The 272277-nt window shown below is 54.5% G+C and overlaps 63 protein-coding genes across 63 annotated transcripts; 36 read left to right on the forward strand and 27 right to left on the reverse strand.

Moving 5' to 3' along the window:
• Positions 1-2957: 2957 nt before the first annotated feature.
• On the reverse strand, positions 2958-6255 carry CkaCkLH20_08453 (serine threonine protein; the record flags this gene model as incomplete). Its single annotated transcript, XM_038891168.1, has 2 exons — positions 2958-3232; positions 3282-6255. The coding sequence occupies 2 exons, from the start codon at positions 6253-6255 to the stop codon at positions 2958-2960; spliced, it is 3249 nt and encodes a 1082-aa protein (XP_038743542.1).
• Positions 6256-13940: 7685 nt separating this feature from the next.
• CkaCkLH20_08454 (F-box domain-containing protein) lies at positions 13941-16004 on the forward strand (the record flags this gene model as incomplete). The annotated part of the gene is made up of 1 exon (XM_038891169.1): positions 13941-16004. The coding sequence occupies one exon, from the start codon at positions 13941-13943 to the stop codon at positions 16002-16004; it is 2064 nt and encodes a 687-aa protein (XP_038743543.1).
• An 816-nt stretch (positions 16005-16820) lies between these two features.
• CkaCkLH20_08455 (uncharacterized protein) lies at positions 16821-18290 on the reverse strand (the record flags this gene model as incomplete). Its single annotated transcript, XM_038891170.1, has 3 exons — positions 16821-17062; positions 17136-18158; positions 18218-18290. 3 exons carry the CDS (start codon positions 18288-18290, stop codon positions 16821-16823), a joined length of 1338 nt encoding a protein of 445 aa, XP_038743544.1.
• Positions 18291-20534: 2244 nt separating this feature from the next.
• Positions 20535-22661, forward strand: CkaCkLH20_08456 (uncharacterized protein; the record flags this gene model as incomplete). The annotated part of the gene is made up of 4 exons (XM_038891171.1): positions 20535-20766; positions 20825-21387; positions 21444-22414; positions 22553-22661. The coding sequence occupies 4 exons, from the start codon at positions 20535-20537 to the stop codon at positions 22659-22661; spliced, it is 1875 nt and encodes a 624-aa protein (XP_038743545.1).
• A 248-nt stretch (positions 22662-22909) lies between these two features.
• CkaCkLH20_08457 (uncharacterized protein) lies at positions 22910-24754 on the reverse strand (the record flags this gene model as incomplete). The annotated part of the gene is made up of 1 exon (XM_038891172.1): positions 22910-24754. The coding sequence occupies one exon, from the start codon at positions 24752-24754 to the stop codon at positions 22910-22912; it is 1845 nt and encodes a 614-aa protein (XP_038743546.1).
• A 1145-nt stretch (positions 24755-25899) lies between these two features.
• Positions 25900-27651, reverse strand: CkaCkLH20_08458 (uncharacterized protein; the record flags this gene model as incomplete). The annotated part of the gene is made up of 1 exon (XM_038891173.1): positions 25900-27651. The coding sequence occupies one exon, from the start codon at positions 27649-27651 to the stop codon at positions 25900-25902; it is 1752 nt and encodes a 583-aa protein (XP_038743547.1).
• A 4293-nt stretch (positions 27652-31944) lies between these two features.
• CkaCkLH20_08459 (major facilitator superfamily transporter) lies at positions 31945-33709 on the forward strand (the record flags this gene model as incomplete). The annotated part of the gene is made up of 3 exons (XM_038891174.1): positions 31945-32130; positions 32185-32285; positions 32362-33709. 3 exons carry the CDS (start codon positions 31945-31947, stop codon positions 33707-33709), a joined length of 1635 nt encoding a protein of 544 aa, XP_038743548.1.
• A 2467-nt stretch (positions 33710-36176) lies between these two features.
• CkaCkLH20_08460 (6-phosphogluconolactonase) lies at positions 36177-36962 on the reverse strand (the record flags this gene model as incomplete). Its single annotated transcript, XM_038891175.1, has 1 exon — positions 36177-36962. The coding sequence occupies one exon, from the start codon at positions 36960-36962 to the stop codon at positions 36177-36179; it is 786 nt and encodes a 261-aa protein (XP_038743549.1).
• A 5612-nt stretch (positions 36963-42574) lies between these two features.
• Positions 42575-44260, forward strand: CkaCkLH20_08461 (WD and tetratricopeptide repeat protein; the record flags this gene model as incomplete). Its single annotated transcript, XM_038891176.1, has 1 exon — positions 42575-44260. The coding sequence occupies one exon, from the start codon at positions 42575-42577 to the stop codon at positions 44258-44260; it is 1686 nt and encodes a 561-aa protein (XP_038743550.1).
• A 7218-nt stretch (positions 44261-51478) lies between these two features.
• On the forward strand, positions 51479-52660 carry CkaCkLH20_08462 (zinc finger protein ADR1; the record flags this gene model as incomplete). The annotated part of the gene is made up of 1 exon (XM_038891177.1): positions 51479-52660. One exon carries the CDS (start codon positions 51479-51481, stop codon positions 52658-52660), a length of 1182 nt encoding a protein of 393 aa, XP_038743551.1.
• A 115-nt stretch (positions 52661-52775) lies between these two features.
• Positions 52776-54048, forward strand: CkaCkLH20_08463 (uncharacterized protein; the record flags this gene model as incomplete). The annotated part of the gene is made up of 4 exons (XM_038891178.1): positions 52776-52943; positions 52998-53186; positions 53257-53594; positions 53649-54048. 4 exons carry the CDS (start codon positions 52776-52778, stop codon positions 54046-54048), a joined length of 1095 nt encoding a protein of 364 aa, XP_038743552.1.
• An 860-nt stretch (positions 54049-54908) lies between these two features.
• CkaCkLH20_08464 (uncharacterized protein) lies at positions 54909-56628 on the forward strand (the record flags this gene model as incomplete). Its single annotated transcript, XM_038891179.1, has 4 exons — positions 54909-55279; positions 55339-55473; positions 55529-56198; positions 56251-56628. The coding sequence occupies 4 exons, from the start codon at positions 54909-54911 to the stop codon at positions 56626-56628; spliced, it is 1554 nt and encodes a 517-aa protein (XP_038743553.1).
• A 1082-nt stretch (positions 56629-57710) lies between these two features.
• On the forward strand, positions 57711-59010 carry CkaCkLH20_08465 (uncharacterized protein; the record flags this gene model as incomplete). Its single annotated transcript, XM_038891180.1, has 2 exons — positions 57711-58136; positions 58195-59010. 2 exons carry the CDS (start codon positions 57711-57713, stop codon positions 59008-59010), a joined length of 1242 nt encoding a protein of 413 aa, XP_038743554.1.
• A 231-nt stretch (positions 59011-59241) lies between these two features.
• On the reverse strand, positions 59242-61317 carry CkaCkLH20_08466 (uncharacterized protein; the record flags this gene model as incomplete). The annotated part of the gene is made up of 7 exons (XM_038891181.1): positions 59242-59714; positions 59773-60139; positions 60201-60337; positions 60397-60492; positions 60551-60708; positions 60765-60971; positions 61031-61317. 7 exons carry the CDS (start codon positions 61315-61317, stop codon positions 59242-59244), a joined length of 1725 nt encoding a protein of 574 aa, XP_038743555.1.
• A 658-nt stretch (positions 61318-61975) lies between these two features.
• CkaCkLH20_08467 (uncharacterized protein) lies at positions 61976-62441 on the reverse strand (the record flags this gene model as incomplete). The annotated part of the gene is made up of 2 exons (XM_038891182.1): positions 61976-62224; positions 62283-62441. 2 exons carry the CDS (start codon positions 62439-62441, stop codon positions 61976-61978), a joined length of 408 nt encoding a protein of 135 aa, XP_038743556.1.
• A 480-nt stretch (positions 62442-62921) lies between these two features.
• Positions 62922-63951, forward strand: CkaCkLH20_08468 (uncharacterized protein; the record flags this gene model as incomplete). Its single annotated transcript, XM_038891183.1, has 2 exons — positions 62922-63033; positions 63086-63951. The coding sequence occupies 2 exons, from the start codon at positions 62922-62924 to the stop codon at positions 63949-63951; spliced, it is 978 nt and encodes a 325-aa protein (XP_038743557.1).
• Positions 63952-64513: 562 nt separating this feature from the next.
• CkaCkLH20_08469 (short-chain dehydrogenase) lies at positions 64514-65512 on the forward strand (the record flags this gene model as incomplete). Its single annotated transcript, XM_038891184.1, has 1 exon — positions 64514-65512. One exon carries the CDS (start codon positions 64514-64516, stop codon positions 65510-65512), a length of 999 nt encoding a protein of 332 aa, XP_038743558.1.
• Positions 65513-66403: 891 nt separating this feature from the next.
• CkaCkLH20_08470 (uncharacterized protein) lies at positions 66404-66805 on the reverse strand (the record flags this gene model as incomplete). Its single annotated transcript, XM_038891185.1, has 1 exon — positions 66404-66805. One exon carries the CDS (start codon positions 66803-66805, stop codon positions 66404-66406), a length of 402 nt encoding a protein of 133 aa, XP_038743559.1.
• A 2340-nt stretch (positions 66806-69145) lies between these two features.
• Positions 69146-71069, reverse strand: CkaCkLH20_08471 (putative zinc finger transcription regulator Pac1; the record flags this gene model as incomplete). Its single annotated transcript, XM_038891186.1, has 4 exons — positions 69146-70428; positions 70500-70578; positions 70629-70832; positions 70890-71069. The coding sequence occupies 4 exons, from the start codon at positions 71067-71069 to the stop codon at positions 69146-69148; spliced, it is 1746 nt and encodes a 581-aa protein (XP_038743560.1).
• A 12037-nt stretch (positions 71070-83106) lies between these two features.
• On the reverse strand, positions 83107-85077 carry CkaCkLH20_08472 (WD40 domain protein beta propeller; the record flags this gene model as incomplete). Its single annotated transcript, XM_038891187.1, has 1 exon — positions 83107-85077. The coding sequence occupies one exon, from the start codon at positions 85075-85077 to the stop codon at positions 83107-83109; it is 1971 nt and encodes a 656-aa protein (XP_038743561.1).
• A 1615-nt stretch (positions 85078-86692) lies between these two features.
• CkaCkLH20_08473 (mitochondrial chaperone) lies at positions 86693-87132 on the reverse strand (the record flags this gene model as incomplete). Its single annotated transcript, XM_038891188.1, has 3 exons — positions 86693-86834; positions 86896-87023; positions 87082-87132. The coding sequence occupies 3 exons, from the start codon at positions 87130-87132 to the stop codon at positions 86693-86695; spliced, it is 321 nt and encodes a 106-aa protein (XP_038743562.1).
• Positions 87133-87931: 799 nt separating this feature from the next.
• On the forward strand, positions 87932-88471 carry CkaCkLH20_08474 (ribosome biogenesis protein rlp24; the record flags this gene model as incomplete). The annotated part of the gene is made up of 1 exon (XM_038891189.1): positions 87932-88471. The coding sequence occupies one exon, from the start codon at positions 87932-87934 to the stop codon at positions 88469-88471; it is 540 nt and encodes a 179-aa protein (XP_038743563.1).
• A 634-nt stretch (positions 88472-89105) lies between these two features.
• On the reverse strand, positions 89106-89688 carry CkaCkLH20_08475 (uncharacterized protein; the record flags this gene model as incomplete). The annotated part of the gene is made up of 2 exons (XM_038891190.1): positions 89106-89495; positions 89596-89688. The coding sequence occupies 2 exons, from the start codon at positions 89686-89688 to the stop codon at positions 89106-89108; spliced, it is 483 nt and encodes a 160-aa protein (XP_038743564.1).
• A 7462-nt stretch (positions 89689-97150) lies between these two features.
• On the forward strand, positions 97151-98661 carry CkaCkLH20_08476 (C2H2 finger domain-containing protein; the record flags this gene model as incomplete). The annotated part of the gene is made up of 2 exons (XM_038891191.1): positions 97151-97755; positions 97848-98661. 2 exons carry the CDS (start codon positions 97151-97153, stop codon positions 98659-98661), a joined length of 1419 nt encoding a protein of 472 aa, XP_038743565.1.
• Positions 98662-99982: 1321 nt separating this feature from the next.
• Positions 99983-101275, forward strand: CkaCkLH20_08477 (uncharacterized protein; the record flags this gene model as incomplete). The annotated part of the gene is made up of 3 exons (XM_038891192.1): positions 99983-100398; positions 100461-100542; positions 100607-101275. 3 exons carry the CDS (start codon positions 99983-99985, stop codon positions 101273-101275), a joined length of 1167 nt encoding a protein of 388 aa, XP_038743566.1.
• Positions 101276-102963: 1688 nt separating this feature from the next.
• CkaCkLH20_08478 (uncharacterized protein) lies at positions 102964-103830 on the forward strand (the record flags this gene model as incomplete). The annotated part of the gene is made up of 4 exons (XM_038891193.1): positions 102964-103307; positions 103390-103443; positions 103528-103623; positions 103704-103830. The coding sequence occupies 4 exons, from the start codon at positions 102964-102966 to the stop codon at positions 103828-103830; spliced, it is 621 nt and encodes a 206-aa protein (XP_038743567.1).
• An 804-nt stretch (positions 103831-104634) lies between these two features.
• On the forward strand, positions 104635-107266 carry CkaCkLH20_08479 (phd finger domain-containing protein; the record flags this gene model as incomplete). The annotated part of the gene is made up of 4 exons (XM_038891194.1): positions 104635-106546; positions 106606-106720; positions 106782-107064; positions 107120-107266. 4 exons carry the CDS (start codon positions 104635-104637, stop codon positions 107264-107266), a joined length of 2457 nt encoding a protein of 818 aa, XP_038743568.1.
• A 1006-nt stretch (positions 107267-108272) lies between these two features.
• CkaCkLH20_08480 (QDE-2-interacting protein) lies at positions 108273-110080 on the forward strand (the record flags this gene model as incomplete). Its single annotated transcript, XM_038891195.1, has 4 exons — positions 108273-108731; positions 108780-108826; positions 108878-109606; positions 109669-110080. The coding sequence occupies 4 exons, from the start codon at positions 108273-108275 to the stop codon at positions 110078-110080; spliced, it is 1647 nt and encodes a 548-aa protein (XP_038743569.1).
• A 194-nt stretch (positions 110081-110274) lies between these two features.
• CkaCkLH20_08481 (ku family dna) lies at positions 110275-112667 on the reverse strand (the record flags this gene model as incomplete). The annotated part of the gene is made up of 5 exons (XM_038891196.1): positions 110275-110974; positions 111025-111419; positions 111469-112017; positions 112067-112127; positions 112180-112667. The coding sequence occupies 5 exons, from the start codon at positions 112665-112667 to the stop codon at positions 110275-110277; spliced, it is 2193 nt and encodes a 730-aa protein (XP_038743570.1).
• A 679-nt stretch (positions 112668-113346) lies between these two features.
• On the forward strand, positions 113347-114107 carry CkaCkLH20_08482 (uncharacterized protein; the record flags this gene model as incomplete). Its single annotated transcript, XM_038891197.1, has 4 exons — positions 113347-113393; positions 113478-113511; positions 113570-113873; positions 113941-114107. 4 exons carry the CDS (start codon positions 113347-113349, stop codon positions 114105-114107), a joined length of 552 nt encoding a protein of 183 aa, XP_038743571.1.
• A 449-nt stretch (positions 114108-114556) lies between these two features.
• On the reverse strand, positions 114557-115072 carry CkaCkLH20_08483 (uncharacterized protein; the record flags this gene model as incomplete). The annotated part of the gene is made up of 1 exon (XM_038891198.1): positions 114557-115072. One exon carries the CDS (start codon positions 115070-115072, stop codon positions 114557-114559), a length of 516 nt encoding a protein of 171 aa, XP_038743572.1.
• Positions 115073-117571: 2499 nt separating this feature from the next.
• Positions 117572-118749, forward strand: CkaCkLH20_08484 (uncharacterized protein; the record flags this gene model as incomplete). Its single annotated transcript, XM_038891199.1, has 3 exons — positions 117572-117662; positions 117822-117890; positions 117989-118749. 3 exons carry the CDS (start codon positions 117572-117574, stop codon positions 118747-118749), a joined length of 921 nt encoding a protein of 306 aa, XP_038743573.1.
• Positions 118750-118964: 215 nt separating this feature from the next.
• Positions 118965-120128, reverse strand: CkaCkLH20_08485 (uncharacterized protein; the record flags this gene model as incomplete). Its single annotated transcript, XM_038891200.1, has 3 exons — positions 118965-119601; positions 119653-119717; positions 119778-120128. 3 exons carry the CDS (start codon positions 120126-120128, stop codon positions 118965-118967), a joined length of 1053 nt encoding a protein of 350 aa, XP_038743574.1.
• Positions 120129-121118: 990 nt separating this feature from the next.
• On the forward strand, positions 121119-146380 carry CkaCkLH20_08486 (uncharacterized protein; the record flags this gene model as incomplete). The annotated part of the gene is made up of 12 exons (XM_038891201.1): positions 121119-121199; positions 121252-121449; positions 121499-121677; positions 121725-121894; positions 121942-123269; positions 129335-130405; positions 137669-138040; positions 138630-139168; positions 141218-141378; positions 141445-142873; positions 144401-144561; positions 144693-146380. The coding sequence occupies 12 exons, from the start codon at positions 121119-121121 to the stop codon at positions 146378-146380; spliced, it is 7377 nt and encodes a 2458-aa protein (XP_038743575.1).
• A 381-nt stretch (positions 146381-146761) lies between these two features.
• CkaCkLH20_08487 (uncharacterized protein) lies at positions 146762-147328 on the forward strand (the record flags this gene model as incomplete). Its single annotated transcript, XM_038891202.1, has 2 exons — positions 146762-146984; positions 147051-147328. The coding sequence occupies 2 exons, from the start codon at positions 146762-146764 to the stop codon at positions 147326-147328; spliced, it is 501 nt and encodes a 166-aa protein (XP_038743576.1).
• Positions 147329-150637: 3309 nt separating this feature from the next.
• Positions 150638-154131, forward strand: CkaCkLH20_08488 (uncharacterized protein; the record flags this gene model as incomplete). The annotated part of the gene is made up of 2 exons (XM_038891203.1): positions 150638-150735; positions 150858-154131. 2 exons carry the CDS (start codon positions 150638-150640, stop codon positions 154129-154131), a joined length of 3372 nt encoding a protein of 1123 aa, XP_038743577.1.
• A 409-nt stretch (positions 154132-154540) lies between these two features.
• On the reverse strand, positions 154541-154848 carry CkaCkLH20_08489 (dolichyl-phosphate mannosyltransferase polypeptide 2; the record flags this gene model as incomplete). The annotated part of the gene is made up of 2 exons (XM_038891204.1): positions 154541-154726; positions 154792-154848. The coding sequence occupies 2 exons, from the start codon at positions 154846-154848 to the stop codon at positions 154541-154543; spliced, it is 243 nt and encodes an 80-aa protein (XP_038743578.1).
• A 979-nt stretch (positions 154849-155827) lies between these two features.
• CkaCkLH20_08490 (MIF4G domain-containing protein) lies at positions 155828-158433 on the forward strand (the record flags this gene model as incomplete). Its single annotated transcript, XM_038891205.1, has 3 exons — positions 155828-157674; positions 157864-158227; positions 158290-158433. The coding sequence occupies 3 exons, from the start codon at positions 155828-155830 to the stop codon at positions 158431-158433; spliced, it is 2355 nt and encodes a 784-aa protein (XP_038743579.1).
• Positions 158434-159082: 649 nt separating this feature from the next.
• CkaCkLH20_08491 (methyltransferase domain-containing protein) lies at positions 159083-160168 on the reverse strand (the record flags this gene model as incomplete). The annotated part of the gene is made up of 1 exon (XM_038891206.1): positions 159083-160168. The coding sequence occupies one exon, from the start codon at positions 160166-160168 to the stop codon at positions 159083-159085; it is 1086 nt and encodes a 361-aa protein (XP_038743580.1).
• A 1453-nt stretch (positions 160169-161621) lies between these two features.
• On the forward strand, positions 161622-164116 carry CkaCkLH20_08492 (uncharacterized protein; the record flags this gene model as incomplete). Its single annotated transcript, XM_038891207.1, has 3 exons — positions 161622-161950; positions 163336-163477; positions 163709-164116. 3 exons carry the CDS (start codon positions 161622-161624, stop codon positions 164114-164116), a joined length of 879 nt encoding a protein of 292 aa, XP_038743581.1.
• A 347-nt stretch (positions 164117-164463) lies between these two features.
• On the reverse strand, positions 164464-166189 carry CkaCkLH20_08493 (dihydrouridine synthase; the record flags this gene model as incomplete). The annotated part of the gene is made up of 2 exons (XM_038891208.1): positions 164464-165954; positions 166046-166189. The coding sequence occupies 2 exons, from the start codon at positions 166187-166189 to the stop codon at positions 164464-164466; spliced, it is 1635 nt and encodes a 544-aa protein (XP_038743582.1).
• Positions 166190-167328: 1139 nt separating this feature from the next.
• Positions 167329-169865, reverse strand: CkaCkLH20_08494 (uncharacterized protein; the record flags this gene model as incomplete). Its single annotated transcript, XM_038891209.1, has 3 exons — positions 167329-167376; positions 167432-168802; positions 168957-169865. The coding sequence occupies 3 exons, from the start codon at positions 169863-169865 to the stop codon at positions 167329-167331; spliced, it is 2328 nt and encodes a 775-aa protein (XP_038743583.1).
• An 8619-nt stretch (positions 169866-178484) lies between these two features.
• On the reverse strand, positions 178485-178832 carry CkaCkLH20_08495 (uncharacterized protein; the record flags this gene model as incomplete). The annotated part of the gene is made up of 1 exon (XM_038891210.1): positions 178485-178832. One exon carries the CDS (start codon positions 178830-178832, stop codon positions 178485-178487), a length of 348 nt encoding a protein of 115 aa, XP_038743584.1.
• A 4058-nt stretch (positions 178833-182890) lies between these two features.
• CkaCkLH20_08496 (carbonic anhydrase) lies at positions 182891-183841 on the forward strand (the record flags this gene model as incomplete). Its single annotated transcript, XM_038891211.1, has 2 exons — positions 182891-183359; positions 183453-183841. 2 exons carry the CDS (start codon positions 182891-182893, stop codon positions 183839-183841), a joined length of 858 nt encoding a protein of 285 aa, XP_038743585.1.
• A 1440-nt stretch (positions 183842-185281) lies between these two features.
• CkaCkLH20_08497 (uncharacterized protein) lies at positions 185282-185542 on the reverse strand (the record flags this gene model as incomplete). The annotated part of the gene is made up of 1 exon (XM_038891212.1): positions 185282-185542. One exon carries the CDS (start codon positions 185540-185542, stop codon positions 185282-185284), a length of 261 nt encoding a protein of 86 aa, XP_038743586.1.
• A 2429-nt stretch (positions 185543-187971) lies between these two features.
• Positions 187972-192951, forward strand: CkaCkLH20_08498 (AAA family; the record flags this gene model as incomplete). The annotated part of the gene is made up of 3 exons (XM_038891213.1): positions 187972-190890; positions 190940-191218; positions 191269-192951. 3 exons carry the CDS (start codon positions 187972-187974, stop codon positions 192949-192951), a joined length of 4881 nt encoding a protein of 1626 aa, XP_038743587.1.
• Positions 192952-193423: 472 nt separating this feature from the next.
• On the reverse strand, positions 193424-194545 carry CkaCkLH20_08499 (uncharacterized protein; the record flags this gene model as incomplete). Its single annotated transcript, XM_038891214.1, has 4 exons — positions 193424-193735; positions 193807-194139; positions 194205-194395; positions 194452-194545. The coding sequence occupies 4 exons, from the start codon at positions 194543-194545 to the stop codon at positions 193424-193426; spliced, it is 930 nt and encodes a 309-aa protein (XP_038743588.1).
• Positions 194546-194964: 419 nt separating this feature from the next.
• On the forward strand, positions 194965-195883 carry CkaCkLH20_08500 (DSBA-like thioredoxin domain-containing protein; the record flags this gene model as incomplete). Its single annotated transcript, XM_038891215.1, has 4 exons — positions 194965-194998; positions 195061-195139; positions 195199-195239; positions 195297-195883. The coding sequence occupies 4 exons, from the start codon at positions 194965-194967 to the stop codon at positions 195881-195883; spliced, it is 741 nt and encodes a 246-aa protein (XP_038743589.1).
• Positions 195884-196009: 126 nt separating this feature from the next.
• Positions 196010-197073, reverse strand: CkaCkLH20_08501 (swr1p complex component; the record flags this gene model as incomplete). The annotated part of the gene is made up of 2 exons (XM_038891216.1): positions 196010-196667; positions 196742-197073. 2 exons carry the CDS (start codon positions 197071-197073, stop codon positions 196010-196012), a joined length of 990 nt encoding a protein of 329 aa, XP_038743590.1.
• Positions 197074-197705: 632 nt separating this feature from the next.
• CkaCkLH20_08502 (uncharacterized protein) lies at positions 197706-198644 on the forward strand (the record flags this gene model as incomplete). Its single annotated transcript, XM_038891217.1, has 1 exon — positions 197706-198644. The coding sequence occupies one exon, from the start codon at positions 197706-197708 to the stop codon at positions 198642-198644; it is 939 nt and encodes a 312-aa protein (XP_038743591.1).
• A 158-nt stretch (positions 198645-198802) lies between these two features.
• On the reverse strand, positions 198803-202832 carry CkaCkLH20_08503 (aspartic-type endopeptidase; the record flags this gene model as incomplete). The annotated part of the gene is made up of 10 exons (XM_038891218.1): positions 198803-198848; positions 198899-199321; positions 199379-199516; positions 199580-199617; positions 199678-199715; positions 199768-199897; positions 199948-199970; positions 200026-200173; positions 201113-201225; positions 201281-202832. The coding sequence occupies 10 exons, from the start codon at positions 202830-202832 to the stop codon at positions 198803-198805; spliced, it is 2649 nt and encodes an 882-aa protein (XP_038743592.1).
• Positions 202833-204235: 1403 nt separating this feature from the next.
• Positions 204236-205211, forward strand: CkaCkLH20_08504 (alphan-acetylglucosamine transferase; the record flags this gene model as incomplete). The annotated part of the gene is made up of 3 exons (XM_038891219.1): positions 204236-204425; positions 204480-205078; positions 205131-205211. 3 exons carry the CDS (start codon positions 204236-204238, stop codon positions 205209-205211), a joined length of 870 nt encoding a protein of 289 aa, XP_038743593.1.
• A 587-nt stretch (positions 205212-205798) lies between these two features.
• Positions 205799-207514, reverse strand: CkaCkLH20_08505 (uncharacterized protein; the record flags this gene model as incomplete). Its single annotated transcript, XM_038891220.1, has 3 exons — positions 205799-206160; positions 206293-206451; positions 206893-207514. 3 exons carry the CDS (start codon positions 207512-207514, stop codon positions 205799-205801), a joined length of 1143 nt encoding a protein of 380 aa, XP_038743594.1.
• Positions 207515-208599: 1085 nt separating this feature from the next.
• CkaCkLH20_08506 (initiation-specific alpha-1, 6-mannosyltransferase) lies at positions 208600-209490 on the reverse strand (the record flags this gene model as incomplete). Its single annotated transcript, XM_038891221.1, has 1 exon — positions 208600-209490. One exon carries the CDS (start codon positions 209488-209490, stop codon positions 208600-208602), a length of 891 nt encoding a protein of 296 aa, XP_038743595.1.
• A 1497-nt stretch (positions 209491-210987) lies between these two features.
• CkaCkLH20_08507 (putative galactonate dehydratase) lies at positions 210988-212311 on the forward strand (the record flags this gene model as incomplete). The annotated part of the gene is made up of 4 exons (XM_038891222.1): positions 210988-211163; positions 211231-211340; positions 211398-211509; positions 211558-212311. The coding sequence occupies 4 exons, from the start codon at positions 210988-210990 to the stop codon at positions 212309-212311; spliced, it is 1152 nt and encodes a 383-aa protein (XP_038743596.1).
• A 520-nt stretch (positions 212312-212831) lies between these two features.
• On the forward strand, positions 212832-214598 carry CkaCkLH20_08508 (WD repeat protein; the record flags this gene model as incomplete). Its single annotated transcript, XM_038891223.1, has 1 exon — positions 212832-214598. One exon carries the CDS (start codon positions 212832-212834, stop codon positions 214596-214598), a length of 1767 nt encoding a protein of 588 aa, XP_038743597.1.
• Positions 214599-215952: 1354 nt separating this feature from the next.
• CkaCkLH20_08509 (uncharacterized protein) lies at positions 215953-220473 on the forward strand (the record flags this gene model as incomplete). Its single annotated transcript, XM_038891224.1, has 3 exons — positions 215953-216042; positions 216135-220178; positions 220237-220473. 3 exons carry the CDS (start codon positions 215953-215955, stop codon positions 220471-220473), a joined length of 4371 nt encoding a protein of 1456 aa, XP_038743598.1.
• A 1261-nt stretch (positions 220474-221734) lies between these two features.
• On the forward strand, positions 221735-224413 carry CkaCkLH20_08510 (heterokaryon incompatibility protein; the record flags this gene model as incomplete). The annotated part of the gene is made up of 1 exon (XM_038891225.1): positions 221735-224413. One exon carries the CDS (start codon positions 221735-221737, stop codon positions 224411-224413), a length of 2679 nt encoding a protein of 892 aa, XP_038743599.1.
• A 1515-nt stretch (positions 224414-225928) lies between these two features.
• On the forward strand, positions 225929-226815 carry CkaCkLH20_08511 (uncharacterized protein; the record flags this gene model as incomplete). Its single annotated transcript, XM_038891226.1, has 2 exons — positions 225929-226418; positions 226526-226815. 2 exons carry the CDS (start codon positions 225929-225931, stop codon positions 226813-226815), a joined length of 780 nt encoding a protein of 259 aa, XP_038743600.1.
• A 2427-nt stretch (positions 226816-229242) lies between these two features.
• Positions 229243-234061, forward strand: CkaCkLH20_08512 (GTP binding protein; the record flags this gene model as incomplete). The annotated part of the gene is made up of 4 exons (XM_038891227.1): positions 229243-229464; positions 229527-232764; positions 232819-233549; positions 233600-234061. 4 exons carry the CDS (start codon positions 229243-229245, stop codon positions 234059-234061), a joined length of 4653 nt encoding a protein of 1550 aa, XP_038743601.1.
• Positions 234062-235044: 983 nt separating this feature from the next.
• CkaCkLH20_08513 (actin-binding protein) lies at positions 235045-237319 on the forward strand (the record flags this gene model as incomplete). The annotated part of the gene is made up of 8 exons (XM_038891228.1): positions 235045-235078; positions 235163-235251; positions 235359-235501; positions 235579-235725; positions 235788-236209; positions 236260-236296; positions 236349-236463; positions 236513-237319. The coding sequence occupies 8 exons, from the start codon at positions 235045-235047 to the stop codon at positions 237317-237319; spliced, it is 1794 nt and encodes a 597-aa protein (XP_038743602.1).
• Positions 237320-238331: 1012 nt separating this feature from the next.
• On the forward strand, positions 238332-239629 carry CkaCkLH20_08514 (uncharacterized protein; the record flags this gene model as incomplete). Its single annotated transcript, XM_038891229.1, has 3 exons — positions 238332-238782; positions 238842-238978; positions 239039-239629. 3 exons carry the CDS (start codon positions 238332-238334, stop codon positions 239627-239629), a joined length of 1179 nt encoding a protein of 392 aa, XP_038743603.1.
• Positions 239630-240526: 897 nt separating this feature from the next.
• Positions 240527-243000, reverse strand: CkaCkLH20_08515 (STE like transcription factor; the record flags this gene model as incomplete). Its single annotated transcript, XM_038891230.1, has 3 exons — positions 240527-240812; positions 241180-242821; positions 242877-243000. The coding sequence occupies 3 exons, from the start codon at positions 242998-243000 to the stop codon at positions 240527-240529; spliced, it is 2052 nt and encodes a 683-aa protein (XP_038743604.1).
• Between the last annotated feature and the right edge of the window lie 29277 nt (positions 243001-272277).

The following is a 272277-nucleotide window of genomic DNA, read 5'->3' on the forward strand; positions in this document are numbered from 1 at the left end:
CATGCTGAAAGCAAGCGACTAAAAGTTGCGGTGGCAGTCTCTAATCGAATATACACTAGGAGGCTTGTCATGCCATGGCTGACGGCGAGAATGAGTCGCATGTCGAACACCCTTAGACCGTCGTTCTCATTTCAGTGTCTCTGGCCCATGCTGTCCCCGGCCTATTCAATCGAAGATATCTTTAATCATCAACAGATGCGAATGTGCCGTGCCGTGATGATTTGAGCTTTCAGCGCCGAAGGGCTTCCGATGAAAGCACCGAGACTATGAAGACCGTTTCAACTGACGAACAATGACCACAAGAATTCATCAAGTTGACACATGATTGAGTTCGTTAAGCGTGTTTCTTTTTGTAGCTCTTGTGGGTTCTCTGATTGTCATTCTACCTAAATCAACTGGCTTAAATGCAATGAAACTCCTCCTGGAAGATATATTAGATGCTGCCTCTGTGCGGGAACTTGTCCTGACAGCAGGACCGAAGCCTGGACCTGGGCAGGAGCCTGGCCTGTGACATTCCTGTCACGATATCCCTCATTTGCGCGAGGTGCTGGTCCATGGCATGCCTCTGCCTGTACCAGGCCGAACTTGCCATCAGAGTCGTCATCATCAACATAAACGTTTCGTCCGTCAACGCTCTTGGTCTTGAGAGTATGACCTGGTGAATAACACCAGAACGACGAGAGGAGACGACAACTTACCCAACCCACAGGCAGGCAACGTGGGCATCTTCACGCATCTTATCCGACGCGCCCTGTTATTTTCTCCCCCAAATCGCGAATGCGTAAACAATAACACACAACGCAGAGGACCTCTGGGATTACCAGAGAAGCCTCGACCAGACATCACCGATGGAGAAACGGATCTGGCATTTGACCGCGCATAAATAGCTAGTTTGACGATGAAAACTTGTGACGACTAGAGTGGCTAGTTATATGGAACGAAACTTGTTCGTCACCAGAGTAAACCCCCAAGTTACGGAACAGCCGTCCCGGCTACTGTTTACTTTGTTTGCAGTCAGACTCGAGTGGCGTGTTGGATGCAGACCTGATGTTGCAGGCGCTATCATTCAATTGCGTAGACATCTGGCTGCGACGTCATCCAACTCTGCTGCTCATCTCTATATATTGCTGAGTGGGTGCTATCTATTAAAGCCATGCACAACAATGGTGCATTCGGTCGAGGTGAACTCGACAAGGATGATATCAAAGCAGACTGCTTGCTTCTTCCGGACCGGCGGCATCCGTCCATTGGCCTTATTGAGTAGGAAACAGCCACCGATCCTTACAACTGAATACTTGACTGAATAAGACCAAGACATGACAGGACAACAACAGGACTGAAGAATGGCATACCCAGTAAGTCCGAGACGTCATACATCCGTTCGTCGTGCAGAGGGACCTACTGACAGCGAGTGTTCCCAGCACGCAAGACTCGGAAGAACAGTCAACACCTTAGGCGGATCAAAGCGTTCCAGGTTGCCAAATTCTGCATTTAGTGTTAAAACCCTTGTGCTCAAGAAGCCACGTCGCTACCGTCACCTCCTGGTCAATATATACTCCATAAGACACCGGCTGTACACGTCAGCAGATGAGATCACGGAGCCAGCATGTATCATCATCACCGAACGTCTCCAAGCCTAGGTTCATTCTACAAGACAGCTATATCAAGACAGACATACGACAGAGACTCATACTCCCCAGCAGCCGTTCTGCGCGTGATCGTTGATACTGCCACGCAGTGACCTCCCGCCAGTATTCCAGAAACGCATCTGCCATCTACACCCAGAGCACGTCGAGAAAGTAGCTACCCCTTTTTCAAAACCCCTCTTCCCCGTATTCTTCTCGTCCCTCAACGCTCTGCGTCTATTGCCTGTCGAATAATGACAGAAAACTAGGACACATGATCACCTCCTCCCACGTGTGCCCAGGCTCAACGAAATGCATAGCCGCAACACGGCGGGTTATAAATGTATTGCCACCGGTCTGAGGGCAGCGCGTGAAGAACCTCGCCGCAGAACACAGCTGTGGATGGCTGAATGAATATTATCAGAAGGTACACTGAAATAGGCGTCTTGGATTCTGTGATTTTGCGTATAGTTTAGATAGCTACTCCAACCACATGGACGTCTGGCCCCTTACAGATAGAAAAAGAGTGGGCTACAACGGGCCTCGTATCCTCCGTTGACGCTGGTGTTCGTACCCTGCTACTGACGAGGCGACTTGGCCTGCCAGGTTGAGACAGGGAGGATCAGGTTCGTGATGAGTTCGCGACGGCGGATCGTTGACATACGTGTCAACGTCACAGGCTGGCTAATGTGCATGTTGACCATGTACGTGGCGTAATCAGAGACCTCCAATCGACTTGGTACTGCAGAAAACAATGACGAACATCGATGGGACAGACATCGTACAAGTCCAAGCCCACCGTTGTCACCATTCACATACTCCAGTCTTCACGCAAAAAGATGCGCTCACAATTTCCTCGCTACCTCGCTGGTCCTATTCAAATACTTGATATTTTATATTTCCCCTAAACTACGCCGTCCCAGACTCGTTTGCCCAGCCGCACGCACCCATTCTTTCTAATCACCCCGTCTTCCGCTGAAATGCGAGCACCAGAGAGCACCATGCAAAAACCCCTAATGACAAGAGCACCATTCATCGTCCTTTTCCTTTCATCCCCCCCAATTCCATCATCATGCCATCCTCCATACACGGGCTCCCGATTCCGGCACTCATCACATTCGAACTCAAAGAAAGAAAAACACGTCGTTTCTTGCTTGCGTCAAATGGCTCTCTCTAAGCACACCCGGCCGCCGCTGTCTGACGACGGCCGTGCTGTTCAAGATTGCTCTTGGGGTATCTTGACCAAATTGTTATCGTGCCCTTCTACAGGCCGCTACACCGCGCCCCGCAGTCATTCGTTTCCATCGTCACCCGTAAAACCGTCGAGTCCTTTTACTCGACATCATCCTCCTGGCACCAGGGGTGAGCGAGGACCTGGTTTATGTCGTATCTCGCTTCTACATCCCGATTCAGCATACACCGCACCAGATCTATGCTCTCATCACTCATCGTCCAAGGCACCCGGAGGTCTCGGTCCATGATCTCGTCGATGCTGTAAAACGGATTCTCCTTGTAGATAATCGTGTACAGCAGAATGCCGAGCGCCCACACATCTTGCTCTTTGCCGCCGTAGGGTTTGCCGGCGAGAACCTCGGGTGCCGCGTAATCTGCATCTTCGTTAGCTAGCCACCAGGCAAGTCAGTAGACGACACTCACCAATCGTGCCCACGAAGACGTCAAAGGGCCCGTTCTTGATATACGCCGCACTTCCGAAGTCGATCAACTTGATGTTGCCCTCGCCGTCTAAGATGACGTTCTCGTCCTTGATGTCCCGGTGAACCACTAGCGCCTTCGTGTGAAGATGCCCAATGGCCTTGGCGACCTGGACGAAAATACTGCGACACTCGGCCTCCTCCATGTTGCTCCGAAGCTCAATGTAGTCGAAGAGATCCATTCCCGGCAGGCCATGGGGTGCCATCTCGATGTAGTAGTTCACGTCGTCCTCGAAGAAATCCTCCATGTCGACAATGTTGGGGTGCTTGAGATCAGGCCTACGCAGATAGTCGAGAACATGGATTTCCAAAGGCACCGTGCCCAGCTTGCGATCTCTCGTCCACGTGTCGACGAGGATGCGCCGCTTGGTCACGTACTTCAGAACCACCTTCTTCTGACTTGTCTTGTACTTGGCCAACTTCACCTGGCCGTAGGCACCCTGGCCCATATCCTCGATGATCTGAAAGTCATCGATGGTCTTTTTGTGTGCCGGCTCGACGACTTTTGGGACTGAGGGCTGCTCCTGCTTCTTGTCAACAGATCGGTGTGCACCAGTGAGCTTCGCGGCAGCCGTCATAGCGACCTCCTTGAGCTGTTTGGTGATGGCGGATGCAGTCGACGACGGTTCTTTAGACTTGGGCTCATCGGAATCCGAGCTAATCTCCAGTGGCGTATGTGCGGGCGTCTGCCCGGGGGATGGCTGATGTAAGGGAGTTGTCGTTCCAGAGGCTGATTCCGACGTCACGCCGAGATTAGATCTACTGGCGTGCAGGTGCCTAGAATAGGTGATCCAGAGAGCAAAGACAACTTCTGAATGAGGAATAGAGAAGGAACCATCCTGTTGCGATCCACCCTTATCTTCATCCTCATCTTCGATGACAGTCTCCTGGATTACGGTGGATTGCTTCGCACTTCTGACGACTCTCATCTGGACATCGATCTTCAGTTCTGAACCATCTCTGTGTTTTCCAGGCAGCCCCTCTGGTCGCAAAAAGGTTGCCGCGGCGTCTGGTCGGTTTTCCCGCAAGCCCAAGATGGCCGATGCCCGGCGGAAACTATGCTCGGGTACCACAATTCCATCTTGCAGCTGCACGCCATCCTCTCCCGTCAAGATGTGGAGGATCTTCTCGAAATTCGGTATCAGTGAGTCGATTGGCATGCCGTCGGGCTTTTCGTATCCAAACAGGGCGCCGCAGAATACCGAGTTTGAGCTTTGGATTTTGAGATTCTCTGGGTCAACGACGATGATCCCTGCAATGTGAGGGAAGCTCGAGACGCGCAGCTCAGTCTTACCCTGGACCTGCTCGACCGTGCATGGAATGTTGACTTTGGCTGAGTTTGGACATGTGAAAAACTTGCGCCTCGCAATCTGGGCGAAGTCGACCTCGCCTGTACGGGGATCGATACCTTGGCGGGGAATGCGCGGGATCAACTTGCCGACATCCACTCCAGGCCTGAGGGACTCAAAGCCCCATATCGGTGCCGTAGCACCCGAAATCTTCTGGATGATGCCGTCGTCGTCGAGTGTGATGTTGGCCACGTCTTCGTGAATTTCCTCCAGGACCCAAATCAAGCCAACCCGCTTCTCCTTTACCCACAAACTTGCGGAGCCAGTTGCACCGTTTCGCTTCTGGATTGGCACCACGTCACCACACAGCAAGACACCTCTGGACCTGCTGCTCTGATGCCGTGAACCTCCTCTCAGCTTTGGCGGATTGGGGTCTCCGCTGTGAACAGTTTGTGCCTTTCGCTGGACAACTTTCGGAGGTTGTGATCTGGAGTTGGGTTTGCTCAGTAGCTGGGCCGTTATCCCACCCCGGCCACCCAGTAGTGATGAGGTTGAAGATGTTGGCGCAGGAGCTGCCGCCGGCAAATCTTCAGCCTCTCTGATGCTGTCTTCAGGCTCCATCTGTAACAGCTTCTTTTCTAACCAGGCTCGCCGTTCTTCTTGGACAACCTCAAGGATACCCATCTTTCGAACTTCGGCTTTCGTGACACCAAACACCAAACAAGCCAAATCGTTGGCAGCGATAATTGTCCACGGCGGTTTGGATTCCGTCGTGAAAATTGCCTGTGCCGCCGGAACCCATCTTGTCGAATGGCCGTGTACAGCCGCACCCAGCGCGCTCGGCATGTTTCCTGCGGACAAAGGGTGAGCGGAGGTAGGTGACGCGAGGGCTTCGTGAGCTGCCAAGTACGGTTGTGCCATGGTGTCGATCAACTGTTGATGAACAGAGACGGGGAGCGTATCCGTCAATGTGCGCTTCAAACTGAGTCTCCGAGACGGCGGTGGTGAGGTCTTGTTGGTCGTCCCGCTTTCGTTCGTTGGCGTTCTACTTGAGCTCTCAGATTCCGCATCGTTTGACGTTTCTTGTTCTTTTTGTTGCTTCTGCTCCTTATCCTTCTTCTTCTTCGGTGGCACATCCCGTATCGCAAATGATGCTTTGGACTGTGTCGTGGTTGGAGATTCGCTCGGCGATGGATGGAACGGCTCGGGACTCGAGGTACGGGGAATGAAGTTGGCATCGAATAGGTTCTCTCCAGAGACTTGCGCAGGCCCTGTGAGGGGACCCAAGAGGGTCTGGTCGGTGGACGGGAGGTTGCCGGCGCCAACGAGCTGTGCCCTGGCTAGCAAGTCCAGCATATTCTGTGTCTCGACATCTCCAGCCGCTCGCGCTTGAGCACTCGCAAGTGCGACATCTGAAGACGAAACGGACCATCCCATCCGGTCTTTCATGAATTCTATAGATCTCTTGAGGACATTCTGGCGGTTGTGTATGTATTCTTCAGATTGGTGGGCAAAGGAGAACGAGTGCAACGATTCGGAGGGGAAGCGAGATAGGTCTTCGGAGAAGTTGGGAGATGACGGGTGCGAGCTGAAGGACATCCCGGGTGCATTTGCCATCAGGGTTGTCATGGAGGTTGATCTCGATAATCCGATGGAAGAGCTTCTAGAGGCTGGGTTCGAGGTGGACGGTATTGTTGGAGCTCGCGATGAGGGTTGTTGTCGAATTCGACGCAATCCAGACAGACCGAGGCCATGGTCGTGGTCTGTTACGATGGAGGACCTGTGGCTAAGAAGGCTGGTCAGCAACACGATGCCTTGCCCGATTATGAGGTTGTGCCATGTGATGGTGCAACCGCCACCCAGTGACAGCTCGGGTGGTACACTAGCACCCGTGACGTCCGTCAGGTCCACCGCCTCAACTAATACTCTTGAAAATGTTTGCAGCCAGCTCTTTCGATCTGCTCATGATTTGTTGAATCCGCAAAAACCCAGCCGCCTGAACTAGCTCCTTCGTATCCCTTTGCTGGAGATGCGCCCACGCGGGTTTTCGCGCGTGAGAGGCTCGCAAGGGCCATTTGAGGGGTACTCTACAAGTCGGGACTCTCTTGGCGGCCCAGCATGGCTCTTTCTATCCTGAGGCTCGCCGACCCGACAATGTGTTTTGGGGAATAATTCAGGTGTATTCAAAGTTGAAAAGACGAACCTTTTCATCGCATCGTTCTCGGCAATGGAGCCGGCATCAAAGGAAAAGCGCATTCGACCGCGGCCCGGTTCATCGGTTATGACGGCGAGGTTGCCAGTACTTCGGTTCTTGGGAAGCTGCAGTTGGGTTGTCGGGACTCTACTCCTTCCGCGCGGCTCTTCATGATGTGTGTCGGTGCCTGCAGCAAGAAGTGTTTTGGTCAGGTCGGTATGCTCCTCGATCTGGGTTTGCGTGGGTGCGACATGCAACACGTACCATTGTCGTGAGGTCCCCCATGCGTCTGTAGCATAATTGAAAAAGAAATGGCAAGTCAACTCGGATAAGATGGCGGGATAAATGCGGGCAGGAGGCGGATTCGACGATGCAGGTTCGGATTCGGCGGGGTCGAGATACAGCAAAGGTGGACGGTCGGTCGGTCTGTTCTGGTAGGTCTCGATCGGGGTCGTCGGTCTGCTCTGGTGGACGTGGGAGACGGGAGCGAATGGAAGAGCCGTTGTTGAGTGGTGGAGAGAGTGCCGGGCTTGGAGGAGCGGTACGACGGTGGCTGTCGCAGTTAAGGTACAATTGGAACTGCCCAAGATACCTAGGTCCCGGGAGTAGGTAAGGTAAGGTAGGTAGGTGAGGTGAAGTCTAGGTTAGGCAGATCGGCCGGGTTGGCGACCAAGGTTTGCCGCAGGGATGGATGAGTAAGAGAAGAGAGTTTCGCTGGTTATTGAGTGCCGTCTGCAAAAGAACGTTTTCTCTGCGCTTCTTCTCTGTTGCTATTGCCGTTGCTGCTCAAGCTAGCGGCCCAACCTGTAAGGCGGAGAGCAGCGCAAAACAGGGCAAAGCAAAGCGAGGCACGGTGAGGCAGGGCCGGAAGGGAAGGATCGATGGATCGATGGAATGATCCGACGATAAGCAGGCTGAAATTTGGGGTTGAGAGCTGAGCCGGGCTGTTGCGGAAGTAGAGGCAGAAGCAGAAGCGGAAGCAGAAGCAGACAGAAGCAGCCCACGGTGGTCCAAGAGGTGTGTTCCCGTTCTGTGTTTCTGGATCCCGTCTGGATTCTGGATTTTGGAGCGCCCCAATTCTCACTCACTCGAAAGAAGGGTCAAGGACCAGGAAAGGGAACGTGAGTCGTTGCCGTGCTAGTGCCACCTCAAGAGCCAGCGCCAATGTCAATGCCTGGAAGCCAATGGCCAATGCCAGTGCCAGTGCGAATGCCAATGTCAGTCAGTGCCGATGCTGATGCCGGAACCAGCTGCTTGCTTTGCTTGCTTGCACCGCACTTTGCAGTTTGTCCAAGGCCTCTCTAAATCCTGCGCGCTCTCACTCTGCTCTGTGCCGTTGAGAAGCGCGTTGATTGAGCAGTGCGTGGAAAAGTGCGCGCAAGTGAGTGGCTGGTCGAACACGCCGAAAACCACCACGTGTGTCTCTGGGCGTGCTTGGAAGGAGGGTCGTAAAGGGTTCAAGATGACCTAAGACGGGCTGGACAGTGAGAGTCAGAGTGACAGGTGAGGTGAGAGGTGAGTGGTGAGGTAAGGGAGCCGGGGACCCAGGACGGTTCAGTCCAGCGCCACTGTGAGTGTTGTCGCAGATGCTTGTCTGAAAGAGAGGGGCGGCTTCGACTGTTGGAACACTGAAGTTCCCCTTGTCAAGCCAAAACAACGACGAATCTGGGAGCTCGAAGCAAGAGCGGGCGTGCAAATCACGGACGAAGACGGCGGCGGCGGAGGCGGCGGAGGATGAGGACGAGGCGTGTTGGTTGCTGTACGGAGAACAGTTCAAAGCTCTGCGTCACTCAGGAAGCTTTTTGCGGAAGAGGTTGGAATGTTTGGTGAGTGGTTTTATTTTTTTCAGAAAACAAAACAAAAAATTAGGCTGGATGGGAAAAAAAGAGGGCGACGGACGGGACACTGGAGGCACCGGGAGGGCAAAAGGGTCGAAATCCACTCTTGCCTTTCTGTTGATCGAAAATTTTGAGATGCATCCGTCCATCGCTCCCTCCACCTTGCACTTGCACAGTCACCATATGCGTGTATGGTGCGCGTGTATCCAGCCAACAACTTATGTTTCTCTACAGCAAAACCCTTCCACTTCTTTCCTTCCACAGACTTTACCCCCAAATTTCGGCACATCACCGCAATTTCTGGTGGGCGCACAGCATCCGTTCCAGGCTGGACTTACAGCAACGGAACTGATTGGGGGGTCGTCATGCGGTATTCACTCTGAGAGGGATGCGAAGTGGGGGACCAGCTGGAAAACAGTCCACTGAAAGCATCGCTGTTTTCCCAAGATGCCTGACGCAGTGCGACACGTGAAGCAGCCAGCTGGACTCTCTGGACGGCCGATTGTGGATCCTGCTCGTCCATGTTCAACGGCGCCAACACAATCGATCTTCCCGGGGGCCGCTTGATTAAAAAACAAATCGGGATCGCATATCCTCCGGGATACAGATACATACGTCACAATACCGCAGCCAAGCCCGGTAACACTTGCTCCTGGAAGCCGCGCATCTTCCTAAGTACGATTGATTTTCGTTGAGGTCACTTGCTGAAGCCATTTATTTACTGGACAACGGCAATGAACCTGTTCTACGAATACCTGACGCTGTTTCATGGACTTACGGACAATTTTGATCTTCATCCGGCAGAACCAAGTTCACGGTTGATGTTGGAAAAGTCACGAGAAGCCAACTCAAGTAAACAAACTCTCCAGCAAGGAATGTTCTAACGACGACGTCCTTGGCACACCGGCCAACCACCACACAGTCCATCTGCTCAAAAGTCTGTTCAAGAAACCAGAACGCCAAAGGATTTCAAGTAGGAAGTGAGGAGCGCAGTGAGAGTCTGTGAGACCCATTCTCTCACCGACAGGACAGACCGCACCTCACCAGCCCATGATGACTACTGTTTCTCGGTGACAATACCATCATTTACATCTTCAAGAGAGTTGGGGTTCTATAACTTGAAAATCGTCACAATCAAAGCACGGCTGGATCTTGGATATTTCTCAGAGGCTGGGTTCTGAAAGCACGATATCTGAAGTGTAGGTGAGGGTCACCGTGCCAGACCGTCTTACCGCCTCACCTGGCCACGAGCAAAAAACGGCACGGACACGCTCAACGTCCGATTGACGATGATCTTTTTTGGCGGGATATGCGCTTGTCCACGGTCGTCGGCCTAACCCCGCAATCGACATACCGACCGGTTGCTGTAGTGCTCTCTGAGAAACTTGGAGAAATTCCCGGCGGCGTCTCTCCTACCAGCAGTACTGATGTGGTGCTAAATCGGCACTGGAGGGCTCTCGAGAGAATGACTAACGAGCAGCCTTAGTTGCTCGACATATTGCCATGGGTAGGCACGTATTACGCCGGTGGTGACCCATACACAGCTGCGACTTCGCCAGGCCTGGACCGCATTGACAGTCCCCTTATCTTATCGCGATGCGATCAGAGTTTCCGAACGTCTGGATGGCATGTGAGATTCTTGTCGACAACTCACAGTTTTCCCAACTGAAGGTCCATCCACTCCCATCTCGCCAGAGTCGGTGATCACCTCCAAACGTTGGGTCTAATAGAAAGTGCTCAGCTTTGTTCAGCATCGACGAGACACTAGTTTAGGAGTTTCAACCGACAATCGCGCGTAATCCAGCTGCCAGGAGAACGAGGATGCCATGGTCGACTGCTCCTTGGTCAAACTGCTGAAAGCGAAACGAAACAGCGAATGTCTCCTTTAAGCGGCTGCCTCAATGACTCAAATAAGACAACAGACCACAGGATCAGGAAACATGTTTGCTGCAAGACAAGCACTTATGCCATTTGCAACCAACGTCGAAACGCGGTCTCAGCAGACCGTCATTCGTATCTGGCAGTGAATATCGTCATTCGCTCCCGGATTCTCCAAATAATGGTGTCGCATGGCTCACCGCCGCATTCTTATCTCTCGTACCTGAGTCGCCTGATACGTCGTGGTCGTAGTACAGGATACCCGACCTTCGGCGTGAGCAAGATCAGCCGACTAGCAAGTCCGTGTAAGCGGGAGTATGGACGAGATCAGAGACGCAAGATAGCAAAGTGCGAGACGACACAGTCGCAGAAAATTGCATTGATGAATCTGTCTAAAGATCGGCCGAGCGGTTGCGACTCTGCAGATCCGGTTGTCAGGGACAGAACAGGGCTTTGTGCGCGGGTTTGAGGCGACGCAATGCCAGCTTCATCTAGGCTTCAGATGAACAGACTGACAAAGTCGGATTTCCCGGCGGTTACGGGCAAGCAACCCGGAATGCAGCCGCCAGAGATGTGCAACGTTTGCGACGTGGCAGAGAAAGTGCTCAAGACCAGAAGAAAGAGAGGCGGCGAAGATCTTCGTATGTCGAAAGGTTGGAAATACGGTTTCGATCGTTCTAGGTCGTCGACCGAACATGGAGACGGGATTGTCAACCCACCCCGCCAAAAGGTTCGAATTCGGGTTCCATATGAGGAGAACTGTTCTTCTCCTGCAGGGGGTTTCGATTGCGGAAAAGTGAGGCACTCAGAAGGGCGGAACCCAAAAGTGCCTCGGACACGAACATTCGGTTCCCATTCGCTGCCCGTTGGCTTGGAACACCATCTCAAAGTCAACGTCGACAGGAAATATCGCGCACAAGAGCCCCATTGAGGCGAATCGTTTCCTGCTCTCCATCAGCCCAAACCTTGGAACAGAGAAACAATCGTCCCGCCAAGCGAACCGTGACGAGTCAGTCTGTTTCCCGACAGTTTCGAGTGGATCTATTGGGACCGGACAGCCGGTGTCACGCCGTCGGTCAGGTCGCAGCTGGCGATTTCAGACGTAGGCGGGCTCGAAGCAATTGGCAGGACTGTGATATTTCCGTTGGCTGTGCTCGGAAACAATATACGCCACGACCGCGCAACGAGCTAGCGGGAAATCGAACCGGCGGTTAGAAAGGCTGGTAAATTTTGGAGAAGAGGCGGGGTTTTGGTTGAGTGCGGATGCAGTAAGAATCCAAGGAACCAACTGCGGCGCTAGCGAGCCGAGAATACGGACACAGAGTGTGCATCGGATTTGTTGGTTCTGCATTATCGAATGCTCAGGTCCCTGCTTCTGCCCGCTTACAGCAGTCAGACATTGGGAGGACCCTGCGGTGAGGATGTGTGTTCGTACCGACGGAAAGTATTCGTACCTACCTTACTGCGTAAACGGACGTGGCGTTCCAGCCGCGAGAGGGTCGTCCATTCTCCAAGCAACAACGTCGCATTCGGTATTGGTAGTGGAAGGCTTCAAGTTTTGTCGAGGCTTTGATCCCTTTCGTTGCCGTGCCTTGCATTTTCGGCGCTCGATTTGCATCAGTTGACTGCGTGGATGACGGGAAGGAAGCTTCTGATGGTGCCATAGATAGAACATGGCGACTTGTTGGATGATTGAGTCGGGCAAGGGCACATGGCGGTTGAGTGGTTGTCCTGCTGCTCATGTCATGTTCTCGGTCGGTGTTTGTGGTGTCAGTCAGCAGAGATCTGACTGGCTGCAGTGGAGGGGTCAGCATCGTTTCCGTCCCACTAATTTCTGGAAACGCTCGGAACGATTGGAGCAAGCGGAGGCGGCTTTGAGTCCTGCACTCCGGGCGGACAGGTGCACTGGGACCCCTCCCCTCGCTCTTCAGTGTTTCCCCCCCTCGTCCCTGCCCCCACCTGCCCGCTCTTTCGCCGGGCCACGGGCCCCGCAGTTTGGGTGGATGTTGCTTTTGGCCACTGAGACGCCGTAGAGGATTCACTTTGTGGTGTTGACATCCACCACATCCCAACTGTCTCTGTCTCGCCTCTGCCTACGGCAAGGCGAGGTCCAGTCCAGTCTTGGTCTGCAACTGGCTATTTTGCATGTTGATCAAGGGTTCTGCTTCCAGATTTTTTGTATTCTCGCCTCGGCCTGTACCCGTGCCTCTGGCCAGCATTTCAAACCCTTACAGCCAAGGTATCTGTACATAGGCTTCATGCCAAAACGGCAGGTAAAGACGGTGGGCTTGCATCTTTTCGGCGGCATTTTTCTGTCCATGGCTTTGCCTAAAAGCAGCCGAGAAACCGAGGGCGAAGGGCGCCCTTTCTTCTGGCCGGTGGCCACCTTTCAGATCCAATGATCCATAAACTAGAGCAGGTGCCAATGCTGTTTAGCACTTCTGACTGGTGGGAGCAAAGGCGAACCGGGATCCATCGGTGCCCATCGATAAGGAGGGACCCTGTTTCGCCGACTTGAAGGGGGTGCGAAGGCCGTTTTGTGCATCCCGTCAGTTTCTGAGCGCGTTTTAAGCTTCAGCTTCCCTTACCCTGCAGTGTGCCAGGCGAGGCCGTCTTGGGTGTGGTTTTGCGGTGTTTCCCACTCTGCGGTTTGCTGCCGTCTTCTCTTCTTCCATCCTGCTCGGTGGACTCTTTCTCCTCAGCCGTCTTCCGGATCCCATCTTATCACCTACAACTCACGTTCACCACTACCTCATCACTCATCCACTGCTCGTGTGACCTCGTCGCAAGAACAAGCTGCTATGATATCTTGAGCTTCGGTGTGCCATGTGCTCCGCCCCTTCCCGTAGGTCTTCCTTCCTCCAGCCTTCTGAGGCTCCACACCCCGCTATCTGCTGACCTCCACTATCGATAGCCGGCTCACACCCGTTCTGATAGCAGATCCCCCATCCCAGGTGGTGCACCTGGTCCCTTGGCCTGCCCACACCTCCGCTCGGGTGCTGAGAACCCCCTCCAATACTCAAGAACGCAACTTTTTCCTCCCGGTTCTTCGCGCTTTCATGTCTCATCTTTTTCCTTAGAGACTTGGCCCGTCTTCAAGCTTCTTTATTCTGTCCTCCCACTTTGCTTCGACAAACCGACTATGAAATAGGACCGTCCGGCTACTCCGAGCGCTTTGCCCTCGAAAGGGTCGAGTGGATCTGCCGACCTCCAATTCCACCTCAGTTCACTTCTCACTGCCCCGCGCCACAAACGCCGTGTTGGTACTCATACTGCGCAACCCGAATTTGGACTCAACAGTATTGGAATCGGTCTTTGTTGTTGCGGCTCAATCACCGTTTTGTGTTGTTGCCCAGGTATTTTGAATGTATTCCCGCCCAGCAACTTTGTCACGACTTTCAACAATGGCCGACACCAACGGGTTCTCCATGGGGTCGGCTCCCATGGAGGTTGTTGACGAACAAGGCCCCGGCCTCTCTGAACCAACAAATAAAACCAAGGGCCGACACCGAGTCCTCTGTGGTATTCAGAGGATGTCTTCTTCCCCATCGCTGCCACGGAATGGCCGTGCCCGATCACAGAGCAATCCTCAGCGAGGACGTGCGAGCATCTCCTGCGTGAGCTTGGCCGGTCCTTCAACTGCCGGGAGCTCTTTTGCTGGCGACTCTTACTTCCCCGCAGGCGCGACAGCATCCGGGTGTGCGAGTACTTCGAGTTCTGTACCGCCGACGCCGTCCAGCGAAGTTATTCAATTCGAGGGCATCGACGGCCGCTTTGCTATTCGTCGAGTCGATAATGCCGTACCTATTACACCGTCTGCTGGCCCCCAGTCCATCGGGCTTCCCGGTGACCTGAGGACCACGAATAAGGCGCAGACCGCGAACCCGGCTGTTCCCAAGCGCGACTTCAGCTTTTGGGAAAATATGCCACACGAAATGCGAGTTCATATTTTTTCCTATCTCACACCCAAGGAGCTGGTGCGGACTTCACGTGTGAGCAAGATATTCCACAAGATCTGCTTCGACGGACAGCTCTGGACGAGCTTCGATGCAACCGAATTTTACCAGACCATACCAGCCGAATCACTGGCGAGGATTATTGTGGCTGCTGGACCTTTCATCAAGGATCTCAACCTGAGAGGTTGCGTCCAGGTCGAACACTACAAACGGGCCGAAGTTGTTGTGAAGGCTTGCAAGAACTTGGTCAATGCCACCCTCGAAGGATGCCGCAACTTCCAACGGAACACTCTACACAGCCTGCTGAGGAGCAACGACAAGCTTGCTAACCTCAACTTGACGGGGCTGACCGCAGTGACCAATATGTCCTGCAAAATTATCGCCGAGTCGTGCCCACAGCTGGAGATGTTTAATGTCTCGTGGTGTGTACACATGGATGCACGAGGAATCAAGGCCGTACTAGAAGGATGCTCAAAGTTGAAGGATCTCAGAGCTGGGGAAGTGAGGGGTTTCGACAACTTGGAGGTCGCCGAGACAATTTACAGGACCAATAACTTGGAGAGGCTGGTTTTGAATGGCTGCGCCGAGCTAAATGACCGCGCCTTGAAGATCATCATCCATGGCGAAGACCCTGAAATCGACATCCTCACAGATCGGCCTGTTGTACCACCAAGGAAATGGCGTTACTTGGACCTCAGTCGATGCGCCCGTCTCACGACCCAAGGAGTGAAGGCGCTGGGATACAATATTCCGGACCTACAAGGCCTGCGGCTATCCGGTTGCACCGCGTTAACCGACGCAGCACTTGAGCCCATCTTTGCATCCACCCCGCGCCTCACACATCTTGAGATGGAAGATCTCGGAGATCTCACCAACAGTCTGCTTTCGGAACACCTGGCCAAGGCACCATGCGCCCCCTGGTTGGAGCATCTATCCATCAGCTACTGCGAGAACCTGGGCGACAGCGGCGTACTCCCAATCGTGAAGAACTGCGTCAACCTCAAGAGTATCGACCTCGACAACACCCGTATTAGCGACCTCGTCCTCGCCGAGGCGGCGTACATGGTGTACAACCGCTCCCAGAGCAACGCAAAGAAGCCAAAGCCGAAGATCGGTCTCCACATGGTCGTCTACGACTGCCAGAATGTCACTTGGACCGGCATCCGCGAGGTCCTTTTCCGTAACGCCCAGACAAAGCCCTCCATGTCCGAGATTGGCAAGTTCGCCTTCTCCAGCGAGGCCATTAGCCTCAAGTGCTTCTACAAGTTCCAGATGACGGTCGACGAGCACATGAAGCGCGTGCTGCGCGGCGATCTGGCCGCCGCCAACCGTTTGGAACGCCGATGGGGCGAGTACATGCAGGCGACTGAGGAGGCGGGGACTACCGGCGCCGGACACCGCCGTCGCAGGCGCCGGGCTCGGGAGGCCCAGATGTTGCATGCCGATGAGGAGGATGGCGGCAACGGCGGCCGTCGTCGTGGTAGGACTGTTGGGTCCTGTGCCATCATGTGAGGAGGCCTTTTGGCCACCGCCGGTCGACTTCTGGAGTTTGAAGGAGGAATCTGTTTCCCTTTTCAGCGTTTACTTTACTATGATCTTTCTTTTTGTCAGTACATACTCATCCCCCGGCGTCTGGGCGCCGCATCGTTTCACCATTAGATCTGGGGATGCATTGTCCCCCGTCCACTCAGCCCCCAGCCCACGCGCTCGCGGGACTTGAGTCGGGCAATTCGGCGTCTTGCATTGGAAAGGCGTCCTTATCTTCTACCATTTCGTCTCTCCTTTTCGGTGTTTTAGGGCTGGTTGGGAACGTTTTTGTCGGACCATCGGCATATTTGGGCCAGGGATATCGCGAGGAGATTGGGTTTGGTTGTTACGTCTTCCGAGTTACGGAACACAAGACAGACACAGACTGCGTGAACAAAACACAACGACGGCAAACAGACCTGCCATTGTATTTATGGAGTGTGGAATCCTGGGCTATCTCAATTGAGCACGTAAATCGTCCACCTAAAAAAGGCGTGATCAGAGGAATTCCTCCCTGGTCGGAAATGACATTCCTCTGAAACGGGCTGTCCTTTTTGCCTAGCAACGTTTACAGCGTGCACCGTGAGCTATTTATATACTCAAAAGCTCACATGCTTGTTGCACTCCCCAAAGACATCCAACCACTGGGGAGTGAAATTTGGAAGGTGCCCCGCAGCTAGAGACGGCTGCCATTGATGACGATGCATTTCGCTGAATGCAACAGATGGGCCGCCTGCATTGCCCAAAAAAGCGTTTCTGGATGCCAACTCCGATATCATGAGGAAAGTCATGACGAGAACCTCAGTTTGACCCGTGCTGGCGGATATACCGCCGGATCTTCTCCTGAAAAACGTCGTCCTCGTCACGCCGGTTGTCGCCCTCCATGGTGTACATGTCCTCGTCCCCGTCCTCATCTTCGTCGCGCAGGTCGTACTCCTCATCATCCGAGGCATTGGCGTTACGGAAGAGGTACGCGTGGCGGTCGTACTCGTCCTCCGAGTCGACCTCGTCCTCGGGGTAGTCTGCGGTATAATGGTTCTCGGCTACGACCATGTCAGCTTCCAACTCCAAGACCCCGTCGTGCCCCGGAGGATACAGGGTTCAGGGGCATCTTACCGTTCTCGTCCTCATCGTCATCGTAATCCGAGTCATCATCATCCTCGTTTCCATAAAAGAGCTCCATGTCCTCCTGAGTATCGAACCGCAGCACACCGATCTGCTCCGGCGGGATGTTGGCCAGCACGGGCTTCGAAGGGGCCAGCTCGTACACTTCTATCACGTAGTCATCGTCGTCGTCGTCGCCATCACTGACGTCGGTCATGGACTCCTCGCGACTACCGCCGTCGAGCTCCTTCGCCATATCCGGATGTCGCTCGGCGAACCGCTTGACAGGGGCCTTGGGCTTGAAGCGTGAAGGCGACGCGGCAGCCGGTGGCGGGGCCGATTGCTCCATCGACTTGAGGTTCAACCCGATCTCGTGGAGAACCCACTGGTCCATGTCGGCGGCGATCTTGCTCATGTCCTGTGTGGGCGCGACGCTGGGCATGGGCTTGCGTTGGGATTCTACGTCTGCGGCGGCGGGTCGAGGGGGCCGTTTGGCCAGGGGCTTCTTAGAGGCTGGTTTATCGCCGTCTCCCATCTCGACGTCGGCAGATGGCGCTGTCTCCGAGACGGCGGCAGCAGCATTCTTGACGTCAATGGCGACGGACAGCTTCTTTGCCGCCTTCTTCTTCCCCCTTTCGACAAAGACTGCTGTTCCGTACCGGCCTTTCTTGGAAACACCTCCGGCTTTGAGGATCGTGCCGCCGCCGGGAGAGCTCATAGCGGAGCGTGACATATGGAATCGTCTGGGCTCGGTCGCTGGGTTCGTGGGACGCTGAGGCCCGGCCTGCGCTTCGGCAGCCGGCTCCTCTGTCGGGGACGCATCGTTCGGGGGTGTGGGACGGGCGGCGGCCTTGTGAGGAGAGTGGTTCGACCTGGGGAGTTCGTCGCCGGGTCTGGAGGTCTGGATAACGGGCTTCGTCGGGGAATGGTGCAGTGAGCCTGCGCCGGATCTAGAGGCGGTTTTAACAGACGCTATGCGTCGGCGGTAGACCCAGCTGCTGCCGGCCAACTGTCGTTTTGATCCATGCTCGAGCTCTTTCGCGTTTGTCAGTCTGCCGTTTCTCGGCTCAGAAGAGACAGAGGGAACGTCGTACGAAGGTAGGTAACCGGCGCATCTTCGTCGCCCCGCTTCCGTTTGATGTGGATCAGGTTAGGAGGGGCAGACATGATGACGGAAGACGTAGCGGGAGGTAAGCTTTGGAACGGTAGGATCTATGCTAATGTGATGAAAGGAGGAGCCGGTTAGAAGTGATGTGAAGCTGGTAGTCCCTGGCTTGGTTCTTTGGCTATGCCACGTCGCAATTCATGCAATGACGATGATGTGTTTTTCGCGAAGTGGATTTTTCTAGAAGCCTGCGGCTGGACAACGGCATGTGCACAGATGCGAGGAAGTTCCGATAAGAATGGTTATCGGTGGGGCGCATCATTGGTCAAGGACTTCACCGCCTTTGGCAGAATAACTAGCTTCCCTGAGAGTAATTAACCCAGCTGGAAGCGTGTGTCTGCCGGAAGGAAACCCCGCCTTGCGCCGATCGAGCTGGAAGTTTGAACTAGCCCAGCGACGTCAATGCTGCGGTTCAGTGGAAGCCAATTGAGTGCATGAAATGAAGTAAAGATAGCTGGATCGCTAGCTTGAATTCCCTATAGGTTTGGGACGACAGGGTCGGCACCTGGGAGCAGAAGGTCGTGGTTTGCAGAAGTTGATAACCGGTTTGAGGCCAATTCTCGCCAAATCCTTGGAGAATCATTTCCTCGTGATTGGCGGCTTGACCTTAAGAAAGGTCGAAGCTTGAGGTGTGAAGATAGCTTGCCATGCCGCAGGACATAAGAGCTGAGTATTGGGGCCGAAAAAGAGGAGGTGGGCGAAGCCGGTTATGCAGCTTGATAGAGCCATTTGTGCTCTACAGCGTAGATAGTGTTGGGGAAAGTGATCGAGATGAGCTTGTTATGCACCGACTCATGATGGTCCATTCCACACGACGGGCATGTGCTGTGGCATGATGGAGGTGGCTGATAGCTTCCCCAGGCTTGGAGGTGTCGGTGTCTGGGGACGTCGGTCCCGGTCTGGGCCTTCCATCAAGAACCCACCAATGGACCGGCGGATGTGGAGCTTTCTTGGTTCGTGCATTGCGGGAAAGTCTCCAGTACCTTGGAAACATGGGCAGCGGCGGCCAATGGGTATGTTCCCGCAACTCCCGGGCTCGGGACATATCAGGGATGGTGACGCAAAAGGCATGCCGACGGAGACTGTGACGGATAGCTCTTGCCTGGATGCTGTTAGCCGCCGATACTGTTTTAGCTGCTCAATCATTGGGGAGGGAGCTGTGTTATTTCTTGCATTGCAGTTGCAGCTGCCCGTCAACAGATTTGCAGAGGCGAAGGGAGATTTTGTCATCATAATCCCGTCCCATGCCACAGCTACCTACGTACGCACATTTACGTCAGCTCCAACCAAGTCTGGCGAAAATCAACAATTCTCATGGAGGTCTGGAACTGTCCGTTATGTAAGAATAGCAACAGAATAGCCCATCGTCATGCCTCCCTGGGCTATCTCATTTTGCCTTATTCAGATAGGCACCAGATGGCAGGCACCTTGTCCAACTGCCCGATGTGCCTAGTGAAGAAAACACTGCTCTACCACACCTCCCCCAATCTCCCCGTATTCCTCCTGCCCGTTTTCTTACCTCGCCCCAACCACTGACATAGCACCCATGGCATAATCATGCAATGAACCCCTTCTGTGCCACAGCTTCCCTGTTCTAGCTGCTGCACCTCCCACGCCAGACACCAAATCTCCGGCTTCTGATCTCTCTGCTATCTGAGCTCCCCTCACTTTGGACCGTGGTAGCATCTGGGTGTCGCCTTCCGGTCCGTACGGCCTGTATCTGCTGAGTAGTGGTAAGTTTTCATCGCTTCCTTCTCTTCTAAACCCCCGCTAGATTGTCCCCTCAAACTTCACGTCTGTTTCACTTGCAAAATACGTAATCCCGGATTCTCTTCGTTGTGTGAGACACTCAGACCTTGGACTCCACTTCCAATTCCTCGCAAAGAATTGGTCTTGGGCCTTTTTTTTGTCTGCTTGCTTTCCCGGCGTGATCCAACGCTTGCTCTCTCCTAACGGCTAGCATCGTAAGGTATCACCCAGAGACAACCGCATCCGTCAGCGTTTCTTTCCAACCCGCCACCCTCGCCGTGGGTTTCAAGGGGACGGTTTCCTCTTCTGCTTCTCTCCTCGATTTTCTCCCTCCAAAAAAGTTGCGTCGCCTGAGCTGACTCTTACGTATCGTAGAAGCCAGCCCCCAAACCCAAAACTCGCCTGCCCGGCAACTGATCGAAGGATCGAGTTGGCCGAGCTATAACGAACCTCCGATCATCCACCCTTCGCATACCTTGCGGAAGCCAGCGTCAACAATGGTTTCCGTCACCCTTACCTATCGCCAGCCGGGCACGCAGCCGCCCATATTCGTCGCTGGGTCCTTCTCCGATCCGCAATGGCAGCCTCTCGAGATGGACTTTACTACCGAGGAAGGAGGAGAACATACGTTTTACAAGAACGTTGAGGTCCCACCAAGCTCGCAGATCCAATATAAGTTTCGAGTTGGTCTTGGTGACTGGTGGGCTTTAAACGAAGACGCCGCCAAGGGTACGAAATTCCCGCCTCAACACGAGCTGTTCTTGCCTGACATGATATGACCTTACAGTTACCGACGATTCTGGAAACCAGAACAACGTCCTGACAGCTCCGGCTTCTCAAGAGTCTACGAACCTGAATGGTGTGAAACCCCAAGAAGAACAAGACGCGACATCCACTGCGAATATGGATACCTCAACTGCTGCGGCTGCCCATTCGGCTTCTCAGCTTGAGCCGAAGCCCAGAACCATCCAGCATCTGAAGGATGAGGAACGCCAGCGGTTGTCATCGACGCCGATCGAGCAGGTTGCAGACACTGCCGCAGAAGTTGCCGATACCGCTAAGAAGCTTGATGCGGAGGATAACGAGAGCCGATTGGCACCGCTCAACCGGCTCAAAGACGACGAGAGAAAACGTCTTTCTTCGACTCCAATCGAGCAGGTTGCAAACACCGCCGCAGAAGTGGCTGACACTGCGAAGAAGCTTGACGCGGAGGACGATTCCAGTCGATTGGCACCGCTGAACCGCCTGAAAGATGACGAGAGAAAACGACTTTCCTCGACTCCCATTGAGCAAGTCGCTACTACTGCGGCAGAGGTTGCCGACACTGCAAAGATGCTGGACGTTGATCAGGTATGAGCCACTGCCGGATCATTACATCGCTTGACCTAGTGGCTAACATGACGAAGGACTTCGACGACAAGGATCTCGTCGACGAAGGACCGCCGCCCCTCTTCACTCATGAAGCTCTCGGTCCCTATGAACCACCAAGCGACGACGACGACGAGGCCAAGGAGACGGAGGACCATGGCACTGTCGTGTACGATGTGGACAAGTATGACCTCAACGACCCTACCCTGGAAAGACTGCCATCCAACCGTGACGGTATCATGAACGCTGTCCGAAAGGTCGAGACGGGACGCAACGAAGACCACACGCACTTCCACGGCACCCCCATGTCGCCCATTGTTGGATCCAGGAGAACAAGCTTGGACCCCTATGAGGAGGCCGTGATCTCTCCAGGACCCTCTAGTCCAGGTCTCGGAAAGAAGCTCGAGTTGCCTAGAAAGTCACATGGTTCAATGGTATCGGAGAGATCGCTCGCTTCCCTTGGTTCTATTGTCGAGGAAGAAGGCAGAGAGTCGCCAGGTGCGGACGAAGCAAGTCGCGAGAATGGCGGCCCTATTCGAGTTCCTAGCCCTGCGATACGCCCAACCCCGAACGTCTTCACCTCTCCCGCTAGTGACGAGGATGAGGGAGTCGTTATGAAGGGCTCCAAGTCCAAGTTCAAGAAGAGTTCCGAGTCCCCCAGATCAGATTCACCAGATCTCAACGGCAACACCAACGGCAAGCACTCGAGAGACCTCTCTCCGAAGTCACGACCTGCGCAACCGGATAGCCCCAGTATCCTTGTGCAGCCCCCTGAAGATACCGCGGAATCCAGCATCCCCGCGGCTTCGTCCACCGCCCGAGACGACGGCCACAAGGGCCAGCTTAAAAAGCGTGGAGGAGCGTCGTCCGCTGATCGTCCGGGAACCCCCTCATCCATACACAGCGTCGCAGACAGCAAGGGCAACTGGCTGTCGGCCTTCTTCCGCGTGCTTTTCGTCGACTGGATTGGTGGTCTGTTTAGCCGGTTATTCGGCAGCAAGAGAAAGGTGTAAGGTTTTCTCACCTCTCCCGGTCGTTGAAAAGCTGGAAATCGGGCTCACGCTGGTTTCTCTGTCTTTTTTGTTTTTCTCTGTTCTACTTAATTCTTATTCCTCACGAAATCTGACAGGTTGACTTTTGTCCGTAGGATGCTGGCCACGAGCACGGCCGCCATCGTCCTCGGGGCTGCGTGGTGGAAGTTTGCCTCCGACGGCGATCTGAGCTGGCTGGAGGCGTGGCAGAGGTGGGTGCTCTGAGGGCAAGAGGGTTGCCGAAATTGAAGAGCATGACTGTACACTTAGTTGCGGGAGGCATTGACATGTTGCTGGAAGAAGGATTAGATGGGCAAACGAAGCCTTGGGCAGGATGGGTTGCATGCAGAACGATAAGACAATCTATTGGGCCCGGCAACCAGAAACTCTCGTGTGAAATGATGATGGTGTCTACTCCCGGTGGTGATCAGTACGTTAAACGCTACGTCCAAAAGGTCTAGGACCGGGTGCCGTCAAATCGTTCTCCAAATGGCACCCGCCCTAGGGGTATCTCTTTTTCCGTCATCGCCCCGACGGTTCATTTTCCGAATCCACTCCGTCTCCCTTTCGACCGCCGCGGCCTCGATCTCCTCCATGACCGCCAGCTCGCCGAGCATGTCCTTGACCAGGCTCCCGCACCCGTCCAGCATGCGCTTCAAGCTCGACGCCTGGGCTTCCTTCCCCTCGTCAATCTCCTCCTCTACGGCCTCCTCTTCGTGGTACGCCAGGTCCCGCAGCTGCGTCTGCCAGCCCTCGAGCCGACGGACGAGGGCGGCGCACTCGTCCTTCCAGCGCGCGTCCAGGCCGCCGCCGAAGCGGACGTCGAGGTTCGCGTCGAGCAGGCCCGAGGGGTCGGCGTCGTCGTCGGCCCTGGCGCGGGCGGCCTCGAGCTCGGAGAGGGAGGAGGCCCAGCGCTCGAAGGCGCGGACGAGGCGGTTGTGTTTGCCGCCGGGGGAGTCGAGGGACCAGAGGGCCGTGAGGAGGGCGTCGAGACGCTGGATCTTTTCCTCGAGGACGCCGCGGTTTTTCCCGTTGGGTGACGACGACGCCCAGCGGTGGAGCGCGAAGACGTTGATCCTCTCGGCGGCGTCGGCTTCAAGGGCGGAGAGCTCCTTGGACGATTTGTTCAGCTCGGCGTGGCGGGCGGAAAGTTTCTGGCGGGCCGAGGCGTGCCATTGGGACGTCACGACGGGCAGCTCGCGGTGCAGGAGGTGGAGCTGGAGGAGCTCGGTCTGGAGACGGGAGGTCTCTGCCGAGAGGGCGACGTTGGTGGGGAGTTTCGAGGGGGAGGGGGGCGCGAGGTAGGTCGCTGTCAGGGGTTTCGGGGCGAGGTTCTTGGCGGGGGAGTAGTGCTGCTGGAGGGTCGTGAAGGCGGGTTTGAGTAGGGGTTTGTTGCGCGGGGGCGAGGTCGGGGAGGCTTGTTGTTGTTGCCTCGTCGCGGCGACCGGCTTGGGCGGCGGAGGAGCCTTCGTGCGCGTGGGTGATGTCGGGGTTGTTTGTTGGCGGGCCGGCGGTCTCGCGGGCGGTTGGGTCTTTGAGGCTGTGCTCGAGGCCCGGGTTCGTGACGAGAGGGATGAGATGGAGGGTTTTGACGACAGGTGGGAGGGTGCCGCTGCTGTAGTGCTCGAGGTCGTCGGGGCGCCGTACATTGAGGTCGGGCGTGGCCTCGGGGCTGCGGATGTGGTGGAGGAGGATTGCGACGGCGGTCGGAGTGTGGTGCTTCCATTCAGCGTCGCGACGCTCCTCGCGCGCGTGTGGCCGCGGACGGGTTCTGATGGTGCGCTGCCGCCTGTGGGTGTTGTGCGCTTTTGTGCGAGACCGCTGGATGTCGTCGGGCGGCTTGAAGATGTGCTTGTGCTTGTGTTTGCTAGGTTACTCGTCGAGGAGGCGGCTGGGTTTCGAAGCCTATTCAGCCCTGCGGCGGGGTCTCGCGTCGAGGATGTGCGGGAGAGTGATGACGCCGTTGACCTCGCCAAAGGCGCACTCGGCGGGCCGTTGGAGGTTGTGGAAGAGGAGGAGGCATCTTTGCGTGCGGTCTGGCGCGTCGAGGAGGTTCGGGACAGGAGGTTCGAGAGCGGCGAGGGCTTCTTCTTAGCTGCCGCTGCTGCTCCGGCGGCGTCGTTGAGACTGCCGCTTGATACGGCACGGGTGGTCGGACGGGTCGGACGGGGCGCGGGGAGGCGGCTTGGGGAGACATTGCGCTGGGGCACGGCGGTGGACGAGGTCGTGGAGGTCGAGGTGGATGATGAGGTGAGGTCCGTCGTGGAGCCCTGCGTCGGCTTCCGCAGCGAGCGGGCGCGTGCTAGGGAGGAGGACATGAGGGGTTGCTACATGCGGGGTCGCCCCGCGTTCGAGGAGAGAATGTTGTCGATTTGCGGCTGAGAAGCCGTGATGTGAAGGTGCTGCTGCGCGAAGGCGTTGGTGTTGATGTTGATCTCAGGGGACGTGATGGGATGGTTGGGTGGGTGGTGGTACTTGCGGTGTGGTGTGGGGGTTGCCAGGGGACGTCCGTCCGACTCCCGAGTGCGGGTCGTGGGGATTTCGGCAAAGGCAGATGGCGAGGTACTCGCTTCCCCGTTTGCGACGTGCAGGGCGAAGTGGTATCGCGGTAACGTGGCTACCGACCGACGCTTTTTTGAATTTGAACTCGTCGAAAATCTAGCCGCCGGCCTGCATCAGCCCCTGCGTCCCGGCGCCGGGACCTCCTTCGATCTTTTTTGACGTCGACGGGCGCGGGCTGTCCCGAGGCCGTGGGCTTCGACATCGTTAGGAAGAAGATTTGTAGAAAGTAATTTCTGGTGCATCCGGAAAATCAGAGATCACGGCAGTTGGTTCATCGTTGAAGCCGTCGTACTCTTTCGTGCTCTCTCAACATACATTCCACCGTGTCGCTGCTAGAAGCAAGTCTCAGAGCTATTTTCGTCGTGCGACGAGGGTAATTATGGCGTGTTCAAGCATACCTACCTGTGTCACACATTGAGTAACTCTTCTCACATATCACGAGAGGGGGGTCGCATATACGGGAAAGTTTCAGAGTTTGATCAGATTGAATTTTCGAGGGCTCCGATGATTCGGGGCCCCTAGGTTTTGAATGTCCTCTCGTTTCGTTATCAAGCTTTCGTCGTATGCCAGAGCTTGCGTCGAGCAAGTTTATCTTGAGCCATGTAATCCATCAAGCCAAACAAAAAAGGTGAGAAAATGAAAAGGGAAAAAAGAGTCCGGGTGTGCCTTGTTTTCCTTCTGCTCTGGCATCCCCACCCGGCTATGTACAAACGTGGTATCTGGGAGAAGGGTATCAACCATCCAATCTCTTTCTATCTAGTCTCACACATAATTGAAGTTTTTCTGGTTTCCTTTTCCCCATCCGTCATCCGTGATGTTCAGGCTTCGGGCCTGTAAAGGTTGTAGTGTAATTCCCTAATCCAAGGGTGTGAAGAAGCGAATGCGATAATGATGCTGGTAATCAAGCGGCGACAACCTGAGGAGGCTGCTGCCGCTGTATCTCTTGAGCGGGCGCTTGCTCAGCCGGCTGCTCTTCATGCGCTGCCTCGCCATTCTGAGCGGCGGTATCCAGGTGAGCGACGAGCTTCCTGAGATCCCTGCGGTTGTCATTGAAGACGTGGAAGCACGCGGCGCACATGCGGACGTAGCACCACTGGCACTTGAAGCGGTCCTCGGTGTCGGCCTTGCCGCAGGTCTGGCAGGTGAGGGCGTAGTTGCGGTTGCGGGTGCGGTCCATGGTTCGGTGGCGGACGTAGCAGTCGAACATGCTCTCCTTGAGGGGGCGCGCGTTGTAGACGATGCCCGGGCTGGGCGGCTCGGGGGTGGTGATGGGGAAGAAGGAGGCGCGGGGGTCGGCGGGCGGGTCGAGCTCCTTCATGTCGCGGTACTCGACGGGTTCCTGGCCCGGTCGTTGGTCCCTCGAGGCAGAACGCATGTGGCCGTTTTGCTGCGCGAACGCGGGGGCAGGCGCATGTTCCCGAGCTGCAGGTTGCCATTGGCCTCTCTGTTGCTGCTGCTGCTGCTGCTGCTGCTGCGGCTGCTGCGGCTGCTGGTTGGATGTAGTCCGAGCTGGGAAATGGCCCTGTGTCGGTGGGCTGGTGGGACTGACGGCAAAGTCTCTGGTGATGGTTGGAGGAGCCTCGCTGTTGGTGGTGGGCTGCTCGACTCGAAGCTGGGGAAGACTCTGGGCGTTGTGGACGTTGCGCTGGGTGACTGCCTTGCGCGGGATGGGCGGTTTTGCCTCGGCGCTCGCTTGGTCGGCGGCAGGCTCGGGGGACGAAGCTGGTGAAATGGGAGAGACGACAGTATCAACCACGGGCGTCTTGACGTCTTCCTTCTCGTAATCCGGAGTCGGCAGGCGCTGAGAGGGCGAGAGGGCCGTGTCGCTATGTGAAGCTCCCACGTTCGCTCCTTCCTCGCCGCGGAGGCGTGTCACCTTCTGCTTCAACCGCGATGCTTCCTGGCCCATTTCTTCTTCTGCTGGTGCTGGAGGGAGGTTTTGAAGGTGGATAGGTCTAATATTCCTGCCGGGCAGGCCGGAAGTCGTGCGAGGGGGAAACTGCTGCGCTGGGGGAGGTGCGGTGGTTGACGACGGTTGTGTGGTGTTTGGTGTGGAAGCTGCAGTCGAGCCATGGCTAACTGAAAGTTTAAGATCAGGTACTTCTATATTGCGATCAGATTTGACAGATCTTCTCCTCCATATCGGTCGTTGAGGCGACGAAGCTGATTCAAAGCTCGTTGGACTGCTGACACCTGCCTCCTGTCCTGACTTTGCAGGCGGAGGAGGAGCGGCTTGCCCTCGCTGATAACCCGGTGCAGGCGGCAAGCCTTTGTGGGTTGTGAAGTTTGGTGCGCCAAAGTGGGAGTATGATGCTTCATTGTCACCAGAGGACGGCGAGGTTGGTGTCAGGATCTTGGCCTCTCTTGTTCCATCTTGATCAGAAGGATACAATGGGGCCGAATCTCGCTGATATGAACTTCCACCCGGCGACTTCATGAGAGACTCGCCGGAACTCCTCGAGTATGCTGACAGCAGACTTCCGATAGAACCAGTTGGCGAAGGTTGTTCCGCTTCTTGCGGTGGCGGGGCGGGCTGCTTCGCAACCGGACGGCGGGTGATGTTCATCTTGGGCAGCTCTTTCGTCTGGAGGGGAGGAAGAGGCGGGAGAGACTGGTTGAGAGGTTGCGGCGGGGGTAACGGTTTGTCCGACATGACGGGCGACCTAAGTTGAGGAGACCTTACTGGGACACGAGGGATCGATGGGAGCTTCTTAAGCCGGTCGTCGGGAGGGGGATGAGAAGGGATTTGAACAGGCTCCGGAGGCGGAGAAGGAGGCGGAGGGACGGGTAGGGCTTTTGAGAAACGCGACCTCCCCTTCCTAGAGGAGGAGCGAAGGAAGTCCATATGCATATTGCCAGGAGGTAGTGGGTTTGCCTATAATTGGGATGATTCCGTTCCCCTTTCTCCTATGCTACCTTGCCTCTGGATGTGGCGTCGTCTTCCCCTCTGGTGTCCCGGTACCTGGGCCTCTCACCAATCGGCTTGGAAGGGAATCACCAAGGAGGGAGGGGAATCAAGGAAGCAAAGCGATGGAAGGTCGAAAAGCCGGTGGGACTGGACGACGTGGGACGAAGGAGGGAAGCGCGAAAGGCTATTGGAGCTCAGCGGTTCGGAGTTGGCCACGACGTTCAGCGCGGTAACATGGTGATGCTGGGAGTTGCCAGCATCAAGGTTGTTGTGTAGAGTGTAAAGTGTGAGGAGGAGGTGCGGCTTGTGAGCCTGTCGGTAGGCAGGAGTACGGAGTACGGAGTAGAGTGACGAGGATTCGCGACGGGCACAGCAGCAAGTGCCTGCAGGATGTGGAGGGGGGGAAAGGTCTGAGGAGAAGAAACTTGACGAGTTGTTGGTTTGATTGGAACTGAGAAAGAGGCACTGCGCAGTATGAGAGGGGGATGAGAACAATGACATCTGGGACACCAGGGGGGGAGGGGGGTGTATTTCGGTCTCAAGTAACAAGTAAAGAACCCTGCGATGGGAGACCCTTGTCCGAACGAGCGTCGAACCTTTTTTTTTTTTTTTTTTTTTTTCATTTGGTCTTCGGACGGGACGGGCAAGGATGTCATCGATATCCGAAAGTACCTCTTCTCTCCATTTTGCAGGTTAAATCCGCGGTACTGGACGTGTATTCGAATGCCCAAGGTATCTATCTGCCTTCCAGGTTATTACTGCGCCGCGCTGTACGGCAATAGAGCTTTTCTTAGCGTGCATGCCTGCGGCGTTGGGCATCCAGGTTGTGAGGTAAGATGCAAATCACGGCCAGCTGAAGCCTGAAGGTCATGGCCGTCATTGGCTCCGTCAGATTGGCTCCGGACCCTCCAAGGTGCATACATTAGCAGCCCTGTAATAAGATCAAGCAGGAACACCTGCTGAAGCCAAGAACCTGCACCGCTGGACCTGCCGAGGCGGGGCGAGGAGGCTGGCTGGGGCTGGTGAAGCACGCCAGCTGGGAGGGTGGTCACCATCTGGCCCAGGCACCCTTTGACACCTCTCGCCAGCCATTGACAGCGACGGCGACAGCAACAGCCACGCCACTTCCACATCACCACTGACACAGCCAGACAATCAGGCACAGACATCGCAACCACAGACATTGTCTGCTGTCCATCATTTCCTTCTTGTTTGAATCACTCATGCAAGCCATTCCAAAGCGCATCGTCCGCCGACTCCCGCAACCAATGCGCTCTCTTTTTTTGCAACTATGAATCACGCTTCCATCTCCAATCTCAATCCGCATGCTTCAGCTGCTGTCAACTTCAAGACACTAATAACAGAGAGACACTGACAGACAACAGACATCATCCTGCGACCACACCCTCCCGTCGCCCCATCTCATCAATCTTCCGTCCTTGGCCACCCGAATGCCCTGCTCTCAGCATTCCCATCTCGATTCTCGATAGGCTGAAACCACCCGCCGCTAAAAAAGGAGACCGGAAAAAAAAGGGTCTACGGATGCTTGGCCAAGGCCGACGTTTAATCACTACGGATCGCATGTCGCAATCATCGAGAATGCTCGCTGTCACGAGTAGACCGTTCAAAATGAGCGCTTTCGAATTATCAAATCCACATGAAGCCTACATGACGCCATGGAGAGCCCAGACCGATGTCAGCACAGGATGGAGCTTGCTCCAATATCGCGCCTGAGCCGCAACGACTCAAACAATCCGAAATCTTGAAGCTTGAACTCTCTCTCGTCCGACCCTAGGCTGACACAGACTTGTTTGCGGCGCATGCCATTCTCGGGGCGCGCGCGCCATCCGCACCTCACCCGTCGCGCCGCGTAATGATGGCCGCATCGACGTCGTATCCGATGCGCTTACAGTCAGCCTCTCCCACCAACCTGCACTTCATCCTTCCGCGCCATCACAATCCGGGCTGGGTACACACGAGAACCAAGACGAAGGCACTCGCCGACCTGCCGGTTTTTGAAAGCTCAGCGTCCGAGTGCAGCCAATCTTCACACCAAAAAGAGCTGGTCCGGCAACTTTCACGTGGAATGCGGGAATCAAGGATTGGACCGTTGCAGACCTGGAGGCGGCACCTGTTCGCCGCGAACCGCTGCAGTTCAACACAACACACCTCAGAGGCCGCCATTCAGCCACTCTCGACGTGGCAGACGCTAGCCTCCCTCCGTGTCTTGCCCGTGCGCTGTGACGCCTGCGATGCGAACAAACGGTTAATTACTACTCTGGCGGACATTTTCCATACTTTTTCTTTGGCAATCATCATCATTGTCTTTGTACTAGATCCCGCGGTGACAGCTGGCCTTCACGCCATTCCAAGACTCCGAGGCGGCCATGGCGGCGAATGGCGATCTGCGCCAGGGAAGCCAACCAGACTCCGGGAGCCATACGCCTGGGTCGTCGATGAAGTCGCATCTCACTTTCTAATCCCACCTGGCAAACCCCCGTCCGGCATCAGAATTACGGGGGCAGTTTGGGTACTTTGCGGCTCGCTAAGCCCAGCAGCAAAGGCCTGCCGTTCCTGCCACCCCTGAAGAGAAAGGGATTCTTCTGTTTGGAACGTGAGGTGAAATCCAAGTCTGATGAGCATCGGATTGCCCCTGAAAGGTGCGCCGGCTTCACTTTCATCAGTCATCAGCCATCGCCGCCAAATGGACAGGCCAAACCCGCGCCAGGCGACTTACCAACGGCAAGGATATCGCTGTTCCGGTTGGATAGTTTGAGCCATTTCGAGTTCTCGGTCGTCCAAGTCTCACAAGCATGCCCCAGTCGCATCCATGCAAATACATCAGACCGAGAGCTCCGTGCTCACCCCTGGGCTCGATGACGACGGAACTTTGAATGCCGCCTTGCAGACGACGCATAAAGTTGGGACGACATAAGGAGGCCGATGCGCCTCCTCCAGAATTGGGAAGACCAGTTCCATCGCAGCATGTTCGACGATGTCGACGCCTTCGACGCCTTCTTGCTGTTCTCACTCGATTCCCTTGTTAGCCAAGCGGCCGTTTAACTAAGAAGCCGGGCAACGTTCTTGGCGCGAAAAAGAAAAGTTGCAGTCAAACACCAGACCAACAAAGGCCTTGTTGACAAACTACGCCCGTCGAGGATACGCCTCCTAATTAGCACTCATCGCAGCATCTGCGCGTACAGCCCGCGTCTTCCGGGAGCCTGCCTCACGGAAAATAGATTAACATTGAAATGACTTTTGGGCCACCCGCGGAACGATGGGGCGGCGACGTGACGGTTTGTTTCACACCGGCAGGATTTTAAGATGAGCTCTGATCCGCCCATTCCATCCTTTTTCTTGACCCGCGTCGCGGTCGTCGCCCGATTTCCCCGCCGGCCGATAGATTGATGGTAGAAATATTGATCGCTTTGGCCGGGGCTTCGGAGAGATTCGGTCGAAGCCCGCGTATCCGTACCTAGCGAGAAGAAGCCTTGTCAAGATCTTTGGGAACATCCGAGTGGACGCCAAGCTGATTCTTGATCTCTGGCGTCTCCACTCAATCCGCCCGTCGTCTTTCTTTTTTTCCCTTTCGGCGTATTTTTATTCGACCTGGCCGTTGCGTGGACTTGCAGAGAGTTCTGCATCCAAATTGTGAAGCCATCACGGCATCTGATTTTAATTTTCTACACCTGATGGTTTCAACATTGACGCACTGGTTGTCATGTAGTCTTCCACATTCAACCGCGGCAGTTTTCTCATCACGTGCCTTATCGCGCCAATGGCGTCATCCTCGCTACGATCCCGGAGAGGCTTATCGCGGGCAAGTGTCCGACGAGAGCCCCGATAGACGGAGCTTTACCGTATGCAGGAGGCAGATTAGCAATGCTTTGAGGGAGCGGAGAACGGGGGCCGGGGAGCTGAAAGATAGCCGTGCGGCCCTCAAAAGGACGGCATCGTGATTGTTTCTTTTTCCCGGGTGATTTCTTCAGTGAACCAAAGTCAATTCTCCAGTCCCTTTCACCGGACAGTCTCTTCGCAATGACCGGTTCACCGAACGGCGTCCCCGCTCCGACGGAGACGTCTCCCCTCCTTCGAGCCGTCGACCCGGAACCCGCCACCGACGGCGCCGTGCAAGATGACGGCGCCGGCCGGAACGACAAGCGGGACGGCAACCCCGAGATGGCCAAGAAAATGCACCTGCTGCTCCCGGCCGTCGGTATCGGCGTAGGTTCTCACATTGCCCCGCCTCCGTGCCCGGCGCTCATCAAATACTACTAGATCTACCTTTGCGCCGTCGACCAGCTTCTCACCGTGGCCACCTACGCCAAGATCGGCAGCGAGCTGCACGCTCTAAATAACACCAGCTGGCTAGCAACGGCGTACGAACTCCTCCCGTGCCCGAGGACTCTCTCCGAGGACAACGAAGACGGGAAGAACTCGCTAACGTGACGCCAGCTACTTCATCACACTGACAAGCTTCCAACCCCTCTACGGCAAACTGTCCGACATCTTCGGCCGCAAGGAATGCCTTCTCTTCGCTTACACCATCTTCGCAATCGGCTCTCTGGGCTGCGGCCTCGCCCAGACCTTCCCGCAGCTCTGCCTCGCCCGCGCCGTCGCAGGCATCGGCGGCGGCGGCATGAACAGCGTCGTCGTCATCCTCATGTCCGACATCGTGCCCCTCCGTGACCGCGGCGTCTGGCAGGGCTACATCAACATCATCTTCGCCTCGGGCACCTCCACCGGCGCGCCCCTCGGCGGCCTGCTCGCCGACTCCGTGGGCTGGCGCTGGTCCTTCATCGGCCAGGTCCCGCTGTGCGTCGCCGCCTTCCTGGCCGTCTACTTCGTCCTCGACCTGCCCAAGACGGACCACGGCCACTGGCGGGAGAAGGTCGCCAAGATCGACTTCCTCGGCGCCGCGTGCCTAGTCGCCGCCGTCATCGCCCTGCTCGTCGGCCTCGACGCCGGCTCGAACCGCGGCTGGTCCAACACCGTCACCATCGCCGGCCTCGCCGCCGCGCCCGCCCTCTTCGCGATCTTCGTCCTCGTCGAGATGCGCGTCGCCAGCAACCCCTTCGCCCCGGGACACATCATCTTCGACCGCTCCCTCTTCGCGGGCTACCTGACCAACTTCTTCGGCGTCGCCGCCCACATCGCCTCCATCTTCTTCCTCCCGCTCTTCTTCCAGGCCGTCCAGGGCGCCTCGGCCACGCAGGCCGGCGCGTTCCTGGTCCCGGCCATGGTCGCCTCCGTCATCGCCTCCGTCGGCAGCGGCGTCATCATGAAGCGGACGGGGCGGTACTACGCGCTCACGGTCGCGGCCTTCGGGCTGATGTGCCTGGCGGTGGTACCCACTGTCGCGGCGCTGTGGGCGCGGTCGACGCCGGGCGTGGTGGCGAGCATGGCGCTGCTGGCGCTCGGCGGCGGGGCGGGCATCACGACCACGCTAGTGGCCTTGCTGTCCAACGCCGCGGTGCAGGACACGGCCGTCGTCGTGGCGTGCTCGTACCTCTTCCGGTCGCTGGGGTCGAGCATCGGCATCAGCGTGTGCTCGGCGGTGCTGCAGCAGGTGTTGCGGACGCAGCTGAGGGTGAGGCTGAGCGACGGGGAGGAGGCGAGGAGGGTCGAGGAGAGGGTGAGGGAGAGCCTGGATTATATCCGGGAGCTGGAGCCCGGGGTCGCGGCGGAGGTCAGGGCGAGTTATCAGGTTGCGACGTTAGGGGCCATGGTTCCCATGACGGTGTTCCTGGTGCTTGCTTTTGTGGCTACGTTGTTCATTCGGGAGAAGGCTCTGAGCAGGTAGGTGGCTTGTTGACGGGTTCGATGGGTGATGGAAGGGGAGAGTGTTGGGTTGTGTATATACGTGGCATTTACAGTCCTCGTGTACATACGAAGGTAGAGGTGGAAAACAGGTCGTGGTTGTTGAGATGGTCTCGAGAAGACGAGAGAAGGTCTGTGGAATGCAGGTTTGAGAGCACGCTTAGCAAGGGGAAACTCTGAATAATACGACCTCTATAAGAACGCCGTAGAAAGCTACAGCACGCATTGTCTCTCAGTGGTTCTGGGCCAGATTTGAAAGAAGCAGCATGGTCTGAGACTTTGTCCTGATGCGATCAATGCTGGATTCAACGGCAGGCCAATTGTACTTCGAGAAGCTTCACCATTTGGCTTACTTTGCGTCGCAGTGCTTCAGTATGTCTGTAATCATCAGCGGTGTTTTCGCACGAACACTCGCCAGGAAGAGACGGACCGTCGTAAAGATACGGAGCGGACCAAATGGATATACCCAACCTACCTCGACGCCGCCCGGCGCGTTACAGACCCTACACGCTGTTCATTAAATAAGGCAGATAGTTTACGCGAACTCGCATGACCCTTCTTTCCCAATCTTGAAGCGTTGATCGACCCTCCCGAGGTCACATCTCTCCTTCTTTATATAACAGGTGCTGCACAAGATGATCACGGCGGAGGAAAACACACATGATGTGTATAGGGTTCGCAAAGGCGCATGGCAGGGACGTAGAGGCGTCCAGCAAACGGCCGAAAGATGGCCCACCGTTTCTACGAACAAGCAAGATGGAGGCCTGATGGATAGCGAGTGCCTGATTGCAGTCATGTTACTAGGGTCTCACCAACTCGATCAGTGGCAGATTCGATCCTAGAACCGTGGGGCATGTTCAGATCAGACGGGCTCGAGAAAAGCTCACCGTCGAGCCGAGCTCTTCGATGCTTCTTCGGGGACTCTTCCAGAGCTGGGCACGTTATCCCAGCACGGCGTCGAGACGAAGGCCGTCGTCAATGACTAAATGTGACGGCAACACCATCAGCAGAGCCCATGTCCCAAATGGGGACCCAGTAACCGGATCTGGCTTTGTACTCACATGGATGGCGTGTAGGGCACCTGGATAAAGACTTCTTGCCGGGGTCACAAATCTCATGCCACCGTCAACTCATCCTGTTCCCTTCTTCGACCTTGTCCCGTAGGTCGACTGCCGCGGCCAGGTCCGTGTCGTGAAGGGATAACAGTCGTATAGAAGAGACCCTCGAGATACGAAGTAAAGAGGAATACCGGACTTATGAGTGAGGCAGTCTGCTGTGGTTTGGGTGTCTAGACCCTATCTTCCTTCGGCGGAGATGACTCCATTAATGAGGAATTCGGCATTGTCGTGACGATATGAGGTTGCTTTGTTCAAGTGGCCTGGACAGAGTCAATCCGCCCTGGGGCTTCTCCTGAGACAGCTGGGCGCGTATTGAACCATTGCTAACATGCGAGTGGAGGACCAGCTAGTCGAGTAAAGTCCCTTCTTTTTTTCTTCTTGTTTTGTATCATTAATTCCGATTTCCTTGCCCCGAGCCCAAAGGCGGTCCTCTCGTTCTCCTGGACAAACTTGCACATTTTTCCTCACTGCTGTCCCGAGATTCTGGTAAGTAGACGGCAGTCGCCAAAACGTGCTCTGCGCCGATCCCTCGTGAGACAAACATGAATAGTTCAGAATTGCTGGAAAAGGAGGACCCAGCCCTACAAAGATCGTCAGCCATCCGCGCGGGGGCGAGGTATGTGGCGTGTCTCCCCTTCCCCCCACCACAGGTGTGTGTGTGTGTGTGTGTGTGTGTACACGCACGCCAATCAGTCAGCCAACACATGGAAGCAGGCAGCAATTCTACCCATCTGCCTACCTGCCTGCCTGCCACGAATTCTTGATGGGCAGAAATAACGAAAAGGATGGTCACGGAGCATGTGTCAACGAGAGCCTGTTTCGAAACAGCCGCCACGCGAATGGGGGAACTTTTCTATTTTGGTTTCTGTTCGACCCTCCCAAACGAACGTAACCGCTCGTCGTCCAGAAGAGTTGCTAAGATTTTCCTCCCTCTTCCTCTCATATCGTGAAATCATAACTTGTTTTTGACGTTGGTGGATATCAAAACTGGGATGGACCTTTGTGGCGAACGACAGGCGAAAACCCAAGAAGGGGAGACTTTGATGAGAAAAATGAGCAAAGAACCCAAGAAGAAATGGTAGAAACGAATATGTGGTCCAGCTTCGCTCCTGAATGATGTAAATTTTCGTGAATAGAAACGCCCGCGGATCTGCGGGTACTGTTGTTTGGGTCTCCCCTTTTCCCCTTTTGCAGTCGTATTCCCTTCTAGAGATATGCCGGTTCGTCTGGTCCCTGTCTATTTGAAATGAGCAATGGGTGTTCTTTTATACGACATCGATCCTCCATATCTCCGGGATTTCTTTTCTAGTACCGTCGACTCAAGATCTTGGCTCACAAGAAGGAACGGCGAGGGAAGCTGACTCCCTCGACGGCCGGGTTGTCGACGAACCAGCTGACGCGGTCGCCGCCGCCCTCGTTGACCAGGGCGCAGGGGAGACCGTCGCCGTGCTCGAGGATCCTCTTCATGATGTCCTTCTTACCGCCTCCGGTGGCGACAAAGGCAATCTTGACGCCGTGGTTGACGACGGGCAGGGTAAGGGTGATGCGCTTCGGCGGCGGCTTGGGGGAGTCCTCGATGGGGGCGACCCAGGCCGTGGTCTCGCGCAGCAGCTCGTGGCCGGGGAACAGACTGCAGGTGTGGCCGTCGGGGCCGGAGCCGAGCAGCAGGAGGTCGAAGATGGGCAGGCGCACGCTGTCGCGGCTAGCGAAGCTGGTGACGAGGGTCTTCTCGTACTGATCGGCCAGTTCCTGGGTGTCGTTCAGGTAGGTGGTGTCGATAGGGTGAACGGTCGGGGCGCCGAGGTCCTCGGGGATCTTTTCGAGCAGCTCCTTCTTCAAGAGGGCGTAGTTGGAGTCTTCATGGTCGAGGGGAACGGCGCGCTCGTCGGCGAAGAAGATCTCCCACTTGCCGAAGTGAACGGTATCGTCGGGACCGGAGGAAGGAGTGAGCAAGGCTTGCGCCAGAGTCTTGGGGAGTGAACCGCCAGAAACGGCGACCTTGAAAGCGCCGTGACGGTTCAGGCCTGCATTCTGTGCTTGGATGACGTAGGCTCGCAGAGCGGGCGCGAGCTCGCTGACCGTCGGGTAGGCGTAGAGGTTCGGCTGTTTGTTGCTCATGGTGGGGTAGTTTGGAGGTGGAAGGCGGGGGCGGAGAAGTGTTGTCAGAAGCGAAATTGAGAAGAGTAGAAGAGGGAGGCGGAAGCGGAAGCGGACTGGAAAACGGTGCAGAAAATTGTTGGTGGCGGGTTGTCCGAAAATGATTGGCGAAGCCGTGTGACTCGGAGTGTGTGTGTGTGTGTATGCGTAAAGTAAGGTATGCGGGATCCTTTTGATTTGGCAGACGCAGGCGGGTGGTGCACCTTTGGTTTATCTGGAGGTTCAGACGAAAAAGGCTCGAGTCGGAACGGCACACGGGAGACAGGTAATAAGGGCCGAGAAGTGGCAGGGTCGGTCTAAGAATCCAGCGGCGACGGATGGGTCATGGATGTTTCCAGATGCCTGGAATTGCGAGGATAAAAGAAATAAAAATAAAAAAAGATAGCGGGGCTAGAATGATTCGTCTTTTTTTCTTCCTCCGGAGCAACTGGAAGTACACTGACACGGACGCAGCGCGGCAGGCAGCTCGGTTTCTTGGGTCAGATATTGAGAGAGGGCTTTGGTCGTCGAATCCCGTTATTCTGTTTGACGGCTAGTGCAAGCAAGTCGCTGGTGGTTGGACGGACTGATTTGACGGCGTGGGATGGGGGCGGGCGGAAGAGTGCGGGCTGCAGGTAAATTTGTACGGTTTCACCATCGATTTGCGATCGATAACGGCGGAAGGAGAGAAAGTAGCCCTGCGATGAACAACCGGTGATGCGAGATGGTGGGGGTGCGATGTTTCCAGTGGTGGAACGTCTGTTGTTTGTGGGTGGACTTGTGGGCAATGGCAATGCGGTATTATGTATGAAAATGCCTTGGCCCAAGACGATAACAAGGTACCTCAGGTATTTCCAGGAGGACTCCGGCTGAAGGTGCGAGTTGCCGTTGATAACAGCTCACTTGGTGAACACAAGCTGTCTGTTTGTGGCGAGAGTCAGATCCAGACTAAATCGATCTGTACGTCGTTAGCAGGTACTGGTGATGCTAAGATACTTTACCGTGAGATAGGTAGGTAGATAGGTAGATATGCCTAGTGTGTCGTAGCTCAGTACATTGCTCTGCGGATTCTCCGAGTCTCCGGCAGTAATGCAAACAGTCTCAAGGAGTTGCTGGTCCGGAACTGGGGCCCGTCCGTCAGGATGAGGTCGCACATCGGGTGGCTGGCGGAAGTGGTGGTCTTGGGACGGTGGTGAGCAAATGAGGTGGAGCCATTTCGGTGGGATGATTTGTGGCACTCTGAGGTGCTAAGGTAGTCGGCATCGGCAGTAGACGCCGCTCGATGGTGGACGGGCCTTGACTAAAATGGCCGGCCGTCGGGAAGCAGCGCCGCTAGAGCCATTGGTTTACCTTAGTGACAGCGGCACGGTCCAAAGCCATTTGCTGCCCGGGCCCTGGTTGATGGAAACGCAAGCTGCCAGATTGGAGGGCCACTGGAGGATCATGAGAGTTGCCATGGAGGTTAGATGTTGGATCATGTTGCTATCATCTCGGCAAAGATACGGGACCGATGGTACAAGAGAGCAACAAGCTGTTTTGGACAGTTATGTCAATGGTTGCGGTTGCATAAGGTACCTTACCTTACGCATCGACGGACGGACACTTCCCGAAATGGTGGAAGCCATCGTCACTGCTCGGCCCCATCTCTTGACAAAGGGAAATAACTGCCGTGTGATAAAGCAGGTAGTGCTGACGGAGCCAAAAACACGTTGGCCTGGAGTTGAGACCGGTGAGCAGGTACGGATACCTACCTTACCTTACTTTGGCATGCAATGCAATGCGTCTACAACCTATGCAATCATTCCAGGGTCAGGTGGAATGTAGGTGCCTCCATTAGTAATTTGATATCAAGTTGCGTTGGTCAGGCCACGGACGCGCCTACCTGCATAGCTCCCATTTCCGTTCTTGATTGGCAAGTGTGGTGAAGTTGCAGGAGCAAACCGCCCGCCTGCTTCCTCTTGCCTTGGGTTGTCCGTACCGTGTGCATTTCCATCCTCGGACGGGGTTCGTACCTACTCTGGATCACCACCACAGCACACGCCGATGCAAACATCGCCAGCCTGGTGCTGCACATGAATGCCATGTCGCTGCTGATTCGTCTCATGATCGCCTCATTGCTACTACTGAAGGTAGGACGATCACTTTCGCTCTGTTCAACCTAGGAGCCTGGTCCGACCTGATCCAGCCAATGACCAGACGGCTGGCTTTGCTGCCCAAGGCAATTCCAATGCACAGTAGTGCTCGACCGCCAAATTACCCAGGACAGCCATGTTCCCGCTGGATCGACGCTGCGATGCACCTCAAAACGACCCAAGCAAGACTCCCACGTTGTCTCGCCTCATGGCATGTGCCACCGTTTCTCTGGGGCAAGCGAGTCTAGACCGGCAGCTCGGGTGAGACGCGTCTAAACTCGCGAAACGGATCGATACCATTTTTGACGCTATTCACAGAAGGAACACCGTCAAAACACTCACTGCCCACTTCATCGATGCAATAGTCACGACAATGGAAGCTGCGAAGACGTCAATCCAGAGTGCCAAGTCGCATGACCTCAGGATTCATGTCGCCTTCACAAACCATCCATGACCATGGATCGCAGAGATTTTGCTTTCGCGACCGAGATACGATCTGGTCACGGCGTTACACAAGCGGTACTTCCTGCGGACGAGGCCCAGGGTTCAATGTCTCATTCGTGCCCGCCAAAGCAGGTATTATGTCAGGTTGACGAAATACACGCTCACGTATCCACACCTCAGTCACCAGATCCCTCGCCTATGCATGGCATATCCAACACGAAGCTACCTCCGATGTCTCGTTATATTCCGTTCAGCCTTTCCCGCGCCCGCAGTTGGATAGCCGTTTTACACGTCTCGAATTCTGAGTTCTGGAAAGCATCAAAAAATAGGGGACCAATGCGTCATTTCCGCCGTTGCGGGTTTGACAAAGTCAGGCATGACTCGGCGAAGTCCCCTGAGCGGATGGCGGCTCGATTGACTCGGGCCAGCAGCTTGAAGGAGCTTGGCCGGAATATACCATCGGACGATTTTTAGTGTTGCGCCGTACATCGAGGCATCGCGACAATGACGTAGTCGCGACGGACTGACTCGGATGTCCTCCATTCGCTGTTCAGGGGAACCATCACGAACCGCCGGGCGGGCGGGGGTTCATCAAGCCCTAGCCCGGCGCGGTGCGGAGACGCTGGCGTCATTGCCCCGAGTTAGATGGGGGAGAGGGAGGGGTGATGGCGGGTCGTCGCGCGCTTGAGCTGGACGGGAGCAACAACTTTGAAACGGAACGTCGCGATACCACTGTCTACAAACGGTCCGCCTGAGTAACAGAGGTTGCGCGTGCGGTGTTGCCCACCCGAATGGACCAATACAGAAAATATTGCATCGACGATGGATGCGTGTCAGAGGCGTCGAATATTGCAGGACTCTGCAGAAGATACCGGGCCTCGTCAAGAGCGGTGTGCCGTCCTGCAAGTCGACGCTTCAACGTACGGATACCAATGTCGGGATTTTCTCCGGCTACCTATAAGGCAACAGCAAGCGAAGGCGCAGGCGTCTCTTTCTCTCTCTTTCATGTTTTAGTTCGTCGCCGGCCAATATTAGGTTGGGGACTGGGGGTCGAGCAATAAACGGAGCAAGCAGGAGAAGCTATTTCCAAAAACGTCAACCACAACGGACGACGGCGTCCGGAGTGTCTGGACCCTGAATTCCTGATGGGGACTGAATGTAAACAATATCCATAGGCCAGGGTGCCAGGGTCCTTGTTTGTAAGCCTCATTCTTCAAACTGGCAGCCCTCCCCGGTCGCAAGCGCACTTTAAGCCCCAATGTCGTCCTGCCCTGCCCTGCCCTGCCTTGCCGTAGCGGCCGATCAGGCACTGACGAGGATCAGCATTATTCAACAGTTACAGAAACAACGCAAGGGCAAACGGGAGGCGGCGGTTAAAAAAACGTTAGGCGACGGACGTGGAGTCTGTAGTGTACTATGGTAAGCCCGGCGGCGTCAATTGCTCCAAGGGCCGCGTCTATCCCGTGTGTCGTTCGAAGCTTGTCTCAACCTGTGACAGGCCTAGCATGTGAAATGGCGACACGATAGACGACCAAGGGTTCATGCGAAAAGAAACAGAGCCCATAAAAAAAGGTCCAGGGCGAGACGAAGCATGACGGGACGAAGGGTGCTGGGTATGAGATCATGACGTCACGGGTCATCATGTTCCTTGGAGAGCTCCCAACCCAATTCGCGACGGGAGGGGTCCCATGGAGGAAGAAGCATGGAGAGGAGGCATGCACGGGGAGGCGCGTGGTACGTGGTACGTGAAGTTGGGGCAATGTCGTATTGTGTACCTGTCTACCTTACAGCCTTGGTTACGTCTCTTCTCTTGGACTCTGGACAGTTCCTCGAGGAGCAAACGGATTAGGTAGATTGCCAGTGTTGCAGCTGGTGTACCGTCTCCAGTGGGCGTACAATACGAAGCATAACAAGGCAGGTCCAGCAGGTATTTGGTACACGTTGCAGACTCTCGTCGTAAGGATGGAAGTGGCAGGTCCAGTGTCGTCCTGGGCAGTTAGTTACCCCTCCACGCGAAAGGACCCTGAAGTTCCATTTTTCAAGGGTCCAGACACCCCCACTTCAAGGTTGTCAACGCGCACCGGAGCGGACTCCAATCCGCCCCAATATCCAATCCAATCCAATTGACGAGTCTGGTTGCAAATTTCTTCCTCTGCCTCGCCCTCAACCTAACGTCTCGAGATTGTCATTTCCTTTAACCCCTCACAATACGGCCTCGTCACCCCAGGTTGGACGGGAATTGCTATTTACATCCAAGGCCCTCTTCGACTGGTCCGATCACCAAATCCATCTCAACACCAATGGAATAGGTCCGACTCGGAAAAACCACTCCAGACTCCAGAGGCCCTCAGACCCCTCTTCATCTTAGTTCTCAGGGCCCCAAAACCACCAAACAACCAACGAATACACTCCTTCAATTACCTACCTACTTTCCTAAAGTGCTTTACCCCGGCAACCTGACCAATACGGACAACGCACCGTTCCAGACGAGCCTTTTTTTTTTTTTCTTTTTTTCTTCCCTTGTCCCCCTCGTCCTATTCCCTTTTCAATTCTCACTGTTATTAATTTTCACCACCGCACTTTTTCAAACTACAATCGGACCCGGCCCGGCAGGGTTGCCTTGAAGTGGTCTGACCTGTGTGGGCTTGCCCCGTTCGTTGACCAAAAAAACCGAAAAACCCCAAATCCTTGAGACACCATCGGCCGTGTGCCGGTTTTCTAGGGTTCACTTTCTCACCGTCCCGTCCCCCAAGACGGTGTTCCAGTTAGGTACCACAGCGCTTCCGCCTGACTTGGACCTTGAGCCCAGCAGAACCAGGATCGTTGTTCTCCTCACTGACGTCAGTGTCGTTTTTCCCTTTCCGCTGAGATCGAGATCTCTGGGCGACGTTTTCCTTCCTTTTCCTCTTTTTTATCACCGAGTCCTGCACCTTGTCGTCTGCTGGACCCGGACTCGGACTGTGCTGGCCCAACCCACGAGACATTCATTGTACACGCTCTTTCCGTTTCCGCTTCACAATGTCTGCGTCAAGCACTACCGGCTGCGAGTCGCCCATGGAAGACGACAACACGCGCCGATTGCAAACTTTGCGCGAACGCCGCGAACAACTCACAAACGCTCTCATCGAGCTTCCTTACGACTTGATACTATACCTCGAGCGCGCAAAAGTTCATTCTGATTTGGCCTACCCAGAACTTGCTGTTGGAGATGCCTATCGAGCTCTGCTGTTGACCGACGAGGTCCTCAACGAGAGCTTCGAGTATCACGACCGAGCTGTCGAAGCCTTGGAGTCTCGTCCCCTCGACCCCTTGCCCCTGGTTCTCGATCACGGCCACCTACTTGATCTCCGAAGCGACTACATCGATGGCGACGCCAAGGACCAAGCAGGCCTGGTTTCCCACGTCGCCAGGCTGGCCGCCGTCCGCTGCTACCAGATCCTCTCCCTCAGCTCTCTATGCTGCTCCTGCTTGAAGCCAGCCTACGACTTCGCCGAGAAAGGCCTTGCTTTGGCTCCTGAAAACGAAGAGCTTCTCACTGCAATGGAGCAGACAAAATCAATAGCTCGTCAGAGACTGCGAAAGGAGCATATCAACCCCAACGTTCTTCCCGAATGGGGAATGGTCCGGAGGGAAGTCTACCCCTGGAACGACCACGAGCCAGATCGATATGGCCCCGAAACACTTCATTACCTCAATAAAGGGCTATCCGAAGTTGCGCCCAAGTGCGAGGTCAGAGTCTCGAAGCTCCCCGTTCTGCATGATGAATCAGACGGTACCGATGACGAGGAGACCAACGAACAATTGGGCCTCTTTGCCAAAGTCGACATTGCGCCTGGGGACACCGTCCTTGAAGAATATTCGCTCTTGACGGCGAATAATCGCCATAAAGACCCGGTATGCGATGCATGCAGCTCCGAGCTACCTCCTCTGGACGCGGACCCACCAGCGGTCAAGTGCGAAGAATGCTACGATACCGTGTTCTGTACGCAGTTCTGCCACGACATGGCGCAAGAACACTACCACCCTGCAGTGTGCGAGACGACCTTGGACGATATCAACAAAGACCCGGAGGCTGGAGAAGCCGACGAAACCCTGTATCTGCTGCTTCTAGTCCGGTCTCTGGCTCTGGCGGAACACCAAGGCGTCCATCCTCTTGACCTTCCACAAGTCAAGTATATCTGGGGTGACTTCGTGCCATCCCACTTCAACAACATCGACATATCCCCACGACCTACGCCGCCGCCCGACTGGACGCTCCGGTTCTCCTTCAAGTACAACGTCGAGCAACCCTTGCATATTCTCGACAAGATGGATGTTGATATTTACGCCGAACTGGCGAGGTATGACTTGTGGGTTTTCAACACCCTCTACAGCAAGTTCAGGGGTACCGCGTCGAGTCATAAGAACCCCCGGACCGGTCGACCAGAGGTCGCGGCAGTGCATCCATTCTGGTGCATAGCCAACCACGACTGCAACCCGAATGTCACATGGGACTGGGGAGGTCGGGTGAAGCTGCGAGCGATAGAGGAGAAGATTATGGGCGACAAACCAGGAGTCGCGGCTGGGGAAGAGATTCTGAACCATTACATCGACATCAGGTTACCGGTGAAGGACCGACGTGGATGGATGATGGGATGTCTCGGAGGAGCTTGCATGTGCTCTCGTTGCCAGACGGAGGCTGCTGCCGCTAAGAAGGCATCTTGAGGAGCATCATCGCTTTCGGGCAACTTGAACGAAGTCGCGCGCATCAACAGGACGGACGGGTGGGATCTTTTCAATAATCGAGCGATTTGCGGATAGAATATATCGGGTACACATTTGCGATCGGGGCTGAGTGGGGAACAAAGACCCAGGCGAAATACGTCTCGAGGTCGCATCATTTGGTTATGTACACGAGCGGGACCGGATAAAGGGGAGCATACACGACAAATCGCGAAATATCCTTATCCTCACACTCTATCGTCGGCAACGTCTGGATTCCAGACGTTGCCTTTTGCTAACCGTTCTTCCTATCGCGACGTCGCATACCATACGCTTGCCCGGTTACCGTCCATCTCACGTTGATATCCCGTCATTACGGATTCAAAACCCAGTTTCCACATCATCCCCAAGACGCATGTCTTCCTCGATGTTCTTACAGAACACCAGAAATTCAGCCGTAGACGCAAGTGTCTCAGTCGAGACGGCATATAATTTCCACCAACGAAGCATTTGTCTCAGGCGGAATGTCTTGTTAGTTGTCAGCTTGGAACTGGAACCCAACGGTCCAGCCTTCAAACGGACATGTAGAGTTGGCGGTCTAGAGCAGACATGGTAGTACAAGGCAGACAAACTGTGTTGGCTGCCTGCTGAATTTTTCATGCACCTAGCTGCAGTCAGTTGGTGATTGCATGCAGTTGCCATCTGCAGCATGACGAAGTGGCTACTCACCACAACCCAACGAGCCAGCGTTTGACGGGACGGGACCAACGACCACTGTGCATAAACACATCTTCCATGTTCCAACGTCGGAAAGTTGGCTTCTCATGCAGGGAATATAGTGAATCATCCGTGTCGCCTTGCCTCCTTTCGATCTGCTCACGAGACTCGATACTGGCGGGCAAACTGCAGTGGCCACCGAGTTGAGGACAATCTCAGCTGACGGCGTAGGGAATCGGACAGACTGGACCATCGGTGTAGGCAGGTGTGATCACCCTGCCTTTCTTGTGTTATTGCTCGCGTTAGTTCATGTGTTGATCTCGCCGCCATAGCACCAGGTCCGCTCTTGATTTTCGTTGGAAGTTTCTTCGCGCGGCCGGTCGGGGTTGAGAACGAGTACACTGTGTAGAAGCCGGTCAGTCTCATGTTGAAGTAGTCCATGCTGGCTGACCACCCGCTGCTGCTAAGGTGGCGTAGAAGAAGAGCATGAGCGTGTTGACTTGCACTTACTTGAATTGGGGAACGCCTCAACTAGATGAGAAGGTCTTGGAGTTGTGGAGTTGAAGTGACTTCATGGAGTATTATGATGTAGTCCAAGAACCGCTCGTCGAAAGCCGGATGGAACTCTCTCTGTTTCGAGATGAAGACTCTCAGCTACCTGACAGTGCAGACTGCGGCTAGCCTGCAATCTACCTCTCATTCACAGTCAGAATGAATGAGCCTGCTTTGACTTGCTATGACACGGTGGTTCGATGTGCTTGATTTGCCACTCGGGGCTTTGGTACACGGTCACGATCATCCGCAAGCAGTCGCAACTTAAAGTTCAGTATTCCGCTAACAGATCCGGCGGGGGTTAAGAGCATGCCTCGTCACAGAACCTCGAGCGTTTCGCCTGTCCGTCGAAGTCCTCCGCTCTGGGCTCAGCACACGTTGCAGCTTGCGGGCACTGCGGTTGCTCGTTGCAGTGCTCGTACTTGGTTCAAGCTACTTCGATAGGATATGTTCAATGACAAGTTCTGCATCTGGGATAGCTTCCATTCCCTAGATATTCTTCCGCACGTTGCTTTTGAATGATGAGAGCCTGGACGTGGTGCTGACGGCGATGGTCGCTTGTACTCGCTATTTAAGCTTGATTTTGATGCCCAACAGCTTCTGTTCCCCAAGTGAAAGTGGCTGATGTCATCTTCAGATTCATATGCTGGCACCATCTTCAGACTGGGGGTTACCAGCCGGGTACGCGTCCGTCCGGATGTTAGGACGGAAGTGACTGAACAGTATAAACTGCCAGGAACGTCCGATCTATTTCGTCTTATGTGGGTGGAGGATACCCCGAGGACGGTGGGACAGAAGAGCGAGAGAAGGAGTCTTGGGAGTCGCGGTTCGACTTGTCCACTGTGATGCAAACTCGTGGCTCAGCGTTTCTCTATGGCGAATCTTTTCCTTGGGTGGGAGACGCCCTGTGCAATGGCTTGCCCGCGTCTCGAAGCGGAGGAACTCGCAGTGCACATTTGGGTTGCCCAGCTCTTTCGGTGGTTTACCAGCTGTTTATATAGCCGAGAGGTAAGTCCTATGCTGAATGATGTAAATGTCAGTTTAGTCCCTGCTTCATCTTCTTCCCTGCGACAGCATATCTAAAGGCTCTACTTCTGGAGCATCAGGCAATTATTCAGAAGTCACTCGGTTTTCAACGCGTCGGAGTGCTTGTTGAGATAATATGGGCGACAGAAGGTACGAGACCTCCATGGATACTTCAGCCTGGCATCCGAATACACCGAGGAAGATCGCAGAACAAACACTGAAGCGGAGCTTAAATAATCTAGGTGAATTCACAAGAAAAACCTGTCTCGTTCAATCCGCCTCCTTGTTCCTGCCTATAAAGCTGCGCACTCTTTCCGTATTTTCTTCTAGCCTGATTCCGACTACGCGTTTCCCTCTCGCTTCCGGATGAGCAAATCCATACCTCACACGTTTGAGTGCCATCTCTTTAGTTAGATCCAAGCCGTCTGACCAGTCGCTTTGGGGCGGCACATCTATGAGTTTGGAAGTCCGCACAGCCGCTGAAACGAAGCCAAGGACCTCCAGCTTGGGTACAATGAGTATCTTACTAGGGTGATACTATCCTGCTAAGATTCATACGACGTTGCGTTGGAATTCAAACCATCAAGTTGTAACACCACAAGAAGAAAGCCCAGAATCATCAAAGGTAAGATGACGACCGCACAATCTGTCAGAATGGTCCATATGCTGACGGGCTTCCTTTGATATGCGATCTCGCTGACATCGTCGTCTTCTGTGGCGATGCGAGCGTACGTTTTTGCGCCCTGCTGTTGATCTTCAACAGAAGAATCACCCTGATCATCGTGAGCCTCATTATTGAGTGGCGCTGTCAAGTCTGCAGTTTGCAAGTAGCTCTTGGTGGAACCGTTGTCAACAACGGTCATTGATCCTCTGCGATCTCTGTTGTGCAAGCTTGGGGAAGCCATGAACGCTGGATCTGGAACCACGTTCTGGCTTGCCATTGTGAGTTTTGAATGGGGATTTCTCGAACAAAGAATTGGTTGCTGAAAACGCAAGTTTGTTGTAAGGCAAGGGCGGAATGCCTCAAGTGACAATCAGGCGATTTTAAACTTAGAAGTAGGAACAGCATCAGAACCTGTTGTCTCACCAAGACTTGGAATACTTTCGAATGTGTCTGCCGCCAAGCCCTTGGAAGAATATCGTGTAACATAAAATCAGCTATTGCAGCCAGGGCGAGGCGAATTCAACTGAGCCTTTGATTCGATGCCAAAACCCATGGAAGCACCGCACCCAGGCAGAAACGGGCTGTGAGATGTGATCGAGATGCTGCCAAACTATTTTCTCTCTTGGGGCACTGAATCAGGTATGTGTTGACGAACCTGCTGCGGTCATGTTTGTACAGTTGGGCGATGCATAAAGGGGTCCATACTACGTGTACTACGTCAAAAAGCAACCAATTACTAGAGCAAGCCGGCGACGTTTTGTTTTCCTATGAGTCAATAAAAAATTTGAAGAAAGTTCCATTTGGGGAAAGACTGGGTATTCGATACTGTGCTTAAGTGCGTATGTGACCTTCAAAGAGATACCGTGTACGAGATCTTGGATTCAGCTTGTTTTACCTCAGCTACTGTTTCACGCCTTTATTTGACTGCACTGCCAATATGCAGTCATCTTCAATACTAAAGCCATGCTTGTGTACCTGTTAGAGCCCCTCACTGGTTTGGCTATGACAAGAGGGCCTTTTGGTACCTCGCTTTTACGCGCTTACCCGCCACTCATGAAAGCCACCCTCCGCAACCACCCCACTTCATTGAAAGCAGCTGAAACGAGGTGAGTAGGTGAGTAGACGGTTGAGGACCTTGGACCTTAACAACAGAGTGAGTTGCTATGACACTAATCGGAACAACAGCTGCGCAGGGAGTATTCAACACCTACTGGCAAGTCAAATATACAATTAAAATTGACGCATTGGGCGTGAGATCACACGTATGACAGAGTTGTGAAAGAAGACAGAAATGAGTTGAAAGTAAGTTTGAAGCAAGGGGGATTCTTTATACTAGAACTCGACTTGAACACCGTCCACATGTCTAGAAAATAAATTCAAACGCAGTCTCCCGATTCTATAAAGACCCATCACTTGAACACTTTCTTGAAGCTGATCCGCTGGGTTGACTGATCCCGTTTCAATTCCGTTTGCCGCGGATGACTCCCATTTATTGATCTCCAAGTCAGACGCCATGATGCCTCGAACATTTCTGTTCGTACTGGTGGCTCTAGCATTCGCTTGTATCATCAGTGCAAATCCGATCACGAGAGGGATAGATCCAATAAAGACCCCAACAACGTGGCTTTCTCCGAGCCCGGGCCGCCCTAACTTCACCTTTGAAAGATGGGTCGACGACATCGCTAAGAACCCGAACGGAACCCATCTTTCCTATGAGCAAGCAGCAGCGGCATTTATTCGAGGCCATGGTGCAGCGATGCGAAGGGACAATTTGCAAAAAAGGGCACTTGGTGGCCTAGTAGACTTCAGCAGAAAGATTTTCCAAAAGCGTACGACTTTCAAGAGCAGCAAACGCCCCGGCGAGGCCACAGCAGGCAATCAGAGAGAGGGAATCGACATCAATTCAGTCCGATGCAATACCTTTCCGAGAAACAAAGCAAAGGTAAGTTCCCTGAAGATGCAGCCTAAAAGGTAACGGAAATAGTTGGCTAATCGGCGATATCGAAACCAGGTACAGAGCATTGTTGGATGTATCGAATGGTTGGCTCGCTCGGATAAGACGTGCGACACAACTTGGATCAAGGGCTTCTGCCAAGCGGGAAACAACTTCATCCTCGGATGGAGGAAGATTGATGAGCTGTCCATACATTCTCCCTCGTGGTAAGAGATCTCTTATGTAAACTCGAGAAGTGGCAATGCATCAGAGAACTGACTTTCATGTGCTCAGCCGTGGAATTGCAAGAAGTGCTGGAAGGATCATGGATTTCTGCACTTTCAATGGGCAAGTGATGGGCGAAATAACTGCCTGGGATGACCCTTCTATGGGTGTCATGATTCGAGAATTTCCCGAAGGCAGGATTCCAGAAAATTTCACTCTCTTGGCTTCATATGGGCGATAATCATCATTTGCTGGTGATAGACGACACCGTTGGTTCGGAATTCGGTTCTGACCGTCGACCACTGGATTTCACGGCATTAGTTAAACTCATATATTCGTAACACATATTCCATCATAAATATCAGGTGGCTACTAAAAGTGATGATACCAAACTGAACTTGGCACGGAAGGCTCAAGTTTCAACATGGATCCACGATATCTGGTTCCTCAGCACATAAATCCAATCCATTATGTTCGGGATGAAAGTTTAATGTATGCTGAATTTACCACATAATGACCATAATAACATGAAAAATACCTAAAGCATTTGTGTTAGCTACTATTATTCTTGTCTGTTGTGATGCTAGTCTGTCATAAGCTGCCTACTCGATCCTGCCCCTGGGTATTACTACTATTGTCTTACTTTCTGTCACCCGAGCTCAATCATTCATCGAGGACGTCAGTGAGAATCTTCTTCCAAAAACTTGAGTTGTCTTGCTTGTGTTACACTCAACGTTGTCTTCTCTTTTCCCCAGCAGACGTGTGTGAGATGACGAATGCACTAACCGGGGCTTGATTCTCGATAAGAACATAGGCCTCATTCTATCAACTACAGGTGCACGGACTCAATGTCTAATGAACTTGCATTATTCCCGACTCCGGCGCCAACGTTCGCTCCTCCATCTCTCTGCAAGTAAACCACAATGAGCTCCCGGCCATTCACCTGTGCCGAATGCTCACAAACATTTACAAGAAATGTAAGTTGAAACAAAATTCCTCAAGTTCCGGCTCTGATGAAATATACTAGGAAAATTTAGAACGTCATAAGCGCTCCAGTAAGTCTTGTATTTGCCAACTCTTTATTGCATATCAGGTCTGATTAGGGGTAGGACACGGAAGCGACAGTCGCAGACCTTTCAAGTGCCAAACTTGTCGTGCGCGATTCACAAGGAAGGACGTCTGCAAGCGTCACACTGAGAGATGTCGTGGTGTCCTCAATCGCGTTCTTGTAGTGCCCGAGGTTGGGAACGACGTTGGGCAGACGGAGCATACTCTCGACGAGACTACGTTAGCATCAGATGAGCGGGACAGCTCGCCCAACTCAGATGCTATACAACACGACACAATTGCCGAAGATGCCGAAGCTTACTCTGAAAGTCCTGCCGGGACTGGCGATGGGAGCCCCTCGAAGGACCTTGCAGCAGAGTATGTTCCTCCGCTTGTTTCCCTCTCGAGCAGCACGTACAGCGAGACTCATATAATCATCGACTCAAGCAACATCATGATGCAAAACGTGGAGCCATATATCTTGACATACTTCGAGAGCTTCCATCCTTCGTTTCCATTGTTACATCGTCAAAGTGTCTCTAGAGACATGTCAAAACTGTGTAGACAAATCATTGTCTCTATCGGTATGCTGTACTCATCTAGATGTTCTGCTGATGACAACACGACATTTCATGTCCTACTGCGGCAGAGTCATGATATCTGGGAAATGGGTCAAGACCAGCTATGGCGCATGGTGAGTGCGCCGCCGTATGCATATGCATGATCCCGTCTAATCTTTTGGTTCCAGGTGGAGTCGGATTGGAGAGATATTCGAAGAACATGGCTAATGCAGACTTGGTTACTGCATATCATCTATGGAGCGTTCACGGGCAACGCAAATGACTTCGATAAAGCAAAGAAGATGCTGCGATGGGTCGTTGATGTCAGGAAAGATTCACGCCAAAACTGATCAGGGTGTTATGCTTATGCGAATCTTTAGGCTGCTCGAGATCTCGGCCTTCTACGACAGAACGTATTTACGTCAACGACTAGGTTCAATGGGGCCGAAGAGCAAACGCTCCATGACCATTGGATATCCTACGTGGAATCAGAGTCGATGAAGTTATGCATGTACACCATTCTCTTCCTCGACTCGCACATCTTCTCTCCGTGCAATATTCGGCCACTTACTTCCCCAATCGAGCTCGACTGGGAACTGCCGTTGCCTAGTGCTCTCTGGGAAGCGGATACCTCACTGAGTTGGGCCCAAAGGCTCGGCAATGAGCCTCGCACCTTCGGCTTGACTCGGTCAAACGACGGCCCAGGCATGCCATGCCCCACGACGAAGTCTCTCAATCTGGCGATCCAATCGCTCATGACGGACTCTCCGAGTCCTCAGTTGCTAGAAGCGCTGAAGGCCTCTACCCTGGCAACGCTTTTTATCCTGACCAGTCTGGAAGGTCTCGTCAGGGACTTCACACGATGTTACTACCAGATGCCTCCCGCCTTGGCCGACCCAAACGCTTTTCATATTCTCACGCAATCTCAGAACAGGCAAGTTAGTGCTGCTCTGCGATATGCAGCCGAGATCATAACTGCACAACTCGCCGAAGCAAATAGCTCGAACTGGCACATATTGAAATTTGCCGACCGCATAGCTTTATCCGTTAAGCTTGCTTTATGTAAACCGGACGATCTTATCATTGGGGGCATTGTTGAAAACAGTGTGGTTGCTGGACTCACAACCGCGACACATCTCACACTCGGGCTTCAAGTCGGAGCTCGAAGATCATTACAGAACCTTCTCCGCTACAATTCCGGAGACGACGGTATGCTGGTCTTCCTCGATGACTTGATGGATGTTCTATCAAGCGTCACGAATCTCGGTAAACAAGACCCCTTAAGCGAGGCACCATGGGCCACCGTGGCCACGTACAGGATTCTCCTGGCCATCTGGAGACTTCTACGCTGGGCGGCCGGGGAGATGCGCCGAAAGGCAGGGTCTCAACCGACAGTACGCAGCCGCTTTGAGGCCTCAACAATAGTCTTCAACTCCATTCTGGAGGTAATCAGTTCACCGGAAGGAGTCGATGATCAGACCCGACGTCTTTCCATGCCGACTCGGGAGACTACCGCATTGGGGATGGCCTCGGAGGACAGCGAGGCACGGTTCAGGGAGACGGTACTGCAGTTCTGGAAGAACAGGCCAGTTTGGCCCATGGGATCCTTCATGACAACCGTGTTGGAGGAGATCATCTCTGCTGGAGGGCTAGCATACGAATTAAGGGGCGCGGAGTGAAGAGCGCGGGGATGACCGGGTCAGGGGGTTGGCAGCCGAAGCGATGGGACCAGCGGAGCTCCGCTGCCTCCGCCTCCACAACCTAGAGCCGTATATCTTCACTCCAAGGACACGAATGCAAAGCCACTTGCTACGTTCTGTAACATTCCGACTTTGCCGAATCATCTCTGCGTACCCAGATATCCTCGCTCGGGAATCTTTTGCTCCTCTTTTCCGATATCAGCTGAAGCCAAAGGATAAGTCGCTGCCAAGAAAAATGGCTACCGCGGAGAGTTTTGGTTGGGTAATTTCTCTGTTCCTGGCTGTTATCAAACCTCCTTGCTTACAACTGGCGTAGTATGGTCTGGGGTCCATGGGCATCGGCATGGCATTGAACCTCCAGGGTCACCTCGCAGCCAATGGTCTGCCACCTCTTCGGTACAGCAACCGAACGCTCTCCCGAGGCGACGCCCTACGAGAGGTCGGCGGATTGCCAGAAAGAGACTTTGAGACGCTGGTGCTCAAGTCCACAATCATTTTCACAATGGTACCAGGAATCCCCTTCCACACATCAAACAACAGCTGCATAAACGGATGACATTGACTGGCCATTGAAGATTTCCAACGATGATGTTCTGGAAAGCCTAATCTCCAAAGCTTTGAACAGCTGGAGCGGTGCTTTGCTAGAGGGCAAGATCTTCATGGACGCTTCAACTGTTCATCCCGATACCAGCGCGAGATGTTCCGAACGGCTGGCTAAAGCAGGTGCAATGTTCATATCCTCGCCCGTCTTTGGCGCCAGTCCAATGGCAGCTGCCGGCAAGCTTATCTTCGCTATGGCTGGACCCTCAACCGCCGTGGAGAGGGTACGACCATACATTATTGATGTCATGGGTCGAAGTATCATCGACATGGGCGAAGATGTGCGCAAGTCAAGCCTGCTCAAGATATCTGGGTTGGTCCCACCTTCGTCTCCAGTTCGGCAAGGCTCACTGATTTGTCTCGATAGAAACATCTTCGTCATTGGTTTCCAGGAACTGACTGCAGAGGCACAAGTATTTGCGGAGAAAACGGGACTGGGGACCCGCCAGATGGAACAGTTCATCAGCGATATGTACGGCCCGGTCATCGAGAGCTACTCGAAGCGAATGACGACAGGCGCTTACGCACCGCCTTTGGGAACCGCCCCGGGATTTTCTGTGACCTTGGCTACTAAAGACGCCGGGCACGCGATCAAGATAGCTAAGGAGAACGGGACACGAATTCCAACCATCGAGACGGCCTTGTCTCGTATGGAGGCTGCTCAAAAGTATGCTGGAGATTCTCTTGACAGCTCTTCAGTCTACGGGGCCGCTCGGCTCGAGGCTGGACTGCCGTTCTGGAACGAAAATAGCAGACAGTCAAATTGAAGTAGACATTGAAAACCTAACCCTGATATATCATATGGCCCAAAAGTCACTCAGTGATCAACTTGATTTCCTTGACACTAATCAACATCATCGCTGCAGAGGCCATCTTAGATGATAGATCTTGGTTAAAGAGGCAGACTGCTGCTACTAACCCAGGAAGTTTCAAACCGTCCACACGCAGGAAACTGTGCCCTGGGCTAGAGTTCTTCCTGTCGGTCTTATGATCAATGGAAGCTTAGATCCGAGACTTCCCAATAACTCGTGTCCACTCGACTATCAGAATGACATTTCAATACTGGGCGGATAAGCCTCATTTGTCGGAATGAACAAGGATATGGGTTCCTGGTCAGCTCCGAATAATGCGGAGAGTTGGCCGAGGCGACCTCAGAATGCGGGGGCGGAGCTCCGTCAATCCGCATGACAATGTGTTATGGGTCCAAGATAGCAACCAGACTAAAACAGAAATCCCCTATCAGCGCCCCAGACTGACGAGATAATCTGCCATGGCCAGTGTGACATCTGGTCTAGTATCCCAGATTCCCGGGTGAAGGACCTTCCTGCCGAATACACCGTAGTCAGCTTCGTGTTAAGATGTACCTTGACCGCAACTACTTTGTAGAGACGGACGTGTATAAACACGGATCCGCCCCGAAGACATCCCAATCTCCCTTAGTTCCGTCCGTCTTGTCACATCCGAATCCAGCTGGACGTCTAGGCTGCTGACCTTCTCCATACACTCTTTTCGACGTTGCTGTTCGGATTGTGGCCTCACGTTCTTAGAGCTCAACTGAGAGCTGTTGCCAAAGCCGCCGCCCTGCGAACTGGAACATACTGCACTGACCCCCGGACAACATTGCACGATGTCTTCTCCTGGCAACAAAGACAAAGCAACCAACCAAGATGGCGGTGATGTGATACGAACCCAAACCGATTACGAAGATGGCAACATTGAGAAGCTCAAACACGCCCACGGAGAGGTCGACCCTGCCCTCGCTTTCGTCAACGGGGAGCAGGTTGAGTTTACCCCTGAGGAAGAGGCTAGCGTTCTGAGAAAGATCGACTGGGCTTTGATGCCTTTGCTCTGTTGGATCTATGCTCTGCAATTCGCCGACAAGACCTCCCTCAACTATGCTTCTCTCATGGGTATCCGCGAGGATACCAACCTGGATCCTCAGAGTCAGGAGTACAGCTGGACATCAAGCATCTTCTACGCCGGTTACATTCTATGGGAGTAAGTACACGTCTCCCAGCCCCTCATAATCACGTTCGAGAGTTTTTAACGCGTCTCAGATTTCCGACAACTTACCTTCTCCGACGCCTGCCCCTTGGCAAATACACCTCCGCCAATATCACTCTCTGGGGAGCTGTTCTTGTGTGCCACATCTTCGCTTTCAACTATGCCGGTCTTCTTTCAGTCCGCTTCTTGTGAGCAAAATACTCCATGATCCTCAAAGACGCCCTCCACTAACTTCTTCCCAAGCCTGGGTGCCTTGGAAGCTACTGTGACGCCTTCATTCGTGATCCTCACCTCGGCTTGGTACAGGCAGAACGAGCAGGCCAAGCGCATGGGCTTCTGGCTCAGCTGTAACGGCGTTGCCCTGCTGACTCTCGGCCCCATCGCATATGGTCTCTCCGGCGCCAAAGGCACAGCCTTGGAGACGTGGAAGATCTTGTACCTTGTCCTCGGCCTACCGACGATTATTACCGGCGTCTACTGCTGGTGGTTCATGCCAGACAACCAGACCAACGCCCGTTTCCTCAATCACAGAGAAAAAGCCATAGCCATTGAACGCATCCGTGGCAACTTCCAGGGTATCGGTAGTCGCAAGTGGAAGTGGGACCAGTTCTTTGAGGCGTTCCGCGACCCCCGAACGTACCTCTACGTTCTCTTCTCGTTGCTGATGAACATCCCTAACGGCGGCATCACGGCTTTTGGATCCATCATCATCAACTCTTTCGGCTTCAACTCCCGGCTCTCGCTGCTGCTCAACATGCCGACGGGTGCTGTCGACATTACTTGCAAGTTGCTCTTTACATACTTGTCTGACAAGTTCCTCGACCGATCCATCTTCGCCTTTATCGCCATCCTCATCCCGATGATCGGTGGCATCATGATGATTGTGATCCCGTTGTCGGCCAAAGCTGGTTTGGTAAGTGAATCAATCAACTAATTTAACTCCCAAGCTAATTCATTTGGAAAAGTTGGTTGGGTATTATCTCATCGGCGCAGCAGGAGCCAGCTGGTGTTTGGTCATGGTCATGATCTCCAACAACACACTGGGCTACACCAAAAAGGCAACCGTCAACGGTCTCCAGATCCTGGCCTACGGCGCGGGCAACTGGATCGGCCCGCAAACCTTCCGCTCCAACGAGGCGCCCAACTACAAGAACGGAAAGCTTATGGTCGCCATCATGTACGGCCTCGCTGCCTGCACCATCGCCGCTATCCGGTTTGTCAACGTTTGGGAGAACAAGCGCCGCGACAAGAAGGCGGCGGAGCAGCCAGAGACTGTTGCTGCAGGGACCGAGTTCCTGGACTTGACGGACTTCGAGCAGCCTACCTTCAGATACGTGCTTTGATAAAGAGGGCGAGCGGTGATTCTGTAATTCGTATTTTACTGTGTGTCGCAAGATGGGCGGTTCGTTCCGACTCATACTTATTCAGCATATTGTTTTTTCTTAGATGATTCTCTTCAGCGAATTTGTAAGATAGACAGGCCTGCATGTATCATGGATACTACTTGTGCTGATTAAGTCAACCGACTTCGTGAGCAACAAAGTACATCAACTTCTTTTCGATAGATGAGAACTGAGTGGGATACTCTGACGAAGTCGAAACATTTACACCAAGAAATTTCTCACTCACAGGTTTCACTGCTTGATTTGAACAAGGTAGTTGGAGTCGACGATAGTGGGTGGCCGTAAGACTGCCATGCGGCCGGAAAGCCGGAGTCTGCTTTCGGCTTTAGTCGCTGAGTATCATGACCGAGTCGGTGACTGAAAACTCAGCGATTGCGTGATGCGGCGATAGCACGGGCATGTGGGACGGACGGTGGCGATTCTGAGAAGTCTTCTCATAGAACAAATCACAGAACTACATTCTATTATGGAGATACCGCGCGACGTTTTTGACTGGAGTCGTGGAAGTTTCAACGAAGTGTTAGGTTTGTTGGAGATGAGCTGAAGATCGCCCAGACTTAACATTCTACCTAGGTAGTTGACCAATTAGTTGTTCAGCCAATCAAGTTGAGCATCATCGCTGGAAAATGCTGTTGAGTTTAGGTCCACTTTAGGGGGCTCCATCGTCGACAGCCCGTTCAAGTGACGGGCTTTTGCAGAGTATCTTAACTTCCTTAGATGTTCTGACATCGAATAGGAAATTTCACTTGGCCTAATGAAATATGGCTGCCATCATCTCAGCAGGGCAGGTGACCGCCAAACTAAGACAGTAAATGCCATGCTACTGGCACCGTCAGAAGTATTCCAAAGCCCCACGAAGCTAATACTCCGGCGAATACTCCGGCGATGGGTCTGGACGTGCACAGTACTCATTTAGCTAATTTGCGTGGCAAGTGACTCAAGCCAACGTCAGCTGGACAACCACTTAATCTGCATCCAGTCCTTCTCACTCGTTTGTCTCCAGCATCTCTCGGACCCCAATTATGGCTTCAGTCATTACCAAGTCGATTCCCGAAGCCCGCGTGTTCGACTCGGTCGTCGTCGGCGGCGGCCCTGGCGGCCTCGCGGTGCTCGGCAATCTGCTGGAGCACCGGCCTCGGCAGCGGCAACTCTGGGTCGATCCCGTCTTCCAAGCCGGTCGCGTCGGCGCCCACTACCGTCGGGTCCCGAGCAACACCAAGGTCGATCTCTTCCTCAACTTCGCGACCGCCGTGGCGCCCTTCCGCCACATCGTCGAGGCCGCGGAGAAGCCCAACGCATTTACTACGTTGCAGGGCTTGCCCCAGGACCAGGGCTGCGAGCTGGGGTACGCGGCGGACCTTTGTCTGATGTTGAGCGAAGGCGTTCCTCGCCACTTTGATAACGTGCAGCAACAGCGCGGGAAGGTCACTGCTGCCGTTCTGGATAAGGTGCGTTTGCGTATCTTGGTAGTCTTGAAACACATTGAAGCTGATTGCGTCTTTGTAGCAAACCAAGCACTGGACAGTCGCCCTGGATGGAGAGAATCATGTGAGAACGTCGAGATTGGTGTTAAGCACCGGATCCAGCCCGATCTCAAGACCTCAGCTCGTGACGGAGAAGTTACCGGAGAACCTCAAGATGGTGCATCTGGACACTGCTCTGAACCCGCCGCTGCTGGGACAAACGATCAGCCAGGATGCGACGGTCGCCGTAGTCGGCGCGTCGCATTCGGCCATCCTGGTGCTCATGAACCTGTACAACCTCGCAACGACCACGCACCCGGACCTGAGAATCAAATGGTTCACCAGGCACAAAGACTTACGCTATGCTGAGTACAAGGATGGCTGGATTTTGTACGACAACACAGGTCTCAAGGGCCAAGCAGCCCAGTGGGCCCGCGAGAACTTGGAAGAGGCATCATTTGGAGGAAGCCCTGTCAGCAAGGTCGTCACCAAACTATGGACACCGCCCAAGGAAGAACAAGCGGCCTACGAAACCGAGCTCCCTGGATGCTCCCACCTAATCCAAGCCATCGGCTATCAACGGAATCCTCTACCTGACCTTAGCGTCGCTGAGGAGGCAGGGGCAGAGGCGCAACCTCTAGATGTTCATCATGATGCCTCGAACGGACGGTTCTCTTCACAACCTTTGGAGGCCACTACCCAGGGTCGTACTTATATCCCTGGATTGTTTGGGGCTGGCATCGCGTTTCCGGAGCGTGTCGTAGACCCCGTTGGTAACGTGGAACATGCAGTTGGATTCTGGAAGTTCATGAGGTTCTTGAAGAAGTCGGTCCCGGAATGGGTCGAGACTACGAATTAGACTGATATATACAGGTTGCATTGAGTTTAACTACTTTTACAGATATACAGATAGAGGGTGTACTGATTCAAGCTTGTATGCATTCAGATCATAGACATTCTAATAGATGGAGATATCGTCGGTTAGAGCCGCACTTCGAAGAACCAACTTGACCAAGAGCACCAGTCTTTTTCAACAATTCGGGCATTTAAAATACAAATATCTGCACGGATGATTCTAGTCTTGCTGTATCTACTTATTCATAAAGAAGTCCTCAAAATCTTCATCAGGCAGCGCAGGCTGCTCATCAACGCCGTCCAACAAACCAAGATACCAACTCAAATCCCTGCCGTCCGTCTCACGAGCTGCGAACCCGTTGCCCCAGTACCCAAAACGGTTGGTCGTGGTGTACTTGAGATCGTAGTCCTCCCATCGCGGGGTGTTGATGGTCTCGAAGAACTGGATGCGCGAGCCGGGCCACATCATGGGCTCTCCGTCGACGGTGCCCTGCTTGAACCACGACCGGCAGGGCGACGTCCACGCGGTGCGAGGGAGGAACTTCCGTCTGTGCTCGGCGAAGTCGTTCACGGCGTCTTGCTTCGGGCAGAACGAAGCGATTTCTTCCTCTGACATCTTGTGCAGCATTTGCATCACGTATCTGGCCACGGCCTCGGTGATGGGGAGGAAACTTCCGTGGCCATAGGGACCGAAGGGGCCGTTGAAGACTGGGGACTTGAGTTAGCCGCTTCATACCATCTGATTGTGGAGAGGAATGCAACTTACTGACGTAGTTGGGCATGTTGGCCACAGTCAAAGACAAGTATGTGTTGGGCGTCTCCTTCCAATACTCGCTCAAGCTAACTCCATTGCGGCCGATGGTAGGGTAGTGTGGCCGCCAGCTGACGTCGAAACCGGTTGCGCAAACAATGATGTCGAACTCGTGCTCGGTGCCGTCCGCCGTCTTGATGCCGTTGGGCGTGATCTCTTGGATACTTGACGAGACCACCGTCACGTTTTCCTCGCACAGGGCCTCGAGGTACCCGTTGCCGGGCGTCGGTCTTCGGCAGCCGACGGCGAAGTTCTTCGGGATGATGAGGTCTTGGAGGTCAGGTCTTGGAGCGAGTTTTGAGCGCATGTCCTTCTCTGCGAACTAGAGACACATCGTTAGTTGGCCGTTCTTGAAGCTGTTGGATTTCCTGAGTGAGGCTTACAGCTCTGGCGTCTTGCTGCTCCTGGGACCCGTTCAGAATGAAGCGGAAGCGGGAGTTGAGCTCGGACTCGATCTTTTTCCTGTAGGCGAGGTACTTCTTAGGGTCGTTGCGGAGAATCTCGTGCTGTTCCTCGCTGTCTGGAAACAACTTAGTCAAACCGCCGAGGATAGGGGTAGGTGGGCATGTTTTCACTGACACTTGAAGTTACTGCCATTCTTTCCGGCAAAACGCTGGCCAAAGCCGCCCACAACCCACGACGAGCTTCGTATGAAGCAGCTCATGCTTCCGACGACTGCAAGAGTCAGAATACCGTTTCAAATGAAGACTTGGAGTTGGGACGTAATACTTACTGGGCTGGATGTTGGGGACGATCTGAACTGCTGAGGAGCCAGAACCGATAACTCCAACTCGTTTTCCCTTGAGATCGATGCTGTTGTCCCAGTTCGCGCTGTGAAGCATGGTTCCCTTGAAGGTCTCTCTGCCTTTGATGGCCGGCCATTTCCACTTACTGAGAAGCCTGTTAGACACGGAAAGATGGAACCAATGAGAAAGACAGGAACTTACTTCAGCACACCACTGGCATTGACAAAGATATCGGCTGAGTCCTCGATAATCGTACCATCTTGCCTCTCGATCTTGAAGTTCCATTTTTGCTGGTGCTCGTCCCAGAAAGCGCCCACGACCTTGTGGTTCAAGCGAATGTACTTGTTCAAGTCATACTTCTCCGCGACATTCTTAAAATACTGCAGAATTTCCGGAGCACTCGAGTAGCTGATTACGATCTTGTCAGTATACAACAGCAACATTCCTCGCCGATTCCCGCAACTTACAACTGAGTCCACTCGGGCGACGGCGCCCACGAGAACTGGTAGTTGACCGAGGGGATATCGCAACCGCAGCCCGGGTAGCGGTTCTCGTACCAGGTGCCGCCGATGGAGGGGTTCTTCTCGTAGCAGACGAGCTCGAGGTTGAGGGTCTTGCAGGCGTCGATCTCGTGCGCGAGGTTGAGCGCGCTGGCGCCGCCGCCGAGGCAGACGATGCGGAGCTTGCGGCCGCTGCGACTCGGTTTCTCCAAGATCTGGTACTCGGGCTTGACCGGGGCGGGGAGAGAACCCATGTTTGGCTGCGCTTATCAGCTCCGGGGTTGAGAGTTGAGTTGGAGTTGAACAGGGGTGGTTATGAGTTGGTCCGGGGTTGTGGGGAGACGGTGCAGAGTTGATGGTTGAGTTGAGGTGGATTGAAGCTGGGAGAATGCCCTTTGAATGAATAACATATTCATCTTCAGGGTCATCGTTCTTATATAGCATTCTATAATTATTGCAATGTCTTCTATAATTCGCCATACCCCGCGTATTCCGCGATCATTCGCGCTCTCAGTTGTCTCCAGCGGAGCTCCGCACGATGACAAGCGGCAGACAACATCTCCACTTGTCTTCTCTGGAGGATCCCTTATTGCCCGCGGCCTTCACTCCGCCTCCGCCTCCACCTCCGCTGAGAGTGAAGTGCCTGGATCCTTCAGCATCTGCCGCGGCCGGATCGAATGGCAGATGTGGGCTGGTTGATTCGGGGCTTACAATAGCAGGCATATTCCCCTAGTAGTTCTGCTGTTGTTTGAATCCATTTGTTTTATTGAGAGATAGTACGTGCTAAAGTGCTGCATTGTGACACAAAACTGTGGAACACGCATTGGAAACCGCCATAAAGCTTATTAAAAGCCGGGCACCAATTCCAAGCCATAGATATCCTCTTGAATTCTGTATACTGTAGACCCAAAGCTAGGCAGACGTGTTTGCCATCCTTAAGATAACGTCCTTGTCGCAGAACTCAACCACCTTCTTAACTTTAGACCCGTCTTCGTTGAAGTACAAGTACCAAGCGAGTTCCGCTGGGTACGTCTCTCCGCCGACGGAGTGCACCTCTGCGATGGATGTGAAAGCAGCCCGGCGGGCCTCGGTATCGATGATCAAGTTCGCCATGACGTTGTTGGTGAACTTCAACACCTTGATATCCTTCGCAAAAAGCTCCTGGTACTTGGTAGTGTCGAAAAAAGAAGTCTGCGGGAAGGCCGAAGGCCTGCGGCACGGACGCGGGAAGCAGGTACCGGCTGCAGTCGGCCGTCACATCCCGGTTGATGATGGAGGCATCGCCCTGGGCCCCGCCTTCTTCGTAGGCTGACAAGAAGGCTCGGGCTGTGGCTTCAATGCGCTCTCGAATGGTCGTGGAGAAGTGATCGGAAGTCATGATGAAGCAAGTTATTGGGAGGCTTTGGGAAGTCAGGCAGGGAGTGTTTGACGGTAGTAGTGCAGCAGAAAAGCAGAGTAAGGATTGCATATCACAGCGGGTTAAATATTCCACGCGCAACGCGACAATCTACGTACAATCCCTCATCAACTTTGTCCACCTTCTTACCTTGCGGCCATAGGAGTAAATCCATTTGTTAACGCCATCCCGTGAGGTTTCAAGGCCAAGATCATGCAATCAAGATAATGTAGCAGACTTTCATCATCCCCGTCTGAGAGATATGACTCGCTGTGATGACCTTTTTTCCTTTTCCGGCCTAGCGCAGCCCACCTCTTGAGGAAGTTGTTAAACCGCACCCTTGTCTAGCGGCGTTGGTGAACGTCGTTCTGTCTAAGTCGGTTTTACTTTCTTCACGACTTACCAATATCTTCCATCTACAACAGCAACAACACCGAACGGGACACTCGGTAACTCAGGACAATGCAACTCTCCGTCAGTCCGCTTTCCTCCGCCCGCGGCGAGGCCGAGGTCGAGGCCAAGGCCAAGAAGCAGCGCAGGAAGATTCAAAATCGGCTTAATCAAAGAGCACACCGTGAGCCTTTTCCTCGATGCCTCACCACCCGCTGAGATTCTAAACTTTGAAGGACTGCGGAGTAAGGAGCAGGATCCGGGGTTTATTCAGAAATCGCGCCCGTTCCAAGTCACTCGCTGGCGTGTCGACGAACCCGATGATTGCCCCTCCCCGGGCACATCATCAACCTCGAAAGGCGTAACCGCCACGTGCATCATCTCCCCTCGACCACCTCCTCACACTGACATCAGTAAATCAGTGTTCATGCCCAGGAACACTACACCACCGTCCCTCATCTTTCCCCTCTCAACAGATCACCTCCTTCATCTCGTCCAGTACAATGTATTCCGCGCCTTCGTCTCCAACAAGCGCACTCTCAATACCCTTCTTACGGGCTGGGACGACAGCCCTCCCTCCCGAGCCATCTGTCCCATTGGCGCTCCTTTTTACCGTGACGACACAGTCTTCTACCCCCTGAACCCCAATATCCCTCTCGCCCTCGTCCCGACACACCTCCAGCAAACCGGCCTACACTCCTCCTGGATCAACCTCATTCCCTTCCCTCGAGTTCGTGACAACCTTATAAGGCACGAAGGCAGTTTCGATCACTGGGAGCTGCTGCAGGACCTCGTTGGTGAGATTATGAATGCCACGCAGGCTCGACAGCGACCAAGCCCCGCCATCACCGTCTCCGACCCTCAGACCACGTGGACACCGTCCCTCACAGCAGGACGTGACGAGGATGAAGTCACCGCGGGGCGTAAGGGACTTATAGTTTGGGGTGAGCCGTACGACGTTGGGAGCTGGGAGATCACACCCGGCTTTCTTACGAAGTGGTCATGGGCTGTGGAGGGATGCGACGATTTAGTTGAATCTAGTAACCGTTGGAGGCTGATAAGAGGAGAGGAGCCTATGCGTCTTTCTGAATCGAAAGGATAGCCAGTCGCTACGCCGAATTAGCCCGAGAACAAATGAGAGATAGCCGGTGTGTACAAGGTCCGTACAGTGCTCCGTACATTCTCTGTCATGAACAAGTTCTCACTGCTCGCTGTCGTTTGTTTTTCATACCATTTGCAATGTTTAAACATTTCTAAGCCCGAGGTGGGGAGGGTGACTAGACCGAAAGTGGGAAAAGGGTCATCACGGCGAGAGCGGTGGATCAACGATGGGTAACATGGCTATGGAGTTTAGTCTATAACACCGGAAACGGGGTCATTGAAGTGCGAGGAGATTCGTAAGTCGTGATCTTTCCAAGAAGTTAATGCTTTCCCGCCATGAGCCCGGGGCGTCATGTCGACCAGTTGCTCTTGAGTGAGTGGGCTATATAAGGGAACTACTGTCCCCTCTTACTTTCACTTCCACACAATACATCCAACTTCAACATCTATTTTCTCGTTATCACATCAGTCTATATCGTGATACTTCAGCTGTTTTAGGCCCGGCTACTCATCACCATCCCTCTCTCTCTCTCTTTCTATCTGAGTCCCTCGCCAGCAAAATCATGTCGCGTTACGCTGACGTCCACGCTAAGCCTAACGGCCCTGGCGATGAACGTCCGACGGCCCTACAAATCATTGAGGATAACGGTGCTCAAGGCACACTCAAGGGAGAGGTGATTGTTATCACCGGCACGTCGTCCGGCATCGGCATCGAAACCGCTCGCGCCCTGGCCACCACGGGCGCCACCCTCTTCCTCACGGCCCGCGACGTCGCCAAGGCCGAGTCCGCCCTATCGGGTATCCTGGACCCGGCGCGGATGGAGATTATCGATATGGACCAGGCGAAGCTGTCGTCCGTCCGGTCCGCCGCCGCCGCCATCCTCGCCAGGACCTCCAAGATCCACCTCCTCGTGAACAACGCCGGCATCATGGCGATCCCGGACCTCCGCCACACGGCCGAGGGCCACGAACTGCAGTTCGGCACGAACCACCTCTCGCACTTCCTCTTCTACAAGCTGCTGGAACCCGCGCTGCTGGCGGCCGCGTCCGCCGCACGGCCGTCCCGCGTCGTATCTCTCGCGTCCTCGGCCCATAACGTCCACGGCCTCAACGACTCCGCCAACTACGACTTCCGACGCGGTGGCTACGATGCCGGTGTGGCCTACGGCCAGTCCAAGACGGCCAATATCTACATGGCCAACGAGATCGAGCGTCGCTACGGCGCGCGCCACCTCCATGCCACGAGCGTCCATCCCGGCCTCGTCTCGACCGGGCTAACTAGGCATATGCCTCCTGACGCCTTCAAGGGAATGGAGCACTTATACCCCACGATGAAGAGTGTTGAGCAGGGTGCCGCGACCTCGGTGTGGGCGGCTGTCGGCAAGGAGTGGGAACGTACCGGCGGCAAGTACCTCGTAAACTGCGCCGTGGCCGAGCCGTACGTCGAAGGAGATGACAAGTTTACGGCGCCGGGCTATTCCCCATTCGCTTATGACATCGAGCAAGCGAAGAGGCTGTGGACCGACTCGCTCAAGATTGTCGGATTGCCGGACGAGGAGTAGAGAAAGAAGAGGGGCTGGAGACTTCCTAGTATTGAATAAATCCCTCTGAATAAATCACTTTGCTGTCTATGAGATTACTGGCATTACTATTATATACTTAGCTAACATCTCTAAGCAGGCGAGGTCCACGAGTATCCAGGCAGCCACGAATCGCCCTATGTAAGCGGAAAATATATAAGCGGACAGGCGGGCGTCTTGTTTTTGTCAATAGAGTGAATGTGACGAGTGTTTGAGGCAGTTAATATTGCCTGTAATACAGCAAAGTTGTTGGCCCCGTTTCGAATATTCACTGACAAACGGAATGAATGAACTGAACAATGGACTGGGCTCGTTCTAGAATGATGTACATCGCAGCATACCGGATATCAAGAAGCGCAATCACGTCTGCCAGGACACACAGCTTATGAGTATGGCTCAACAGAAAGAAGAATGCTAATAGACCACCGAGCAAGACGCTACTGTTACATGTCCATGCATGTCACGATTACCCGACAGCCGGGTACAAGGAACACGCATATGGCGGTCTCGACAACTCATTGTGAACAGCAGACCTAGCAGAGGGAACAGAAATGGCCTGTTATAAGCATGAATTTGATGCTCAGATATCAGCGGCATCGATCCATAGAGCCAAACCCCTTGTAACCATGACAGACATCAGTTAAACAGTTCCAAGGGTCCAAGAAGAGTTTATGTTAATCGCTAAACCTATTCTTGTACCTAAGAAGTCCTCAAAAATGGAAATCAATAACCCAAAGACTCAAATATGAACCCAAAAGAGCGACTGCAAATCAACCCTATTCCATATCATAGAGAGCCACTCAACACAAAGCCCTCTCAGAACCAAGACATCTCTCTCGTAAGTCTTGTCACCAACTCTCCCAACCCATCGACCTAAGCAGGCGAAGTCCACGGGTATCCGGGCAGGTACTGCTCGCCCCACGTGAACGGGCAATAAATCGCTGGACACGCGCACGCCTCGTCCTTGGGCACGGCCTTGCACTTAACGGTCCACGGCTCGTCGTTCGGCCAGCAGCAGCAGCACTGCTTCTGCGTCTCGACGTCGTGCGGGCACAGCTGCTTCGTGCAGAAGGGGTCCGGGGCGCCGCCCTCGGCCGCGGGCACCTTGCAGTTGTAGCTGTTGGTCCGGCTGTCGCAGCAGCAGTAGTCGGCCGCCGGCTTCGGGGCGTCGTCGTTGGCGGCCTGGCGGGCGTCGAGGCCCGCGGGGGAGGCGAGGGCGGTGGTGCTGAGCGCGGCGATGGCGGCTAGGGCGAGGTTGGCGGCGGAAAATCTCATTTTGGGGAGGTTGTTGGTTGGACTTTGGTTATGTGGTCTGCTGGTCTTGTTTCGAGGGGGTCGTTTGGGATGCTTGTGTCTTGTTGGTTGTTTTGCTGGGTTGTTGGTTTCCCAGTTGCGAGATCTCGTGGTGGTTTATATATCCATTAGATCACAGCCACCATGGTATCGAACTACTCATAATCATCGAGAGAAGTAGTTCGTGCAACAACGCTCTGTAAAGTATGACAACATCTTCTTCTCCACCAATCTCACCCAGCTAGTCTTGCCAAGGTCACCCATCTCCATCGTCAGCATCGTATAGCAAAGCTCTTCGAACGGGAACACGGAACGAAACTACTCTGCTTACGGGGTTTAGTTACACAAGGACCCGGTGACGGTAAGTTATGTCTCGAAAGAAACCACCAAAATAACACGAGGCGCCCTACAGTTGTGTTCAGTGTTCAGGAATCCCGGGGGCCGCCGATCACCAACCGTTAAACTTCCCCCAGCGTCCGGGCAAAGGATTGATCGTCGGCGCCTTCGGTTGGTATGTTGGGCCCCCGGCTCCCTCCCTAAACTAAGCCCTTCGTCTTGGCATAAGCAACACGGAGACTTTTTCTTTTGCTTTGCCTACTTGCCCTCTTCCCTCTTTGGATTCATCTGACGTATGGTTGAGATATAACCAAACGGGGCAGCTTCGAGTTGCTGTCTACCTGGCAGTTGGGACCGCGTGCTTGGCGGCCCGGTTGTGGGATCGGTCCCGTCAAGGCCTTTTCTGTTCGACGAAGGATGCTAGCTGATTGGCGCAGATGTCACGTTACCCCTTTTCCCGGCGAACACCAGCTTGTCCAATTGGGACGTTTCCTTGGTGTCCCTCGGCTCTCGGAAGAAGGGCCGACCACAGGGCTGACATGTCTTGGACATTTTGGGGTGAAGACACAAACGTCAGCTGGGAGGTGGTGGAAAGGGATGATAGCTCTGACTTCAACGGGTAAATCGAGGTTGTAATACGGGCCTGGGTGGCTTTCGCCAAGAGTGCCGTTTTGTGGTTTTTGTCTTACACGGGGACGAGAGTTCCGCCTCAGCTCGGGTAATTCGACTGATCAACGGACTCCCTGGTTATGGGCAACGAGACTCGGCGAATAACCCGCGGCTGCCGTGCTGAACTGATGTGACGACTGTCACGGCCGGCGTCGTCCAGAGTGTGTCATTCCCGTACGTATGATATGGCACCTCAGCCGTGCAAACACCGGTGCCCGTACCACCGTTGTCATCTACATAGCGGGCAGTCTCCCTTGGTGCCTCTAATTTGGTCTTCGCCCGAACGAGGCGTATGGGCCGGTCAGGGTCGGAACTTCCAGAAGTGCCGTGTCTTCTCGGTCTCATTTTGCCCACGCAAGAAGATCTTGCTCGTCCGGCAATAGCCAGGCCGACTGGAATCCTTGGTCGCGCGGACTGCGTTGTGAGCGCGCTGGGCAGACGTTGCTGATGACGTCCGTCCCCGGATCCGGCGTTCTGCGAACTGCCGGGAAATCACACCCACTCTCGGATTGCCGCGGGAGGCGGACTCCGTTGCTAGGCGCAGTCAACAAGGTGACGGAGCCGGCGGCGGCTATGTGACCCTCAGCCACGGTGCTGTTAGCATGATAAACCACGATCTAGTCCTGCGATGATAGTAGAGGGGACATCACAGTAGAGATTTCAGATGAGGCAAGTATTCAGAGGCGTAATAAGCATTTTCCATTCGACCCTCAATCGAGCCAAGGAGACTACATAATGGCGAACCAACATGACTTTGTTTTCATGATCTCATTCCCGTTCCAGTATCCGATGTGTTCCGCGACCGTGTTGGAAAAAAAAGTGATTTCGCACCAATATGTTGTGTGCTTTGCTCGCAAAGCCCTCCTGAATGTAAAATAGCCTTCTTCTCACTCCTCTTCGTTGTCATGACAGTGAAATAAAAAATCAAGAGACGTAATTTGTGTTGTTTGTGTTTGGGGCTGACCCAGGGTGCGCGTCCCTGGGATGAAACCACCACAATCCATCTGCGTTTTGGGAGACTGCGTATCAAATCCGACTTCCCCTTTCAACTTCCACCGACCAGGGTATGTAACGTAGCAAAGAGGTGTTTGGGCTTCGACAAGTTGGGAGGTATTCGTGCCGGAAGCGCCTCGTAGGCGATAAAAAAAGAATGCTTTAGAATAGAATACGAACCGAGATTGAACCGATCACTTTGCCCTTTCCTTTTTGGAAGAAAACTTTTCTCGAAACACGCTTGAAGAACAACTGTTGGTACACGCGCCCAGGTAACGACTGGGGCTCTCTTCTTCAGCACCGGCTCAAGGTGACTTTGATGTCTCAGTTGGGCATGCGCAGGACGGGGTAGAGCGGCGCCGCCGGGCCGGGTTTCGCGTCAACCTCCATGGGCTCAGGAGACTTGAGGCGGTTGGCAGCAGCCTCCTCGGAGGCGAAGTCGTTGCGATCTATCCGCTCGCGGATGTACTCGCGAAGGGCCTCGATGGTGCGCATGTTCTCCAACCATTGGTCGTACTTCTCCTCGCGGTCACGAGCGCCCTCGCTCATGTCCGATTCGGAGGAAGGAGAACCGACAGACGAGGCGACAGACTCCGCCTTGGGGGTGGTGACGCCGGAGGAGTCCTCCATGATGCGAGGCGACCTAGGCGACGAGGGGGCAGCACGCTGGAGCATGCCGCCCGAGTAGCGTCGGCGCTCGTTGCTGTCGAAGCTGGGTCCGAGAGTTGATGTGGTTGACTGACCGGGGAAGACGGAGCTGACGGCAGGGAGGTTGGGGTACATGACTGAGGAGGCGGTTGAGCTGTGTCTCGATTGAGGAGACATGCCGGAAGAAGAGGGGCTGGGCGAGTGACCAGAAGTGTAAGACATGGTGCTTGAGGGGGGAGTGACGGCGGGTGTTCCGGTGGAGGAGATGGCAGTGAGAGGCGACGCCATGTGAGCAGCGGACACGGCATCGTAGCCTCCGTGGGTGACCGAAATGCCAGCGGCGGAGCCTCTGTGGCCGCCAGGGGGCGAGGGGCTGTGGCGGAGGTCGAACGTGTTCTGGCCGTGGATGTGAATTCCTTGGGTGGCCTGGTTTGCGTTCTCGTAGACGGTGCTCTGCATTTGCTCCAAGATTTGATCGATTTGGATGAGATCGCTCTTGGTGCGGGCGTTGGGCATGGGCGGCAAGTAGTACTGCTGGGTCAGAGGGCCAGGACCAGAGGGAGCACCACCGACGTGCTGGTGGTGCTGCTGAACGTGCTGCGGGGGAGGGGCCGCCATGTAGTCGGAGCCGGGCATGGGGCCGGCGTGAAGGCCGAGGGCGCCGTGAAGAGGGAGAAGGGATCGGCCAACCTGCTGGTAGGAGGTGGGGTCGACCTGGCGACGCTTGGCGTGTGCGAAGAAATCGTCGACCATGTCGAAGGCGCGTTTCCGGTTGTCGTAGCCGCCAGGGTGGTGGCCGATGTACTCAGTTCGGGGAGGGTTCAAGGGTTGTTGGTTGAAGTACAGTCCATAGTTTGTAGATGGTTGGGGTGCATAGTAGCTAGCATGCCCAGCCTGGTGTGCGAAGGCGGCCGAGTTAGTCCTCATGTGGCCATTATGATCATAGTAGCTAGAAGAAGCTGGAGGCACATTAGCCTCTAGTTGGGAGAAAACGAGAGGACATTGGATGCGCAAACTGAGCTGTACATACCTTTGCCAGGCTGCGCCCGATAGCCGTTCAGGCCCTGGTTCTGAGGTGATCGGACGAGCACCGAGTCGTCGGCATGGGTCTGCGGATGTGAGCGTTGATGTCGGTGACGATGGAGGTGGTAAGGCTTACCTTGACGTGCTTCTTCAAATCCTGGGGGCGCTTGAAGGACTTGCCGCAGAACTCACACTTGTGAGGCTTGAGCGGAACGTGGACACGGATGTGAGAGGTGATGTGGTCACGCTTCACGGTGGTCGTCCTGCAGGAGTTCCACTGGCAAGTCAGGTTGAGGTTGTTGGTGCTCTTGCGACCGACATGGCGCTCGCAGATGTGCTCCTGGAAAAACGATCAGTCACAAGCCTCTCACGTGAGATTTGTGAGATGACGACTTACATAGAGAGCCTCGGGCGTGACAAACTTCAGGTTGCAGCTGTTCCATTTGCAGATGAGGTTGTCATCGGCGCTGGCGTTGCCGGTGCTCTGGGAGGTGTTGCTGGTGGTTGTTGAGGGAGCGGGAGTGCTGCTCTTGGGGGAGTTGCTCCCTGACGACTCGTGCTCTTGCTTGGTCGACATGTTGGTGAGTGTTGACCGAGCAAGCTCGGTGAGGAAAAAGCGGAAGAATGAGTTCGGCCGGGATCCGTTCCGTTAGGCTGGAACACCAAAAACAAGGTGCGTGGGATGCTGTGTAAGTGGAGATCTAGGCTGAAGCTAGTGGATGGCCGATTGCCGAGGACAGGCGAGAAGATACTTGGGATCAAGCAGTCGGGAAAGGAGAAAAAAGGACGGTCAGCAACGACTTTTATGTTTTTTGTCGAAGCTCAAGAAGAACCGGTTGCTTTCGAGAGGGATTGATCAGCCTGATCTGGGGGGCATGGACAGACGGCTTGTCTCTTTATTCATGAATCACATTTCCTCTCCGCTCTTCCTACCCTCCCAAGAGTCTTGGCAAAGTCTTGGCGACCGGGGGCTTGTGAGACCAGCTGACTTGTGATTGGGCCGTGGTGGCGAGGGCTTCCGAGCTGATGTTGCGGGAGATGGGCGAAGACAATGGGGCAAACCAGTGCGCCCGAGAGTCCGTCAATTGGCACAGTACGTAGCTGGTCTGTCATCTAACTCCGATGCTGCAGAAATGGCAATGCAAGAGTTAGGTGAGGCTGACGCCACAGTGAGCATCTCTCCAAAACACAGTCACCGCACACTGACTCCGCAAGTCACTCGCCAACACCGCGACATCCGGGCGCATACGATGCCAAGACTTTTGGCTGTCTTGGGAGTCTTGGCAAATCTCCATTTTGCACCTTTCTCCCTTCGCCGAGATCTTGGCATTCGTCCTTGGCGCGCATTGCTTCATCCTGCCAGCACCCGTTTTCCCAGTTGTGCTGGCCGATAGCTCGCCATCAGCTGATGACCGCAAGCGCGGCGTTTAATTCTCTTTTCATTTATCCAGCGGCCGTTCCAAAACTCCTTGTCATGGTGCCCGTCCCGTCTGGTCCGTTTATTATGAATTACAACGTGCCGCGATGAAGCTCTTGGGTAATGATTATTTACGTCTGTGTCGTCTGAAATCCAAAAGAGGCCTGCGACCGTCTCAGATGGGAGAGAAGCTGTTTCCAGCCAAGTACGGCGCGCTGGAGCCGAGTATTTTTGGGGCTCAGGTGTGACCGGACGGGACAAGACCACACCTAAGAGAACTGCAGCACTGGTACCGAATACCTGATGTCACAGCCAACAACGCGACCATCTGCCGTATCCCGCTACAATCCCTCATCTTCAAAGATAGGACGACTGACAGGAGGCTTGGGGGAACATGGAAGTGCCAGTGAGGATTGACAGGGAAGGGGGCGATGATTGGGACTCTGGGAGGTACAAGCCTTCCTCTCCCAAGAAACCAAGAGTCCCAAGAAAGTCCCAAGGAAATACTCCAAACACGGGGCCACCGGTGCTCCGATAAACGCATACCCCATAAGTCCACAAAATGGGATCATTAGAAACACTGGCAGGCTGTGGGCACACCCCAGTGGGCCATGACTGAGGTGGAGAGACCCAGCCGGAGAAGCAGATGCAGCTGCAGCCAGCCCGTCATCCGCAAGCACACGGCAGGCTGGTCCAGATGTGGAATCACAACCAATCACAGTCGCCCAATCGTTTAACCGATCAGTCTCCACCTCCCTTTTTCGACTCGACATCCTCGATAAGCAGGGAAGCCTGGGAGACACTGGATGATTGTGCAGGTGACTTTTTCGGTTTTCTGGCAAGCCAAGTGCGAGAAAAGAAGCTTTCCGCTCCTCTCTGCTTGGCCTCTCCGCCGCAGCCAAGACTGCCAAGATCTTAGCGCCAAGGGCTACGCGCAATCCCAACTCAAGTCGCCTGTTGTGTCCCCTCTTCTCGACATGACGGCGATACTCATGACAGATGGAATTGGTCCATCAAGACGCCGTTGAACCGGCTCGTCCAAAAAGTGTTGCGCAATACCGCCAGTTGCGGCCCACGCAGGGAAGCCGATGTGCCGGCCATTTTCAGTCAGGTCGCGTTGGTTTGATTTTATTACATGCGTCCATTCGCATTCGGTGTGTGAGGGGTGGATTTTGCCAAGACCCGCGAGGCAGCGTTGAGCGTTGGGTGAGAGCGAGATTGAGGCAGTTGCCTGTAAAAGATACGTACCGGATACACAACCGCAGCACTCGGGGTCCGATGAGGAAAAGATACGTACCCTACCTACTACTCCCACCGCGACCTGGGCCGTCCGAATGCCAAACCGCGGTGCCAATTCTGGCGCCGGCAGGTGTCTAGGTAGGTGTCTTGTGCAGTGTTCCTGGTGCAACCAAACCTGCCCCTGCCTGGGCTTCGGCTTCTCTCAGAGAAAGGACGACCCCTCCTTCCTCCTCCGTCAGACTGCATCTATCTATCCCACCTTTATTTTACCTTTACCATTTGGCTCTCGTTGTCGGTATTTGCAGCCATCTCAATCAGCTTCACACACACTCTTCCCGAGATTAAACGCAGCATAGCCTCGATCCAACGCGATTGACAATCCGTTCCATACCTTAAAACATGGATCCAACGTGCCCGTGCCGTCGACGCCCGTCTTTACTCAAGTCGGCGGGTCGCTCGTCGACCTTGGCAGTTCGACCCACGCTGACGGTACGCCAACTGGTGTCAGAATCACCCCCAAGCAAGCACAAAGTCGCCGTCGTGAGGCGTCCCCGTTCGTCTGCATCGCTATCGTGTTGATCTCCCTTCATCCAATGCGCCCGACGACCGCGTGCCAAGCTCCAACACCAGAGACATCAACTCCGAAAAACGACCAAGCCGTCTCACAAACCATGCCATCGCATCATCCATCCCCCGCGTCTAGAGGGACACGTACTGCTGCCGGCACAGTGCATCGCTGCAGACTGAAGTCGCTGCAGGTTTGCTTGGCTTCGCGACGAACCACCAGCCAGACCTGAGAATTTGCCGCTTCGTCGCCCAGCCAGAGCAAAGCTGGGCAAGACTGGGCACGCTCGGCATCCTGGGCGGTCTTGGCTGCAGATACCAAGCACCATCAGCCTGTATCTGTATTCTTCTCGCGCGGCACAGGCACAGCTCAGAGAGTATCCTGTACTCTGCGAATACTCGATATGTGCAAATACGCACCAGTCAGTCGCCAAACACCAGTCGAGTCTACCTTTGTTGCGGCCGTCAAGTCGCCGTGCGATTGAGGCTGTGCAAGCAATGCCAAGACTTTCGAGCATGCGTCGTTTCGACTTGGGTTCAACTCTCCCATCCCCCGTTCACTTCGACCTTCAGGGGGTTAGCCACCACTTCCACCTCACCAACCCGCAGAACGTGCAATCAAAACGAGGCTTTTAAGCAGTCTTGGCACGCAGACCTCTCTCCACGTTTGGCCGCCACTTGTCTTTCATTTGCGCGATTTGTGACTTTGTTTGGGCCGTCTCAACGTCGAAGCCCCAATCCCCGTCAATCACCAAATTAACTTCTTCTATCCGCATCGGTCAGTGTTTGTCCCACCCTCGTTGGATGCCTCCTTGGCTTCTTACGCTAGCTCGCCAGACTGCGACTGACAAGTCCCCGAGGAATTAAGGTTCAAGTACGGATATCCGCCTTCCTTGCGTTGCACGGCGCTGCAATTGGCTACACTGCGAGATTGCTCTCAGCACCGCGAGTCTGATGAGTCTGCCATGCCTCGGAATCGTACCAAGCTTTCCGGCTGAGCCTTGGACGAAGGGGATGAACAAGCACGCAGCTGTCCTCGTGTATCCGTACCGTGGCAACACCTACATCATCATGTAATCCCGCTTATGCGAATATCATTCCTGCCTGGCACGGCATCGGCGGCGACCTCAGTCACACTGGAACCCACCACGTTTGGTCATAGTTATTCCGGGTGCTCATCAGGCCATCGTGCGCTCCCCCAGACGATCGCGACGAACCCCGGGAGTTTGAGCACGGGACGGGGCACCGAAAGCTCCCAATGCGGAGGTTCGAATGGAGTGGCACATGCTCGGACGCCAGGCCGAGATTAGGAAGGACTCTGCAGGCAGTGCAGGCTGTCCAAGAGGGTGATCACCGCATTCCTGGCTCGGCGGGATCAAGCCAAGATGCCAGTAGGGCTTATTCAAGAGTGGGCTTTGCTCCATTTTCATGGAACCCATGCGCTCTTGGCCTTCTCTCACGAGCTCCAGACTTTTGAGAGACCCTCCTCAGGTGGCGCCAAACCCGTACTGCGAGGCGCGCCGACAAGGAACACGTTGTGCGACCGCTCTTGGGAATCTCTCGGCGTCTTGGTCTTCTTGGTCCATCAGCTTCAACGGCTTGGACTCTTGGATTACATCAAGTCTCGGCGCCAACTGGCCCTTGTGGGTTGGCGGGGAGGCCAAGCATCTCTTCAATTTCATCCTCCCTTCGGTAGGAATGCTCGGGCACGCAGTGCAACAGGGCGAGGTTTGAGTGTGGATGTGGCAAGTTATGGCTGTCGTTGCACACAGGACACGCGATCATGGCGCAACCCTCCAGAGGTGGTTGAGAAAGCTCATGCGACATGTGAGATATCGACGGAGCTCTCCTACCCCAAGACGGGAAGGCCTTGGTTGTGGTCTTGACTTCGTCTTGGCCGGGCGATTGTGACGGTCATGAAGAGGAATTCCTGGGACCTCCAGGGACTGAAACGGACGTCGCCCTCCGGTACCCGGGGCCGGGCCTGCCGGCAGACCAGAGGGGATGAACGTCAAGCAATGGGGCCGTGCTGTCAATGGACGATTACCCGTCCTACTGAGCCAGACAGACAACCTGTATTTGCTTGGCATTTGTCTGCCGAACAGCGATCACGAAAGCATCTTTCTCCTGGTTTGCCAAGAATTCACCATTCAGTCAGTCATTTTATCTTCTTCTGCAGGTCGATAGAACGACGCTCTCACCTGAGACTGGAATGCCCGTCTGCCATGCGCCATCACAGCCGCTGCAGGCAATGTCCGGCGATGTGCTCCAGTTTCTAACACGGACGTGGTAGCGCATACAACGCCATTGCCCAAAAAAACGATTCTGGAACGTAACGATTCAACAGACAGGCGACCATCGCACAGAGAATAGAACTCGCAGCTTTTCCCACTGGTTTACACAACACGAAAAGCACCAAAGTCGGTCGGTCTCCACTTACAGAAAACATCTGTTACCCAACAACAACCCCCTTTCTCTGCCCATCGCCGGTGCATTTGTTTCTGATTCCCCGTTTCTAGCTATTTCTGTTTCTCGTCCTTTTTTCAATCCACAACATGCGATCGCCACCTCTGGCCCCCCATCCGAAGTGACCCGGCGGCTCACACCCCATGAGACGCCAAGAATCTGGAGGTGGTGCTTCCCTTCGTTATCGCCCACCACGACTGGATTGGATTCAGACCATCGCTGCTGATCTCCGCAGCAGCTGCTGCGCCTTTTTTGTCAAGAGATTAAATTCCCGCAGTCAGGGTCTTGATGCATTCCCGGACGAAGTGTAAAAGGGGGAAAGGCGTCTTGGCCGGGTCCGGGCCTGTGGATTTGAACAGCGCAGAGGTGCTGTCGTTGGGACCTCTTCGATTGCGTTTTGAGATGGAGTGAGAGAGGGATGGAGAGGCCTCCTTGGCCATCTGTCTGTTTTGCTGCGCAGATGGACATGGAAATCGTGCGCTGCCAGTCAGCAGGTGCACATTCTCAGAAGCCAACGGCCCATGAGGACTTTCGTTCTCAGCTAGGAGTTTGCGCCACGGACAACAAGCTACAGAGCCCCTCGCAAGCCAATAGCTGTAGCCTGGTGGACCTCAAGACGGACGGCGCATGCATTATTTGACGCTGAGAGCCCATCTGTTGTGGTCGACATGCCGTTCGCTAGATACACGACTGATTTTGCCCGTGACATGACGATACTGGTGAGCGTCGAGCCCGAGCGAGCCCGAGATTCGGTGGGTTTGGCACAGCACAGCTGTGGTTTGCCACATGTCTCGCAGCTTCCTCACCTAGTAGACTATGGTGATTCGTTCTGAACTCCGCCGTATGCTATCAGCGACGTGGACTGCCCGTGCCTTCCACCAGGGCTTTCGTGAGCAGCCTGCCGCGCGGTTCTGGTTCTCGAACAAGTGAACGGTGTTGATCAGACACCTGTAGCTCACCAATACCCTCCACTTCATTTGCCATTTGCCATTTTCTGTGTCAAATCAGACCCTGCAGAGGGTTTCTGATGTAGTTTCGTCGTCATCTCCGCGCTACATTGTGTGTAAGGTAGTGGAAGGGCACACGGTCAGGTCCGCCTCCCTCGACACTCTGATTTAAACCGCCCGCTGTTACCTATGACATGTCAAGTCCAACTCATTCCTCGATATCCGAGGCGTCATTCCGGCCAACTTTTTCTTCTCGAAATGACAACCGTCTACCCCGTCGCTCATGTCACCCGACGAAGCCTTGTCAGCGAAAGGAAAGGACGCAACGGCTCCGTGCCTACTAGCAGACGCGTCTCGTTCATTTTCAGTGTTCCTGTCGCTTATGAACCACTTCACGCTTCTTATTACGGTCGATTACTTGAAGAGTGATGACGGATGACAAGGGCAATAACAGAGGGGACGAGGAGTAAGGGCGGTAACAGAAGTAGCGAAAAGGGTGGGCATCACCAGGTCGAAGGCGAAGCAGTTCCATTGTCTTGGTCGTCTAGACGATACGAGACAATAAGACTAGCGTAACTCGGAGCAACATCTTTATCAAGAAGCGCTATATCACGAGCTCCCTGATTTACTTGATTTGAAGACGACTTCTTTTATTTCAAACTCTTCTCGGCATGCTTTCTCCATCAAGGACGACTCGCTAGCCTCGCGCCGCCTTGATCTTGAGGTAAAATACAGCATGTTTTTGGGCGCCAAATTATTATCCTGATTGCGGACGTCGACTATCCGACCTGTATATGGTGTCAAGCAGGACTGTGCTCCTGTTTGAACGATTTCTAGCCGTCATGGTCATCGATCGGACTGATCCGCGATACTTCGCAGTCGGCAGATGCTCACAGCATCATGCATTATGCGTCAGCTTTGCGCACCACCAACTCACACTTTCGAGGCGTCTCTAATAACCAAAACGCTCTTGATCTTTTCCTTTGGTCCTATTCAATATGACGGACCAAGGTCGCGACGTTCATCCGGGTTGTTGCAAACACGATTTGAGGAATCGTTCCATTCTTTCTCTCGGATTTCATGAAGTACGGAAGACAACATCTCATACTTCATAAGGTCTGCAAGCGAGCATGAGACTGTGCCGAGAAGAAGATACAGCTTTACTGACCTCTCCTGAACGGATCCGAGAACATGATTGGAAGGGATTGCATTACCGCATCTGGTTCTGGGTCAAAGGTTCCCAGCATGCTGCCTCTAAGGAATCATATCAAGTGTTTTTGTGCGATGATTAAATTGGGTTTGCTGTAGGTTATCTCATTACAGCAGTATACATGCCTATTTTACTTGACCTTGCGGCCGAGCCTATTGTCCCATGCAAGACAACCCTCCCTTTCCTTTTTCCATGAAGCGGATCACACCACGTAAGAGAAGTAGGCAGTGAATTTGCGCACCTTTTCTCGCAGCAAAATAGCTCTGCCCGAGTAGCGTCGTTGCCGGAAAACGTACCAGGATCTAGACAACTAGCCCACAGACTCAAGCTCCTGTCACACATACTCGGTTGAGCCATAACACGATTCCTCTTATTACGCCGAAAATCCACGTCTAGAATGTCCTGTTCTTTGCGTAAAAAGACCCGACGACGCTCCAGAGTCCAAGTGTACGTCGTCGGACACTTGGGGCACCTGACGGCGTGTCGACAAGAACTGCCACGAGCCATGAACCTGCCCATGACCTTTGTATTAGAACGATTTCGGCACGCGCAGCACAAGCAAGCGTTTTCTTGAAGTGCTTTGGGATATGGCCGGTGATGGTGCCAGCTTCTCCCCTCGTCAGACGGGTCCTGGAAGCAGACGCAGTACCCCCATTCGAAAGGCCTCATGAGCAAGCCGTCCTCGAATGATACGTGAGGACATAGAAAGCCGTCGAAGGCTTCTTCCTCAAGCCTTCGTAGGGCTTTGCGTAAGAGGTCTTTGGTGACGATTTGTCTTCGCTCGATCGCGCACACGGGTATCTTCCATCGAGCCATGATGGAATGTGACTTCCCAGAGTACCAGATGCCTGGGGCCATTCCGTCAGTAGCCTTGATCGTATGGGCGCAGGTCTTGCATTCGAGTATCTTCATAAATCTTTTCGTGGTATATATTTGAAAGGGTGGCACCATCAGTGATGACAGCGATAATTGACGGTGTTGACAAAGCGTCAATGTTCCCTCTCGTGGTATGCATATTTGGTCCTCCCGGGCTGATCGTCCATCTGAAAACCAAGAGTTCCTGTGACGAGTTCCACAACGGATGCAGAAGGACGAACTCTGACGGAGATCGTTGACTGGTTTCAGCTCACTGTAGTCTTCGCATAGGACGCATTTTCTGAAGCGTTTCTTGATCTCCAACTGTTCTCCAACCGAGATGCGCTCCCAATCAAGTGCAAATGGTCTTTCTCGAGTTGAGACGTCCTGGGGACCGAAATCTAGTCCGATTGTTCGCAGACAGGTCGAGAAGATGGCCTGGATATATCTTGGAGCCTTCACGGAATCTTTCGTATCCGGCTGTTTGTGGTACTTAGAAAAGGCGTTGTCAGAGAAGGCCTGGATAAAGCGTCTCGAAGATTGTCGGAAAAAGAATAAATCGGTTGGAGGTAGAATTTGCATTATCTGGAGTAGAATCTCCCACGAAAGGCGATACAAGATAGACGATTGTGTGATGTGCTGGCTGTGCTCAGGGCTTGGGCTGTACCCAGTGTAGATAGCCCATACTTTGGATATGTCACCTTTGGGTCGATATGTGACAACTGAGCACGTTTGACTAGATGGATTCATGGTTGACAGCCAAGTTCAAAAAGAAGTGGACTCGGACGACTGAAAGAAGAGCTCTTTAATAAAGAATGAGCTTGGGATGACAGTCTCGGTAGAGATATTGAAACGAAGATGAGGGTTCGGGCTACGAAGGTGACTCATGTGAGGACTAGATTGTGTGAGGAAGGCCTGGTCAGCATTCTTTCCAAGATGTCTGGTGATTTTTAGGCCGTATATATGATCACGCGGGCTCACCAAGGTATTCTAAATCGAACCATTTGGGCCAGGCCTTCAACTGCGCCAGGAATCAACCAACAAGGTGTGGACTTCAAGCTTTCCCGCAGAAACAGAGATCATTGCAAGATGGCTTGGGATATCATACCACACGTACAGCTACCTTACTTTATAACATTTCTGTCCAAATGGACAAAAAGACTATAATAACTCAGCAGCAATCATTGGCTATTATGATGGATTTTCTCGAAACTCGTAAGAATCAGAGAAGAGATTGGATTATGTGAGCCTCAACTGTTAGTTCGGGGCCGTAAGGACAACTACCTTGCAGTTCAGAGGGAGACTATTGCCACCCGATTTCTACGATGCCCATCTTTGTGACTGGGTATGCTTCCAAATGAGAATCAGCGTTCTACATCTTCACGGCCCAGACAGATCAAGTTCAAGTGCGCAGTTCAACTACCAGATCGATATATTTAAGCTTGCGCCACTAGGAAAACCATCTTTTGGGAAGTCATCAATCCTTGAAGTAGTCTTCTGGCAAAGACTATCCGAACTCAACTCGGCTGGACTTCAAGCCCTTGGCAGCCCGTAACCCGTGTGTGTAGGCTGCAGAACACTTGCATCATGGTCATTTTCAGCGCTGGGGGAAACTTGAGGGTCCAATTCAAGTCAGTTTGAGGCTATTATAGCCTGGGGTGGGCTTTAACAGAGTGTCTGAAATCAAGTCGAGGAGGTTCTTACAAAACCTTGCACAGCCGCGCGGTAGAAGATGTGTTGGTCATATAATTCAAAACTGTGCCGTGACCTGTGTTAAAGACGGAAACAGAATGACAATTCAATTTACACGAGACGCATGAGACTTACGCGTATTTGCTGCTGTTATTGAGACCCTCGTATTAGTATCAAACTCCTTCGGCTTCTCAACAGACCCCGTGGGACATGAACAGCACTACGCGCGATTCAGGCTACCTTCTCGTATTAGGTGCTGGTGTATAAAGCCACCGTAAAAAAGTTCCCAAAATCATTCAAGACAGGCCTTCGATATCGCAATCAACTTCACGCACAGGGTCAACACAAGACCTCACTTCATCACAAACTCGAAGTTCATTCGCACGACAGTGTGTGCCCCTAGTCAAGTCCCACGTTATTCATCTTTCCGAACGCTTCGCGCCAATTCTTCCGAGATGCGTTTCCCTACCTTTGCCATCATTGCTAGCATCGCAGCCGCAGCCTCGGCCGAGACCCTCCAAGGCACATGCCAGCAGGGCAACAAGCTTTTCTGCACCATACCAGGGAGCACCGACGGCCTCTGCAAACCGGGCCAAAAAGTCATCTTCAACACCAGTGCCAATGAGAAGGCCTGTGGCGGCCTCAAGAAGTCGGACGGATGTACCACCACGTTTTCTTGCGCCTGAGAATGTGGAATGAGAGGGCATTGGAGAGCGCGGGATTATGTCTTTCGTTGCAGCGGGATTATGTCTGGCCGAAGATTAACTTGAAATCGGTTTTCTCAGACTCAATGGATACTATTTACTACTCAAACTGGCCGTCTTTCAGGACGGCTGTCGCGCCTGATCCTATTATGGATATGATCCTTTTAAGAAAGAGAACATGATAGTTGGAAGTTTCTTACTATCATAACTTATAAGTCACAGAGCTTGCTCTCCTAGTTGCGAGAACTAACAAAAGACATTAGGTGATGATACGCAAGCTGGATTCAGCAGAGGAAATAACGATACTTTACTCATATGAAAAGCTCCAGCAATCTTTAGTCGCTCATTTCTCTCGAGCTAGTATAATTAACTTGCCTGAAAAACTCATAAAGAACGATGTGCCGTTAGTATGATACTAATATGTCCTCAAGTTGGATACGTTACTGCGGCTGTGCGGCCGGCGATCCCGCCTTGAAGCTTGTTGGGAATGGAACACCCGTCATCTAACTTGAGGTCCGTTTTCAGGAGCTAAGCTGCGCTCAATAGCATAGGCCCTATCATGAACAACTTGTTGTTAGGATATATTGATATATGCCCTATGTAGACGTCCGATCTACCCTTCATACTCTAACTCGCATACAGTCCAGGATACGTGACTGCCTGAACATCGCGTATTTGCTCAGGACCCATCGCACTTTGTCTTTTCAAGAAGAACGTGTGATCACAAGCATGAACAATAATGATCAAGTTGAACATGCCCATCATCGTCTTCTTGTGAGTCTACAGCGACTCCTAATAGGCTATGTCTAAAGGTCGCCAGATTAGCTATGTATCCATGGACCCAGACAGGATGAGTAAGATGCCATTTACCTTTATTTGATGCACTCGTTGTTCCTACAGCAACTGCCCTCGCATGCACCACACATGTTGCAGAGCAAACCGGGGCACTGTCCGCAATTCTTAGAACATTGGATGTGGTCCTTGCCGCATCTCCCGCACTTGGCCATTATGTCGGTGCGTTTGTGATTGGTGAAGACTCAAAAGTAGTGTGGCCGTTGACGCTTAGTGGTCAGGTGTTCAGTGGAATGGTCTGAGAGTGGAAAGATATGTTTGGAAGGTCAATCGCACTCGTTATATGAAAAACTTGTTCCATTATATACTTGTGAATGTGATGCCGCTGCTTCGTGTAACATGAAGCAGGCTGCGGTGGAAGATAATCGTGGGCCACTAATATCGCAACATCACTTTCAGAAACCCGTCTTATCAGGCCGAAAATTACTCCGCTGCATCTTATTTGTGGGAAAAGCAGTTCTCGTCATGCATTGAAACGTATGTGACTCTTCGATAGTCTCAAGGCCGATCCAGACCCTCTTCTCGCGGTGCCTCGCGCGAACCGAGTTCCAATCATTTACGTCTTTGCTTCCCAGCTTCCCAATCCAGATGTACAGCTCAGTCTGCTCATACCGGTGAACCTAGCGCAGCCGGTGTGGTCGCACCTATGCAACCTCTACCTAGACTTCCTATACCAAGAACTCGTTCGGGACGTAAAGCGGCATCGAATCCTCCCACAAACTGTCCGTCAACATGCGCTTGTTTGACCCATCCGCATCCATAACCATGATTTGACCGTATGGCTGGAAGGTCTGGTCATAGATAGCAGCCTCGTCGCGGAAACCGTACATCCCGCTCGAATATATGATTCGTCCGTCGGCGGTCCAGACAGCGTGGGCGTCATTGGCACCGCTTGATGTCAAAGTCTGAAGGCCAGTGCCGTCAGGTCGGATGGTGCAAACGTCGAAGTTGGTCGAGCTGGTCTTGCGTGTGAAGACAATGCGCTCGCCATCGGGGGACCAGAAAGGGAGATTGTCTGTCGCGTTCGTCAAGTAGCGCACTTCGCGGGTGTTCAAGTCGATAATGCGCAGGCCGTAACGGACACCCCACTCGCGGAAGACGATGGAGCTACCATCAGGTGAGTAACTAGGAAACCCAGAGTGAACAGTGCCGTCGGTCAAAGCCTCGTAGAAAGTTCCGTTGGAAGTCGTGCGGTAGACTCTGGCTTTGCCCGTTGCGCGGGACTGGAACCAGGATCCAAGACCAAAGGTGACCCATTCGCCATCAGCGGACCAAGATGGTTGGAATGCACCGGCAAGACCCTTGGCGACAAGAGCGGAGTCGAGTTCTCCGGTAGAGTAGGAATCGAAGACGAGCTTGAGGTCGGTTCCGTCGGGGTTCATGGAGACAATGGAAGAGTTACCAAGCTGCTTCTGCGTAATGACGAGGCGGCCTTGGAGGGAGAGCTGGGGGAAGACGTCAGTGTGGCGGTATTCCCAGTCTTCGTCCCAGCTGTAAAGGGGCTTTTCCATCGGACGGGCTGTGAATCCGACCTTCTCATACACAACAAACTTTCCATCAGGAGACCATGCAGGGGAACGGATGGCGGCCTTGACAGCTGGAGTAGAACCAGAGGTATAGTTGTATCCCTCGTTGTCGTTGCCCTTGATGAGATATCCAATGTTGTCGGTTGTGTTAGAGCTGCTCGACAGCCACTGCGGGAACATCTTGAGACCGGAACCCGAAGCATGCTCGACACGATCCGTCCCCGTCTCGAAGTCAACGGAGACAATCGCAGAGCTGACGCTGGCAACAGACTCGGGACGGTGTGCGTTCCATGTGTCCTCGACCGTGATCTCATAGTATACCACACGCTTGCCATCCGGAGACCACTTGGGTGAGCCAAGGCAGTATCCGGACTTAGTGGCCAGGTTGCGAAATCCAGTGCCGTCGGGGCGGATGACATAAACCGAGAGCTCCTGTGTGTGTTCCCAGCCCGTTCCATTGCCATGACCACGCCATTGTGTGTTTCGGTCCGACGCGAAGGCGATCCATTCGCCATCAGGCGACCAACTGGGACGAAAGTAACCATCTGGCACAAGAGGGTTGCCGGCAATCTCGGCCGTGTTCGTGAGGTTGCGCCTCTCACCCGTTGCCAGATCTTGGACCCAGATGTTGGTCTTGTAGCCGTTCTCCGTGGAGACGAAGGCGAGCTTGGTGCCGTCGGGAGACAGAACGCCGGCATCTTCTACCGCGGGGGTTGCGATGAGCTTTTCCAAATCCGAGCAAGTGCCGTTCGCTGAAGCAGACAGGCGGCAGCGATACAGGTCCGAGTTTCCGTCGCCATTACGCTCTGTTGTGAAGGTGACCCATTGTCCATCCTGAGAGAAGGAGGCATGGTATTCGAAAGATGAGCTGCTGCCAAGCAGTTTGCGCTCATTCGTACCGTCCGCGTTGGCGATGTACAGTTCCGAGGTAGAAGGGCCGATGCGGTTCATCAGGAGGACACCCTTCTTTCCATCTGCCGCGGGAAGCCCGCGGGCTGAATGGGGTTGTGGGAGGTCTGCGATGTTGAAGTCTGCTCGCATTTGGTGAACATGGCGGGCGAGGGTTGTGCCTGTGGCGAGACCCAGGATGGTGTAAAGGAGTGACGACCGCATCTTTGGTGACCTCGGAGAGAAGAAACGAGAGAGAAGAGGTAAATGGGTGAAGGGAACAGAGAAGCCAGCAGACCCTTACACGCCGTTGCCTTATATCCCTTTTGCCACGGTAGTTCGAATTCTCTCTTCCGCGTACACCATTTTGAGCATCAAGTCCGAGGTCAACATGAATTCGTACGCAGCAAGGGTCCAGGAGATCGGCACCCTAGCCCAGATCAAGCAGGCCTTACTGGCGTCCATGAAGATTACTTCAACTCCTTCCCGTTCAATTGCCGTCTTCCGCTGCGGAGGCCCGTTATAGTCTTGGCAACGTGGGAAACTAGGGTTGTTGAAGAGCTTGTTTAGACCGTTGCCTCCGAACGAAGTCTCATTCAAGGATGCAAAGCGTGCTTTCATTCGATCGCATCAGCCCCACTCGACTCGGATCGCTCCCGTTGGCTGCAGATGATCGAACCTATGGAGTCGTTTCCGTGTTGTTGATTAAAGGATGCATGAGCAAGAGCAATATTGGGATCCAATGGCGGTTCAGTGATTTTCCATCCTATTCTTCTAGTTGCTCCGATGTCCGACGAAGAAAAAGTTCAGGAGGCTATGGGAGGAAGGCGTGGGTGTTAATGCGGGGGTGATGCGAAGACTGGAACCTTTTGGTGAAGTTGAAGTTGAAGCTGACTTGTCTTATCAATCAGTGTCCATTTACAAGAACGATCTAGATCCACAAGTATCCGAGGCAAAAAAAAATCACTCCAGTATGGCAAGCAGTATGAAGAATGCATGCGACTCGGCCTCGGTCGAAGTAAGAACAGCGGCCCGTGAGAACCCACCGAACGAGCTGGTCCAAGCCAAACCTTCTACTTACATTCTGATCACATCCACGCTCTGTGAGACCGAAATCAAAACAGAGGCTCTTGACACAAGCCGCATGCATCGTTGCTCATGCTGATTTGCCAAAAGCGGTTGTATGCTAAAAACTTGGGAAATATGAATGAATAGCAGTACGAACTCTCTGAACAGAAACCGATTCAGCAACCAAGTCTGTTGAGAAGTACTCATGTCTATCATTGCTTCGGAGGACGCTTTCAGTCGTTGAATGAAGGCAGCCGCACCGTTGAGCTGAAGGCATCTACGTCAACAGCACATCTTGCGAAGACCACAATGCCAATGGCAAGGCCTAGATTTGGGGAGGATCGAAATGAAATTAGTAGTTTCATCGGACGTTGTGACTTGAAGTGACGACGTTGAAATGTACCCAATCTCCCACATGATGTAGAAACGGCGGAAGAGGCAACTCACAACAGACGGAACCCAAGTAAGAGAGAAGAGAGACGTTGCGGCCTCGTGCCATTAAATACCTATCCAAACACTATTTCCCCCTCTAATCCGCATAGACCAGCCGAAAGCCCGGCTCCTTTTTCGCAATAAACCCATGGGGAGGGTCCGTATGTCCACCCTTTAAACGCCGCCGCTATGAAGAACGACTAGTCTGTTGTACAGAGACCTTCAGCAACCCTCACATGAATCCTTCCTTCGTTCGTTCGTTTATCGATTTGGTGTTATACACAAGCAGGAAAACCCCGTCCATCTTCCAGAGAAACGGGTTACCGCTCTCTCTCTCTCATCAGGATGTGGTTTTCTCGAGCAGCTCCTTCGCCTCGTTGACCTTGGTGGCCAGGTACGGGCTTCCGCCGCGATCGGGGTGGTTGAGGAGCATGAGCGTTCGGTGCTGCTTGCGGATCTTGTCGCGGGTGACGCCGCTCTCACTGCGAACGCGCGGTTAACATCCAAAAAGTCGTTTCCGCAGAACAGTGACACAAAACTTACGACATGGAGAGGATGAGGCACGCCTCGCGCTTGTTCATCTTGGGCTCAAAACCGCCCTTGTAGAAAGCCTTGCCCATCGCGCCCACTCCGCCGCGAGATCGGCGCCATGCGACCAGTCCGGCTCGGCCCTGTCGTCGCATCCATCGTCAGTTACTTTTCCCCTCTTTCTAATGCGATCCGGCTTACCAGGAAAGCTGCGACGGCAGCGCCGGCTCCAACAGCGAGAACAGAAGTCATGGTCGTTGAGTTTGCGGTTTTGCGATACCGGGGTTGCGGGTGCGGTCCAGAGTGGATTGCGGAAGAAGGTGCTGGACTTGACGGAGCAGCTTTTTTTTTCGCCTTTGCATGAGTTCGCCGTCCAAAGCCGTGATGCCATGGTGGTGGACCGTGCATCAGTCTTTTATCGGTATCTCTGTTATTCCGATCATGTCAGCCGGGCAGAGCCAGAGCAGATCTGGAGGTCCCTGAGTCCCACCAATCCTTATCGGAAAGTTCGCCCCACCAGATGGCGTATCGATAAGGCCTTGCAGAGAAAAAAAATTCTAAAACTTACCAGAGGTCGTTGGAGACAAGGCTTTTGGACCACCGCCTTCCGCTGAACGAGAGGAAGCGTCACTATCCCACCCCCCCAATCCGCCAAACGAACGATATTCCTGTGACCTGAACACCCCGTGATACCCGTACAGGTATCAACGCCGTCACAATGAGGTATGGCATTCATTCTTTGTTGCTCCCTGAAGGGTGGCAGAGAGGTGGTGGTGCATCACGAAGTGGAGGTTTCTAACAATGGATGCAGAATCGAGACTTGTTACTTCTGCAGTCGCCCTGCTTACCCCAGCAAGGGCATCACCTTTGTCCGCAACGATGCCAAGGTCTTCCGTTTCTGCCGCAGCAAGTGCCACAAGAACGTACGTCTCCGAAACTCCCAATAACTCTCGTCACCATCGCGATGTCAAGAAAGACCACCGAGGTCGAGGAAACCCGAAAAGTTGGAGACAGACCGTACTGACTCGACCAACCCGGAAAACAGTTCAAGATGAAGCGCAACCCCCGCAAGCTCAAGTGGACCAAGGCGTACCGCGCGTCGGCGCACAAGGAGATGACGGTCGACAGCACGCTGCAGTTCGGCGCGCGGCGCAACGTGCCGGTCCGCTACGACCGCGACCTCGTCGCCAAGACGCTCACGGCCATGGAGCGCGTGTCCGAGATCCGCGCCCGCCGCGAGCGCGTCTTCTACAAGAAGCGCATGGCCGGCAAGCGCGAGCGCGAGCTCGCCGCCGCCCGCAAGCTCGTCGCCGAGCAGGGCCACCTGCTCCCGCGCCTGCGCGGCTCCGAGAAGAAGCGCCTGGCCGCCGAGGGCGCCACCGAGGACGAGATCGCCGCCATCGAGGCCGAGGGCGCCCGCCTGTCAAAGTCCAAGGCCGGCAAGGTGTTCGGCAAGGAGAAGGTCAGGCAGCGCGTCACCGTCGATGGCGACGTCGTCGAGGAGAGGGAGGGCGTCGTGCAGGAGGGCGACGAGGAGTGGGATGACGAGGAGGGCGACGACGACAACGATGACGTCGAGATGGAGGACTGAAGAGGCTCCGGCGCGGATCTGCGGGAGACGGAAAAGACGAAAAAGAAGAACGGGAAAGAGACGAGACGAGGCGAGACAAAATGCTAATCGAAGACTGCTCCTCTTCTTTCATTTGAAGGGGAAGAAAAGGGGCAGCTTTTTGGGTTTCTGGCGTTCAGGCATACATGGCGGTATAGCATCGACGGCGTTGGTGGCTCTGAGTAATACCAAAAAGAGGAAAAGTTATCCGGGTCTGAACGGTCCATCATTCTCAGTCGCCGCCTTTGCTTTCCCGCCCCTCTGACGCCGAGATCCCGCGGCCTCTGCGGATGCGGTCGTCAGTTGAATTATTTCGAGTTTTGCCCAGGGCTGACGAGCGACGACGTCCGACTCAGCCCGAGGTGTGGCAGACGGTGCACGGCACGAAGGCCTTTCCAATGTTCGAGGAGGCATAGATATCCAACTGCGAAATCAACACAAATACCGTCAAAACCATGTCAGGTCGCAAAGATCGAAGTGAACCGCCCAAGCGAGCGTCGCGGGTATCAATACTTCAAGTGTTGTTACAAACTTTTCCCCAAATGAACTCCGAACCCCCCCCCCCCCCCATCTGCGGTGCAAGAGAATAACGGCCGCTCCGTTCGTGACATGATGCTCAGGCAACCTCCTTGCCCTCCTTTGTAGAATGATGATAATACGTCTTGGGCGGCATGGGAAGACCAGCCTCGACGTCCTCGATAATCTTCTTCTCCAACGCCTCCTTGCGTCTGACCTCCTCGTCCGTCGCCTCGCTCCCTGGAACCGTAGAGTCGCCGTAGTTGCCCGCGCCGCCGCGCCCCGATGCCCCTCGTGCCGATCTAGCCAGGCTGGCGTTCACCGCTGCCCGGGTCTTGCCGACCGCCTCTTCCTGCTGCTTGGCATCTGGGAGGGAGGATTGATCGTGGAAGTTGCCCGCCCCGCCGCGGCCGGCGCGTGCATAGGCCGATCCGTTGGTGGGCGATGTCGGACTGGTCGCTGCGGCGGCATTCTTCTGTGCCTCGATGTCCTATCCACGGCGATTCGTAAGTCAGGCAGGCACTTTCCAAGTCCACAGAGCAAGAAAAAGTGATGGCAAGCTTAAATAAATGATATGAAGCCTTGCGTACCTCGGGCTTGGCTTTCTCGGCCTCCTCCACGTCCTTTTTCGAGTAAAAGTTGCCTGCCCCGCCTCGGCCAACTTTGCGAAATACGTCAGACATGACGATGGTCAGTGGGTATCTTACTTTCAATCAGACAAACGAGTCTAAACGTCTAACAGCTCGCTGAATGAAGGAAGAAATAATCAATCAAATCAAAAGAAATACGTCGGGCGGCGGATGTTGATATGAAAGTGAGTGGACAGCCACGCAATGTCTCCGATAAGGGCTGCAGTGAGGGAGTGACGTTCGGTTTTGTTGTAAATGAAAGTCATTAGCGGGTTCACTTCTTGGCAGGTGTGGCGCCGCGGGGTTAATCAAAGACTCGGGATGGATGGGAGCGCCCCGACCACGTTATCGGTGTCCGCAGCCGGTTCTATTTTTTGTACAGAAACATTCCTTCGTTGACGAAGACCGGATTCCATCGCGCCGCGCGCCGGGCCCGAGGCTTCTCAGATGAAGGAACGGTGCTTTTCAGAAATCCGTCCTTCCTCTTCTCGAACGCATGCGGTGGCTCATTGGACGAGGTTAAAGTGATGCAGCACTCGCCTGTCGATCGCTGCGTTCAAACATTCATCCCTCGTCCTGGACATCCCTCTGCCGGGAGTTTCGATTTGTGCTCGTTTTCGGGGATATTTGAAGGGCGATCGACAGGTACACCTACGAATGCCCTTTATTCCCATGAAGACAGACGGCATGTCCCAGCGTGCTCTCAGCGTGCCGTCGTACAAAATATTTCGTGGTTCGGGTCGAGGCAGAAACGACCGAAGAAACTCAGGTACCCGTCCCGCGCCGAAATGGCTGTCAGGGGGAAACTTTCTCTCTCACCGCAGCTCCTCACGATAGCTATGATCCAGAAATAATCCAAGGGTCCAACCCCCTCCACCAGTTTCGCGGTGAAGGGGGAGCGGAACGCACGGGAGCGACAACAGCAGAAACCTTTTTCTCGTTCCCCGTGAACCTTCCGCACAATTCGGTGCGTGCTCCTGCGCAGAAGCAGGCCGCTCCAAAACCCAGGAAGCAGAGCGTGATTCCACGTGGAGTCCCTCAGCTGACGCAGGTACGCCGAGAGAAAGCTGACAGAGGCAGCAGTTCTGAGCCACAATATTGAAGTCGACGACGGGTTTCGCAATGACATGACAACGAGAGCACAGTCAGACACCTCAGTACCTCAAGGTACGGTTGGGTACCTGACATGGCTCCACTCAAAGGGACAGGGCTCTTGATAGCGACACGCATCTTATGGAGACCGGAGGGGTGATGTGCAGCTGCCCCGAGAGAGGGGCTGGCCAAATGTGCTGATCGCCCTAGCCAATTTTCGAAATGTCTCCCGCGTGTATCTCCGCCGTCTTCTGTTCTCGTCATTGTAACGCGGGGATATCAGCGCCATGATAACACGGCCGAACCGGGATGATTATCAGAGACTCGCAAACAGCAACCCCGATGCCGGTGGAAGCTGAGGGAAAAGAGTGAATCCCATAATCACGTAAGACGAGGCGCAGCCAACCCTGCCTCGTGCCCGATCCCATGACGGCGATTAAACAGGCATTTTCCTAAACCATGTCTCGTTTCCTGTTAGATGCGCGGTCGGCCGTGAAGCTGTCACTTGAGCGGGAAAACCTTATCTCCTTGCAGGCAGGGTTGACCTCTGGAAACTGTGCCGGCACAATCGTTTTGTGCAGTTATGCTGCAGCCGAAGATCGGCGGGTTTCCTTGCCTTGATAGGACATGCGTGGGGAATCCAGCTTCGGGATGGCATGGCACTGTTCAGAGAGTGAGGGGTGCAGCTGTGAGATAACAGGGCATGTCCCTGGCGCTCGTGTCTCAACTGCCCTACAGAACCACATTGCTGAAGTTTTGAGAGCCATCGTCGATTCGGCCCATGGCTGCTTCTTCATCCGCGCGGCGAACTAGGACCACCCTGTTTTGCGACGCCGGCGAAGGGGGATAGAGTTGAACGATCGACATCGAGTTGGCCATCTGGTTGTGGAGTATGCGAATGTTGGGAACTTGGGGCGTTGCCCTTAGTGTGGTTTTCTTCTGCCCAGGCCACCGTTCTGTCAAAAGTTTTGGACAGGTTGTCGGAGTGTAAACCGATGAGAATACGTGCCTTGATTTGTTGAAAGTTAAGGGGTTGAAAAATGCCTGTTCAACTCGTCGGCACCAGTGTCGATCATGAGCATGGATGACAACGTGTATATTGTGGCAGCTGTTGATCCGGCTCTGGCGTGGATCAGACGTTGGTGATGTTGACTTGAATATGCGACGTGCATTGAACAGCTGTCCTCTACGCTGTTGACGAAGGACAGATGCTGCGAAGGTGAGAAATGAACTGTTTTTTATCGAATCTACATTCGGGCAAGTCGGGCGGTTCTGTTTTTTATCACTTGCTTTCGAGTATGCGTTGACAGAAAAGTGGCAATTTGCATCATGCTGTTTTTCTCAGCTTCAGTCTCAAGGCCAATCTCGAAACTGAAGTTTGCCGCGGCTCAGCAGAACACTTCCGTTGACGGTAAAACGGCGTAAGGTTAGTAGACAAAGGTTTGGCTACTAAAATCGGAGCGGGTTTCTCCTCAACTCGCTTGGGACGCTAGTTGCTACCATTGTTTCCTCTGAACTTTGTAGTTTGTAGTTGGGGCCCTAGATGGCGATGTACTTGGCGTTAGTGTGGCAGAGGGAAACCAAGGGGTTGACAGAGACGGTTGGCGGTGGTAAAGAGATGAGTGGTTGGATCTGAGGCGTGCTGACGTTGCAAGTGCTCCCTCGCATCAAGTTGCTACAGGTCCGTAGACATTCATTGCGAGCCGAGAAAATACTGCAGATGTCGAAGGCTCGCCACGGCGACAGTAGTTTGGGTAATCTTGCAGAGTTCAAAGCGTCAGTTTTGGCAACTGAAACTCTGATCAACCGGAACTGGAGTTGGATGAAAGCGCCCAGTGACGCACTGGTTGCATGTTGGGTATGTTGCGAAGGCGAAGACCTCCGAGATTTCGGGCAGAGCGTGCCTTCAGTCAGTTGCGTGCGTTGTGGCTTGTCCATGTCCGGCCATAGTATGCTGGTGGGCCAGTCGATGTTGGTGTTGGAAAGAGTTGCATGCTGACGATCTTTTTAGTCGCCCTCTGAAGTTCCTGCCCGCTGCCCAGACATTCCACCACTCCTGAGAAGCGTGAACATATGTTGAATGGCGTCAAGTGGCGAAAATGGCCCCTTCTGACCGGTGAGGAGGCGGAAGAGACAACTTGAAAGACGGTCTGCATCGGAGAACACACAATGTGCGGCGACGGGAAGAGCGGCGTCCCGCCAGAGGCACAAGAACCCACCCGACTTGCCCAGAGCAGAGGACCGCATGTCGTCCGCCCGATGGAGGAGAGGAGGGAACAGCTGACCGTCCCGAATGGCACTGGCGGCCCTCTAGCACGGAAATGGCGAGACGGGAGCGAGACGGCCCCCAGAGGTTGTTTGGCCGGGAGGACGGGTTTCCGTGCAGAGACGAAGGCGGCGAGCCTCGTCCTCGTCGAGTTTCTAGCGTATTCCCAGCCAGCGGGAGGGAGCGCGACTGAGGCGATTGACGTCTGAGGAGCTTGTTGAGGTTGACAGGCAACTGAGGACCGGCCATGCCATGCCATGCTTTCGCATCGTATGCATCAAAAAGTGCGCGTACATAGTATGGATGGCAACGGTGCTGCTGACTGACGCGCCGTCAGCACTGGAGGGTCAAAAGCTCGGCTCGGGCATCAGTTTGGTCGGATTCGCTCCTTGGCCGCCTCAACCAACAGGCTGGATAACTTCAGGCAGACCGTCCCAGCGGGCGAGTCCTGTGATTTGTGGTCACCGGGAGGGGCCTGCATTGGGCCAGAACGTGGTGGTGGTGAGTTTGGGTGTGGGAGACTGGAATCCCCAGGCGGAATGGCCGCCATGTCCGCTCAGTTGGAGAGACGATTGGCTTGAATTGTCGCTTCGCCGGGTGTTTGGATAGAGGACCGCGGTAATAAGTTGGCCTTACCTAAGACGCTGCCGCGCTGGCCACCTAAGAAGGGGAACGACGAGCGAGAGACACTGGCCTGGCATTGGCATTGGCATTGGAGTTACTGCGTAGGTGGGAGACAAGTGACAAGGAAGGAGGGGAACAGAATTGGAGAGGAGGGGGTGTGTGACGGCGAATACTAGTCAGTAATCTGTGATACCGTACCAATTGGATAGTGGCCGTCTCCATCGTTGCAATTGCTCTCGCACTCTCCAAATGAATTGACTGTATACCAAATATTTTTTTTTGTCTGAACTTTTTTTCGAGGCATTTTTTTTTCTTCTTCACCGTGCTTGGGTTCAAGATGGATCTGAAATGTTCCTTCTTCCCCCTGATCCAACAAGAATGGAGTCAATGACCTGGTCCGTGTTGGCCCAGCCCAAGCAACTACCTACGTCACTGCCTCTGAATACGGACGGACTTTCCCCAGGTATCCGTACACTGTTCTTCACTGTGTCTTCGTCACAGCACTGCCCGCAACCGCCACACAGTGTCCAATGGTCCAGCTCAGGATGTATACTGTGCCATGTCTGAGGGCGTGTACGTAACTGCCAGAGGGCATGTGGTCTCTCTGAGAAGGTACCTTCCTGCATTTGAACTAGGTAGGTAATGGAGCTGCACTGTGCAAGAGCTGGTTCCTGCTTCTCCAGCAGCATAACTTTTAGTGCGAGGAACTTCAATCCAACCTACCTTGCCTACCTACTTTTCAGCCCAACAGTACCGTCGAAGAACCATCTCCAGCTTGGCTCCCGTGTGATCAACGATCAACAGAACCGTCGGGGAATTTTGTCTTCTTTATCGTTTCTTTTTTTGTTCTCTGCGGCTGTGAGAAATTTATTCTCCCATCTGGTCACTCGATTGACTGATATGCAACAGGTTGCAGGAGCGACTGCAATTGCTAGTGGTTGACGACAGCAGGAAATATCAACTTCATTAGGGAAGTCAAGGCACACGGCAATTGAAGAAGCACTTCTGCACATCATCTACCCCGAGTTTCAATACTTTGCAGACACGCAGCACTTTCTTTTTTCACCTTCCCCAAGCTTCCTGTCTGGCGTGCCGACATCAACCCCTCATTCGCCCATGGCACAGCACAACACAGCGCATTGCGCACAGCTCACACAGCTCACAACCTTGAAGCTCGCACAGCACAAGACGCATAGCCAGGACATGGCATGGCATGGCATGGCATGATGGCAAAGCATCGAAACCAAAACACAGCAAAGCTACTGCGTTCCTCCCCGCGACCTCTAACTCTCTCTCGTTCCTGTCCCAAGAAGGAGCCACTTCTCCATTTAATTAACAAACGGAGGCGAGGCGACCAGTGCTCCAATGCTCCAGTTGCCACGCCCGGGAGCAGAGGATGGACTTCCGGTTGAGCTCGAGACGGAAACACGTACGGGTACCCGATGGAGCTGTCACGCCAGGGGAAAGAAACTCTCGTGGGGTGCAACCCAGCTAACCATCTGGCGGTCGCCGAAACATGCCACTCAGTCGACACTCTCGCTTCGAGCGAGACATGGCATTTCCTGAGCCCATTGTTCCAATCATTCCACTTCGTCCCCTGGTGAACACCACAGAAGAGAGGTGAAGAAAAGCAGACGAGTACTTCTGGACAAGGCTATCGAGAATCCGACATTTCTCACTTCAGACGACGAGACGACGGGGGACCAGCAAAAGGCACCCGAGCCAAATTAAGCCACCCTCGTCCGGCGAGACCAAGGCACGAGTCCACCACCTTTGGTGTGAGACGAACGAGGCACCATACCAACAAAGAACGCCGGTCCTTTGCTGGGATACTTCATTACCTTTGGCTTTGCGCTGGCCGTGGCTCTGTGGTTTGGTCTCTACATAGTACAACAACATCCAACCAGTTCAGTCAGGTCTGTTCCTCTTACCGCCGACATCCGCGAGTTCTCTCAAGACGCTCTACTTTTACGATGCCTTCTTCAGCAAAGCATCGAGAAACATGAGCAGTTCAATCTGCCGGACATAAAATTGCTATTTACGACGTCCAACTCAGACACGCTAAACCACCCAGGATTGGTTGATGGATCTGGCTGGACTGAACCGGGGACAGGACAGGGACGACTGGACTGGCGCTGAATGAGGACTGGCTTCATCAGAATTCCTCGACTCACCCCTCCCCGAGTGACCTTTCCCCGCCGCACCGGCGCCTTACGGACACGCAGTATCGCTCGGGAGGCCGACCATCGCTCGACCAGGTGCCAGGGCAAAAAGAGAGGCCGGGGAGGGACAAGGACAGACTACGGGCCATGCCCCATGCTCCTTGTTCCTGGCGCCCGTCCACTGTCCACAGCGTCGTCGTCCACTACCCACCACCGGAACGAGTGCGTGGTGCTAGCTGTCCAGGCCTGGCTTCTTGTACTTCAGTACCTTCCAGGTTACCTTACTTCACCACACTGTGGAATACACGCCCTTCCTCACCCTCTTGCCGCAAAGACATGTACCTTCACCACGGGCCAGGCCAGCCAGTCGACACTTCCTACCCCCCCTTTACATGGCCCACCCCCGGCCCCAGTCCACCACCACGACCATCCACCCTCTCTCCTCTTTCGCTGTCTGGCGGCGGTACAGAGCACAGTACGGCGACGGAAGGCGAGGAATACAGGTGGGAGGGAGTGTCGTGAGCAACAGACAGACGGCAGGAAGAGAGAGAGAGAGAGCCCCTCCCATCCATCCCTCCTTCTGGCACCTTCATCCTAGCGGCGTATTTGGGATAACAGCCAATGAAGACAGATGCTCGTCCCCGACCAGCGCTTCTCTTTCATTCTGGCAACTTGGAAAGGGCTGTCTGGTCCGTTTCGCCCATCGTTGGACTTTTTGGGTCCCTCTTCTAAACGTCCTCCGTCTCGAGCCCACAACTTTTCTTCTAACTCAGCTCCCGTCCATACAAAACAAAGCAACTCGGAATATCAGCACAGGAGCAAAAAAAAGTTGAAGCCGGCCTGGACCTCGACAGCCCAGTTGATCATCGGTCGACTAACCCCAAGACACAAGACACCCTGAACCGTTCAATACCACCACTACGACCACGACCAGTACCACCGCTACCCAGTTCTCCCACCACATGCTGTCGGCTGGCCCAGCTCACCTACACCTACCTACTAGGCACACCCACCCACAGACACACCCCTGCCCGAATTGCTGCTCCTCCCCAAAATAATATTATTTCTTGCGCCCGGAGGCTTGTCTTTGCGACTCACTCATCACCTGCCTACTCCTTTACCACCGTCCAACAACACCACGAAGATACACCCGCCTTCACCCAACGACTACGCTTCTACGACATCTTGCGAGTAACAAAAGTGTTCGACCGTAAGCGTCGAACCTGACCAGCATCGGTAGTTGGCAATGGCTTCCTCAAAAGTATGCCCGACCTCGGGATTCAAACCCATGCCCTGCCCTGCCTAGCTCGCTCTCATCACGCATCCGCAACCCAGTCACTCGTGCTGATCACTCCTCGTCTATCTTCAGGAAATGCAGCAGACTACGAGGCCATTGAACCAACACCGTCCGTCCCTCTCGTCTGCCTCTTCTACTGGACTTACCACACGACAATCCCACTCCCGTAACAACTCGCACTCCTTCTTGAGCGGCGCTCTCAATGCCAACCATCGTGTCACCCGCCGGAAATCCATGACAAATACCGCGGCGAACACGGCGGCCTTGGCAGCGGCCATTCAAGAAGCTGGAGGAGATAAGGTTGTGCCCATTGCCGTGAGCTCACGTCGGAACACGGCGTCCAAGAGCGCTGCTGCCCGCGCCGCCATCGTCGGGAGTCTACCGTCTCCTCCTGCGAGCTTGCCAATGCAAAAGTTCCACTTGGACGGCAAGATGGACGTCCACGAGAGCGCCATCGAAGACGAACCGAACAACGCGTCCGGCGACGAGGGCGACAACAATTCGCAAAAGGCTCGCATCCGTCGCGCCAGTGACGGGCAGCCCCTTGTCAAGGAGGGCAGCAGGAAGTTCAATCGCATCGAGCTCAAGTGCGAGACGTGCGGAAAGGGATACAAGCACAGCAGTTGCCTGACCAAGCATTTGTTCGTTCCCTTCCCCAGCCCCCGCATCCCCAACCTACAGTTCCTGGCATGAGCTTTCGATACGATTGCTGGACCCGTCTCGATCAACATGACACGGTAATCGAGCGATTTGTTGACTCATTTCTGGCCAGGTGGGAACACACTCCCGAGTGGTCTCTGACCTCCAAGCTGCTTATCTCCAAGCACCAGCAGGTTCAGCTCCTCGAGGCTGCCTCTGTTCTGCTGGCAATGAACACTGGCAAAGACGAGGCCGACGCTGCCACCCCGCCGGATTCTGCCAAAGACTTCCCAAGTGACCAAGAATCTGCCTCCCCGGCAGCATCCGGATATTCAGACGAGAGACACAGCTCTGCTGATACCACTCCTCCGCCTCAGTTGGAAGGATTCGGTTCGTCGGATCGATCGTTTGCGAAAAGCTACGGTTCTGCAAGCGGTTTCGGTCGGTCATATCAGTCGGCACCCTCCACCAACCCTCTCGTAACGGGCAGCATGCCCCGCGAGTCTGGCTTCTCTTCCCACTTCCGCCAGAACAGCCAAGACCAGCGTCCGCCGTCGTCGGGAAGAAATGCTACCGGTCAAGAAGACCGGGATCTTGCCGCTGCTGTCGAGCTCCTTAGTTGCAGTTTCAACAGCAACAACGGGCGCAAGGTCACACTACCCTCCGATGCTCCTCCCGTACCTCCCGTGCCCGCTCAATATCTCGACCAAGCGGCGTCGTTCTCTAGCGCGGGCTTCAGCGGCGGATTCAGCGGCGGGTTCAGTGCCGGGTTTCTCAACAGCTTCCCTAGCAGACAGCCCGAGAGCTTCACCCGAGGCGAAGTCCGTAACGCCGATGTCAAGATGGAAGACAGCGACAGCGTTATGGATGACGACGATTTTGACCGTCGATCTCGATCTCGAAGCGACGAAGATGACGATGGCGTGTTCGGGCGGATGGAAGAGTAGCGTTCCTGCGTTCGACCGTTGATGCCGACGATATCTGAGGATATGAGTACATGACACCACAAGGGAGGGAGAAGGGGAGACTGTTTTCTTTTGTACCACCATATACTAAACCCTGTAAATGAGGTGGTTCTTGCTCCGCCACCGATCTCTCAGCACCAAGGAGTGGAGGGCCCGATCTTGCATCATCATGGTCTGGCCATGCGACGCGAGGCAAGGCGGTGGAAGGTGGGGGAGAGGAGATCGAGATTGCATCTCCACGAGGTTAAAGTGAGAGACGGAGAGAGCGTCGAGCGAACACCCAAAGCTATTCACACTGATGGATGCATCTTACGAAACAAACGAGTGCGAGCGATGTCCTCAAGAACGGCCGCCAGCTCTTTTGTTCGGTTTGACGCCAGCACATGAAATAAAGAGAAAAAAAAATGATCAAAAATTGGCATGTGCAATTTGTGACCTTGGTGGCCTCGATGACGGAGATGTTTGGCAACGATGACTGATTGTAAGGCGATGGCGGTTGTTTTCCACCACAACCGTTGGCTGATGCAGGTAGGCAGGCTGAAAGCCAGCAGCAACCTTGAGCTGGGCAGACGCAAACCCGGAGCTTCGCTCCAGGAGGCGAAGATTTGCATGTGAGCTCATCAAGCTTTGAAGATCACACAGGCAGGCACCCAAGCAAGCACGCAGGAGGCTGGGAGAGTGAGCGGTATGGAGGAAATGTCGCCCCAAGACTGGAGGGGGCAACTGAGTATTATATGTTTCTAGGTCGACGATAGGTATGATGAAATATTGCAGGAGGAAGAAAACACGAAGAAGAAAAAATCTGCAAAATACGGATCGAATAAACGGAGCAGTAAAATTCGATCCTTGCGAGCACCCGCTCACAGTGGGGAGCTTGGAAGAAAGCCCGGCGGTTGTTCGGGAGCCGGCGGTGTGGAGAGCACCGTCTGTCTGCCCACTGGACGTCTTAGGTAATCCAGCCCAGGCGGGGCCATTCCAGTGTCGTCGCTCTCACCACCTTCCTCTAGCTGCTGTTTCCCCAGCGACGTCACCTTTACCCGCCGGCACAGCTTTCATTCTCCACTCGGCAACATCATAGGCCACGATAGCCCGTATTGGTGGGAAGGGAAGGTCTCAGTTTTTTCCCCTCTAACCTTTTGAGCTCTTCTTGTCGCAAGTCGCAAACGGCTGACGTCTTTTCTTATCGTCCTATCGCCCGACTTGTTCTTTTCCTCGACTCCTCTTACCGGGCGCATCGCCAAGTGTACTCCTTTTAATCAGCTCTCGCAGCAAACGCTCTCTCATCACAACAATAACAACAACAATGCCGACTCTACGAAGAAGAGCCGAAGCCCCGCGCCGCGTCGAGGATATCGACATTGACGTTGACGAGACCACGTCGCGCGCCGTCGAGCCCGTCGCAAGCAACCTCGAGACCCTAGCCACGGCGCCCGATGGAAAAGTCGAGGCGCTCGGTGTCGTCAATGACGCGACGGAGGTGATCACAAAGGAAGACATCACAGAACAGATCAGCGAGAGGGATCGCGACCATCAGCACCCGAGACGACAGCGCTCACATCTGCCCACTGCCCTGCAGTTCCCGCTCGTCACGGTGCTGAGCTTCAGCATTTCGAGTTTGTGCTACAGCTTCCTGAGCGAATGGAGCCGCGGAGAGCTGGCGGGCATCTCAAAGAGCCTGGATACCTGGGGAGAGGTCGCGACTTTGGCGGGATGGCGCATGTGAGTTTCTCTCTTGCGATACTGGGGAATGTGCATTTGCTGACCTTGGTGGCCTCTGACAGATTTGAGCTTGCGCTGGGTTGGTTCGGTAACTTTGATAGCTACGATCTGGCTGCGCTCAACCTGCTCGCGCATGGCCCACCGGTATGTCTGATTCTCCGCCCATGCCCGAGTCAAGAGCATTGCTTGCTAACACGAGGTTGTGTAGGTCTACCTTATTGCCACCTTCTACGAGATCAGCCCCGCGACCGCCGTCTCCGCCCTGGGCATCGAGATGCTGTCTACCTTTGTGCCCTTCCGTCTCCTGAGGTCATTGTCAGATGCGCATGCCGGCGCTAAGAACGTCGCCAACCGCGAACTTCTCACCGACATCCCGCTCAGCATCTTTACCATTCTGATGGCGGCTATTACATACAGTGCCTCCCTGTTCGTCGCGTACAAGACGTACCTGCCTGAGACGCTCGTGGTCTACTTCCAGGGCCTGCCCACTATTACGCCTGCCTACAATGCCACTTTCTTCACTATCCTGCCTGTGACGATCGCCTTCGGTATCGCAGCAAAGACCTTCATCTTCACTCCGTTTGTTGCGACAGGCAAGACCGCCGAGGATGGCAAGCTGGAGGAGTTTGATCCCGTCACGGCCACGCTGGGCGAGACGCTGGCCTGGAATCTGTGGGGCTACACCACGCGGGCGAAGGTCGTCATTTTCCGCACCACCGTGGCTATGATCCTGACCGGTGTAAACACCTACCTCCAGACGTTCATGACCATCAACGCTGTCCAATCCTACGGCGCGGCTGCGTACTCCGGTGTCTGGGTTGTTGCTGCATTCCTTACCGGTGTCGGTCTCGGATTTGTCGGCGGAGGAGACGCATGAGGTGGTGAGCAGGCATGAGAGTGGGGAGAGCTTGCCTCACTTTGCGTTGTAAACTAGGGCGACGGTCATCTTGGCGGGGCAGACTTGGGGACTGCTCATGGATTCTCAGAGGAGTTCGATGGGCAACTTGACAGCCATGGGCGGGTTTACTGCGAGCTGCTTTTTGCAGCTTTGTACAGGGCAGAGGAAGCTGGCTGTTTTCTTGAAACTAGGGGACTGCAAGGTGCAAAGCAAGGGTGTTGCTACCTTGCCATGTCGATTCCCAAGCTTTCTGTATACCATTTTGTTTCTTTTCTCTGTTTTTATGTGTCTCGAGTAATGCACAACTCAATACCTGTTCAAAAGCTGACCCGCCTGTCTCTCGGTGTGTCACTGGCCCCGGAAACCTGTTTTACGCGCAAGAAGTCCGCTCCGCGATGGGCTTGCCGGGGGGATTTGCTTGTCGCTACGATCTTGCCGTTTCGGGGGACATCATGACGGTCATGATATCCCGAGTCAGCCTCGCCTGGACAATAAAGCTGGGTGGACTAGTCCGAATCGATCGGCTCGGTGCAGCGCGCTAGCGGGAAAATGTCTCTGGCGCTTTCTCTCCCTCCAAAGTTGAGTGGTCGGCGAGCCGACGTAGGGCTGAAAAGGTGGGGGGGCATTGAACTTCGTATGAGTGACCGAACATGACCAAGAATCTCGGCGACCCGTTTCGCAGATTTGATAGCATATCTCGCGCATCATGCGCGGCTGATTGTCCTCGAGGCCGGGGATAGTTGTTTAATTTGTCGTTCAATGAGGCGGACTTACATGGTCTCTGAGGAACCAGGGGGGAGGGGGAGGCATATTCAAGTCAGATGAGGTAGATGGCAGAGGTGTGGTGGTTTGTGAGGCTGCGCCTCCCGCCCCTCCATCCCCATCCCGTTGACCGACGAACACCGTATCGGAGACGATTTGCGCAAGGGTTTTGGATACCGAAAGTCTTCTTGACTAGGCTTTCTTTTCTTTTTGCGGGGAGGGGAGGGGGTTCGCGCAGTCTTACCCGGGTTATTGGTGATGAACTGAGACTAACCGGGAAACTTGGCGATGTCGCTGCTGCTGCTGCTGCTGCTGCTACCACAATACGACAGTCGGCGGCTGCAGCGCTTGGGGAGGCAGGGATTTTGCCCGACGCAGGGCGGGATGATTTTCTGCTGTGGGTTGCTACATGTCTTACCGACCTGTCAGTTTTGCGCGGAGAAGCGACGCAGATCTTCTCCCCCCGTCCCCGGTATTCGTGAGGATGGTATCTGGACCTTTTCTTTTGTTTGGTAGATAGGTTGCTTTCTGTGTGGTATGTGGTGTAAGTGAGGATGTGGAGGGTCAAGGCGTTCCTGGGCCGTGTTAAGGAACGTCGTGTGCCTGAAATGCAACCTTGACGAGGTTGAGATCTGTTCAGCTTCGGTTCTGAATTGGGAAAGGGGATTTTTCGGTGGACGGCTGGGGCGTTTTTTGTTTTATCGATGGGAAATCGCTGATAGATTATGATGATGGTATTTGAGAGGGTTGAGAGGAGTGTTGTTGGTCGAGACTTGATTTCCATATATAGCTTTGGAGTTTCCTTACCTCGAGCTTTGGATGGATGGCTTTTCAACGGCTTTGCCTTCATCAACAAGTCACCATTTCCCTTCTTCTCTTTCTAGGGCTTCATCTTATCACGCCAAATGTCTTCTCGATCTAGGAAATCTTCAAGAAAAGGCAAGGAACCGGTTTCTCACGGCCACCACGAGGAGGTTTACGACGGATCCCCGGAAGGTACGGGGAGCTACTATGCTTCATCCTCCACAACGGCACCGACGACCGCCGAGTCCGGGACCACTCCCCCAGAACAGACGGTCCTCAAATCCAAGTCGATCAGGAGCGAGGGCGAGATCACGCTCCAGGGACCGATCGAGGTCGCGGGCTCCGTGAGGTCCGGGGGCAACGCCGCTTTCAACGGGGACTTTCATGTCAGGGACAACATCGAGGCGTATGGGACTATTGAGGTGAATGGGAGCTTGGCGTGCCAGTAGGTTTTGCATTGCTTCGGGAGAGGTTTGGTGTCACATCTTGATTGGGAGCAGAGCTGACGGACTTGCGCCGGTTGATAGGGGCAAGATGAAGGCGTACGGGAACATTCATGTGGTTGGATACATGTCTGTCGGGTAAGTCAAGCCGTGTTCGACGACCTAGGTGGGTTTTGCTTTATTTGGGGAAAGCAACTTTGCTGATCAGACTATACTACCCAGGGACAAGGTGAAGGGATTTGGCAAATTGAAGGTCACGGGGACGTGTGAGGCTAAAGAACTTGAGATATATGGGAATACGACGATAAATGGCTTCCTGTAAGTTGATTCCGTGTAACACTTACACACACGGACACGCACGAAGGAGACTCTTCTCGTAATGCTGACGACGGAGGCAGGAAATGCAAAAAGATGACGCTGTACGGCTCCCTTACGATCATAGGACCGAATTCCGGGTACCAGGTCGAGGAGGAGGAGAAGATCTGGGGTGCGATTATCAGCCGGGATGAAGACTTGGATTGGTGAGGAGGTGAAGGAGTGAGTGGACGTCGGAACTGAGACATGCATGCGTTGGAGGACACCGGGTTCCAGGGAGACGGGCTCGGCAGGCTTTGTTTTCTTGCTGGTCATTGGCGCTTGCGGCTGCGGTGGCGTCAGATGAGGGAACTGGGAAGATGGACATGGGTTTCCGGGATGGGCGCGTTTTGCGGCTGGATCGTTCATGGCATTCGGCGTTGGTGTGCTGGTGGGATGGCGTTCGTTTGGGGGTTGATGGCTATTAATAGAATGCATGGAGTTGGACTTCGTTTGCGATGTTATGAACTGTTTGATTGAACTGAATGAGTTCCCGTGGAGTGTAACTCTCGCCGTGAGCAGTTCTGACAGCGAAGGCCTTCGATCTTATGACAACTGAGCTTTGCCTGACAGAGCAAGTTCGAAGATGTCCTGGTTGAGTCCTCGGCGTTAAGGCCCACCACGACCCGGGGGCATTGGGTGGGGCTCGGACCGACAACAGTGGAGTCAAGTCGGATACGGAGATGGAATATTCCGCGATAAGGCACGGGCCAATCTCCATCGCAACAAGGATCTGTCAGTGGATGTCAGGGGCCCCGCTATTTCCTACTAGCGCCAGGGAGCTTCTCAAGCTAAACCCGACCACACAGGTCGCGACTCCCCTCGTAAACGCGCCAGCCGACCTCATCCCAAAGCTTGCGCAAACTTGTTTTGCCGCTCAACCAACAACCTCCACGTACCGTCGCATTTTCAATGCATTCATAGTGGAAATCGCGTCGAACTTCTGGCCGCCGAAGGCTTTTTGCAGCAACAAAGATGGCCACCACCGACGAGCGCGCGGAAGACGCCATGGACGTCGATGTGTCGCCCAAAAACAAAACCACCGTCGAGCAGGACATCCACCAGTCGCTGGGCTCCATCAGCAACTCCGTCGAATCCCTCGAGATGCGCGCCGACCCCGATGCTCAAGCGACCGTCACCGACTTCCTCGACTTCACCGAATACCTCCCTTCCGACATGATGCGATCGCTGACCTTGATCGGCAAGCTCGACCAGACCTACGGCCAAGCGTCTCTCAACGTCCACAACCTCACTTCCACCTGGGGCAAGCTTCCCAGCATCCCTGCCGAGGAGCGCCCTTCTCCCGTGCAGCTTCGCGCCGACATTTCCAACAGTCTTAATCATGCGGTTGGCTCCAGGGTCTACTCGCATGCTGAGGCGGTGCGCATGTCCGAGAACGTCAACCGACACTATAATCGCGCAAAGACGATACTGGCGAAGCTGAAGACGATGATGGATAACTATCCTACGGAAGAACAAAAGAGCCCCGTCGCGACATCCAAATCCCCGCAGCTCGTCAGGGCGCCAAAGATGCCGAGGAACGGCGACGGAGAAAAGGTGCGACGGCCGCGTATACCCAGGATTACCGTTCCTGGCGAGGTGCTCCCTCCATTTGATCAGTTCATTGCATACTCGGACGACAGCGATGAGAGCTCCGAAGAGGATGATGACGAGTCTCTTCCCGGACGGACGCCTGGCCGCACCGGAACGCCGGCGCCGAGGATCAAAGTTGTCAAGACGCCGAAGGCTTCAGCGAGACCCCCAAAGACACCCAAGCCGTCCTCCTCAGCGAGACCACCCAAAGCAGCTGCAACGCCCGCGACAGCAGCTACGCCCTCTGTCCCGCTGCAGCCTCCGCCGGAGAACGCCGTCATAGGAAGTACGGACGCTCCTTGGCTGCAGCTGACGCCTTGGGAGCTGGCTCGGCTGAGGAAGCGCATGAAAAAGAATGCTACTTGGAACCCTAGCGACACAATGATACTGAGAGAGCTTAAGACGCTTGGCCGTGGCATTGATGCCTACAAGGAGGCGAAAAAGAAGGCCGAGGATGAGGGCAGAACCTTTGACCAGGTCCCTCCAGCTCTGGCCCCTGACGCTGGATCTGAGAACAAGCCGATTCCTGAGGGTGCTATAAGTGCTGCTGCCCTGGCTTCGGACGACATTCAGTTGAGCAACAGAGGAATGAAGCTCAACGAGGCTAAGAAACTGAAGCGAGAATCTCTAGCGAAGCAAGCAGCAGAGGAGGCCGAGGAATCCGCCAGGCAATTCAGAGAAGCGGCACGTCTGTTGATGTCCCGCGAGAAGGCGCCGGTACCACCGGTCGTAAACAATGATCAATCAAAGGCCACCCCGAAGTCAAATACGAGGTCACGCGCAAAGCCAAATGGAAAGCGAAAGAGAGGTTCAGTTCCGGAGGCAGAAGCTGAGAAGCCCGAAGTGGCCCAGACACCAGCTGCCCGTCCGGCACCAAAGCGCAGCAAGATGGAGACTCCAGTCCCGCTACCCAACCTCAGAGCGAATCTCACCTCGCAGCCGTTGACCGAGACTCCCATACCTCCTCCAGTCCTTACACCAGGAGGCTCTGCCGCAACCCCTAAGACGACAACACCTGTGCCGATTCCTGTACCAGGACTGGAAAATCCTGCCGCTACTCCTGCCGCGCCAAAGCCAGCGAACACAAGTGCACCGGCCTCATCACCGACCGGTTCAGTCGGTCCCGCCGGTCCAACCGGTCCAGCCGGGTCCCCTCCCGCCCCGATCCCCGCAAATATTGTAACCAAGCCACCTTCCGAGACCGCTATTCCTCCACCCGTCTTGTCTCCGAAGAAGTCTAATACTCCCATCATTCCTCCCGTCCGCGAACCCGCAACGAGAAGAGAGACAAGGGGTGAGGCTAAGAAAACCCAGCAATCAGTCGAATCTTCTTTGCCTGTACCGCCGCCACAGGCACCTCAAACTCGCTCGTCGTCAGCTGCTCCCTCAATCAAGCAATCGTCATCCAGAGCAGCTACTCCGGGTACCACACCCGTTCCGGAAGGAGGTCGTCGTCCCAGCTCGCGAGGTAAAGCTAGTAGTCAAGAACCACAGCCCTCGCTGGCCAGCGACCGACCCCGACGCACTAGTACCGCTCGGAACACACCTGCGCCGGAGTTTCGACAGCCGAGTAAGAGGACTAGGAAGCCCGCGCCCGGTATTGTCAGCAAGACGAACGCTGGAGGCAGTAGTGCCGCTTCCAAGCGTAAAGCCGCGCCCAAAAAGAAGCGGGCTCAGAAGAAGGAGAAGGGCCAGCCGATTGAGGTGGAGCTGGAGGAGGACGACGAGGGAAACCCCATAGACCCGAACGAGCCACGGTATTGCGATTGCAACGGAGTGAGCTATGGGAACATGATCGCGTGTGACAACGATGTAAGTCATCCCTATCTGGCGACTGCAACTTACTTGTTACTGACCGAAGAAGCAGACCTGCGAAAAGGAATGGTTCCATCTACAGTGCGTCGGCATGGAAAAGGTCCCTGCGCGTACGACGAAATGGTACTGCCCCGACTGCCGGGTGCGACTGAACATTGGGGAGAAGGGCGAAGTAAACGCCAGGGGTGTCAAGGCGTAGGATGAATGAAGATGAATACGATACAATCACTTGGACTCGGTATGGCGTCGTGGAAGGATCAAGGATGTGTGCCATGGTCCTGTTGTTCTATTAGTGTATACCCTTTCGCAACATGCTTACAGACGGCTCCGTTTTGTCAGTGTCTTCAGTTCTTTCGATGTCGTAGTGCGCCTGCTTAGCGCCTGTGGGCATGCGTGCCCCCACCCCTCTCCTGAGAGTAGGATCTACCTATGTAGAGGTTTGCGTCTCTTTATTGCCATCAGCGAGAGGGGAAAGTGGTGTAGTTGAACAGGTTCGGCTTCCAGGCCTCCCAAACCCTGGCCATGTTTACTCTCTCGTTGTAGCTCAAAGGTTCGATTGTGCCTTTTGCCACTCGGTTTTGATTTTTTGGCCTTGATTTTGGACGTCTTCCAGCTCGCGAAGCCATTTTGAGCTCTTCTCGACACCTTTTTTGACGAACTTACTTACGCAATGTCGTCTACAAGAAGACAAACGCCGAGGGTAATGATCAATTTTAGACGGGACGATTCTTAGACGAAGACAGCTGCCATTGGCCTGCATGGCTGAGGTCCGGTGTATACACGCGACCTCGCAGCTGATGTTCTTTCTGCTTCGGCTTTCTGGCCGACTTAATGTGCATGTGCCCATCTTCTTTAAGGCAGTGTCATCTTTGTTGTCGCCAGCGCCTGCATCTTCTGCATAAAATCTGATGCAGCCGTAGGTCTGAAGTCTTGAAGGCTTAGGAAGGAACTGCCAGATCTCGTTCCTTCTTTACTGATCGAGTCGATCGTCAACTTCATCCTGCCTATATAGGCGGGCTCCTTTCAGGCTTCGACCCTCCCCCAACTTCTCGCCACTGCAAGTATCCGAGACAATATTTTGATCGTGCCTATTCAACTATTCTTTGTAAGATCCATCCAACTTGATTGCAATTCATCTTTCACTTCAACTTCATCTCACAACAATTTACCTCTCCTCCAACTTCGCAACCACAACTGACCCCAAGATGAACAGCGAATTTATCACCAACGAGCCCCTCCGGGATCTCGACTTGACCTCAGACCAGCTGATCGATCTTATGAAGGAGATTCTGGGCGAGGGATTCCGCTTCGAGAAACCTGTCTACCCCACTGACGCTGAGGTTATTAACGGCGTTATCGATCGCATCACCCTCGATCCCCTCGCACTCGATCGCCAGAACGCAGCTATCAAGGCAGCCAAACAGGGCAAGGACCCTAGAGCGGCGGCTTCATCTGGCAAGACCGACCATTCGCGCCCGGTCTATGTTCCTTCTCAATCTGCGAAGCTGTCAACCGACGAGTACAACAACCTCATCATGAAGACCTTCCCGAAGTACGAGACGATGAAGGCGGGCGACTGGTCCGGAGAGAACGAAAAGTTCGTGGCTTGGGACCTGATCAAGCGGTACCCCATGAACTACATTGGAAAGACCAACCGGCCCAAGGTGTGTTGCCCTCACGTCGCAGTGAAGTAGTTTACTGATGCGCAGTAGTGCATGCCGTTCTTCAAGAACATGACCGACGAGTTCACCTGGGACTTGTGAGGACCCCGAATGATCCTTCCGCTTGCCCATGAACTGACTCTTCCCAGCTTCTACGTCTACCATCCCAAGGCCCTCGATCAGGCCCCGTTCATCTTCGTCCCCACCGAGCAGCTCGAGCACTTCCTCGACATCATCAACGCCTCCGTCCAGACAAAGCTGACCGTTCCTCCTGGCAAGCCCAGCGAGAAATTCAACCTCGTCTTCGGCTCCACCTGCACCATCCGTCCCAAGTACGTTGGCCGTTCTTCCACTCACAACGAGTATAAGGCACTCCAAGACGCGATTCCTCCTCCCACCGAAGAGGACTCTTGCGGGGATGCGACCGTTCACGGCATGGAATTCCTCCTGGCCAACCTCAGCGCTCACAGCAAGGACGACCAGGTCAAGAGCAAGAACAAGAAGAGAAAGCAAGAGAAGGTGCAGAATCGCGACGAGTCGGTCTATGATGCCCAGCTGTACCTTGGCCTTCGCCCGCTGGCTAGCGTCGTTGAGGAAAAGGACAAGAAGGTTGTGCTTGAGGAACCGGTTCCCCATGCGCTCAACAAGGACGTCATTTTCATGTGCATCGACATCGAAGTCGCTGAAGAGCATCATGGCACCATCTTGGAGGTCGGCATGTCCACCCTTAACACCAGAGACATTGCCGGAATTGCGCCTGGTGAGACTGGTCGCAACTGGTTCCCTTACATCAAGAGCCGCCACCTCATCACGAACGACTACAAGTACATGCGGAACAAGAAGTACATCAAGGGCTGCCCCGAGCTCTTCGACTTTGGGTGAGAAAGATTCATACTCATACCAAACCACCATCAGAGTAAATTTACTAACAAGTTGGCAGTGAGAGCGAGTATCCCCCGGTCACTGAGCTCCGAGCGAACATTCTAGCCGCCTTCGACGAGCTTTCCGAATCTGGTGTCGCTGATAAGGAGAAGGGCTTCCGCAACATCGTCCTCGTCGGCCACGACATCAACTCCGACCTCACCTACATGGCCGGCATGGACGTGCACCCCTGGACCGTCGGCGGCATGATGCGCTGCCTCGACACCAAGGACATGCACCAGGCCTGGCGCAAGGGTGAGCAGGGTCGCGGCCTCGGCTTCGTGCTGCAGGATCTCGAGATTCCGTCCAAGAACCTACACAACGCGGGCAACGACGCCGCGTACACCATGCGTGCCCTACTCGGTCTTGCTGTCCGCGCTAAGATGGATGAGCAGGAGGGCAGTGCTGAGAACAAAGTGATTGCTTCTTGAGTGACGGTCTAGCCGCGTGGAATTTGTGGTTTGACGATCAGTGGAGGCTTGGATGAAGCGGAACGCTGCTGGACTTTAGCTGGTGGATAGCCTGGAATTGACGCGGCGAACGAGTAGTACGAGGCCGTAGAAGTACGTATCCGTTTGGATTCTACAGAATCAATGCAATCATTGAAAATACAACGCCCGCTCGCTCATTGTTTTGACTTTAAAAACTCATCTGCTTCTTCGGCAGTGACGCTCGACACCTCTGAAGTGGCTTGGTCGATCAAGCCCAGCCTCGCCGTCCGTATCTTCCACCACATCTCCCTCCGGTCTCCGCCCAGTTCCCCAGAGAGCATCTTCTTCTTCAGATCCCTCACGAAGTCGTTGTAGATACCGGGCTCCTCTAGGTCGACGAGCCCCTCGCGCACGACGCCCAGGTTTTCCGCGGCGCGCGCGTAGTTCGCGTCCCCGAAGCTGTCCGTGACGAGCGAGCGCACGATAGCGCCCATCTGCGACGCAGCGTCCTTGATCTCAGCGACCTCCTCGGCGGTGGCGAGGGCGCGCTTGAACTCGGGGACGGCGTTCTCGGGGGAGATCTTGGCGCGCTTGGGCGCTGTCCCGAGGAGGGCGTCGACGTCGAGGCCCGAGAGGGGCTTCATCGTCTCGCGGTTGCGCTTGCCCTTCGCCTTGGGGGGCACCTTCTTGACGTCCGCCGCCGAGATGAGGGCTTCAATCTCGGAGGCGGATTTCTGGGCGAGGGCTTCGGGGGGCGCTGCGTAGCGGACGAGGATGGGCGGTACCGGGTCGATTTGGCCCTCGGGGTTCACGGCGCGTTGGCGAACTGCCTGGTTGAGTCTGTGGATGATTGGGTTGTAGGTGTCCTCGATCGCTGCGTATTCGGCGGGGTTTCTGTGTCTGGGTCAGTCACGGGTGTACGAAAGTTGGAGGAGAGATTTTACCCCTCGTCATCGTTGCCAAAGGTACCAAGGTCCATTGCATCGACGTAATCGCTCATGGCGTCCGTAAGCTCGTCGCTGGGGAGAAGACGGTGGTTTGTGGTGATCTTTTGACCGCTGACGGTGATGACGCGGTCGAGGGGCGGGAACTGGTAACCCCGGACGTCCTCGGCGAAAGGGAGAGGCACGTCGTAGAGGCACTCCATGTCGGGCTCGATACGTGGTGCGAGGAGGACGAGCAGAGGATCCTTCTTCTCTTTCAGGACGATACGGGCGACTGCGTAGGACTCGAGTTCGTAAAGGGCGTGAATCAGGGACGAGAGGGCGAGTTGTGACTTTTCGTCCCACTTGCGGCCTACTGTTACGCAGGTCTCGCCCATGTTGAGGAATGGTTCATACTGCGCAATGGTCAGTACACCGATGGCGGCGGAAGTTATGGGTTCGTACCTTTTCGCATGGTATGAATCCGATGATGGTGAAAGTCTTCACCGTCTCGAGCTTGGTCACGTTCCACTCCGACTCACTGATAGCCACCGCCGTGCGACCGTACTCGTAGCCCTTAGCAAGAGCATCAAACTCAACGTCCTTCTTCCCGCCAGGCGCGGAGGGGTCGTTGACCTTATACGTCCTCGCGGACCTCACAGCCGCGAAGCCCGCTGCCGACTCGACGCCCTCCATGGGCTCGGGTTCCATGGTGTGCGTCGACTGCGATTGCGACGAGGGGTCGGCCGAAACGACAACCGTGCTGGCGGTGGGCGCCCGCGCGAGCTTGGTCTTGAAGTAGCGCTCGACATTGATGATGACTGGGGTCGGAGGGATCTTGAGCTCAGGCGGCGGATCGGCGTGGCCGAGGGTCAGGGGCCCGTCGTAGCACTTGTACGGACGGGTAGCCTTGAGGCGTGGGGTGTCGAGCTCGTCGATGGCTTCAGCAATTGTCGCGAATTGGCCATTGTCGCATTTTGAGACGAGGTCTTTGAGGATTTCCTCGTTTTTCCTCTAACAATTTATTAGCCATTTGTCATTTGTCTTGAGAGAGAGGATATACCTTGACAGAAGGTTTGTCCTCCTCCTTAAAGCCATACTCTGCATCGTCAAAGTCAACGCCCCTGGATTTGTTAGTGTAAGCACCTCCTTATGGTGGTAAGTGATGGGACCCACAGCACAATCAACTCAATACCGTCGCCGTTCATCTTCTTCGCAATGGCATCGATATCGTCCTCATCAATCGGAGCGAGCCCATCCGTGATGAGGTACACCCGGCGCTTATACTTGAGCTTCTTGGTAAAGGTCTGAATCATGTCGATGGCGACCACCACCGCCGACATCGCGTCGCCGTTGTCTGTGTCGCTCGTCTTGATCTCCTCCTTGAGTTCCCTGAGAGAGGACATGGTCATGGGGCCCAATTCCTGCAGGACAGATATGTTCTCGTAACCTTCGTCATCTTGCATGGCGCTGCGTGTCTCGTCCGTCTTCAGACCCACGACACCGACGGTCCAGGTCTTACGCGAGGCGGCGACGGTGGTGGAGATCTTGTCCCAGACGTAGCGCATGCTCCAGTCGAGATCCGACTCGGCGCGGCCGTTGTGGCAGTCGGCCATGTTTGCGCCGAGGTCGACGATGTAGACTGACGCCTCCTTGTCGGCCATTGTGATTCTGATGAGCGGGTAGACCTTTTTGTTTTCAAGAATTAAACATCAGAAGCAAGAAATTAGAAGTGCGAAAACTAGAAATGCAAAGTAATGGGAATTGGGTATAAATGACGGCCGTGGTGTTGGTTCTGGAAACCCCGGTTCACTTTAGGCAGATGAGGTCCATCCTGAGCTCCAGGCTGCTGCGCGACCCGAGCGCGTTTGGTCGCAGGTGTTAGGCACGCGATCACGTGGTGATAACGATAAGAACACGACGGTGAGTTCTGGCGGCCACAGCTTACAGCGCCTGCTGCTGTTAGCTGTCAGCGTCGTTCAGTGTCATCGCAGCTGTAGATCTGTTCACTGCCGTCAACGATTCGCTAAGTCAATCATTTGAGCTTCGCGGCTTCAACATCGTCGAGTAAATTCTCAGGGAGTTCCCAAAAGCCGTGAGGCAAGGTTTATGAGTAAACGGTGTGCTGGGATTGGAGCTCTAATACCTTAGCTCTGCACCACTGGAGTCCACTGCCGAGGTGACCTCATCCATTCAAACCCCTGTCTCCTCAGTGTTCCAGATGGCACCTCTCCATCCTGCAAGTCGCCGCATGTGCTTCAACTTTCAACCTCAACTCATCAGTTGCCTGTATCACCAACCCGCACATCTAACTGACCGTGGAAGCTGCCAATCTCGCCCAACATGCCTGACTCCATCGCCTTCTCCCCGGCGCCGTACCACATCATCTCGTAAGAACACCAGTCCCGTCGAGACGTGCGGCGTCTCATCAGACCATTCGTCATCGATACCTAACGTTGCTTGGCTGCACCTAGATACGGCACCCTTCTGGGAACGACCTTCTTCCACGTATGTCGTCGCCACGGAGGGCGTCCCGCAAAGGGAGTGTAGCTAACCGCTTCAAAAGTCCTTTGTGAATGGCATCACCATGTTCCGCGTCCTCGAACGCCCGGCCTTCTCGACCGCGCAGAACGCCCTCTTCCCCGTCTACTTCACCATCCAGACGGCCCTCCCCGCCGTCATGGCCCTGACCTTCCCCGGGAGCGGCAGCCCGTTCGGCGCGCGGGAGGGCGGCATCGGCGGTCTCCTGAACGAGTCGAACCGGTACAGCGCGCTGCTGCCCATCGCCACCATGTTCGTCACCGGCTTGGCGAACCTGGTGGTGATCCTGCCTAAGACGCAGAAGGTCATGAAAGCTAGATACGCTCAAGGTATTTTGGTCCGATGATGCGGGCGGGTCCGCTTTATCCCAATTATGATGGCTGACGCTCCCCGCAGAGAAGAAGGATGGAAAGAAGAGCTACGACAAGCCGCCTCACTCGCAGGAGATGTTGGCTCTGAACAAGTCCTTCGGCAAGCTGCACGGTGTCTCGACAATCGTCAACCTCGCCGGGTTTGTCGCGATGGTGGCTTACAGCTTCTCCCTTGCATCACGTCTCGATTAAGTGCAAGCACGTTTCTGTAGAAGTAGTGTAGGTCAATCGTGTTCTTATTAGGCTGACGACCCATGTAGTAGTGGGTCATACTCAGCATGCACTATGTACAATATTGCAAAGTTCGCAATGGCTTCAAAACTCTCGCGGCTTTTTGACCAAATGGACAATGATTAGAAGCTTTTTTCCCCAAATGAAACGCCTTTTGGTGCCGTGACAGTTCGCTACTGTGCGTCGCGACAGTAGCCGTCTGCCCCGCCGAATCAATCGCTTTCGTCCCGTCCCATCCCCCCTTTTCCTTCTCTCCGATCTAACCGTGGGTATCGTGCTTCAACGCCCGAGGTGCGTCCGATCGCATGCCGAAGACAGCCGGGTGTTGAAGTGTGCAAAAGCAAAAACAGCAAAAAAGTTTGTTCGGGTTTTCCGTGTGCTTGACTTTGTCGAGGTGGCGCGGGTGTCGTTTAGAAGTTGTTCTTGGGAGCAGGCATGGGGATGTCCTTGAGGGAGTCCTTGGCGGCAAACAGGCTCTTCTTGACATCGGCGAGATTCTGCTGGCGCTTGGCCTTCTCCTTCTCCTCGTCGACAGGCGGGAAGACGCGGGCGTTCTTGGCAGTGATGGTGCCCTGGATGCTCCAGCGGCCGGGCTTGCGAGAAAGGGCCTCGGCGACGTCGATTTCCTCGGTGGGCTTGGGGAAGTCGCGCGACAGAGGCGGGAGAGGGTTGGCGGCCTTGGGCTTCACCGGAGCGCTGGTGACGGCAGGGCGCTGGATCTCGGCGGAGGTGCGCGAGGAGTTGGTCGCGGAGCTCTGAGAGGAAGGGCCGAAGTAATCGGTCTGAGAAACGTCGGTGGAAGCGGTGACAGGGGTCTGGCCGGCGCTGTTAGGCGCGGCAGCTTGGGAAGAGGCCATGGTGTAGTCGTTGGCAGGAAGAGAGCGCAAGCTTTGGAGCTGGTCCTCAGTGAGGGTGATGGGGGCCATGGTTGATTAATGTACGGAAGAGCGAGTGGAGTATTTGGCTTTTTTCGGTCCCAATATTGATGAGACGGTCCGGTATCGTGTTTGACGGTGGGGATGCGTGGGCAAAAAGAGTCAGGGCCGGTTCGTTGGGATGGGGGAGTTGCAGGGACCAAGGTAGAACGAAAGTATGGGGACCGAGACCCGACAGGTAAGCCGAGTGTTATTTTTGTTGCGAATCGGTGGTGTGTCAAGGTCGTGTGCCTCGTGTGGGAGCAAGTGACGTGATGAAGGTGGGATATTAAGAATTAAATAGTCGACGCCCAGAAAGGTTGATCGTATCCGACGCGAGGATGGATGGCGAGATTCTTCTTTTTCTTTCGTCGTATCGTGAAAGACGGGACGGAGTTGTGGCGAAAGGAAGAATGGAAAAAGGGAAGAAGGCGATTTAATTTATAATAGCAGTGGAAGCAAACGCACCGTACCGCAGAAAAGAAAAATTCAAAAGGTGAAGTGAAAAAAAAAAAAGTCCATTCACCGGCCAAAGTCCGTCAGGACGGATTTGTGTTTTCGGAAAGAGCGGCCACGACACAACGGGCAGGTGCGGTGTCTACCTCTCGAAGGTACCATCCAAGATGTCTAGACTCTTCACCTCGACCACAAAACGTTCCAACCTTGGTGCCCCGTGCTTTTGTCAATGGTGTCTTGTTTCCCCGGAAGGGTCCCTGACATCCTCCTTTCCATCTTGAGAGGTTTGGCATGTCTCCCCCACGCTCCATTCCACCAGGGGGCCTGCTTGTCGGTGAAACACAGCGCGAGCGGTGAGGTGGTCATCTACAGCTTGACCTTCTTCACCGCCGAGGTTGACTGACCCGTGGACGGACGGCATGAAGGGGGATGGATGGCCGCGGTCGGCCTCGCGCAGTTAGGGGACAACGGGACAAACTTATTCAGCAGACCGGCACTATTCTTATCTCCGGTGTCGAAATTCCTCAAGGATCCATGGACAAATTATGATTACCGATGAAAAATACGACGCCGCCCGCCGGAGCTAATGCGACGTCGTCACGTTGCGGACGGCAGAGCCGCAAGTGATGAGCAATCCAATCCAACTAATGAGATCCGCGACACCGAAAGGCGAAGAAGAAAAGAAAAGGGGGGATCCATATTGCCAATTCAGGGTCCTTTTTCTTTCAGGGTCGCTCGCGGGGCTAAGCTTACTTTCGATGTGCCGCTGATCGACGCGCTCTTCCACAACCCCCAGCCCGGATTCCTCGGGGCTTCTACGGCATCGCGCTAGGTCCCTACATGATGCTTGAAGGAACTTTACGTCAGTTGCCGCCAACCGTATTTACGGTTGATGGATCCCCAAAAAAAGAGAACGCATATGGAAATTCGTTCATTCGCCTTGCGCCACTCCGGCAACCCGGGCGGCTTAACGATTCATGCATTGGTCCCTTCTGACGTCATTTGTCTGGTCAATTCTCAATTACTGCGTTGACTACACTAGATCATATTAGCAGGATTACCAATGCATGGAACATAGTAGGGAAATCCGTTAGGCGAATGATTTGGTAATGAGAGCCTGCGTGTAAGAGATCAATCATTGAGGAAACTCCGCAGCCGGACCGCTGTCGCTTCGGTCTTCTAATCTCTTTTCCGGCGTGGGGCCGTGACCCCCGCGGATGTGATGAGTGGCATGGCGTTGCATTCCGTTCCAAGATATTCTTGGCTGAGATTTGACAAGGAGACAAGATTGTTGAATGTGCGGCGACAAGATACAATTTCTCTGTCGCTTTTGAGAATAGCGAGAGGATAAATTGGGTCAAATCGCATTCCTTAGCTGTTCTGGATCAGGCGTTTTGCTTGTTTGTTGACTGAGGTGGTTTTGGACAACGGGTGCCATAGAGCTGGGGACTCCATCGCGGGAAGGAATGCAGGCAAGCCACAGACAAGATTTTGACGGCCGGTTTCGCAGCTGCGAGGTGCATACCGTGAATGCCAACCGTATTCTCAGCAGCTGAGCCTGATGAATGCATACGAGGGGCTCCTTCTCACGACGATGTCTTGGCTTCACTGAACCTGGGGAAACAAGCACCAGATCGAAGGCCCACCTTACTTATCCCGTCATCAAAGTTTCTAACCGCCAACAAATACAGGCCCTCAGTTCATACCCCAGGTTTTTTTACGTTCTTCCACCCGTGGAAGTAGCATGAGGTCTAGCCCGTCGCATCCCAAACGATGTTCTCGCTCTTGTCTGCCCCGAGACCGCTCTGTCTCACTCTTCCTCCCCAGGTTTCGATAATCTCATGCCGCACCCGCCGCCCCGTATCTCGGCAGCCACAGCGTGCGAGCCGACCAATCGGACGATGGCCGTCCGACCTCACTCTCACCTCCGCCGTCCACTCATCGTCATCCCGTCTGCGCGCCATACCTGAACCACCCTTGCCCAAAACTCACTCCAGCACCCATCGTATTCGTTCTGCCACTTCTGTTGAAAACACCACGCTCGAAAAACTCACGATGTCTCAACCAAAGTACCTCACCGGCGACCCCGCCGCGGTCCAAGAATTCCTCGACAAGTTTGACGTGCGCCATCTCCTTCCCCCCACCCGTTGAGTCATTTTTACATCCCGAACCGTACAAAACATGCCCCTCGATGAGAAGCTGATTGTGAGACGTTCTTGCGCCGCAGGTCTTTCTCATTGATTGCGATGGTGATCGATCCCACCACCCCGGCTCAAATTTCAAAGGAAGGCTAACGCAACCACAGGCGTTCTCTGGTCCGGAGACCATCTGTTTGACGGCATCCGCGAGACCCTCGCCTTCCTGCGCTCAAAAGGTTGCTCACCACATTTCTCACAACTCCTAGTAACCTCACCCTCGTAATCGTGAAAACGTCCCCTAACCTCTGTGTTTCCACGTTTCCCCGGACAACAGGCAAGAGAACCGTTTTCGTGACAAACAACTCGACAAAGTCCCGGCCCGACTACCGCAAGAAGCTCACCGCCCTCGACATCCCCTCCGACGTCGAGGATATCTTCGGCTCCGCCTACTCCTCCGCCGTCTACATCTCCCGCATCCTCGACCTGCCCGCCGACAAGCGCAAGGTCTTCGTCATCGGCGAGGCGGGCATCGAGGCGGAGCTGCGCGCCGAGGGCGTCGACTTCATCGGCGGCACCGACCCCGCCCTCCGCCGCGACATCTCCCCGGAGGACTTCGCCGGCATCGCCGACGGCTCCCTCCTAGACCCCGAGGTCGGCGTCGTCCTGGCCGGCCTCGACTTCCACATCAACTACCTGAAGCTCTCGCTCGGCTACCAGTACCTCCGCCGCGGCGCCGTCTTCCTGGCGACCAACACGGACAGCACGCTGCCCATGTCCCACACCTTCTTCCCCGGCGCCGGCTCCATCTCGATCCCGCTGATCAACATGAGCCAGCAGCAGCCGATCGCGCTCGGCAAGCCGTCGCAGGCCATGATGGACGCCGTCGAGGGCAAGTTCCAGCTCAACCGCGAGCGGACGTGCATGATCGGCGACCGCCTCGACACCGACATCAAGTTCGGTAAGGAGGGCAAGCTGGGCGGCACGCTGGCCGTGTTGACCGGCGTGCACAACAAGGAAGACTGGGAGAAGGAGGGCGCGGCAGCTGTGCCGGCGTACTATGTCGACAGCCTCGCCAGTTTGAACCTCGAAGCATAAGCGTGTCATTGGATTGTGAATTATGTTCTATGTCATGACGGATAGACGCTAGAAACCTCGTACGAACACCTAGAACCCCGTACAGACACCTAGAAGTAGAAGGATACCGTAGAATATACACAGATGCGTCGGCTCTAGTCTACGCGACTCGGTAGCACCTCTTGTCGGTCTCATTTATGGAATTTTCTGTTGCCAGCTGTGTACGCTGAACAACTCTACCTCTCCTTCTTTGTCTGCTTCTTCGCCAACTCGCTTGTCCTGATAACCTTGGGCTGCGGCTTGCGGTAGCCAAAGAGTGACGTGGGCATGAACATGCCAACCTGCTTCTGGTACTCGCTGTACTCGGCGTACTTGCCAGAAGTAATCAGCTCCGTGAGCCAAGTCGAGCCCTGGAACAGCATAATCAAGAACGCAGAACCGGCGAAGGTGTAGCTGTAGAGCACCTTGGTCGCGTAGCAGCTCCACTGGTACAGCACGAACCAGATCATCTGCTCAGCGAAAAAGTTGGGGTGACGGCTGTACGCCCACAGGCCGTTTGTCACGAACCCGCGGTCAAGGTCTCCCTGCGCCCATCCACGAGGCACCTTAGAGTCCTTCATGTAGGCGTGCTTCGCGGTCTGGTAGTCCCACTGCTGGCCGTCGGAAATGTACTCGCTGACGACAAGGCCGACGATGATAGAGAAGAAGGACCAGTCGGCGGCGGAGATCCCGGGCTCAATACGACTGGCGAGGAGGAGGGAGTAGGCCGGGGCGGCAGAGAAGGCGAAGAGGAGAATGGACTGGATGAACGAGATGAAGGTCACGTTGAAGACGAAGAATACGAATGCTGGGACGTATTTGCGGACGATTTCCCTGGCAATTTGTTAGCTGGGCGACCGTTATGGGACAATTGGACAGGTGTACCATCGGTAATCCTCGCTGCCACGTTCATATCCGCCCTTGCGCCAGTAGTTGAAGGTCAGTCGCGCCTAGATGAACTGCGTCAGCTTCCGTTGTCCCCGAATCTCAATAGTCCGAGGTTCACTCACGCTCCAGAGAGTTGTCGCGACTCCAGCCAACATCAATCGGTGTGACGGTACCCCGTTCAGGTGCGCCCAGGCAGCCATGTGCAGGACGTACCAGTTGGGCAAGAGACTCCATAACCGGTCGATCTGGGAGTAGTTCCTGTGGTACTCGGACACTCCCAACGCGACGAACCCGATGAGGAGGGAGAAGGCGAAGCCGGAAACGAGCGGGTTCGTCTCGAGGTAGATCTGCGGCAGGGACTGCGGGCTCGCGGCGATTCGGCGCGGCAGGTCGAGTAGCTGCGGGATGAAGGGCTCTGCGGCCTTGGCCCAGTCGGAGCAGTCTTCGAGGGAATTGATTGCGGGAAGCGCCATTGTGTGTTATCCGAGCAGATCTAGAACACAAATTTTTGAGTAGGTTTCGAACAGGGAATCCGCCTCTTAGAAGGCAGCAGACGTGGTTCAAGTATGCAACGCGTAGCGCGAGATCGTGATGTTTCTGCTCAAGTTCTTTGGTGGTTGAACTGACTAGTCGTGGGGTGGTGTGCAAACAAAGCGTCATAGATCCATAATTTGGGAGCTCTGCCACTGTTGTCATTCCAGGCGAGGTAGGGGTCGTCGGGCATTTTAACCACCGATGGCCCGTTCGTTGAGGCCGGGCTTGTAGCACCCAAGCTTCTTGAGGTAGTCACTAATAAAACGTATCAAGCTCAACATGTCGTATTACCGTACCAGGTCTGGACCATTCAGTGTCGATCTGTGAGATGGAATTTCAGGTTGCGTAGCAGTGAGTTGAACGCAGAAAGAATTCTTACGTTAGTTCCGTCCCTGCAGATGGAAGGTATCCGTAGACGGGATCGCCAGTTGGACGCCAGGCCACCCCTCCAACCCAGAAGCTGAGATCACGGTGCCGGGGGGGAGCTCCTGTGGACGCGGCCGCCCCGCTGTGGGGTTGCACTAGGCGGAGAGCTGGACCTCCTAAACAAAACTTCACTTCGACTTCACACGTCGAAATTTTGATAACCAAATCGACGCGATTTTCCCGAGAAAAACAGGCAGAAACTTGGTGGGCTGTCAGAAAGCATTGAGTGCCTTCTCATGGGCTTATCTGAAGGTCAGCAGGCGGTGAAAACAAGTCTTACTACGGCAGTGGTAGGCAGAAGGAGAGAGCTTGACGCGCATGCCCCGTGACTGCACTTCCCCTAAAACAAAGTCGCGGCAATATGCTACTTCTTCCACGGCAATAACACTTGCTATCTCGCCCACATCATCTCACGTCTGTTCCACTCGGGAGATGCTGGAAAACCCGTTCTTGGATATCGTCTAGTCCTTGGTCTTTTGCGTCGACCTTGTCAAAAAAGGAAGATGAAGGTGCTTTGCGTTGCCGAGAAGCCCTCGATTTCCAAGGCCGTCGCTGGCCACTTGGCTGGACGAAACCCAACAGTCGTGAGTGCACAGAAGCATCATGTTCGCTCCGAATCCACTGACGTTGTTCCAGCATAACACACGCGCACAATACATCAAGAACTACGCCTTTGACTTCGACTTCGGCCCGCCATGGAACGGCTGCGACGTGACCATGACTGCTGTCCTAGGTCATCTTACAGGACTCGAGTTCACTGCAGAGAACAAAAACTGGAGGCACCCTCCGCCCGAGAGTCTTTTCAACGCGCCCGTAGTGACGACGATAGATCGGGTCCGTAATCTGGTCTTTCCCGCATGCTGCAGACACTGACTTCCTGCAGGAGAAGAAAGCTATAGCCGACAACATCGAGCAGCAAGCCCGGTACTCCCAATTGCTCATCATCTGGACGGATTGTGATCGTGAAGGCGAGCACATCGGAAAGGAAATCGTCAACGCTGCTAGAAAGGGCAAGCCCAACATCCAAGTCAAGCGCGCCAACTTCAACAACATTGAAAGAGCGTATGTGCCCGCACTCTGACGGCTAATTCTGAACTGACGAGTATCAGACACATCCTATCCGCCGCGCGACGTCTCACTGAGCTGGATCAGAAGCAAGTTGACGCCGTGGATGCAAGAATAGAGCTGGACCTTAGAATTGGATACGCATTCACTCGTTTCCTGACCATCAGCCTTCAACCCCTAGGGGGCGCGCTGCAAGATTTGGTCATCAGCTATGGTAGGCTCAATGGCCCCCATACGAACTACTTCTGACTGTTAGAACAGGTTCGTGCCAGTTTCCGACTCTGGGTTTCGTGGTTGATCGATATTTCCGGGTCCAAAACTTCGTGCCCGAGCAATTTTGGAGCATCAAAGTCATGCACAATCGCGAAGGCAAGAAAGCGAATTTCTCTTGGTCACGCAACAGACTTTTCGACCGCATGTCTGTCGTCATCCTTTACGAGCGCTGCATAAGGGCGAAGAAAGCAAAGGTCACCAAGGTCCAGGAGAAACCGACGAGGAAGTGGAAGCCGCTCCCGTTGACCACCGTCGAACTGCAGAAAGCAGCTACTCGTCTACTGCGCATGAGTGGTCAGCAGGCAATGACGGTGGCGGAGGCTCTGTATAACAAGGGGTTTATCAGCTACCCCAGAACGGAAACTGATCGATTCGACAAAGCTATGGATCTGAAGGCTTTGGTCAGGAAACAAGTTCCTCATGACCGATGGGGCGACTATGCCCAAAGTCTCCTGGATGGGAACTTTGTACAACCGCGCGCAGGAAAACACGACGACAAGGCACATCCCCCCATCCATCCGGTCACGATGGCGGCACCTAGCGTTCTTGATCCTAACGAGAAGCAGCTCTATGAATACGTCGTTCGACGTTTCTTGGCCTGCTGTTCTGAAGATGCCAAAGGCATGGCGACAGACATCGAGATTCTCTACGGAGAAGAGACATTCCACGCTCGAGGCCTACGGGTTCTGGAGCGAAACTACCTGGACGTCTTTGTCTACGAGAAATGGAACGACTCAGCAGAGTTGCCGCATTACACACAAGGCGAGACGTTTGTTCCAACAGAGGCTATGATGACGGATGGCAAGACGAGCCCGCCGGGATATCTCACAGAAGCAGACCTCATCGCACTCATGGACGCTAATGGAATCGGAACAGACGCAACTATGGCTGAACATATTGACAAGATTCAAGTTCGTCAGTATGTCCAGGTCGTCGATGGTGCTCAACGCGGCCAAGATGGTGACGACGATGATGGCCAGGATGCGCCTCCATCGCCGCCGGCGAGAGGGGGGAGAGGCGGGCGCGGCAGTCGCGGTGGACGCGGAGGCAGAGGAGGACGCGGCGGGTCGTCGGCGGGGCGGAGGGCTCTGAAGGTCTTTGTTCCGACACAACTCGGCGTGGCACTTATCACGGGATTTGACCGCATGGAATTCGAAACCAGTCTGGGCAAGCCTTTTCTGCGAAAGGAGATGGAGAACAAGATGAAGGCAATATGCGACGGGCGCATGACCAAGGAAGCCGTCTTGCGCGAAAGTCTTGGCCAGTACCGGCAAGTATATCGCGAATCGCAAGAACGGCTCAATGTGCTTAAAGCTGTAAGTCAGGGTCCCATCGCTAAAACAACCACGCGTGCTGACTTCACTAGGCGTGTCGCGAATACATGGCTCTCCGTTGAGACCAGCATCAGCTTTCGTGATGTTGATAAGGGCTCAGCCCTGGTGTACGCGACGGTCAAGGCGTCGAGGCGAAGCGGGATGATCCTGAATGATGTCGTTGCCGCAGTAAGGCTCCATACACACAAGGACCACGGTGCGAGAGTTCGTTATCAATCGTGTCCACGGGAATCCAAACGTGGGTGCGACGACTGGCACAATGTGAGCCTCATGTTCCGAGGATCGGCGCCGCTACCAGCTCAGCGAGCTGCGCGACATCTACCAAGGTTCGGACTGTCGGCGGCTACGGACGACAACTCATGGCCTTGTTCAACCGGTCGGTCGGGACTAGGGGGCAATCACGGAAGAGCTCGGAAAGGCGCAGTGATGAGGGTGTGATGAACCCCGCCGCGATATCTTGGACAAGAAGCGGGGTGAGCACTGGAAATGCACCGATGCAGCTGCTGCAGCTGCAGTGGCGCCGCCGCAATGAGGGGGGCATACGGAATGTATTTCGGTCCAAAGGCGGAGGATTTCCCTGGGATCTGGTGCCGAGAGACGCGAGAGAGAGCGGCGGCGGGTGAAGACCCACAGCCTCCCGAGGGGGAATCGCAGAGAGCAGCATCGGGAGAGGGGCGTCTGGACTCCGGAGGAGCTTGGAGCCCGAAGCCTCGACGATGCAGCATGTCACAACGTGGGGTTTCGTAAGTGGATGAGTGACGAACACGGCTTCTGACGGTGTACGATGATTCGACGATTGCCTTGATGTAACGACCTCGTCGAAGGCAGCGAAAGGAAACGGAAACAAGTGTCCACGCAAAGACAAAACCAACACACACGAGGTACCAGCAAAAACGGGGACAACGCCGTACGAGGAGACATTGGAAACGGGCATCATCTTTACTTTCTGCTCCTGGTCAGTCGCGTCTGCTCGAGAGGTTGTGGCGGCTGGCGGCTCGAGGTTATCTGGGGCGCGACATTTCTCCCCCACGGTTGGGCGGACAACCAATCAGAGGCGAGTCTGAAAGCAACGTGATGGTTGCGCTCGACGGCGTGCGACGAGGAGGGTTGCGCGAATTCCGGGGAGACCTGAGTCGGATGCTCTGCAATTCCAGGCTCAAGCTTACTGCAGCCAGCAATTTCGAGGAAACCGAGACAGGTACAGACAGGAACACGGGCACACACGGGGTGGCTGGTTCAACCCACGATCTCCATTTGGATTCCACTACATGATTACCTGTCGGTCATGTCGAAGCAAGGTACCAGCGGCCACGGATACGACACGATGCTATGCACATCAACATCAACCATCAGCACATCGGCATGAGAACGAGAGGGGGTGTTGCCCGTAGCGACAATTGAGGGGGTGGAATGCCTTCTGGAATCAGATCAGATGAGATGTGAGAGGATTCAAGGCACCGTTGACGGACGGATTCGATGGAGGGGCGGCGATTGCTGAAGAAGGTCGTCAACTGTCGGTCATCGCGAAAAGGAAGCCGAACGAGGGTCCTCATTACTCTAGCTGACGAGCCACGGCGGATCGGGCGACCTCGAATGACCACTTTCAGATCATCGTCAGCCATGTGAGCGCCTCAGCCGGCTTTGGTTTGTTGGCTGATAATGATAAGCGTCGAGATACGGGCGTGGCTTGTCTATTTGGGGCAAGGTACCTCCCGCAAGATAATACAGGCCTGTGTGCACATAGAGATATGGTGCCGCTCGTTTTTTGTGTATCTTCACTGTGGAGTGCGAGGGCAGGGCGAGCTGGGAGGTACTCGACGATACGTGCCTGTCAACAGCACAAACTCAATAAGACGATGGGTCAGTTCCAGCCCCATGCTTCCCAGACTTCAAATCACCCGCCCGGGGTGTGTTTAGCCACTTGGATCTAACATCATGTTGCTCAAGAGCTGACAATGTATACAGTGTATCGTGAATGAGCAATCCAAACTGTACGCGCGCCATCACCACGTCTAAGTCATTGCCCGGACCGAGAATCATCTTGGCTTCATGGCCGATGAGTGAGAGTCCGATGGCTATGCAGACCTTTTCGCCGCAATGTGTCATCAGTCATCAACTTTTTTTATCCGATGTTTGCTGTTACCCCAAGGCATCTTTGGGTGTCTTTCCGCCTGTCGCTTGTCGATGGGTAAGGGGAAAACAACTCACTTTCGTCACCCCCTTAATTCCCCCTGGTCGAACTTTGGTCTTTGACATGTTTCTTTTTTCGTCTTCTTCTCAGAAACGTGTCTGTCTCGTTGCATTGCATCGCCCTTTGATTAGGGTATATCGACGATACACAAAACAAAACCCAAAACCGCAAGCTTGCTTGTTGCGACAACATCTAATAAACCCACATGGCGACGATTCCAAGCTCTCACCTTGAACCCACGTCCTCCAAACAATCCACATAGCGGAGCTCAGAGGATGTCCGTCGTTGCGGGCTCTCCAAGTTGACCGCCGCCTGGCTGCCCCCAGTTTGCGGCGGATACACCCTTTTAGCTTCTGGGTTTAACACCTTGACCGCCGCAGGTAGTCTCAAAGTACCTTACCCATGACCACATGGAGGGGCTCATCGTGGGCAGTCAACAAGTCGCCAACGTGGTGTTGTTTTCTATCCCGACTGTTGGTATTGAACACCTTGACCGCCGCAGGTAGTCTCAGAGTACCTTACCCGTTGGAGGGGCCATCGTGGGCATCAAAGTCGAAAAGCCCACGATGTGCCCATGTGCCCACGTCGCGTTGTCTCCCATGCCGACTGGGTCGCTGAAACGAAAACGTGCCCACTCATCACCTTTCCCCGGACTGCCGATAGGGTCGCTGGCTCTGGGAACGGGGGAGGAACATCACCCGTGGCCTTCCGGAATTGCGGTTTACCCACACCATGATTTTCGCCTAGGAGGTGGGCTTTTCCAGGCCTTTGTCATTCAATTCAACCTCTGCCGGGCTCGCTGCGGGTTTGGTTGCAGGGGCGAGGGAACTTCGAGAAGGAAGCACCATCCTTGCGAAAGGGTGAGGACGGAGTTGACGGATTGTCAGTGACAGACTTGCAGCAGCTTTGGCGATTCCCTGTGGGCAATCAATCGTCTCGACGAAACCACAACCACGCAACCACCACCGTTCGTCCCTACGTTCGGCATTGGCAAGTTTAGTCATTTGACGCACTGCGCGGCATATTCTACTTCCAAGAAAACCTTCTTTTGCCCGCGATGTCCCCGTCATCGAAACGTAAGGGCATAAAACTTACCCATCGGCAACAGCGTCCGCCACACATGCGGTTGTCGAAAAGCTTACCAATCTGTCGGAGAGGGCCAAGGCAGAAGAACGCCGTGAAACTTTCGTGCCGGCGAGATGCGACCGACTTTTCTCGACTTTGCCCAGTTTCCCCTGGACTCCACCATCGATAACACAAACCCGATTCATGAACTCGGATAGCCCCTTGAATTTCGACAATTGAGACTTTGAGGCTGTCGTGAGGTAGGGTTGGAAAACCCCAATCGCGATCTGACTCTCCCACAACGCACACAAGTTTGTTTTGTTCCACGAAGTGCGACATCGTCGTCGCGGAGGACCCATTGATCATTGTCCCAACGTTCCCGTATCCGCTTCCTTTGTCGGCCAACCCATGTCTTCCCGTGACCCGTCCGGTTGGGGGCTCCCCTGGTCTTCCGTCTGCTTTTCCAACCCCTGTCTGTCTCTGCGGTTTCCGCTGGGAGCAAGAGACGCGACCACGGGCCCGGTCCACAGGTTGAGCGGTCGGCAGCGCAGCTTTCCAGGCGATACGGACAGTGACAAAGTAGTTTCCACGCGCGCGCAGGACGGCCTGCTGCTGGGCCGCTGCTTGTCGCTGCTGCGTTTCTCCCTCACTGCGCACTCCCACAGCTCCCCACCACGATGGACCACAATGGCTCAAGCTTGCTGCTTCTGCGCCGCGCGCGCCGTGGAGAATGCGACAGTGTCGTCATCAATCGCCGACACCTCTGTTTTCTGAGAGAGAGGACGACACACGGCTTACCGGTACCGCGCCCGGCCGGCCGGTTGACCGGGGACCTGGTCAACAACAAGGGCATCAACGACCTCGAAACCACACTCTCCTTTTTCTCTTCTGGCGTCGCAATTTTGTTGAAAATTTTTGAAATTCGCAATTCGGTGCTTTGATCATCGGGGAGGTCGAGATTTTCGCAAGACGAGAAAATTGATGCCCTGTTTGGCGAGATTGGAATTCCTTCAACCCCCTTTCGCTTGATGTCTGGGGAATGAGGGACTGAGCACTTAACAAAAAAAGAAAGAAAAAGAAAAAAAGGCAATGATGGCCTCAAAATAAGAATGTACGGATAGCTGAGCCCGCTATCACCAGTATTCAACGGATGTTGACAGCGGACAAGGCGAGGCAGGGGTATCTGAACGAACCGGCCGTCCGGCACTGTAATTTCGTGCAGAGCGTCTGTGGTCAATCAAATCGACGAAGGCCTCTTCTCTTTTTTGTTTCTTCATGTCCGTCCCCGTCTACCCCTTTCCATGAACGATTCCAGACGAATGTCTAAGACAATACACCAGAAAGGGGTCACCATCGTCATTTCTCCATCCCCTTTCTGGCGTTGCTTGGGGATGTCATTACACTACATACGTATGAATACACACTTACACACAAAAGCCGATGAGTCTGGATCGTCAGAAATTCGGTGCAATACCTTTCCAACAGACAAATATACGTGTCCTTGCAAAAAATAACAATACACACACAACCATCTCAACGCGCCGTAATCATGATGCCTGGCCCTTGCTGCCATCAGCTGCTCAGCTAAGTATTCCCCGTAGGCCTTGGTCAAGTTGGAACTCGTCACTCGGAAGGGGGGAGTCCAAGCACGTTTAAGACGGTGTGGCTCTAACAATCACCTGCTTCTGGTGGTTGGTGCAGGGATAAGACGTCTTGGTCGCAGCCACAGATTGTCACCACCTGGCGACGGAAAGCCTCGACACCCGTGGCCAGCTCTTGGACGCACACACACTGCCCTGGACACACACACACACACACACACCCCACGCCCCCCTCTGCGTCGTCGTCGCTGGCGCTCTTTATTCGGCTTTCGCTGAGATTGCTGGCTGCTGGCTGCTGGCTGCTGCTCGCCTCCCTCCTCCTCGTCGGGCGGCCTTTGTTTCTCTGTGGTTTGGGTGCGGTTCTGCAGGCTGGACCAAGGAAGCGCAGGCCAAGCTGCACTGCAGCAACACTTGCGTATCCGTACATGATACAGGACGCAGGATACAAGAGCGACCTTTCATGATTGACGTATCGCCCTTATTGAGCAGGTCCTCCCAGCGGAGACTTCTGTCTGACGGGACTCTGGAGACTAGAAGCAACAACGGCGAAATGTAGGTACTCGTCAGATACCTCCCCATCCTGGCTTCTGGCTGGGTTGCATCCGTCCGGTACCGTGGGTACCTCCTCCCCGGCCATGGTCTCTGAAGGCGCCCCAGGTCTCCTCATGTACCGCAAGTACCATGTCTCTCCCAATGTATCTTTGGCAACCTAACACACAGAGAAAGAGAGAGTCACTCATGGCTCATTGTCAGTCTGTCACTCGTTCTCTCCCATCTCCCGTTAGACGTTCCTTTTTACTTTAGCCCTGCCTTCGCCCTCCCCTTCCTTTCCTTTCCCTTACCTCTTCTTCAACAACAAATCAACACCATCGAGAACCATACAACCATACTGACGAGATTCTCTTGTCACAGTCAAGATAATCGCAACAGCTCTGCCAGCCTTGATCTGCCTCTGTCATTAGCCGATCCGTCGACCGCTTTGCCTACCCGCAAAGTTCCACACTTGCATCGCATCCCTTCCGCTTCTAGCAGTACGTCAACATTAACCCTACCACCCGTCATCCCCCTGGTGACTCGACACCACCAAAATAATTATCACCACATTTTGCCCTTGTGGCTGCCCTCTTCGCACACGCGTCGCATCCTACCGTTCGCCGGTCTTTTGACTAACTTGTACCAGACACGTCTAGAAGCTTCAGACACGTCTAAACGACATCATGGCGACCATGGCAGCTGCTGCTCGCGATATCCACCAGGCCTCCGACATGAGCCGAGACAACTTAACTGCTGTAGCGGCTCGGAGTGTCCCTGCGACGACTGTGACACGATCTCACTCCCTTCCCACCCCTCCAAACTCCATATCTCCTTCCTTGCCGCCTCACGGTCTCAAGGCCCAGCTCCAGAAGGCCAGGCTCGAGCCTATTGACTCGGATCTTGACCTGCACGACGAGCAGGCTAGGCGAGAAGCCTCGCGGTCGCCCTCCTACGACGCAACTGGCGCTATCAGCACCTCTCTGCTGGCCAAGCATCACCTCCCCGACATCCTCCTCAACCACGGCCCTCTGGCCATCCGCCACATCATGGGCTACCTGACGACGTCGGTGCCGGGTTTCGCAGGAATCCCCCCGGCCAAGGCACGTCGCCTGGTGGTGGGAGCTTTGGAGGGTCGCGGAGGCGAGGGCGGTGGAGTCGACGGCGATGTGGAGTACGAGAAGGTCGGTTGGGGACGATGGGACGCTCGACGACGCGGCCAGCCTGCGCGGAGCTCGTCTCCTGCGGACTACCGCTCCGGCATCCCCATTTCCAAGAACGGCGGGGTCGGCGTGGACAGGTCTCGCCTGAACGTTGGCTCTTCCAGCAACGGTGACTCGATTGTCTTTTCCCACGATGATCGCGACGCCATGATGATGGAGGACGAAGCGGACAAGATGTCCCTGGACGGCTCAGCGTCCGCCTCTTGCTCCGAGGCACCGGATGACGACGACATCGCCATGAACGATGACCCTGAGGACGCCACCGACGACGAGGACTGGGCCGCTGTGGGAGCTGCTGCTCTCCGCGCCGAGTCCTACAACAACGCGGCTGCCCATTCCGCCGGACGCAGCTTCCTCTCCACCGGTGTATATAACTCTGGAATGCGATCCGTCTCGACCGGCATGGCCCGCTCGCCTCAACCTTTGCCCTTCGATTTCTCGGCGCTGGGGGCCACTTCTGACGCGCAAGAGCGTGAGGCTGTGGAGGCCCTCTTGCGACTGGGTTCTGTATAATACCATTTTGCATAGCACGGCGTTGGGGGATGGGGAATGCGCTGTGCGGTCGTCCATTTGGACAGACGATGAAGCATTTCCCCTATTTTTGATTGGGTTAGGACTGGCTGGCTGGGTTGGCCGGACCAAGGATACCGTGTCAAAATCACGATGATCGGGCCGGCGCGTCCTTCATCACACCTCACCTCTCTTCTATGACACGGCGGTTCTTCATTTTATGGGTTCGGCGTCTTGGCATCGGAACGACAAACCACGCCCTCGCGCGAAGGGCAGTCATTGTGGCATTGGGCACCACTTTGCATTATGATCACGGCTCTATTGGAGGATACCCTTACACCTTTCTGTCGGTTTTCGACGGATTACGCACTTGGCTGACTAGCCATTGGGGCGTTCATCGCGCTCCGCCTTGGTTGGGGGTCGCCAGTACTTCGACGGCAAAGACGCACGCAAGCATCTGCGGGCTCTGGTGTCTTCGAATCGACTATCACGACACAGACATTCGGGCGGGGTGGCTACGATGACAGGTTGGAAAAGGCTGGCCTGACACCACTCCCACACTTTGCTTCTCTCCCATTCCTGCGTATACCTCTTTTGCACATACCCTATTTGTTTGCTTTTACATCTGCATACCCCTACTTCAACAATCGTGGGGAACTCAACACATCTATGCTAGACGAGCTTCACCTCGTCAGCAATCACATTACATCCTTCTCATCACCTGTTTAATATCCCGGGGGTTTGAAGAAGACGAAAAGATTACTCATGTCACCATGGCATCGAGGCACACATGCATACGCTGTGTCTGCGGACTGGAGACGTTGGACCCAAAGTGGTCGCTGGCAACTCTCGCGGAGGACAGGACGCGTTGGAGGAAGAAAACCGGTGATGCTTGGCTCGCTGATATTGTCACTTTTTGATCGGCTTTGGAGCACTGTGTCTTTTGGGGCATGAGGAACAGCAGAGGATAAAACCCCGAAAAACGGATTAAAAAAAGACCTCCTTTTTTTGGTGAACGGCGGATTGGGGTTTTCTGGGCTTGGGCAGCTAGATCTAGCTCAAAGAATGGAACTCTCGACTGTTTGGTCCCAATTTCTGATGTTCCTCTGAAGTATCGTGACAAAGTACGCTTGCTCCACACGTCATGGGTTCGGCGGTGACCTGAAGCTGAAGCCCCCACCACAACACCTCAACTCGTTCAAACAGCGGTGTGGGCTGTGATAGTTTTTTCGTGATCCAGACGACTTGTGCCGTTCACCGCTTCCGAAATTGAAGCCGTAAGTCACGATAAGTCACGATGAAGGAGGATTTCGAGCGGATCGAATGCACTTGAGCTGTATGTGCTGTCATGCGGAGAATGTGAGGTCCATCGTCGTCTAAGTGCGCAGAGAAGACCAGGCTAGACGAGTATGCCGGAAGACAACGCCGCAGCTCTTGAACGGGATGCGATCTCGCTTTCGCCTAGTCAAGCCGATGTCCGCTGCAATTGAAACTAGATTATGGAAATTGTTCTCCTAGACTCTTGTCTAGTTGTAGCCGCGTCTCCAACGCTGATGTGGCTCGAGTGATGTCACGTAGATGACTGCTGACAAGAAGCGCGTCTCGTGTGTATAAAATAGGGTGTGCCGCCTCTTTCGCGTGTTGGAAATAGCCAAGACAACTGGGGTGGTTGATTGTGAGGAGGTAGGCCTGGAGGCAATGTGACAATGTCTGGCGAAAATCAGCAACGGGAGGAGTATGCTTGTGTGGAAGATACGAGTCTTAGCCGGCTTTTTGGGCTTCTTCGGTATGTATTGGCTTGAATATACCCTGGATGAGAGACTGGGGAAGGGAAGAAGGATGAGTCGTTTTCGCCTTGTGCCAAGGAGGTGTTCGGCAAAAGAGATTTTCTTATCGAGTTGGTGGTGAACTGGTCATATCGCCATATTCTCATCAAGCTTCCCCCGACCATCACTCGTTTTCTATTCTAAGCATATACATCGCCCCTCAAAGCTGCTCTATTATATGCGTAAATAACCCAGACTGCTTATGATATTAAAAGACAGGTGCTATGAGCTGCGGTGTCATCAACGCCAACCGTGAGGAACCCCCGCGCGAGTTGTCATCTCCTTGTTGAAGCACACCGCGGTCTCAAGAGCAAGTCTCGTGTGTCTATGCATTTCAGCCAAAGTCAGGAACGTAACTTCGTATGGCTTGCTCGAGATCTTCAGAGTTCTCGTCGGGTGTGCTCTTGGTCCTTCCTCACTGTTGTCTCGTGAGTATTCATGGCTAGAACAACACGAAACCCCGTTCTGTCATGCGAACGCCATGGATAACTTGACACCCACATCGCTATTCAGCCCCAGCCTGAGGATCGGGAATCGAGGCGCAAGACAGAACAATCTGGAATGTGAAGGGTGGGTTCTTCCTTCCAGACTGTATCGTCTTGTGAAATTGGGTGACTCTTGAATGCATGATAACCTGCTGAGATCTGCCAACAGCGCATCATTCATGGTATCAGGGAATCCCTTGTAAGTTTTCGGGCTGAGGTTACGAGGTGGTCGTGGGCTTCTCCTAGGCCGATGAGTCGGAAGAACACTTATCGTCGTTGACCTCGAGGGCTCTGATCCGAAGAGTCTATTGATGTGGGTGTATCCGCTAAGCATTTTTAATAACTTCAAGCATTGCTAAACAATCTTCCTAATAGATGTGCAAAAGCTCTAAGACTGCGTTCAAAGGAATACTCAAAAATATGGTATAATGACGTACGCCTACATGAGAACGAAGGTCTGAAATCCATATTCCTCGAACTTGATGCTAGGTACGTATTCCCCTTCATTCTCCACGAGACCTAGATACTCTTCAAATCTTAATTCTCTAAACTCAAACTCGAAAAGTCCGCATCTACGAAACGTGTTTGGGTTGACTGCTCCTGGTACCTGCTGTAAGATGAGGCCACTTGCACAGCGGTCTTCGTCGTTGACAAGCGGCACGATGTGTGTTGCAGCATTCAAGCGCCAGGCCTGGCCTTCTGGGATGTTCTGGCGAAGGGTATCGCTCAGATGCTCCTTGTCATAATTCACGGATATCCACGCTGGGTTGGCACTCATTGGCGCCTTCTCCCAACCTCGTGAAAAATCGGTTGGAATCCGTCTCAGCGGTGCCCGAACTTCCAGCCCTCGCACATCCGATGTCCCAAACGACGATGAATGGAGGTCCGACTTGAAGCCAGCAATGTCAGAAAGCGCTCTGAAGCGGCACCCGTTCAGAGCGTTATAATAGCCATTAGCCAAGCACGCATGACCGCCAATCTTTACACATAACGATGCCCATGACCATGAAGGTGCCAGCTGTGCAGACGGAATACTCTTGATCATGCCCACGCATTCCCATGTCAATGAACGACAAAGGTCCCCCTCCCAATGGCCAGCGAAGAGATTCTCGTTGAGAAGCTTGCCGATGGTTTGTGCTATGCCAGTTGCTGCGGGAAAGCGGACTTTTTCGTTGGTCATGTCGGTGGCGGCGTAGGAAGCGATAAACCCTCTCCAGAATCCGTAAATTCTTTTTCGGTCGTTTTGTTGAAGTGACCGGATTCTGCCTAAATGATAATCATAACTCCTCCCCTTGGGATAGCGATCGATATAAGAACTGGGATAGCCGGAATTGGGGGGTTCGCTGGCAATCATCTCACTACACTCCCACCAAATCTTTTCTGGGGTGTAATGAATGACGCTTGGGGACAGAGCCCGCTCTTGAGCAACCCAAGCACGAGATAGAAGTGGCCCCTCTTCAACTGCGTTGCTGAACCATTTGTCGTCCGATCGAACGTAGTATTCGTAGCGGTGCTTTTCGTCCTCTGCAAAATTTTCTGACAAAGTGAGATTGAGATATAGGGGAGTAAGCGTGTAAGGGATTGCCATTCTCTCGGCAAACAATCCCAATGTGCCATCGTGATAGCCAGATGCTGCAATATTATATGCCGCGTTACGGTAAACATCTCCCATCTTCTTAGCTTCATTAATCTAATCCGCTTCTGAATCTTGTATGATACAAAGAGAATCAATCCAGATGTAACTGAAACTAAGTTTAATAGCAATGTACATTGCATCTTGGAAAGTGTTCAGAAGTATACTGACTGGTATCGAGCAGTGGAAAGCATCTAGATTGCCTTGTTCCAGCTTGAGAAACTTCTTTTTACCCCAACAGTGACTGAGTGTGAGGTATTCAGTAGCTGCGGGCAAGTCTTTGGTATTGCAGACTCTCGCTGATACACAAGTTCCAGGCACGGCGGCCTGTTCCTTCCAGATTTGAACAAGTCGGGTTGGGAGAGTGCGAGATTCTTGTTGCCATTTTCGACAGGTGGTGTGTTGAAGGCATCTGTCGTACCAACCACGTATTACACCGAAACTTGTTGCAGACTTGGCGGTGTTTACTCTGGGGTGCGGATCTGGCAAGATTTAGCTTCAACCAGCACAGTTTCGGCTTTTGAGCGTACTCACCCAAATATGCCAGCTCGCAGTCCCAATCACTGACAGGGATAAATTCCAAGACAATACCAAGGTTTTCTTCGGACGAAGAAAATTCAATTTCGTCGCCGTTGGTATGATGGAGGCAAAACTGCACCCAAAACCAGTGAACTTTGGTGTCGCACTCCTCCCCAGATCTTCCTGATGCTAATCTGAAAGTGACATAGTAGAGGTCGTTGTCCTGTAAGGTAATAGGGGGACTGGACTTTTTGCAGGCCCATTTCAAACGCTTGTCTATCTCCTCGCAGAGATAACACCCGGCATCAACCGATTGCCTCAACGACAACAAAGAAGGATGGAACACGCTGTTAAGATATTCCCAAGGGTAAGGATGGACAAAGTATATGGTTGCCGCGAAAACTCGCGGCAATTCGAGCATAGCCATGACGCCATCTGACCCAAAGTCTGGGATAAAGCCTCTGGTGATTTTCCCAGTTGGTCCTCTTCAGAACCCGTGTTGTGACCGGAATCCTCGATGTCGTCTGCAGCAGCATAGTCTCTGTTGTCGTCCTCCTGGATTTCATCTGCGTTTGGGTTGGTATTCTCTTCCTTCGTATTGACCCCAGAGCGGGAAGGCTCATCACCGGATTTCGCTGGGCTAGGATCCCTATGGTTCCCTCGTGGGCAACGCAAGTCTCTGTCCTCTGTTATGAGTTGGTCATCCTCGTTTCCGTGATGTTCTTTGTCAATTCTTTGACTTTCCCCCATTTTGGAGAGACTGCAACACATGTATCTAGGAGTGTTTGGTGTCTTTTAAAGTCATTGACGATGGAGAGTTGGTTGAAGTTTTGTGCGCAGCAACATTGCTTCGGTCAAGTTACCCCGCTCCCACGGCGCCTACGACCTGGTTCTCAGAGCTGCGGAAAGGTGGACACTGCAAATCACGTTCTACTGGATAGAAATCCTGGAAGCAACCTCAGCACAGCCACTCTCTGCAGACTTCATCGATGGGGAAGTTGTAGCGTGTTGGTTGGTTCTCTGTACTAATGCTGCTTTCTCTAGGTAGCCAACCAGATCAGTTGATTTTCTCGCACATTTTGCTTTTTTCTAAATGATTGGGGAAAACTTTGGGTCATCTTCTTCTGCTTTGACACTGGTGAACTTACTGAGATGCATACGTTACTCTTCAACTCAACGCGATTAGTGCCTTTTGAACACGGAGGCCTCGTTGGTCGAGTAAGACCGATAAGGTCTCGTAGTATGCTCCTTCTGAAATAGATGACCATGGCAAGATCAATGTTTCTGAGGTCTTGATCTTGGGTTTCCGATGAGGTGATCTGGGTTCTCAAGACTCAAGTCGAAGGGAGAATGTTGAAGATGGGAATCACGCAAAACTTCCCAGGGAACACGATACACGACACCTTAGCGTTGGGCTTCGGCCCATCGGAGACCTCATTAAACAAGATATTGAAGGAGCGCTCCGAATCCAATCTCGCCCTTACGCAGTGGGAAATCAACGACAAAAAAGGGACGTGGATTATGCTCATCTTTATAGTCATAAACGTCGCAAACGACACCAATGGGAATACATTTTCATACGCTAGCCGCCTCCATTTTCAAAGCCTAATAACGTTACACCCTTAAGGCCATTCATGACCATGTGGGCTGAAAAGTTAGCTGGAAGGGCTTGCATATATCTATGGGCTCATAAACTCTCATTCTGTTGAGTGCTAGGTATTGCACTTATACTGTGTTATGTGGAAAGTTATTTCTTAAGGTGTTGTTATATAATATAAGGGTTTTTTTTTTTGCCTTTTCTTCTTTTTTTTGTAACTCGCGACGACCTCACTTCTTCTAACGTTATACCTATCCCTCAGCTCGTTCCTCTTCCAGATGTGCTTTACCAGCTTTGCCCTAGAGCCTATTAAATAGTACTCAAATACGCCGGGAGTCTAGCCGTTGCTGTCGCTCTACTCGTCTCTCCCCGCCATACTCGCCAGCCTCACAGAGCGTATCGTATTCTTAATCTCAGCAAACATACCCATAGCGTGCTCCTCATCTTTCACATTCTAGGAGTAAGGTATCTCGCCATGCCCAACGAGTGCACATTCATTAGATGACGCACTGTCACATTCTCGTAGGCATTTGCACAATTGGATGTCTCAGACTTACCCCTTCTCATCCGAACCGGAGAAAAGTCTTCCCTTATCCACATTCTCCTGTTGTTTTCAACGACATCTCTCCTTTTCAGGCGGAACCGTGAGTTGTTGGCATACTTCACTGCCTCATTCAAATACCATCGGTTGATTCACTACGGAAAACGACCCCACAATGCATAGCCAGCTCAGTCTGAGATCACGAGCAACAGCTGCTTCGCCAAAGCGAGCCACAGTATGTCTCTACTACCTCCGACACGGAGGCTTTTGTTGGGCAGGCAATGAGTGCTCTTCTATTCACGAGAACTCCGAGCACTCCCGCACGCCCCAAGCTGCTCCCCCTACGAAGCAACGACAGCTGCCCTGCAAATTCTTCCTCCGTGGACAATGTTCCAAGGGACAGAACTGCGTCTTTTCTCATCAGCAAGCACCCTTCGACGATCCATCTTCGAAAGAAACGTCGCTGGCTGATACGCGAGCACGGATACGGTGTCGCTTCTTTGCAAAAGGCCATTGTCGGAATGGAGACAGCTGCCCCTTTCTCCATGCCGAAGACACAACACGAGGACGCATCTCCTCAGTGGACACTTTGGTAGGCCAATCTCAAATACTGCATACGCCCTGGCCATTGATTGATACATGTGCTGATGGAAACTTAGGTTTCAACGGACGACTGGCGCTATCGTGATCTGCTCGGGACCAAAGTCATTTTCGGACCAGGGGCACAGATTATCAATATCTCGCTTTTGTCGGACTTTTCCACCGCCAGATTTACCAACCTCCCGGCTGGAATATCCTACCGAGAGTTCTCTGAGACCTTGAACCGCACCGAAACTCTAAAACCGCTGGTATGGGAGACTCATCTCGCATCACAGAAGCAGAAAAGAATGATGATGATGGATGTGAAATACCGAGACCCGAATTTCGCCAAGTACGTCGTTTCAAAATACGAGGCAGACGAATGGTCCCAAGTAGACGGCTGGTCGGGAGTGAAGGTGGTTGCTCTCGCCGCACCAGCTTCGAACGACACGGTTAGTTTTACTCACCGTACCAACTGCAGGAAGATAATCTGCTCTTGGAAGAAACCTGCAAAATTGGCGTTTCTACATTTTGATTGTGGAAAGCCAACTAGAGAGATACGCGACCGCTTCTCCAGTGGTTCATACAAGGTGCTCGGCTCACAAGTGTCTTGTGGATTTGGTCTGCCTAAAGAGTTATGCTGTGATCGGCGACTTCGAGATTCGTCCTCGAGGCCGCGCGTTCTCAAGCTGCGAGTACCTCTCACGGCCTCTATCCCCGACGTACTACACATGATCCCCGAAGACAGCAGACCGAATCGTGCGGAATTTCAAGGTACGACGTACGAGTTGGGGGCCAAAGAACACGAAAAGCAGCTCGACATGATCGAACATCTTCTGGGAAGAATCGGTCCTTTGGAAATGAAATTGACCGCCAAAATGGAAGCCCCGGGGGAGCAAGTTCAAGCGATGGCTCGATTCGCTGACGAGACACAGGCAATGAAGGCTGCGGAAACGCTTAACGATATCTGGCTGCCGTTCGACAAGTCTGACAAGCTTAATCAGCTTGGTGTACTCAGTGACTTACAAAGTTGCAACCAAGATTCTGGAAGCCGTGATGGGAGATATCGAGGCTGTCAAGATTGCGAATGCTGAGAAGCATGTAACCTTCAAGCAATCTCCACCGGCAAAAGATTACACTACCTTGCTATTGGAGGGCGAGAACCGCGAGGATGTTGTCGCCGCCGAAGAGAAGGTCGATCACATTCTTCGAGGCGTGACAGTAGCCGATAGGGATGGAGAGCCTTTCTGGGACCCGTCTTTCGGCAACAAAGCAGCAACAGCGAAGGCTCTCCGGCGGATGGAAAATCATTTCCAGGTCGCCTTCCAATGTATTTCTTCCAAAGCGGAGATACGAGCTTATGGAGCGCCATACAAGGTCGTCAAGGCTCGCGAGGCATTACTTGATGCCTTCAGTCATGACCGATCGACCTCTTACTTCATAACGCTCGACGACAAATGCTTTCAATGGGCAGTTAGTGGAGGCTTTCAGGACCTGAAAGAGAGGCTAGGCCCTGAGAATGTGATGCTGAGCATCCTACCGACAAGCAAGAGGATCGAAATCATAGGCCCGCTATCGTGGTACGATATGGCGGTAGACCTCATGCAAGAAACGCGGACTGTATCGCATCTACGGAAAGAAGCTTTTGCTAATAACTGCGTGGTGTGTTGGACGGAGGCCGGAAACCCCTTGACAACCAAATGCGGACACGTCTATTGCCACGAATGCTTCGAGAACTTCTGCCGGTCTCCTGACTCTGGCGAAAGCGGCTTCGAGCTGCGATGCTTGGGAAATGGGGGCTGTTGTAGTACCCAGTTTGGTCGTCCTACTGTTTTGGGTCTTCCTGAACTACAAAAGCATCTGTCACCTCTCAGCTTCGAAGAGCTCCTCGTCTCGTCCTTCAAAGACTACATCAACCACCACCCCGAGGACTTCAGATTTTGCCCTACTGAGGGCTGCGAACGGGTCTATGGAGTGTCTACACCCCACATTCCTCGAGACTTCATCTGCCCCAGCTGCTGCAAGACGACATGCACCTCGTGTCACAGTTCTCATACGGGCAAGTTATGTGCGGAGTACAAGCACATATCTTCTGGAGGCAAAGAGAGATTCGGACAAACGAAGCAAGAACTGGGGGTAAAAGAATGTCCCAAGTGCAACACCTCGATTCAGAAAGTTACGGGACTCAACTACTTGACCTGCGGAAGTTGCGGCGCGTATGTCTGCTGGGTCTGCCTGGACACATTTGTCTTGAAGTCGTGGTGTTATGTTCATGCGACGAAGAGACATGGGTCAATGTTCTCTGATGAGCCTGTGTACAATCCAGAAGGGTTCCTGGATTTTTTTAGATTGGCAAATTGTTTCATATGTATCTTCCCAACGGCGTCATTGTATGGCTTGAACAGAGGATGAGCTGTGGTTAATTATACCTGCGTAATTCAGAAAAAAGCAGTAAAACTTCATGGAAAGCAGCTCCGCTCAGCAATCTCTCCGAGTGTCACAGACTTCGCAACCTCTGTTTTGACGCAGAGGGGCGGTGACAACGACGACGACTTCCAATGCAGGGCATCGGATGTGAGTCGCATCGTTTTGGTGAGCAGCAATAAGCTGCCACTGAGTCGCCTCAAAATACTTATGAAGAGATGGGAATCATGCAAGAGTCCCACTGTAAACAACGGTTGCTAATCTCTACGTACATGTACCAAATTGAAAGACCATTTGCCGCTGCTCAACGTCTAGCAAACTAACATATTTCGAATAGAAATTGTAGAACACGATTTGCTCCTAATGAGCCTTTAGGCCGCCGTAATGGCGTAAATCGTTTCATTCTCCCTAGGTTGATCTGGTATTTTGAGGGATTGGCTGGTTAAATAGACCATGCACGCCATGTGCTAGGGAGCCAGGAGTATCCTGGCGTCGACGCGGTCAAGAGTGTAACCCTATTGGCGCGACGATCGTTTTCTCTCCTGATTGGCCATTTCCCTTCTCTTCCTCATATTGCCAAACTGTCCATGATCATTTCCACGCGATTATTCATGTTCAACTTTGTTTCCACGGCTTGAGAGTCTTCAATTGGGAGAACATCAACACTCTTATTCTCCACTTGCAATCTTAACACTTTACCGCGGCCATACGTATGCACCCGTATCTTGCTTCGGATATAATATTATCCCCTTCAACCTCCCTAGTCTGAGGCTCGTCATGGGGATCGATGAGTAAATGCCCCCTTCTCCCTGGTCCCCTCCTCTCCTCTCATGAGCGCTGACATAACCCTAAGCCGATGTCGTTGGGGAGGATTTTATTTCCTCGGTCAGAACCCAATTGACCTGCCTGTTACTGCCTTCTTACTTCACCTACTCTTGCTCTCCTTCGTGGTAAACACGGCAGAGGGGATCATGACGAATATTGTCACGAATAGTGCGGATGACCAGGGCCTCGTTGGGGAACTGCTTACTTTGAACGGGTACAAAACCAGCAGCAGCAATGAGGACAGTGAACTGTTCGGTTGAAGCCTATATGACTCAAGATATTTGTTTCGGCGCCCATGGGCTTCATGCATACGGCATTTCATGTTGAACACAACACACTGCGATATGCGTTGAACTCGGGCTGACCATACTACCACCTAGGTTCTGGCCCATCATTGAGGACCTAGGCGAGACTAAGACCCTTGCAGAATGGTCCGCAGAACACATCAAAACCCACGGCAGACCACTCCGTGTCGCCGTCGATGAAGCCCACTGGAGATATAGGGCTCCAAATGCAGCCGCAATAGCTGATATTCAGAAAGGTTCGCGTTCTATCAACCTCATTCCCGCTCCCTTGCCACAAAGGTCATCTTACTTACAACACCTAGGTGCCGAAGGCTCCAAACCAATCGAGAAAAACATCATGTACAGGATTTTCCGCCTCCTCCGTCTCGGCATCCATCCTATACTCGTCTTCGACGGCGACTTGCGACCCGCCGTAAAGCGCGCACGGAAGTCCAAGCTTGGAAACGCGGGAGGCAACATCACTCTCCTCAAAGAACTCCTTGATCACCTCAACGTTCCATGGCACCAAGCACCGGGAGAAGCAGAAGCGGAGTGCGTCCGAATGCAAGAGTTGAAGATTGTTGACGCCGTCTGGACCGAGGACAACGACGCCTTCATGTTTGGCTGTGAGGTGGTGGTCAAAAAGACTAAGAATCCTGACACGGTCAAAATCTTCCGGATGAAGGACGTCGAGCAAAGAGGATTCTCCAAGGAGAGTTTGGTATTGGTTGCCATGTTGTCCGGTTGCGATTACACCGACGGGCTGATGGGATGTGGAAAAGCCGTGGCACTGTCGGTTGTGCAGAGCGAAGCAGTCCGTCAGGGTGATTTTCTGGAACAGTTCTGGGACATCGAAACTGAAGCTGCTCGCACGGCATGGTGCAAACGCCTGAAGAACATTCTGCCCAATGAGCGTGGCAGAGCGAATGTTCACGATCGGAAGTTCGCCCCCATTCAAGCCCTTCGAGACTGCCGTAGACCGGTCGTTTCTAGACCGGATCAGCTCGAGCGCCTGAGGCAAAAGAGGTTTCGGGGTTATACGCTCGAGAAGCTGCAGACGACCGTTCCCTTTTTGCAGGCTCACTTCAACCGTGACAAGAAGCTCACCTGGCCACTTGAGCAACTCGCACCGATCCAAGTAGCTCACAGGCTTTTGAGCAGGGAACCCGGCGCGCGTGAGCTTGTGGAGGCGTTCAAGCAGAAGAACAAGCTGAGACTGACGAGCCCCCTCGAAGTTGATCCTGTTCGTGTCTTTCCCGGGATAAACTCCAGGGAGATTCGAAGTTCTCTCTTCGAGTCTGATCCGATCACGATGGTAACTGAGGAGCTCCTCGATGTAATCTGCGGCCTGGGTATGAACGAGAAGCATTTCATAGAATGGCGCGGAAGTATCGTGAAAGCTCGAGTCAATCAGAAGCAACCCAAGGAGATTTCAACACCAAGGTTCGATTGGAGAATAGGAGGCCTCCCCAGCTCCGACAAGACCCCAACATCTCACTCTCCTGCTGCGAATAAAAGTGCCAGCAGCCTAGATCAATCGCTGAAGAGAAAGGCGGACGATATCACGGTTCGAAGACCACCTTTCGAGCTCCCCCGGAGAGGAGCGGACGACCGCTTTTGGTTGTTGGACTCATCCCAGGAGTCTGTCGAGGCAGGGGCAGGGGGCAAAGTTGCGAGGACTTTTGAGAAGCCTGACACGAAGACCAATTGCCCAAAGGATTCGCTGACGCCGGTCTTTGCAACTTCCGAACGGTATTCGGTAGAACCGCTATGGGCAAATGGGACGGGACGGAGTTTCGACAATCCGGTCGTCTTAGACGACTGAAGAAACGATTTAGCTGCCATATTGATTCTTTGAGTTTCATGAAGTTTACTGGGCTCCTTGAACCCTGGCGCCAAGGAATTATTATAAGCTTGATTGCTTGTGCCGACAGTCTACCTCTGCCGGTGTACTTACCCAAGGCCACCGAATCAAGTCCGGGAAACGATCCACTTTTCCCGTCTGTACCGCTCCGAACCCGGGGTAATCCCCGGGCCAGTCCGAAAACCATGTTTCTCATACCTCAGCTTGATACTGTGCATTTCCGAGGACTGGGCAAAGATACCAATCCATATTTCGCCCAGCTTATGGCTATCGCTTCCACCTCACCAGTTACGAAGGGTAGCCAATTCATTACAAGTAAAACGACGTCACCAATCACAACCACCACCACCTTAATCGTGACTTGGACTATTATCAACTAAGCTACCTACTATTCTGATCTTTCACACGCAATATTATGCCTGGAGAAACGGGTACTTGGACTACCCTTTTGATTTTAAATGAGCCCGAGACGTCCATTTCTGATTCACGTTCTCGCTGCTGGGCACGCAAGTATGGAGGGTACGTTCTTTTGCTTGCTTTTCCTCCGCGTAACCCTCACAGCTTTAGCGTACACAACGCAACCCTTGGATGACAATAGCACCCCTACAAACACCCTGTAGTTGCATATTCGTCAGCCTATCAACGTGATATGTTGTATCTGCAATCTTTTCTTTTTCGTTTCTGAATTTCACAAGTCATGGGGAATGGTGATAACAATCATTCATAGGTTGTATTAAAAGGCTCCCGCATAGATTAGATTTGATACGAAGCAATGCCCCTCATGTGCCTCAAGTGACGTCGCCAAAGCAAAGATCCTTCTGTGGATTGTTGTTAGAATTGAAGAGAGAAGAACCTTGCTTGAGCCAGCCAGATCATCTTCCTCGAAAGCGGAAAAGAAACTGAACAGAGAAGGAACTTTGCTTAGGCTTACCGGGGACGCGACTGCCATTTCAATCACAGGCACAGCTGCACCTTCCTCACGTTGTATCTTGCCAGTTTCAGTACCTAGGTAGCCAGCCCGCCTGGTGCTTTGGTTGCAATTTCGCTGGGGCAGTAGCGTCTGATGTCAGGTGCTTTGGGGGACAATAAATTCCTCTGCTTGAAATCTCTTTGCAGTAATTCTCTCTCTCATCCATCAATAACGTCGAGCTTTCTCCCCTTGGGATGGAGTCCTGAATTGAGCTCTCAAGCTGGCGACGACTATTTCCTCTCCTTTCTCCCTCCCTCCCTCCTTTCAAACTTTGAATCTCGCCTCTACATGCGTCAGGAACGCACCTAATCATCGCCTAAACGGAGAAGTACGCGACTATTCTGTTCTAAATTGCAATCATGGGTATTAACGGGTAAGTCATGGTCAAGGATGACGTGCCTTAGTTGTCCTGCTTGGTTGCTGTCCTTCCTAACTGTCACGTCAGACTATGGGACGTCATTGGCGCCGGGGGTGTTGACACGTCCCTGGCTGAATGGTCCGCTGAACATTTCGCAAAGCACGGCAGGCCCCTCCGTATCGCCATTGATGAAGCACATTGGAGGTACAAGTCCATTACCGCTGAGAAGGCCAAGCAGCTCGTGAGAGGTAAGCGCGGACCTGCCTTCCGTCCGTCATCTGTGTGGAAGAAATCATCTCATCAATTGTTTTCGATTTTCTTTCTATGGAACTCGGTTCTGTTTATCAGATATCCATCTGACGCACATTGATTATCTCAGATTACCCCGGCTGCCGTCCGCGCGAGCTTTACATTCTCGAACGCATCTGGCCTCTGACGCGCCTCAACATCCAACTGATCTTCGTTTTCGACGGTGATGGCCGCCCCCGCGTGAAGAGAGGCAAGAAGACAGAGAGCGGGTCAGAAAACGAGGAGAACAATGACTTCTTCAAGCTCGTCTTGTCGAACATCCTTATCCCGTGGCAACAGGCCCCAGGTGAAGCTGAAGCTGAGTGCGCCGCGATGCAGAGGCTCGGTCTCGTTGACGCAGTCTGGTCAGAAGACAGCGACACTCTTTTGTTCGGCTGCGACGTCCTCATCCGCAACATGCTCAACAGCAACGGCGAAAAATGCAAGGAGAACGCGCGGGTGTATCGCATGAACGAAATCGAGCGGGCTACAGGCATCTCCAGAGACGGCATCGTGCTGTTTGCCATGCTGGTCGGATGCGACTACACCAAGGGGCTCAGTGGGTGCGGCACGGTCATGGGTCGCGTACTGGCTAGCAAGCCGAAACTCGTGAAAGAGTTCTCAGAGATTCGAGGGGGAGAGGCGGATGCGGCGCGTTGGCGGCTGTGGAGGAGACGCCTTGGAGCTCAACTAGAGACTCTCGATCCTCGTCTTCTGGCCAGATACGACAAGAACACGTCCAATATCGGCAGTTTCCCCGACCTACGAGCGTTGGCACATTGTCGCGACCCAGTAGTGTCCAGCGAAGAGAGTCTGCGTCAGCTCCCCTATTTTCGCGGCCAGTGGTACGGAAGCTTCACGACAGAAAGTCTGCAGACGGTGATCCCCTTCTTGACCGATCGTTTCTGGTACCGCAGGCCCTCTAAATGGTGGCTCACTCATCTTGCACCCATTGCATTAAATCAGCGGCTGTTGGCCGCGCAGCCTGGCGCCAGGAACTCGATAAAGGAGATCAAGCAGAAGAAGAAGCCCAGACCCACGAGCGCCGTCGAAATCGACCCCAACCTCGTATTTCCTGGAATCGAGGCAGGCATGTTTGTCGGAATGAGTGTTCTGAAGGAGGCCGACTTGAAAGTATTGGGGCAGCCTATCGGCGTAATCAAGACTGAGATGTTGGATGTGATTCTTGGCTTTGGCATGGCTGAAGAAGAGTTCACCGAATGGCGCAAGAGAAACGGGAAGGGAAGGGAGAGGAAGTCTCAGGCCCAGACCGACATGCCGACAACCCCCCAAACCATGATCCGGCCCCAGAAGAGGTCAATCGGCAGCCCTCCTTTCCAAGAGGCAGCATCAACGGAGCCGCTGAAGAAACGAAAGACCCATGCGTTGCCGGAGTCGAGCCATCTTCCCTCTCCACAACTCAGCACTGGGAATGGACCGCAGCTGCATTCGTTCAGTCCTCTCGAATCACCTAAGAATCTTGCGTCCGCGGAATGCCAATACACAAGGGACCAGTTCTTGATTCGAAGACAAACGCCCGATGTTGAGATGCATGCTCAGGGCCGCACGTCGACGCAGAACACCGGCCAGAAACAGGTGGAGAGTGTTGACGCTCTGGCCGAAAGTGATGCCAGGAGAAGAGTGAGAGAGTACTATTCGACAGGTATCTTCAACAGAGATGCGCTGGCTCCCCTGGATGGCAACGCTGCTCCCGCAAAACAGGCATGGGCGAATGGAAAGGGTCAAAGTGTGGAGAATCCAATCATGTTAGACGACTGATGAAGAGTTTGGCGAAATAATTGCAATTCGAAAGGCGCAGGTGCAGATCAGTTGCTCAATTTGATTTAACGAGGTGTTCAGACAATTTGGTTGTGCAGCAGGTCGACTTTTCGCGATGATTACTGATTCACGACGTGCTGACTCTTAGATGGAACATCGGTGATGGACCTTTCCGATGAGAGTCCCGAAATTCGGGTGTCGTCGAAAATCAGGGTTTGTTTCCGACCCGAAGGCTAACAATGGGACTTGCATGGACGGATATAAACGTCACTTCTCCATCACCTCGGGGTTGCGTGCTGCATTTCCTTAATCCTTAACAAAACCAACAACGTCTTTTCGAGCCGGGCCCCAGAAGCAAATCCGAGGTCGCAGTAAATCACCATGGACAAGTTCGCAGCCACGGAGGGCACCGAGCCGCACGATAGCTACTCGCGGATGGAGCCGTTTTCGCCGACCGAGACGGCGATCGAGCGGGACCTCCGGCTCCGCATCAGGGACTTCTACCGAACCAGCGACAACAAGGAACTGAACGACCGGTGGCTGGAATTCTTCACGCCGGACGCGAAAGTCAAGATCGGGCCGCAGGAGGGCGAGAAGCGTGAGAGTACGTTACGGCTCATACACAGAGATTTAAGTTGCGTTGCAGTCGTAAAGCTGACAGTTCATCAAGACCTCCGGCAGCTGCGGACGGACATGTGGAGTCCCGTCGCGGCGAGGAAGCACTGGATCACGAGCGCGATCGGATCAGCTACCGAACAGGGTGTGCACGTCATGTTGAGGGGCGGCGTCAAGCGGAAGGGGCTGGACGGGAGCGAGAACGCGTTTAGCTGGGCTGGCAGTGCGGCGTGGAAGAAGCACGACGGTGAATGGCGGATGGAGGATTATCGGGTCTGGCTGGACCAGTGGGCTCCGATTGAGGGGCCGTTGCCTCCAGAGTCGATCATTTGAAAAGCGTTGGATACGACGACCCGGGCACTGTATATCCGACAGGCTGGAAGTTCGTCGAGGCAGAAATAGAATTGGACGACAGCGACGGCATTATCCGCCAAAAAACCAGCGGAAAATTGGCGCAAGGTGTGTTTTGTCGCAGCGACAGTGCTCCGGCGATGGCATTCCGGTGCCCATTCCCATCCCTACGGACGGGCGGGCGCGCGCGTTTTCTGGTTTCGATCCCATCGATGACGATAGATTCGTCCGTTGGCAAGCTCCAACCTCAGACCGCACAATGCGTTTTGCGCTTCGACGGCGTCGCGACCACGGGCGTCCCCGTGCCATGCGTCGTCCGCGTCGCCTCGTCTTGCATCGTCTCGCCTCGCAAGGGCTCATCGGATTAGGGCCCCGTCTTAGGTAATAAACCGAGGATAGCCAGAACTCAGCTTCCCCAACAAAATGACTTCATTCCCGGCCTGTAATCTTGAAACGGTGAGAGCTGAGAGGTTTCGAGGTGCTCCCAGAGGACGGAAAGCGGCGAGCCACAGAGGGGAGTTTGGAGGCATGAGGAGGGGTACCGGGAGAGCCCTACCGACGTCAGCGGTGGTGTGTTGTTCTCGTGGGCCACGGGAGAGCTGTGAGTGGCCCGTTCACCTGACTTGGTGGTCCCCCGTCCTCCACCGAGGGGTCAGGTGTCTTTGTCAGTCGGACGGTCTGGCCAGAAGATGCCGGGTGTGGCAGTTTAAGAGCCGGCGCGCGATAGGATGGACGGGTGACCGATGACGGAAGGGGGAGGATACGGATAACCACGGTATGCCGTATGGAGCCAGAAGAGACGAGGTTGCGAAGCAATTTGTGAATTGGCGGTTGGTGAAAGACAAGGACAACCGTTATTTTAGTCTGCGAACCGTCATGTTGTCGCCCGGGGGGAAGCTTGGTCGAGCGTTCAGCAGGTCGAGTCTGCGGCGCCGTCACCAGGCCAAAGCGGGATGATGGCATCGGTCACCCCCGGATCGTCATTATCGTCTCTCATCCAACGAACAATCATCCTCGCGGGCGCAGGCACGCGCAGGCACGCACAGCCCAGATGTCAGCAGCTGGTCCCAGCCACAAGGGTGAGATATCGTAGTAAGGTAGACGGAGATTGATGACCCAGATTGGGCGAGTGAAGGAAGGGGTGGGAGGCGGAAATGGTGTTGCTGGCGCTGGTGGTTAATCTGGTTTGGCAATTCGGCTTTGGAACTGGCGCGGTTGCCGCCTGCGTCCTCTGCTTCCCGTGCCGGCCTCGGCAGGAAGAGACTCTTCTGTGTGCGTAGGTAAGGTATGCAGAGCTCAGTTTAGGACAAGAGAGAGTGCGTGTGGTGGTGTGTGGACTGTGGGAGGCCAGTCAGGCACATGGTGAAAGGGTGGAAATGAATGGAAGAGAAAGAGATGGGTAGCGAGCGAAACGAGGGGTCTCAGACAATATTGAATCCGTAGTGCTGGGTTGCTCTCCTATGACACGCTGAGTGTGACTTGGATGTTTCCGTCTTGGAATCCGCGAAACGAAAGCACCGCTGCGTAAGGTATCTGCAATTGCTGAGTGAAAGAGCAAGAGCAAAAGCAGAAGGCGCATCGTGGAAAATGGAATGCGATTGTTGCTTGCTGCCGGCTGGGTTGGGCTGGACTGAAGTCCGGTAGAAGGGCAAGCCTGGGGCCTGGGCGTGCCGAGTGTCAAGTCAGCGCCTGCGAGTACGTACCGTCACCGTCACATCTTAAAGTGCAGAGCAGAGCGATTTAATGTAGAGATGAGGTAGCGTAGCACAGCTGATATGAGAAAAGAGACTTAGTATTACTTGCCTGTCTTCATCTGTACCAACCACCCCTTGTCCGATGCAAGCTGGCTTCCAGATTGGTGCGCTGTATCTGTCTGTATCTGTCTCCGTATCCGCACTGCGTCCTGCGTGTGCGACATGCCGCAATGATGTACCGGACTGCATATCGACGGGCCAGAGATACCTCGAACCTGGAACCTCTCATCTTGCAGTCTTGGGACAGTGCCTTGAATGCCTTGGAGGTTCCCCCCGAAAACACCCCTCCCCCTCTCCCTCCCACCCTCTTCCCCAATATCCTGGCCAGCTGCCTGAGCTAGACATCCCTGTACCCTGGCTCCAGTTCCTCCAACTGACTGATTGAAATGGAGAGCGTGGAGGGGTGGCTTGGAGGGGGGCCTGGAGACACCGGCGCCGTCCTCGGTGGCAGTGACAGTCAAGCTCCGAAAGCACGCAAAACCCCCGCTTCCTCTCGTAGGCCTCGTACTGAAGTACACGTAAGGTAAGGTACAGAACAGCTGCACCTGAGATGCTGAAGGATGGTTGTCGGGTCGAGGTTGGGACGGTTGTTAGTTACCTTAGGTGAGGTGGGAGGTAATGGAAAGGCAAGGAAGGTCCGGCTTCCGTATCTTATCTCACCACCACAGTGTCCATGTCCCTCCTCATCAATGTACAGATACCTGCCATTCTTAGACAAACCCAGTTGATGGTGGTGTACCTGACTTGACCCGGCTGAAGCACGTCCCAGATCAACAAGCCCACCTACCCGTATCTGTAGTGTACCTGTGCCAGGTGCTAGGTATCCTCTCTGGACCTACCTACCTACCGTACCTACCTCGACCTGCGATGACTGACCTCACTTCTCCCGTGCTCTTTCCTTCGACCATCAACAACAAGCAACCAAACTACGATACCAAGCATTCCCGTGAACATACTCGTCACGTCACGTCCTGTCACGTCCGTTACGTCTTTCTTCTTCTGTTTCCTTCTATAGACTGTTTCTACTCGCGATCGTAATTATCTTACTTTCCTCTCCACTTTGGCTGCGCCTGGAAAGAAAGCCGCTCTTTAACGACTTCTGCTTCTTCCGTACAACCTTGACCAACACCACCTTGCTGAACGATACCTGGCACATCTTGCCTGATTTCACCCACTCGCCATACATAGCTCGACTTTCGATCCAAACATTATACAAGCGCTCGCGGCACTTTTGCCTTCCGAGGTCATTTGCCGCCCGTCGACCCTTCAAGCAATAATAGACCCGACAACTCGTCCCTTGTCCCAACAACCCCCCTCATACGACGACGTCGAACCTCTTATCGCAGACTACAATACTCCTCCTCGCGTTCGAAACCCCGGTCCTCCCTCAAAAGGTAAAGCTGCCTTGCGGGAACGCAGATCCTTGGAGCAGGAAACTGCTCCAACTGCGGCGGAACACCATTTGAATGCCGAGTAAGTTTGGGCCTCTTCCGCGCCCCGGAACACGCGCCGGAGTCCACATACGTACAGGAAACTCATGGACATTTTATCAACAGGTTCGAAGAAGGACAGAAAGAACGCCAGAGATGGTGCAGTTAGCGCCGCGGTGACGAAACTCGCCGCGGGCAAGTTTGCGTACGTTCTCCCCTCTCCTCTCCCCTGAACCCCGCGATCAGTGGCTTTGAGTCACACTTTGGCGTCCATCGTCTTTCGTCTTCCACCTTTGTCGCAACAACTTCCACTGACGCACCCAAAAGAAACAGTAGTCCTTCAAAGAGTCCTCCGTCGGATGCATCGTCGCCCCCCGTAAACTCACCCGATATCAGACCTATCGCTCAAGGCCCGTCGCCCTACGATGGGCACCCCACTGTTTCGCCGACCTTGGATGCTCTTTCCACGACCTCGGTCTCAGCGAGCACTGCAGCAAGCACAAATCACGAATGGGCAAGAGGAGGTCTCGCTGGTTCTCCAGGCAACTTGATCAGCCTCATGGGCGAATCTCCGCCAACCCAGCCGTCTTCCTACGAGGATTCTAGCCGCCTCCACCACGGATGGGCCGTCCAGCGCCAGTCCCTGACTCCCCAGACGGCGTCTCCTTCCCCTCCGAGCAGCATGCCCAACCATATGAAGCGCCCCCTCAGCTTCCAAATGGATGCTCAGTATCCACTCGAAGCCTATCATCAACCGGCGGCAGCTGCAGCCTACCGCCGCAGCTCCATGCAATCGCAGCTGTCCCACGCCAGAGTTGGCTCGCTTCCCCCGCTTCCCCACCAGGTACAGCCGCATTTTTATGGCGCTCCGGACCTCGATCTCGACATGGCTACCAAAGCTGGAATGAAGGCTGGCGACAAGGGCTACCACTTTGGCTTCGATACTCTGCCGTCTCCCCACACCGAGTTCCTTCCGGGATCGGACAACGTTGCGCTGGCGGGGTACGAGGGTGGCCTAGAAGTCTATTCGGTCAATAAGCGCGGCCTTGACCGTGTCGCCGGTCTCAAGGGACTTAGAGGTGGTGTCTACAACGCCAAGATCTTGCCTTGGTCGACCCCGGGCGACAAGACAGATGCTTTCCCGCTAGTTGCCGTCGTCGTTCACGGTCCGGTTCTACCACAGGCATCGCCAGAAATCGCTATACAGACAGCAAACGAGACGATAGCAGAAGAACGGGTCGAAACTCCCGGTAGTCCTCGCGCAGACGGCAGTCAGAAAGGGGGTCCATCTGGACGTTTCACGCCATCCATCGAGTTCTACCAGACGTCCGTAGAGCTCTACTCCCTCAAGTCGGGCAAGCTTATCGACGTGCTTCTCCAAGCTCCTAAAGTGCCGCTCTCAACCCCAGTCACCAGCCCCATCTTCAAAGCACCGCCTCCGACAGGCGCTTTCACGATCAAAGCTGATGCTGGCAACATCGTCGTGGCTTCAGGTGCTAGTGGAGAATGCTGGATCTACCGCCAGATCGTGGACAGTGTCGATGGTCCTGTTCGTGTTGGCTGTGTTGGCAAGATCTGGACCAGTCTTCAGCAACTTCCTAGAGGTGAGGTTTCCGAGGATGCGGAGCGACGTCACTCACCAGCGCCACCGCGTCCTAATCCTCAGACTCCGATATTATCGCTCAACGGAAAATGGATCGCCTACTGCCCGCCGGCCGCATCTTCGCAGATTGCCCTCCGTGCACACGTCCCGGTTCCCATCTTCGGCAAAGCCCCTGGCATCTCTTCGGTCACCTCGCCTGTGCTACCCGGTGTTACCGGATCGGTTGATTCTCCCATGTCGGAAAGCATGGTGAACAAGATCATGCGCGAGACCACGCAAGAACTGATTTCTGGTGCGAAATGGGTTGGCCAACAAGGCTTATCGGCATGGAACTCGTACTGGAACAAGAACGCCAACCAGACGCCTCCTCAGCAATCACGGTCGCCACCAATGGCTGCGCAGCAGTGGACTGGCTCTTATCCTCCTCGCCATGATTCGACTCAATTTCCCCCTACCCATGGCACTCCTGGGCAGGCCGTCACCAAAGACCCTGGACTGGTGTCTATTCTCGACATGGACAACTTGCCGACATCAGCTACGTTGCATCCTCTGATCACATTTACGTCTCCTCTTGGTTGCAGCTTCTTGTCCTTCTCGCCTACTGGGTTGTCCCTGTTCACGGCAAGCGGAAAGGGTGATGTGCAGACCGTTTGGGATCTGATGTGCATTCAGTACACGAAGTCATCCCCTCTCCAGGTATCGGCTTCCAACAACGCTATGGGCCCACGAGTTCGCCAAATCGCCCAGTTCTCTCGAATGACGGTGGCTCGGATCGTCGATGTCGCTTGGTCGAAGCCCAACGGAGAGCGAATCGCTATGGTCACTGAGAGAGGCACTGTTCATCTCCTCGACATGCCGTCGAGCGCGTTCACTTGGCCTCCACCTCGCCGCCGTAAAGCAACGGAAGAGAACGGAGCCCCCGCGTCTGATGCGCCCAGCTCCGCCGTCTCTATCGCATCCAGCGCCTTTGGTGCTGCCTACCACGCCGCCAGACCTTTGATCACTCGGCCGCGTAAGGGCAGCGCGAATGCACAAGGTCTGGCCGGGGGAAACTTTGTTGACTCTGCGAGTGTTGGTGGAAGAGCTATTGCTGCAAGCATCAGCCACTCTCTCGGCAAGACCGGTGTCGCCATCAACCAGTTGCGCCACACTGGAGAAAACCGTGTATCTCTGCCGCAGAGCCACTCACTTCCGACAGCCTCATGCGTCGTATGGATCACCGGTAGAAAGTACCACACCCTGTACGTCGTAGGCGACGGCCTCGTCCGGTCTTACCCGTCTAAGACTCGTCGCCCGGCGAGCACTCCCAACAAGCAGCGAACGCCACGAGGTCTCCGATATAAGGATTTCAAGATACCTGCGCTGCCAGATGATGGTTTCGCCCCCGCAGTTCGGCAGTTCATCGACTCCGATGAGTACCTGGACTTGTCCGACCGAGAGATGGACGCCGGCAACACCTTGACTCTCGACCCTCGTGCCAGGCCTCTCCACGTTGATCTGAGCGCCGAGGCGTCCATCCCTCAGGCTGAGATCGAATCCAGCGCACCGTACCAGCCATTCCATACGGACAGGCGCGTGTCACTCTTTGAATACGGCGGGCAAGCTGCCGCTCAAACGCCGTCGCTGGCCGCGCTCATGGGAGAAACCAACTTGGAGGAGCGCCTTACGCCCAAGCAGAAGAAGCGTCAGCAGCGATTCCAAGCTCAAGATGTGCCTGTGGAATCCAATCTATCGCAGGCCTGGGCTTTTGGCCAGCCACTCAACACCGTGAGGCTAGACCTTGGAAATCACACGGTCTCAGAAGATGAATTCAACATTTCGGATGATCACCGCGCGCTTCCACTGTCTTCGATGGAGAGAGTTATGCACCGTGGGGAGAACGGCGACGAAATCGTCGTCACGACTCGTAGGCGGCGCGGAGCTCGCCATGCGGAGGACGAGGACGGGTTTTTCGAGGATGACTGTGAGGTACTCGACTTCGCTGATCAGAGGGTTTGAGAAACAATCCGAGAGGCGTTCGGAGTCAGGTTAGACCAGTTCTTATTCGCACCATGATTTTGTCACGGGATGGGAGGGGTCGGTATGTAAACACATTTGCGCCGATGCCCTGGGATCATGGGGCGGGATACTTGGCCGGTCGTGCCACTCACTCCTTTACTGGTATTTTTTGGGGGTTCTCTCTGGCCTATGGTAGTAGTCCTTGAACATGTTTAGAGTAGGTAGTGCTGCTCTGAGATGAGCCATGCGCTCAATTCTCCAATAAAACCAGCTTAGATACCCATTTCCGTATTTGTATGTGTGTAGTCACCCCTAATGCAGTTGCAACGGGCGTCATTTTTTGGCCGCCGCGTCGTGCTTTTTCAGACTGGCTTCGGCGCCAAAGAAGTATTCTAACCCTCGCGACCCTTTATGCCTTCTTCTTCGCCGCGGCCTTGGCCTTGGCGGCCTTCTTCCTGTTGCTTCGGATCATGACGGTGCCGAGGAACGAACCGACAACGGCACAACCGACGAGAATGAGGATGACGGGGATGCGAATGGCCCAGACGCGGGGCGGGAAGATGTTCTGGAGCGGGTGGTCGTCGTCGACAAAGGGCTGTTGGTAGGTGGTGTGTCAGTCAGTATACACCTTGTCGGTCTCCGAGGAGGGGTTCCGCGTACCATGAGCAGGGTCCAGATGGAGTAGTATGTGAAGATCACGGAGGCAGCCACGAGCATGGCGAGACCGACGAGTGTTCCAAGCTATGACAGAGAGGGTTGCGTGTTAGCGATCTGTTGCGGTCGAGACTTTTTTGGGTGGGAGTTCTGTCATCATCCCTTGGTTGCGCCATGGTGGGATGGATTGTATTGATGGATGGACATATCAGCTTGGGATGGAGGGAGTCGGACGTACCATTGTCGTGTGTTTTGTTCGGGTGTTGGGAGGTTAAGGAGCGTGAGGAAGAGTGACGGTGGTGGGAGGGAGATGGAGCGAGGTGAAGGTTGAGGTTGCGACTTGTAGGTGACCGATCGGGAAAATTGTCGTCGCGATTTCAGGGGACGATGGAGGGCGGCGCGCTTTGGTGGTGGATTGGATGCTGCGAGGAGCTGCCACGGTTGACAGACTGGACGGGGCGGCGACCCCTGTCACTGGTGAGCTCCAGCCTCACTTTGACGTGATCTGTGCGTTTTGATGTGACACCAGCCACATCTGGCATCTCCATGGAGTCGGGCTCAATGTAAAGTACTGTAGCAAGACGGAAACTAATGATACTCCCCAGATATGTATTTTCCAAGTGAGCTTCTTATGTAGTTGTCGCTATTATAATTACTACCTGAATCTCTAGACTTGTGTTCGTCTTCGTTGCCTGTATATTTCTATACTCCTAGGCCATTCCAAGTTACCGAAAGTAAAACAAGGAATCCTACATTAAACTTATGAGTCATCAACAAGATCACCGATGTAGTAATATATTTCGTTAATCTTGAAATTTATCTTCTGGCAAGTTGATATGAATGAATAGGAAACCTGCTGGCACTCCCGTCTTCTCTCCACACGTGTCTACATAGTAGGTGCCATCATCAAGCTGAGTGGTCCGTGCACAGAATTTTGGGACATGCAGCGCCCCAGCCACACTACCTACCTTTCTAAAGATCTAAACTGCGTCAAGGCAACATTCCAAGAAAAAAGTTCGCGTCAACCATCACCACCCGCACGATGGCCGACGTCGAATCCCCGCGCCGCGAGCGCCGTATCCGCGATGATGCGTCCGATGTCGATGACGGCGACCGTCGACCAACTCGGCACGAGGAGCGCCCTCATCGCGAACGTGAGCGCGAGCGTGATCGCGATCGTACCGACAGCTATCGACCCGCGAAGGAGCGACGCCCAAGCCCGCCAGCAAAGACCGAGGATGAGAAGCAGGCCATCGCGAAGGCCGAATACGAAAAACTTCTGTCGATGCGATCGGGAGGCACGTACATTCCGCCCGCGCGACTCAGGGCACTGCAGGCTCAGATCACCGACAAGAGCTCGAAGGAGTACCAGAGGCTGATGTGGGAGGCGCTGAAGAAGAGCATCAACGGTCTGATCAACAAGGTCAACTACTCCAACATCAAGCACATCGTGCCTGAGCTGTTTGGGGAGAACCTGATCAAGGGCCGCGGCTTGTTCTGCCGGTCCATCATGAAGGCGCAGGCCGCAAGTTTGCCCTTCACGCCCGTCTTCGCTGCCATGGCAGCCATCGTCAACACCAAGCTCCCGGCCGTCGGAGAGCTCCTGGTCAAGCGTCTCATAATGTCCTTCCGGAAGGGCTTTAAGCGCAGCGACAAGGCTGTCTGCGTCTCGTCGACGACGTTCCTGGCGCATCTCATCAACCACCAAGTCGCCCACGAGAGACTTGCCGGTCAGATGCTCCTGCTCCTCCTCCACAAGCCGACCGACGATAGCGTCGAGATTGCCGTCAACTTTATGCGCGAGGTGGGACAACACTTGCAGGACATGCAGCCCGCGATCGCCATGGCGGTGTGGGATCAGCTGAGGAACGTGCTGCACGAGGCGGACATTGACAAGCGCGTGCAGTACATGATCGAGGTGCTGTTCCAGGTTCGCAAGGACAACTTCAAGGATAACCCGCCCATCAAGGAGGAGCTTGACTTGGTGGAGGAAGAGGACCAAATCACCCACATGGTCGACCTCGATGGCGAGATCGATGTGCAGGATGGGCTCAATATCTTCAAATACGACGCACAGTGGGAGGAGCATGAGGAGGCGTACAAGAAGCTGAAGGCAGAGATTCTGGGCGAGGGCAGCGATTACGAGGACGACGACGATGAGGATGAGGACGACGAAAGTTCGGAAGACGAAGAGGATGAGAAGGAGAGGGCAATGGAGATCAAGGACCAGTCCAACACCGACTTGGTTAATCTGCGCCGCACGATCTACCTGACCGTCATGTCATCCATTGACCCGGAGGAAGCAGTACACAAGCTACTCCGCGTCAACCTTCCGGCTGGGCAGGAGCCTGAATTGCCATCCATGATCGTGGAAATCTGCTCTCAGGAGAAGACCTACTCCAAGTTTCACGGGCTTATTGGTGAGCGCTTCGCCAAGCTGAACCGGCTGTGGACAGGCCTTTTCGAAGACTCCTTTGCCGACTATTACAACAAGATCCACCGCTACGAGACGAACAGACTGCGCAATATCGCGCGTTTCTTTGCGCATTTGCTTGCGACTGACGCCATCGGCTGGCACGTGTTGTCTGTCATCCACCTCAACGAAGAGGAGACGACCAGCAGTTCCAGAATTTTCATCAAGATTCTCTTCCAGGACATTTCGGAGGAGATCGGCATGGCGAAGCTCCAGGCGCGCATGAAGGACGAGATTCTTCAGCCCAGCTTCACTGGTCTCTTCCCGCGCGACAACGCTCGAAACATCCGTTTCTCCATCAACTACTTCACCAGTATCGGCATGGGTGCCATTACAGAGGCATCCCGTGAATACCTCCAAAACATGCCCAAGCCCGCACTCCCCGCACCGGCAGCTGCCGACGACTCGGACTCCGAGTCGGTGTCTAGCTATTCCTCATACTCTTCATATTCCTCAAGGTCGAGGTCAAGATCACGAACACCACGACGTGTCACGGGCCGCAAGCACTCAGAATCCAGGTCTCCTTCGCCCCGTGGACGAGGCCGATCTTATAGCCGTAGCTCTTCCCGCTCCCGCTCCTACAGCCGTTCCGTCACACCTCGCAGGGACCACCGCGACGACTCGCGCTCGGCAAGCCCGCCCAGAAGGCGGGGCCGCTCAGTCAGCTACTCTCGGTCGCCATCTCCGGCCCGAAATGGCCCCAGAGATCGCAGTCTCAGCGCGACGCCGCCTCGCCGCGCCAGGAGGGATAGCTACTCCGCCAGCAGATCACGATCACCCCCTCCGAGAAGGGCCCGATCCGAGTCTTACTCCGTCAGCCCTCCGCCCGCTCGAGGCGCGCCTCGTGGTCGCAGTCCTAAGCAGGAAACTCGCCGGCCCACGAGACGGAATAGCTCGTCGGCCAGCAGTGCGCCGCGGAAGCGCGCCCGCTACGACAGCCGCTCGCCGAGCAGGTCTCCTAGTCGTTCGGTGAGCCGTTCCTCGTACGACTCGAGGTCTCGCTCGCCCGTCGCCCGTCGCGGGCCCCCTAGGGGAAGCCGTTCTCCTTCGCCTCGCGGCTCCGTCTCACCGCCTCCCGTGTCTCGAAATGGTCGTCCGCGGTCGTACTCCAGGTCGGCGAGCCCGCCGCCCAGGCGAAACGCACCGCCGAGGAGAGATTCGCCGGTGAGGGATAGCCCGGCCGGCACGAAGCGGAGGAGACTCAGTAATTCGGTGTCGCGGTCGAGAAGCCCGCCGCCGGTGAAGAGGGGGCGGAGGGGAGATTAATTCGTAGAGGGAGAGCGTGTATGATGGAAGCTGAGATGAAGAGGAGCAAGCCCCGCAGGCCAGATTGAAATGTATTGTTAGCAGGTTATGGGCGGCGCTGTCCATTCAATGGGATATTGCTGCTTTTGGCAGCCTCGTAATCTTGTTTCGGAATTTCATGTATCATACTGTGATATGCTATTCGTTGCGGTCTTCCTTAATTTTCTGACATTATCAGATGGCAAGGAAATGAGTTATTTTGGAGCCGAATAAATACCTTACAACTTACGCGCAGGAAGACGTCTCGTCAAAGTGACAAAACAAGGCAAGATTCTCTAAAGATAGAAGACAAAATACTGTTTTTTATTTTGTAGTAACAACTGTGTCACCAACTCATGAGCTTAAAAGCTCAGACTAACTGAATACCTCCACAATACCACCACCAAGAAAACAATAACACAACAACTCCAGAGTCCGCAGCCGTTTCTGCCGCAACATGGGTATACGCAAATCTGCATTTCGCACCATGTACAGAATCGCCTTGTTTGTACGTTCGTAAGGGGAAGGAATACTCGTACCCTAGTTCTCCTGCTCGCTCTTGTCGGCATCCAAAGGCTTGCGTCCGTAGCTGATGTAGCCCTTCCAGTACGCGTGGATATCCTTATTCTTGATCTCGGCTCTGACTTGCATGCAGAGAATCATCGTCTCCTCGCGAGTCCAGCCCAGGGTGCGCGTGAAGAGGGCAAGGCTCATGCCCTCAATGCCAGCCAGCAGCGACGCCTGCGTCCAGAGCCCAATGTCCTTGAGCTTCCTGTCCTTGGGCCACGGCGAGATGGGGAACTTGATGGGCGTCTTGTGAACGTCGTCGAACCCAGCGTCCCTGAGGAGGCCGTCGAATTCGTGGGTCCGCGTCACGGAGCGCCCGATCAGCTGGCAGGCCTCGGCGATCATCTTGGACCACTTAGTGATTGCGGAATCTTCCTTGAGGGTGCCGTCGTCGCAGAACGCAGGGTACATAGCGTCCTGGATCTCGAAGTAGCCGCCGGGCTCAAGGTTGTCGTAGGCTTGCTTGATGGTGGCCTCCCAGTTGGCGAAGCAGCCGATCATGTTACGCGCCACGATGAGGTCAAAGGGGGTGCTCCAGGTCCACTCCTTCTCAACATCATCGACTTCGAAGCTGCAGTTCGGGGGCACGTATCCTGGCTGGATGGGACTGAGGTCCACGCCGATGACCTGGGACTCCGGGTGGGCGTCGGCGTAGTCGAGACACCAAATACCGGTGCCGGTTCCGAGGTCGAGGACGCGCTTGGCACCCTCATTTTTGGGGCAGAGGCAGAATTCACCGTCGAGGATGATGACCCAGATATGGTTGACGATGTCGAGACGGTCCTGCTCCTGCTCGTCGTTGGGCATGATGTACTTGCCGTCGCTGAGGCGGTGGTACGTACGCCCGTTTTCGCGACGGTAGTCGAGGATCGTGGGCCGCAGCGAGGCCTGAGACTCGTCGGTTGATGAGTACCCGGCGATCGAAAAGCCATCGTCGTCCGCCTCGATGGGAGGCGCCTCGGCCTCAGTGGCGGCCGGGGTTGGGGCCTCCGGTGCCACTGCTACGGTAGCGGCCGAAGCGGCGGCTTGCTCGCCCGGTTGCTGCTGTTGATCGGTCATTTTTCAATATCGTCTGAACACCACGTTGAATTCCGGTCGTATGCTGGGGAACCGTGGGCCTGCTTTTTATTTGGGAGAGAGGGCTGTCCTACCCCTCTTGACTGGGGGATCCTCGTTGGATCCATTGGGTTGTCTCCGCTTCAATATGCGGCAGGCGGTTGTCGAATTTCGGCCCCACCTTCCGTTGCGGGCTTCGCGTTCAATCCCGCAGCAGCCGCGATGCCGTCGCAGCCCAATCGGACGTCAATTCCAGGTTGATAGTGCATAGAACTCCACTCCGATTGTCTTAGTTCCAACAGTAGTCGTTGACATTGATGGGTCTTCAGGCTCTTATTTTCTTCGTTCCGATTGTTCTCACATTCCCATTGTGCCGTTGGTATTGGTGTTGTCTCTCATTTGACAAGTCACGTTTCCTGTTTCCTGGCGTGCGAAGGTTTGCCATGCCATTTTCGTATCACAGTCTCAGGGCACCTGCCTCTCATGAAGTAGATAGATTATCGTAGTCGACAATCGAGTGAGGGATTAATTCCTTTGACATTTGCGAGTTCATGGTTCTTTTGTTTTTTTCTGTAAGCAGAAAAGGACGTTGGGACCGGGTCATCCTGAAAAATACCTCCTTCGCTGAGTTCCGCGAGTCTATCTGCACTTCTAATTCACAATGTGGTATCGGGATTTCAATGTACCTGACATGTGGTCACCCTCAGGTCTTGCTTATCAATTGATACCTTAATACAACATCATCAAGTCCCGGCACCTGGACCGCGAAGAACAGGTTAGCCCGTGGTGAGCATTTGCTTGCACAGTGATCATGTCGATAAACTTCAGTTTTGCTTCGAGTATTTTTTGTACCGGTTCGGGCCTCCCGCAGATCCAGCCTGCACACCCCGACTTTAAATCACAGCGGGTTCCTCAGCTGATTCTTCGAGCTTCGGATGCTGAAACGGCGATGATTACCTGAGAAATGGGCTCTTTTTGTCCAATTGCTGGGACGAAATGACACCGTCCCTCTAATATCAGTTGAGCGTTCTGCTGCGGACGAGCTGTTGGCGGCAGACACGCCCTCCCACCCCCATCAGAAGCCGACTTAACCCCCTCCCGTCGAATTTGAGTTCCAACGACAACTCTCACAGCCTCAGGTATCATCATCACATTGGTAAATACAACCGGCGCCGGCACTTGGTTCCTTGCCTTCTTCCTCAACGCCAGACCTTTTCATATCCCATCGAGTATTGTTAGAGATCCGTCCTCAGCCCGCCATCGTTCAACATGGCTTCACTGCCATACAAAGCGTAAGAAACAGTTTGAACTATCCTGGGGCTTCACTAACTAGATCAGAATCTTCTCATCTGATGTCTTCCGGTTCATCGTTGGAGCTGAGAAAAAAGATTTCTTCATCCATCTATCTCTTGTTGCAGTCCAGTCTAAATCGTTGTCAACGCTCGTGAATGGTAGCATGAAAGAGGCCAAGGAAGGGTACGCAGACTGGGAGCATTGGGATATACAAACCATCTTGCGCTTCAGCGAGTTCGTCTACACGGGAGATTACCAAGAGCCAGTGGTTCCAGGACGTGCAGGACAGATCTCCTCGACAGAGCATAATGATCTCCTCTTGGAGCCACCTGTAGAACCTGAACCGGTGCTTCGGACTCGGAAAGAGAGGTCATCAAGACCCTGCTGGGACAGCTTCAAACGGCTTTATCCCGACCCACAGCCCAAGTCCAGTCAGAACGTCCGCGAAGAAGCCGCTGACTTCGGCGAAGTCTTGCTCTCTGATGTGGACATGTATGTGTTTGCCGACTACTGGGGCATCGAAGCGCTCGAATTTCTCGCCTTGCGAAAATTACACCGAGCTTTGTTGCGCTTCAATCTCAAAGCTGATGGCATTGCTGGCATCATACAGCTAGTCCTACGATAAGACGCCGAATCGCGCTGAGACCGATCGTTTGCGACAACTAGTCAATAAATACGCGGCATTAAAACTGGAAAAGCTATGGGACAGCCAGGATTTTCGCAACTTGGTTGCTTCTTACGGCGATTTCGCCAAAGGATTGGTTCCAGAAATGGTTGGACGGCTATAAATGTCTTACTGTAGTATCGTGGGGGTTTCCCATTCTTCGTCGTGAAAGAGTCTATGATGAACAGAATGTAATCACAATCAGTCGTTCTTAAACACGCCTGTCACGGCTTCTTACTGGGCATGACTAATTTGAACAGTAGTTAAAGAACGGTTCAAGCAAGCTCCAATTTATCAAGCTCTACTAAGTTGGTCATTAGAACGAGATGAAGTATATGCTTTCAGAAAACGAAACCCTCATTTCGGTATTAATAGCATCTGGCGTTGAGACCATGTCTTATTGTTGTAAAAGACTCAACCTTGTCACGGGGCTGTCAACTTAGTCACTTGTCAGCGGAGAAAAGAATCTTTCAATCAGTCTCTCTGGTTTGCTCATATTCTCTTTTCCAAAGCGTTTGAAGTCAAGTATTTTTGATGCTGGAGTGAAAGCGGAGACGGGGCAAGTTCAAATCCTGCTCCTACCTACCTTATTGTTCTCCAGCCTGGATCAGTATGGCTGGGCCGTGGCCGCGGTCGGGAGACAACTAGGTAAAATTACTGTGAAGGAAGCCCCGATCCCCTTTGATGCTCAGAGAGCAGTTGGTCTATGTTCTTGATAGACAGCAAAGTGCCATGGAGCTGAGTGCCGCCGCTCCAACGAAACGTCGATTGGACTCTGCGGTGACTATGATCAAGTAGAGATGGCGAGGAGACGAAGCATATATCACTTCGACTACATTTCGACTGAAGACCGGTCCACCGCATCTTTACAAAGGGAATAATCATCAGTGGCTGTGCCGGATTCATGGGTCGTTCCTTCCCAATCGGTGTACGACTGCACGGCTGGCATCAAGCCAGGTCTCAGTCTCGACTTCCGTGGCCAGTGGCCTTCCTTGCTCCTACAGACATCAGCCAACAACCACATTTCCCCCCATCTTCCAACAAACCTCTTTTCTTCCTTACCACAAGTTTACAACTCAGCAAATATACCACTCAGAAAACATGTCACCTAGCTCTAGCCCCCTATCCGACTGGAAAATGGTATCTTCATCGTTCGGGGAGTCAGTGCGCTCAAGATGTTATCTCTGTCGGAGTGCATACTGACACCCAACAGCATCGTGTCAGGTGACATGTTCACCTTCATCGTCGGGGCCGAGGAGCAGACGTTTCTTCTCCACGGCGACGTTGTAGCCCAACAGTCCGCAGCCCTCGACAACCTTATCAACAGCGGCATGAAGGAGTCCGTAGAGCGCACTGTTTTCTAGGAAGATATCGACGTACCCACCTTCGTGCGATTCGCCAGCTTTTTGTATACCGGAGACTATCAACCAGCAGCTTGCCGACCCCGTTTCGAAAATCTCGAACCCGAACAGGCTGTACACGATAATACCCCTTCTCTTCGCTTTAAAAGCCGTATTAGGTATCGGTGTGTGAGGTTCCGGTCCACACCTGCCAAACCACCCAACAGTCTCGTCCCCTGGCTGAAGTTCCAGCGCCTCTACCCGGAGCCTCCACGAGAAAGCATTATGGGGGGTTTTACCGACGACCACACCGACATGTTCGTCTCCATCGCCATGGTCTACGTGTTCGCCGACTGCTACGGAATCAAGGGCCTCCAGGAGCTGTCCCTGCGCAAGCTCCGCGAGGCCCTGGTGCAATTCGATCTTCACCCCCCGGGTGTCCCAGACATCACGGAATTGATCCGGTACACGTACGAGAACACGATGGAAAGGCAAAACGGACAACGCGACGCGTTGAGAAGCCTGATTAGCCTGTACGCGGCTTGCAAGGTGAAGGAGTTGATGGAGGACGAAGAGTTCCCGAAGCTGCTCGATGAGCTCGGCGGAGACTTTTCGAGAGCGCTGGTCGAGGACATGATGGGGCGTTTCGACTAACGATTGCCGGCGAGAAATGAAAGTAAATGTATTGTTTGGAATAAGCGAATAAAGCCTGACGTATTCAATCTCTACTTGGGACATTCACGAGTAAATACTTGAAGTATTCCAGAAGCGCTGGTGACGCGTGAACACACGACTGTGATGCTTTATTCACCCACACTCAAGACTGTCGTGTTGTAATCGTATTGCTAGGCGATAATATAGCCAACACTGCCCACTCCTTCCGCAAGTGACGTTGCCAGCTACACATCAACTTTGTTTCGTAGCTCTATCCAAGAATCGAAAGACATCGGTTGACGTAACTGAGAAGGGGGTATATTCTTTTTACTATGTACTGTCTTCTCTCATCCAGCAATCAACTTATCATCCGTCTCCAAGACCTTCTCCTCCACAGTCTGCTCCTTCGCCTCGCCGTTCGTCTCCCCATTCTCCTGCGCCAACTTGGCCTTGTCCTTCTTGCTCAACGACACCGCCCCCTTCGCCATCGCCTCCTTCGGCAACGGCCTGATAATGGGCTGCACCACCCACCACGGCCTCTGACACCTCCTGATAGCCCCCCTCGAGCTCTCCCCATCCTCCACGATTTCCTCATCCTCAGCAGCGCCATCCGCCTCCTCAAACACCTTGCCCTCGCTCCTCTCGTACTCGAGCAGCCCGTCCGCGACTTTCCTCTCGACCCTGCTCAGAATGTCCTCGTACGCCTCCAGATCCCCCGCCCGGCTGCGGCCGAGCAGGTCCCGCACGTCCGTGTGCTTCGTCACAAAGTGCCTCAGCATGTGGAACATGTGCGGCTGCATGGCCGAGTAGTTGGGGTTATGCGTCCTCTCCTTCCTGCTCGCCTTGGGCCCCGAGGCGTCCTTCTTCCTCTTCTTCCGCGACGGCTCCTCCTCCTCCGCCGCCGCCCTGTCCATCTCCTCCATCCACGCCGTGTCGTCTCCGGGCACGAACAGCGGCCGCCTGGTTGGCGGATCCACCCCGGCCGCGTACCGGTGCAGGATGTCCATGTACCGCCTCATGACCGCGTCTACCCTCCACCCGCCCCTGCCGTCCCTCCCGCGCCAGTACTCCCTCTTCTCCACCTCGCTCCCTGGCTCCGGCTCCCTCCCGAAGATGGCCGGGTCGCTGAGATTCCCCTCGGCGCTCATGACGCCGTCGGCCCCGGTCGCCTCCAGCGCGCGCTGGAGGTCCCCGTGCTGCAGGATGTTCCCGTTCGCGAAGAGCACCGTCTCGGGCGGCAGCTGGCCCCTCAACCACTTGATGATGCCCCAGTCCGCAAGCCCCGTCAGGTGTCCCTTCTGCTCCCTGCGGCGGCCGTGCACCGTGAGGATCGAGGCCCCCGCGGCCAGCACGTTCTTCGCGTACGCGAGCGTGGCCTCCTTGGTCTCCAGCACCCTGATCTTGGCCGTCACGGGGATGGGGAGGTTCTTGTGGAGGTTGTTGATGAGCCTGAAGATGAGGTCCTGGTCCTCCTGGAGGAAGGCGCCGTACTTGCCCTTCTTGGCGATGCCCTGCGGGCAGCCGAGGTTGAGGTCGACGGCGTCGCAGTACGGCGCGACCTTGAGCGCGGCGCCGAGGAGGGCGTCCGGGTCGTTTGCGCAGAACTGCACGAAGAGGGGCCTGTCGATCTTGGGGTTGCCGTCGAGCCACGGGGCGGCGGGTTCGGCTGTGGTCGCGGCCGCGGTCGTGCTGCTGCTGCCGGGACGCACGGCTTGGAAGTGGCCCTGGCGGTAGTTCTCGGTCTCGTTGTACAGCCTCGCATGAAGCATGGGGGTATATGCGAGCAGATTGGACTGCTCCTCGGCAGGGATGAAGGATCGACTGAGCATTCGCCAGGCCTGCGTCACACGTGCAATGTCAGTGGTTGTCCAAGTACCAACCGAGCCGTCGAGGGGAGAAACGGCGAAAAAGAAGAAAACAAAAACCTACAAATTCGGACTGATCAACCATGGGAGCCAAAATGTACTTTGGGCTCCCGATGCTCTCGTAGAAGGCCCGACCGTGAAGCTTCGGTTTGACCGCGGCGGCGGCCTCGAGCCCCGCGGCGGGTGTCTCGGTCGCGTCTGTCGCCATTTTCGTCGTCGTCGAGGAGAAGAATCGCGTGATCCGGAAAACTTGAGGCGTCCGGAGCCTCCGTAGCCTGAGCACTACCGCCAGATTGTCGACTATCTCAACTCGGTGGTTCCAGCGGGGTGCCCTCGTGTGTGCCCGAGTCGGAAAGGTGACGCAGATGGTGATGTGCAGAAAATTTTCCAAGCCTTGCATTGAGGGGTCCGCGAGGCTGAAGACCCCCAGCTTTTCTGATTGGTGGGGCGGCGGGTCTTTGGAGTCCACCGCGCAGGGGAAAAGCGACGAACAGCGAATGACGTCGCCCTGCCGATTGATTGAAGCATGTACCTGGTACAACAGCGCGACTGGGTCTCATCATGGCGCTCATCTGAATCTAGCACTGAGACGTTGTGTCAGGCCAGTCAGGGCGAAGTAGGTACATCAGAAGCCGCATCAACGGTCCAATCATCACATGCAACTCGGGACAAACTTTTCTGAATTGCAGTCCGCTCTAAACTATTCAATTCGCTGGAGTGGTCGATACCAGCATCAAGACCTCGCTGAGACTAAACTTGTTTTTGTGAGATGAAAAAAGCCACACTCTCTATCTGCTTCCCCTTTGACCCGACAAAACGGCTGGCGACATGAACGCGAATGGAACCGACAAATAAAGAAAATCCTTTGACCGCCAACAAAGCAAATACCGACACAATGAAACATGTGCCGAGCGAATGCGATGGGATCTCCTCAGAGTCCTCATCTTCTCTGGGCTTGAGCCCGTCTGATAAAAGCGTAAGACACATGGAGACCACCACCATTATCGCCATCGTGTCCCAAGGTCCGTGTGGCCGCTGCCCAGATGCAAACAGCCTTTCGGCCCGCGTATGCACTGACTAGCCTGTGTGTACTGTTCTGACCGGCCGCCATCTCCGTGTGACGCCCAGCCCATCCGTGAAAATTAAGCGGCAGAGGGCGACCGGCAGGCTCTCCAGCCAAGCTGTCGAAAATGCTGTCGAGTGACGGTTGAAAACGCCCCGACGCCGTACGATGCTGTTCCCGAACGCCGTGGAATGGTAAATGTAGTTCAAATACATGATTGGGTAGGCGGGCCCATCATCAAGAAGCAAAAGTAGGAAGATTCCGTGTTGCAGGCGTAGGAGTCGTTAGAAGAAGTGCGTGTAAATCTTGGAGTTTTCGTGAACTTCCATTTCCTTGACGTAGTTAGCATCCTATTCGACTGGGGCTTCGCGTGTTTGCGTGACATACCATCTTGAACGTGTTGAGCTCTTCCTTGATCTGCTGAGCCAACATAGGCGTTAGGCGGTTGCAGGTAGCAATCTCACCCCTGCGGTCGTACTCCCCACTTGGCCATGTGTCGTGGAAAACAATTCTCGGCGAGAAGGTAGCGTTCCTCCTGGTACCCGCTGAGGGTGTGCCAGGCGCGCTCCTGCTATCCTGGCGAAGTCGAAGGGCCGTCATGAAATAATCCTCGCTGCCAATAGCGACCGAGCCAGAGCGCTTGTGGCCTTGCGCCTCGTCGTTCGGTGTGCTAGGCGCGGTGGAGATAGGCGAGTCGGCAATGTTGGGAATGGCAGGGAGTTCGAAAGGCTTGGCGCCGTCGCGAGCTGGGCTACCCGACCTGTTGTGCTTGAGGATTCCCTTCTTGACGGCCGCAAGTACCTCGGCACGCTCCCTGTCACCACCTACGATGCTCTTTCGTCCCGCGCTGTCGGTGCCGGAGCTACCAGCACGCTCGGAAACCATGCTCGGCGTGTTGGAAATATCGAGCGAGTTTCGTTCCAGATGAGGAAATCCGGTGCCGCCACCATTCTGCGCGCGAGGATCGGGATTGACGTTGACCCTCTCGGCCTCAACCGTGATCATCGAGACAGCGGCTTGGCTGGCCTCCGGTGCAAGGGCATCCGCTGCGGGCACACCGATGACTGACTTTGGTCGGAAGAGTCCCACCAAGGACCGCGTGCTCTTCTTCATACCACGACCCATCTTACGAATCATGATAGAAGCAGACGACGCGGTGGACGAGATTGACAGATTGTCAGTCGATCCCGAAAACAGCCTTCCTCCGTAGATATTGCTTCCAATTCCACCCTCCTCCTGCTTCTTCGCGATTGCAGCCTGCTCAGCCTCGTACACATCTTCTGGCGTCGGATCCTTGTGCAGCTTGGACGCATCGTTGGCGGCGTTGGGTTCGGCGGGTATTTCGGGGCCAGCGGCCTTCTTAAAGTCGGCGGCGCTTCCGAAAGAGAAGGCACGACGCAGTCGAGATGTCTTGCTCTTTGATTTCGTACCCTTCTGATTGATTGCGGCGAGTTGTTGAGCGGCAGGGCTGCTGGCGTGAGCGCTCGGTGTCACAGCCGCGGCCTGCGAGGCGGCCTGTTGCGGAGCATTTCCCAGAGAGGAAGGTGGTTTTTGGGGACTCGAGTCGGTCGACATGGTCACCGGCTTGGAGAGAGGCGAAGGCGTAGGCTGTCGCTTGGCAGCATCTGACGACGAGTTTCGTGGCGGAATGTTCACCAGCTTGGGTTGCTCTTGTTTTGACGAGCCATCATCTGGTGTAGATGAAGATGAAGAGAGTGAGGGGTTGGCCGTGGGGGTGGGTACACTGCGGTTGGCGGACTGGTGGAAATAACCTTGTTAGCGATGGAACACTTCAGGATGGTCGGGCCGGTGCATGATTGGGCAATCGACCAGAGGGATGAGGCGAGACGGTCAGGAAGGGAGAGCAGGTGATGAGCGTGCTATGGGAAGCACGGTGAGGTCAGACACTTACCGAAGATGGCCTCGAATGGCTGCTTCGACTCGACGCGACGCTCTCTGCGCTGCCATTACGAACATGCATGTTGGTGTCGGTGGGAGGTGCAAGGCTAGAAACGATGCGGAGCGACTTTTCGTTGTTTTTGGGAGTTGGAACGCGGTCGGGGCGAGTGGATTCTTCCGGGGGGGAGAATTCCTGTGGGGTTAGCGGCTTTGGGTAATCGGCAGAATCCAGCGAGTGCATGCTGCGCCGCCTGAGTCGCATGCTATCCTCCGCGGGTCGATTCAATTGCCTGTCATCAACCGCGCCGTAGTGACTGTTTGGCCTGGCCTGGGAATTCGCATTCCGGCTTCGCACTGACGTGCTCTTTTGGTCGTTGGGTGCATTGTACAAATGACTAACGGTGGCCATGCCTGACCCTGACGGGGCGCTAGTCTGGCGAGGCTGTTGCTGCTGAGGAGCCGGGCGCCTGTACCTATCAGGTGTCGTCTTAGCACCGGCGGCCTGAGCGAACGTCATTTGCGGCGTCGTGCTGCCCGCAAGATACGCAGATTGCGGTCGCGGTGCGTGGGAGTTGGTGCGAGCGGCAGGAATCGCCGAGTCGTCTCTTGATCCGCCCTTGCTCGTACCCAGGTTATGGGTGTAAGAGACTGACGAGCTCTGAGTGTGACGGGGCCGGCTTCCATCTTGTCCTTGCATCATGCCCTGCGTCGGAACAGCTGGAGAGGATGCCGTACGGTAGCCATTGCCATATTGCTGCCACTGGCCGGTCGTGTTCAGACTGGGAGTGCTGGTGAAGGCATAGGGTTGGACCGGAGCGTTGCTGCCGCGGTAGACGCCAGTACTCGCCATACCCCCTGAGAAGTTCCGCTGCGCCTGCTGGGCAGCCATGTACTGTTGGTTCTGAGCTTGTGTGGGCACCATGTTCGAGGAGGATCTGTTCTGGAGGGAAATAGTGCTGGTCTGCTGGGGATACGTCTGGACCAACGCAGCCATATTCCAAGCGAGCGAGTGGGCCAGCAGTGCCGAACGAGTGCTCCTTCGTCCGTCGTCTCGTCGTTTCCTGGGTCAAGTCCGAGTAAAACTCAGAGCAGACGGCGGATAAGGAAAAGAAACGTGTTGGCTAGCGGACTGCGGATCGGATATGCTAAATACTAGAGAGGGATTTGTTAGCAAGGCTGGATCAAGCTGAGGCAAACATGGGCAGTTTATGCCTCGAAAGGCAGGGCGACAGGCACAAGCATGATTCGTCATGGAACGTGAACGGGCCCAGATCAGTACGGCAATACGAACCTTTTTGTTTCTTGAATACAAGGAAAAGAGATATGTCTGGACTGTCCCAAGATAACAAGTCGTTGTCGTGGGAAAAACGAGGGCGACACAATATGTCAAGAAGCGATTGCGAATTGAAGGTCGCCTGCGGCCAGGGGCAAGAACGAGATGGTCGTGCCGGAGAGAGTAGATGCTTCGCTGCTACCGCGAGGCAATCGTCGTCGAACTGGAACAAACTATCGACCGGGGAGAGGATGAGATCAAGTGTCAGAGACAACTCGAATGGCGGCTAGCAATCGACGCAAAACATGGGAATGTGAGGCACTCGTATCCGGTTCGATATCGTAACGGGTGAAATCGTTGGGAACGGAGAGGAACCTTGACGAGTCAGGTAAACGTAACCGTCTTATCGTTGTCGTCGGGTTTTGGGAGGAGTATTCGACGTTTCTTGGGATCACAAGAGAGAGCAATCGTGAGCGGTCGAAGAGTTGTTGGGTTTGGGTGGTTGTGTTTTTTTTTTTTTCTGGTTCGGACTTGGGAAAGATCGAAGGACGACACGCAAAAAGGAAAACCAAGGGCAGGAACGACGGAAGAGCGAAAGGCGAGTGAGGTATGATCGGGGGACAACGTTGGACCGGGGAATTGAATATGGGGACGATCTGGAAGAAGGACCCTGAGAGCAGGCAAGCTTGGAGGGATTTCGTGATTTTTTTTTGGGACGAAAAAAAAGGGGTCGTCGATGGGATGGGTTGGGATATCTTGGAGGATATCGGGGGAAGGGCAGAGGCGGCGAGAGAAAGGGCAGAGAAGGGCAAAGGGAAGGGGAAGGGGATGGAAGACGAGACAGGAATTTTTTTTGAGGGGATACAGAAAGAAGAAGTCGGGTGTGGTGAGAGAAAGTCCCAAGAGGAGTTTCTAGTGGAAGGGTCGAGATTGCCAGATGGGAAGGTTTCTGGCATCGTACCGATGCTGCATTGGTCTGCTGGAGCCAGACGACGATGGAGTTCCACTTGGTTCAAAGTACCTGGGCTTACACCACCTTACCCCGGTAGGGAACCCTAGGCTTGTTTCCACAGACAGTTGCAGCACCTTTTCGAGCAGCAATTCAGAGTGAAGAGGTACGGAGTACATCGGCCACGGGACGTCGCAATGCGGAGGTGAAAGTCCCATATACCCCCGCACCCTGTGCCTGCCCACGGAACATTGTCCTGGGTACCCTGCTCGACACCAGCGCGTCTGACTGGTCCAAACTAGTCCTGCAGGTGCGGTGACTGGATCCTGAGGGACCTTTCCTTCCATTTCGCTCATCGTCGTCAACTGAGGAGCAGTCCCGGTGGTACCTGGTACGAGTAGGTATTCGTACGTTGTTGAGTGCGAATTGCCTGCTGTTGCTCCTTCCAGGAGACTTTCAGGGCCCTTCTCACTGCAACTGCACCTGCACCTCGAAGCAGACCTGTGCGAGACACGCCATCTTCCCATCTGCCACAGGGCAAACCCCTAAAAAGCTCAAAGAGGAATCGGTCCAACGCGTCCTTTCGTCTCGTGGGGAATTGTCTCTCGGCTTGGAGAATTCTGGCGCTCTTCCATTGGGTCAACGGCACGGAGACGACGAATCACAACCACGCTACCCCTTGCTCCTGGGCGACTGAAATGCCCGCGCCGCCGTGTCTCCTTAATGAGGCAAGCCGACGAGAAACAACAAAAACATAACACGACATTGAACACGCCAAGGGACCACCAGGCTGTTGCATCACGGGAGGGGCCAGTCTGAGCCTTGACTTGAGCCCGAGCCTAGCTGATCAACTACGGATACTTTTACTGAGCGTGTGCGATACGATACAGAGGGAGCGAAGCCAGATCCAAATGGAAAGCATCTATCAACAACCACGTCGTCCCATCTGCTGCAGACGCGACGCAAATAAGAGCACGGTCGTTGCTGCTCCCAACTCAGTTCGTCCCGTCGTCGCCTTCGCCTGCTTTTGTCATCACGCGGCACACATGGCGTTGAGCACTGGCCCAGGTACAGTCAGACGAGAGATGAGATGCAGCATCCAAGAGACGCAATACCGCCTGCAGAACAACAATTCTACGTAATGACGATCCATCGTTCTCTTACTTTGCGCCAGATCGATGCCTCCAAAGCCCGCTGCACAGCGCCCACCGCCAAATCATTCCCGAAACTTCGCACTAAGAGACCTAAGACCTCCGACAACATCGCCAGTCTCGCCTTCGTCTTAGGACCCTGACGCATCAAACGTCAGCGCTGAACAATAGCCAGCTTTTCGGGATTGGTGCACACACACACAACAGTATCTCTTGCCCTAGGACGGCGGGCGAGATAGGTACTGCCTGTACAATGGACCGACCCTGCAGATTCCTCGACTTGGCCGTTCTTCCGTTATACCATACCTACCCTACCAGCAGATCGCACCTGCAGCCTTCCTGCTTCAGGTATAAGCTCACAAATGCAAGCTGCTCAACGCATCTCTCGGCGGATAGCAAGACAACCAGACCGCCACCGCGGTACGAATACACACGTACGTACTTCACGAACCCCATCCGCCAATCACGCTCAGGTCGCCTTCGTCAGTCTTTCCTCGTCGGTGCCGCCAGGCTGCCTACGGCCTACGGCCTTCTGCCTCTGCCTCTTCTCTTCCCCCCTTCTGCAATCGTCTGTCACCTGTTACGTGGGATGGCCCGGCGGATACGAAGAAAAAAGGGAACGCTTTCCCCGTATTTGGCTTCGAATTACCCCACTGCAGTGGCTTTGCCTTGCTAAGGTGGTGAGGTAATGCTACCTGCATATCGGAAGGGATGGCGTCCCCTGTCCCGACAGGGAAATTTTGCAGCACTGCTCCATCGACCCAACCTGTCCACTCACACTCTGGACGGCCAACTCCCACTCCATAGTCCACGAGGGCCTGTCTGCGGAACCAGTGGATGGAGAGGCCGTCTAGATGTGCTGCTCCAATTGGTTTGCCTGGCCTGCGCGCCCGGTTGCTCGCCGATGGAGACGTGGAAAGGGGAAAGAAAGTGAAGCTGCTCAGGATACTGAAGTAGTGTAGTCTCCGCACCTTGGCGGCATCAGCAAGCAGCAGGACATGGCCATCATCAACGAACCACAAACCAACAAGGCGTGCCGGGCGACACAGCTTACATATCGACGTCGAAGCCTATCTCCGTCTTACGAGTCCATCCAGAATTGCCCGCCGCTCAGACGATCAATCAGTCAGAGCCCGTCAGAGTCATTCTCCGGGATGCCGTACCCCGACCTGCCCGATTCTCGATACCGGCCGCCGGCGACAGCCTCCCGCCCTCCCCATGACGTTGCCTACCTCCGATCCCATCTCAGAGTTCGCACGCGCATGCCGCATCGTCCAATAACAGCCTTCTTGCCATCATCCCTTCTTTCTTCATGCAAATTCTTCGCCTTCATACTTTGTCGTCCTTTGGCGTTAGTTCGCGTGAATACACTATATTTAGTCCGTGGCCAGAGACCGGTCGGGGATCCACAAGACAACTTAGGGAGCTACGGCCAACGGGTTGCCATTGGCATACGAAGAGGCTGGCAATGGAGAGACATTCGAGGTATGTTGTACGTGGGATGTGCGAACACTTACATGTAAAGGGTCCATTAGGTACTTGTACATTCAATCGTGCCCGTGCCGCCACTCGCGGCAACACCAATCCGCGGCCAACCCAGGCCTGCCCATACGCATACACGAGATTCTCACAGGCTCAGACGGGGTCAACAACGACGACGGGGCGGGAATGACGCTAGACTAGCATGCTAGCCAACGGGCCCTGATCGCTTTTGGAGGCGATGCGGCGGCGGCCTTGCGGCCCCCTTCAACTTTCCGCCGCCCCCTGCCGATGAGATGTGATTATTCCGCACGCTGGCTCATCTGTAATTTGCCTTCAGGATGCTGGGAGGGGATATCAGTAAACGATTCCTTGCTATCTCTCGGAAATGGACAGCACAGCAAAGCAAGCTACACGTACGGGTTCCTAGACATTATGCCACTGCCCACAGCAGCGCTGCTGGCATTGACCATCACGTCTTGCGGTGAGCTGTTGCAGGCATCTGGTGCTGGGAGAAACCCATGAGCAGGTCCAGCGTGTTACTCCGCACAGCAGTCTGGAAGCTCATGCTTTGGAAATGAAAGTTTCCCGTCAGCAACCAGAGAACAGCCCAAGGCCCGCCAGCATGATTTACAAGGAAAAGCCTGGTCGTTCGCAATTTGCCTCCTACGCCGCAGGCTATGCAGCACAGCACATTTCGATAATTCAGCCCTGTGGTGCTCGATTTAGGGGCATCAGAAGACAACTCAATGGCTGGACCACTAGAGGCATGACAACTGCAGCACGCGACAGATATTTTCGATGTCAGCATTGCTTTTATGCCCATCCACGCATTGATCTGGAGATTTGCGGTGCTGGCTAGTCTTGTTTGGATGATGCGCGCCCATGTCCTTGGAATTGAACTGTGACTCTGTTCACTATCAAACTGTCAATGAAAGCGCTACGGATCTCAGCATCTCTTGCGTCACTGTGCCTCCCTGAGTTTAACTGGAGGTCAACTTGCAGCTTAAGGAATGATCAGGCGATATCGACGATTCTCAGATTCTCTATCAAACGGGCTAAAGATCGAATTAAGATTGAAGGAGACGGACAAATACGCCGATGAGGGCAGCTCAGGACCGAACTGCCTGAGCACCCTCGCCTTTTTGCAGCAACTCTACTCCATCCTTCACTATCTGTGCCTGACAACCTCTTGGACACGCATGGGAAGCCGTCGGCGCCAGCGGTTCGCGCATTGCTGCCAGTCCAAGGTACAGCTCAGGCCAGGTGACAAGTCTCATCAATCTCGTTGGAAACGTCCCGCTATCTGCTTGAAACAGTTGTCCCAGACGCCGATGCTTCACCGTCACGGCGTTGGATGACGGAAACCCATCATGGCGGGTACCGTACTGCGCGGGAATTGAGCTAAGTTGGCTGCTTAAATTATTGACGGCAGCAAAGCTCGGAGCCCAGCCCAGAACTACACTCTGCAGCATGCATTCGAGCCAAATCGTTCGTCTCGTCCGTTCTTGACAGACTAAATTTGAGGCACGACACATCAGGCTCGGTTCATCTGCATCGTTATCAACAGAGTTTCGGCAGCTTCCAGCAACGTTTTCTGCCTCATGTCACCTGCTGGAGCAAACCTTCCGCTCCTGAATAGCAACGACCCTCGTCCCTGTCAGCTCCAAGACCCTCGTCAGCTTTGAATATTTTGTCTCCCTGAGCAGCAAGAACATCACCGAGGGAGAGAGCGCCCAGCGTCTCGCCGGTTTTGGCACCCGTCGCAATGCTACCTCGACGCCAGCTACAGAAAGAACAAGCTCACCCAGAAGACCCATCCGCGATGCGAGTCTAATGACTAAGCCCGGAGTCGTCGCCGATTGCAGTGATTGGAAGACGAGCCTGTATCGTCTTCGGCTTGTTCCTGCTTTTCGTCCTCCCCGCGAACATAACCCGATCGGGCAGCACATCACCGAGTTGGCTGCCGACTGCCTTGAACTCGATGACGCGGGTATTTGCACTGGTTTGCAGCCTCCGGGGCAGCCAAGCCGGCCTTGCTTGAGACGGGACAGCCTCGTGCGCGGCGCAAAATTACCGATCAATCCGAAGTCAACATCTCGGATGTATACATCCTTTCGAAGCAGGCTACTAGGTTACAAACCGCCCAATTATGGTTCAGGGCAAACCAAAGTTCCCAGCATTGGAATCTAATGTCGGGCCTAGTCAGTGATCTGGAAGGTGCCATCTGGGCCATTGAATATTGTCCCGAGGCAGCTCGCTCGTGGTGGTCCACACTCCCAAATCGACCGTCGCAAAATTTCGTCTTCCAGCGGCTTCCCTGCATGCACTTCTCGAATTGTTCTTTGGAGGCGCTGGAACGCTTAGGCTAAGCCTCTGTGGGCATCGCGGACACGGATCTTTTCTTTTGTCGTCGGGCTGTTTCATTTTCTTAGAGACACGGCTTAACGCGCTGTGGTCTCGTAGACGCGGACTTCTAGAGCCACTCGCGTCAGTTCTCGACTGACAACAAGCACGAAACCAGACCGGGCGACGCTTTCTTCTTCCTTGAGTCTCGGTCTGCTGGGATTCGGGGCCAGATTCGAATCCGTTCTTTCACACAGCTCCTTGTGCGGGGGACCAATTTGGCGTCGTTATTGGTCAACCGCTCAGATGTCCACCAATGCAACTTCACATGCCGCTCTCAGGCTGTTGCGGGGAATCACGCACGCCAAACCGGCGCTGTCCTTGAGTTCAAAAACAGCAGCACGATTCAGACTCAGATTGACCTCAGATTCAATCAGCCCAATAGACCACAGACCTTACGAGACGTGTAATGGTGGTTTCCTGGATCTGCCGCATCACAGCAATGCATCTCAACAGTCTACGAACAGAAAGGCAAATCCAACCTCCATGTTTTTCCCATCTGGATCAACCCTGCAGAGGCTGCAGGAGGACTGCATACCGACATTGACAAGTCGTCGCCCCCTCCAAGGTCATTCCCGCGAGTGTCCTAGCAGCTGCGTCGAAGATCAGACGCACGTTGTGGGGATTGGCCTATCACGATCACCTTGGTCTGAGACCAACTTGGCAGTGATCTCTTCGAGAGTTGAGTAGGGTCTTATCTGCCACGGTGCCACCTGGCTAATGCCAGCAACGCTCACCAATGATTGACTGGCCGAAAGATCAGGGTCTTGGGGCTAACATTTGTTGGCGACAGAGCCCAAGTTTCCAAGTTTACCCCTGGTCCCGATACGCCGTTGTTGAAGTCAATTGACAAGCGGTCACCGACTGTTGCGGCAGTGCATATGCGGAGAGGAGGACGGACAGCCTCGAGGTCAGACTGTTTGGCCAGTGTTTTCCCTCAGACGCCATGTGGAAATTGTAACGAATGTCACTCACTGAATCACTTCACCAGTCGCGGCCCCATCCACAAACTTGCGCAAGCCACCAACACTATCAAGGGCACGAGGCCCGCCTTTTGGCGCCGTCGCATCTGTGGGTAGAGAACGAGAACTGACCTCCGAGTGCTGCATCTCACATGGTCCCACGACGAAGACTGGGTTCGTTCCTGGTGTCCTGTCCTAGTCAGCAGCACCATCGGACCTAAGCCATAACGCCATCGCCCGCTACAGCTTTAGCGAGAAAATGACTGGTGACGATCATGTAAACCAGAGACAGTCCGTTGGTCTCTGTCGTCCATCCTGGCGGATTCTGTGCAACGAGGACGACGAATTGTGCAGCCAGGCTCAGTGAGCAAAGAGAAATGTTGTGCTTCAAGCAAGTTCTAGGTGCAGATGCGCAATGCGAGCGCTTTGAAGCGCTGCAAGCGATGCAGACCGCAAGGCAATCCCGATGAGGCCATACTGGCCGGTCAATCGGTGATATTTTGCAGGACCCATCATCCTCCACCTCGTGGGTACGATCTCGAGGGGCTTGCAAGCTCGCACGGCCAAGACCGGCCATGGGCCCGAGTTGGTGCAATGAGAACGCCCAATCTCTCAGTATGACAGATCAATTGCGGTGAGATGAAGACGACCAAACTTCGTCCCCCGCACTCTCGACTCTCCATGCCCCCCCGGGCAGCCTGGATGATTTACAATAACGCGCCGCGGCCGGGAGCGCAACTATTCTTCCGCGAAAGATTAGCGAGATATAACTCGGTGGCCTGGCTGCCGACATAAACCCCGGAGAAGGCAGAAAGATTTATGAGTTGCCAATAAAAGAAAGAAATTCAATAGAGTGGTTGAGCCGAGACGAGCGGCCGCGCACTCCCATTCACTGCCATCAGTCGGCCCCCAATAGCATGACACCTTAAGGCGGCTCGATTCCCCAAAGGGTCCAGGGAGACAAACATCCTGGTCCAATGGCCCGCCGTCTTGGGCAGTCCAACTTCACGGAACCCACTCAATACGGCACATGCTGAGTTCCAACTTGGAAGCGTCCATTCCCCCCATGCGGATGAGATCCAGTCCTGGCAATAAGACGCCTACTATTCCCCGCTTACGACCGTCAACTGGCCACAAGTAGGCCTGAATGCGCCATGGCAATAACGCCCGCTTCCATTACCGAGACGACCTGCCAGGGATTAGCCGTCGAAGTGATGGGCAGAGCGCATTCACAGCGTCGCCTCGCAGCGGAGGCATCACCGCCAGTCCGACTCGTGCCTCCCGCCCCTGCCCTCGGAGCGCTCCATCCAGTCCGGTAGAGTCAGTGTTCCGAGCCAAGCCGGGTGGAGGTTGTCCAACTCCAGACGGCGACGGTCAAGAATAGGGCGGCATGCCGGTCCACTCCGTACGCGGCCACATGCAGCTTCTCGTCCCACGCCGTGCGACTGTCCCACATACCGACGGGCTCGCCGTCGCGCAAGATCGAGCCCTGACGCCTCGGGCGGGCAGCCTCAGCTTCCGAGGCGTCGTACCGAAGCCCTCCTGCGAGCTCCGCTTCGTCTACTTGCGGTGAAGGTCCTACGACCGGGCCCGAGAGCTGGGTTACGACGACGTACAAGCTGCGGGAGCTGTACGAGGTCGGTAAGGATGATGGCGAGGCTCGTTCCAGCGGCTGGATTCGTGAGAGGTGTCGATTTCGACGAGAGTCCAAGTCTCGCAATGTTGAGGAACGTCGTTCGGTAGAGGCGTGAGTCCGGAAGGACGGGATCGGACGAAGACGGCTTTGGAACTCCGGACAACCCCACATCGGGGCCGAGCCACCGGCGTGGCTCCGACGTCGTGAGCGGACTAATGATCCCAAGTCAGTATCGCACAAGAAAAAGCATGCTCGTCAATTCTCCGACTGGGGTAATCTCAGAAGTTAAATCGAAAGACAAAGAAAGGCGCGCTAGGAACCTTTCAGATGCAGGACAACCTTACCCGGTGACTGCGACAAGAGGTCATATTGTGCCCGGTAGGTACCCAGTGCGATGAGATTTGTCAACCAAACATAAACTCCGTATACAGACATGCCCGGCATAGATTTTCTGACGTGTTCGCCTTCAAAATGGTATATTGACAGTTTGGGTAAGCCTCCTCGCTCGAAATCCTCCCGGGCGCACGAACGAGGGTCGACGATTTGGCTTTCTTAGTTGAATCTACGACTGAATAAGCTTCAAACTGCACGTGAAGTAGCCGCGCAGACTGTTGTAAGGGAGACCTTTGACCAGCTTTTCCTGGAAGTAACTCAGTCAGGTTCTACGAAAAGGTGCGGATCGGTCATATTTGGTCTCATCGAGTTTCAATAGTTTCCCACGGAACGACTTGGAAGTCAATGCTCTCGAGTCATCAGCAGCAAATGCGATATCGACTCTGGACGAGCATCATTCGCTTCATGCAATTACAAAGCGCGACATCGCTGGACGTGACGGTCTGGTGCTCTTGATTAACCAACCGAAATTTCAAGAGAACCTGCTGACGATCTTACCAGAAGACACACGGGCAGGAGAGCCCCATTTCTCCCTAAACAGCCAGATATGCTATGACAGATCATAACTGTAAGATTATCGCCTCGATCGCCCTGGCTTATGCTGGAGGGTTTGATACATTGTGGTATCTCTCACCACTCCCAACTGCGTCTGTACGGGACCCAAGTTGGGAGTATAGTTCAGCCGCTGAGGCTCGTCAGTCGACAACTTGGAGCTTGCTGTCTTTTCTATCTCTGACGTTGGCTTTTTTGAGCTGGGAACAACTCACGCCGTGAACGCTGACTGCGTGTCGAATTGAATCTCAGCATATGCCCACCTCGCCTCGACATCAGAAATTCAATATTGCCTGTACTCCGAGATCTTGCCGAAACGCACCACGTTGGGATGGACGGCAACATGCGGTAGGACCCGGATAAGCGTACGGGTAGCTGCGACCGCACGTTTCTAGTTGCCCGCCGTTCACGTTCGCGGGTAGTCGCGATGTGACTCGGGAGGTCGCAGGAGGTTTGGCGGCTACCTGCTCCTGCCATTCCAGGCGACGGAAGCAAGAAGGCGATGCAATGCACAGCACAAGATACGCCGGACCGCAGTTTTGGACTGTTGGTGGCAATGTGTCGAGGTCTCGTGGTTCGATAGGGAACTGTCTGAAGGGGTAGGCGCCCAACTTCACCATCGGGACTGTGTTGGAACACGGCAGTATAAAGCTTACTTCATACAACGAAGCATCGTCGTCTGTCCCGGGACTTTAGCGGCATGCATTTGCGAGGGGCAATTTAGTGATTGTCTTCATTTGCTGCTTTGCACTCACGCTGGCTTCCAGTGAAGTTGACCGTGGCGCCACTCGGCTTCGTTCTCCATCAAGGAAGCAAGCCGCCTGACCTGGCTTCATGTCATCGGCCAAGTCAGTCTCTCCCAATAGGAGAAGCTACCGATGACACTGGTCGAGGTCAATCTTGCCCGTTCTCGAGCTCGTTCTGGATCTGTCGTATCAGATGCTCAGCGATCTAGCCCGCCTTTGAGACTTGGAAGTTTCGTCCCATCACGACTTCGATGATGAAAGATGTCAAGGGACTTAGTACAGGGCTTTCTGTGCACGGAGATCTGACAAGTTGTCAGCAAATTGTAGTCGATCCACATGCCCTCGATTACAACACTCATCATGCCAAGCGGACATGCTCAGGTGCGGTCTTTTTGGCTATCGATCGCGCGGACAAGATTTGTTGCGTTCGTTACCGCGAGATATCACACGGGGTTTCGAACACGCAATCGTGCGTGCACTTAATCAAGAACAACCCACTTCCAACCTCTCGACGGGGGCGAGCAGGATGCGATCTTCCACCTCAACTCCACCATTTCGGCCATCGTCCGACCGACGTTGGATTAAACTCGCAGGCTCAGTCTCTCACCAAGAACAAACCACTCTGCCTTGGCCAGCAACGGTCTCGACGAATTAGACCAGCCCGGCGATCAATCCCACGTCCTATCACCCCCTCTTTTCCCCCAGCTTCGCCCCCGGACTTTTGTCCGTCCTACGTGGGGGGGACAACTGGACAGCAGCTCGAACATTTCCCGGCATCGCTTCGAAGGGTTCCTCTCTTCGTTCTCGCGCCCAGCCGGCTGGCGTTGAACGGGTGGTCGTCTGGGCGGCGCCCTCGCTTAAGGCTTAGCCGTCTTGTCGTGTGGAGGGGGCTTGTCTCCGACGTCAAAGGGTGGTCTGGACCCGTGTCGAGTTGCGTCGTCCAAGACGGGAGAATGGGTTTATGCGTGTTTTCCTCCCGTATCTCATGAGACGTCATGTTCGTCTGCCGCCGAGGGGGAAAGCGGCCAAGACGGGTTATTTTCTTTATGATGTCGCACATGTAACGGCTGGGCGTCATACACACACGTTCCAAGTGGTTGTTTCTGAGCTCTGCTGCGAGGTAGCGCTGACTTCCTCCGTGGCTTGTAGCTGATGGGCTTGTAAGGAAGACCCTCGAAGCAGATGACTTGGTGAGCTAGCTAGTCGTGGTTTTGATTTGGAAAGGAATGCTGATGGACTTGATATGGGTAGTCAATTGTCAGCGACCAAGGTCCATATGGAGGGCATCGCCTCTGGAGAAGTTCATCCGGTGATCCGATTTTAGTATATCTTGTAGCCGCCCATTATTTTCTTCTTTTCTCTACGTTTCCGGTAATGTCAAGTCACGGTGTAGACGCCAGAGGAAGCTTGGCGGTTGACCGTCACACCGGTGAGCATTTACGGCTTCGGTACCGCGCTGCGTTTGCTCTACAGCGTCAACTGCGCCCTCTCATCGTCCGGATCTAGGATTCCTTTTCAAGAGACACCGGCAGAGCCTAATTTGAATTTCTCATCGCTCCTATGGAATTTTGCACACAAATCAGAGATTAGTATGGCCAAGTGAGATTGAGCCCAGCCAGGCTGAGCAGCCAAAGACTAACATAGTGTCGATTTGGAGTGAGGCTCAACGCATGGCGGCTTGTGATGTCGCCTTGGGGCGGTTTTTGCAGTTTTTTGGTGCGAGCGGCTTGCGGTATCCTAAATAAACCCCCGTTGCTCCGCCCGCGCAGTAAGCGAATGAGATTTCCCAAGGAATCCTTCGTAAGAACTCGCTCAGGTTCGCCTTTGACGGCCCCGTTTCCTCTCCTTGTTTTCCCGACAGTTCTCAAAGACCAAACAAGACAGCCTATATTGCAAGCCCCTCCTTCTCCTCCTGCGCCTCTCGTCTTTATTCTTGGCGTTTTTGTTTGGTTGGGGCCAAGGGAGTCGCTTCTCCAGATTAGACGCCGCAAGAGTGGGTTTGGTGATCTTCATCTGGGGCTTCCATGGGTTCGCAGACCCCGGTTCGGCGTGGAGTACGGAGTCCCGACCGTTTTTTTTCTGGCGGAGAGTCCACACCATATGCCGCCAAGATGCGCGAGGCAAAGAGGATATGTCCCCTTTGTGGCACCCAACCTCGTGAGATGACGCCTGCTGGATGAGGTACCCATCTTGGACAATGGCCTGCTTTGTGTGATGTGTCCCAGGGCGGCGGATTACAATGCCCGGGACCTCAGATCTGACGAGATATCCCGGAGAGATCGGGGGCAGGATAAAGAGGGCACTCCTTCCCACCATCTGGAGCAAACATACACTCCCGGAAGACCCCGTCCTTACCTCTCACTCCTCTCTGATTCACACCCGCACTTACACACGTACAAAATGAAGTCCTCCCTAATCCTCCCCTTCGCGACCCTGGCCTCGGCCATCTGCCACCACCGCACATCCCTCTACGCCCGCTCCGCCGGCGCCGAGGGCGAGGTCGAGGTCGCCACGTTCGGCTACAACGACCTGACGGGCCCCCTGAACTGGCACGGCCACAAGAACGAGAGCTCAAAGTGCGCGACGGGCACGCAGCAGAGCCCGATCAACCTCAACGACACCTCGGCGACGCTCGTGGCCGGCGCGAGCCTGGGGTTCGACCTGCCGGCGTACCCGGACGGCGCGGTCCTCGAGAACCTCGGCAGCACGCTCGAGGTCGTCGCGCAGAACGGCACGCTGACGAGGGACGGGAGGACGTACGCGCTCAAGCAGTTCCACTTCCACACGCCCAGCGAGCACCGCGTCGAGAGCGAGTATTTCCCCATGGAGGTGCATTTTGTGTTTGAGGCGGATGCCGAGGCGAATCAGAGTAAGTCCCGGCGGTCTTCTTTCTCTGCTTCATTCTATTCTCAATGAGTAGAAGACCAAAAAGAATAAAAGCTAACCCCCTGCTCCCCAACAGACTCCACGGGCCCCAGCGCCTCCGTCGTCGGCTTCCTGATCGAGGTCGACAACACCTCCCCCTCTCCCCTCCTGTCCAACGTCTTCGCGCACCTCGACGAGGTCGCGGAGCCCGGCTCGCACTCGGAGACGCAGGGCCTCGACTTCTGCGAGCTCAAGGACCTCCTGGCGCGCTCCGACGTGTACCAGTACGGCGGCAGCCTGACGACGCCGCCGTGCACGGAGGGCATCGCGTGGAACGTGGTCGCGGAGCCGCTGACGGTCGACGACGTCACGTTCCGCGCCGCCAAGAAGGTCATGAAGTTCAACTCGCGGTACACGCAGAACGTCCCCGGCCGGAAGAACCTGCTGGATCACTCCAGGGTCATGCTCAACGCCATGTCGCCTTAAGGGATATGTCACTTGAGGGAGTGAGTGTTTGTGTCGTTGTCCGGTTTGCGGCGGCGGGTGGTGATGCTTACGGGGAGAGGGTACGGATACCCGTGTGTTTGGCTGGCGTTTTGCGAGGGGAGTGTTGCGTGACAAAGGCTTTAGACTGGTACATACATACGGATATTGCATGGACGAGGGCGGTCAGGTACATACGAGCATTTAGATGCGGTCACGCCCATATTGAGAGATGACGGATTAGAGAGAGAACCACGGTAATCTACATCATAGCGTGCGAGTTGCAGGGGTTGAATTTCTCGGCGTCCAGGGTCAAGAATTGGCATTGAGATAAGACGGGGAACCTTTTTGTAACTTGTAACGTGGTTTTTATTATTCATACAAGAAGAGTCGTACAGAGTAGAAAGCGTTGCAGTCTCTATGACCGCGTGGTATCATTGAAATTCCAAACATTAAATAAAAAGCGTCTTTCTGGCACTGAACAGCCATTGGCATGTCCCAAAAGAAGAAAAGAGCATCGGATGCCCTGAAGAAAGGGGGAAGCGAGATGGCCGATTCGCCGCGGAAACCACGGATACAGCCAGCCCTCCCGCTTCCGGTTTCCGGCTATTGCCATGTCCGCATCGCTGAAGGAAAAGGCCGCAAGGGCGTCGTTCATTGCCGGTAGAGGCAGGCCGCGTTGTTGAGAGACCTGAGAGAGACAGAGACGGATTCTGACCGGAGCGATGTCACGTCCATGGGCCGCTTATGTCGTCGTGCTTCTCCAGACTCCGCAAAATGCGGCGGCGAAGGGAACGGGTCGAAGGTCGTGGTAAGCGCGGCGTGTGATTGGATCGAGCGTCCCTTGCCGTTCAACGGTTTGTTGCTTGGCACAATACAAGCTCATTTTCCTTACTCGCTGCCTCACCGGCGCCAAGGCGCCAGCAGGTACGGATGATGTTGAGTGGAGCGAGGTTGCGGGCGGCGGGGAGATGGGGAGATGGGTGTTCCTTGCAACACAAGTCTGTCCGTCTTGAGTGACGTGACGGATTTGTGTGCGTGTGTTTGAACTGAGAAGACAGGCTCAGGCTCAACGGTTCCTGGCTTGGCGCCGAGAGCGACTTGCGCGTTGTTTGCTCCGCATCCGGTGCCTTGCGTCAGAGTTGGATTGTGGAATCGAACGCAGAGTCGGGTGGAGCCCGCAGAGCAGTGACACTGGGAAGAGCAGTGAAGAGGGGACTGCCCGGACGTAAAAGACCGGAGGACGGTTTTTGCGGGTTCCCGCTTGGCGCTCCTTTTCGAAGCCGTTCAAGCCGTTGTGGAGCCGGCGCTCTCGCCGCTTTCTTGGCGGGTCTGCTGCCGGTCGCATGCGGCGAACGGCGACGGTTGATTGCCTTTGTTTGCTACTGATGTTCCCCTCCCGTTTCCTATTTCTCGAAGTGAAAAAACATCATCTCAAACAACTTAATCGCGCTTGAAGATGGAGCGCGCCATGTCTTTGATTGAGAGTCCGCCAAAGAGGAATTGAGAGCTGTGACGACCGCAATGGCTGTAGACGTTGACCGGCTGAGAATGGGACGACTTCCTCTTGGCCGGGCGAGGGGAGTCGTGGGAGACTGCCCTTCTGGTGGTAAAGGAGTCGGCCGAGATGGAGCTCGCGTCAGAGCCGGCGCGGCTGCTCTTGGGCCGGGCAGATTCGAAGTTGGCAGTGAGAGACGGAGACATTGTGACGAGTGATTGATTGATTGATTTGAATGTTGCGAGTTACGATGGATGTTGAGTCTCTGACGTTGATGTGTGAGGTCGAGACAAGAATACGCGATGGATTGGGAGACGATAGACTCGTCCAGACCTCTGGGGCACCCGTCTCTTAAATGTTTTGAAGAGCTCGTCAGTTCTGAATGCGGCTGCACGGCTGCTTATTCTTGGCTCTCGCTGATGTTCGCTTGGTCGGCATGGATTGACGACGCCATGGGGCTCGATGGTCTAAAATGCTGTGCCCCGAGTGGCCGCCTGCCGACTTGGCCGGGTTGCCGGTGGTAGTGGCCCCACCGAGGCCGGTCTGCTGGACACGGTTACCCCATCGATTGCGACCGAGAGCGAACCGCGAGTGGAGATGGCCTCGTAAGGCAACAGCTAAGGCAGGCTGTCGAACTCTCCCTTGTGCGTTGTTCTTCCGCATTCGTCCTCCTCAATGGCTGCGGATACGCGATGATCTGCAAGTCGAAATTGCTGGTCTGATGGTTGGGTGACGGCCTCAAAACTGGTGCTAGTGTACGAGACTAGAGCGAGGAAACAAGGGATAAGCATAAACGGCGTCTTTTTGAGGCCGTCACCCAACGACCGAATGAGGAAAGCTGGCGACCATGCTCGTACGGACACCTGTGAACCGTATCCGAAGACAAGTCGCGGGCCTCGTTCGTGACCCGAAGGACGCGGAATCCGAGTCCATGCAATAATGCTTGCATAGTCTCACCTCGTGACTCTTGTGCGATTTGGTGTGTCAGCGAATGAGACGGTTGGACGGCACCGCGTCGTCGTCAGCTATGCCGGTTTAGTCATCTCCGTCCCGCATGTTCGGACGACGCCGATGAGTTTAGCGTCATTTGCGGCTCTCGGCAGTCATGCACGTGACGCCGTATTGGATTGCTGCCTGCTAAGTCGGGCGCACCGAATGTGATCAGGCCGCAAGGCATGAACTCGTCTTCATTGGCCAGTGGCTTTTCTCAGTGGAGGTGCCTCGACCAGGGGGCATCAATGCACCAGCCACGTTTCCCGGCCACGTTCCTGAGCTTGGCGGCCCGGAACCTAAACCTCGCGGGTTACCCCAGATTTGGGTCTGTAGGGCTGATCGAAGGGTCGAATTGGCGAAGCTTGATGTTCAGCAGACATGACAAAGATGCGCTGATATAGCCCGGTGATTTCTGGCTGATTGTGGTTGCAAATTTGATGCGGGGGCTGCGCTTCTTCGGCCAGACACATCCTCGAAGCTCCAAGGGCGTCAAGCCCCTTCGTGAGCTGTCAACCGCACAACGTTCAGAGACGGCGCAATTTGAAGCCCGACAACGTAGAATCTTGAAAATGACATCATTGCTGTTGATCGTTCGCTGTTTCGCGCATATTTGCGCCGCGGTCCTTTGCATTGCGCGAAGTCGGTGTGTGGTCTCGGCGGACTGCGTTCCGTGCCCTTGGGCACATAAGATGCAGTCAATCGGAGAGACACTTCGTCTGAGTAAGACCAGTCCCTTCTTCTTCTCGAGTGGTACCGTGGACAAGATGATGCGACATTTTGTGGTGGACACTCGTCGCCCACTTACCCCGGGCCCGACTCTTTAACCTCGTGCGCCGATGAGCACCGTCAATCCTTGCACGGTGATTGACATGCCTTAGTTCAGGCTATCGCGAGGTCGAGATGAAAATCAGTTGACAGAACACTGGCGATCCCTCAGCGCATGCAGCACACCTTCTAGTCACGATATTGCCTGGTAAGAAGTCAACGTTCGCGATGCAGAATTGTCAAAATGAGGCCCCCCAATGGAAGCAGGAAAGATGGGCCCAGCCAATGGCATCAGCACAAAATGGAGACCTCACAGGCTGGAAGGACCGGCGCTCGGACCATTTGTGGCTGGTAAGCTGCACGTGAGACCCACTCTACTGACTTCCGTCTTCTCGCCCAAGTGTGAACGCCAGGCGCGCAAGACGTGGAACGCGCGATGGTGATTTTTCAGCAAATCCGAATCTATCACCAATCCACCGTGTATTCATCTCCACACCGCGCAATATCGCTAGCGACACGCTTTGCAAACATCAAGGCTCCCTTAATCATTCGTGTTTCCATTGTCGCAACTCCAATGGCGGACTGCTGCACCACCACCTGACGTTCGCTTCCATTGTTCTTGCCTTCTCCCTGAACGCTGAGACAGGTATGACTTCTCACACCCACCAACCTCCCAATAGCCACCATCTCCATCATCACTCATATCTTTTTCTCGCCCTAAACACTTTTTGGATGTTTTTCAGGTGTATTCTGACGCTGACATAATAGACGCAGTTCTCTTCGCGACACCAGGCAGCAACAGGTCGCCCGCATCTAGCATCCAAACGCGACAGCACACCTAGCCCTCACTTGCTTCCGATACCCCAATCGCGACACAATGCCGAGCAAGCGCAAGCGCGACATCGAGGATTTCGATCCTAACAAGTCGGATTCTGACGATGAGAACTTCGAGCCCGGCACGGACCAACCTGTCTCGAAAAGCAAGAAACGCTCCCGTGGCTCCAAGTCCCATAAGAGCAGCTCCGGGGGCGGCAGCCGAAAACGCCAGACCCGATACCGAGGCTCCGACATTGAAGACGACGATGAGGATGTCTCTGACAGCATGGCGGAGGGTTCTTTCGTCTCGGATGAAGAAGAGGAAGACGAGGACGCACCCGTCAACGCTTCTGGTCGACGCGCCAGAAAAGCCGCGACCAAACATAATAGTTACAAGGAGAGCGAGAGTGACGAGTCTGAAGAAGCCGAGGCATCGGAGGACGAACTCTCCGAGGACCACGCCAAACCCAAGAAAAAGAAGGAGTCCTTGATGATTAAACTCAGGGTACCAAGGAATCCTTCTTCGTCTGCCGCTGCCACTGCGCCTGCCACCAGAAGATCTACGCGTGCTCGCACGGCCGAGGTGGAGGAGGAGCACGTCGAGCTGTCGAATTCAGGCAAGCATGCGCGCCCGGCCTCGAGGAGTCGAAGCCCCGAGACCTTCGCTCGTACGCGGAACTCCCGCTCAATCAAGGGACTTAAGAAGGCGCCCGAAACGATTGAGGAGGCCACCCAGGAGAGCAGCTTCCGTCATGAGGATGACGCCGATGCCGATGAATTGGCCGGCGATGTGGAGGACGCAGCTGTGGATAATGAAACAAAAACGGAGAACAAGGACACCGTCATGGAAGATGCCATCAAGGAATCAACCGAGATAGATCCTGATGATGCGGCTGAAGACGATGACGAGGAGGACGAGGGTCCAAGAACCAGAACCCGAGCCAAAAGAGGAAGCGCTTCTGGAGCCGGGGCTGCTGAGCCGGAGGAGGATCCAAAAGATGACGCCGAAGGTGACGCTCCAACGCGACGGCTTACTCGCAGAAGGCAAGGAAAATCGAAATCCATTCAAGAGCCGAGTAGCGACTTCGAGCCTGGCGAGGAGTCTGCAGAAGACGTGCAGATGTCGGACTCGTCCAAGAAGGTTTCCGGCGATGTTGATGATGGAGATTTCGATAGTCCGGCTCCACGCGGCAGAGCGGCGAAACCGAAAGGTAGATCCACCAGAAGCTCGAGACGTGGGGCCGAGTCTGGCGACGAAGTCGAGTTGGACCACGACGAGCTGGCCGAGGAGCTCCATGAGCTTCGACAAGACTCCCGTTCCCGTCGCACACGCCGTCCTTCGCCTGCAATCATCTACCAGGAAACAGCGTCGAAGCGCCGCAGAGCCGCAGCCAAGCCGATGAATTATTTCATGCCGCCTCTCTCCGCCGTAAACATAGAGGAAGACGACGGCGACGACCCCGCTCCGACCCCTGCCCGCCGCCGCGGTGGTCGTGGAGGCGCTAGCCAAGCATGGGACCGTGCTCTCAATACCACCTTCGGTCCGTTCGGAGGCGGAGGCGGCGTCGGCTCGCTCCTTGCGGGGCCCTGGGGTACCGGTGCCGCTGGAGGCGTTGACTCCGATAGCAGTGACGATGAGATGGGCGGCCGTTCTGGTGCTGCTGGTAACATAGGCATGACACCAACATCAGCCGCCGCTCCCGCTGGGCTGCTCCCAGGCCTTGCGCAGCCTGTAGGCGGCGACGTGGCTGGGGTGGGTGCGACACCCAACGTCGGCAAGATCAAGAATACGAAGGCTCTCGCAGATGCTGATCCTCTCGGCGTCGACCTCAACGTGGACTTCAACCAGGTCGGTGGTCTCCAAGGCCACATCGACCAGCTAAAGGAAATGGTACAGCTTCCTTTGCTGTATCCAGAGCTCTTTCAAAAGTTCCATGTCACGCCCCCGCGAGGTGTGCTCTTCCATGGACCTCCTGGTACTGGTAAAACTCTCCTTGCCAGAGCGCTTGCCAACTCCGTGGGTATTGGAGGCCGCAAAATTACCTTCTACATGAGAAAGGGAGCCGATGCTCTGAGCAAATGGGTTGGTGAAGCCGAGAAGCAACTGCGGTTGCTCTTCGAGGAAGCCAGAAGGACACAGCCAAGTATCATCTTCTTCGATGAAATCGATGGTTTGGCCCCTGTGCGCTCCAGCAAGCAGGAACAAATTCACGCATCCATCGTCTCGACACTGCTCGCTCTAATGGATGGCATGGACGGGCGCGGACAGGTTATCGTCATTGGAGCCACCAATCGTCCGGACAACATCGATCCCGCCCTCAGAAGACCTGGTCGATTCGATCGAGAATTTTATTTCCCCCTTCCTGACGTGGAGGGTCGCCGGTCTATCCTTGAAATCCACACGAAGGACTGGGGTCTCTCAGAGCCTTTCAAGCAGCAGCTTGCGGAAAACACGAAGGGCTATGGCGGTGCTGACCTTCGAGCCCTTTGCACGGAGGCCGCTCTCAATGCCATCCAGAGAACCTACCCGCAGATTTACTCCTCCAAGGATAAACTCATTGTCAACGCGGAAAACATCAGTATCCATGCTACGGACTTCATGATTTCTATCAAGAAGATGATTCCTTCTTCCGAGAGATCTGCTGGCACTGGTGCAGCTCCTTTGCCGAAGGGCATCGAACCACTCTTGCGTGATCAGTTCGACTCGATCAAACGGGCGCTTGACGAGGTTCTTCCACGCAAGAAGAAGCTGACTGCTCTGGAAGAGGCCATGTATGAGCAATTCGACGATGAGGACCACGGCTTTGGACGCGAAGCCTTGCAGCAGGAGTTCGAACGATCTCGTATTTTCCGCCCGCGTTTCTTGATTCATGGCTTCACTGGCATGGGTCAGAGTTATCTCTCTTCTGCTCTACTGCATTACTTCGAGGGTGTTCAAGTGCAAAACTTTGGTCTTCCCAATTTGCTCGCTGACGGACGGGTAAGTCCTGATTCCAAGCCGTTGCTTCACGCATGCTAATATTCTGCAGCCGATGGAACAAGTCATCGTTGGACTTTTCACCGAGGTGAAGAGACACAAACCCAGTGTTATCTACATCCCCAACATCGAGTCATGGTTTGCCATGTTGCGGGATAGTCTGGCGTTCCAGACCTTCAAGGCCATGCTGAAGTCAATCCCGCCCACAGACCCGATCCTAGTGCTTGCGACATCAGAGTATGAAGCCGGTGAAGATCTTCATCCAGATCTTGTGCGGGAGTTGTTCGCATTCTCTCGTAAAAACCGATTGCAAATCGAGCGGCCCAAGCATGTAAGTACGCACGTTCTTGCATTGGGAATTACTCACTAACACATTGGAAGCCGAACCGACGTGAATACTTCTCTACAATTGTGGATCACATCCGCAAGAGCCCGGCCGAGTTCCCCGACCCTGCCAACCGAAAGAAGAGAGTTTTGGAGGAGCTCCCAGTCGCTCCGCCTCCACCGCCAAAGGTGCCCTCCAAGGAAGAAGTCAGGGCTATGCAGAAACGCGACCATCAGCTTCTGAATATCTTGAAAGTGCAGCTGCAGCCAATCATGGACCAGATCAACAGAAAGTACAAGAAGTTCAGGCAACCCGTCATTCCTCCGGGTCAACTCGACTACCTCTTCGCCGAAAATCAGGTCAACTACGTGCGCCCCGACCTTGCAGGAATCGAGCCTCGTCCGTTTGAGATCGTCAAAGACAAGTACGGAGATGATGTGCTGCGCGAGACAACCACTGGCAAGACATTTTACAATTTGGAAACCACTACGATCGAGGAACGCCTTTCAAATGGCTTTTACTGTCGACCCAAGGACTTTCTCCGAGATATAAAGGCTCTCGCCAAAGACTCCAAGAACATTGGTGACAAAGAACGGACGCTCAAGGCCAACGAACTCGTCAGCAATTGTGAGGTCGACGTCGCCACGATCGAAGGTAATACGGCCACCGTGGACTGGGAGTCTCTGCACCAGAGGCAAATTCAACGAGCGAGGGCCGCAGCGGAGAAGGAGCGCAAGAGAAAGGCCATGCAGTCTATCGTCGACCGCGTTCAGACTGACGTTGCTGGTAACGACAGCGATTCGCAGGGCCCTGTCACTCTGGGCGAGCGCATCCCTGGGTCGACACATGCTCTGGCTCGATTCCAGGTCATGAGCCCGGGACTCAGCGCTGGACCTGCAGCTCCCCAACAAAGCAACGGAACATCCAACCCATCTCGGCAGAGCGATGTGCAAATGAGTGGTGTCGACGATGACACGACGCAGGATAGCTCCTTGATGCAGCCTCCCCAGTGGCCAGCCCAGGGAAATCCTACGACCGGTACAACGACCGGAACCACCCAGGTGTCGCAAAGGTCCATGATCACAACTGTGCCCCCCGGCATGTCGCCTTCGGAGCTGGCTAATGATGCGTCCACAACGAAGACATCCGACCCATCACAGCGATCTTCGGACAAGTGGAGCACTCAGGCTACCAACGGCGTGCACCCCGAACACTACAGCCAGGGAGACAACTCTCAACTGCAAGACACTCAAATCCCTCCCGGCGTGGCTCCCGTAAGCCAGGGCACTTCAAGCGATGAAGCTTGGCCACACTCCCAAGCGCAAGCCATCGCACGAGGTCTCATTCGGCCGTCAATGGGTGAGCCGGGCAGCCAGAACTCGTCGCCTAACAAGTCGAGGAGCTCGGGGGATTCCAAGTCGCATGCACCGACCTTGATTAACATTCTGAACGACTCGACAAGCGACGAAATAAGGAATTCTGGCTCCTCTTCTCAACAGCAGCCAGTCATCAACGAGAGCCAAGTTGAGAACTTCCTCGAAGAGCTGACCGAGGGAACCTCCGGCTGCACTATTGAACAGCTCGAGCAGATCAACCGTGAGCTCATGGACGAGATCTGGCGGACAAGGCACGAGTGGAATCGGATGAAGGTTCTGGGCGATCTCACCAAGGTGTTCAACGAGACGATCAGCGATATCGAAAACATCCAGGGGCTCTTCCAGCAGAGCCAGGACTCGTGAGAGGAAGTGGCGGAGGTTGCGGAGACGACTACATTGTAAAAATAGCACATGTTTCTTTGGTGTTTTGAAAATTTCCATTCGGGATGATGAGAGAGGGATCGGCGAGGGCGGAAGGGGAATACGGAATGGGTCTATCAGTTTGCGAGCGACAGGACGACCTTATTTTTTTTTCTTTGATAAAGTACATTATATCAAGAAGCACCGCATCCTGCCCGCATAGCGCGGCAGGCAATAGACGATACTTGCATCAAAATACCGTGGAATTGGAAGCCATTTGTGCATGGCAGAGTGCCTGACTTGCTTCGTGGTGGTCAAATCGATGGTAGGTGGTGGCAGTGGCCTCCAAATTGAGCGAGCTCAGTTCCATCAAGGCATGTCACTACTCTGCAATGCCTCCATTTTTTGATATCGATTGCATATCCTACAGAGGGAACTAAATCTGATCATTCTTTACCTTACTATACACATGATCTCAGATCTTGGCTTTTGCGCTGCTATACCGCTTACCCTCGTCGTCTTGCTCCTTCACAGTCAGATCCGGAAGCTCGGCGGGCATGATCCTCCGCGGGCTCGAGCCCGGCACGAGGGCGTATTTCGAAAAGTCCGTCACGCCTGCGTGGTCCCTCAGAAAGTCCTCGTCGAGAACGATCTCGCCGTTGACGGCCCCCGCGGGCGCCCGCACGATGGCGAGCACCGCGTCGGAGAAGATGGTGGGCTTGCGCAGGTCCTTCGCCTCGTCCGAGTTCGAGGCTTGGAACTTCTGGGTGGCGGCCGACTCGATGGCCTGGAACATTAACACCGATTCAGTGTATGAAACGAGTAGGTAGGCCGTGGACGAAATAGAAATGAACTTACCACGGCCGGCCAGATGCTCGTGATGGCCATCTCAGACAGACCCTGCCGGGCAAAGTCCATGGCTAGGCCCTTGGTCAGGACGCTCATGCCCACCTTCCCCATGGCGTACGCCGTCTTGCCGCGGAAGAAGCGGCTGTAGATGGGCGGGCTGACGACGACGATGCGGCCCCCGCCCGCGCGCTTGAGGTGCGGGAGGGAGGCGTGGAGGGTGAGGTAGAGGCCCTCTGGGTTCACGCGCTGCATGAGCTGGAAGCGTTTGGGGGGCGTGTCCTCGACTGAGGCCCACCATATCGCGCCCGAGTTGTAGACCAACACGTCGAGGCGGGAGTATTTCTGCAGCTGGTGTTAGATTTGGAGAAGAGGACTGGGGTCTGCGAGGAAAGGGAGGGAGGGCGGACCTGAATCGTCTGTTCTACGAGCCTGGCGACGCTTTCAGGATCGCGGACGTCTACCGCGATCGGTTCTGCGTCGCCGCCTGCTTCGTGGATCTCGCGGGCTACCGTGCTGATCGTTGATTCTTGCGAGTTGGGGTTCGGCGGGAAGGGCGTCACTTTGGAGGCGTCGCTGGTGGACTTGGCGGCCACAACGACTTTGTTCTTGTGTGTGAGTGAAATGCCACGAGAAGTAATCTGAAGGGCGTCATACCGGCGTAGCCATTCTTTGCGAAGTCAATGGCGATTTGACGGCCGATGCCTCTCGACGCTCCGACGACGAGGGCGACTTGTTTGGGTCCGCTCATATTGTTGAATTTAGACAGGACGTTCGTATGTTCGAAAGAAGCTATGCTATCATAGAAAACGACACCCGACAGATAATCATATGCAACTTCAATTCATCGAGACTTGAACTTTATCGCCATCGAAAGTGCTGATTATGTCGTCGGAATTCGGCTGTGAGATTGTTTAGTGATCAGTGACAACCCCCATGTTCATCATCAATCATCCCGGAGCTAAGCACAGCTACCCCAGATTACAATTGAGCCGAGGTACCCCACACCCCAGGCCAACTTCACCTCCTTCACGTCGCCCTTCCGTGCCTATTTGATAGAAACGTCTTCGATGGCGCAATCGTATTCTTGGACTTAGGCTTCCGGGTGTCTCCATCATATTGTATTCCGTTCCGTACCTATCTCACTTTGCCTTATCAGTGTCCGCCAAGATGGGCGGCAAGGTCGACGTCTACATCGATATCGGTGAGTCCCAGCTCGCAACGGATACACCCCGTCACAACGACGCCCTAACGTACCGATCAAAGCATCTTTGTACAGCTACATTGCATTCTACCACATAATCCAGAACCAGGACGCTCTCGCAGCACATGGCGTACAGATAGAGTTTGTCATTTGACCCCATTTCGACGTTAAGCCCCGACTTACAAATAATCCCCCAACAGCATTCATCCCGTCCTGCTCGGCGGCATCAACGCCGCGTCCGGTAAGTCATCCAAAAACCGCAAATCACGGCGCTTAGGTACTCAAACGTCTCGCGCAGGAAACAAGCCGCCATGGACCCTCCCCGCCAAGGCCAAGTACGGCACCTTCGACGCCCGCCGCTCCTCCGTCCGCGTCGGCAAGCCCGACATCACCACGCCCCCGGACTTCATGGACCGCAGCATGACGATCCTGCCCCTCCGCGCGCTGCACTTCATTAAGAAGAACCACCCCGCGGAAGCCTACCAGACCGCCTGGCACTGGTTCCTCCACTGCTTCTGGGAACCGCCGAACCTGAACCTCACCAAGCCCGACGTGCTGATCAAGGCGCTCGCCGACGCTCCGCGGCAGTATCCGCCGCAGCAAGGTGACGACGGGGCCAAGCTGTTCACCGAGGCTGACGTGAAAAAAATCATGGAAGGCACTGCGACGCAGGAGATCAAGGACGCCGTGAAGGCGAGGACGCAGGAAGCGATTGAGAGGGGTGCTTTCGGGGCGCCTTGGTTCTGGGCTGTGAACGACGAGGGCAAAGCTGAGCCCTTTTTCGGGAGTGACCGGTTTCATTTCTTGTATGAGTTCTTGGGGGTCCCGTTCCAGGATGTCGCCATCCTTCCGCCGGGAACGCAGAGGAAAGGCGCAAAGTTGTAGGACGGGGGCCGTCATAGTGTAGCAATTTTATTCGAATGAGGGGGTATCTATTGATTTTTCCATACGCAAACGCCGAATCAGACTCATTCCCCAGCCGCAAACCCGTAAAGAAAAGACATGTACAAGTTATACACGCGCCGCAGTTCTCGCCCGCCGGGCCTCCTCGTCTCTCTTGGCCTCGCTGCGCGCCAGGAAATCCTGCCTGTGGGCGTACGAGTCCTTGGACCTGCCCGCCAGCTCCAGCTCGTCCTTGAGGCCCTCCTTGTCGACGTAGCCCGCCCAGTCCATCTTGCTCTTCTCCACCGTGTTGAGCTTCTTGGCCTGCGCCTCCTTCTCCCGCGCCTTGATCCGCACCGTCATACCCAGGTTCAGATCCGACCGCTGGCCCACGATCTCGATCACGGGCTCGTACGCCGACCGGAAAGCCTTCTTCAGGACCCGCTTCGGCTCCTCCGTCTCCTCGGCCGCGGCGCCGTCGGGGGCGGCGTCCTGGCCGAGGGAGGCGAGGTAGAGTTTCGCCTCGGCCGAGTCGCGCGCGACGAGCTTCTCCTCCGTCTGGACTTTGCCGGCGAAGTTGTAGGTCCGCTTGATGCGGATCATTTCCGAGGGTTCGGGTGCGGTCGGCTTTTCGGAATCGGTCGCCTTTGCGGAGGAGTCGGGTTCGTCAGCGGCTTTGTCTTTGCCGGGTTGCGGCGCCGTTTGGCCAGCGAGCATTTGCGCCCAGATGGCGTCGACGTCGACTGTGACCGGGCCAGACGCGGCCGCGATCTTTCGCTCAACCTTCCTGCGAGGGGACGATTTTAGCAATCCGAAAACGCATCGCGTCTAGGCTTTTGTTTCCTGCGTGGGTCTGCTTACTCTGCGGCGCGCATGCTTCGCGTCTTGACCAGTCCGCCCTCGCCGCCCTCGTCCTCCTCGTTGGGGGCTCCATCGGCGTCTTTGGCTTTCCTGCGCTTCTTCTTGGCCTTTTTTATCAGCGCCTCGTCGCCCGAGTTCTCGAACCCGGCATCGTCTTCTTCGGCGCCCGCGGCATCGCGTTTGCGCTTGTTGGTGGTCGCGGCTTGGCCCTCGTTGTCGGAGTCGGAGTCTGCGTCGGAATCGCCGCCCGCGACGGCGACATCGTCTGGCGCAAAGTCTGAGTCCTGAGAGGACTCGTACTCTTCGTCGTCAATTATTGGATCGGGCGGCATCTTTGAGAGGGTTTGTGGAGTTGGGTTCGTTGGAAGTGACGCGGTGGGTTGGTCGAGGATGGAAGATTTGAGCGGCTGCCGTCGGGACGTGATTCACCGAGCGCGTCGGTGAGTCTCGGTCTGACGCCAATGAAGCCCCACAATTTCCCGACGACCTCCCGTCCCGCGCGCTTCCCGATTCCATCACATCGGCTTCGGCGGCGTCCTTCTCCGCATCCCACGATGAAACCCTCCTTTCCCAACATGCACGTCAGAACTCAAAGATTCTTCAGTGGGGGATGGGCAGTTTACCCATGGATCGCCTATTTAGCCGGCGCTGGCGGCACTCGCTTTTAGAAGCTTTCGACCAAACGGGAGTCTTCACGACGGCGTGTCTTCCGGATATTGGGTCATCTTGACGGGTTCTCGGATGCATATGCTTGCCATGACTCTGAAATGCATATCTATGTCCCCTGGACCATCGGGTCTATCCAATCAGAGGCACCTTTGATCAATCATGCACGCGCTCCCCGCATTCCCTCGAGCCCTTCCTCGCGGCCCTTGACCTTTCAGTGGGGGTCATTATTCACCCTCGACATTTGATTCTTCAAGCAGTCTTGACCACTGAACCTTTCTATTCACAGTTTTCAACAATGTCCTCTACTGTAGACCCTCTGACCGAAGCTCAGAAAGAGCACTTCATCGCCACAGGCTGGTTGAAGCTCAGCAATTGCTTCACGAAAGAGCAGGCAGAATGGGTGACCAAAGATGTCTGGACGCGCCTGGGCATGGACCCAAACGATAAGTCGACGTGGAAACACCGCACAAACATGCCCCATCACCGCTCCTTTGACTGCTCCGAGTTCGCACCCAAAGCCTGGACTGCCATCTGCGAGGTCTGCGGCGGCGAGGACCGCATTGCCCCTGGATCGAAGCACTGGAGGGACTCCCTCATCGTGAACCTCGGGAGCCCGGAGTTCGAGGGACAAGATCAATCACCCCGCGACCTGGACAACTGGCACGTCGACGGCGACTTCTTCGTCCACTACCTCGATTCCGCGGAGCAAGGCCTCCTCGTGATCCCCCTGTTTACCGACATCGTTCCCGGCGGCGGCGGGACCGTGATCTGCCCCGAGGCGATCCCCAAGGTGGCCAAGCACCTGCTAGACCACCCGGACGGGGTCTCGCCGCGGATGGTCCCGCGCGGTCATCCCGACTTCGCGGCGGAGCGGAACTTGGATTGGTTCAACTCGCTTGCGGGGAGCTGTGACGAGTTCGTCGAGGCTTGCGGGGAGGTCGGCGACGTGTACCTGCTTCATCCGCTGATGCTGCATAGCGCATCGCGCAACCAGCTTCGGAGGCTGCGTATCATTACGAACCCGCCTGTGTCGCTCAGGGAACCGCACCACTTTCACCGGTCTGATGGATCCGAATATAGCTTGGTGGAACGGGCGACTTTGCAGGCGTTAGGGAAGGAGTCGCTGCCTGCATGGAGTATAACAGCGCCCAGGGAGCGCGTCATCCCGGAAAGACTCAAGATACAGGAACGAATGAAGCAAGCGGAGCTGAAGAGACTTGCGGCCGGTGCTTGAGCTGAATTTCACGCAGACCCAATTACATGTACACATAAAATAGTGACCAAGACGTTTCCTAACCATCACCGCAAGTGCAGATGTCCTTTCTGGACAGCAAAACGTGGGTCCCAAAGTGACTGGCGCAGGACACGCTGACTATCTCAAACGTAAACAGATCATGTACTCTCGCCTTGCAATCGCTTTTGCCCATAAACCACGTGCCTAAGCAAGCTGTCAGCATCAGTTCCGTGAAGGTACCGAGGACGACCTACACATCGTATTGCGCGTGGAAAGCGTGAAGAGTCTTGAGCTCCTTGCGAACAGCAGCGAGCTCCACCATAACCTCGGCTGGAGTACGACCCAGTACGCCGCAAAAGACCCTCATGGTGAAGCCTTCGAGGCCTTTGAGGGCTTGCATCACGTTCATCAAACCCAGTTGCTTGTAGTGTGGATCTTTCGGCCACGGACCGACGGGGACAACATGTTTCTTGTGAAATATTTTCTCAAATCCGGCGTCCCGGACCCAGCTCTCGAGCTTGGGGCCTGGACTGATCTCACGGCCCATCGTACCAATGGCATCCAAGAGCGTCTTGTTCCACTTACGCGCAGCATGGTCCTCGGTCAAAGTCCCGTCGGTCGAGTAATACTCGCTGTTGATGTCGATAAACTCGGCCCAGCCGCCAGGATTCAAGTTGCTGGGCAGTGACAGATTAATTTCAACCCAACATCTTGGGATCTCCTTCTAAACTTACTCATAGATGTTTTTCACTAGATTCGGCCAGTCCTTTATGGAGCCAAACATAAATCTACAGAAGATGTAGTCATACTTTCGATCATCAAGCCAAGGACTCTCAACATCGTCCACCTCGAATTTGACATTGGGGGGAACCCTTAAAAGGGGTTATCATTCAGCAAACTTTAATTTCACAGCACTCGGATTGAACGAAACTCACCAATCTGGCTGGATAGGACTCAAGTCGTTCCCGTAGATCTGGGGGCATTTAAATCAGCTTCGCGTTCGACGACACGGGGAAGATCAGACCTGACCCACCTGCGCCTCGGGAAAGAAGTCTCCCATTTCCATCGCCCCTGGTCATATGAGTATGCATCTTTATCCATATTCACGATAACTTGTGCTTACAGATGCCTGTACCCGTTCCAATGTCCAAGATGTTTTGCACATGGTCTTTCTCAAGCGGGGCGAGATACAGTCGTTCCCCGAGCAACTTGAGCACCGTCGCATGGGAAAGATCAAGGCGGTCCATTTCATGCTACGAAGTTCAGACACAGAAGGCCGCGGATCAGAGAAGGAACCGCTTACCTCGTCGTTGGGCATGAAATACGCTGTGTATTGTTATCAGCACCTTGCCTGCTTGAGTACGCGCACTGAGTGCCTCACCTCCTGGGCGAAAAGCGTGGTAGCGTCGGCCGTGCTCCACGGGGTAGTCGACGGCGCTTGAGGCCAATGAGGCACTGTAAGACGAGCTGGAGATTTGGTGGATTAGTACGAGCCCTGGATTGCTAGGCATGGTGTAGCATAGAATGTCCTGTACATCTGGTCATCAATGGAGGACCCATCATCCTGAGTAAGACAACGTCAGCAGGGGCTCTGAAGCAGGCTTTCCCAGCGGGGCAAAAAGTCAAGGAAGATGAATGCGCACGTTTCCTGAATCCTCGGCCTCCAGAGCATTCGGGTCTCCCGCTAAGTTTTCGGCGTCATCCAGGAACGCACGGGTAGCAGGTGGGGCCGAATCGGTGCTTGGTCGGGGGCCAGCCGGTTGAGAGGCCGGTTGAGTCGCTGTTGGATCTGACATTCTCAGCCGTAGCTCGCAAACGTTTCCAGAAGAGTGAATGAGCGATGGTGTCAGAAGGGCATTTGAGAAGGCATCGGGTGAGAGGGGATATAAGACCCGCACGCGACCCTGGATAAAATGCTGTTGGTAGTTACCACTGGAGCCAGGCCAAGAGAGCATGCACGCAGATAACACGGAGAACCCCACGTTTGCGCAGGAGAAACTCGTGACTGGCACCGAGACTACCCAATCCCGTCATGTATGCACCGGCGACCTTCCAAACCTCACTTAGCGCTGGCACACCTGCCTCAGATCCTGGATTGGGGGCCTGGGGCCAAGCCGGATTTACTCAATCCAACACAAGGCAGAAGGGCGTAGACCAAATACCACAGCGACAAGAGCGACAACAGAAATGATAGTCACGATAATCATAATGTTCATAACAATAACGAGTTGTGTCCTAATGCTGTGTTAATGTTATCTTTCAAACCATTCAGACGTTCAAGATTTGGCCTGAGTTCCCGTCTAAATACTTTATTCAATTCTGTTCATAAGCTCCAACGTAACAAAAATATTGGCTCAATTACTTCATCTAGGTCTCCTTAACTCACGTTGACATCCAATCCAGTTCCCCTCATGGCAACTCTGCCCGACCAGTGGGGGCTTGTTCCGATGCGTTCACTTGCTTCCCACCATAATACTGCCCGTCCGATACCATCGGAGAGCCATGTGCCTCCACAGGTCCCTTTGGTGCCTCGAGTTGAGGATCATAATGTAAACCGCTGTCATGGTATCGTGGTGGCTCTCTGTACATCAATGAGGCCTGCGATCTGCGTGTACGACGATGCCAAAAGAAGATACCCAAGCCGATGAGTGCCAGAACAACCACCCCGCCGACAGCTATTCCAGCTATTGCTCCGGTTGAGAGGCCTTCCGGGGCTGAGGTTTCTTGATTAACATCTGACGCCGGACCAGTCTGTACAGGAGGCTCAACCGGGGCCGCCCCGTTGGCTTCATCGTCGGTGAGAACCTTCCAAGCGCCTTTCCAAGATTCCTCCCAGTTGTTGTTGCCCGGTGTGATCACCGTGTCATCTGCTGATATGGGAGAAATACTTGATGAGAGTTGGATGTTGGGACCAGGAGCCTGCCCAAGCCACCACTTGGACTTGCCCCAGTTGGCACCCAGAAAAGCATCCTGTAGGAATGCTCTGCCCAAAGCGTATCTTCCAGCTCCGCCCGTGAAGCAAGGGAAGTATTGTGCCGGTGACTCGACGAGAGGCTCGGTGAGTGTCAAGTTGAGATGGATGAAGGGTACGCGGATCGTGAGGGGCTTAGTGTTGGCATCGGAGAGAAACGTAAATGACAAGGCCGAAGCCGATGAGACGATTTGGCTGTATTTAGGGGAATCAACGTCCCACAAGTATAACCCGAGGTTTGTGTCGTAGGTCACCGGGAGATGCAGGGCAATGTTGTCGCAGGTCGATTTGGGAAGGGTGATGTAAGGAGCACAGCCGTCGACCGAGACGCGCAGACCGTTTCCCATGGATCTATTTCCAGAGGTGAGGAGACCATCTTGAGTAGTGAAGTTGAAAGGTGATGCGCCTTGGACAACGTCGATGCTGATGTCCTTCAGTGTGATGGGGTCGTCGATAAAGTCATTGTCTGCCACGAGGACGTCTCCGACAAGACGATTCCGGTCGTATCCGCCATACAGAAGAGAACCTCCCATACGTGAGAAGACGGAGCCGATGTGCATGCTGAAAGAATTTGATGGTGTCTTCTGCTGGGCCCATAACATACCGGGCACCAGACTGGCGTTGACGGGATAGGTATCAGTGGAAAAAGACTGATTGATGGTATTCGGGGCGCCGATTCCGAGGCATCCAGCAAAAGCTGGATACCACTTTCCCCCAGGATACGCCAGCATTTGATCCTCAAGTATGGACAGACTGACGTTTGCAACTTCGTGGGTAGGACCGTTTGACGCCCCCGACTTTAGTTGCATTGCCTCAACCCAGAACTTCGGCGATTTGCCAGCAAATTCCATCCCGACCATCCAGTCGGATATGGGTGGCTCGTAAACGATTCCAGACGTAGAGCCGCTGCCATCTTGCAAAGCCAGAGCGTTGTTGTAAGTTCCTGCCTTGGATGCGTAGCAACCGTTGGAGTTGTTGAGTTTGCAATACTCGGTGTTGATGATCCACGACTGGAAAATATGGCCTGGATAGAGTGCAACCTTAGAGTCGTCTCCGAGTGTGACTTCGACAGCTTGCCAAGGGCCATCGGGGCCGAAACTGGCGGAAGACCATTGCGCTTCGAACGGTACTGGGTTTTGAGCTTGAACGAAATTCAGAAACAAAAAGAGGGCAGAAGTAATAGAAAGAAGTACTGAGAACTTGATGTCAACACCCATTGCTGATGTTGGTGATCACAACGCTGTCTACTGTATTAAGATGGTTTGCAAGAGGCAGGTAGCAGACAACGATCAGCCATGGAAGACAAAATAACAAACAAAAGGAGAGAGCAGCAACAAGAGAGAATGAATCAAGGAGGCGAGGGGAACAAGGCATCTGCCTCCACCGCAAACACTTTGAAGCCTCTGGGCCCGGGACGTGTATGCCACAGCCAAGCTTTCCAACGTCTTCAGTCTGTTGGAACCAACAACAACTTGTAGAGCCGGTGTGACTGACATGGAATCGTATTGGCTGGGCAAGTGGACCCTTTGGTTTTGCTTTCTTGTGATATTTGAGTCCAACACGAAAACTGGGCGAAAACTGAGCTTTTTTAGCGCTGAACCGTCCAGTTGGCACCAACAATGATTGGCCAACAACCAGAAACCCTTGTGATTTGCCTTGTCTCATTTTCGTTTGTTAGACTTGGCAAACTGCAGCTGAAATTAGTAGAGGCAGGCTGCGCAAGTCTCGGTCTACGCAATTGAAGCGAGTCAAATACGTCCATGTCACGGGCATTCAAGCGACACATTTCGCAGTCGCTGACGATATCTTGAACGCACCTAGTTTCGAGAGATATTTACGCAGAATAAATAATTAAAATCTGAAAAACGTACCAATAGAAGCGCTATTAGACGGCGTATGCTGTTTGGAGCATAATTTGATTGGATGTAGATAGTATGAAAACACAGCTGTCAGACGGCGTGGCCGGGAACCTATCTAGCCGCCGGCTTGCCAAAAGGGACATCAACCCCTGTACACCACGTCTGCGTCGTCAAGCGCATCTGCAAGGGCCCAACAGGCAATCCGGCTGGAAGTTGGATTGTCTTACCACCGACTCCATTAAGTCTGTCCTTATATCCCCCGTGGCGGGCGCATCGCCCGACCACTCCCGCGAACCCGCCCAACTTTGTTTGTCTCTGGTTGTTGCTGCTCTTTTTTCTTGATTCTGTTGCCGGCCATGGCTCTCCACTTCTTCCGGACTCGGTGGACCTACACTCGACTTCACACTGACGATGCCAGTCCTAATACATCGTCTTCCAAGGCCAGACCTAGCTTGCTTGCGATCTTGACCTCAAAGCAACTAAGATTAGCCGTCTCGGTGGTAGCTGGACTTCTACTGTTGACAGTAGTTGTGCGCAGTCGGGACCGGATAACTTCCATCCGTTTGTATTCTCCAGATACACATTCCGAAGCATCACCGACTCAAAAGGATGCATCACCTACTCTACACACAGCACTTCCAAGTGCCCCGCCGACACCAGGGCCAAGTGCAAAGTCAAATGCAGATCAATATCAAGTGGACTGGTCTCGCTTTGCGTACGTACAGTACGTGACTGACGGCCATTACCTCTGCAACTCTGTCATGTTCTTTGAGAGATTACAACATGTTCAGAGCAATGCGGACCGCGTCATGATGTACCCTTCCAGTATGCTTTTTGATCCTGAGGCTCAAGAAGGAATCTCCGATGACGCGAAACTCCTCATACTGGCCCGGGACAAATACAACATCAAACTGACACCGATCACTATCCAACACCGACAAGGCTCCGATCGTAAGTCTTGACCCCATGTCGTCGGCTGCTGAAACTGACGCCGAATTCTACTAGCAACATGGGCGGACTCCTTCACAAAGCTCCTTGCATTCAACCAGACAGACTACGAACGTGTACTCATGCTCGACTCCGACTCCACCCTCCTTCAAAACGTAGATGAACTCTTCCTGCTCCCGCCCTCCCCGGTAGCCCTTCCGCGGGCGTACTGGCTGTTCCCAGACGAATCAACCCTGTCTTCACAAATCATGCTCATCCAGCCGAGCGAGGCCGAGTTCTCCCGTGTCAAATCGAAGATCGGCAGCGCCGGGGAGAACGACTACGATATGGAACTCGTCAACCAGATGTACAAGGACAGTGCGATGATCCTACCACACAGGCCCTACGACTTGTTGACGGGCGCCTTCTGCGATGATTCCGATCGCCATCGCTGGTATCTCGGCAACGACTACGAGGTCTGGGATCCGGTAGTCGTCTACAACGAGGCGAAGATGGTGCATTTCTCGGACTGGCCGATGCCCAAGCCGTGGCTGGATGCACCAGATAATATTGTTCGGGAACGCGAGCCAAAATGCGTGATGAAAGAAGAAGTTGAGGACTGCTCTGCCAGAGATATCTGGCACGGCATCTACAGGGACTTCAAGGAACGTCGAAAGGTAAGTTCTTAAACACACATTCGAATATCGGGAAACATCTAACCGGTAATAGCGGGTTTGCGACACAAGTCCCCAAGAGAGGCCCGAGGCTAATGCCGGCCACCAAGACCGACGGAGGAGGCGTAGACCATGAAATTAGTTCCATGTAGACGGTTATGACAGCGCTCGAGTAGATGGGCTTTAGACAGAATCTAATGATGATATCCCTTATGTTCAACACCTGAATGATGATCGGAATTACAATGAATTACGAAGTTACTTGTGAGAGCCATCCCCATTTGCAGAGCCGCGTTAGATTACGAACACATGGGATGAACTTTCCAGCAGCAGGTAGGTTTCTTCAGTACGTCGCCGTACCTGGGGATATATGACGCACAATAAATAGAACATGGCAACTTGCTGAAATGATTATTGGTGATGCATGTCCACTGGGGAAACATGCTACCTTCCCTCAGTCTCTACGGACGTGAGCTTGCTTGACATCACAGTAGCCCGGCATTTCTACAGTTGAGTTGTAATCTAGTTCGCTGACCTAATTCGAATAAACATTTTTATATTCTAATACATGTAATATTGAAGCATCTTCATTTCAAATAATGATAATCAATACGCCAAACCTCATGGGTTCTCACGGAGCTATTCTCGCTACTTAATACACAACATAGACCGCGACTTCCATACAAAGGTGACTGGGAGTGCGCTCTTTAAAACGCCAGCTTCTCAAAACGTCCGGGTTTCCTTGCCACCTCGAAAGAAGCCGAAATCGAAAGACTTCAATCCGAGATCAAGTTTGGCATCCAAGGAGTCTTCCCTAAGAATCGTCTGCCAGTCTGGCAGAGGTGCTGCAGTCTGCCAGCCCTTCGGCTCCTGGGCATTGAAGAACTCGTCATTCCACACGCCATGAGAGTCCCAATGCCGGTGTTCCTGGACAATTCTGTCGACATCTTCAGGAAGACCAGTATCAAAATTGAAACTGACAATAGAATCTCTTTCGGCGATATCTCTCATTGTCTGGGGGAAGTCTTCAAAGGTATAGCCGTGGAAGTTGTAATGACGTGAGACCAACCATAGACGATGTCGACCTGTGAAAGGAATTTTATCGTTTCTTCTGCGAAAATTGGAAATCTCTGGAATGTATCCTCGCGCCATCGATTCGTCCCGAGCTAAATGCCAAAGTATGTCCCGTTGGACGGTCCGTTGGAAGATTTGCTCACATGATGCCGGCGCAGGACCGCCATCCAGAACGAGACGAAATGAATCAGGTGGCATGCCGGCAGGAATCAGAGCCATTGCTTCCGTAACCCAAAGAGCCACGTTGAAGGTGACCTGGTAGGACGGTAAGCCCTGTAAATCCCACCGCTGCTGAAACCGATCTTCATACCCGTCAGCTCGGTATGCTGGAAACGCCTGAAAAACGTTTCTCCACAGGTTGGCTCGACGCTCGATACGGAGAAGAGGATTTTGTTGACAGAACGGGATCAATCCTCGTGCGTGGCAGGCTGAGTTTGCTACAGCCGCATGATCCTCATCCAGGACGATTTTACGGAGGTGTTTTCGTACCGTAGGAGGTGCATGCTGCAAGAAATCAATTGCAGCTGCCGCAGCGGAAAACCGGTATTTTGATTTGAACCTAGAGCATCCTTCCTCTTCCTGTTCTCTTCTTTCTAGCATCTCGAGGCTCTCCTGAATAGTTCGTGATTTGCTCCCGTAGATAGAGGTGCGTGTCTGCAGTAGCCTGCCGCTCGAAGGTATGATCCAAGGCTCAAGCGGGCAATCAACGATTCGTGACGTTTCGGACCTGCAAAGATCGGGACCGGGTGGAGGATGCGCGTCAAAGGTCCATTGATCATCATCGCTGTTCCTATCCACCTCCTTGATCCAATACTCTTCCATTCTTCGGTAGAATGATTCGCAGTTCTGAGTTGACGTCAGGCTTAGAGCGTCCTTGATAAATTTGTTCCAAACAGAAGGCGCCTCTCCGTAAGTGCCTAACAAGGCGACTTCTCGTTGCCTCGTCATGTCCCCGAGTTGTAGCACATCCAGAATTGGACTGAACTGTGGATAGATCTTCTTCAGTTCACCCGCTGCGTCTGGAATGCAGCTGAAAAGACACTTGAACATATGTCGCCTGTCGAATTCAAGATGGTCCATGAAAAAGTCGAAGTGGAGGGCGAGAACACTCAAGTCCTCTCTGTAAAGAGTCGAAAAGGTGACATTATTGATGCGAAGAGCAAGGCCGTTGAGCTCGGTTGCGGCTTGTTTGCAGGTGTAGGCAAGAGCCAGATCGATAGGCTGCTTGTTCGCGCCTCTCAGCTTGCCCGCGATGAACCCCTCCGTGTCGCAAATGTAACCGCCATCGATAGTCACGTAGGCCTCATATATGATGTTCCTGAGCTCCCTGGGTAGGTCGAAGAATCCGATGCGTGACATCGTCATGCCTGACGTGTGAATGTTGCTGTGTTTGACGGAGTATGGGAGCAAAATGATGACTCGGCGACAAAGTGAGCTCTAATATCCGTTGGCTTTGGATGCTAATATAAGCATGAGAAGAAGATGGAACGCGGAATTCGTTCTTGTGCAGTAGTTGATTTTAAATGATGGCTCACCTAATAAAGTTTGGGGATGAGCCAGATGCCGATAAAATGAGTCACACCCGCAGCAAAGAGCAGACAAGACACAACGGTACAACTTGTGGCTGGGCTACTAATCAGATCATGGCGCATCCTACGTAATGTAAAATAGTTTTATTCTATCTAAACCACACTCATCCCTAGGAAAGCCGACACCGCGAAAAGTGTAAGACAGTAAGGCAGGAGGATATAAACCGAACACTACGACGGCAGCACCAGCAATAACACTAGCAATGATCCAGCAGTTACAATAGCGATATTACCGATAAAAGTAACAATAACAGGAATAACAACAACGATAACGGGTTATCGACTTGCCTCACTGTGGGTGTGATTTAGTCCGCCTCTTCATTTTTCCATCGTTCGTTCAGCTCACCCTTCATCACGCCCTGGCTGTGATGCAACATACCTCAACAGCGTTTGAACAATTTCAATAACAACAAGAAACCACATGCAAACTTTTATTCACAATATACGTGTAATAAGAAGGGCACTGTCAAGTCTTGTGTAGATAAGTTGGAGTGCTTAACTGTCTTTTTCGGCCTTCTTTACACACTGACTACGTACGTTTCTCTTTCTTTAAGCTTCTTCGTAGGCTCTAATAGAGTGTCCAGCTCAGAAAGCTGTCTTGACACAAAATGGCTTCAAAGTTGTCTCCAAAAAATTGTTTCTCGCTAGGTATCGCTAAAGCGTTATGCAAAAGAGACGAGGTTTCCTGCAGTGAGTGGTGAAGCATTAGGTGGGATTATCGTCGATCAAAAGTTGACAACACCTTCACCATACAATCAAGAGGGCCCATAAATCAGAAGTAGAATATCAAATGTTTATCGTATTGCTTGAGGGATGCAATTTGGCTCAATGGAACATAACGCCTCACTACTAGGTGCTCATTCAGCCTGGGTGGCCTTGCCGCCATGAGCCTATGAACAGATGCTCTACAAGAATAGCCGGGTCGCCCTTCTTATGGGTGTTCTCGTGAGCCAACCACCCAAAGCTTTCTTTCGGCAATACTAGCACATCGCCAATCTTCCGCGGAGAATCAAGCGAATCCAGTTCGTCGCCCGTGTGACTCTCGCCCGTGACTTGCGAAAAGTAGTCCATCATTACCTTTGTGAATGCAAAGGGTCCCGTGGTGGCCATGACATTTTCGAACGTGATGGGCGCACCTTCGGACTTGGAATCTAGTAGCGTCCGGAGGTCGTGCGTGACTTGGTCAACCAGCGTCTGGATAACCGGATGTCCTGGTTTCGCCAGGACTGTGTACTGGCAAAGCTGGACCGAGTATGGGGACCCGGGCCAGATAGGTGTCTTGTGGTGGTCGTTCTCGATGCCGATGACTAGGTTGACCGAACCGAGCAAATCGTCCGGAATCCACTTCGACACGGGCTGGTGAGGGTACACGTCGATGTCCGCCCACACGCCGCCTTCACGAAGAAGGATGAGATATCTCAGGAAGTCGGCCTTGAGAATGGGGTCCTTCATACTCGTGAAAAGGTTCGCGATGGTATCGTTGAAGTTGTCGCGAACGTAGGCATCGTTATTGGCATCAGTGATGCGCTCGTAGCGCCAGCCGGGATTAAGAACAGTCCACTGATGAGGAAAGCCGACCGTGCGTTCTGTAGGGTCTGGTGCGTCGTCTTTCCAGCTTTGCCATATCTTGGAGGGAAAGGAGATCGAGAGGAGCGATGGTGATGATGGTTGATCGACCGGGTCGGCTTCATCGCCAGACGGTTGCTGGAGGATGTTCGTGGGAGAGCCAAATCGTGACGCCGAATTGACCAGTAGCAATACTAGCACAAAACCAGCAAGTATTGCGATTGCCGATCTGTTTGATATCGTCGATGGCAACATATCCAAGTAGTTTCCAGACTGCCGGGGTCGGAGGACGGTGGAGGAGGATGGACGTTGTTGGAGTTTGGCAATGACTGGAGAAATGAAGAGGAAGAACGTCACACACAGAGAACAATCAAGCGCGAACGCCATCCTTAATTATAGAAATCAATCGCAATCAAGTCCATGACAGGGGTCTCTTTCAAAGGTCCATTACACCACCTGTTGGTTGTTGGTGTCTTAACCGCCAACCAGGGTTGCATTCTCAAAATCAACCAGGGTTCTGGCCAATCACGACATAGCAGATGGATTAAAGTTCGTCGACAAAGGACAACCAACAATGGGCAAACACTCAGTAGATCCACCAAGAACAGCGAAATAAATGTGGTTGGTGGCAATGGGCAGGGGGGAGATCAGCTGGCTGTTACCTTCCACCTTACTAATGTTGAAAGCAGCTTCTCAAGATACCAACAAATTGAGCAAATGACCGTCGTCGCCCTAGAAAGCAGGACTCATACTCCAGCCAAGTCAAATCCTGCCCATGCTCAGCGAAGCAGAACAATAAACTGTCAGATTTCCTGACCCATGAGTGAAAAAGCTCTCCCAGGTGGCCGGACACTGCAATACAACCACGCTGAGGCTACTCATACGAGCTCAGCTCCGGTCATTGAACTCGTGGCCAAGTTGACATACATTTTTCTTCTTACAAAGTTCCTTATTGCTGTTTCGATAACACAGCAACGTCTTGGTCTACAACTGTCAGACTATGATCAGATCTTGCAAACGGCATGAACCCAGCAACTAACTCTTGGGGGCAGCTGGGGTAGAAAAGTGCCCAGCATGTTACTTATTTGAGTGGAAGTATAGATACTGTCCCGTTTTCTAAACTCATGTGATACTGTATGTGGAAAGAAGCAATAATTAGTGATCATCAGGAAATAGCAAGAGAAGAATCTAAAACATACATTGGAAATTATAGTCTACAGCTTACTGGCCGCTAGAGTCACTTTGAATCATAGAGCTTGATGTATCAGATATAAGTATACTCTCCAAGCCTGCTATCTAGCAAAGTGATCATAACCCATATACTTATAATAAGGTACCTGAAAGCAAGGTCTTATTATTGTTAGCATGAAAATAAACATGCTTGTACCGATTGTTTCTTCTATCCGTCGCTCCTTCTGTTGCTGTTAGTCTTAAGCTCTTTCCTTTTTCATTTGCAGCCCAACCCCTTGTGGTGAATTTTTCCTTGGTGAATGGTTTTCTGGCTGGCCTCAAATTATAGATATAAAAAAGGCCTTTGTTCACCCAAAGCTGCAAGATCTTTCTTCAACACAACACCAAACAACACAAACCACATCACAAGTCGCATCGCACTTCACACTTCGTGTTCACAACCAACCAACAACAAATAATTTCAAGTCCAATACTCACTCACCACTTGCAACCATGGCACCCATCAAGAGCATCGAGTACTTCCGCGTTCCCCCTCGCTGGCTCTTCGTCAAGATCACCGACGAGGATGGCAACTACGGCTGGGGTGAGGCTACTCTTGAGGGCCACACCCAGGCAGTTGAGGGATGCCTTGAGTTCTACAAGAGCCAGTTCACCAGCATGGATGCCGAGTAAGTTGTCCTCGCCAGCTTGGTTCCCAAATCTTCATAGCCAGTTTGAGCTAATGGATTCTTTCAGTGAGATTGAGAGAATTTGGCAGTCGGCCTGGAGCAAGCACTTCTACCGTGGAGGTGCTGTCTTCATGAGCGCCCTCTCGGGCATCGACATTGCCCTTTGGGATCTGAAGGGTATGCTTGGATACCGATGTCCGCAGTGAAGAAGGTTACTGATTTTATAATGTGTAGGACGTAAGCTGGGCGTTCCCATCTATGAGCTTCTCGGTGGAAAGGTCCGCGAGAAGATCAAGGTCTACGCCTGGATTGGTGGAGACCGCCCTGCCGATGTTGCTCTTCAGGCGTAAGTTGCCGCTCCTTCCAATACTAGATCAAGCTGACCCTAAAATAGCAAGAAGCGCATCGACGCTGGCTTCACCTGCGTCAAGATGAATGCGACCGCCGACCTCGGCTGGCTTGACTCTCCGTCTGCTCTGAAGACTGCCGTTGAGAGACTTGAGACGGTGAAGAAGATGGGCCTCGACGTCGGTGTCGATTACCACGGCCGTGTTCACAAGGCGATGGCCGGTCAGCTTGCCAAGCTCATGGAGCCTCACCAGCCGTACTTCATCGAGGAGCCCCTCCTGTCGGAGAACATTGGAGGCATCACAGCTCTGTCTCAGAAGACGACCCTTCCCATTGCCCTGGGCGAGCGCCTCTACCACCGCTGGGACGTTCGACCTTTCCTGGAGGCCCAGTGCATCGACATCCTCCAGCCCGACATCTCTCACGTCGGCGGCATCTCCGAGATTCGTCGCATTGCCGCCATGTGCGAGGCGTACGACGTCTCCGTTGCTCCCCACTGCCCCTTGGGTCCCATCTCTCTCGCTGCGAGTGTCCAGGTTGACACCGCCATGCCCAACTTCTGCATTCAGGAGATGAGCCTCGGCATCCACTACAACTCGATGGTCGGCAACGAGGATCTCACGAGCTACATCAAGAACCCGGAGGTCTGGAGCCCCGTTGATGGCTACATCGACATTCTCAAGGGCCCCGGCCTGGGTATTGAGGTCGATGAGGCCAAGGTCCGAGAGCTCTCGAAGAACTGCGAGATCTGGGTCACCCCTGGCTTCGAGGGTCCCGGTGGTGAGATTCGCGAGTGGTGAATGCGTCAGAGAGTCTCGGAGAGCTAGCGCAGATTTGCATTTCCGAGACGAAGTTCTCCGAGGAGAGCTCAGGGGTTCATAGATCAGATACTCCGTAGACAGTGGATCAAGACATCCTTCTTTGCAGTATGCCGCTATGGATCATCCTTCAACGTGAAGTGACAAGAACAGCATGACTTTGATATCAAAACCTTCTTTACCTAGACTAATGTTACGGGAGATCTTCACATTCAAGAAATTGAGCGTGCCTTTGTTTTTGGGTGGTGACTTTGAGGCCTTGGAAACGGAGAGAGTAGATTGCGAAGTCTGAGGATCAGGCGACGTTCTGCGCCGCTAGCCCCATTCCCAGCGCGACACTTAACTTTCGCTTAAGCGAGGACCCTTGCCTGACGGCTCCTGCCTGACATCACCCTGTGGTCTGCTGGTCCAGTCCCTCCGTTTTGATTTTGGATCCTGAGCGTTCTCTCCTCTTCAAACTTTCCTTCGTACAAACCTGCTGCACAACGACCAGACCGCCACCATGAGCGACGACGAAGACATCGTAGTTGAGGGAGCCGAACTCGCTGCTGACGACCCTATGCGCGCGTTCCTCCCCGCATCGTTTGGCAAGAAATCAAAGGAAGCCAACATCGCCGCTCAAATCGATCGAAGCCGAAGAGTAGCGGAGAAGCCCGCGACGGGAAACTCGAAGGAAGGATCTGCAGGTCCGCCCATAACAGACCAGAGCGAGAAGAAGTCCGACTCAGACAATGACAGTGACAGCGACGACGACTCTGACTCGGACGATTCGGATGACGGCGACGAGTACCCGGTCTCCCACGAGCTGGTCCTGAAGACGCACGAAAGAGCGGTGACGACGGTTACGCTGGACCCGGCCGGCGGACGGCTCGTGTCTGCGTCGCTCGATTGCAAAATCAATCTTCACGACTTCGCTTCCATGACGCCCAGTACGCTCCGCGCATTCCGCAGCGTCGATCCATGGGAAACGAAAGCTTCCGCCGCAAGCGCCGAGTCGCACCCTATCCACCATGTCGAGTTCAACCACCTCTCGGGCAGCGTCTTCCTCTGCGTATCGGCGCATCCGCAAGCAAAAATCATGTCGAGGGACGGAGATATCTTGACAGAGTTCGTCAAAGGCGACATGTACCTACGGGACATGAACAACACGAAGGGCCACATCTCCGAGGTCACAACAGGAACGTGGCATCCCGCCGACAAAAACCTGTGCATCACTGCAGGCACCGACAGCACCCTGAGGATCTGGGATATCAACAACAAACGAAGCCAGAGGGACGTGATTGTCTTCAAATCCAGGGCAGCTGGATCGGCAGGTCGTACGAGGATGACGGCGGTCGCATGGGGCTCGCCAGTGCAAGGCGGCAACAATGTGCTTGTGGCCGCAGCTCTTGACGGCTCACTGGTGATGTACAGCGGCAACAGCCCCTTCTCACGGCCCACAGCCGAAGTTCGCGACGCCCACAAGCCGGACACGTGGACTGGAGGCATCGATATTTCTTCGGACGGCCGAATGGTGGTTACTCGTGGAGGAGACAACACGATCAAGTTATGGGATATGCGCAAGTTTAAGACGCCTCTGGTTACTGTTGACCACGCATCGACTTCAGATCACTTCCCGATGAGCAATATTCGATATTCGCCAAATTCGACGAGCATTCTCACGGGATCCGCGACGGGCGATCTGCACATTCTGAACCCTGGCAATCTTCGTCCCGAGCACGTCACGCCCATCACGCCTGGAGCACCCCTCATCACTGTCGATTGGCACCCGAAGATCAACCAGATCGTTACTGGATCGGCCAACGGAGAAACACACGTATTATACAATCCGACAATGTCTACACGAGGTGCTGTCGAGGTCATGTCACGAGCACCGAAGAAGCGTCACATCGACGACGACCCGACTCGCACGACGGACTTGTCGGTGGGAATTTCGGGTGACTCCATAGTGACGCCGGGCAGCGCGATGGCTGGTAGGAGGACGGGTGGAGTCACGGCTTCTGGCAAGTCCAGGGATCCAAGAAGACCAGAGGTGCTGCAGCAAACGCCGTTCATGCGGAATCAGCCAGACGAAAAGCACATCGCAGAGAACATACCTCTTGCGAAGATGCTTCATGAGGACCCTCGAGAAGCGCTACTCAAGTATGCCGATGCTGCCCAGAAGGACCCCATGTTCACTGCGGCGTGGCAGAAGACACAGCCGGTTACTCAGTACGCGAATGTGAGCGACGAAGAGGAGGGACCAGACAAAAAGAAGGTCAGGAGGTAAGAGGAAGGCGCATGGTAAGCGTCAATCCTCGTTGGGGAACTCGGCAGCAGGATTACAGGTATGATCAAGGGTCGGTGAGAGGGGTCTATTGGTGATGATCAAGGCTGTGTGTGGGTGGCTGATCCGCTGGGGCCAAAACCTCAGCGTGAGCGACGCGGGAGATGGCCGGCGAGAGCCATATGGCGGGCATGCATTCGTGAGATTCTCTCCACTTGTTAACCGTCCAGATTAGCTTCACTTGGAGCAGCCCTCGGACGGGATGCAGGGCGACACGCAAGCACTGTGACTTGCAGCAGTGTGGACATCCCCCGCTACCTTGGGTATGGCCAGCTCATCGGGTCAGGCCCAGGGTCCATCTGTAGGTATGGGGTGGAAGCAACGCGACTGGAGAAAAGAGGGCAAGGAATAACGCGTTTCCTCAATCTGGGCGAAACCCCGTCCTTTTTCGTTTTCCCCTCTACACTTTGGCTGTACACTACTCTTATTTTTTTATTTTTTCTTACCACGGGCGCAAGTGGTAAACGCCAAGCGGCATTCCAGGCGTGGGTGGCCGAGATAGCTCCCGGAGCCAGCCAGTCGACAGCCGGTGCCTGCGTCCCACGGGTGTCCCACTGTTCCTGCCTGGCAGCGGATCAAGGAAAAAGCTGGCCCGAGCGTCCTCGCTTGTACATAATCAGCCTAGCGCTCTCTGCCTCAGGCACCAACTTGTTGCTGTGCTGAAAATTACGGGGACCGCGTTTCACAGACCGCACCAACCATCAATGAATCTTGTCGTTGTCCTCACCTCTCCATCTCAACCGGCACCGCGCGCATCGAAAAATCGCCAAACCCCCTCTACAGGCATCGACACCATCTCGAAAAGTGTCCAGCAACCTTTTCCACGCGATTTCCTCGCGCATCCCGCTCGAGGCAACGCCCCGACGCCGCGCCCTTACCCCCAACTTGCATTTTTCGCCTCATCCGCGATTCCCCCTTCCACCCGGCTTTTCCCCCACGCTTCGCGGCACCGCATCTCATTTCTTTGCGGCTGAAGTCCATCCTCCATCTCCGTGAACCTTTTCCACGCGACCGACGTGTCTCCGAGCCGCCCACGGCATCGCGCTTCCCACTCCAGACCGACGTCGCAGCCCCCAGGCCAGCCCTTTCAACGACGACGCGCCGTATTTTCCGTCACGCACCATTCTTAGCCTTCTAGTCTCTCTTTTCGCGACAAGAGCCCAACGCGACAACCCTTCAACTCGGCTCCACTTGTTCTGCTACACGACTTCGTTTGCATGATAATGCGCGCGAGATAATCGTTGCATCTCTCGAGATTCCAGTAGTCCATAGGTTTGCGGCGAACACACTGCCCATCATGGCTTCCGTTCAGGCTCCGCCTGCTGTCCAGCTTCCTGGCGCTGGCATGGCCGCCACTACTCCTCAGCAGGCTCAAGAGATATTCAACGTAAGACCCTTCCAGTCATCGTTTTTGATGACATTGCATCCCGTTGATGGCCTGGCGCTCCGTTGTCGATGGATGATGCTAACTCCGTCAAGAAATTCAAACAGATGAGAGAGAATGGCGTCCCGAACACAGATCCCGAATACATCAAGGCAGAGCAGTTCGTCCTGTCCTTTCAACAACAAGCGCGCATGCGGCAAAAGCAACAGCAATTTCTGCATCAGCAGCAGCAAATGCATCAACAGCGTCAGATGCAACAAGCTGGCCCCAACGGTACTGTCAATGGCGCGCAACCCGCACAGCAGCACCAGCAGCAGCAGCACCAGCAGCAGCCGCCTCAATCGACACAACCACCGTCTTCGGCCGCGCTAGGCGCTTCTGCCCTTCCCGCCCCGGCCTCAAACCAAGCCGCATCGTCTGGCTCCCCGTCAACGGCTGCCCCGTCTAACAACCCTGCGGCTGGCCAATTCAACGCGCAACAACTGAGTCTGCTTCGCCAGCAGATTCATGCCTTCAAGTTGTTGACAAAGAACTCCGGAGTACCTGTGCCCATGCAGCAGGCCATCTTCGCCCAGCGTGAGCGCCGGAAAGCCATTGCCGCTGAAGCTGCCGCATTAGCAGCCTCATCAACACCAGCAGCATCTTCGCGCGACTCGGCACAGCCTGGTTCCAACGGAGCTGAAACCAAGTCCGAAGATACCCCGGAGATTCAAGGGCCCACGTTCAAGAACGTCAAGTCTCCCTATGGTGATCCAACCCTGGTTCGCAAGTCCATTAGCCATTTCGAGCACACACAACGCAAGAACCGCAAACTCATCCCTGGACTCTTCCCGACTGGCGTTGATTTTGAGCAACTGCGATACGAGCGGGAACTCATCGTCTTCAACCGCATGAAGGATCGCTATGCGGAACTGAAAGCCACTCCCGCAAACATCGCCCATTGGGATGCGACCAAGGACGATGTCGAGGTCGACGACAGCGCCAAGGTGAAGTCTATCATCGAGATGAAGACTCTGGGCCTGTACGCCAAGCAGCGTGCGCTGCGCGATAAGATTGGACGGTCGATGATGTTTTACGACAATCTTGCCATGACAACCAATCGCTCCGGCTACCGTCGCACGAAGAAGATGACCGTTCGCGAAGCCAGGATCACAGAGAAGCTTGAGAAGCAACAACGTGATATCCGTGAGAACCGCGAGAAGAAGAGACACATCGACTTCCTGCAGGCTATCACGAAGCACCGCACCGACATCCAGACGACAGTTACTAGCCAGCGCACCAAGTCTTCGAAGCTTAACAAGCTCATGTTCTCTCAGCACTACAATATTGAGAAGGAAGAACAGAAGAGAATCGAGCGCACAGCCAAGCAGCGTCTGCAGGCCCTCAAAGCCAACGATGAAGAGGCATACCTCAAACTGCTCGACGAAGCCAAGGATACTCGTATTACCCACCTCCTGCGACAAACTGACGGCTTTTTGCGCCAACTTGCTGCTTCCGTCAAGTCTCAGCAGAGGAAGGCTCAAGCGGAGCAATTCGGCGACGAAGACATTCAAGAAGACGAGGAAGAGCCAAGTGGAGTGGACAGCGACGACGAAGACAGCGCACGCAAGATCGACTACTACGCTGTTGCCCATCGCATCAAGGAAGAGGTCACCGAGCAGGCCGACATTCTGGTCGGTGGAAAATTGAAGGAATACCAAGTCAAGGGTCTGCAGTGGATGATCTCGCTTTACAACAATAATTTGAACGGTATTCTTGCTGATGAAATGGGTCTCGGCAAGACTATCCAAACAATCAGTTTGGTGACCTATCTCATTGAACGCAAGAAGCAGGAAGGCCCTTACCTCGTCATCGTCCCCCTCAGTACTTTGACGAACTGGACTCTCGAGTTCGAGAAGTGGGCGCCGTCTGTCTCCAAGATTGTCTACAAGGGCCCTCCTTTGGCCAGAAAGCAGCAGCAGGATAAGATCCGCCAAGGACGGTTCCAGGTCTTGCTCACCACCTACGAGTACATCATCAAGGACCGCCCCATTCTCAGCAAAATCAAGTGGTTCCACATGATCATCGACGAAGGTCACCGCATGAAGAACCAGAACTCCAAGTTGACGTCCACCATTCAGCAATACTACCACACCAGATTCCGTCTCATCTTGACCGGTACTCCTCTGCAAAACAACCTGACAGAATTGTGGGCTATGCTCAACTTCACTTTGCCCACCATTTTCAAATCCGCCAAGACTTTCGACGAGTGGTTCAACACGCCTTTTGCCAACACTGGTGGCCAAGACAAGATGGACCTCACGGAAGAAGAGCAGATTCTTGTCATTCGCCGTCTCCACAAGGTGTTGCGTCCGTTCTTGCTTCGTCGTTTGAAGAAGGATGTCGAAAAGGATCTGCCCGACAAGACAGAAAAGGTCATCAAATGCAAGTTCTCTGCTCTGCAATCCAAGCTGTACAAGCAGATGGTCACGCACAACAAGATTCTCGTCAGCGATGGACAGGGTGGCAAGACAGGTGCTCGTGGACTGAGCAACATGATCATGCAGCTCCGAAAGCTTTGCAACCATCCGTTCGTTTTCGACGAAGTCGAGAACTTGTTGAATCCCATGAGCGTCAGCAACGATCTACTCTGGAGAACGGCAGGAAAGTTCGAGCTTCTGGATCGAATTCTGCCCAAGTACAAGGCCACTGGCCATCGTGTACTCATGTTCTTCCAGATGACGGCTATCATGGACATCATGGAGGATTACCTCAGGTACCGCAACTTGAAGTATCTTCGTCTGGATGGTACGACCAAGTCAGACGAGCGTTCCGATTTGTTGCGCGAGTTCAATGCGCCTAACTCTGAGTACTTCATGTTCTTGCTCTCGACGCGTGCTGGTGGCCTGGGTCTCAATTTGCAGACTGCAGACACTGTCATCATCTACGACTCCGATTGGAACCCTCATCAAGATTTGCAAGCTCAAGATCGTGCGCATCGTATTGGACAGAAGAATGAGGTGCGAATTCTGCGTCTCATCAGTTCAAACTCGGTCGAAGAAAAGATTTTGGAGAGAGCAAGGTTCAAGCTTGACATGGATGGCAAAGTCATCCAGGCCGGTCGTTTCGACAACAAGTCTACCGAAACGGACCGTGACGCCATGTTGCGAACGCTGCTCGAGACTGCCGATATGGCGGAAACGGGCGATCAAGATGAAATGGACGACGAAGAGTTGAACTTGCTGCTGGCCCGTAGCGATGACGAAGTCACTGTCTTCCAAAAACTCGATGACGAGCGCAAGAGGGATCCGATCTACGGCGAACCCCCCGTTGGCAAGGCCAAACCCCGTTTAATGGCTGAAGAAGAGCTTCCGGACATTTACCTCGGTGATGGAAACCCTGTGGAAGAAGAGGTGGAGACAAGCCTCGGACGTGGAGCTCGTGAGCGAACCAAGGTCCGCTACGACGACGGTCTTACGGAGGAACAATGGCTCATGGCCGTCGACGATGATGACGACTCGCCTGAGGCAGCAGCAGCACGCAAGCAAGCCCGGAAGGACAAACGCGAGACCAACAAGCTCAAGAGGGGTGCTCTTGCGAACGCTGCAGATGCTTCGCCCTCTGCCAGCCGTGCCAGCACTGAAGAAGTGGAGACCCCGAAGAAGAGGGGTCGTAAGCCTGGCAGCAAGAATCAGGAGAAGCGCAAGGCGGAAGAAGGCGATGATGAGCCACCGGCCAAGAAACGTCGCGGACCGCAAGGCAGACCCAAGGCGGTGTCGTTGCCCAATGTGAATGATGCCCCGCGCGTATCGCCACATCAACGACAGATCTTGCAGGGCAGCCTGCGTGCCTTGTACGAGGGCATGATGAATCTGGAGGTTGACGATCCCGAACCGCCAGAGGAGGACGACGACGAATCAGTAGCAGGCAAGCGGATCATCATTGGACCCTTCCTGCAGCTGCCTCCCAAGCGCGACTACGCCGACTACTATCTGATTATTCAAAATCCCATTTCGATGAAACAGATCGATACCAAGATCAAGAAGAATCAGTACTACTGTCTGAGCGACATGCGCAAAGACGTCAACTTGATGTTCAACAACTGCCAGACGTACAACGAGGAAGCTTCGCTGCTCTACCAGGATGCTCAGGTTCTCCAGGTTAGTATTGAGGAAGACGTTTGATGACGAGGCAGTAAGGCTAATTTTTTTTCTTCAGAAATTCTTCCACGAAGAGCTCGACAAAGAACTCGAGAAGCATCCTGAGCTTCGGGAACTCGAGGCCGAAGTATCCAAGGAGGGCTCTGCAGCGCCTAGTGCGAGCGCGAGCGCCAGCGCCGGAACACCTCAGCCCGCAAGCTCCGGCACCAGGATCAAGTTGATTTCTTCGTCGTCCAATGGGGCCAAAGAAACAAATGGCGGAAGCAACGGAGCCCAGAGCGACGACGAGCAGTAGATTTGAACGGGGTTTTCTGATGTTTCGGTGAGCTGAAGCAGGTGATGTTTAATGAACTTGGAGAGTGGTTCTTTTTATTTCTTCGGGTTTGATGCAGGACACGACGATGGCGCGTAGTCGCGGGCTCATCTGGCGCATTATCCCCACTGGCCTGCCGACTACAACATCACTCGAGAATGCACATTTACAGGCGTAACGGATTGGGAGGCTTTGGAACGTGTAAAGGTAACGGCGGGACGGCACTCGATACAATGAATACCACGGGCCAGAAAAATGGCTCCAGAGGCAGTCGAATGGTGGAGAGGCGGCGGAGGAGGATGCCCTGGTTCACAGCGGCTGAAGAGACCGCAAGTTTGTTAGATTAGCAAGCAATTGTATTTTAATAGATGTGAGCACGATGGACTGGTTGACAAGTCGTTTCAATATGCCACGAGGTGACAAGGAATGATGGCACGGACCGAGGCGGGCCGGACGTTGTGAAGTGGTGATGTGTGTTACTGGCGTTGACGAAGACTAACATGACGATGCGCCTTGCTTGGGTGTGTCTGCCCCGATCGATCAGCTAATCTTGCCTGTTAATTGCGGGTAGGGAAGGGCCCTGTAGCATTGGGTGTCAATCGCAATTACTGCGCGGTAGCGTAGAAAGCCCAATTGTGAGGAATCATCACCTTTCTCGCCGTGTTAATCTGATTTAATGGAGGGGGCTGGGGAACGATTGAGGTTGGTCGGCGGGCGGGCCGGGGGTGGCGGAGCGCCGACCTCTCACCTTCGCCCTCTCACATCGCACTCACACTCACACCCATAGCTCGGGAGTCGTCTCACTCACCTTACTGCGCAGCCGCGTGTCGCAAGGCGCCCAGTCGAATTTCTCTTCCTGTCGCAACACACATACGGCAACAAGAACCATCGAAACCAACGCCGTTTTCCATCCGAGATCGGTCGCCTTCGTCGAGGGTGCGTGATTACGTCCTCTGCGCCATCGATTTCCTCAAGGACGTCCGTTCGCACGGCTTCTCATCTCTCGCTCGCGTGTGAGAGAGAGCAGCCACATAACGCGCAAGCCCACGGCGGCGCTCGCGCACGCACGCAAGGGACTTTTTCTTTTGTTTTTGGGAGGGACGTCCGGTGTGTCCCCTCCCCGCCGGCGACGTCGTGCGTCGTGCGCTGGGCATCTCGTTTTCTCGTTTGATCTCTCTGCCCTTCGCTCTCCCTTCGCTGGGAGGCCTTTCGGGTGCGTCTGATACCCAGTGAGACGCTTCAGATGGAGCACACGTCCCCGTCCGCCCGCGGCAGCGGTCCGGCGGCCAATGGACCACCACCGCCGCCACCGCCACCACCTCCAGCAGCAGCAGCTGCTGCTGGAGCTGCCGCGGGAGGAGGAACAGGAGGAGCTGCGGCGTCGATATTACCAGACGAAATTTCGTCCGCGTCCTCGATGTCGGACGAGGACGATGTGAGTCGATATAGATCCCCGACGCCCCCGCCCCAGCGACGGCCGCCGGCGCAACAACGCCAACAGGATAAATACTCACCTATACCACCACCCGCACCCACGCCTTTGTATTCACAACCGCGGCACAGGGGGAGTAGAGAGCGGGACGTGAAGGCCGAGAGGCTTCGTGAGAGAGAGCTGCGCGAGCGTGAGAGAGACCTTGAGAGGGATAGAGACAGGGATAGGGATTTCCCCAGGGATCGCGACAGAGACGTCCCGAGAAGTCGAGACAGAGATCGGGATAGAGACCGCGACCGGGACCGCGATCGAGATAGGGAAAGCCCCCGGGACCGCGACCGGGATAGAGACAGGGACAGTCCTCCCAGGGATGTAAAACGGCACAGCGTCGTCGCGGACCCATCACACCTGCGACGCCAGAGCGTTGTCGCGAACGAGAGCAACCTCCACCACAACGGCTCCAAACGGCAGAGCATCACGGAGCGGCTCTTGAACACGTGGACGGCGCGCACGGCGAGGGAGCCGACGGGATCGTCCGGCGTTCCCTCCCGGCGCGCCTCGTCCGCCTCCACGGCGGCCGGCAAATTTAACCCCGTCGGCCGTGTCCGCGAATGGCTCGACACCTGCAACGCCGAACATGGCGACCACTGCACCGGCCCGCCGGGGGATACGTGGCGCCCGATATGGCTCATCGACTCGGTGAACCGGTGTCTCGTCAGGGCGAGGGCGACGGACCGGTACGTTGCGCTTAGCTACGTCTACGAGCCGCCGCTCCCGAGCTCGAGGGGTCCGGTGGAGACGCTGAGGGAGAACCTGGACGTCTTGACGGCGAGTCTGGACGATGCGGACATCCCGCAGACGATCCTGGACGCCATGTGGTTGGCGAGAAAGATGGGTGTTAAGTATCTGTGGGTCGATCGGTTCTGCATCGTGCAGGACGACGACGTGGAGAGGGAGGAGCACATCAAGAACATGGCGTACATATTTGCGAACGCGTACCTCACGATCGTGGCCGCGGCCGGGGACGCGGAGAGCGGGTTGACGGGTCTGATGAGGCGGACGCCGCCGCCCAAGGCGGCCGGGAAGGGGAGGCACGAGGATCTGATGCTGGGGTCGAGGTGGGCCGGCCGGGCGTGGACGTTGCAGGAGGGGATGTATTCGAGGAGGAAGGTGTTTGTGTTTGAGGAGTCGGTGACGTGGGAGTGCCACTGCGAAGTGTGGCAGGGGGCGCCGGGGGCCGGGGGCAGGTTCAGCAAGATTCTGAAGGGCGGGAACAAGAACCAGCCGTGTCTGCAGCGGACATTTCCCGCGGCGACGGGGTTCTTGCACCCCGTGTGGCCGGACATGGACGAGTACGCAAGGATCGCGATGGATTACAGCGCGAGGCGGGTCACGCTCATGTCGGACACGACGAGGGCGCTGAGGGGCATCACGAATGTGTTATCCAAGTCCTTCGCGGGTGGCTTCGTCTTCGGCATGCCGGTGTCCATGCTCGATATCGCCATGCTGTGGCAACCGAGGGCCATGGTCAGGAGGAGGATGATGGTGCAGCCTGTCACGGGACTCAACCCGCTCCCGAGCTGGAGTTGGCTCGGGTGGCATTACGACGGCGTGCCCGCGGACATGACGCTCTGGAGGGCGGCGGCGGACTACGTACAGGAGGCGCCGCCTTCCGGCAGGAGGGCGGATCGGCGGTTCAGGAGCCCGTACGCGTTCCGGCTGAGGCCGTTGGTGAACTACGAGCTCACGGACCGGGCGACGTACACGCGGCTGCCGAACGACGGGCTGATGTTCCGGGACCGCAGGAACCGGAGGACGCAGCCCCTGCCGGCGGGGTGGTCGAGGAGCGGCGGCGGCGGGTTCAGGTACGCGGGCGATCCGGAGGTCTTGTTTCGGTACCCGGTGCCGGTGGGCGAGATGATGGGACCGGAGGCGGCCGCGGCGCCGTTGGACTACTCCATGAGCGCGACGCTGTTGTCGTTCAGCACGACGGTGGCGTATCTGGAGGTGGACTTCGCGACGGCGAGGAACGGGGCGCCGCCGGAGGGGAAGGCCGCGGCGGCGGCAGCTGCTGCTGCGGGTGCGGCTGCCGGATCAGGGGTGGCCGGGGCCGGGGCGGCGGGGATGATGGGGCCGGGCAGGGGGTACGGGGTGCCGCTCGCGATCGGGAACATCTGGTCGCGGAGCGGCAAGTGGTGCGGCAACGTGACGGCGCACGACAGCTGGCTGGGGCTGCAGGGGGCGAACCACACGGGGGAGGAGAAGCTGGAGTTCGTGGCGATATCGACGGCGAGCGAGAGGGGCGGGAGCCACGTTTTCGACGCGGAGGCGTTCCGGGACAACATGGACGAGGACGAGATCGTGGACTTTGTCAACGTGCTGTGGGTCGAGAGGGTCGGGGGCGTGTGCTACCGGAGGGGTCTGGGGCATGTTGTACAGCGGGTTTGGGACAGCGTTGCGAGGGACCGGGTTGATATACTGCTTGGTTAGAAAGGGCCCTGTGAATGGTGTATCTGGATAAGGGAAAACCGGTATGGATGTGTATAACTGGTGGAGGGAGGCCGGTTTTGTTAACGTAGCTGGACGGATTAAGTCTGGACATCAGTCATGTAATTATGAGTTGCCGTCACGATATACGGCGGTGAATGTAAATTTGAGCCTCCTTGGCGACATTCTTCCCTCACGCTCCTCGACGTTCGGAACCTGTCAAAGACCTGGATAAGCGTGATCGTGTCTTTGGTCGTGAGCCAACGTCCGTGAGATCGCAGATCGACGATAGGTTAAACGGTGGGGCGTCTCTGCCTTTGATCAACGACTTTGTAGCGACGACTTTCGAGATACTCAGCCCTACGAGAGAACACACCCATGTAAGACGCAAGGGAACCAAACCAATCAGTGGAGGAGATGTGGGAAGGACGGGGGAGATGGACGGTAACTTCAGTGCTCTGAATATCCTTATATCCGGAACACTGTGTCCAAGAAGGTACTTTCTGCGGGCCGCCAGTGACGTGCGGCTGCTCTAGAGGTACTTCGGTCCTGATCTTGTGCCCGCAGCAGACACTCACCCGGAGGAGATGCTGCTCGGCCCGAACCAGTCTTCAATCAAGACGGCCAGCCGCCGGCATGGTCGAATTGGCGAGGAGGCTACACCATTCTCTAGTTGGGAACAACACTACTTGGGCACGGCCATTCACCTTCTAGTTCCCGAGACGCCCAATCTCGTCCGCAGACCATGTTTTCGTTACGGACTAGCAGGACAGACATGCTACGATCAAAAATGAAGCCTATCGGCTGTGAAAAGGGCAAAAATTGATCGTGGCAGGGCTCGAACCTGCGACCTCTCGCGTCCTCCTGCGGATATCGCAGAAATGTGAGGCGAGAATCTTAACCAACTAGAACACACGACCCGACATGGAATTTTCCGCTGTTATCTGGGCCCTAGACCCATTGCGAAGTCGACTCGTGCCGCATGTTTCGCGATGCACGGCAGAGGCGGGACGTTGGGGGTGCAATACAACCCAGAGAAGCACGAAGAACGGTCGGTGTCTGTCTCGCAAAGTCAATTGGCGGCGTCGATGAAGAGTTAGACTCTTGCTCTTTGTTGTCTTGGTTTCGGTTTTGGGTTGCGAGATTTGGCTCAGATGGTGGTGGATGTCGCGTCGTAACAGCATGTTGACGTCCACCCGACGTGCTATACCACCTTTTCTGTTGCATGGTTATTCTGAAGACATCAAATTTCACTCGAGATGTACTGCTTCACTCGTAACACCCGATTGGCATCTTACCACGAGGGAATCCGAGCCATTGAGCGCAAAGACGCCGGAGTGCAGACAGTTCCAAAGTTAGGCCGGTACCGGGCCGAACCCCACCACAGACACAAAACTTGAACAGGAGGGGTTCGGTGGGCTACAGTGACGCATCTCGAGGAAGGCATATCTCCTCCGACAAACCACACGCCAAAATTTATTTTCTTAGTAAAACAAAAAGCAGCAAATCTCACCCAAAATGACCCGATTCAGACCGTGCATAGACCTGCACGCAGGCCAGGTCAAGCAGATCGTGGGCGGCACGCTGGACAGCACGACGGCGGAGCTCAAGACCAACTTCGTGTCGACGCACCCGCCGGCCTACTTCGCCAAGCTGTACCGCGACAACGACCTCACGGGGGCGCACGTGATCATGCTGGGACCGGGCAACACGGAGGCGGCGAGGGAGTCGCTGAAGGCGTGGCCGGGCGGGCTGCAGGTCGGCGGCGGCATCAGCGACGCGAACGCGCGGGAGTGGATTGAGGCGGGCGCGGAGAAGGTCATCATCACGTCGTACCTGTTCCCGGAGGGCCGGTTCAGCCAGGAGAGGCTGGACGCGGTGCTGGAGGCGCTCGGGGGCGACAGGGGAAAGCTCGTCATCGACCTCAGCTGCCGGAGGCGCGGGGATGACAGGTGGTTCGTGGCCATGAACAAGTGGCAGACCATCACGGACATGGAGGTCAACCAAGGTTTGTGGTTCTCACCCCGAGAGGGTAGTCAGGCATGCTTTCTGTGCGGATTCATGCCGGGAAGTGTGGACGGATGGCTGACTGAAAGCACGACGACAACGAAACAGAGTCTATCAAGCAGCTGGAACCGTACTGCTCCGAGTTCCTCATCCACGCGGCGGACAACGAGGGCCTGCAGAAGGGCATCGACGAGAAGCTCGTGGAGAGGCTGGCCGAGTGGTGCAGCCTGCCCGTGACGTACGCGGGGGGCGGCAGGAACCTGGCGGACCTGGAGATGGTGAAGAAGCTGAGCAAGGGCAAGGTGGACCTGACGATTGGCAGCGCGCTGGACTGTTTCGGTGGCAACGGTGTGAAGCTCGAGGAGTGCGTGGGGTGGAACAAGGCTCAAGGGGAGTGAGAGTGAGGTCGTATTAGTCGTGTGTTCAGAAGGCAAAAAAAAAAAAAAACGTAAACTGTTGGGATGACAGGCGTCAAGTCACATCCGACGGGCGAGCGACCGTGCGACTGGGACGACGGCGGCGGCAGCGACGGCGGTGGTTGATTTGTTTCAGACGGTGCGACCAGCAACGGGGCGCGGCGCTAGAAGACCGGAAGGAAAACAACATGAAAGAGTAGCTTCGGTGGTAAAACACACGATGGGACCTCCAGACATTACTCCTCTCTCCTTGGACGCCGTGGCGATACGATACGATGAGGCTATGGGGACGGGGACGATGGATCCATTCTGCGAGATTTACGTACATATGTACGTATTTGAGGGAATGCACGATCGATGGTGTGCTTCGGGATGGGCATTCTTATTCTCCTTCGTCTCCGATCTTCTAGGTTACCAGGAGGAGGAGGAGGGGCTGAGGAGGAAAGGATGACAGGAGGGAGGGGCATCGGATGGGGGATGGGAGGATGGGATTGGGGGCAGCTGGTGCACCTGGCTTCTCGCGGAGAGGATGGAGTCCTTGACTGGACCACAAGGAAGTCGATTGCGGCGCGGCGCACATCGGCCTTTTTGGGAAAATCGATGGCTTTTGCGCCGGCGGGGGCGGGGACGATGGTGCTGCTTCCAGGAACAAAGTCCGGTCGATCAGTTTTGGGGCTAGAAGTATTACTGAGATGGTGTACATGTGAAAGAAAACTCGAGTAAGGAGAGAAGACAAATAGAAGTGACTCAAGCCGAGACGACAACGTTGGACGTTGACAAGAATACGAATCAGCTAGGACTCAAAGAGAAGACGCCAGACGGACGGACAGCTGCAGCTAGGCAACCCGAGTCGTAAGTAGTCCAGACTCAGTGATAAGAGAGCACCAATAGCGGAGGCATCGTGATACTTTTACTCACTCCCACCTCACTGTACGTACCCCTTGACAACTTGGTGAAAGTGTCTACTACGTAGTAAAGAAATTTACAGCTCATCCTCAGATCCATTCAGCCCAGAAACCCATACAAAGACTTTGTAATGCGTAAATATCAACAGTCCACAAAACACAGACGGAGGAGTAGAGGCCCCATCAAACTCGATACAATGGCGATACCCAGATAGAAACAAAAGCACGACATCCTGCCTTATGCCGGACGGAAGCGAGCTGGCAAGGGACAGGACAAGGTGTTCATCATGATGACTTGATTGAATGCAGGGCCCATGTTCTCAGCTGTGCTGTTGGCCCGGCGAATGCAGGCGGCTCACAACACAGAGGGGAAAAAAATCAGGTTGTTGTTGACATTGACAGAGCGATACCTTGCTCGCCGGTGTGTTGTTTCTACCTTCCTTGCCTGTCCCTGGTGCACCCAGGCAGAGGGCAGAGGGCAGAGGCGGGACGAGGACGAGGACGGCTGCTTGCTTGCTTATTGGTTGCTTGCCTGAGGTGCTTGCTTCTTCTTCGTCTTCTTCTCTCCCTGCAGCCGCCTCAGCAGTTGGACCGCCAAAGCAGCCGCTTCTAGTGGCTCGTCGTCGTCTTTCGGGGCTCGCTAAGTCGCTAGAGCCGCTGTTGAGCGTCGCAGAAAGAGTGGACACAGGTGCAGCAGCAGAAACCGGGTGGTGTTCTCGGTGGATTTCTACGATTTCCCCTCTCCTCGGGCAGTGTGCTGGTGCATTGTGCACCTCAGTCATGGTGTGGCTGCCAACCCCTCGTCTGCCGCTAAACAAAACGTCGTCAGGAGCAACGCCACCAACAAAGAGCTGCCTTCCTTGTTTGTTTACTTCTGCCCGCCCGCGCACCAATCATCGCTTCCCCGCCTCAACCTCCATTGCAACCACCAGCCTGCCCTTAAACAACAAGACAACCACACCGAGTAACAACATCGCTTGTTTCCTCTTGTTGCTTCTCACCACCCTTTCCGTCGTCAGGAACGCTACTCTTTACCGTTGCGTTGCTGCGATTTTTTTGGCCGCAGCGCCTTTGGTTCTTTTCCTCCCTTCCCCCGTGTGTGTGTGTGTTGCCTGTTGTTTTGCGACCCTCCAACGCTTCCCGCCCTCCCGACCTTCTGCCCATTCCAGTCTACCGCCGAGGCCTTCATATCATCCACCCATTCGATTATGACCACCATCGGAATCTGAACGGAGAAAAAAAAATCAAAAGGTCCGGAACAAGATCAGAACGAGCGACAATACGTCAAACATTCATTCTAGTGCAACATTTACGCAACGCGTTTTCCCTTTGTGTCTTGCGAACCACCCCGAATTCCACGACCACCTCCGAAAAAAAGAGGTCACGCCGAAGCAGAGCTCTGCCCGACCCTGAATTTCCTTTCGAGCATTGATCGCCATCACCGTCTACTACTACCATTGTTTCCCCCAAATGCGCCTGCGCGGCCATAGAAACATCACCTAAAATGGCATCTTCAGAAGAACCAGTGAGTCTTCCCCGTTATCTGCCCAACCACCACAACCCGCGACTTGGGCTAACAAATCCGCCTCAGGTGCACCCTTTGCGCATCTCCAAGGGCTCAACAGGCTCGACGGGCTCTCCCCCTCCCAAGGTCCCCCGTGCCCTCTCAGAATTGTCCCCTTCGGACCACAGGAGGAACTCTCCGAGCTGGAAACAGCCGTCCAAGGTAGGCACATCTTGTCTGAGACAATCCCCGGCCCAGAATTTCCTCTGACAAACGCCGTGTAGAAGATGACTCTGAACACCGACTCGTCTCCATTCCAGTCGTCGCCATTGGAGACCACCACATCACCTAGGCTCTTCTGGCAGAAGCGCAACCTGGACTCCATCAGCACCGAAAACCAACACCTCTATGCCGGTCGCCACGGCTCGCCCTCACCAACCCGTCGCACATCCATCGAGCGCCTTCAAAAGGCTTCGCGCGTCAAAAATAGCAACATCCTGGCTCTGGAACAGAAGCAGGAGTACGACCCTACGAGAGTGCCCCAGATCGAACGCCCTCTCGCTAACTACCAGGGGAACGCCTATGGCTCGACTGGAGCCCCGACTGCCATCATCAACGGGCTGAGGTCTTCGGACTCTCTCAACAGAGGCTTCGGCCATCAGCGCAATAACAGCAGCAAGTCGGGCATCCCCATCTTCAGCCCGGCAACGAGCCCGACCAAGGCTTCTGGCGACACAACCCCAATGCAGGAGACCTTCTCCAGCCCCCCGAAGAGCCCGGGCAAAGACCAGTCGTCGCCCATCAAGTCCTCTCTCTCCAAGAGCAACTTCAAGAGCAGCTTCGATCCCGAGACCGGCACATGGTCGGCCGACACATCCTTCGACGACCGCGAGCTTCCCTCGGGCAAGTCGTTGCACCGACATGCCAAGAGCGTCACCTTCGACGCTGCCCCTCCTCAGATCAACGAGTATGAGATGGCCACACCAGACATCTCCTCTATCGGATCCAACTCGCGCGAAGGTAGCTTCGACTCTATGGATGATGAGGACGACGACGAAGAGGCCCACTACCACCTAGGTGACCACGATATTGGAGAGGACAGCTTCGACGCCTCGCTCGAGGACACTGACAAGACGCCCGTCGTCGGCCCTGACGACTGGAGGCAGTCTGCCGAGCGCATGGACGACCCCTTCGAGAGCAGCCCTATGCCTGAGACCCAGCCTGCTCGCCTCGGCGGGCCGGCACACGTCCGTTCAGACTCTTCTACTTCTGATCACCGGCCCCTGCCTCCGCTCCCCGGCATGGGTGGATCCCTCACTCGCAGCGACTCTCGTCTTAGCGACTCGAGGGGCTCACCTGGCCTGACGGCCACTGCTGAGAGGATGCTGGGCGCTCATCGCAGCCTGCCTTCGCCACCTCCTGCCGCCGCCGCTTCCAGCAAGTCGGAGATCCAGAGCATCGGCAACGGCAAGATGTCGCTGGAGGAGAGACTGAAGCTTATGATGCTTTCGGACGATCACAAGTCCGCCAACGAGCAGCAAAGAGAGCGTCGTCTCCGTCGGGGTGCTCAGCGTGATAGGTTCCAGAGCCCCTCCTCCGAGACCGAGACCGCTGAGTCTAGCATCCTCGAGGCTGATGAGGAAGACGACACCATTGGCGATATCTCCGCCCTTGATGACTACGAGCTTCCGACTCGCATCTCTCGCGAGTCAATCCTTCGCCGTGTCAACACTGGCGAAACCGCACAGGACGGCGGTGACTACTTCTCATCTCCTGCACCTAGCTCTAGCCCTGAGCGCGCAAGCCCGGAGCGTCGTCTGCCTTTGCCTCTCGACCCTGACGTTCCTATCCCTTCCACAGAAGATTCCATTCTGGAGGATGACGACGTCTCCGATCTGTCGGACGAAGGCAGTGTGATCATTCACCGCGATGAGGACACTGATGCCGAGACCGATTCCATCACTGACTTCTATCACCGCTCTGATGATGAGAACGATGCCGATTCGGCGAGCCACTACTCCGACGGCCCAGCCCGTCAGCCGGAGGTTACTCAAGTTGACGAGGAGATTCTCACTCCTCGCGCTGCTAGCCCCCAGCAAGCATTCCAGTCTTTCGACATTGCCTCAGAGATAAGGCCTCTTGAGCTCAAGTCTGACAAGACTGGCAATACCCCTACTGAATCACCTGTCGAGTCTCCTGTTGAGTCTCCTGTCGATTCTCCTATCGAAGCCCCCATGGAAGCCCCTGCGAAGGAGCCTACACCCGAGCCTGTAGAGGTCGTCGAGCCTGTGTTCGAGAAGGAGCTCGACACAGAAGCCGAGGAGGAGAAGCCGGTTGATTCTTCCGCCGATCACAGATCCAGCCTGCCATCGATGAGGGATAATGGCAAGGAGAACGAGTTCTCCAAGGGATTGCAGTCTTTCATGCTGCCTCCGCCTCCCGAACCAGCTGCAGAGGACCTGGACGATCTTGAGCCGCCCCCCAAGATGACTGACCTCCACTCTCAGTTCCGTCCCACCACCCCCATCCAGCCCCAGGGCTTGTATGACGGTTCTGGCTGGGGAGAACCGGAGGATGAATACGACGATGAACCCGGTACGCCCGAGTCCGTCATTCATCGTCCGATTGAGGACTCGGACGAGGAGGAGTACGAGGAGTCCATCAACGATGTTCCGTCCATCATCGAAGAGGAGCCTCTGGAGTCGCCTGCTATTCCTGAGCGGCAGGCCACTATCAAGGCTTCCGGCTCCAAGCTCAAGACGAGGCCGTCGAACACTCCCTCCGACATCATCGCCATGCGGGAAGCTCGGCGTCAAGTTAGTCGCGAGGTGCCAGACATTCCCCCCATTCCTGAGCGTCACCGCAACAGACTGTCGCGGGATCTCACGGAAGAGTCCGATGTTGGTAATGATTACTATGCTCAGAGGCACCCCAGCTTCAAGAAGCGTAGTCTTACCTTGGACCTCGACTTCGGTCTCAGTCTCGATCAAGACTTCGACCGCGTTATCGAACAACAAAAGGTTGCATTTTCTCAGCAAGTTTATGAAGCTTCCCTGATTGCGAGTAGAAGCCCCAGCAGACAAGCGTCTAGGGCGACCGCAGCCAACCGCGAGATCATCGCAGAAGAAACAACGTCGCAGAATGCTAACATCAAATCTCGAAATCAGCGCGGATATCTCATGCGTCAGAACACCAAGCTTGTCACCGCAAGTGACAAGGACACTGAGGCCATGTGGAAGACTCGATCGGCTGGTAACTCACCTGTCAAGGCTGATCGACCCCAGTCATGGACCGTCGAGCCCTGGAATGGTAGGCCCAGACAGAAGAGTGTACGACGGTCGCGTGCCCACACGAGCGGACCGGCGCCACCTCTGCCTGGCCAGGAGAGCAACGCTCTCGCGCTGAACCCATTGGCTGAGGAGGACCTCAACCCCGAGCTGGCGACCGATGAGAGTGGAGAGCGAGGAAGACTCTTCATCAAGGTGCTTGGCGTCAAGGATCTTGATCTCCCCATTCCCAGAAGTGAGTTCTTCTTCCTTAATGAGAATGTCCCTGGTCGACGCTAACAAACTGCAGATGAGCGAACCTGGTTCAGCCTGACGCTCGACAACGGCGTCCACTGTGTCACCACGGCTTGGCTCGAGCTTGCTCGCAACGCCCCCATTGGCCAGGAGTTCGAGCTTGTGGTGCCTAATGACCTCGAGTTCCAGCTTACTCTGAACGTCAAGTTGGAGAAGCCTCTGCCAAAGAAGGTTGTTGTGCAGTCTCCTACTAAGACTAGCAAGCCCAAGACGTCTACCTTTAGCAGGGTGTTTGCGTCACCCAAGAAGCGTAAGGAGATGGAGCTGCGCGCGCGTGAAGAGGAGGAGAGACAGGCCGCCCAGCAACGTGAGGCCCAGGCCAGGCAAATGAAGGTTGCACCCACCGCCTGGGACCTTCTTTCCCCTCTCGCGGCAGAGGACGGCAGCTTTGCTCGCTCGTACGTCTGCCTCAAGGAGCACGAGTCCCGCTGCTACGGCCGTCCTTACGTTGTCAACGTTGCATGCTTCAACGAGTGGGCGACAGAGGAAGCCGCTTTCGCTTCCAGTGTCAAGAGCAAGCGTGGTAACACCGCTGTCGTTCGCCGTGCTCCCTACAAGATCGGAAAGCTCGAGCTGCAGCTTCTCTTCGTCCCGCGTCCTAAGGGGTCAACTGACGATGACATGCCCAAGAGCATGAACTCTTGCATCCGGGAGATCAAGGCCGCCGAGGAGCGTCTCTCCAAGAACTGGGAGGGCCACTTGAGTCAGCAGGGAGGTGACTGCCCGGTAAGTACACCTCGAGCCTTCGCATCGAACGCACACTAACATTTGCGCAGTACTGGCGTCGTCGCTACTTCAAGCTTGTTGGCACCAAGCTGACCGCCTACCACGAGGCCACTCGTCAACCTCGTGCCACCATCAACCTGGCCAACGCCAAGCGCCTGATCGATGACCGTCGGGCCCTGACCGAAAAGGAGACCACTGGCAAGAACGGCCGCCGCCGGAGGTCTGCGTTCGCCGAGGAGGAGGAGGGTTACATGTTTGTCGAAGAGGGCTTCCGCATCCGCTTCAACAACGGTGAGGTCATCGACTTCTACGCCGACACCGCCGAGGACAAGGAGGGCTGGATGCAAGCCCTCACCGACGTCGTTGGCCGCGGCGAAAGCACCGGGGACGACGACGGTGGATCTCGCACCAAGGGCAAGTGGTGCGAGCTCGTCCTCAAGAAAGAGGAGGCGCTGCGACGCCGGGCGGAGGGCCGGCGAGTGCACTCGCGGACCAAGAGCACTTTCAACTAAACGATACCCCCTTCTTTTCTTTATGTTTTTCTATTTGGCACGACCGGCACGAACGGGGAGGACGAGGAAACGGGAGACACGACATGATCTATGATTCTCTTGGACCAGGTGTTCGTGATCGGATGATCATGTGTCTCGTCCGGTTCTTGCAAAAAAGCGGCTTGTGTCTGCATCGTGTGCCCTCGCCCAATATTTAATAATTTGGCAGGTAGGATGGCGTTTGGGCATGGTTTGGATGGCAAGCAAGCAAGCAAGCAAGGGGGAAGTTTCGGAGATTGTGAGAGTTGTTGTTTTAGATTCGTACGCGGTCTCTGGAAGCATTATTCTGGAGTCGGGTTTTCCCTTTGGGTGTACGTATGATATTGTACTAAAATGGGAGGTTTTTATCCTTGAAGTGTCCGGTTCCTTGCTTCGGTGATGTTTACCTGGTGTGGAGACAACGGAGTCGAAGTAAACAGCCCGAAGGTCGATGGTACGACACTCACCTCGGTGAAGAACAGGTGAGGAAAATTATCACGTGCAGCTGTGATGTGCATAAACTTGCCTGGACCCCTGCTCCATTATTTCGCTATGAGTGGGTGGGAGCCACGGGGGCGCAGCTGGCCGGGGGAGTTTCAACCAAAGGTCTCCATCTGTAATGTCCAGCTGTACGTCTTCAGTTAGAGATGTGGGTACGTACCCATAAGAGCAGTTGATTGATGCTGGCTTCCTGGCTGCCAGACAGCGCGAAAGGCAGAGTTTAGGTACCTGAAAGTAGGTACCGATGGGAACAGCAGCACCACTCTCATCTTTCTTCGTCATTTGGGGGGGCCCGCCAACAACAGCTCCTAGCTATTATTATATCCCCTTTGGATCACCAAATTCAAGTCGCAGGTTTGCGTCGCCTTTTGAACACAGCATTGAATATCGTCAGCATCCATTGCTCTCTCTCCTCCTCCTCCCTCCCGACACCCAGGTTCTCTTAACTAAACACAATATTCCCTATGGCCGGCCGCTTTGTACGAGCGTCGAAATATCGTGGGTCTCTCTTTCTCTTCGTCTTTGTCGCAACCAGCCGCATTTGCGCTGGGAGAAGCTGACTGCTGACGCCCGACTCGACAGGACACGTCTTTGGCAAGCCGACTCGCAAGGAGTTCTGCTACGACAACCTTCATATTAGCCGAAATGCCTGGGATACCAACTTGGTGAAGGTAAGGGGGACTACCCTTTTTTTTTTTCCTGCTGGCCCGAGACACGTCGATGGGCCCGGATTCAGGAGACGGGCGGACGAAGCTGACAAGACAATTCTTCCTCTTAGGCCAACCCCGAGTATCTCTCAGTCAATTGGGACTCTGGAGGCGGCGGCGCCTTCGCCGTCATCCCTCTCAACGAAAAGGGAAAGCTCCCCGACCAGATCCCGTTGTTTCGAGGCCATACCGCCACCGTCTTGGACACCGACTGGTACGCCGATCCCGCGACCGCCCCTGACCCCATACACACTTCGAGCGCACGCGACATACTGACGCCTCACGTGCCAGGAACCCGTTCAACGACCGCATCATCGCCTCTGGCTCTGAGGACGGAAAGGTCTTTATTTGGGAGGTTCCTCAGAACTTCACCCTCTACACGGATGCCGAGGAGCCCGCCGACGTCTCCCCTGTGAGCAAGCTCACCGGCCACTCGAGGTTCGTTACGCCGCGATCCCTTCGCGCTACACATACGCTCTTGCTGACTGCTGGACGTGCAGAAAGGTCGGCCAAGTCCTCTTCAACCCCGCCGCCGAGAACATCCTCGCGTCCGCGTCCGGCGACTTCACGGTCAAGATCTGGGACATTGGCACCGGCGCGAACACCCACACCCTGAAGCACAACGACATCGTGCAGAGTCTGTCATGGAACGCCAGCGGAACCTTGATGGTGACGACCTCGCGCGACAAGAAGATCCGCGTCTGGGATGTGCGCGCCGAGAAGCCCATTCACGAGGCGCCCGGCCACCCCGGCGCCAAGAACAGCAGAGCCGTATGGATGGGCGAGCACAACCGCTTCGCCACGGCCGGTTTCTCGAGGATGAGCGAGCGCCAGATTGCCCTGTGGGAGCCCGGACGCAACGAACCCATCGGCGGCTTCACTATGCTTGACTCGATTTCGGGTGTTTGCATGCCTTTCTGGGGTCAGTATTTTCTCTGGGATGTCAATTGACGAAGTGCTGACCGCCTGCAGACGAGGGATCCAACTGCTTGTACTTGGCTGGAAAGGGGTAAGTTTGTTTGCAGCCACTTTGCTATGGTGCTATGCTAACGGGCTTACAGTGACGGAAACATTCGTTACTTTGAGTACGAGAACGACAAGTTTGAGTTCCTCAGCGAATACAAGTCTGCTGAGCCCCAAAGAGGCATTGCCTTTGTTCCCAGACGCGGTATTAACGTGAGTTCATCTGACCATGTACCTCTTGTTCAGTGTCTAACAACAGCAGGTCCACGAGAACGAGGTTATGCGCGCTTACAAGACGGTCAACGACACTTACATTGAGCCCATCTCCTTTACCGTCCCCCGTAGAGCCGAAACCTTCCAATCCGATATCTTCCCCCCTGCAACCGGCCTCAAGCCTGCCGTCAGCGCCAAGGAGTGGCTCGAGGGCAAGGACGGCATTCCCAACAAGATCGACCTGGAGAGCGTGTACGAAGGCACCGCCCCGAAGGAGGTCGCAGTCGACTACAAGCCACCTGCGATTGCTTCCGCTCCCAAGCCCGCGCCCGCACCCGCACCAGCACCGGAGCCCGCACCGGTGTCGCGCTCGCCGCCTCCGTCGATGAGGGACCAGCAGGCTTCCATGGCCAACATGGCGTCAAAGTTCAAGGATGACGAGGCGGCCGAACCGGAAGACGAAGACGACAACTCTAGCTTCGAGGAAGTGCAAAGACCAGCCCAGCGCGCGCCCGCACCTGTTGCTGCCCCTGCGCGCGTCGAGCCGACCAAGATCCCCTCGCCCATCAAGGCCGCCTCGCCCGCTATCAAGTCCCCCGCCAGCACATCGCAGCCCTCGCCCATCAAGCAGTCCGCACCCTCCCCCGGCTCCTCGAGCCATATCGAGTCTTCATTGGACCAGATCAGACAGATGCTGGAACAGCAGACCAAGCTCATCGGCAAGCAGAACGACAAGATCAGCCAGTTGTCTGCCGAGGTGGAGGGTCTGAAGCGCAAGGTGAACGCGGGAGGATCTCAGGACCAGAGCGAGAGGATCAGGCAGTTGGAGCTGGAACTCGAAGCCGCGCGGTCTTGAAAAGGGATCCGTCCCCCTGATGCTGCCGCTTGCTGCCCAATTGTTAATTTTACCCAGGGGAGGGGGTGTGCGAGCGGAAAAGATGTGGCGAAAACGGGTGTCGTTTTGGGATGGATAGCAAGCAGTGTTTGACAAAGCTGTACAAGTTTGGTGTTCTTTTTTTATTCTTCGTTCCGTTTCTTCTTCTTCTTCTTCTCACGGGTGAAACCTCGTTGACGATTGGGCGCGCGTGGCTCTTTAGCTCGGCGCTTCTGCGCTGCGCACGCGTGACGAGGGTGTGGGTTTACCCAGTCACTCTCAATGCCCGTCGCATCATCCGCCGAGGAGAAAAACAATCCTCCCATCTGTAGTCACCTCTTTTTTTTTTCAACCGTTGTCACCCCGTCCGTCAATCTTCGTTTCATCCAGTATACAATCCAAAAGTCATCATTGGACGTGAGCTATTCTTGGCGTCGACGAAAGCAAGAGAAGCTAAAGGCAAGTAAATAGAACGTGGTTCGCGCGTGTGTCACATCGGAGGGGGGTAAAAGTCTGTTCATGTTTTGATGTTTCGCGCTCATCATCAGTTTTTGCGTTAAGCTGGGCTGAAGATGTTGGGATTTTCTGCGGTCTCTTCATTTTTTTTTTCATCCCATGTGTGTGAAATGCACGAGTGAAGTTTGCGGGTGTGATTGATGATTTGCAGCGCTTCGGGCGATGTTAGACCCGAAGGGAATGATTTTGGGCGCGTATCCCACCAAGGCTGAAGGTCTCTTTTTTAGGGGGACTAGTTCTTCGCCCCGCACCCCGGGCGAAATGTGACCAGTTAGAATGAGCCGGCCCGCGAGGCTGAAGAGAGGAAACTCTGGACCCGCTAAAATTTCTAGAGGTTCCATTTGCACTCCAGTTCTCTCTGCTCTACCGCGACAGAAGTGCAATCGCCCCTCGAGTTACATCCACGACCTCCCTTTCTTTCCCTTCCCTCGCGACAGTGAATTTCCCAGTCGAGGGAGTAATTTCACAGGGGAAAATAATGGCCTCGGTGCTTGGAAAACGCAAGGCGCCCTCGGGCGCAGCGTCCCTCGGCAAGAGACCCTCAACCGCCGCCGCGGCGACGACGACGAAGAAGATGAAGAAGGGTGTCGTCGGAAAGTCTGCGATGACCAAGAAACCCGCCGCCGCCGCCGCCAAGGAACCCGAACAAGAAGAGGAGGACGAGGAGAAGGACGAGGCGATCACAGACGCGCGGGAGATCTTCAGACGGCACTTCGAGGCCGCGTTCAAGCCGCTCCCCGAGACCACGTCCGAGTCGGGCGCGCCGAAGGGGAAGAAGAACAAGGCGAAGAAGGCGAAGGCAAAGGCTGAGGTCGTGGAGGAAGAAGACGAGGACGAGGAAGATCTGGACGAGGACGTCGGCGCGGACGGGGAGGAAGAGGGTGAGGATGAGGACGAGGATGAATGGGATGGGTTGTCGGGAGACGAGGGTATGTTTGAACGTCCTTGTCGAGTTCTGGATGGGAGGTAACTAACTGATCGCACAAAGACGCATCCGTGTCCGACGATGCCTCCGAAGAAGAAGAGGAGGAGGAGGAGGAAGAAAACGTGGTCCAAGTCGTAGACCACAGCTCCTCCGCCCCCAAAGTCGCGAGCATGAGCAAACGCGAGCTCAAGGCCTTCATGGTACGCACCTCCCCCTTCCACCCCAACCTTCCCAACCAAATACTAACTCATCAAACACAGTCCTCAAAACCACCCTCCCAAACATCCTCTACCCCAACCGCCCTCCCCTCAACATCCACCCCCGAAGACGACGAAAACGACAAGTCCAACCTGGCAAACGACCTCGCCCTCCAACGCCTTCTCTCCGAGTCCCACCTCCTCGCCCGCCACTCCCTCGCCTCCCCCTTCTCCAACCCCTCGGGGACCGCCTCGAAAACCTTCTCCGACGGCCGCCTCCGCGCCCGCCAGACCGACCTGCGCACCCAGGCCCTCGCGCCCGGCGTCAAGTCCCTCTTCAAGCAGGAGAGCATGCCGATGGCGATCCGCAAGGGGATGAACGCGGCCGCGGCGGGCCGCGAGGGCAAGCGCCGCAGGCAGGCGAGGGAGAACGGCGTCGTGCTGGAGCGCGAGGCGCCGAAGAAGACGAAGAAGTCGGGCGCGGGCGGTAGGGGGGAGAGGAGCGTCGACGGGCCTGCTGTCGGGAGGATGAAGGGGGCCGAGTTGAGGTTGAGCGAGAGGGATATTCGGAGTATTGAGGGGAGCGGGGGCGGGAGCGGTGGGCGAGGAGGCGGTAGAGGGGGGCGTGGTGGTGGGAGGGGAGGACGTAGGTGAGCTGGGATGCGGACTGGCGTTTAACAGTTGTCGGGTCACGGTTATGGCCTTCGGATACCATAGTGAGAATGCTTCACGTACAACGTGTGCAAATCTTAAGAATGGAGTGTTTGCAGCATTTTTCACCCCGAGGACCTTGTAGGAGCCAGTACGTCAGTGCATGCCATGATCACTTCGCAACTGTCTCTACGCAATTACGACATGTTGTCAGTTTGTCTAGACAAAAACCAGTCAACCGGTTCAAGTGCGTTTAATAGCGAGTCACGTCACGGGACAAACACATCAAGGGACAAGGCATGTGATCAACATATATCAGATTCAGACTCTGCATCTGTTCATGACAAGACCGTACGATACTCGTACAGTCACCGACAGTTCTCTCCTCCCAACCCTGGTATCATCTGGCCATACAGGCAAGTTTGCTTCTTCTCAACCATGCTCCCCTCCAGCACACAAGAAAAGAAACAAACTATATATATACATGTGCGAGTCGTTTCTCTTCTTCGCATCTCGACCCTAAGCTCATGCATGAAATCCCACTTTTTCCATGGGGGTACAACGAAAACGCGCCTCGAGATCTTCCCAGTCTCGCGGCGCGCGTCTATGTGTGCGGGTTTCCTTTTTTGGTTTCGTCTGGGACCATCGGCCAGACTGCGATGCTGAACACAATTGAAAAAACAGATGAAGATGAAGAAAAAGTTCGCCGGGAGCCAAAGGAGCAAAATCGTCCAGTCGCTAACGCGCGCCGATAATCCATGTCTGGATGAATGAAGAAAAAAAGAGAAAAAAGTCCCAGACCATTTCCATACCAGATCATAGCCATGCCGCCCTCTAAGAAACACCGTGTCGAAGAAAACGTAACTCCAGTCGTAATGAGAGCTAAAGCTCAGTGCCGTCTCACATAATGGCGCTCGCGTTGACTGCCGGTTGGCTGATGGTCATCGGCATGCTGAGCGTCTGCAGGCTGTTGAACGTCGACTGCGGGGCCATGCCGGCCGACGTCGGTGTTGACGAGCTATGTACAGCGCCGTTCATGGAAGCCGTGACGTAGGCGTTCTCGGAGCTGGGAGAGGCCTCCTCGAGGGAACCGAGCTGGTCCTCGCCCGAGTACTCTTCCTCCTCCTCGCCGGAGAAGTTGAGAGCGGCCTCGCCGTTCTCACCGCGGTCATGAGTACGCTTGTGTCTGTTGAAACATTCCTGTCAGTCCAAGTTCGGCCATGAAGATATTCTGTCCCCCATGCTGGTGGCTGCGATGATGTGGTGTTGTGTTGTGTCGTGGCGGTTGGACGTTGGTTTGATCGCTTGGGGTTTCGCTCCACACATTTACATCGTTTTCTGACAAAGGAAATGACAAAGGAAATGATGATATCAAGGAAAGTTGGGGCATACTGTGCTAGGTTGTCTGATCTGGAGAATGCCTTGCTACAATAAGGGCAGATGTAGGGTCTTTCTTGTGTATGTGTTCTCACGTGTCTGGAGGTTTTGGTTAGATTTCAGGCAGGTCGTTTTGGTTTGGTTGTGGACAAATGAAAGTTAGATCTGGTTCTTACCGCTTGAGGTGCTCGAGACGCTTGAAGAGGCGGCCACACGTGGGGATGGGGCAGGAGTGGGACTTTTGGGGATAGGGTCCAAGTTCCATGACGGTCGCGGAGCGGGCTCTGCGAACGACGCCGTTCGGGCCCTGCATGCCGGGCCGCGGCGCGCCGTTCATAGAACCCTCACCGGACAGGTCGTCATTTGTGAGGTGGGAGTAGTCTTGCTGCTGGAGGGACATGGGGTTGAGAGCTGGGCTGCCCTCGACAGTGGACAGCGGAGTGCCGTGCCGGGACATGTCCAGCATCTCCTTGTGCTGCTGGCTTACCATGGACATGGCGGAGCTGCTGTAGGCAAGACCGGGTGGGGAGTTGTCTGCAGACTCGTCGCCCTCAGCGACAGGACCGACAGATGCAGAAACCGACCGCCGGAGATCCGAGGGTCTGTGCTGCTGTTGTTGCTGCTGCTGCTGCTGCTGAGCCGCAGCCTGCGCCTGAGCTTGGGCGGTCGCAGCGGCAATTGCCGACATTGACGGCGGGATGGATGAGCGACGTCTCCTCTGCTTGTACGTGGGGGATCCTTCGATCACAGAGTAGACGTTGTTGGTGCCGTAGGCTCTCGAGAATTGAGGGCCGGCGAGGTTGGAAGGGGGGAGCTGCATCATGCCGTTGAGACCGTTGCCGCCCATGTGGTCGGGGATGGCGGTGTAGAGGCCGGTCTCTTCGTTGGCGATGTAGGCGGGCTCGGCGGCCATGCCGAGAGCCTGCTGGGGAGGCGTGATGGGCTCGAAGGAGATGCCCCGGTTGCTGTAGTCTTCGTACTGGGACGAGACGAACGAGGGGGCGGGGGAGTACTCGAGACCATAGGCGGGCATCGAGGCGTGCCTCTGGTGGCCCTGGGTGATGGGGACGCCGTTCTGGTTGTACTGGACGCGGGCGAAATCAGGTTCCCTCTTGACCATCTGCTGAGGAGGCATCTGCTGGTGCATTCCCATGGCTCCGTAGGGCACCATCGCCTCCATGCCATCCGCTAAAGGGGCCACCGACTGGGGGATCATCTGCGGGGGAGGCATTGAGTCCATGGCTCTCATGACGGGAGAAGTGGACTGGGACTGGGAGAAAGTCACCTGCTGAGCGTTGAAGGAAGACGAGTTGGCCTGCTGGGCCTTGGTGAGCTGCTCGTACAGCGACTGAGACGAGTCGTACTGGAACGACAGGGCGGGCTCGCTGACGGCGACAGTGGTGGCTTCCTGGCCCATCTTCTCTCGCTTCAGGTCGCGCTCCAGGGCGTCGAGGAAAAGTCTGTCGTGCGGCACGCTGTACCAGTAGAAGACCTTCTGCTTCTTTTGGGTACGGATGCAGTTGTTCTTGTAGAGGAAGTCGAGGAAGGGGCTCTTGGGCTCCTCGAGGGACGCATCGGTTCCGGACTTCAGATTTCTCAGGTCAGAAAAGATGCCCTCCTCGAACTTCTTGGAGTTTTTCACTGGGCGGCCGAAGGCCTGGAATCTGAAGGACAGACACCTGACGATGTCAGTGCCGGAGATGTGGAAGAGGTTGTTCCATAGCACGCAGGAGACGTATTCGCCCGTGGGGAGAAGGAATCTGCGGATGTACTGGTCGGGCTGCCAGTCGACGGGAGCGGAAATGAGGAAGTACTTGACTGCGTGATTTGTCAGTGGCACAGCCGGGGGTCTCGCGTGTCATCCTCTACTTACGGTTGTCAACCTGCTGGAGAGCGACCTGAGCATCGTGGGGGAGGGCTTGTTGGGCCTCGGTGCTCAACATGAAGGTCTCTGGTTTTTGGGGGGCCATACCCGCGGCGGCATGTTGTGAGTACATCCTGGCGGTGGATTTAGGATGTGGGTTTTGTGACGACGAATGTCGGTCGCGTCTGACCGGATCGAGAGAAGGATCGCGCGGGTTGTGATCGACTCGGGAGTATCGCGTCAAAGATGACAGTCAAAGAAATGTTGTGGATTTTTGAGCGAGGTTCGCAATAGTGTCAGGCACTGCCGTGGGATTTTGATGTTTTGGTGTTTAGAGACGTAAATCGAGTCCAGCCCGGAGGAAATAACTTTTGGCACACTGTTGACCAGCACGACCCAAACTCGACTTCAAGCGAATGGTGGGCGTTCGACACAGGCTAACACCGTCAAGGTTCCTGCGACGAAAAAGTGTCGATTGGCAGTTTGGATGGGAATCGGCTTCGGGTCTCGTGATGGAAACACTTGGGTCGAAAGAATTAAGAGCCGTGGTGAGGGGTGCGGGTGCGTATGCGCCAATGGCAAAACAAGAATGGTTGAAAAGGTCGACGAAGAACCGCGCAGGAACTGCTGGAGGTGAGAGTGATTGGCTACTTTGACTTGGCGACTGCAAGAGAAGGATGTCGATTCGCGATGATGGACAAGCAAGCAAGCGTGCGACTTGTCGTGTCTGATGTGTCGGCAAAGAGGATGATGTGCCTCGGGGGGTGGTCAGTCCTGATGAGATGGGAAGTAGAAACCTCTGACGGGGGGTGGGAGGTATGTGCGGCTCCGACGAGGAGAAGGGGAAGAAGGGGGAGGGAAGTGGAGAGAATAAAAAAGAGAGATGGGAAGAAAAGAAGAGTCTTGTAAGAAGAGATATCAGAAGAGTTTGGGAACGGGAGGATGGTCTGGGGGTTTAATGATTTTGGACGGGGTGAGGAAGGGAGGAAGGGGAGAATAGGTCGAGCGTGGTGAGGGACAGGAGGAGCCAGGAGGGAGTAGTAGGAAGTACGAGCAGCGGCAGCGGCAGCGGCAGCGACAGCGGCAGTACTAAGGCAAGGTCGCAGCGCGTGGGCGTGGGCGTGGACGTGGACGTGGTGGGCGTGGAGGCGTCGTTCTTGGGTACTTGGGTCTTGGGTTTAAATCCAGTCGCTTTTTTGGTGGGAGTGAACCAAATGCTGGCAGCGGGTGGACGACAGAGAGGGCGAGCGAGGGCACAGAGACTGCGACTGTGGGTTGGTGGATGAAGACGTGGACGTGGATGTCGACTGGGGGGGGACTGGACCGCGGGTCTTCAGGGCTGGTGGACTTTTGGGTTGAGGGGGGGTGGGAAGATATCAGGAGCCAGGGGACGGAGGAGAATTAACTGGGGAGAGAGAGAGAGAGACTCACTGGGGGGGGGGAGGTGTTGAAGGAAAAGGAAGGGGGGGGCGTGTAAGACGAATGAATGGTGGATGGATGGATGGATGGATGGATGGATGGGGATGGGAGACGCCATCTTTCCCAAGTGGAAGTGGAAAGGCAAGGAAGTACCTTTTCCCTGTTCTGCTCTGCTGTGTGGTAGGTATTCGTACGGATAGTGGTGCTTCTGCTTCTGCTTCTTCTGCCGCCAATGTGTGTGCTCTCACATCACCCACTCGTTCTTTTCCTGCCCGTCAAACCTAAGAGCAGCAGCAGCGCCCTATCCGACATGCTCTGTTCCTGACGGTGCCCTTCTGGCTCTGCACGGACAGGCCACCTCAAAAGATGCTTTGAGAGACGCTGCTGGTGGTGGGCTGGAGGGAGGCAGACGGACGCTCTCACTGGGAACTGGATACTGGACCGGGACGTGATTGGAAAGTGGGAATTGGACTGCCCTGGGTTAGGACATGGACATGGGGGCGTGAGTGGATTGGTGATGGGATTGTGGAGGATGGGAGAGAGAAAGACGGGAGGCACTAGGTTCCTAGGTTCTAAGTCCTAAGTCCAAGGTCCAGGTGGTCCAGGTCCAGGTCCAGGTCCAGGACGGCCTGGTCAGGGAAGAGTCAAGCAATGGAGAGTACCTGACACTGACAGAGTGCCTAGCCGTATTGAAAGTACCTGCTTACAGTACACCGGGAGAGCAGGAGGGATTGAATGAGCGCGAGAGACAGGACAGCGCGCACATACTATTACACACGAAGGGGGCACACATGCGCAGAGCCAGAGGGGGGGAAAGAGAGACAACTGGCTTGGGTACGAGTAGCAGATGATAACTCATAACTTCGTAGACATATGGTGTTGTTGTTATTGTTGTTGTTGTTGCCCGTGCATTTCCTTGTCTCTCTTCCTGTCTTGGTCGGAAGAGCAGGAGTTGGAAAACAGGGGATTGTGAGAACAATGGCAATGACGGGGTTTGTTTGCGTCTGCGGTCTGCGCTCTGCAAAATGCTGTACCTACTGGCGTACAGAGTACGGATACTGCGTACCTGCACCGGAGACAGCCGGATTGTCTCTGGCTCGGTGATTGCCTTCCGATATGGTGCCCGTAGTTTTTCGTAGTGCCCTCGCCAGACCCTACCTTATAACGCCGCCGGTGGTATAGGCTTACAGCCGGACGATATCTCAGCGTCGATATAGCCTCGTCCACTTTACCACGAGCAGAGTAGGTTCCCGTCAGACGAGATCATCCTCTTTACTTTTCTTTCTGCTAGTTTCCGTGTGTGCGAGATGAGGGCGGACGGACGAGCGTTGTTCGTGTGTGGATTTTGATGGATGTGGATGACTAGCAGCAACTCCTTCTCTCCCACTCTCCCCAGCGTCTATCTCTCTGTCTCTCTGTCAGTGTCACTGCCCGCCGTGGCAGCACGAAAGGGTCAACTAGACGAGGTGTGGAGCTGGCCCCTTCAGCGGGTGTCCATTCGGATGGGATGGGGGGGATTGATGGATTCGCGATGATGATGGTCCATCTCGTACCTATGCCGCCTGTGGCTCCGCGGGACGGTACATTGTGGCTAGCAGTGGGTAGTGCACCATCCACTGCATAGACGAGAGAAACTTGTGCCTGGCCCCGGCCCTGTTCCTGCGTCTTCCTGTTCCTGCTTCTGGGAAGTGAACGAGGACGAGGATACCATTGCCAGCTGTGGGCAGTGCGAAAGTAAACCACCACCTCCTCCAGCAGCAAGCAGTTCACGGAGGCACGGAGGGAAGAAAGGTGCGGCGTCCAGTGGAAGTACCGACCGGGGTTCCAGGGGTTCGATTCTGGCCCGCCGATTGGCCGGACATGGACCTGGCCGCATCCACCTTCTTTCTCTCTTCTTCTTTGCTTTCCTTTCCGCTTCAATCCGCCCTGAGTTGAGATGCGATGCGATGAGACAACTGCCAATGTGACAACTGCTGCTGTTTCTCTCTCTGACTCTCTTCTCATCTCCTCAACTCAGGCCTCGTTGAGGAACAGAGAGGACGAGACAGTCAGTCGACGGTAAATCTGATGAGAGACGGTCCCAGCGCTCGGGCTCTAGGCGCAAGAAAAGGAAGAAAGGGAAAGAGTAAAAAAGCCAAAAAAGACAAGACAAGACGGGTTACTTCCAACTCCTTCCGGACCCTACGCCAGAGACATGTATCTCTTTCAACACCACGGATTGAGTTGAGTCGAGTTGGACTTGGATGCCCACGCTCTGGGGATAGCAACATGTGTGCTGCATCGCCGGCAGGCACACACCGACGGGTCGGTCAACGGGCAACCACAACAGCAACGCCGGGGGGCTGTGTCGTCGTACCTTACATAGACTGAGAGCGACAGATGTCTTGCTGCTGGACCTGTATCCAAGTCAATTGCTCAGTTGCTGCTGCTGCATGGAAGCAGAGCCAGAAGCAACCGCAAAACCAAAGCATATGCAGAAACCCTCTGCCATCACTGACTGACACTGACTGACACTAGCTCCCGCTCGTCCCTTTTTTCCTGTCTTCCCCTTGCCCATTCCCCCCCCTTGTGTGCTCTGCTGCGCTTGTACGGATACACTGCACCTCGACTTGGAAAGGGAAGTCTTCTCGTCCTTCACGTGCGCCGTTGCTCAGTCCAGGCAGGCACTTTCAACTACAAGTCAGTCAGCATGTCAGACCTTGTCTCTCGCGCACCCGACCCCAAATCGCCCGTTACCCGTCGACATGCCGGCGCGGTCGTGGTCGACTCTGGAGTCAGTCCCTGCGTTGCCGTCAAGCCCTCCCTACAGGAAGGCGGTCAACCGCTGCGCGCCATACCCACAATCACCACCACCACAGTTGAACAGACCTCATGTCATTGTCACTGTCAAACCATGCTTCGCTTCCGGGGCTTGACTCGGGAGATGGGCATCCACCACCGGCACAAGAAAGCAGATCCCATGAGGCGACGGGACCAAAAAAGAGAACGGAAAAGAAAAAAAAAGGGCCCTGACGCGGTAGTGGTCCAATTCCTCGTTCTGGACGGTCTGCGGTAATGATACCTGATCCCCGTCCAAATCCAAAAATTGGATCATTGTCTTCTCTCTCTCTCGCCAATTCAGGGATGAGGACCACAGAATGCTTTGGCCGCTTTCTTGTCCTTCCTTCTTCTCTCTCCAGGCACGCAGCACGCGGAAACGGCTCCTAGACCCAAGACCCAGAGGACCGGCTTTTCCAGGCCCATTACCGCATCTCCACTGGCCTCTCTCTTCGGGATTAATCTGCGCTTCCACGCTTCTTTCTGCCCCCCTCCCGATATGTCTAACAGACGATCCCCTCCATCGGGCCCCCATACCGGCGCCCTTTTCCTAATCGTCAAAAGGTTAAAAACGGCGCCAGCACCTAATCTCGATAGTCCAGGGGAATCTCATTTCGGGCCCCCGGAGAAGACGTATATGCCCATCATCGAGAGAATTGCGGAGTTTTTCTCGATTCTCCCATCTCGCGTGCGTGCCAATAACTTTGCCAGCCGAAGCCAAAAAGAGGTCATCGAAATCAACAAATCTGAGGAATCTTGCTGCTATCGGCCCAGCGTCCCTCCTGGTCCCTTCTCCCCTCCATCCCCTTGCCCGTGCCCGATGGGGGGGTGTGCAGGTAACCGTCCTCTTGAACTGGGCACACACGCGGAAAATGGTAAAGCATGGATGTCGCGAGTAGGGGCGCCGGGGGTGCCATGGCACGGAATGGAAAAACTGGGGATACGCAGTAAGCAGCAGGGGCAAGACTGAGAATTGTTCTGAGAAGACAGAAAAAAAAGACGAGCAACGGGTCTTTTTCTGAAGATCTCTTCCCTCTCGTGGGCGACTTGCCCTGGGGCTCTCCGCCGTCGTCATGCCGTTTCTCTCCTCTTCCCGTCTCGCCTCTGTGCTTTCTTTCCCCGTCGTGTGCTTGGCGTGATCAGGTCGCGTTGATCTCCGTCATCTTTTTTTGTAGTGTTAGATGTCTCTGCGCCGTTGACAGTACCCGTCGTGCGGTGTCCTTGATTTGCTGTTGTGATCCCGTTGAAGAAGTTTGGCTTAATTGGCGTCTGGCGGTTGATGAGACGTGCCTTTGGTCGCCAGTCTCAGGGCGCTGATTGGTCCTCTCTCCCCTGGATGTGGCTTGAATCGCTGGTTTATGCCGAACGACGGGTAACCAGGCGAAAGGCAAAGGAAAATCCAGTTCGCGTCCTGACGGTGGTTGCACGGCGCTGGGATGGGAGTGCAACGGCTGCTACTCTGTACCTAGGGGGCGAAAAATCTACCCAGTCGGTCGCGGGCGAGACCCAAGCGTGTGTGTGTACCCTCGGGATCGCTGTTTTTTTAGAAAGTTGATGTCCATCAGCGGGAGAACATCCTGGCGAGCGTCCTGCTGAGGCCGTCATGGATATCCCCATGTTCAGATATTGACAAGGTCCGTAGCATCGTGTCTTTCGTTATTGGCGAGGAGTAGAAAGAAAACAACGACCACTGAGGCAACGTGGATTGGTCTGCTCAAGGCAGCGAGAGGCCCGTCGGTACAGTTACATTGACTTTGCCAGTTCCCAAGCGAGCCGTCCGCAAGTAAGCTCGTCGTCCTACACGGCGAGCCGAGCAGATTCTGTTGTATTCTTTCTGATCAATCTGTTGAATCATGGTAACGAGCCCCATGTCGTCAGTGAAGGACATTTGCACCCCGATAAGACCAAGGGTTCAGCGCGGACCTTGTCCGTATCGTATCCCATTTTGTTTGTTTGTTCTGTTTTCGATGACCCAACAGCCGGGCAGCGACCGTGACAATGGCGATGCAGCTGCCAGAAGAGGCAAGGCAAGTGGATACAGTCCTTCCTCTTGCAGGCCGCAGGAACGGATTGAGGTTGCTCGCCGGAGACATCGGAGAGTTGACTGGCTCGCCGCTCCTCATTGGGGAAGGCGGGCAGAAACAAACAGCGGCTGGGCGTTGCCAAAGAAGCTCTGAAAGACGTCCATCTGTCGGGAATTGACATTTTCATGCACAGCCTCTGGGGGCCGTTGCAGCGAGACAAGTCATCGCATCTCGCGAACTCTCCCATTGTCTTCCGCGAACCGGAGCAGGGCGAGTCCTTGCGCCGCGGCCGGCCGGCTCCCAGATGGCCGTCGTAGACCACGATCCCGGAGCGGAGTCTTTCTGGTTGCTCGCGGACCTGCATTGGACATGTCTGATGAGTCTCATTTTGCGGCCCGATCAACAAACCACAAAGAAACAAGGTATGTTGGCGGAGAGGGAAGCAAAAAGAAGGTTTGGTCCAGGCTGGCTAGGCAGAATGGTAATGCATCCGCCCGTGTTAATCGTGCAGGTCATCAGCAAGTGAGGAGACCTGCCAATAATCTCCACATTGCAATATCGCTTGTTTTGGAGATGCAAGTTGAACGCTCCACGGAGGACTTTGCCCTTTTGCGCGGAATGCAGGCAGGCTGCAATAGTCGACACATCGCTGCCCTTATGTCATTGGCAAGATTGGCTTCTCCTGAGTTCTTGCAGAGACGAAGTTGCGGCCGCGACGGCACCGGCGAGGATACGTGCCGTCCGAGCACCGAGTAGTTTGATGAGACAAGACCGCTAACAGCTGTCTTGAGGAACGTAGTGTAGCTCGGACGAGAGCTTTGCAAGCCCAGTGACAGGCCAAGTGCCACGGCCACGAGTTGCAGCCCTCAGCAGCATCATGTCTGGCCGTTGATGATGCAAATGCAAGGAGAGTCCGCAACAGGTCGCGACGCACCGCCGACCACCATCTCGTCCTGGTGGTTGAGCGTCAGTGCAACAACGTGGCTCCCTCTGAGAGCCATGTCGGACATGATCCCTTTATTGACAAGCGTCGATTGCGCGACAGAGGGTGCTGAAGAAGTTCGGCTGGTCATCTCAACAAGAGGCTCGTGTTGTACCCCTGAAAGACCTGCGAAGAAGAGCAGCAACTTCCGATGCGACGCTGTTGTTTATCAGGTGAGCTGCGATGCAGGTCCGAGGGTCTGAGGATCCTTCGATTGACGTCGGGCTTTACTGAGGTGGTGGCCGATGAACCGCGATGTGTCACTCTGTAGTGTGCAGATGGGCAGTGCCTGCCAACTGTCGCGGGGTACGCTTGGACTGGGTCTTCATCGCTGCTGCCTCTGGCTGATAGGAACCGTTGGAGACGAGCCGTTGACGTACTGTCGTGGACTTCAAGACAGCTGCATTCCTCGCATCGTCCAGCTTCTTGCCAAAGCATTTGAATAGCGGACCGCAAACGTCCATGTCTAAGCGTGAGAGAGACAAAGGAGATTGATAAGGCTAAGACAATAGCAGCAGACGCTACTTCGTACATGCGCAAAGTGAGCCATCGCCAGATTGCATTCAGAACGACGTGCCTTCCTCATCTCAACTCATTCTCGACGAGGCCATCAGATTCCAGTCCGCAAATGCGCCAAAGACTGAGTGTGGTCGCTGCCGTAGAATGCCTGTAAGTTGGAGATGCAATGCGCCGTTTGGTGGAAATGGGTTGTCGTTGTTTTGGAGTGTAAAGTGGTGGGTGTTGCGCGGCCCGGCGCGGTACCTCTCACGTCGCTGCTGGGCGAGGATCAAGACGGAAAGCAGCACCTCACCCGACATTCGCGAGGAACGAGGAACCCGGAAGGCGCAGGGGCCAACATGCCAAGCTAAAGCTTGACTGGCTGGCAGCTGCGAAGAGGGCAAGAAGGCAAGAGGGGGGGAGGAAAGCACACTTTCTTCCTGCCTCAACCATTAGGCATTTTCTCTCAATCGCTCCTGCTCTCTCTGCGGATGCTGCATCGGTACGTATCTCCCACAGTCTGTTGTCGTCGCTGTCGCGGGAGGAGCCCTGCAAATTATGAAACATGCCTGGCGCATTGCTTCAGAAAATAGCTTGGGCTGCTAATATTCGGCGCTAATCCACTTCCAGTTGATTTTTCTGCTAGGCTTTACGACCACTGCCCTTCAGTTACTTTTTCCACACCCCCTTCCTTTGCGTGCCTCTCTATCTCCAACCCTCACTCGCCTATCCAACTCCAGTTACTGGCTTTCACCAAAAGCCCAAAGTACCACGCCAGACTGACCACACTACACCACGTACAGCGATGGACCATCGCAACACGGGATGATTTGCTGCCATGAGCCACGATTGTCCAAAGAAGTATTTGCCCAACCGGGCTGTGCAGAGGTTCATTCACGACCCATTGGACGGCAGCGCACCAATTGCGCCTGAATGCCATCAACCTCGTCGAATAACCTCTCATCGAAACTATGGGCCAACAAGCCATGTCTTGAACACCACTGGCGCTCGTCCCCTCATCGACCTTCATGCGGATCACTCCGCACTTTGATATTGGTCCTCGTCTTTTTGCTTCTTTTGCAGCCTTTGCATTACTATAGTACACTCTTCATCGTGGCGCTTGATGGCAACTGTTGCCCTCTCCATCATGGCCAATGCCTGGATACGCAATCTAAATCGCCATATCGACATTCACGCCTGCTCCCGACCTCTTCCTAGCATCTGCCCAATGTCGTCAACGGGCCTGCTTGAGTCGCGTCTTGCCCGTTAAACTGACTAAGAACACGATTTCGGTCATGTGGAGATTTTCGGGCTGCAGAGCCATCCCGTTTTCGACTCTTGCCATCCGATCCGGCAGACCTCATCACGGTTACGGTTGTCTGACGGAACACCGTCCTCGCTTGCTACGCAGTACGGATATGACTTGTGCGGGGTGGGCCTCTCGGGGATTAAACCATTCATCATCCGGCACCAAGAAAAACAAGAATACGGCACTGCGACTTGTCACACTCCTTCTTTCGCATCGCAAAGTCTTGTTCAACAGCTCCAGCGGTCCACTCGAGTGCCAAAAACACGTCGCGGTGCGAGGGACCACGGAGGGTGGCTTCATGGGTCGGAATCGCGACGTCGACGTTGAAATTGGGGGCAACGGCCTAACCTCGGACGACGAAGCTATGCCCTCATGCAAGGTCATGTTCTCAAGCATCAACCATCAAAGACGTCGACAAGACAAGACGGCAAACCGGCGCATTTTCTACGGTGTGGGGATGATTCGCAGGCTGGATGTTGTCCATGGACCGTGGTTGTGGTTGTTTGATCACCATGCCAGAATGCGACGCACACCCCGAGCTTTCTGAAACTCCCACTCAGCAGCTGCCATCTGCAAGTCGTCAGCGTCGAGCCCGAACACCTAGCTCAGTTCGTCTTCGTCCTCGGCTTGGGCGAGGATAATGGTTGTGGTCGTACAGAGTACTGGTGGTGCTTCTGCTGCTTCTGCTGGCAGGCCCAGGCAAGGCAAGCCCACGCTAGGTCCAAGTCAAGGTCCTTGTCCACGTCCAGCGAGGAGGATGAGCAGCTATCCTCGATCTTGCCTGATCGTCCCGCTACCCTGGCCGAGTTCAGTGCGTTCGGTCAGCTTGGGAGAGTTCACGGTGACCGCTGTCCACCCAGCGCACGGTCGGACATCATCCGCATGTCTGGGAAGTGCTGCCCACCGGCCTGCCGTCCACCTCCAGTCCAGTCGAGTCGAGTCGACATGACTTGTTGACTTGACGATGCCCTCCCATTGAGGAATGCCCGTCAAGGTGGTTGAACACACGGCTCGGACTCCCGGACTTGGGCGGGTTTGCAGCACGCAGAACGAGGGCGGAGACATTGCCCAAAAAGGAAGATGCACCGCAGTCTGGTCTGCCATGATACCATCTGCAGAGCCCCTCCGTAATCTTAAATGTTTACCATCTTGTGCGGTCCTGCAGGTAGCGGCAAACAATAGAGGGGCGACGGGAAACTCTCGAAGAATTATTGACGATCATTTTCCTCCTGACAGGCGCATCCTGTCCCGCGGGGACAACATCATGAGACTTCCGCCGAGGAAGAGAATGCAGCGACGAGGATGAAGGAAAGGGAAGTTCGGCCGGAACCCGTACCGCAAGTGGACAGCGAGCGCAAGGACCAGTTTCCTAACATGGCGGTCTTATTCATGTGCTCGCTGGACGAGGGTGGGTGTCTGGAGTCAACGGACAGCTCTGTGAGGCACTCAACGTCTGCTGCTATTTTGAGCCGTCACGGGACGGTGGGAAGCTCCAAGCTGGTCGTCCCATGAAGCCCCAAAACAAGCGCTCTCGCGACTCCTGTAGTCGCCGACGACGTCCGACTCAGAACGTCAGTGATGGTTCGACCCAGCGCGACGTTGATATCCATATTTCCCGAGATGACATCGTGGGCAAAACCCAGACAAAGCGTAACGCCTGAGGAATGCAGGCAGATGGGTTCGTCCCCACCAAACAAACCGCCGACGGAGCATTTTCGCGTGGAGGCGCATGGCCATCTGTTCCGTCGAGGAGGAAATCACGAGTACAGGTTGCCTACCTAGCCCCGTTCCCTTCCCTTCCCTAGAACGCCAGGGTTCTCACTCTCTCCGCCATTCGTCATACCGAGGACTTGTCTGACCAGTGAAGAGTCTAGACACAAGGCCTCATGGATGCTAGCCGGCCAAGGAGTGGAAAAGAAAGCCGTAAAAAGCAGGTCTCATCAACATGGGCCTTGGAGGTCCAGAATGCAAGATGCAGATGCCGCTCAGTCGGGCACACAATGGAAGGCAAGCACGCGCCGATGCTGACTGATGCCGTAGTGGGCAGTTTCAGAAAAAGACCCTGGGTGGATTCGGCCTAAGCTTAAGCCGCAGCGACCAATCAAAATCCTGAGGAGCTTGCCCTGCAAGCGCTAAGAGCTCTTCAGGAAGGTGATTGGCTCCCTCAGATTCATTCGATGACCTCTGGTGGGGTAGTGTGGATCCCTGGTCTGCTCGTCACAAGTGGACCCGTCACCCTCCTTCCTCCACTCCACCAGTGACCGACCGACCGACCACCACCAATCCACCACCACCCTTCCGCTCCTGCTTCTGCACTTCTGCGCTTTGCAGTGCACCACGAGTACCACGACACGTCCACTTCCTCTCCTCTTCCAATGTCTGGCCTGGTCTTCCCGTCCCACCTCTTGGGCCGGACCACACACACTCTCTGAAGTCGACATGGGCCAAGAATAGCTTTGGCTTTCTCAACCTCGCAGCCATTCATCTGGGAATCGTTGTACGGCGCATGCGGGAGTGAGATCGGGTCGCAGAACCTTCGACCGCCTTGCTCCGTCTGTTGTGCGTGTCTGGCGGTTGCTGAGATTGCCTACCAGCCTTTCACTTCACCTCATCGGCCTCGATCCCCCATCACGCGCCACAAGCCCCAGACCTGCCTTCCCGCTCGCTGTCGCGGGGCTCCGGCCGCCAGCAGGTCGACGTGGTCTTGACGCCGCCGTGGTATTTGCTGTCCAGGGAAACAGGAATAGAAACATCGCACTCGATGCTCGCCTACCTGCATGACCAGAGGAAGAAACATCAAGTCCAGGTTACCACGCCCACCCGCGATGGGGAATCGTCCGGCAACAGCACGCTGCTGGGAACGACTTGAACGATTAGATGAAACCTGAACCCCGAGAGGGACGGGGATCTGAGCATGCCGGCAGTCGACTACCTACCTAGCTGGGCAACTGTGCCTTCAGCCTTCAGCTACCCTACCTAGCGCTACTGTCATCATCCTTTTTTATTTCGCTATTTCTCCGCGCGGGTGACTACGAGAAAGAGATGGCCGCCACAAACGCCGCCGCTGCCGTGCCGTGCCTGGTCGGTCACCTGTCAAATCTGCACAATATTGTCCGACCAAAGTGGGCGAGTTCCACCAACTACTGCAAACTTCTTTCTTCAGGATTCCTTCGAGGCTGGCAGACTGGCAACTCTCATCCCAGTATTCGTATACGCAGGGCTGGCCGCCTCCGAGGTCCTGGACGGGAGATACAGATACAGCTAGTCTCGGTGAATTCCCCTGTGGGATCTCGAGTCCCTGGATACGGCTGGGTGGAGATGGGAAAGTCAACCAAACCCAGAGCCAATCTGAAACGACAGGGAAGACGGCCGATCTCCCTCGCCTCGCTGAGTCGACGAAACATGACACCTTCGACGTCGACTTCTGTTCTCGAGCCGTGGGCGTGGACCTGGTGGTGGGCATCAACGACAACCTCGTCCGCATTCCGCAATGCCCAGAACTGTGCCGGTTGCTCGCCAATGCCACGCGCCGCCCTGATTCGTGCGTGAACCTGCCTGTTCCCATCCGGTATGGTTCTCGTCTTTGGGAACGGTGGTGATGGCGGAGATGGACCATAAACGATGCGACAGCAGCATGCACCCAGCCATCCATTTTCAACCGTGGTTTCCTCGCCAGAAAACACTCCTCTCCACCCAGAATACGACGATGTCTGCTTCAATCGGGCAAGCACCAACAAGAGCTCGTGTTGATGTCAACCCGCAGTGTCTTCTCCAGTTTTTCCTGCAACCGACGGCCTTGTTCACGGGCTCCGCCTCTGCGGTCTGGAAGCGTGAAGGTGTGCTTGAGCCAATGTTGTGCAGCACCCGAAACACGGTGAGAGGGGCGATATTCAGGTACATGAAACTCGAGCGACGACTTTCTAGGGATGTCACATCGTTTTCCAGAACATTTTGAGGCAGCGATCGGCCGTTTATGTCAGCTTTGAACAGTCTCCCTCAGCAATCCGTCGTCTAGCGAAGGGTCCACCCCGGGAAGGCTGGAGTCGTCGACTGGGCCTGGGCAACGACACTGCGTCCCATGCCCACAGTCCCTGTGCAAGGAACCAGTATGGAGCGTTCCGGTTGGTTCAAGTCTGGTCCGACAACATTGACGGGACTCACCACCAACGACGGCTCACCTGCCAGAGTCGTGAGCGCTCGACGGGCTCCGCTGTCACGGATCCTGATGGATTACGGGAACGGACGGTCGACTAGGAGATCTGCAGGTCACGGACTGGTCCTTTCTGTCGATGCCTCGCGAGGCCGGGACGTAGAGCTAGAGCCGGGCAAGCTTCACTCAACAGCAGTTAAGCATACCCATCAGGCTATGACGTCCCGCTGAGCATACTCGAATCGTGTTAGTCCGCCAGCCTTGCTCTTCTCCCTCGCAGACGCCGCCGCCGCCGAAAACCCCCGTACTCGGAGGAATCTCCCAGATCGATATCAAACTCCCGCACGCTGACTGCGGACGAGACAGGAAATGGCCAAAGTTCAACGTTCACAACTCTCTGTTCCAACTTTGGGGATACGTATCCGTACATGGCACTCTTTTTTTGGCCATATCTCAAACTTGACGGCATCTGCCATCAAATCTTTTTACCCATACCTCCCTCTCCTCTGCCGCCCACTACTCTTGTTTCATATCGCCGCGTTTGTTTCGCCCAGCACGCCCATGAACACGATGATCTGTGCCTGGATTACTCCCACCATCCACCATCGCCATCCACCACGCTCCGTCCTTCTCAATCCAGTCCTCGTCCGAAGCGGTAAATACCAGGTTTGGTCGGTTCCTGCACGGCATGGGTTGCGCACACTTTCTTCCACTGTGCTGGCGAGCTTTGACGCTGTGACCTAGTTGCACAGGTACCACTCGGGCAGATATCTGAAACATTGACAGACAACTTGTCCAGTCTTTCTCGTCACTCAACAGACGTCTCTACCTGTGTCCGTCGCCCACTATCGTCCCCATCCGCCACCGTCGCATTTGCTACCTCGTGGTCATGCCATGCCACCTACCTGACTGCTCTAGCTTCAGTCTGTGGACGGAGAAGCGCCGACATAGCCTCCCGACCTGCATGGAATCCTTCCATCTCGCAACCGAATCTTGCCTTCATCACCGTCGGGTCCTGTCCGGCTGGCCGTCATTATCCTCTCAAGTCGAGAGCTGAAGTTGCCGGCTAAGTCCGCGCCACTCGCCATCCGCCACCAAACGAACCACTGCAAGCTGCTCGACTGACAAGTCGATCAAGCTAGCCCTTGTCAGATGCGCAGACGTTCGCTCTTCCGCCCTCCGCCACATCCCAAGGGCCTTGCCATCCACCTCTCCAGAGCCGCGATCTTCCCAGGCCCAGGTCCTTCCAGATCGAAGGCAACCCTTCGGCGTCGCCCCGCCGGTAGACCCCTGGGTCGAGATCGACTCCTGAAACCGCAGACCTCGTCCGTCTGCGGCCGCCATTGGTGTATGCCGCCCTGAGGCATAAAGATCTGTAGGCGCTCAGACTTGGGACACCGGCCGGCGCAGGGAATAACCTCCCTCGCGTCCGGTTGACTCGTTGGTCCCTGGAAAAAGGGGTGGCCTGCCGGGCGACTCCTCCGACTGGCTGGGAGCGGGATCTTGAGCACCGCAAGAAAGCTGTATACGCATTGCAACGGGCCTCCTTCTCCCCGCACGTGGCGCGTCGTGAACTCTCGGAGGGGGAAGGTTTGCCGAGACTTTCATGCCCTCCTCTCTTGGCGCCGGCAAGGCTAGGTCGATCACTTTGGGAGCTTGTCGGGTCCTTTTGGCTGGGGACCTGGCCTTGTCTTTGGGGGCCAAGGAACAGAACCGGGCATCGGTGAACAGCGAGGTGTGCAACCTCGGTGTTGTGACCGCACTGGCGAGTCGGGGTCACCCATTCGACGCCGACGGGGGATGGTCCTCGGTGTCTGGACATGTCTTGCTGATGGGGGGTCATGGACCAGGGCGGCTACGCCGTCGTCGTCATGCCATCAGCACATACCATCGCCATGCCGTCCGTCGTTCTGTCTGTCTGTCTGTCCCGGTACTGGCAGCGGGTTCAGGTCGGTCGACCGGGCTCCCGGCGGTTGAGTGTCGACCGCAACATGACTCCGGAGCGCATAAGCATTCCTGATTTGTGGTCTTTCTCTGCTCCATTCTGCCTTGTTTCCTTCTTCCTGTGCCTGCCGTTAATGTTCCCGTCCTGGGCCATTAGTCGCGAAAACCGGACCATATTGCGAGTCGTGAAGAGAAAAGAACCACGGTATGGCAGAGAGACAGAGAGACATCAGTGTTCCTGCTCCTTGATCCCGCGAAGAAACCGGCGAGGCGGGAGCGAACCTGCCCCTGTCTCTCCTCGTAACATCACCCGAACTTGCAGGTTCGCCTCGCGTGAATCCGTCAGGATATCCGGCCCCTCGTAGACTTACTTCCTCGGCGATGTATGATCTTCCTCCGTAGAGTTCAAGGCTTGCTTCTAGAATGGTGTTCTAGGAAACACGGACGTAGCAAATACCAACGAGTGAACAATATTTCCGTCATCGTCATCCCAGCCCAGCCTCTATCAACACCTCTTACACGTTAGTATTAGCCCCGGGTGTCGATGTTTCCTTGACTCTTTCAGCTGAGTGAGGCGAACGATGGACCGAGTTGCACGAAGCTCTGTGCGGGACAGAAGGAAGGAAAAAAACATTCCCAGCTTGATTCTTCCTTTCGCCCCAAAAATTGGAGAATTGGGGGGGGTGAAAGTTTATGGTTGGGCATGCCGTGATAGGTCCGGATGGACGAGAGAAGGAATTGGGGGAGGTTGAGTTGGAGTTTATTCGGATGCGTTTACCTTTGCAGGCGTGCTAAGTGTGCGTGCGTGTGGCCATGTGTGTGTACGGTAGCCGCGTGTAAGTGGGAAAAAGATATCTGGTCTTTGGTCTGAAAGTGGTTGATGCGCTTGCCTTGGCAAAGGGAAGGAGAGTTGGACACACCCCGGTGATCTGATCTTTTTGGTCCTTGGATCTTTTTTTTTTTTTTTTTTTTTTTTTTCCTTGAGCGCAATCGGGTTGTGGGCGCCGGCGAGAGCGAGATTTGTGTGTGGTCGTGTTGAGTCTTGGTGGCCACGCGAGAGAAAGTGAGTGGAGGATTGATCACTTACGAGTCCATGATGTTTGTTCTTTCTTAGTCAGGGAGGCACGCTTGTGGCGTTTGTTTAGTACGGGCAGTTTTTTTGCTTCGTTCGTTCTTTTGCGGAACGGTGATATCGGCTCGGCCGGGACTTCGGAATGGAAGTTTTTAAACTTGGACTTTAACTGACTTGTGTCTACATGCGAGATGACGTTGATGTATGATGTGATCAGTCAGTTGTCTGTCTGTCTGTCTGTCTGTCTGTCTGTCTTTCTTACGAGTTCGGCAGAGTTGAGGGGGCTTGACTCGCGGGCCTTGGTGACGATCATGTGGTTTGTGTTTGGATTGGATGGGAAGGGTATCGTGGTTTTTTTTTTCTTTCTGGCGAGGGGGGGATGGCATGGGATGAGGTGAGTGGGAGTTGTCTTTTGTGTGTTGTTGTCATGTTGGATATCGCGATGTGTAGTTGGGACATTGTCTATGCTGGTCTGCTGGATAGTTGGCGCGATGTCAAAGTGATGTTCCTCATTGAGGCTTTTCGATATCGTCTGGAGCTCTGTGCTCTGATCTTGAATACTTGTTGTATGCAGTTGGCCTCATTCATCGTGGAAACCCCTCACGTACACGGCTCTGAGAACGAAATACACATTGTAGTGAAGTGAACTATAGTATTGTAACACCATATAATCATAGCCTTTTCTTCTATTGAAATGCGTGCTGAGAACTAATCTTGTCGTTCTCGATCAACCTCTCCGAGTTCTCAGCCTCGTGTGAACGACAATGTCATGTGTTAGTCCTCTGGAATCATATCTTCATTCTTCGAGTGTCTTCGACGTTGCTTGGGGATCAGGTAATGGTCTCAAATCCGCTTCCCACAGGGGTCCTCAAAGCGAGGAAATGAGCTGTTGCCATGTTTCTCATCTCAGGCGTTTCGTGGACGTGATCATTTCCACATCACATCTAAGCTTGAGTGTCTTGGGTAGAATCACCCCTCCATTAATGATCACGATATAGAGATAGGCGAACACGTGTAAGAATGTACCTCCTCATCCTCCAAGCCCGAGAAGACCGCCCGCCCGTCCCAAAAAGCCTCGATGCTGTGTCTTCCCTCCAGCCATTTACTCCGCCAACCGGGAGACGCTGGACGCGAGAGGGTCGGAATAAGGCTTCTCTCCCGCCCATGCGGCTACCCGTCCTCTCCCCGAAGACGCGGCCGGGGGGGAATGCGGGCATCCTTCGATGGAAGACGTGTCTCTTGTCTTCTGTGTCACCGCTCTGTGATAGCGGGGGCGTTCGAGGCGTCTAGACTCTTTGGAAGATTGGTTTTCTTTCTTCTTGTTGTTGCTTTTTACCCGTGTGATGAGCCGGGGGGGAGGTGACGCACACGGTACGGGGGCTGCTGGGAGAAGAAAACGTGGGCTATTTGGAACACGCGCTCCCGATCGATCTGTGAGCGACGGAATGTGCCAAGGTCGGGAAAGCGTTGTGTGTCAACGGCACATTGCCGGTTACTCCATGTCTCGAGGGTGACTGGTTGAGGAATGTTCCGGCATTTGAGATGCTGGTGATGTCTCGGATGGACTTCCGGGTAGGCTCCTACCCCCTGAGATGCGCGGCTGGCCATCGGGCTCATGGGGAGGGAAGTAGATGAGAGCTGGGAGATTTGGTTCATCAGGAGATTTTTGATATCATCAGTCGGCCGGCTGTGCCAAGTCTGCTGTTCTGTATCTGCAGCGTGGCTGCTAGCTGCTGCGTTCCTATGTGACTGTCGATTTGAAGAACTACGTGCTATCTAGCTGATTTTGGAAAGCTAAGATGAGCCGCGATTGTGTGAGTTGCTCGGCCAGAGTTCCGGAAGCTAAATGTGGTGATGATTCAACAAGAACAACACCTTGAATTCAGTATTCGTGTCGCTTTCCTCCGCTCAGGCTCTGACTCTGCCTCTAAAGCAAACTGCCCTGAGAAACCACTGTGATCAGAGCGTCCTTCTAGAGGCTTCATGTATCGCCCGCATTGTCTCGGTAACGCCAAGGTACGAGCCTCAAAGGCAGTGGATTATGCTCCGTGTTCTACGAATGCTTGAAGTGAAGTCTAGTCTCAACATCGCCAGTTGCCGTATTGTTGGCACCTCTGCATATTCTCTTCCGTAGTAGACTAGAATAGACGTAAATTCCTGAACAAGCATACATGCCACATAATGTAAGAAGTTTGGGCCGAGTTCGTCCTTGGACTATCGCGCACATAGCTCAGTTGAACTTAGGGACTGAGCGACATGGGAAGGCTATGAAGACTTAGGCGTCCATGAACATGATCATTATATTGCTCCTCTATCTAGTCAGGGCTACTTGATTCGGGAGTTGTACCTGGAATTTCGTTCGAAAGCTTGTTTCTTTGGTTTGGCTCTGATAATAGTCAAAGCAACAGACACTATCTGTCGACCAGCCAAGGAAGTCGGGTCTTGGTAAGTTTGCTTACTTTCATAGATAGACTCTAGAACCTGAACTTGACTATCAAGCATGACCTGCAGCTGCCTCAACATACCATGGGGGAGGAGAAGAAGGAGAAGAAGAAGGAAAAATGACGTTGCCTGCGGGACAGCGTACTTATGTCATATGAAGACCTCCAAAGGCGGAAGGGTGTGATATCTAACCCAAATTGTTACATAGTTGCCCGTAATTGTCCCTAGCCGTGGAACATATGCTGTCAAAGTGGCAAATCCTAATCTGGAAGAGTATGTACGTAGGCTCCAGACGGAGATGATGAGTTCCAAGTTCTACGACTACCTAAGCCATAGACGAGCTCCAACGGACAAAGTCAAAGACTTAAAAAAAATGATAACAAGTGTCTGTTGTCTAACGATAGCGTCGATTGAAAAGTTGTCAATGGCATGTCTCACTTTTCGAACTGTACTCTTCATCGACAGGGCTCTCTGAACTCGAATCGCCAATGATGAGAAGTTCTCACGAGCTGCGTTGAAATCGAGCCGCCGCAAGGAAATGGTGCCAATAGTGTTTCAAGTGGTAACTGGAACATTTCGTTAGGACAGAAAATTGAGAGTCTGACTTCCAGTTCTTCAGTCAGATGTTATCCAGTCGTCTAGGTCAGACAAGACATCAACTAACCCAGGACTTTGTGCGGAGCTTAGCTAACTTTAGTGTTTTGAGGCGACTTATACAAGTGATGCCGATAAACTCAGAGGAGATTTCGTTATTTGCGCTGTTGGGCCAGTTGGTGCGCATGTATCTTTCACATAAGCCCGTCATAGGTTGTTCTCAGTTGTCTTTAAGGAAGCTTTGTCTTTAGGACTTGGCGATCTGCCTCATCACTGCTGACTACTGCAGAGTCCGAAAGCGGTGATCTCGGGAATCAAAGCAGACACTGCGTATTTCAACTGTCAGACCATGATTTCTGGGAATTTCGAGATGTGGAAAGTCTCGCCACTTGATTGGGTTGTGGTCATGGAAAACACCAATGCTCACGATGCTCCAGCCACTTGGAACATGCATTGGAAAATGGATGAAACGCGTCTCTTAGGCAGCAAAGCTTGTTGATCAAGACCTTGATACCTAGCCCTACATATTTTACTTAGAAGGTAGCAAATTGCGCTTTCGCCAAAGCTAGTATGCAGTCCAACAGAAGCCAACCCCACAAACGTTGGATGGAAGTGAGCAGGTAAGAGAACGAGTTCTGCACAAATAGATATGAATCATAGTCTCAATCGAGCTCACAAAACACCTGAGCACACCGCAAAGACAGAGGGTTACTTCATGAGCGTTTAGATGAAATTCACGACCAATGAAACCTGAGACTAATAAAGACCTAACTTCTAAGGGTCTCAAAGGATGTCTCCCAGACCCTGATACACCGAGATTTGAGGGAATCAATATGAGCATACGTTGTGAAAGGGTGAGGAGTAAACTGACCTTTGACAGATAACGCTCAAAAGACCGCATCTGATGCTCACACTCATCATCAATCCCGTGGGCTCTTTTTCCATTCCACTAAGTGGCCGTTTCTGACTCCATGGAATCCATCACTTCTAACACGTCTACGTCGAAGGACATCGGCAACGAGACTGAAGAAGTGCTACAACTGACGAAACAGGCTTCTGACTACACATGCGGTTGCAACAACTCGGTACGCAGAACCATCAGGACGCATCCGTTTGGACGTTGCCCCAGATGGGCGAATGGGAGACTGGTAACCAGCCGTGTCTTCGTAACGTCCTGTCTCAAGAACGTTATTGAGAGAAAGGCCGTGTCGAGAGGTTTTGCAAGATTTTGACGTCCTGTCACACTTCACGAACGAACACTCCTGTCGCCAAGGCAAGCGTCAAGAATCTATGACACTTGTCATCGATCTCCCCTAAACAGTGATAACACAGGATGTTGCACGTAATGAATATATCCCCTGGCAAGATTTGGGTCGCCAAGAACTTCTACCAGCGGCAATATAGACTTGCTTGTTGACCACCTCACGCGTGGTGCCAGACATGCCACTGACGATGATCAAATGTTCGTTTCTTTCCCAGGAATGCCATTGTGCTAGAGTCTCTTGAAACAAATCACTTCAAATATCAATCATCACAGCAGTTGTCGAAGTTGCTGGGACTATGGGCTCAAGTCGATGGTTGGCTTCGGTGTCAGAAGTGCCATGCATGCACTTGAGCCAAGCAACTATGACTTACGCGTAGTGAAGAACCGATCGTATTCTTGGCGAAGTCTCGAGAAAATCCGTGCTTCATCATTGCTCTTGTCCTTCGTTGGCGCTCGCAGTGTATTCCGCGCGATGACAATAGTTGGTAGTTGGCGGTGTTTCGATTTATGGCTGGCTCTTCCTCGGAAGAGCGCACCAAGTCGAGCCGTTTCTCTGAGCACTGCCTTTTGCGACTGGGGGAACTACTGGTGTATATGTGTTTGACTTCTCTTGACCCATTAGTGCGTGTGGTCCGGTTATATATCTGCCGTTGCGTCAGTGATGATGGCTTCCCACCAGGCCATCTTCAACTTACAATAAACGACAAAGACTGAAAACTCGCCGACAAAATCAGGGGGAACGGCCAGCATCTGTGACATCTCAACCAGACATTCTTCCGAGTGTAGCCGAATACCAGTAGCAACGCCACGCGACCCGGATGACCACCTTAGGAGTCTCATATCGACTTCGCATAAGTCAACCTAATCATCCAGCCGTCAATAGAACGCGAGGTGTGACCCAAGACTCCTTAGAAGCACACCAGAGAGTGTTCGAACTCTTTCCCCGACGTCCATCGGCATTCGGCGCCTGAGATCGCGAGTCTGACCAGGCAGATGTGTAATGTGATTCCCTTGGCAGACCGCGAGTGTTGCTCATCGCTTACTGAGAAAGCCTTAGAAATGAGAGCGTCAATGAAGTGGGTGCCAGGCCGTGTAGACAGCCGCGGACGCAAATCTCTTGGCACATTATTCCGATCTGGAGCTTTGGTGAAGGAGATGGACGTCCTGGAGAAGACGAACATCAGAGCGCGGTGATGCAACCCGGGGTCGCTTGTGCCATGAGTGCCGCGCTCTCTGAGTTGACGACTTGATCTTATTACTGATGATGTAGAGTTAGTGTTTCTACTTGATGGTGGCAAGCGCTGATAATCTCTTACTGTATCCAGGCCTTGGCCGTCGATTTGGTTCACCCTGTGTACGTCATAGTACTCATATTCGAGCGAGTATGGGTAGGTGGCCTAAGAGAAGCGCTCATCCCCTGAAGCTGATGAGAGTGAATCAGAAGAGATGTGAGGAGGGATGGTGGGAGATAGAGACAGAGACCAAGAGCTCGAGGCAACGTCGACTAAGACCAGCAATGCGGACGCTTGCTCGACGTAAGAGGGGTGATGTATCTCGTCATTCACTCTTATGGGTGATAGCGAGAAGATGAGACCGAATGGGTGTAAGAAGAAACGCTACATCAACAACACCGCCCGTCAAGGGCTCTTACACCGAGAGTTACGCCAAGAACACAAGCTTTGGCGAAGACCACCTCGCCAGCACCCACTACTGCTTGATATGCTCCAGGGGATGGGCTGACTTGAACCCCCGCGTCCAAGATCTACGAGTCCTCAACACACCTCACCTCTCTCGAACTATTCTTGTCACTTTTCGAATCCATCGGTGTCTTATCGCGACGTTGGCTTCCCCAACTTCGGCACTTATGGTGTGTGTGTGGCCAAAAAAAAAAGTGATATGTGACCGACGGCTACCTCTCCGAAACCTCCAACAGCACAGCACGGTCCAGCAAGACGGCCAGAGAAAACTACGTTTTGGGGAATTCATGTCATCACAGAGGAAGGCCCGTTTCTCCGGACATCATCGCATTGAACAAGGCAGGATTGACCTCGCCGTGCATTTCTTGGCTCTTCCGACACAAATCTACCCGAAGGAAAGAGCGGTAGAAACGACCACTTCTCGGCATCGATCGCCAACACCAGGCCAAGACGATGGACCAAAAGCTTTTTCCACCGTGGGTTTGGCTTGGTACTCTTGGCAGGTCATTCGAGAATAATGCGTGTCGAAGAGGAAAATCAATCCCGTCGGCAGAGATCACGTTGGTCGGGATAAGAAGACTAAGAAAAAAGAAAGAAAGAACACTAGACGTTTGAACACGGCGCAGCCGCCGCCGCCGCGGACGCCGCGAAACCCAGCCTTGTGAGACGGGTTGACACCTCTTTCGGCGTCCGCCAAGACAATTCGAGGCATGATGTCTCTCACTTTCGACAGCAGCGTGACAGGTTTGAAGTGTGGTTGCAAGAAAAAGATGGGCAATTCACCGTCAGGAGGGGCCCATCGCCTGCATTTTGACCGGCGGAGATCACGCCAATCATACTTTCCCGCCGTTCTCCTCCTCCTTCTTCCCATGTTTGAAGAATTCATGTATACCAAAAAAGAAAAAAGAGCAAAGAAAACAGGTAAGAGATGATGTCAGGTTGATACGTGCCGCGAGCTATTCTCAGCCAAAACCCGGGACGCTGTGCAACTGATTCAGCACCCGACTCTGCCAAGAAATCTCTGAACAAATGGGAATGCTCGCAGAGGGATTGACCTTCTTGGTACCGCCGTCCACCCCCGTGGGGACCCGTGTTTGATTCTTTTTCTGGAGCAGCGAGGGAAAGCAGCAGATACGTATTAGCTAATAGCTGCTGGAGCTCTTGAGGAGTCCTTTTTGATGGACTGAACGAATGAATCGAAAGAAAAAAAAACACTGGAGCTGCGACACTTGGCCGAGGTCGAGGATTGGAGGGGACGAGGGCCGCGTCAGTGACGATCCATGGACACTGTAATATGACCAGCATTCGCGCTAATATGCTTAGCACAAGTGGTCGTCGTCTTGCCCCGAAAGTTCGTGAGTGAATCGTAATCTGCGGTGAAATCTGCGGTCAAGATCCGAAACCTTGCAGCAGCGGACGGCAGCACGGCGGGAATGGCAGCGGCAACGGAAGCAATAGTTCGCCAGCATAATGTAATCAGCATAGTGTAATCAGCTCAAAGCACCGAGGAGGCGAAAGTGGAAGAGACCGACGAAGCTGGAGCTGGGAATAGTCGTGTTGCGCGGTCAACCAGCAACCTTGACGACATATCCGGGAAAACGGCTCGTTCGTGTCATTGGATGTGGAGGCAGCGGCGGCCGATATTTCTCACAGGAAAACGGGGGGCCCAGAACCACTGGGGGACCAATATTCGGCCAATATTCAAGGGACCTCTGAATGGGGGAGACACTCCGCCGCCGCTCCTGTTCCTCGCTCCGTGCCTCCTCTCTCAGGTTCAGGGCCAGAGTAGCAAGAAGGAAGAGGAAATGGCTCTCTCAATCTCATTCATTACCCAGGAGCGCCCACGCCCCCCACAAGACCCCGAGATGGAGCCCAGCTAAGAGCTAAAGCGAAAGCCAAGCGGAGCAACGCCGCAGGAACGAGAGAAAACGAGGCCAAGCGGAGTCAAACAAGTTCGCAAAAAAGTGGCTGGGAAATGGCTTCGCGAGAGCAAAGTGGGATTGAGCTGGAGCAGCAGCAGCAGCCCCCTCCCCATCCCCCATTCCTCCGACCTTGGACCTTGGACCTTGGTTCTCGGCGAGCTCTCCCGTTTCAGTCAGAGTGAATTGAAGCTGTTTTCGTTTATTCGTGTTTGGACAAATTGCAACGATGGCGGCTCGCACAGTTTTGTTTCCATCTTTGACATTCCCGTTAGCATAAAATTAGAAGACAGATTGGCAGAAGACGACGTCTTATTCGCTGCCTCGGCTGGGGGGTTCGTTGAAAGCTGAAGCAGTCTCAGAAACCGCCTCCACGTCTCCGTCGTCTCCCGCCACAACTGATTGAATTGCTGCTCATTGGTGATTCTTTTTTTGAGCATCCAGTCGCAGGTACACCGACGCATCACCGACGTGGTATTCTGGAAAAGTGATCAACAGCCCCTCCGTCCAAAATTCCCAGTGCCGGAAACGGTCGGGCCTTTCGTTCTGTTTGGACGAGGGGTGGATGGTGGTGGATGGGTGACCCGAACAAGGTGGGAGGGAACGTGGAGGGTTGCACTGAAGAGCAGCTGTGCGGCGTCAAACGTGAACCCTGACATGCAGGAACAAGACTGGATGGGACCTGGGGTTTCTTTTCTGTGTCCCAAACGACAGCTAGTACGACGTTGTGGTTGTCAGTGTCGTCCATCGCGGCTGCGACTGCGACGGTACGCGATACACGCTAGATGGCGTCGTATCACGAAAACTAGCGGCTGGAGAATACTCGAGTCTCTCTCTCTTTGACCCTTAGTGACGGGACGGAACGGACAAACTCCCAAGGATCGCAAGACAGGAGGAATGACAAGTTTGACACGGCACTAAGGCATGGCCCGTATGCGTGTCTCTGTCCATCTCTGTGAGCTGTCTCTCTGACACGCGGCACTGTATCTCACGAGGAGGAAGAAGAGCAGAAAGACGCCCAGACACTGGAAACGCCATCGCGGTTAGTGGCCGATCTGCAGACGTCGGCTGTACTAGGGCGGGCATCAAGCTCGACGGGCGCACCCGCACTGGTTGACAACCGGTCCGGTTGGCGTTGGCGTGGCGTAGTCGGGTTCTTGGCTCTGCGAGATTCGACCTTGAACGACACAGAGCTTGCGTTTCAATTGTGGCTTTTGAAGTAAGAAGGAACAGCACAGCATCGTGTGTGTGTAGTTGACGCAGAACGGCGGCTCTTGGCGCTGCATCTCACAACCCAAGTTTGTGGTGTGGTTGACGTCTCGCGATTATCCGCCGTGCGTTTTCTGCAGAGGCGAAGGCTATTCGTGCTCCGTCGCACAGTCTGTTCTGTATGTCAGACCAAACTGTCACCAAAGGAATACGGATACCTAGGCACGATGAGGTAAATGCTCTTGTGAATCTCATCTCTCGCTCTTATCTTGGCGGGACCGTGATTTTGGGGACTTTCGGCCGCTTGACCTGAACCAACGACCGAGAAAATTTCCCAGGGGACCCATCCGAATGCCAACCCCAGCCCGAGTGCCACTGTCGTGTGTGTGCGCGTGTGTGTCCCGTCCCCTTGAAGCTTTAGGTAACTTATCAGCAAGCCTCGATGGAGAGTACCTAGATGGAGTGATGGAGTGTTGAATGGGGGGTCAGCCTCACCCGTGAGACGGAGGCGTCTGATAGGGCAATTGAGTTCAGGAATGACGAAGGACGATACGGATAAGGGCATGGAGGCTGACGATGACAATGGCACACCGTTGGCCGTTGTTGTCTTGGATCAAGAGAAGGAGGCTAAAAAGGCTAAGCCTCGATGCCCTGCAATTCTAATGCAGGCCAGCAGCCAGGCCCGGGTTGCGCAATTGTGAGATGTGAGGATTTTTCCTTGCCTCTCACCTAGTCACCCATCTTCCCCTTTCCCTTTTTCCTTTTTCTCTCCGATCCCCCACCATCAATTTGACGGCCCTCGCCCAATCGAGGCCGTCCGCTTGTTACGATGCGTGGTGATTAAAATGTCTTGGGGCCACTTTTTACTTCAACAGCTAGCCGCGTCGGTGCCGGTAAAATGACAATGACGTGAAGCCCCATTGGCGATACGCTTTTCCGAGGCTTCTCGGAGCGGGATTCAATGCCAGATTCCATGTCATTTCCCGATTCCCATCGAGAGGCTCCATATCGAGCCCCGGAACTAAGCTGAGTTTGGGGGGAATGAATTAGTGCACACGGGGGCCCTTATCTCGCTTTTCTTGCGCGAGAAGGGCACGAGGGCACGAGGGCGATGGAGACAAGCAATTGCGGGCGGGAGAGAGAGAGCGAGATTTCGATTTCGGGGATGACTTGGTACGGAGTATTGACGGGGTAATTAGTGTGTTGGAGTTGCTGGTTTACGGGTATAGCCAACACATGGCATTCCCAGCCTCGGCAGAATAATCCAGCGATTCGCGCTCTCGCTCGCGCTTACACAAATTTTTTCCCCATATGCACTTGCACTTTGCACATGCACTAATGAACAACTTTTTTTTTTCTTTATGTCCCTGCCGCAGCCAGCGATCACGGATCTCGCGCGCCAAGCGGTTGTTTCCGAGCGCATCCCAGTCGTGCGACGCGAGGGTCGGTCTTGTCCAAAAGCTTCTACCGACCATCCCTGAATCCATGGGCCGTGGCCCCCATTTCGTCTCTTCCCTGGTTGTTTGATCTCTTCTATCCGTACTGTTTCAACTCGACCAAGACAATCCCACGCAGCACGCCAACACGACCAAAGAAAATCAGCAGCAGCACGAGGGAAAAAAACGAGAACAATGACCAACAAGTGCCGACCATGCGTGGCATACCCCTGCAGGATCCGATATCCTATCCCATTCCGAGTCCCCAACAGAACCACAACCAGCACCGTACCTACATCCTGCAGCAGGCATGCTACTCCGCGGTATCTGTCCAGATACCCATTGGCAGGCAAATGGGCAAACTGACAAGCATACTGCGGTATAGGTCCGCAAAATTGCCGTGTTTGTCGTCTACCAAGACCCATCCCACGCCGCCCACACGGCTCCTGCACCGAGACTGCGGGACTTTGACCGAAGTATGGATGGACTGGGACTGGACTTTGCTGTTCCAGGTTCGCCTTGAGAGTGAGACTTTTCAGACTTCTCTCACAGAGAAAGACTTCCGGGGCTCAGTCCCGTCGTCTCTTGGCTGCTCTTGGCTGAAGCCGACTTGTTTGGCCGGGAGTCTTTCCTTCAATGTCTGTTCTTCGATTGCGACTCTGGGCAAAGATTGGCCGTTGCGGTTGGGCAGAAAACACAATCACAACTCATCAGAGACTCGGACGTCAACTCAGCCGTGGCTCATCCAAAAATTTCCCATGCAGGACATCATCGTAACCGACCACCCGCACCCGCGCCTCAAAGCCATGACGACCATGGCCAACTCTCTCGCCCTCCATCTCGTATGCAGGTCCAGCACATCGAATCTTCACAGCCCACTTGATGGCGAGGTCGGACGAAAAAGAATGGAAAGAAGGAAGAGACTGAGAATGATGGAAAAAGGCGACGTTCTGACTGGTCAGTAACGTGCAGAACACACGGCGGCGGCACTCCCATCCCACCACACCCATACGCTTCTTAGCCCGCGCTACTCGCAGCACGTCAACCCCACGGCACTGAAAGCTCCATGCTCCCTGCTCGATCGAGGGGATTGATGGGGATCGCGGTGGGTTCCCTGGGGCTCTGCAGGGGCTAGTCGAAAGCAAGGTCCCTCCTCGTCGGCTCTGGCCCAGGAGGTCCCTTTCTGTTTTCGGTCTTGGTGTTCCCTTATCGTTTGGCAGGCATTGCCATGGTGCAGCCGTCCATGAAGGCGGAAGGCCCAGCAATGCTCGCGCGAACGGTTTCCCTCGCCAATGCAGCACCGGCGGTCCTGAGTCGTTGTTCCGCCGGTATTCTCTCTCTATTCCCACTGCGCTGCGCTGCGCCAGCGGTCAGCGGAGCGGCGGCGCCTTTTCCTGCGGTCTATTACGCCAGTAGATTTGCAGGATCGTCCAACGGAGCCTGTCGGTCACAAGTTGCTCGTCTCGCGCGCGAGATGACGCTCGCCACAACTCGCGCAAATGCCACTCCGCCAGGTTGTCCTCTGCTCTGGCTTGACAGCCCTGACTAGAAGGTCCCAATTCTTCCGTCCGGGTGGCCGTTGACACGGTGTACGGCCCGGCCGATGAATGTCGCTGCCGGTACCGCCGTTCTTGCTGCTGCTGCAGCCTGCTCGCCACCACCACCCAGCAGCCAACAGCCTTCATCCATCGTCCGTCGTCGTCAAATCTCGCCTCCGACTTCCATGCCCGCGCGCCAGCGTGCCGAACTTGCGGTGCGCTTCCACACACCCCAAAGAAATGATGAACCTCGACGCCAAGTGGCTCCGGATCATCAAGTCATTCGCCAACTGCTCTTTCAATGCAATGCATACACAATTCATCTCCGTCGTGGCCGCCGATGACAGGAGGAGTCTGCCTTGCTTTTCTTGGCCCGCTTTCGCGACATCGCGGAGGTTCCCATATCGCTGATTCAGTCCCCCATCTAATTCCCGGTGGTCGGTGATTGTCCCGTGTTGAATCGATAATGGGCATTACGGCATACTACGTACTCTAATGTGCAAGCCAAGAAGCGGTTGATGGCAAAGCTGAAATGTCACTGGTCTTGCTATTCCAGGAAACCCAGGTCGTTTGACGATTACAGTCGCACTTGATCCGAGTTGGGTTTTGTCTTGGCCGGGGAAAGGGCTTGGCAGGTTTCTCCCCGGTGTTTAAGGAATTTTTGGGTTGAACATACATACGGCAGCCGCAGTATTAATGGCAAGGGCACCGGAAAAAGAAGCAAACGCACCGGCCAGTGACGGACTGGCATACAGACAAGCGGTAGCACTGCCAGAAGTTAACGCGGTATAGCCTCACAAGTTGCGCAAGTCACAAGTGCAAGGCCCGTCGCGAGGCAGATGGTTGGGGGAGAGTGTTTCCAAGGAAAGACTTGGCGATGAGCTCGGGCTTCAGCAACCCTGTCGAGGTTGTCTTGACTTGTCTTGCCCTGCCCTGTGACGACGCAACGGGACATGGCCGTGTAGTGTATTCGTAGTTGCTGCTGTATCCGTATGTATGGCAGATCTCTCTCATGGTATTCGTAGTGAGGGACAAAACTCGCCGCCGCGCTCTATTCCGGGGATTTCTTGGCGCGCCTCTCAAGGGCCAAGAGGTG

The sequence above is a fragment of the Colletotrichum karsti genome, assembly GCF_011947395.1.
Source record: "Colletotrichum karsti strain CkLH20 chromosome Unknown Scaffold28, whole genome shotgun sequence".
Classification (NCBI taxonomy): domain Eukaryota; kingdom Fungi; phylum Ascomycota; class Sordariomycetes; order Glomerellales; family Glomerellaceae; genus Colletotrichum; species Colletotrichum karsti.